The sequence below is a fragment of the Pongo abelii genome, chromosome 19, assembly GCF_028885655.2.
Source record: "Pongo abelii isolate AG06213 chromosome 19, NHGRI_mPonAbe1-v2.0_pri, whole genome shotgun sequence".
Classification (NCBI taxonomy): domain Eukaryota; kingdom Metazoa; phylum Chordata; class Mammalia; order Primates; family Hominidae; genus Pongo; species Pongo abelii.
Window position 1 is genome coordinate 15,527,243 of NC_072004.2, and position 288,358 is coordinate 15,815,600.

General features: G+C 42.9%; 6 protein-coding genes, 2 long non-coding RNA genes and 1 other non-coding gene across 34 annotated transcripts in view; 5 read left to right on the plus strand and 4 right to left on the minus strand.

Moving 5' to 3' along the window:
- Positions 1-23,717: 23,717 nt before the first annotated feature.
- Positions 23,718-50,254, minus strand: TVP23C (trans-golgi network vesicle protein 23 homolog C). 5 transcript variants are annotated; one of them, XM_024234286.3, is made up of 8 exons: positions 50,099-50,254; positions 42,044-42,126; positions 40,457-40,601; positions 33,837-33,926; positions 32,533-32,664; positions 28,210-28,305; positions 27,193-27,321; positions 23,718-24,898 (listed from the first exon to the last, which is right to left on the minus strand). In XM_024234286.3, exons 1-8 carry the CDS (start codon positions 50,108-50,110, stop codon positions 24,872-24,874), a joined length of 714 nt encoding a protein of 237 aa, XP_024090054.1. In that variant the 5' UTR covers positions 50,111-50,254; the 3' UTR covers positions 23,718-24,871.
- Positions 50,255-50,270: 16 nt separating this feature from the next.
- On the plus strand, positions 50,271-62,712 carry LOC129051208 (uncharacterized). Its single transcript, XR_008515295.2, has 3 exons — positions 50,271-50,382; positions 58,888-59,115; positions 62,482-62,712. It is a non-coding gene; the product is annotated as an uncharacterized LOC129051208 (long non-coding RNA).
- Positions 52,067-87,942, minus strand: FBXW10B (F-box and WD repeat domain containing 10B). 8 transcript variants are annotated; one of them, XM_009251319.4, is made up of 14 exons: positions 87,199-87,942; positions 83,856-84,020; positions 82,039-82,239; positions 81,818-81,945; positions 80,906-81,028; positions 74,510-74,619; positions 72,186-72,386; positions 66,499-66,620; positions 64,474-64,622; positions 62,708-62,850; positions 61,289-61,447; positions 58,681-58,952; positions 56,243-56,299; positions 52,067-52,949 (listed from the first exon to the last, which is right to left on the minus strand). In XM_009251319.4, the coding sequence occupies exons 1-14, from the start codon at positions 87,701-87,703 to the stop codon at positions 52,126-52,128; spliced, it is 3,159 nt and encodes a 1,052-aa protein (XP_009249594.3). In that variant the 5' UTR covers positions 87,704-87,942; the 3' UTR covers positions 52,067-52,125. The 8 variants fall into 8 exon arrangements, with proteins under 8 accessions (XP_009249594.3, XP_054392206.2, XP_054392205.2 ...); XM_054536231.2 differs by having other exon boundaries at positions 52,067-52,946; positions 56,243-56,296; positions 87,199-87,924; XM_054536230.2 differs by having other exon boundaries at positions 56,243-56,296; positions 87,199-87,924.
- Positions 87,943-95,078: 7,136 nt separating this feature from the next.
- TRIM16 (tripartite motif containing 16) lies at positions 95,079-150,821 on the minus strand. Of its 12 annotated transcripts, none has more exons than XM_063717895.1 (13): positions 150,673-150,821; positions 149,509-149,629; positions 149,329-149,424; positions 147,425-147,600; positions 147,239-147,327; positions 143,948-144,094; positions 143,552-143,653; positions 117,073-117,928; positions 108,705-108,800; positions 103,232-103,465; positions 99,870-100,035; positions 98,961-99,056; positions 95,079-96,305 (listed from the first exon to the last, which is right to left on the minus strand). In XM_063717895.1, the coding sequence occupies exons 8-13, from the start codon at positions 117,589-117,591 to the stop codon at positions 95,722-95,724; spliced, it is 1,695 nt and encodes a 564-aa protein (XP_063573965.1). In that variant the 5' UTR covers positions 117,592-117,928; positions 143,552-143,653; positions 143,948-144,094; positions 147,239-147,327; positions 147,425-147,600; positions 149,329-149,424; positions 149,509-149,629; positions 150,673-150,821; the 3' UTR covers positions 95,079-95,721.
- Positions 150,822-166,089: 15,268 nt separating this feature from the next.
- ZNF286A (zinc finger protein 286A) lies at positions 166,090-186,199 on the plus strand. 3 transcript variants are annotated; one of them, XM_024235298.3, is made up of 6 exons: positions 166,090-166,291; positions 166,649-166,880; positions 167,656-167,744; positions 172,134-172,248; positions 173,901-173,993; positions 181,469-186,199. In XM_024235298.3, exons 2-6 carry the CDS (start codon positions 166,844-166,846, stop codon positions 182,698-182,700), a joined length of 1,566 nt encoding a protein of 521 aa, XP_024091066.1. In that variant the 5' UTR covers positions 166,090-166,291; positions 166,649-166,843; the 3' UTR covers positions 182,701-186,199. The 3 variants fall into 3 exon arrangements, with proteins under 3 accessions (XP_024091066.1, XP_024091065.1, XP_009249596.1); XM_024235297.3 differs by having other exon boundaries at positions 166,093-166,291; positions 166,562-166,880; XM_009251321.4 differs by lacking the exons at positions 166,649-166,880; positions 172,134-172,248 and having other exon boundaries at positions 166,218-166,291.
- A 9,932-nt stretch (positions 186,200-196,131) lies between these two features.
- On the minus strand, positions 196,132-199,141 carry LOC129051209 (uncharacterized). Its single transcript, XR_008515296.1, has 3 exons — positions 199,110-199,141; positions 198,541-198,775; positions 196,132-196,496 (listed from the first exon to the last, which is right to left on the minus strand). It is a non-coding gene; the product is annotated as an uncharacterized LOC129051209 (long non-coding RNA).
- LOC100446656 (TBC1 domain family member 3G) lies at positions 197,786-216,675 on the plus strand. Its single transcript, XM_054536241.2, is given in 15 exon segments — positions 197,786-200,838; positions 201,012-201,094; positions 202,919-202,958; positions 203,432-203,512; positions 203,714-203,821; positions 204,157-204,266; positions 205,540-205,588; positions 206,586-206,706; positions 207,407-207,501; positions 207,879-207,944; positions 208,392-208,491; positions 208,850-208,999; positions 213,103-213,226; positions 213,228-213,240; positions 213,242-216,675. Coding segments are annotated over 15 exon segments (1,605 nt in total). The 5' UTR covers positions 197,786-200,655; the 3' UTR covers positions 213,524-216,675.
- Positions 216,676-235,337: 18,662 nt separating this feature from the next.
- The window catches only part of CCDC144A (coiled-coil domain containing 144A), a 95,120-nt gene continuing 42,099 nt past the window's right edge, over positions 235,338-288,358 (plus strand). Inside the window, exons 1-13 of one of the 2 annotated variants that reach the window (XM_054536236.2) lie at positions 235,338-236,807; positions 239,023-239,093; positions 251,000-251,248; positions 253,332-253,405; positions 254,721-255,557; positions 257,612-257,748; positions 266,182-266,215; positions 266,502-266,643; positions 273,143-273,356; positions 277,528-277,711; positions 278,266-278,394; positions 280,428-281,381; positions 282,954-283,091. In XM_054536236.2, the coding sequence (XP_054392211.2) occupies positions 236,464-236,807; positions 239,023-239,093; positions 251,000-251,248; positions 253,332-253,405; positions 254,721-255,557; positions 257,612-257,748; positions 266,182-266,215; positions 266,502-266,643; positions 273,143-273,356; positions 277,528-277,711; positions 278,266-278,394; positions 280,428-281,381; positions 282,954-283,091 (3,507 nt within the window). In that variant the 5' untranslated portion in view covers positions 235,338-236,463. The remainder of the gene's footprint in view (positions 236,808-239,022; positions 239,094-250,999; positions 251,249-253,331; positions 253,406-254,720; positions 255,558-257,611; positions 257,749-266,181; positions 266,216-266,501; positions 266,644-273,142; positions 273,357-277,527; positions 277,712-278,265; positions 278,395-280,427; positions 281,382-282,953; positions 283,092-288,358) is intronic. The other variant, XM_054536237.2, reaches the window with a different exon arrangement.
- LOC112129763 (U6 spliceosomal RNA) lies at positions 237,861-237,968 on the plus strand. Its single transcript, XR_002912116.3, has one exon. It is a non-coding gene; the product is annotated as a U6 spliceosomal RNA (small nuclear RNA).

The following is a 288,358-nucleotide window of genomic DNA, read 5'->3' on the forward strand; positions in this document are numbered from 1 at the left end:
ATAGAAGGACAAAGGGTTCTTTTCAACCAGGAGGTTAGTATCCGCCAAATGCTTAGCTCTTGGCATGGCCTGGCTTTCCCCAGCAAACATGAGCAGCAGATCTGTAAACGGTCTGAAACGTCCAGTAAAATGGATACCTGAGTCCCTAACTATCACCACCCCACCGGCTCCATGCAACCTTTCCCTAATTCACATTAAAATAACACAGAAACATAGAAAAGGCAGTGAAGGAAAGCTACTGTCTAAATCTCAGCATAGAGCAGAAGAAGCTGGATGTAGTAAGTGCTTTCCATGATTTTCTCAAGCGTGCTCTGAATGCAGGGGTGGACGGTGAGGGAGGCCCAGAGACCCAGGGCCTGTCACTAACCAGAAAACCATAGCATTAAGAAGCATCCTCCGCACGCTTCCAAGAGAACGTTCTTATCACCGTTCACGGGGTGCAGCTATTTACTCTGGGCTACTTGCTTAGGAGCACAGGCTGGACTTTCAAGGTGAATATGGCCCATCAATCCGGCAGCAAACACACTTTTTAAAGCTAAGAATCTTCTTTCGAGTTGGAGCAGCCTTTTCAACTGTCCTGCCTCAGCTGGGACATAACAAAATACCATAGCCTGTGTGGCTTAAACAAATTAAATGACAAGTAAGTAGGGACACTTCAAAAGAACAGGAAATGTTTCTAAACAGACACTCAATCTTTAAAAATGAATCTTAGGATTTCTGTTGTAATATTAAACACATTGCCTCTTTTCAACTTAGTACTGCATGTTAAAATATTTGTAAGACCTATATAGCTTTCTGATTTATTTACTTGGTTAAAGAAGCGTGTGCATGCTCTGGCATTTATTTATTACTTTTGAGAATGACAAAAAGGCTAAACTGTATGTGATAGAAAACAAACAGCATGAAAGAAAGGAAAAAAATGGAAATAAGGAGCAAAAAATTCCAAAGGTCAGGGAAATAGGCAAGCTGACATCAGTGTGGCAGAGTATAATGTAGGCAATTTATGCCAAACTGGTAAAACGGAGAGAGTTCTACAATGTAAACAATTGGGGTCAAAGATTAAACACATAAAATAATACAAAACCTTGCCATGTCAAAAAGGGTTCACTCTACTCAGCACTTGAGACCTCTCCTGCTACAAGGGCTACTTACAGCAAATACACATGAAACAAAAAGCCACAGAGGACAACACAAGTGTGAAACTGAGCAATGGGATCCAACCTGAGCCCCTTCTCTGGAGGATGAGACAACAGGGACGTGCACGTGGCTGTGGCAAACACCATGAGCATGCCACCCAGATCCCCGCGGATCCCTTTTACAGGTTAGGGGCATCTTTCCCCAGCTTCAGTGTGCTTTAGGTTTCCAACAGCCCAGAAGTGCAACTCCTTTTTTGAGGATTGTCTTTGGGGTACCAGAAACATGGCTGCCAGAATACACAAGCCAGAAGTGGCTAGGAGTGCCCATACCCACAGTGAGCATGGCCCTGAGTCGATGACTGACAGATGTGAGAGCAAGAAAGTCCTGCTCCGAGTCCCAGGGACAAAGGAAAAACGTGCAAAGGTACAATGTACAGTCCAGAGTCTCCCTGTGCAATCCAGAACTTAGCCTGGAACCCCCTGGAACTTAACCTAAAATTACACCCCTCCTACCTGATGCTCCCCCAACTCAACTTTACTCTCGTGGAACCAGAAATAAATCATTTGTGTAGGAATCCTCATGTAAGCATCTGCTCCTGAGGACCTGACCTAAGACAAGCACCCATGTGAACCAGGCACCGGGCCAGGCACTGTTGGGGAATTAACCCCTCAGAGGGGAATCCTGCCTCCACTCGGGAAACATACAGGCCCAGTTGGGAGCCTGAGATGTGAGCAATGAAAAATGAACTACACGAGATACGATTTTCATGCTGAAAAAGTACTTTGGATTCAGAGGAGAGTGCGAATACAGGTATCGTTATAAATTGTTTTTATTAGTGGAGAATCAGAACCTAGGAAGGCCAGATGATAGAGGACAAGTCTCTGAACACCACACCCAAGGAATGGAGACCCTAATGATCCTAAATCCCAGCTTTCACCGCGCCCTTCCCTTGCCCTAGGGTCTCCAAATGTCTTCTGTGTGGATTGCAGACCTGAGCAAGATGAATGAATGACCGGCACAGTGATAGAGTTTGGATCTGTGTCCCTGCCTGTCTCATGTTGAAATGTAATCCCTAATGCTGGAGGTGGGGCCTGGTGTCAGGTGATTGGATCATGGGGGTGGCTTCTCATGAGTGGTTTAGCACCATCCCCTAGTGCTGTTCTCCTGATAGAGTTATCACGAGATATGGTTGTTTTAAAAGTGTATGGCACCTCAACCCCCTCTCTTGGTCCTTCTCCTGCCAGGTAAGACGCCTGCTCCCCCTTTGCCTTCCGCCATGAGTAAAAGCTCCCTGAGGCCTCCCCAGAAGCAGATGTTCTCATGCTTCCTGTATGGCCTGCAGAACCGTGAGCCAATTAAACCTCTTTTCTTTGTAAATTACCCAGTCTCAGGTATGTCTTTAGAGCAATGAGAGAGCAGACTAATACACACAGTGAGGCCAAAGGCCACCTGCCGCAGTGCACAGCCAGGAGGCAACAGCAAGAATGGAGAAGAAATACAGGTGTTGGTTGTGAAGGAAATCTAGGGGACTTGGTAACGGATGTAACGGGGAGCAGGAAAAGATGGTTAGTACATTAGTCACCTCAGGCTGTTAAAACAAAGTTCCCTAGACTGGGTGGATTAAACAACAGAAATGTGTTTCAGTTCTGGAGACTGGAAGCCCAAGATCAAGTTGTCAGCAGGGCTGGTTTCCTCTAAGGCCTCTCTCCTTGGCTTGTGGACGGCATCTTCCTCCTTCGTCTTCACATGGTCCTTCCTCTGTGTGTGTCTGTGTCCTAATATCCTCTTCTTATGGAACACCAGTCAGACTGAATTAAGGCCTACCCACATGACCTCATTTTATCTTAATCATGTCTTTAAAGGTCCTGTCTTGAAATACAGTCACCTTGAAAAGTAATGTAGGGTTAGGACTTCAACATATGAATTTGGGGGTGGGGGTGGACAATTCATCCCTTAAGAATTAGCAATATTATGGTGGGTTTGATTCCAGAAAGACTGTGTTTGAGGTGATGACCACACATCCCAAGTATGAACATTCAGCAGGTGTATCATAGACCTGGGCATAAACTTCAGGAGAGAGGCCTTGGCTACAAGAGACTACAAGATCCTGCTTGCCTTCCCTACTTCAGCGGGGCATTCCACAGGGTGTGCTGTCTGGGAAAAGCACAAGCATGGCATCTCACCCCAGGTGTGCAAGCTCAGAAACTCAATCATATCTATTCAAGTGCTGAGCAAGCCCCCCCATCAGTCAGTTCTCTTGCCAAACCAACCCAAAAGAGGCTGCTTTATAAATGAGAGTGTCTATTTAATAATTTACCCACAGAGATTCCTGGCAGGATAATGCACACCAGTCATTTCCATGGGACACGCCTTTCCGTGGACTACTTGGCTGTCTACGCTTTCTGCCTCCCTGTCACCTCCCAGCTGATAGTAAGCTTTCTGTGGCCTGGGACTGTGTCCCACTCGATTCCGTAGCCCTGTTCATTCAGTCCTAAATGCACCTCACCAATATGTGTATCTTCCCCAGCATCTAACACAGTTTCTTTCAGGGAGCAGGTGGTCAATAAATATGCATCAATAGTTATGCAGAAAAATGGGTACTGATCTCTAGCAGGTGCACAGTAGTTAAGAGCACAGACTTCCGTGATCTACATCTTGTCTTTATCAAGTATTAGCTGTGTGACCCTCCCTGAGTAGAATTAGCTACTCCATGCCTCAGTTTCTTCATCTTATCCAATAAGGGTGATAATTACTTTTATCATCCACCTCATCAAGTTGTTGTGAGCATTAAATGAGTTAATATATGTAGAGGGCTTAGAGTAGCACATAGTGCACCATCAACCTACATGGGTGCTGGGAATTGTTTATATCCATCATGCACTTGACACATTACCTAGGTTGTCTCATTAAACCTCCAAACAATGGTTTGAGGTGGATGTTGCCATCCCACCCTAAAAAGGAGGAAGCCACATCCGATGAAGGTAAGTAACATCCAGATGACTACACAGCTGGCAGGTGGCAGAGACAGAGGTGAGCTCAGAAGGGCTGAGTCCCATGCCCATTCTCTTCCCACTACGTCATAAGAGAATTCTCACTCAAGGATATTCCCAGCCTCAGCCAGACACGGTGGCTCACAACTGTAATCCCAGTACTTTGGGAGGCCGAGGCGAGTGGATCACGAGGTCAGGGATTTGAGACCATCCTGGCTAACACTGTGAAACCCTGTCTGTACTAAAAATACAAAAAAAAATTAGCTGGGTGTGATGGCATGCACCTGTAGTCCCAGCTACTCGGGAGGCTGAGGCAGGAGAATCACTTGAACCCAGGAGGCAGAGGTTGCAGTGAGCTGAGACTGCACCGCTGCACACCAGCCTAGGTGACAGAGCAAGACTCCGTCTCAAAAAAAAAAAAAAAGAATGTGGCCAGGCACAGTGGCCTACGCCTGTAATCCCAGCACTCTGGGAGGCTGAGGCAGGCAGATCACTAGGTCAGGAGATCGAGACCATCCTGGCTAACACAGTGAAACCCCGTCTCTACTAAAAATATAAAAAATTAGCCGGGCGTGGTGGCGGGCACCTGTAGTCCTAGCTACTTGGGAGGCTGAGGCAGGAGAATGGCATGAACCCAGGAGGCAGAGCTTGCAGTGAGCTGAGACTGCGCCACTGCACTCCAGCCTGGGCGATAGAGCGAGACTCCGTCTCAAAAAAAAAAAAAAAGGAATGTTCCCAACCTGTCACAGAGAACCCCATAGGCACTAAGAGTCAGGAGGTGAAGCCAATACAGCATCAAAATCTACCCAAATATAAGGGGGTTCAGAGATGTGATCGTGTCCTAAATCCTACCCTATATGGTTGCAATGCTACATACTGTATCAACAGCACATCCAAGCTAAAAAGCTTTTCATGCGCAACATCTAGAAGGCGTCCCTAGCATTCAGGGGCCCAAAATGTCCCCCTTGGCACTCAGCTGAACCATCAGTAGCCCAGCAATACCCATGTAACTCCTACATCTGGAAAGCAAATGACAGCTGGGCTCTCAGCAGCTGGTCAACAAAGTAGATTGTGACTAGGACAGGTTTTCACTGTGCCTTAGAGAATCCTAAGCATTCCTTTAGTTCTGGGATGACAAACAGACAGTGTCTGTGCTAACTCTAATTAATTAAAAGTGATTGCCTAGAATCTGTGTTTTCCAAAGAATTCCATGGCTAAGACTGGGCTCAGTAGAGAAGAGCTCCATGGTTGACTAGTGATGTCTGCCCGGGATACAAGAGGGAGAGGAGAACACTAGATGAAGATTTTCCAACCCTTCCTCAGGCCAAGTCACCTTGTGATATGGATTGGCTCTGTGACCTCACTCAAATCTCATCTTAAATTGTAATCCCCAGGCTGGGCACGATGGCTCATACCTGTAATCCCAGCACTTTGGGAGGCCTAGGTGGGTGAATCACCTGAGGTCAGGAGTTCGAGACCAGCCTGACCAACAGGGAGAAACCCCATCTCTACTAAAAATACAAAAAAAATCAGCCAGGCATGGTGGTGCATGCTTGTAATCCCAGCTACTCGGGAGGCTGAGGCAGGAGAATTGCTTGAACCTGGAAGGCGGAGGTTGCAGTGAGCCGAGATTGCGCCATTGCACTCCAGCCTAGGCAACAAGAGCAAAACTCCGTCTCAAAAAAAAAAAAAAATGTAATCCCCATGTGTCGAGGGAGGGACCTGGTGGGGGTGATTGGATCATGGGAGTGGTTTCCCCCATACTGTTCTTGTGATAGTGAGTGAGTTCTCACAAGATCTGATGGTTTAAAGGTGTGTAGCAGTTCCCCACTCTCTCTCGCTCTCCTGCCATCATGTAAAACGTGCCTTGCTTTCCCTTCACTTATCGCCATGACTGCAAGTTTCCTGGGGCCTCCCCAGCCATGCAGAACTGTCCACTAAACCTCTTCTCTTTATAAATTACCCAGTCTCAGGTGGTTCTTTATAGCAGTGTGAAAACAGACTAATAGACCTTTCGTTCACTTAGGTATTGAAGAAGCACCTGGTATCCACATACTACCACACTAGAACATGAAAACATGTATATGATATGGTCTCTGCCTTCAAGAAAAGACACACAGAGGTGAGAAACCAAACAAAAATATGAATACAAGCCAAGCACAGTGGCTGCTGCCTGTAATCCCAGCGCTTTGGAAGGGTGAGGCAGGAGGATCACTTGAGCCCAGGAGTTCGAGGCTGCAGTGACCCATGATCATGTCACTGCATTCCAGCCCTGGTGACAGAGTAAGACCCCATCTCAAATATATGTGTGTGTATATATATATATATATATATATATATATATATATATATATATATACACACACACATACACACGCACACACACACACACACACACAAATTACGTGTTAAGCATGGGGAAAATTCTCTTTTAAAACGTTGTCTACTCAGTTTTTTAAAGGTTGGGGTCTTCAATGACTCATTTTTCTCAACATGCCTTAAAAGTACTGTCAGTTGGTGACCAGGAGCAGTGGCTCACACCTGTAATCCCAGCACTTTGGGAGGCCGAGGTGGGTGGATCATGAGGTCAGAACATCGAGACCATCCTGGCTAACACAGTGAAACCCTGTCTCTACTAAAAAATTAGCTGGGCGTGGTGGTGGGCACCTGTACTCCCAGCTACTCGGGAGGCTGAGACAGGAGAATGGTGTGAACCCGGGAGGCAGAGCTTGCAGTGAGCCGAGATTGTGCCACTGCAGTCCAGCCTGGGCGACAGAGCAAGACTCCATTTCAAACAAACAAACAAAAAGTACTGTCAGTTGGTGACAGCTGCCCTTTATGCAGGCCAAGCTATGCAAACCAAACTATGAAAAACTTTGAGTAAAAGGGACTCTGGATGCCATTTAGCTTGGTCACTTGCCACTACAGAAGCTCCTTCAGCAACAATCCAGCATGCTTGCTCAGTGCCTTCATCCGCCAGCTGAGGAAGGCTGCCCACTCCAGCCTGATCAACCGTGATTGCTAGAAAATGTTTCCTTGGGCTTCACCAAAATCCTGTTTTTCTCATTTCCATCCAGCTGTCCTAAACTCTGTCTTTCAGGGCCATACAGAACACAAACAACCCCTGCTCAACGTGACAGTTTTTCTAATCTCTGTAAACGGTTTTTATATTGCCTCTCAGTCTTCCCTACTGCCAGTTAAACAGTCCAAGACTTCTATTTTCCAGATGACATGGTTTCAGATCACCTAACCTCCCTTGGGCTCCCTTTTTTGGGTCATCTTTGATCTTCTCAGCTCAGAGAGGATTCCAGGCTCTGTTTAGATTCCTCCTCCCTTATCCTATTGTCAGAAATTGCCTCCGGATAGAAAGCCAAGGCAATTATAGAGTTCATTTCACTTATGTCCATTTTCCCAGGGATCACAATCATGTACTTCCTGAAATAAGTTATTTTATGTATCTTGTCCACTTTCTAGTTACTTACAGTGGGAGGATAAGTCTGGTTCTTATTATCACATTATGGCTGAAAGTGGACATCCACACATGTTCAAACAAAGCTTTCAACATTTTACCATTAAATGTGATATTATAAACATTCCTCTTAATATTGGGGGCAAGCAAGGGTGCTTGATACCACCATGTCTTTACAAAATTATAGTGGAGCTCCTAGTGAAAGCAGTAAGGCATAAAAAAATAAAAAGATTGGAAATGAAAGAAAAAAATCTGTCATCATTTGCAGTTTGCCTGTTTGTCTAGATAAAAATCCCAAAATATCTACACAAAAATCCTAAAGTGTATACATTTAAAATGAACCTTTAAAAAATGTGATTGCATAAAATACTACTAATGACAGCAATAAAAAATGTAAAGTACCCAAAAATAAAGCTAACCACAAATAGAAAAGACCTCTATAGAGAAAATTATAAAAACTTTACTTAAAGAAATCAAGGACTTAGGAGACATACAATGTTCATGGATCAGAAGATTCAATATTGCAAAGATGAGAATTCCCCCCACTTGATATATGGTTTCAATGGAGTTATGATCAAAATTCTAGCAGAGCTTTTTTGGTACTTAACAAGTTGATTATAAAATTATTATAATCTATACTAATTAAGTTCGTGGGTATTCGTATAGGGATATTCAAATAGAGAAATATAACTGAAAAGACAGGCATGAAAGAGAACCACATATGTAGAGAAACTTAAGTTTATGATAGAGTTGGTATCAGAGATCAATGTGAAAAGGACAGATATTTCAATAAATTAGTTAGCCATATGGGAAATAAAAGTCATGTGATTATGTGTTAGTCAGCCATGTTGCTGCAATTATGCTGTGTAACAAAACTTCCCAAATCTCAGTAGCAAATAACAACAAACATATATTTGTCACACAGAAGTCTATAAGTCAGTTGTGGCATACTGCAGGTCAGATCAGGTCTACTCCACATGTCTCTCATTCTCTGACCCAAGCTGAAAGAGTGTGGCCACCTGGGGCATGCACTTCTCACGTTGCAGGTAAGGAATACACGAGAGTAAATCAAATCACGCATTTAAAGTTTCTTATTGGGTGGGACATACATTATATCTGCTCACATTCTAATCACCAAAACAAGTCACGTGGTTAAGCTAAAAGCCAGGGAGAAGTGGAGTATATGCTGCCCAAAATGAATCACGGCACAGGCAGGAAGGAAAGAAAGAACTGTGAGCAAATAATACAAATTACTACAGATTCTACCTCACACCATACCAAAAAAATCAATTTGAGGAGGCTTAAAGACATAACTTATGAAACATTTAAGAGACTATATAGGAGAATATCTTTATGTTCTTAGGGTAAGAAACAGATTCACAAATATGAAGCATAAAACAGAAATTATAAAAGACTGATAATTTTAATTGAGCTGCTATTGATGAGAAATTCAAAGTGAGATAAGACATTCACAATATGTATCAGTGTCAAAGAATTAGCATTCAGAAAACACAAAGTACCGCTATAAATAAATAAGGAAAAAATAGACCTATTCACACCAGGAACTTGGTATTTGACAGAATGGCATCACAAATCAGTGAGGAAAATCTGGATTATTCAATACAGGGTGCTGATACAATTGGCTGTCTACATGGGGAAAGATAAAATGAGATCCCTACTTCAGTCTGTATGCCAAGATAAATTCTAGATAATTTTAAAAGCTAAATGTGAAAAGCAACATTTTATAACTTTAAAAGAAAATGTAGCATATCATTATTACATTGATAAAGAGTGTTTTCAATGAATACTGAAAAGAGAAGTCATACAAGCTGGTAAGTTTGGCTACATTTTTTAAAAACTTATATAAGCCAAAACAGTCCTGGCCAAGCATGGTGGCTCACGCCTGTAATCCCAGCACAATGGAAGGCCAAGGCGGGCAGATCACCTGAGGTCAGGAGTTCCAGACCAGCGTGACCAACATGGTGAAACCCCGTCTCTACAAAAATACAAAAATTAGCCGGGCATGGTGGTGCACACCTGTGCACCACCAGAGCGAGATTCCCTCTAAAAAGAACAAACCAAACAAACAAAAAACTCCCTAAACAATGTTAAAAGTGGAGTTATAGAGCAGAATTTTTTTTTTTTTTTTTTTTGAGACGTAGTCTCGCTCTGTCGCCCAGGCTGGAGTGCAGTGGCGCAATCTCGGCTCACTGCAACTTCTGCCTCCCGGGTTCAAGTGATTCTCCTGCCTCAGCCTCCCGAGTAGCTAGGACTACAGGTGCCTGCCGCCCGGCTAATTTTTTGTATTTTAATAGAGATGGGGTTTCACTGTGTTGCCCAGACTGGTCTCAAATGCCTGAGCTCAGGCAGTCCGCCCACCTCGGCCTCCCAAAGTGCTAGGATTACAGGCATGAGCCACCCCACCAGGCCTTTTTTTTTCTTTTTTTTTTTTCTTTTTGAGACAGAGTTTTACTCTGTTGCCAGGCTGGAGTGCAGTGGCACGATCTCAGCTCACTGCAACCTCCGCCTGCCGGGTTCAAGCGATTCTCCCACCTCAGCCTCCCAAGTAGCTGGGATTACAGGCACCTGCCACCATGCCCAGCTAATTTTTGTATTTTTGTAGAGACGGGTTTCACCATGTTGGCCAGGCTAGTCTTGAACTCTTGACCTCAGGTGATCCACCCACTTTGGCCTCCCAAAGTGCTGAGGTTACAGGCATGAGCACCACACCTGGCTGGAAGATTTTTTTTTTTTTTTTTTTTTGAGACAGAGTCTCGCTGTGTTGCCCAGGCTAGAGTGCAGTGGCTCAATCTCGGCTCACTGCAAGCTCCGCCTCCCAGGTTCACGCCATTCTCCTGCCTCAGTCTCCCGAGTAGCTGGGACTACAGGCACCCGCCACCACGCCTGGCTAATTTTTTGTATTTTTAGTAGAGACGGGGTTTCACCATGTTAGCCAGGATGATCTCGATCTCCTGACCTCGTGATCTGCCCGCCTCGACCTCCCAAAGTGCTGGGATTACAGGCGTGAGCCACTGCACCCAGCCGCCAGGAGATATTTTTAACATGCCAAGAAGACAAAGGATAAATATCCAGAATATTTCAAAGATGTCCTATACGCACTACAAAACACTGCTGAAGAGAGCTTGGTGCATTTGAAGAACAACAAAGTGTTTCTTGTGGTTGTAGCAGAGTGGGGTGGGTGCGTGTGTGTGTGTGTGTGTGTGTTACTCCCATCTTTACATAATAAATTCCTTTGACTTAGAATGCCCTTTCACCATTTCGTTCCTGGAGTTAGAAAATACCTCATGAAAATTAGCATGACCCTCCTTTATGCTTCTTTGGTTTGTTTTATATTCTCTATTTTTATAGAGAATATAAAATGTTATAATTCATTTATATAAAATGTTATAATTCATTGAGAGTACCATTTTGCCTCCCCCTACTCCCTACTCCAAATATGAGTTTTTCCTGTTTGATTAAACAGCCTTTGAGCATCTGTCACAGATCCAGCTCTGTCCTAGTTACTTTAGAATAAAGATGAATGCTTGGTTGTTTCCAGGCTATGCTGTAAATTCTAAGGAAGGGGGTTAAGGACAGGATTCTTGGAGGCAGTATGATGTGATCCCAGAGACAGGAGATAGGAAAAGGTAAGCACGTATTCTAGATGTGTTTAAATTCTCATCAAATAGGAGGTGACACCATTCTCTTTGATGAAGAATGAGATATGAAATCAGACACCCAAAGAGGCTTTCCAGAGGACATCCTAACTTTTGATAGATGTTTCCACCATCTGGGTGGCGTCCTCTTCTCCATCCCTCTGTTTTCTCAGAAGCAGCTGCTGGGGTCCCAGAGGGATGCACACAGTGGTTATAGGTGCTCACAGATCCACAGTGAAACACTCTTATCTAACCCTGGAAGGTTTTGCTGCTTGAGAACCTTTATGCCTTCATCCTAAGATACAAAGTTGCAAATAGCACCAAGAGCTGGAAACAGATGCCAGCTGAAACCTAAGAACAGACACAGTGCATGAGCAGTGTCCCACCAGGACCACCACTCGGCTCTTGGCAGTGGCAGCCCTCCTCATGGCTTCTGGCAATGACCATCAGTTGCTTCATCTTCTGAAAAGGAAAACTACCCAGTTGGCCAAGCCAGATCTCCAGGAAGGAGGTGTCTCTGTCTCCTGCTTTGAGATCATTCTTTCCACTGCTCCATCTAGGGAGCCCCAGAGAAAGTAATGTGTGAGTTGAACACACTGAAAATCTGTACCTAGCACAGGTAAGTAGTTGAAAACAGCATGTATACAATGGCTTTCACCTATACTGTTAAAAGGCGGGTACATGCCCAATAAATGTTTATTGAGTGCCATTAGGTGCTCGGCACTGGGCCACGCACTGACAATGGGAAGGCAAATGAGAAAGACAGGCTTCCTGCTGTCATAGCATTTATAGACAGCTGGAGGCATGTGATGGTTAATTTTTTGTGTCAGCTTGGCTAGTACTGAGTTATTTAATCAAACACTAATGTAGGTGTTGTTTGCTTTGAAGCTATTTTATAGATGTGGCTGACATCTACAATCTGTTAACATTAAGTAAAATAGATTGCCCTTTTACTGTGTGGGAATGTCTCATTCAGTCAGTTAAAGGCCTTATGAACAAAACTAAGATTTCCCTGAGGAAGTAGAAAGTTGACCTCAAGATTGCAACATCAGCTCCTGCTTGACAGTTCCAGCCTGCTGGCCTGCTCTACAGAATTTGGATTTGTCAGTTCCCACAACTGTGTAAGCCAACTCCTTGAAATAAATCTCTGTGTGTGTGTGTGTGTGTGTGTGTGCGTGCGCACGCATGTGCACGCGCCCACGTTCATCTCTGGCACAAGGAGACCCACATACAAAGGTGGTGTCCTAAGGTGTATGATTGGGGAAACTGCATGTGGTGCTTAGCACTGTAAGCCTAAGACAGACTGTCCAGATAGGAACCTTGGATCCATCATGTACTAGATGCACCATGACCTTGAGTCAACTCCTACATTCTCTAACCCTCAGTTTCCCCATCTGTAAAATGGAGGTAGTATCTCCCTCATAGGGTTATTGCAAAGACTCAAAGAGATTAAGTATCTCATGATATTTAGAGGTTAAATGCCCATGAACAACACAGCAAGTAAGTATGAAGCCAGGATTTAAACTCATGTCTGTCTGCACTGCGTATGCCCTTTACCCGCTGCCATATCACCTTGGTCTTTGGGAATTACACTTCAGCTATCAGCTCTTTAACAGACACAGTTGCTGTAGACCACTCCTACATTGTTACAGCTTCGACTCTGCTCTGCAGAGATGCCTCTTGAATGTATACCTTTGGCCTAATCCTAAGGTTGAGTTCCAGGTTTCTACTGCACTTTGCTAATTTGATATGCTCCATTGGCTTCAAATCTGATGTATCTTAAATTCAAGCTCATCATCGAAGCCTCACCACTGGCAAGTTCTGGCTTCACCTCTCTCTAGTTATATGACCCTGGGAAAGCTACTGATCCGCCAATCCTCAGTTTCCTCACTTGTTAAATGGCAGGGTTTGCCGAGATCCGGAAGGTGGACACATAGCACACATAGTTCTTCTTATGTCTGACTGTGTCTACAGTACCTGTCTTGCTTGATCTCTGGTACATTGTGGGTATTATATTGTACTTATTTATTCAGCATCTATTCATTCTCTGGCACTGATTTTGACTAATTTCACAATAAGATGCATGGATTTAGTCCTAACTCACCACTTGTAGGAAAACCGTCATTTCTTACTAAACCAAGTAAATTGGCTGCTCCAGTACGCGTTTGTTTCATTTACATCATATGTTAGTATATTGCCATCTAGAGGACTAAGTGGAAGCTACAAGCAAGAGGGAACTGGGGCTTGCGGAGAATGGCAACATCCTAGAAGAAATGTTTAAAAAACATTAAGACTCATCCGTAGCAGTGTTGGATTTCAACAATTATGTGAAAAAAAATAAATAACAGGATGTGTTTTAACTATTAATTAGAAATGAATGCTATAGTAAGTTACCGGCTCATAAACTTATGATCTCTGTTAAATAAAATTTATAGGAGGTCACTGGTTTGAAGTAAGTTCCTGCACTAGGCCCCAGTAGACCAAACCAAAATGGAGTTACTCACGGTAAAGTTCCAGGCCACCAAGCCAAAACTACGTTGTTTATCTGACCTTCCAGGAAATCAGGAGAGAGAGGGAGATAATAGCCACATCTCCGAAGAGCCAGTTTTAGCCTGCCTGATAAGGAAGTCCCCCTACTTTAACCTTCACAAGGAAAGTAACTTTGAAACAACCAATCCACTTTGTGTTCTTTGTTTCTGCATTCTTCAGCCTTTTTCTGCCTGTAAATACTCACTGCGCATGTTTCAGAGCAAAGCCCAATTCCCATGAATCATTCTTTGCTCCGTTACATTTATTTTGTTTAAAGTTTTTCTTCTATCATCTCTAACTTGTTCTAAACAAAATAAAAAATAAAATGAAATCAGCATTCTTTCCTATAATTGACTGTTTAGCTGCATTTGGATTATCCATGCCATATACTAGATGAGAATCTAAATTAAAGAGGAGCCACTTTAACTAGTGGTTAGGTCTCCTGACTGCTCCACCTTTAGCTTAGCAATTCGGTTTTCCATCTGAGCAAGTTACCATTATCGAGTGCTTACTGTGGGCTTGGGACTATACTGAACATTTTACATAAGTTATCTCATTTAATCCTGACAAGCTCCTCCCACCTCAAGAGGGTAAGTATTTACTTGTGCTTATGACTCTCAGCCTGCTGCTTCATCTGTAAAAGTGGGAGAAGTGACTTTCTCAAAGTCTAAAAAAGGATATTGAACTGGATCCACAACTCAGATCTGCCTGAATCAAATACAAGTTCTTAATGATTACAGTTTACTAAATACAACAGCATCTGCATCCTAAGAATGTCACGAGGATGAAACAATTCGTGGAAAGCACTTTTTGGAGAAAGAACAATGTTTGAATGCTTACATAACAGAATGTTCACACAAAAAATAGGTGTAAAGTGATGTATATTCTATTGGGATAACCAATCGCTTTACAAAAGCATTCAGTAAGGATTGCTTTTTCAGTAAACAGTAGTGGTATCTTTTCTTTCAATCTGATTCCAGGTTTTTCAATTTTGTGAATCCTTTCAAAGAACCAACTTCTAGTTTTGTTGATTTTCTCTACTGTTTTTCAAGTCTTTATGTTTTTTCTTTCCTTTCTAATCTATTATTTCCTTCCTTCTGCTTACTTTGATTTACTATGGTCATCTTCTAGTTTCTTAAGATGAAAGGTGAGACTGTTGATTTGAGAGCTCTTGTTTAAAAAAAAAGTGTTTACAGTTATGAATTTCTTTATAAACACTGTTATAGCTGCATCCCATAAGTGTTGGTATGTTGTGTTTTCATTTTCATTAATCTCAAAGTATTTTCTAATTTCCCTTGTGATTTCTTCTTTGATCCATTGGTTATTTAGCAGTATGTTGTTTAATTTTCACATCTTTGTGAATTTCCCAAATTCCCTTGTGTTGTTCACTTCTAATTTAATTCCGTTTTGACCAAAGATTATACTTTGTATGACTTCGATTATTTTAAATTTCTTGAAGCCTGTTTTATGGCCTAACATGTAGTCTATCGTGGAGAATGTTCTATGTGCATTTGAGTAGAATGTGTATTCTGCTGTTGTTGGACAGAGTCTCTACAGATGTCTGTTGGGTTTTTTTGTTTGTTTGTTTGTTTGAGATGGAGTCTCATTTGTCACCCACGCTGGAGTGCCGTGGCGTGATCTTGGCACTTGATCACCGAAGCTTCCACCTCCCGAGTTCATCCTGCCTCAGCCTCCCAAGTAGCTGGGATTACAGGCATGCACCACCACACCCAGCTAATTTTTGTATTTTTAGCAGAGACGGGGTTTCACCGTGTTGGCCAGGCTGGTCTCTAACTCCTGACCTCAAGTGACCTGCCCGCCTCAGCCTCCCAAAGTGCTGGGATTACAGACATCAGCCACCTTGCCCGGCAGATTTAGTTTGTTTCTAGTGCTGTTGAATCCTCTTTTTCCTAGTTAATCATCTGCCTACTTCTATGCATTATTATAAATGAAGTGTTGATGTCTCCAGCCACTATTGTTATATTTTCTGACTTCTTTACCTTTAACTAGCAAAGCAACTCAGTTTTTCTTTCTAAATAAGAGTTATCATTATCAAGTGCTTACCATGTACCTGGGACTATGCTTACCACTTTATGTGGATTATCCCATTTAGTTATTAATAATTATTAAGAGTAAATTGTTATGCCAGGCTCAGAGGCTCACGCCTGTAATCCCAGCAATTTGGGAAGCCAAGGGAGGCAGATCACTTGAGGTCAGGAGTTTGAGACCAGCCTGGCCAACATGGTGAAATCCTGTCTCTACTAAAAATACAAAAATTAGCCTGGCATGGTGGTGCAGGCCTGTAATCTCAGCTACTCAGGAGGCTGAGGTAGGAGAATTGCTTGAACCTGGGAGCGGCGGGGTTGCAGTGAGCCAAGTCAGCACCACTGCACTCCAGCCTGGGTGACAGAGTAAGACTCTGTCTCAAAAAAAAAAGAGTAAATTAATTGTTAATAATTATTCGATTGTTAATAATTATTCAACACGGAGAGTTTTGTCAGCTTTTGTTTCATGTGTGGGATTTTTTAAGTGCATATTTGTTTTTAAGTGTTATGTTTTTCTGATGAATTGGTCCTTTTACCAATGTGTGATGTCCTCTGTCCCTTGAAACAGTTTTTGCCTTAAAATATACTTCGTTTGACATTAGCATAGTCACTCCAGCTATCTTTTGATTACTGTTTGCATGGTATATGTTTCTATACTTTCACTTTCTACCTGTGTCTTTGAATCTAAAGTGTGCCTGTTATGGACAACATATAGTTGGATCATGTTTTTTGCCAATCTGTGTTTTGTTTTTTGGGTTTTTTTTGAGATGGAGTCTCACTGTCACCCACGCTGGAGTCCAGTGGTGCGATTTCAGCTCACTGCAACCTCCGCCTCCCGGGTTCAAGTGATTTTCATCCCTCAGCCTCCAGAGTAGTTGGGATTACAGGCGCCTGCCACCACACCCAGCTAATTTTTGCATTTTTAGCAGAGATTAGGTTTCACCGTGTTGGCCAGGCTGGTTTTGAACTCCTGACCTCAAGTGATCCGCTCACCTAGACCTCCCAAAGTGCTGGGATTACAGGTGTGAGCCACTGTGCCCAGCCACAAATCTGTCTTTTGACTGAAATATTTAACTGGTTTTCTTCTAATTACTGATAAGGTGGGAGTTATTTGTGGGGTATCTGCTCTTTTCCTTTTATGCATCTTATGTCTTTTAATTTCTCCACTACTGCCTTTTGTATCAAATAGGTATTTTCTAGTATATCATTTTGATTTTCTTCTTGTTCCTCTTATTGTATTTTTTGAGTTTTTTTCTTAGAGGTTGCCCTAGGGACTACGATTAATATCTTAACATAAAGTGGGTTCAGATTAATGCCAACCTAATTTCAATAATACTCAAAAACTTTGGTATAGCTCTATTCCCTCCCTCCTCCTTTGTGCTATTACCATCATACAAATTGCATCTTTTATAAGTTATAACCCTATCAACATTATTTCATAAGTATTGCTTTATGTAGCTGTCTTTTAGGTCAGACAGGAAAAGAATTACAAACAAAAGTACATTTATACTATATTTCAGTTTACCTATGTAGTTGCCTTTAATGATGCTTTTTATTTCCTCATGTGGATTGGAGTTATCGTCTAGTGTCCTTTCATTTCAGTCTGAAGGACGTCTTTTAGCATTTCTTGTAAGGCAGGTCTGCTAGCAGTGAATTCTCTTAGTTTTTATCTGGGTATGTTTTAATTTCCACTTTTTTTTTTTTGAGGGGGGGGTCTCACTGTGTCACCCAAGTAGGAGTGCAGTGACACAATCAAAGCCTCAACCTGCCAGACTCAAGTGATCCTCCTGCCTCAGCCTCCTGAGTAGCTGGGACCACAGGCACATGCCACCACACCCAGCTGTTTGTTGTAGTTTTTGTAGAGATGGCTTTTTGCCATGTTGCCCAGGCTGGTCTCAAATTCCTGGGCTCAAGCAATCCTCCTGCCTTAGCCTCCTAAAGTACTGGGATTACAGGTGTGAGCCACCATGCTCATCCTTTCTTATAGTTTTGAAGGATAGTTTTGCTGGATCTAAAATTCTCTGGTTTTTTCTTTTAGCACTTTGAATATGTCATTCTACAGCCTTCTGACCTCTGTAGTTTCTGATGAGTTGTAGGCATTTAATCTTACAGAGGATCCCTTGTATGTGATAAGTTGTTTTTCTCCTGCTACTTTAACGATTGTCTTTGTCTCTGGCTTTTGACAGCTTGACTGTAATGTGTTTAGTAATAGATCTCTGAGTTTATCCAAGTTACAATTTGTTGATCTTCTTGAATGTGTAGCTCATGTATTTCATTGAATTTGGGAAGTCTCAGCCATTATTTCTTCAAATATTATTTCTGCCTTTTTCTCTTCGTTTTCTGGAACTCCTATAATGCGTATGTTGGTAACCTGATAGCATGCCACAGATCCCTCAAGCTCTGTTCACTCTTCATTCTTTTTTCTTTCTGTTCCTCGGACTGGATAATTACATTTGTCCTATTTTCAAGTTTGCTGATTCTTCTGCCTGTTTAAATCTGTAAACCCCTCTAAGAAATTTTTCAGCTCCAGAATTTTTCATGTTTTCTATTTACTGATACTTTCACTTTGTTTATATATTATTTTCCTTTCTCGTGTTCTTTGCCCATGGTTTCCTTTAGTTTTTAAAGCATATTTAAAGGTTGACAAACTTTTTGTTTAATAGATCTAATGTCTGGGTTTTCTCAGGGATGGTTTCTGTTTTCTAGGTTTTTCCCCCATATATAGGCAGCTGTAATTGCTGTTTCTTCACGTCTTTTGTTGTTGTTGAAAACTGGAAAATTTAAATAATATAAGGTGGCAACTCTACAAATCAGATTTGTCCCACGCCCCCCATCTTTGTAGGGTTTATTACTATTTGTTATTTTTATTGCAATGGTGGAATGTCTAGTACCTTTCCTGGACTAATTCTGTTTAGTCTGTGTTCTTTGTCATGTTGCAGTCACCAAAATCTCTGCTTGGTTACTTTAGTCTTGAGCATATGATTACACAGGGATTTCCTTAAGTGGTTGAAGCATAAGTCTCTCACCTTTACCTGACTTTCTAGCTCCCAAGAATATTTTGGCACTTTTCAAAGCCTCTGTAGACATCGCACTTCCCTTAAGTTTTCTGGCCAGTCTCGTTTGTCCCAACTAGTATAGCCATGTCAGGCAACTGTGCTATTTAAATAATTGCCACCAATTGTTTATAACAAACAACCTGAGGATAGTTTCCTCATTGAGTGACCTGAGTTGGGTTAAATGAAGACAAGCCCTGTGATTGGGACTATTCCAGGGAGCTGCGAGACAGGTCAAGGAGTGACAAATCTCCAGGGATGGGGCTTCTTGGATAACTCCAAACCTATCTTGGGGGGACTCTAAATTCCTTCAGTGGTTTTTGGCTACTGGTTTTCACAGCTACTGTGGTCTCAAGGTTGCTGATTTTCAAGGCTACTGTGGAGCTGAGGAGAAGAAAATGGGGACGGGACAAGTTAAAACACCACAAAGCTTATTGATCATACAGAGAGTCAGCTTTTTTCTCAAATACATTTTCTTTGGGTTGTTGCAATCTTTTGGTTAATTTCCAGAGTTTCAAAAGTTTATTTTGATCATTCCTGCCAGTGTCCTCGTTGATTTTATGCAGAATCAGATATTCAAAGATCCATACTCCAACATTCTGGAAATGTTTCTCTATGATTTTTTTTAATGGGATATATAGGATTTCTCTTAAATTAATATAAGCAGCATCTATGGGATTTCTCTTAAATTAATATAAGCAGCATCTCCTACATTCACTTAGAACACTAGACATTACCACCCATGATAGACCATCTAAAGGAGAAAACTGCTTCTCTTCTCAAATTTCATAGAATGTCCATGCTGGTTTCCAAAGCACATGGCATCTACCTTCAGTAAGCAACACAGAATATTAGAACACCAGAGTTCAAGTTCATATCTATACACTCTCCAGCTTCAAATAAGAGGGCCTAAGGGACAGACTGTTCATCAATGACTGTAGACTAATGGTTTTCACCCCTTCAGGCCCACAGCCACTTTTTATCAGAAATATTTTTAAACATGTTTTATTATTCTAAAAAACAAACAATATAACTTACGTGAGGCATATTTTTAAATCATCTATCATGATTAAAGGTATCTTTAATATCTAACTGTAATGTAACAGAGAAATAAAAGGAAGCAACTTATGGTAATGTGTAATTCAATCTGGAGATGGCCAAAACTCCTGATGACACAATCATTAGATGCTTGCATATGTACATATAATTACCATTAATGTGCCCACTACAAATGCAGACTACTGCAGTAGTTTTGACTTGGAATTCAAATGCCATGAGCAATGCTGCCACTAGTGACAGGTTTTAAAATGATAGAAAACTCTTGGTTACGTACTGAACAAAGACTACAGCCTTCCTTCACTTAACTGGTAATTGCATTTTTGGGCAAATCAAGTATTGCAGATTTACAACAAAAATATAAAATGGAGTTGTAATCTAAGCTCAAAAAATTATTGTCAACGTCCACCAGTCAGAGATCATGAGGAACAGATCTGCGGTTGAATCGAGTTGGGTTTATCAGCACACTTTTGCACAAGAGAGATCACACACCATGGGGTGCCTCAGTATGAGGGTGCTGGGAAGGGCTTTTTAAAGGATTTGGGGTTGTGTTGGGTGATTTCAAGAGGGTTCCATGAATCATGGTTTTACTCTGGATTAAGTGCTTTCAGAAAGCAAGGGAAATTCTAAATTAGTGTAAATATTGAAATTTTTAATCTAGGAGGAAGAAGGAACAGAGTAATCTAATGGGTAATGGAGCAAATATCACACATGTAAGCCAAGAGACAGGAATGTTTGGTCGCTCTATGATTTACACAGAATCTTGCTAAGTTCCAACATGCCTATGGAGTGTCTTAATTTTTGTCTTCCTCCACCACACTCAGAGTGGCCTTGTCAGATGCTGGTGTTATATAACATTGTTTATATTCAACAGAATATAATAGCCTAGCCATTAGGGCCAAATCAGCTTCCAGCTGACAGCTGTAGGGGTTGCTTTTCCTTTCTCACTATAAACAGGATTTCTATATATATAATTAATTATTCAGCGAGGTTCAAAGAAGTCATGAGATACAGGACAATTCTTTGTTGTCTAAAACTGTCCTGTGCTCTTCAGGCACCTAGCATCTCTATTCACTTTCACTCACATTTCATTGGCCATTGTTAACCACATGGCCTCAAATTAATTAAGGAAGCTGAGAAATATAGAACAAATGGAATGTTTAATGAGCATTACTATCTCTACTACATGCAACCTTCAATAAATTATTTTACTTCTCTCAGTATTAGTTACCTACCTGTAACATGAGGTTACATGGTACATAATGGTCATTCTTCCCTCTTGGGGAGAAACACATGAGATAATATATAAAGGAAATTTAATAAGCTCTAAGAGTTATACAGATTTAAAAGGCCCATAGTACCTATATGTTGGAGTTAGTGTGCCATCACTTCTACACACACACACACACACTCACACACACCCTTACCTATTTAGAGGTCTGGGTCAAAGAATACATACTCTGGGGGATGTAGAATTAGAATGTGATTTTACTAGGGCCAGGCGTGGTGGCTCACACCTGTAATCCCAGCACTTTGGGAGGCCAAGACAGGCGGATCACCTGAGGTCGCGAGTTCAAGACTAGCCTGACCAACATAGAGAAACCCTGTCTCTACTAAAAATACAAATTAGCCGGGCGTGGTGGCGGGCACCTGTAGTCCCAGCTACTTGGGAGGCTGAGGCAGGAGAATCACTTGAACCCAAGAGGTGGAGGTTGCAGTAAGCCAAGATCACGCACTGCACTCCAGTCTGGGCAACAAGAGAGAAACACCGTGTCAAAATAAAAAAAACAAAAATGTGATTTTACTTCCATTTTACTAGCACCATACAGTCAATTCACCTGTATCCAAGGCTGACACAGGGACAAAAAAATGGAAAACCACTTATCCTCAGTCTCTCCTAATTTCTTCAGTCTTAATGAAATAAGTGTCACAGATTTTATTTTCTAAAGACTATATCCCATCCCACATACTTCTTATTATAATGTAATCTTAACACTCCTCTCACCAAGTACTGGGCTCTATGTACCCTTCTATTGAAGCTGGATGGACCTTGGTTACTGCTTCATCCAATTAAGTATGACAGAAGAGACATCATGTGAATTCCAAGACTAATCATTAAAATGCCATGCACTTCTCTTGCTCTCTTGGAAGGCTCATTGTTAGAACCCAGTGCCAGGTTGTGAAGAAGTCAAATGTGCCCACATGGAGAAACTATACAGTGTAAGTGTTCCAACCGAGAGCCTAGCTGAGGCCACAGCTGACAGCCAATGTCAACCTCCAGGCCAGTAGCTGAAAAGCTCCCTGCCACTCCCTGGCTCCTTCCCCAGCCATCACTGTGCTCCATCCAAATTCCTGTCCCACAGAATTTCAGAGCATAATAAAATGACTTGTTTTTCACCAGTAATTCTAGGGGTGGAGTTTTATGTAGCAATAGCATCTCAACAGTGCAACTTGGCAGCTACTATAATATTCACTTAATTACTATATAAAGGACAACTAGGTATTTACTAAATTATTACACCTTTAATACTGTACTAACAACTAGAGTTGTTAGTACAATATGGAAAGTTAGTTCAAACGGAAATAATCATGGATAATGCTCAAAGTGCACTGTATCGACAAGAATCCAGTTAGGCTATGAGCAACAGAGAAGCCAGAACAGTAACACTTGAAGAAGGTAGTTCCTCCCTTCACTTTTATTAAAAGTTCAAACAGGTCGCCAGACACGATGGCTCACGCCTGTAATCTCAGTACTTTGGGAGGCTGAGGCGGGCAGATCACCTAAGGTCAGAATTCGAGACTAGCCTGGCCAATGTGGTGAAACCCCGTCTCTACTAAAAATACAAAAATTAGCCAGGTGTGGTGGCAGGGTGGTAATCCCAGCTACTAGGGAGGCTGAGGCAGGAGAATCACTTGAACCCAGAAGGCAGAGGTTGCAATGAGCCGAGATCACACCACTGCACTCCAGCCTGGGTGACAAGAGCAATAACTCTGTCTCAAAAAAAAATTCAGACAAGTAGTTCAGGGCAGCTATACCCACAAGATGGGATTCAGACAATATCTACCTCATTTCTCTGCCATTCACAAAACGAAGCCTTTACCACGTAGTCCAAGATGGCTGCTCTAGTTCCTGCTATTGTGTCTACCTTTCAGGAAAAAGGGGGAAGGGATGGGCATGCCTCCTCCTTTTAAGGATACTTCCTGGAAGTGTATCCATTGGCCCGAACTTGGTGATGTGGCCACACCAAGATACAGCAATAAAATCTAGGAAAAGTTATCTTTATTCCAAGATGCCACTCCCTAGCTAATTAGGTGGGAAATCTGTAGAAGGAGAAAAACAAATATTAGGGAATACACGGTAGCTCCTACCACATGCATATTCTAAAATTCATTGTTACTTGGTTTAGGATTGCAGTTCAAATAACACAGTTACCTAAAGAACTACACCAATGTATCCTTTGTTAGACTCTCAACCCTAAAGATTTAGGTTAGATCTTTCAGATTGTATTTTAAATTGTCTTTAGTGCAGTATCAATTCTCACCAGACAGAACAGCTAAGTAAAATAAAAAAGCTCTTAACAAATTATTAATTTTTAAGAAAGGAAAAGGCATTTAGAGCAAATATTTTCTCTAAAAATACTAATATATCATATTTTATATCCTACAGATATTCCTGTAATCTGTTTTCCTTGGGAAAGTCACTCAATAACCTGAAGTTCAGTTATATCATCCAAAGTATTACATATTTATCATGAGGGTTAAATGAGATTACGCACGTCAAGTGCCTTGTAAATAGTGTAATTTTATACAAATATAAAGTTTTGCACCTTCAAAGCTATCACTCCAATAAGACACTTATTCAATTAAACAAATAATCTTAAAAACTATTTTAACAATGTACAAATATATTCACAACATAATCTGCTGATTAAGGCTTCAACAAAGTGTATAATACCTACAACAGAATTTACAGATGCCTACAATAGTTTGTAGATTGGTTTAATTTACAGTTACATAGATTGCTTTAAGAAATACCATTAATACAAATGCATAATTTACAATATCCCCATTATAGCAAGAAAAAAATAGATTCAGAAAATAAAATGTCTTTTAGGCATTTATTATGCCAAGTATGTAAATTATTATTCTCATTATGACATGAGAATAATGCTCTTTTAGTGGTAAAAGATCTATTAGCTCAAGGTCCACTGAAGAGCTTTCAATCTAGCTATCCTTTCTGTAAAATAAATAGAACAGCAGCAATCTCTGGGTATTCCTTAAACTATGATGATTCCACTTATATTAACTGGGCCTTAAGTAGATGACTTCTTACAAACAAAAATAAAATTTTATAAAGTAGTTAATACCACTGGCCCTAATTGTTTTCACTTGCTTGCATACGTCTAAGAAATTTCCCCATGAAGTACGTATTAAAAACTAACAATTATTTCTAACTTATACATAAGCCAAAGTGCTCACTCTTACCATGGAAGCAAAACTTTCTCCTGAAAACAATCTACAGAAATAATATGTAAACATACAGAGCTTTGAGACAGACTAAGAACATCCTCCTATGTTCTATGGATCAAAATGCAAAGGTCTCCATTACCTATGTAAATGAACACTTTCATTAACTCGGGATATACTGATATTACACGGCGTGTGCATACCTATGGAATGTGCATACCTACACCACAGAACAAATCTTGACAATGTTTCTAGTGCCAACATATACTTTCTAGCCCCAACTGCTGGAAAGGAAATAAAAACTTAATATGAAAACTACTTTTCCTTTTTATAAATAAAGTTTTTAAAAGTGGAAAAACAAAGCCAACACTCCTCGTTGCAACATGGACTAAGCTCTAAAAGGTTGAGTCAAGAATCTCTTCAGTTGCAGTTGTTCCCCAATGTAACAAAGCACATAAGCTTTCTCTATTCAGGACGTCTGATCATCTCCAGTGTTCTGCAAAAGACAAAAAAAAAAAACTCCTTAATATCAAAGTTATTTCACTTCACACACCATGGACTTGGGGCCTAGGCCTAGGAAAACATTCTACATTTCTAAGCAGAGCATTACCTTACATACAATGGCCCAATCACATTAAAAAGTAGATATGCTAGGCCGGGCGCCGTGGCTTACACCTGTAATCCCAGCACTCTGGGAGGCCTAGGCGGATGGATCATGAGGTCAGGAGATCAAGACCATCCTGGCTAACACAGTAAAACCCCGTCTCTACTAAAAATACAAAAAATTAGCCAGGTGTGGTGGCAGGCGCCTGCAATCCCAGCTACTTGGGAGGCTGAGGCAGAAGAATGGTGTGAACCCGGGAGGTGGAGTTTGCAGTGAGCCGAGATTGCGCCACTGCACTCCAGCCTGGGCGACAGAGTGAGACTCTGTCTCAAAAAAATAAATAAATAAAAAAGTAGACATGCGCTAATGAAGTAAATCCATGGATACCATCATCCACCCAGCTGTCCAGTTTGTCTCATTTGAGCAGACGCCAGATACCATGTAAGACACTAACCCTATCCTTGTTATGCCAGGTTTAAGGTTTAATTTCACCTGTATTCCATGTCCCTCCCCACCTTCGGAAACACTGAAAATTCTAAGGAAAAAAACCTAATAAGCACATACATGAAAGTTACCCTAAGGTGGACCACAGTAAAGGTATATTGGGGCCATGCAAAATTCCTTCAGAATGAGATGATCATGTCCCTACATGAATATTCATTTTCTCTACTTTTCATCTTCTGTGAGAGAAACTGTACAGTAGAATAAAAAGAACAATAAATTTTGAGTACAGAGGGCTGGGTTTAAGATCTAGCTTTGTACCACTTATTAGCTGTATAATCTTAAGTAAATAATTTAATTTCTCAGGGCTTTAGTTATCTAAAATGTAATCCCTGGACCAGCGCCCTCAGTACCACCCAGAAACTTGGGAGAAATGCAAATTATGAGACTCCACCCCCAGATCTACTGAATAAGGAGTCTGGAGGTGGAACCCAGCAATCTTGTGCCCTCTAGGTGATTCTCATGTATGTTCAGGTTTGAGAATCCCTGTCCTACATAACATCACTTGCCTAACCTACTGTACTAACCAAATGCAACGTATTACTCATATAAAGACCGAGCCACGGCCGGGCACCGTCGCTCACGCCTGTAATCCCAGCACTTTGGGAGGCCGAGGCGGGCGGATCACGAGGTCAGGAGATCGAGACCATCCTGGCTAACACGGTGAAACCCCGTCTCTACTAAAAATACAAAAAAATTAGCCGGGCGTGGTGGCGGCGCCTGTAGTCCCAGCTACTCGGGAGGCTGATGCGGGAGAATGGTGTGAACCCAGGAGGCGGAGCTTGCTGTAAGCCGAGATCGCGCCACTGCACTCCAGCCTGGGCGACAGAGCAAGACTCTGTCTCAAGAAAAAAAAAAAAAAAAAAAAAAAAAGACCTAGTCACTTTTCCCAAGAGATTTAACCAATAATTATTTACCTATGACTACTACTCATCCTGCTGAAAACCCTGATGTTGGGGTATTATAGTAAAATCCTTATGTTCTAGGGGGAAAAAAACATCTGAGCACAAATGTTATGGTCTTATTGTGATTCAACTGTTCTCCCTAAAACCATGCAACATACAGGCTGGGCACGGTGGCTCACGCCTGTAATCCCAGCACTTTGGGAGGCCGAGGCAGGCAGATCACGAGGTCATGAGATGGAGACCATCCTGGCTAACACGGTAAAATCCCGTCTCTACTGAAAATACAAAAAATTAGCTGGGCATGGTGGCATGCGCCTGTAATCCCAGCTACTCAGGAGGCTGAGGCAGGAGAATCACATGAACCCAGGGGGCAGAGGTTGCCGTGAGCCGAGATCGCACCACTACACTCCAGCCTAGGTGACAGAGCAAAACTCTGTCTCAAAAAAAAAAAATAAAAACATACAACATACATTCTGCAAGGGCATTCACTTAAAGCTCCCATAATTGATGAAAAACAACTGAACTTAAAAGTAATTTTTAAAAAATAAGTTATTATCAATGATAGTTTATCCTTCCTGGCTTTAAAATAATTTTAGGATACTGACAATACACTTCCAGACTGTCTTGAACACCCCCAAAGAGCAATTAAAACATCTTTATCATTATATTTATATAACTATATGCCTTTAAAACTTCTGTTCAGGAGCGTTTCATAAAAATTAAACTATGAAAGTTAGAAATAATTGCATTAGTCACTGATCACATCCAGAAAACACTTACTTGTCTTAAAAACTGCTTTCCAAAATATGAAGTAGCCATGCTGGTTAAATTCTTTCTGCTGCCCACCTTACACCTGATGTAACCATACAGGTTGGCACCTTGTAGCACCACACCCATAATAACCACCGCCTGGGACAAGGGAAAAAATAATCAATGGTTACTGGCCTGAAATTGACCTTTCTCTGTGCCTTAAATGAGACAAGGCAGATTGTCATGAGAAAGAGAGGGAAGAGGAAGTTCTGCAAAGCCATGATTGTGCCAGTTGAGATTTTCCAGAGACAGTTGCCAGAACAGACCCATCTGATAGACGCTCTGCACAAGGCACAAGTCATTCACCCAGCAAGTATTTACTGAACACAACTGCTCTATGTGCCAGGCACCATGCTAGCTGCTGGGGATGCAGTGCAGGGGGAGCCTTCTTGCTCTCTGTTTCCCATTGGTCTGTGAGTAAAGTTAGGAAAAGTAAATGAGACTCAGGAAAGGTTCAAATGTTAATTATTCCTATAAGAATTACAAAAGAACGGTCAAGAGGTAGATCAAGTTCAATAAACTGAGAGCAGGTAGGGGTGAATCTCTGCTCTATGTGACAACTGGCTTCTGGTAGAGGGGATGCAATGCCCTAAGGCATAAATCAACAGATGCCTGCCTGCCTTCCCTGAGGAGGGAGACAACTCCAAGGGGAACTGTACTTCTGCAGAGCTGTTTGTTCCTTTGAGTTTCATTTTCTCACCTATGGTGATCCCACTAGGATCAATGAGAAGTGAGAAAAAGAAACTCAAAACCCATTCTTTAAAAATTTCTAATTAATCTTAATTAGAAAAATTGAGACAATGTGAGGAATTTCAAAGGTTAAAGATTCTAATACAGCGATCAGCAAAGTTCTTCTGTAAAGGGTCAAATCATAAATATTTCAGACCATATGGTCTCTGTTGCAATTACTCAACTCTGCTGTTCTAATCCAAAGGCAGCCATAGACAATATATAAGTGGGCAAGGCTGTTTTTCAATAAAAACTTACAAAAACAGGTGTCGGGCTGGATTTGGTCTGCAGGCTATAGTTTGCCAACCCTTGTTCTGGAATAAACAGCTCATCCACCATTCTAGTCTTTTGTATCTGTGACAAACAAAGCAGCTCAATGAAATGTCGTTTTCCAATCTAGATTTATTATCCTTACCCTCAACAAGATGTATAGCTGATTTTAATGTTTAATTAATAGATTTAAATGTTTGATTAATGAACAGGTTCACATTCCTAGTAAAAGAAGAGGAGATGGTACTTTCTGTTCTAAACTTATGTTTCATGGAATTAAACGTGTTAGTTTAAATAAATAAACAGTGCTAGTTTCCTAAATAAATATAAAACTGTGTATTTATTTGAATAAATTTCCTTTTAATTTCCCATGCTTCTCAAATAGGGGCGCTGCTGGGTATGTATATATCAACATGCCAGGGTACACCTGAATTCAAAGACCAATCACAGGTCCTGTTAAGGCATCAATTTACTCAATGGCAACAAATGTTAAAATCTGTAAGTTAAACTTCTGGTTTATGATGGTGCAGTGAAGTCAGACATGAAGATCTCCCTCCCCTTAAGGTACAAACAGCAAACAGCATTTTTAAAAACACAAATAAACTAATACCAACAAACATAAAAAAGGGCTGGTGGCCAAAGAAAGAGCCAGGTTGGAGCAGCTCTACACAGCTCCAAACTCTGCAAAGAAGCTCTAAGGAAAATTTCACTAATAATTACCATCCCCAGCATAGAAAAGCAAAAGACCCGAGAAAAAAATGCAGAAATAGCCATGACAGCAGAAACTCCTCCCAACTAACAATGACCCAAAAAGGCAGGAAAATCCCTGCAGCTGGCCATAGTGGTGCCACCGGGTGGGAAGAAGGCAGGAGAGGAAGCGCAGAAGGATCAATAATCATGAGAGATGATCATCTTAAGAGAAGTGAGGAGGTGGGAGACTCATGGAGAGACTGGGTGAAGCCCATTCTCGTCCTGTGATCTTAACCCATTTATTTTTATTATTTTTATTTATTTATTTATTTTTATTTATTTATTTTTTGAGACGGAGTCTCGCTCTGTCGCTCAAGCTGGAGTGCAGTGGCACGATCTCGGCTCACTGCAAACTCCGCCTCCTGGGTTCACTCCATTCTCCTGCCTCAGCTTCCCGAGTCACTGGGACTACAGGTGCCTGCCACCACACCCAGCTAATTTTTTGTATTTTTAGTAGAGACGGGGTTTCACCGTGTTAGCCAGGATGGTCTTGATCTCCTGACCTTGTGATCCGCCCGCCTCGGCCTCCCAAAGTGCTGGGATTACAGGCATGAGCCACCACGCCAAGGTCTTAACCCATTTATGCTGTAGGCTGCAATTTTGTGAATTTCTGCATGAGTGAAAAATCAGACCTTGGTGATGACCTTGAGCAGTAGGATATAAATAACTCCTACATGCTTAGCGTTCCAATAATGGAACGCTAAGCATAAGTAGGTTAACACAGGCTCAAACTGGCTTTCACATAACCTCTCCCTGTTTTGTTTTAAGGAAGTAGTAACACTGCTAGAAAAAGACTGGGCTGACTCTCTTGGATGGATGCTAAAGCTCCAAGGTCTTACAAACAATCCAAAGCAGAAGGGAAGAACCAGAAGAGAGTGCACAGCCAACCAGCAGACAAGAGCCCCACTAAGGAAGAGAACGCAAAACCAGGCAGCCCAGCCAAGACAGCTAGAGCCTGGCAAGTTCTCCACATCGCACATCACATCTGTGTCTTCAGGACACCAAACCCAGCACTGCAACTCCAGCTCAGAGCAGCAGCCACATGCCTCAAGATATCAGGAGAAGGTGATCAAGGGGGATTCACCCGCACTAAACCAGCAGAAAGAGAAGGGCTGGACAGGACTGTCACTGTAAGGATAAGCAAAATGGGTAAGGAAAAAGGGAAGTGCATTTATGCAAAACTATAGCAAAAAAAGAAAAAAGAAGCATAGTATACAGAAGACAGGTGAAGAATCTACTCGAAAAGAAAAAAAAACCCACCAAAGTAAAAGCATTCCTGGGACTATTTCACCCTACAGAAAAACCTAAAGATAAGAACTCAAAAAGCATGAGGGTGAGATAACAGGAGATGAAAATGGAGCTGACAAAGCTAAGGAAATACAGAGAGAAGCCTTAACTGAGCACCTAAAATAGTTACTGTTCTCTCCTCTGCACTCTCTACCCCATTACTTTGTATCATTAACTAACATCCCCTACTGTATTTTTTACTGTTTGTCTACCTTCCACTAGAACATAAGCTCTACTGGAGCAGTCAACTTGTTTACCTGTCCCCTAATTTATCCCCGTGTCCCCAGACAGCTCTGACATAAGAGTCAACTCTTAAAACTGCTGAATAAATAAGAAAAAGATGAATAATTAAAGCAACAAGAAAATAGTAGATGAGAACAAATAAAAAGGATCCAACATAAACCTAACTGGTACCTCAAAATGAAAGGTCAAAGCATAGAACATAAATAAATGCAAAGATTTAACAGAAAAAATTTTCCTGATTCCAAGCAAAACTTTAGTCTGCCTGTCAGAAAGGCACAGACTCCAGAAAACTTGATATGGAAAGATAAATACAGATACATCTGGGTTACACGAACTGAAAAAAAACACCTTATGGGGAGAGATTACAAAGGTTAAGCCTGGCCTCAGACTTCTCCAAGATATTCAATGAAAGAAAATGATGGAATAGCATCTTCCAAAAAGAAACAAACTGTGACCCAAGAATATTAATCCAGCCAGGTCATCATTTAAGAATAGTCAATAGGCTCATATGTTTAAACATGAGTCAAAAGAAAATGTAGTCAACCAATAAGTAAAAGGAGAAGCTGCAGTAAGACTGGTGATAGGCAATGAATCGACTTTTTTAAAAAACAGATCAAATACTGAACAACCAGTAAGAAATATGTTTTCAAAAGATAACTATTATAAAACTTGGTAACACAAAAATAACATTGGAACAAACAAGAGAGAAAGGAGGAAAGTCATGGGAAGGAATATGAGTGTTTATTTTCTTCCCTTTCTAAACAGAGTCTATTAAGTCAATAAACAGGTTTAAGTACATTAATTAATGTTACAAAGAAAACCACTAGAAGGACTAAAATAAGACTATAATAAGCAAAACTAGAGGTAGGAGGAGGGAGAAGTTAAAGAAACCATATTAGCGTAAAGTTTCCCATTTTCCAGAGCAGGAACTCCATAAATATTGAATAAATTTCCTAATTCATGAAAGAGCGTAATGATATAAACATATAAAGTAATTAAAGGTAACTACCAGAAGAACTGAAAAAAGACAATAAGCTTCCAAATCCAAAGAAGGAAAGTATGAATGTATGAGCACACACAAAGAAAAAAAGAACCTATATCGCAAAATAGGACTAAGAAAATACTACAAATTAGGAGGAAAAACATAATTCAGGCCAAAATATATCTGATATCAATAAATATTGTGTGAAAATTCACACAATATTTATTGATATCAGATATAAGACAGAATAAGAAAAAATAATAAAAGATAAAAAAAGAATAAGACTCACAAATTGGGTCAAGTGAGAAACTATATTTTCCAAAGACAGCAGCAACAATATCTCCTCTTCCACAAAGTCTTCTAGCACCTTCTTATTCCTTATCAAGAGTAGAGCCTCATTCCCATTTCCTTGAATGTGAGTGGGCAGCAGAAGTGATGCTATGACATCTTAGGCTAGATTGTAAAAGCTTGTGAGCTAGAACACCCCACAAGTGTAGTACTAGGCCGCCACGTAAGCAGTCCCACCACCACGAGGCCACCATGCCATGAGGAAGCCCAAACGAAGGCACATGGAAAAACATGTGGAGAGGCCATGGGACCTCATGAAGAGGAGATGGCTCACAACCCCCATCATTCCAACTACTGTCTGACTACAACTACTCAAGACCCCAAGCCAGAATCTCCCAGCAGAGCCCTTCCCAAGATCCTGACCCATAGAAACTGTGAGATAATGGCTGTTGTTGCTCTAAGCCACTATGTTTTGGAGTGATTTGTTAGGCAGCAATAGGTAACCAAAACAGATTACCAACCATTATTTCCAGAAAACACAACTAATATCCTAGAAAACTGGTGGAAAGGGGTCTTTTAGGATCTCTTCTCCAGTATTATAGAGAAAGGTAAAGTTGGGAAGCAAAACTTGGGAATTACATGATGAAGCTGCCTATTCAAGATAAGTCCCTAATGATAAGGACTCAGTTGTAGTTGTTGCTTCCTATGATGACCATCAGACATCTTAATGGATTATTTGAAAGTTCCACACTGATACTCACCAACCACTTTACTCTGAAGGAGAAGAGTGCACTAAAGGCAAATATCACCCACAGTACTGGACAGGCAATAAGTCCCAACCAAAAGATTCTTGATTCAGCCTCTGACACCGTTTTATTCTCTTGAGAGGACTCCTATAAAAGAACATAAATTCAATTATCATGTTGTGAGATTTATCAATAAAAAGTTCAACATGTTTAATAAAAAACATATTACCAGTTCAATATGTTTAATAAAAAACATATTACCCACAAGTTCAAATATTAATACACACAGCCCAACTCCTAAGTTAGAACCCAAAAATACATGACTATCACTCTTGTAATTTTAGGAACTGATCTATAACTCAATAATTTTGCATTTTCAGGGCAGGATGGATGGTTTACCACAACTCACGACAGTAAAGAGTGGTCTCTGATAGGCTTCTATTCAATTCTTCTTGCACTTGTACTATTTATTCATAAGGAAGCTCTAAATGATACCTTTCTGACCAATGATCAAGGAAATCACAGTTATAATCATTCTGGAGACTAAAAGGTCAAATTAGGGTCCAGAGGAAAAAAAAAAAACGGAATCAAGGGATTCTGGACAATAATCAAAATGTCTTAGCAATACCCAGGAATTTACAAGGATGGTAAGTGTTTCCAAGGTAGATTCTATAATATAAAAGAATACAGGCTCATTGAACACAGTGCCACTTTCTTAAAATAACTTGTCAATACCCTTGGTGTACTGTCACCAAGAATTTGGTCCTCTGCTTCCAAAACTTATTTCCACGAGGAAAGTGAATATTCACTATAGTGTAGCAGGCTAACCTAAAACAGACCAGGACCCCCAGGGCTCCTGAAGGCAGAAGCTTGAGGAATAGAGTGCTCCGATCAGATATTCTATCCAGCTGCACTCCTCCTCCTTTTTCCTGCCCAGAAATGAAAGACGACCACAGGAGCAAAGACAGAACAAGATGTTGAAAGCAGTTATCTGCTGGGCATAGAGGGATTTATGGAGACACTAACGAAGGCAACACAGAGATCTTTTATCAGCAATCCCTGACAGGCAGCTTAGCACACTGTATAAACTCTGACCCAGTGTCTTCCCTCAAAGGATTCTGTTCTGTATGTTGCTTGTTTCTGGTCTGAACTAGACAGAAAAATGCGTTAAATTCTAGAAGGCCATCTCCTTTAGTGCTGACATGCCAAGTGATTTGGTATAGTGTTTTTAATTCTGAATACTTCATCTTCCAGTATTTAAATATAGTCTACAAATAATTTAGCTGATAACGTTATTTAAAACAAAAAAGGCACTTTACCTTTCTAGATTCAAATACCCAATGGCTCTTTCCATCTTCATCAATGTGATTCCACCAACGTAGGCCAACCATTAGTCTACCTGTGACATTCTGGTGAAGATTAATATAAACAGGCACATTTTAGAAGCATTATTTAAAGATCTATCACAAGCTCCCATCTTAGTGTAACATTTCAAAAACAAAAACCTTCAGCTTTACCTCCATAATATCCAGTTAGCAAAGACTACTATGTATCAGGCCTGGCTAAATGATTAAGTAAAATGGTAATGGCAGGACTAATAGGGGTAGAGGTGACAGAGCAAGCAACAAGTCCACCCATAAACATTACACCTTCTCTTTTCCCTCATGAACAATTTGCCCTTTCTCCAGTTCCCGAATTTTCCCTAAACCCCTTGCTATTTGGTTACTGTGACCTACTTTACATCCTGCCTATAGCCACATATATTTTACAACTACGTATCCCTGAAAATGATTATAGACACTGGCCTTCAGTCAGTCTCTCAAGTGTACCAAGCTCTTTTCCTACTTACTAAGGTAACAAATTAGTTTGATAGCTTTCCTAATCTTTATTTACTCAACAAATATTTACTGAGCGTCTACTATGTGCTGGTAATACAACAGTGACTAACAGATACCAACTCCTTCCTCAGGGAAAGAGGTGAAGAGAGGCAGACAACCAATGCACAAATGTACCATTACCAACTGAGTTAAGTCCTGCAAGGGAAAAGTGTGGGATGCTTGAAGAGTATAACAGGGAAATTTGATCTAGTCTGGGTATCAGAAAATGACTCTCTGAGGAGTCAACATTTGGAATGAAATATAAAGGATAAATAAGAATCAACAGTACTGCGGATGTTTAATTAATGGTGTCCACTAATAGATTCAGTGGTTCTGTGAACCTCGATGGGTAAAAAAAAATGTTACCTTCATTAACCTCTGGCTAAAATTTAGCATATCTTTAAATTATGAATGTGGACAACAAACTATGAATGTAGGTAAAATTAAAAACACCCTGACACAATAGAAATCACAGGCATTTTTTTATTTTGTACTATATTTGCTGCAGTTACCTCAAAATATTGTAGTTTTGTTTTTGTTTTGTTTCGTTTTTTGTTTTTGAGACAGAGTTTCGGTCTTGTTGCCCAGGTTGGCATGCAACGGGGCGATCTCAGCTCACCGCAACCCCTGCCTCCCGGGTTCAAAGGATTCTCCTGCCTCAGCCTCCCAAGTAGCAGGGATTACAGGCATGCGCCATCACGCCCAGCTAACTTTGTATTTTTAGTAGAGATGGGGTTTCTCCATGTTGGTCAGGCTGGTCTCAAACTCCCAACCTCAGGTGATTCACCCACCTTGGCCTGCCAAAGTGCTGGAATTACAGGCATAAGCCACCACGCACGGCCTCAAAATACTATTTATGCTCACCACTGCTTTCAAAGTAGTTAGCATATCATTAAATTATGAATGTAGACAACAAACTATGAATATAGGTAAAATTAAAAACACCCTGACACAATAGAAACCACAGACATTTTTCATTTTGTACTATACTTGCTGCAGTTATCTTAACATATTGTTTATGCTCACCACTGCTTTGAAAGTAGTTATCAGACCTGCCACTAGATCTTACCATTAATAAATTCATAAAGTATAGTAGTACTCCCTTATCTGCAGGGGATACATTCCAAGACCCCCAGCAGATGCCTGAAATTGTGGATAATACCAAACCTTATATATGCTACATTTTTTCCTATACGTACATACCTATGATAATGCTTAATTTATAAATAATGCACAGTAAGAGATTAATAACAAGAAATAAAAATAGAACAATTGTAACAACATAATCTAATAAAAGTTATGTGAATGTAGTTCTCGCTCCTCACACAGTATCTTACTGTTTAGTGTAGCGTACAGCAGTAACTGAAACCGCAGAAAGTGAAACCTCAGATAATGGGGCAACTACTACACACATAACTCAATCAGAAATTTACTTTTTTAATATTTTTAAATTATATTTCAATATAAGTGACTTCCTTTGAAATCTTATGTATTTTATATATGTGAAAACTTATTCATGAGTCTATGAAATGGGCCCACGGCATAAAAAGATTAGGAATCCCTGTATGAAGGTGATGTGGGAGGAAGAAGAGCATTCCAGATACAGCAGTAGGCAATGACGCCCTAATGAAGAAAGTACAATCTATGGATTTATGGGACTCAGTCATTAATTGGATATGGAGTAGGAAGGAGGCAACTGATACATTTCTGGTTTGCTCAAGTAAAAAAATAGTGATTCCAGACCCCGTGAAAGGGAACACTCAAAGAAGAAGAGCTTCTGGGGAGTGGAAGATGACAAGTAGTATTTTACACATGTTAAGATATAAGATGCCTGGCCAGGCATGGTGGCTCACTTGGGTTCAAGACCAGCCTGGCTAACATAGTGAAACCCTGCCTCTACTAAAAATACAAAAATTCGCTGGGCATGGTGGTGCATGCCTGTAGTCTCAGCTATCCAGGAGGGTGAGGCAGGAGAATCGCTTGAACCCCAGGAGGCAGAGGTTGCAGTGAGCCGAGATCACACCACTGCATTCCAGCTTGGGTGACAAAGCAAGATTTCGTCTCAAAAAAGAAAAAAGATTTGAGATGCCTTCAAGACAGCCACATAAAAACGTCAAGAAGACACATGGAGAGGCCTTGAGTTGTGAGGACAAACCTGAATGGAGATACAGATCTGGGAGGCAACACAGCTTACAGATCAGCAATCGAAACCAGAAGCACAGATGGCACTCCTTAGGAAAGGAATACAGGAGAAGAAAAGGAAGAGTCTTATGAGACCAAAATTCCTATAGGAGAGATGCTAAGTTAAAAAAAAAAAAAAAAAAAGAGCTGGCAAGGAAGACCTAAACCAGAGGTCTCTTCTATAGGTATTTTCAAAGAATGCTCTCGGAATACTTTCAAACTCTTCTGTGTTCCCATTTTCTAACTCTTTATTTCCTGCTTTTATCTTTATTAGTTTATTTTCCTAATTTCTCAGGCTTATTGATTGTTTTTGAAATTTCTGGACTCAAGTAGTCCATTATTTTCCCTCTTTCTTGTCTAAAATAAAAGCCTTTAGTCTATTATTTTCCCTCTGAATTCAGTTTTTGACATATTCAGAAAGCTTAACTGTAAATGATCACCATTAAGGTATAAATAACCTATATTTACAGTTTTTGCTTCCTTTTAAACCCAAGATATGTAGTAATTCGCTTTTTAAAAAGAATTCCAATTTTGACAACTACTTTCTATTAATTTCTAGTTCTGTTTCATTGGACTAGAAAATGTAGGTGCTTTGGGCAATTTTATTTCGATTTTCTTCACAGTGATATTTAGTCAATTTTTGTAAATGCTGCACAGGCACTTAACAAGAAAGTATTCTCTCTGTCATACAAAGTCCCAAATACTGCTATCAAATTGATGTTGCCAATTATTTCATTCAGATCTTTCAGAACTTATTTATTTTTTGGCACTTTGGTTTGTTAAAGATAGTAGTTTGTTAGACTTATCATAATGCTTTTCTATTTTCTAATATTTCCAATTTTTTTACTATACATAGTTTGATATAATTTTACTCTGTGAATGATCTTCACTGTGATTCATAAAATGACCTTTTTTTGTTCCTCTTAGTGCTTTCTTACTCTGATCCATATCTCATCTGATAATAATACAATGCCAAGTTTCTTTTTGTTTGAGTTGATCTGATGTTATCTTTGCCTTCTTTTATTTTTTCTAATGTCATTAATTTGGTTAGATCTTTTGTTTGGACTTTGATTTCTGACCAATCTTAGTATTCACGTCTTTAAATGGGTAGTTTAATCAAATTACATTTCCTATTATAATGAATTTGCTATTACTTACATCACTTTATACATGTACTTACTGATTTAAGATTCCTTGACAGTTGCTTTGTTTTCCTTCTTTTGCTCTATGAACTGTTTTACTTGCTCCATCTTCTCCAGTGTTGCAGAAGATACACGACTGGTTTTAAATTTTACTAATAGTTGCCATTAAATTTTTTTTTTTTTTTTTTTTGAGATGGAGCCTTGCTCTGTCGCCCAGGCTAGAGTGCAGTGGCGCGATCTCGGCTCACTGCAAGCTCCGCCTCCTGCCTCAGCCTCCTGAGTAGCTGGGACTACAGGTGCCTGCCACCACGCCCAGCTCATTTTTTTTTTTATTTTTAGCAGAGATGGGGTTTCACCATGTTAGCCAGGATGGTCTCTATCTCCTGACCTCATGATCCGCCCACCTCAGCCTCCCAAAGTGCTGGGATTATAGGCGTGAGCCACCACGCCCAGCCATAGTTGCCATTAAATTTTTTAAACCATTATTTAACCTTTTTTACTCAATTTGTCAGAGTGAAGAATAAAATAAAAACCAATATAAGCTTTAGCATTTAAGCATACCTTTAAAATATTTTCCCTTCTCTACCTCTTCTTTATCTTCATTAACATCACCTAGGGCAAGCCTATCCAACCCTCTGCCCACAGGCCTCATGCTGCCCAGGACAGCTTTGAATGCGGCCCAAGAGAAATTCGTAAACTTTCTTAAAACATTATGAGATGTTTTTGTGTGTGATTTTTTTTTTAAGCTCATCAGCTAATGTTAGTGTATTTTATGTGTGGCCCAAGACAATTCTTTCCTCCACTGTGGCCCAGGGAAACCAAAAGATTGGACACCTAGGGGTTTAGATGAAGATTGATTTTTTGTTTTTTTAGTAAGTACATTGAGATTTATAACAATTATGACACATCTCTATTTTAACTGTTTCAGAACCCTGCTTATCCCAAGTCCACTTAATAATTTCCCTATTCTTGACTTCTTAATTTTGCTTCATATCTCCATTGTTTGGCTATCTATAAGTAATTTTGCGAAGGATAAAAGGATGCCATTTTTTAAGCCCTTGTTTAAAAACAAAAATAAACAAACAAATAAACCTTATCAGAAAATAAACTATTTTGATCACATTTTTTAAAACTCTAAACCCAGAAAAATTTTAAGAGTTTGGAAATTACCAGGAAGAACTGACTGGAAAGCATGTTCTATTTGGCTGAACAGAAATTTTACGAACAACAAAAAGAAACGTGTATCAAAACTATGAGCAGTATGTACTAAATACCTTGGAGCATAAAGTAACAGAAGAAATTCAAAGAAATGCAAGCCAAAGAAGACTGGACAAAAGAAAAACCTAAAGAAAATAGACCTTTGAAATCTTCCTTCTCAGCATTATGCAGCCTATGGAAACTGGCCATCATCAAGCCAACCACTTCAGATATCTTTAAGAATTAAAAGATGGCCAGGCGCAGTGGCTCACGCCTGTAATCCCAGTACTTTGGGAGGCTGAGGCGGGCAGATCACTTGAGGTCAGAAGTTCAAGACCAGCCTGACCAACATGAAGAAACCCCGTCTGTACTAAAAATGCAAAAAAATTAGCCAGGCGTGGTGGTACATGCCTGTAATCCCAGGTACTCGGGAGGCTGAGGCAGGAGAATCACCTGAACCCAGGAGGTAGAGGTTGCGGTGAGCCAAGATCACGCCATTGCACTGCAGCCTGGGCAACAAGAGCAAAACTCCATCTCAAAAAAAAAAAAAAAAAAAGAATTAAAAGATCTAAAAATGGCTATATTGGTGGGTGTGAATAAGGCTGTAAGATCTTACTAGTCTTTGAATCAGTATATGTTTCTGAAACTCCAAAATCAGCCTTTGATTTTTTTCTCCACTATTTTACTATGAGTATTTTCGAACACACAAAGTTAAATTTTACAGTGAATACCCAAATATCTATCATCTAGAGTCCATATTTAATATTTTATTATGCTTACCTATTTATTATGTACCTATCTATCCATCCATCCATCTCTCTAATCATTGTTCTTGAGTTTGAAACCATTTCTTACACTCCTTTCTATCCCCTACAGCAGGGTGTCTCAACCTTGGCACAACTGACATTTTGGGTCAGGTAGTTCTTTGTTGCAGACGGGCCGTCCTGTGTGTTAGGATATTTAGCAGCATACCTGCCCTCTAGCCACTAGATGTCAACAGCACACTCCTCCCACCTCCAGTCGTGACAACTAAAAACGTTTTTGGACACTGACAAATATTCAGTGGGTGGCAAGCTTGTCTCTGGTTGAGAAACACTGCCTTAAAGCATCCATAGGAGCCTTTTCAAAAGGTAGGTATTTTTCAGGTATTTGCGGACAAACTACACTGGGGCCTTATCTAGAAATTATATACAACACACCTACAGGTAAGCCTGAAGCAAAACCCATGGTATGGATTAGAAGCAACATTGTAGGGTCTATGGTTGCTAGTCACATTTGTTTATTTGACTTTAAAGCTGATGTAGGTTAGAATATGGCACAGAAAAATCAGCAGCACAGTAACCTACATGTCTCATCTTGTATTGTCAAAGGGAAAAAATGAAAAAAAAAAAACAACCACATGCAATTTGATATATCTAGCACTTTAACACAGATGAGGTTTGAAGTAACAAAAGATTAACAATAATGCAAAATGCTAACTCATATTTTTATACATCATTTTCATATTAAATATAATTTTAAAATAAAAACAATCAAAATTACCTTCACTGCCCAAAAGTCACATGACAACAACAAGATAATTGTCACCATACAGGTAATAAAGCTGCTGCTGAGCAACTCACAGAGAAGATAGACGATGATAGCACTGACTCGAAAGAATAAGTGGAAAAACGATGCTACTGGATGTCTGAAAACCAAAACACAATGAAAGAAATGCAATTACATTTTACTACAGGTACTAGCAAATGTAGAGAAAAATGTTTTAGCCATCGTGTAACTGTGAAGAGTTTTGTCAAAATAAAAGAGACGACTTTAGGAGGAAGCAAACCTCCTAGCTCTCTTTTTCTTAAGCCCCACTATTTGACTAGGCCCTGTAGTTAACAGAAAATACACTATGCACAGATGACTTTAACACCTCATTGAATATAAACTTTCACAAAATAGATAATAAAGAATTTTACCTCTCTTGGAGAAATAAGGAAACTATATCTTAGAATTTGAATCCTATTTTCAAATCATGCCAAAAGAATTTCTTAGCCCTCAGAAATCACTCAGACGTTAAGACAAAGTTATCAGGTAGAGTTTGTTTCTTTTTTTTTTTTTTGAGACGGAGTCTCGCTCTGCCGCCCAGGCTGGAGTGTGGTGGTGCAATCTCGGCTCACTGCAAACTTCACCTCCTGGGTTCACACCATTCTCCTGCCTCAGCCTCCTGAGTAGATGGGACTACAGGCGCCCGCCACCATGCCCGGCTAATTTTTTGTATGTTTTAGTAGAGATGGGGTTTCACCACGTTAGCCAGCATGATCTCGATCTCCTGACCTCGTGATCCACCTGCCTTGGCCTCCCAAAGTGCTGGGATTACAGGCGTGAGCCATCGCGCCCAGCCTGTTTCTTGTTTTTTAATAGCTTTTTTGAGATATAATTCACATATCATACAATTTACTTATTTAAGGTAAACAATCTAATGGTTTTTAGTACATTCACAGATTTGTACAACCATCACTCCAATTTTACAACTTTTCATTACCCCAGACAGAATCTTTGTACCCACTGGCAGTCATTCCCCATTTACCTTCAAACCCCTCAGCTTCTGGCAACAGCTAATCTATCTTCTGTCTCTACAGATTTGCCTATTCTGGACATTTCATATAAATGAAATCATACAATATGTGGTCTTTTGTGACTGGCATGAAAGATGAAAGAAAAGTAAAAAACAGCATTTTAGCAGGGTTCAAGTAGAATTTGCTTTTGATAAATTAATTTCTTTAGAGAGAATTAAATTTAGAATAGAAATGTTATGTGATTTTGAAATGTGCACAATAAATCAAAATGTAATATATCTATAGAAACTATATAAAGAAATGGTACATTCTTGGAAAATAGCAGAATTAAAAACACAGGTGTTCAAATAATTGGATTTGCTGATTTTAAAACTCAGTATTAAGTATGCCAATTATTCACAAGAAAATCTGAAATGTCATCTTTGTCTTACACTAAATGTCAAATTAGCAACATGCAGTATTCACAAGCACACTGAAACAACTCTGCCTCGACTCCCATCAACTAGCACTGACATACATACAGAACAGCACTGGACACTAACACAGCTCATTCAACTTCTCCTCCTACCTGATTTTGGCTTTTCTTGGTCTATTAGTCGTCTCCTCTTCCGCATCAAACAGTGAAACATCTTCAGTGTCATCATTACTATCCTGGTAGGAAAAATAAATGGTCAAGAAGCAAAACAAAATTCATTGTTTATACAGCCACTGCATGCAAAGCTGCATACTCATCAAAACAGAAGATAAAATAATGTGGTTACAGCATCAGGAATTCAAAACCTAGGAAAAGGACACATGCAGATCCTCCACCCCGCCTCCTCAAATCATCTGGCAAAAACCCCAGAGAATAATCCAAGTCTCAGCTCCTCCATCCCTGCCCCTAGGCTGCACCATCTGAGAAAACTCTGGGGTGCAGATGAGGCTACTACAAACTTAACACCTATCCTCCTCACCTGTTCTCTCCCAAGTCACAGAGCAAGCCAGGCTACTGGGGATAATCTCAAGGTTTCTGGCTCCTTCACAAAATCATGTGACTGCATCCTTAGTTCCATGACCCCTTCTCACAACTCCTTCTCTTCTTATCCAAGGCTAAACCAATTATTTGTGCTCAGAATAACTTCTTTTCATGCCTCCTCGGGGACTTGTTTCATCATTTTCCCCTGTATTTACACTTTCTTCTATCTTCAAGTCTATCTATTGGATCTTTCTTTTTTGTTGTTGTTGAAATGGAGTTTTGCTCATCACCCAGGCTGGAGTACAATGGCACGATCTTGGCTCACTGCAACCTCCACCTCCCGGGTTCAAACGATTCTCCTGCTTCAGCCTTCCAAGTTACTGAGATTACAGGCGTGTGCCACCACACCCAGCTAATTTTCGTATTTTTAGTTGAGACGGGGTTTCACCATGTTGGCCAGGCTGGTCTTGAACTCCTGACCTCAGGTGATCTGTCCACCTCGGCCTCCCAAAGTGCTGGCATTACAGGCATGAGCCACCACGCCCGGCCTCTATTGAATCTTTCTAATCAGCATATGCATATAAACTTCTTCAAGGCCACTTATTAGGCAAAAAAAGATTTTTTTAAGAACCCTGATCCTGAATCTCCCCTTCAATCCTCTCCCTTCCCAAAGCATTGCTTCCTTTTACAACCTTAGGCTTTTTTTTTTTTTTTTTGAGAAGGAGTCTCGCTCTGTCACTCAGGCTGGAGTGCAGTGGCGTGGCCTCAGCTCACTGCAACCTCTGCCTCCTGGGTTCAAGTGATTCTCCTGCCTCACCTTTCCAAGTAGCTGGGACTACAGGCACGTGCCACCATGCCTGGCTAATTTTTTGTATTTTTTTAGTGGAGACAGGTTTCACCGTGTTAGCCAGGAGATTTCATGACCTTGTGATCCATCCGCCTCGGCCTCCCAAGTGCTAGGATTACAGGCGTGAGCCACCATGCCCAGCCCCATAACCTTAGGCTTCTAAGAGTGGTTCCCACCTCAATTCACTGCGATTCCCCTCAACTACAACAAACCTGATCCCGTTCCTCTCCTAGCACCACTCACCAGCCTCCCTGCCTTTATCCCTCTCTATTCCAGCCTCTCCTTTACATTACCCAGAGCAATCCTCCCAATATGGAAATCACACCATGTCACTCTACTGCTCAAATTTTTCAATGGCATCCCTACAAGTATAGGATAAAATTTAACTCCTTCACATAAAGCATAGAAGATCACAGAATCTAATGCCCTCTACTTGCTTCTGACACTGTCTTCAGTGAGCACTGAAGCAATACTGTTACTACATGGTCTCTAAGAAACACTACGATCTCTCTCCCATCTCCTGCCTTTCACATGTTGTCTCAGAAAACTCTTCCCTTCCCCATGCCCTGCTCACCACCAAATACCAAATCATCCTTCAAGTTTTTTAGCTGAAATACTGAAATAGCTGAAAACCTGTCTCTGAGATCCCCATGTTCCCACAGCACTTGGACAAATCTCCATTTGAACAATTATCTCAGAGTATTCTTATTGCACGTCTACCCGCTCCTACCTCCTACCTCCATATAGATTAAGCTGCTGGAGGACCTAGAAGACAAGGTTTTTGTTTTTTTTTTTTGAGACAGAGTCTTGCTCTGTCGCCCAGGCTGGAGTACAGTGGTACGGTCTCAGCTTACTGCAACCTCCACCTTCTGGGTTCAAGCTAGATTCTAGTGCCTCAGCCTCCCGAGTAGCTGGGATTACAGGAGTGCGTCTCGGCTAATTAGCTTGGCTAATTTTTGTATTTTTAGTAGAGACAGAGTCTCACCACATTGGCCAGGCTGGTTTCAAACTCCTGAACTCAAGCGATCCGCCCACCTCACCCTCCCAAAGTGCTGGGATTATAGGTGTGAGCCACCACGCCCAACCAGGACTGTCTGCATGGTAGTAAATCCTAGTGTCTAGCAGAGCATTCAGCCAAGTGGTACAATATTTGTTGAAGGCACGAGTAAATAAGCAAAGGAGGCTATAATATACAGCTGACTGTGATCAGGGCTGAGAAATCTAAGTGCAAATGGGAGCCAGGGAAGGAAGCAAATCATTCCTACTACAGGGCACTGGAGAAGCTTTCTGGAGGAGAGTTTGCCAGCTGGGCCCTGACAGTCCGCGTAGGCCTCCCTAGACTAGGTATATTTTGAAAGGCACAGGTGGGAATACAGGAAGTTTGTCTAAGAAATGGCCAAATAGCTCATGCAGTAAGTGACGGATGCGAGAAGCTCCTATTGAGCTAAGGCTGAAAAGGTAAAATGGATTCAGATCTATGAGACTAGTGGTTCTCAACCTTGGCTACAACTAGAATGCTCTTTTTCTTAAAAAACAAACAAACAAAAAAGGCTGATACTTGGATCCAGCCCTCAGTGGTTCAGATATAATTGCTTTGAGGTGTGATCATAACATAGAGCAAGACTGAGATCCACCGTATGATGTTATGAATAAAAAGCTGAGGCCTTCTGCTCTCCATCCCAACAGTCTAATCGCCATCCAGCAGCCAGGGAGACTTTTTCACATCAAATCGTATCATTCCCCTACTGAAACCCCTCAGCACTATGACTGAAAAACAGACTCCCTATCATGACCTATCATGATCTGGTCCCTACCAATCTCTAAGACCTTATCTCAGGCCACTCACTCTTCATTAACTGTGGTAGGCTGAATACCTCCTCACCCCTGCCAAAAATGTTTAGGTTCTAACCCCTGGAACCTGTGAATATGTAAATTTACTTGGCAAAAAGAATTTCACAGATGAAATTAAGTTAAGGATCTTGAGGTCAAGAGATCACCCTGGATTATCCAGGCTGGCCAGATGACGTGATCACAATGGTCCTTACAAGAGAAACAAAGGAGGGTCAGTGAGAGACAGTGATGAAACAAGCAAAGTAGAGATGAGAGACAGAGATTTGAACACGCTGTGCTGATGGCATTAAGATGGGGAAGGGATCCCAGGTGTTTAGAAGCTGAATCAGGCAAGGAAACTGATTCTCCAGAACCCCTGCCCACACCTTGATGTTTAACCCCTTGAGCCTCATTCTGCACTTCTGACCACCAGAACTTTACAGCAGTACATATGACTCTGCTGCTGCAGTAGCAATAGGAAATTTATACAGTACCTAAGCTCCTGCCAGACTGGACTTTTTTGTTTTTTGACAGAGGGTCTGGCTCTCGCCCAGGGTGGAGTGCAGTGGAGCAATCAGGGGTCACTACTGCAGGCTCTACATCTCAGCCTCCTGAGTACTGCAAGCCACCATACCTAATATTTTAATTTCTTGCAGAAATGGGGTCTCGCTATGTTGCCCAAGCTAGTCTCAAACTCCCGGGCTCAAGCAATTCTCCTGCCTTAGCCTCCCAAAGTGCTACGATTAGAGGCATGAGCCACCATGCCCAAGCTGGCCTTCTTTTCAGTTCCTTAAACATGCCAAACTTGGGCCCCATCAGGTTCTTTTGCACTTATGGTTCATACTACCTAGAACACTCTTCTCTTACCCTGCTCTCTGAAAGACTGGTTTCTTCTCATTTATTCAGTAAATACTGAGTGCCTACCAAGTGCCAGGTACTGCTGTAAGTGGTACAGATTTAAAAAAAAAAAAAAAGACAAATAGCTCTGCACTCCTGGAGTTACATTTACTAAGATGGGGAAGACCATGGACACAAAAGATTTCAGGGCAAAATCAGCAGTTTGATTTTGGACATTTTAAGATGCTAGTATTTTTAAAACCAAAAAGCATTGAAAGGGAGATCCATTGGAGTGAAGTGTAAGACTGCATGTTCTGACTCACCTGTTAAAAAGAAAATTCTGGCTACTGTAGTAAAAATCTGGAGGGGGAGGGGGGAGGAAGGAGGGACAAAAGCACGAAGCTAGGAGACTGGTTAGGAAACTACTTTAATCACGAGGCCAAGAAGTAACGGCTTGGTCTAGGGTGGATGCAGTGGAGGTGATGAAAAATAGATTCCAAATACATTTTAAGGAAAAGCTGACAGGATTTGCTGATGGACTGACTGGGGAGGTGGAGGAAGGGTAAATAAAAGGAATCAAGAAAGATTCCAAAGTTTTTGTCCTGAACAACTAAAAAGATAAAGATGGCTAAGACAGACTCCTGGCATTCCAATAATTAGAGATCACAAAGATAAGAAGGAATAGGCTGTGGGGACTGAAAAAGAAGTACCAAAGAACATGAGGTGAGCCAGGAGGGGGCAGTGTCCTGGAAACCAAACAAAGTGTCTCCAAGAGGAGGATCCATCATCTGTGTCAAATGCTGCTCACAAGTAAGATAAAAACCAAAAAGAGACCACTGTATTTTTTTTCTTTTTTTTTGAGATGGAGTCTCTGTCGCCAGGCTGGAGTGCAATGGAGTGATCTTGGCTCACTGCAACTTCCACCTCCCGGGTTCAAGCGATTCCCCTGCGTCAGCCCTCAGCCTCCCGAGTAGCTGAGACTACAGGCACATGCCACCACCCCCAGCTAATTTTTGTATTTTTAGTAGAGACAGGGTTTCACCATGTTGGCCAGGATGGTCTCGATCTCTTGACCTCATGATCCACCCACCATGGCCTCCCAAAGTGCTGGGATTACAGCCATGAGCCCTGCGCCCAGCCATGACCACTGTATTTTTAACAGGTCATCGGGGAACTCAGTAAAAGCAGTTCCAGTATGGTTGGGAGAGGGGAAGAAAGACTGACTAGAATGAATACAAGAGAGACTAGAAGAATTAAAAGACAAGTATATATGATACAAGTCTTTAAAGGAAAAAGAATGGAGTGACCAGTGAAAGAGCATGTGGTGTCAAGTTTTCATTTTTTTTTTTTTTTCTTTTTTTGAGACGGAGTCTGGCTCTGTCGCCCAGGCTGGAGTGCAGTGGTGTGATCTCGGCTCACTGCAAGCTCCGCCTCCCGGGTTTACGCCATTCTCCTGCCTCAGCTTCCCGAGTAGCTGGGACTACAGGTGTCCGCCACCACAGCCGGCTAATTTTTTGTTTTTTAGTACAGACGGGGTTTCACCGTGTTAGCCAGGATGGTCTCGATCTCCTGACCTCGTGATCCACCCGCCTCGGCCTCCCAAAGTGCTGGGATTACAGGCGTGAGCCACCGCGCCCGGCCAAGTTTTCATTTTTTAAGGTAAGAGAAATTAAAACACGTTTATATGTGTTTTATATGTGAGCAAATGTTTAAAAGGATTAAAAAATTGATGATGCAAGAAAGAGAATTACTGGAACAATGCCTTCCAGTAGGCAAGAGGAGACGGAAACCAGGACACAGTAGACATGAAGACCTAAGAATGGAGCACTGACAGTCCAATTATCATAAAAGAATATGAGACCCTGAGTAAACATGCAAATAAATAGGCAGCTAGTGTGAAAATTGTCTTCCGATGGCTTCCATTTTCAGTGAAACAAGAAGCAACGTTACCAGCTGAGAGAGGATAAGAGAAGAAACGTTGAAGACTTGAGTTTTAATAGTTGCCTAAGGCGAGAGGGTGAAGGGGCTATGGAAATGTAGAATGACCGCCAGGCAGCACGAAAGGCTCGACTGAGGTTTCACGTCACAAACTTACCAAGCGGGAACAGTTGGCCAGGCCTGGCGGCTCACGCCTGTAATCCCAGCACTTTGGAAGGCCGAGGCGGGTGGATCACCTGAGGTCAGGAGCTCAAGACCAGCCTGGTTAACATGGTGAAACCCCATCTCTACTAAAAATACAAAAATTAGCCGGGCGTGGTGGAAGGCGCCTGTAATCCCAGCTACTCTGGAGGGTGAGGCAGAAGAATCGCTTGAACTCGGGAGGCGGAGGTTGCAGTGAGCCGAGATCACACCATTGCACTCCAGCCTGGGCAACAAGAGTGAAACGCCGTCTCACAAATGAATAAATGAATAAATAAATAAATAAATAAATAAATAGTGGGAACAGTCAACATGGTTATGTTTCTCCAACCTCATCCGGCCTGGGCACAGGTTCAAATGTCAGAAGTACGTGAACCTGAACAACTCCATCTTCAATAGGAGCTGGGTAAAATGAGGCTGAAACCTACTGGGCTGCATTCCCAGATAGGGCATTCTAAGTCATAGAATATGTGAGGTCGGCACAAAATACAGGTCATAAAGACCTTGCTGAAAAAACAGGCTGCAATAAAGGAGCCAGCTAAAATCCACCAAGACCAAGATGGCCACGAGAGTGACCACTGGTCGTCTTCACTACTACACTCCCATCAGCGCCATGCCAGTTTACAAATGCCATGGCAACATCAGGAAGTTACTCTCTATGATCTAAAAAGGGGAGGAATGAATAATTCACCCCTTGTTAACCATATCACTAAGAAATACCCATAAAAATGGGCCACCAGCAGCCCTCCAGGCTGCTCTATGGAGTAGCCATTCCTTTACTTTCCTAATAAACTTGCTTTCACTTTGCACTGTGGACTCACCCTGAATTCCTTCTTGCCAGTGGCCCCAGCCAGTGGCCCCATCTCGGCTCACTGCAACCTCAGCCTCCCCAGTTCAAGCGATTCTCCTGCCTCAGCCTCCCGAGTAGCTGGGACTACAGGCATGCACCACCACGCCCAACTAATTTTTGTATTTTTAGTAGAGACAGGGTTTCACCAAGTTGGCCAGGATGATCTCGATCTCTTGACCTCATGATCCACCACCTCGTCCTCCCAAAGTGCTAGGATTACAGGCATGAGTCACCACGCCCGGTCAAGGACCTTCTTTTCGGGTCTGGATCGGGACACCTTTCCTGTAATACAGCTGAATTTAACCATTATTAGGTTTTCTCCACTCGAGGCATCTCCTCATAAGCAGTCTTTCCTGACCATAAATCTTAGTTGTCCTATCCTCAGACATTTGTTATTTCATCACCCTGCCTTTGCAATTATCTGAAAATATCTTTGGTTATATAATTTATCGTGTCTCCCCACCCAACCCCCATCTCCTAGAACCCACTTCCCTAACCCGAAAATACGGGGCAAGAAACCTGTCTGTACTGGTCACAACCCTATCCCCGGGCCTACAACCGTGTCTGAGTCATAGTAACCCCTCAACAAATTTTGTGTGAACCGACAGAAAAAAACACTTAAGACAATCTAAGTGACTATAAACAGTAGTTTTTTCTAAAAAGATTATTAATCTTATGAGTCTCTGGTTGCCAACATGTGGACTACAATTAACTCTAAGAGCACAAAGGAGAGAATCACCAACAACATTAGTTTGGAAACAGCAATTTGAAAGCCAGGCTCTGGCGGTGTCGCCGATTCCTACAAGATAGCACCGCACCCCTGAGTGTCAGGGAGCCTTATAAGAGGCCCGCAGGCCGCTCCTCAACTCCGCCCCCGCAATAAGGGTTGAGGAAAGAGAGACCCCCGCTCGCGCTGGTTAACAATGGGCGTCTCCACAGCCGCAAGAAGCACTTGCTCGGCGCCGCACGGGTCACGCCTCCCCCAGCGGCCTCAGAACCCCCAGCAGCCCTCCTCAGACAACTACCCACAGCCCTCCACTCCCGGCCGCTCCGCTCCTCCTCCAGTTCGAGTAGCGGGCGCGGGGGACGCGGGCTCCAGTCCCACGGAAGCTGCAGAGCCAGTTCCAGGAGCCGCCACCCTCCCAGCGCGCCCTCAGACCCTCACCTGCTGCAACATGGCGGCCCCACGCCAGCCCTACTTCCGGGAGCCACGTCAGCGCAGCAGCGTACGGGTCCGAGTCGGAACTGACGTGACCCGTCACCAAGGGCCAGCGGGGACCACTGTACGAGCCCCAGTCCGGCCTCACTTCCGCTTGGAGGGAGCAACTCCAGGGGCGGGGCGAGCGGGGGCGGGGCGAGCAGCCCGGACACGGCGGAGGCGGAGCCTGGAGCAGGCGCGAAAGGGAAAGGCATCGGGGCCACAGTGGGCTCTAAGTGGAAAGCTTCATGGTCTGTTTTGCGGAAGTATTTGCTGTCCACCCAATGCAAATTCTAAGGTCGTTCCCCCAGCGTCGCTGCCCGGAATGCAGGGGGGCGGGGTTTTATTGTATAATATAATTTTCTTTAAATATTTTACAAAGACTTACTCCTGTACAGTATTACTTTTGTACCTTAAATTGTAGAAGCAACTTTTTAAAATATGTTCTTGCAGAGAAGTAAAACGTTAAGAAAAACAAGGCAGGAGGACTCTAGAGTAACTAATGGACGGCATTATTATGGGAGGTATAACCTTAGACGCCAGGAAACTAAGGAATAGGAGTTGAGACCTCGCACCCTGGAGCTTAGGCGCCTGGGTCCTCTATTGCCAATCATATCACCAACCTTTATGTACTTCTTTCGTCAGTCGTAAAGTGGGGGTGATAATGGTTTCCTTACAGTGTAAGTATCTAGTAAATTGGAGACGTTATTCTTATTACAGTTTTAAGTCCAGCCGCTCATGCTGTGATCTTGCCTGAACAAAGGATGTGAAATTAAGCGGCGTTACGTCATCTTTGAAGCGGTGATGATGACAGTATCCTATCTGTGTGGCCTATTCAGACTGCTCTTGGCATAGTGGTATTTGCACGTTTCCTTAATTGAAGGGATTCTATTAAAATCACAAATTTTACGTGGCTGTTTGCCAGTGCCATTTAAAACCTAATATTCTAATAATGAAAGGGGAAAAAACACACACACGTTTCTCAAAGGCGAGACTTTTCGGCAGCACAATTGCATTCGTGCCCTTGGAGATGAAAAGCTGATAAATTTGGGGCCTGTATGTCCAGCCTGCCCATGGCAGGTTTTCAGTGGTCCACTCAGTGCTGTGGAGTTTTGTGTTGTTTTTTGTAGTTTTTGGTTTTTTAAGGCATTGTGTTTGAATTCATTACTGCCTTTTAATTTTTAATAGCTAATTTTTAAAGCTAATTTTGTATTTTTAGTAGAAACGACGTTTCACCACGATAGGCTGATCTCGAACTCCTGACCTCAGGTGAGCCACCCGCCTCAGTCTCCCAAAGTGCTGGAATTACAGGCATGAGTGAGCCACCGCACCTGGTCAAGGCGTGAACTTTCTAATGGGCTATAGTTCTTGTAGTGGGCTGCACTCTTCTAAATTACCTGGTCCCTGACACCATAGTCCAAAGGTTTAAGCAGAAACCTCAATGCACTTGATGTTACTGGCCCTCTTTGTACAAAGGATAAATATGCTAATTCTCTTCCTTAGGAGTTAGCCCTGAGAAGGAAAACCTCAATGTCGTCAAATGCAACAGGTCAACCCCACTGAGGGCTTCCCCTTTTAAAATCTTAATGGGTTTCATCAGGCTTCTATGCAAAAATACCAGAAAACTCCAATGCATTACCGTGATACAATCCCATAACCTCGTTTGCCAGAAGAACTAATAGCACTAAATTGGTAGTGATGAATGGTGTCTTAATTTCCAGTGATCATCTCCCTGTGCCCCATCAATGAAACTGGGCTTTCCTAATGCTCACTAAATTGTTTTCAGTGGGACTACAGATGCTAATCTCGCCCAACCTCCTTCTGTTTTCTTATTTTGATGATATCAAATATTTGGCTCAGAGGAAGATAATTGGGAGTTCCCACATTAATTACCAGGAAGAAACAGTCAAAAAAAAAAAAAAAAAAAAGGCCAAATAGCAACATCTGCTTGGCTTTCTGTTTATTGTAAAACATTGTAATTTCCCAAGGCTGGTTTAGATAAATACATTTTCTCCAAGTTCAGGGGCGGCTGTTTTCCCTTGTTTCATGAAATTATCAATAGGCAGGCCTTTGATCTTCCTGATCCATGCAGCTTTGCTGGCTTTTCCTGGATCAACCACTCCAGTGGACTCCCTGGTCTGATATTCCTTCATCTTGGCTTCCTGGTGCTCTTTCTGCTCTTTCACGGTCAACAGCACGAACTCAGTGTTCACTCTAAGAGGATCAAGGGCTGTGTAGATGCGAGGCCGTTCTTTCTTAAGAGACAGGGTAGCTGTGCCCACTTGTGGCGCCAGCATGCGGTTTGGTTTAATGACCTGCATACTGGTCAGGGGACCCGTACTGCACACAGCCCTTTCAATTGAACTGGTCATTTGGTCTCCACCCTTTAAGCCGCCAGAGAACCTGGAGCGGATAATCATGGGCTGGGGTATGGTGGACTGGACTCTAGGACTGTGCAAAGAGATCTTCAAGTTGGGCTGCAGTTTCTGGATTTCAAGGGGCATACTGGTTTGTTTCACATCTATAGAAGGATTGCTGAATCTCAACTGATCAACTGCACGTTGGATTGATTTTCCTTTGAAATTCAAGACCTTCCTTGGGTATGAAATTGAAGGTCCCCAGACATCAATAATTTCTGTTTGGGGCCTACAGGGATAGGCAAATTCCCCGGAATTATGGGCTTGCTGCAGGGCGCTAACAGTCAGGAGGAATTGGTCAGGTGACATAGGGATTTTCCAAGACTTTTTCTTTGGGTGACTGAGCGGTTTTCCAGGAGTTTCCAATTGTCCTTGTTTTTGTGCCTTCTCCACATCATCTGCTTTTTCAAAAAAAAGAAAATTTTAAAAAATGGGCATTCTATGAAAAATATTAAGTACATATGCATTAAGTACTTGGGCATTCAAACTTCGAAGCACATTGAGGTCTTTGTTGCCCAACAGGTATGCCATCATACAGGCAAGCATCCTCAGTGGTATTAGAAATGCTGATACTAGAAACAATTTAATAAAACAAATTTGTTTGTTTGTTTGTTTTTGTTTTTGAGACGGAGTCTCGCTGTGTCGCCCAGGCTGGAGTGCAGTGGCATGATCTCGGCTCACTGCAAGCTCCGCCTCCCGGGTTCACGCCATTCTCCTGCCTCAGCCTCCCGAGTAGCTGGGACTACAGGCGCCCGCCACCAAGCCCAGCTAATTTTTTGTATTTTTTTAGTAGAGACAGGGTTTCACCATGTTAGCCAGGATGGTCTCGATCTCCTGACCTCGTGATCCGCCTGCCTCGGCCTCCCAAAGTGCTGGGATTACAGGCGTGAGCCACCGCGCCTGGCCAATAAAACAAGTTTTTGCTAAAATGCTAGTATTGAGTAAAGAGTATATTAGCCTCTAAGTGTGCATATTTTGAACGCAACAGATATGATTTCAATGCTACACATATTTTTGAAAATGTGAAGTTGAGGCTGGGCGCAGTGGCTCATACCTGTAATCCCAGCACTTTGGGAGACCCAGGCAGGTGGATCATGAGGTCAGGAGATCCAGACCATCCTGGCTAACACGGTGAAACCCAGTCTGTGCTAAAAATACAAAAAATTAGCCAGGCGTGGCGGCGGACGCCTGTAGTCCCAGCTACTCGGGAGGCTGAGGCAGGAGAATGGCGTGAACCCAGGAGGCGGAGCTTGCAGTAAGCCAAGATCGCGCCACTGCACTCCAGCCTGGGCGACAGAGCAAGATTCCGTCTCAAAAAAAAAAAAAAAAAGAAAATGTGAAGTTGGGAATGACGTTCACATCTCATTTATGATTCACACAAAGCAGATCTTATAAATTTATAGTAGCATAACTATTTTTCAACAATAATTATGTTGCAAAATTTGATCTTTACCTTATTAATCAAATTTGACTCCAAATAATCTTGAACGTTGCCCAAAATAAAACCTGTCTTCAGGCTGGGTGCGGTGGCTCATGCCTGTAATCCCAGCACTTTGGGAGGCCTAGGTGGGTAGATCACCTGAGGTCGGGAGTTCGAGACCAGCCTGACCAACATGGAGAAACCCCATCTCTACTAAAAATACAAAAAAATTAGCCAGGCATGGTGGCAGGCGCATGTAATCCTAGCTACTCAGGAGGCTGAGGCAGGAGAATCGCTTGAACTCAGGAGGCAGAGGTTGTGGTGAGCCGAGATCACGCCACTGCACTCCAGCCTGGGCAACAGAGTGAGACTCCATCTCAAAAAAAAAAAAAAAAAAAAACTGAGTGAAATCAAGATGTCAAAATCTTCCCTATTCTCCTTGCAAACTCAAAAAGAGACTTTTTCTCCTTTTATAAAAAAAGGAATTGTGACGAGCTCATTGTTTATTAATTTGTCTTTTTTCAAATGTTAATGTATTGTGGATCTCTTTCCAAGTTAGTATATACAGATCCTCATCATACAATTTTTAGCTGTATATAATATTCCATACAATAGATTTTTTTATTACTTAGCCATTGCCCATTGATGGACATTTAGTTTGTTAATGGTCAACCTAGAAGAAAATGCAGACCCCATTTTTACTTATACAAGCAAGTACAAAATGCCAGCTAACACCCAGAGTTGGCACAAATGCAGTGGGGTCTCTCATGCATTGCGAGTGGGAGTGTAAATTGATATAGTATTTTTCAGGACAACTTTGGCAATATCTTTCTAGTTTTTGAATGCACTTATCCTTTGGCTTAGCAGTTTCACTCGTAGGACTTTACCCTTCAGGTATACCTGTACAGGTACGCTGACATAGGTATATACAAGGATGACCATTGTTAGCGCAGCCCTCATAAAATAATTGTTTTCCCATCACCTTGAAACCAGTCTCTGCACAGAGTTTGTTCCAAAGAAACACTATTATAATAGCCAAAAATATTTGAAAGACATTTTAAATTTTTACCAATGTCCTTAAAAAATAACAAAGGGACATTCCAGTCATGAGTCATGATGTCCAGAAACTTTTTTTTTTTTTTAGACGGAGTCTTGCTCTGTCACCCAGGCTGGAGTTGCAGTGGCATAATCTCAGCTCACTGCAACCCCCACCCCTCTCTGGTTCAAGCAATTCCCCTGCCCCAGCCTCCCAGGTAGCTGGGATTACAGGCACATGCCACCCCGCCCGGCTAATTTTTTTATACTTTTAGTAGAGATGGGGTTTCACCATGTTGGCCAGACTGGTCTCAACCTCCTCACCTCAGGCAATCCGCCTGCCTCCACCTCCTAAAGTGCTGGGATTACAGGTGTGAGCCACCGCGCGCGGCCACTTTTTTTTTTTCTTTTTTTTTTTAAGAGGCAAGGTCTCACTGTCACCCAGTGGTGCAATCATAGCTCACTGTAACATCAAGCTCCTGGGCTCAAAGGATCCTCCTGCCTCAGCTTCCTGAGTAGCTAGGAGGTGCGTGCTACCATATCTGGCCAATTTTTTGAATTTTTGGTAGAGACAAGGGTCTCACTAAGTGGCCCAGGCTGGTCTCAAACTCCTGGCCTTAAGGAATCCTCCCACCTTGGTCTCCCAAAGCACTGGAATTACAGCCATGAGCCACTATGCCCATCCCAGCAACACTTCTTAAAAGGTGCATCCCCATCTCTCTCTCTCCCTTATCTCTTTATCTCACATATATAGCACCTGCCCCAAATCTCTCTCCTTCCTAATGAAGTCTCTTAAAATCCTCTCTGAAACCAGCCCCAACTGCTTCTTCTCTCTTTTTATTGTGCCCATTTCTCAGATTGATGACATAACAGTCCAAGAAGTGAGGAAGCTGGCAGGCAACAGAGGCGGGCTGTCAGCCAAAAACTGGAAACGCAAACCTTAGAAAGGTTCTCCCTCTGTGGCCTCAAGTCAGAAAAGGGACAATTAAGGAAAACCAGTCACTCTTGGGAGAAGCCAGGCATTGTATTCATTCCAGCTTCTCAAAGACAAGCAAAGGTAGTGGCCTGCTGGAAAACAATACGAAACTAGAGTGAGAGAGAGAGTTTGGATCTTGCCACTAATTCAGAATTAAGTATCACTGTTTGTCTTATCTCCTGCTATGGATTTTGCTTCCAAATTCTCCTGCCCACCACGCATGCCACTTGTTCTCTTATGAACAGAACACACTCTCTTCTTACCATCTCTTTGGGGTGATTTTGACTTTCCTTGACTTTGAAGTTCCTCTGTTAACACTGCTAAATTGAGATTGAGGAAGAAGCTGTAGTCATTATATTACTTCAATTAGGGCATAAAATAATATAATCAATAATAATGGGGGCTGATAATTGGACTGATTTTTATACAAAATATCACTATCTTGTTTTTTATGGGTACATAATTATGGAGTACATGTGATATTTTGATACATGCATAAAATGTGTAATGATCAGATCAAGATAATTAGGATATCCATCATCTTAAACATTTATCATCTCTTTGTGTTGGGAACATTCCAAATCTTCTCCTCTAGCTATTTTGAAATATACAATACATTATTGGTTTTTTGTTTGTTTGTTTTTTGTTTGTTTTTGAGATTCAGTTTCACTCTTATTGCCCAGGCTGGAGTGCAATGGCGCGATCTCGACTCACCGCAACCTCCACCTCCTGGGTTCACGTGATTCTCCTACCTCAGCCTCCCAAAGTGCTGGAATTACAGGCATGCGCCACCACACCAGCTAATTTTTTTGTATTTTTAGTAAAGACAGGGTTTCTCCATGTTTGTCAGGCTGGTCTCAAACTCCCGACCTCAGGTGATCCACCCGCCTCAGCCTCCCAAATTGCTGGGATTACAGGTGTGAGTCACCGCGCCCGGCTATACATTATTGTTAATTGTAGTCACCCTACTGTGCAACCAAACACTGGAACTTATCCCTTCCATCTAACTGTATTTTTCTACCAAATACCGTATTGTTCATTGTCGTATGAAACCAAGTAGTTACCTGGAGTCTGAAAAGTAAAGAGAGTGTAACAACCTTCTAAACTGACGTATGTGACAGGGAAAAGTGAAGCCCTGGAAGTGAGTCACATAGCGCAGCTGTTTTCCTGCTCTGGTGCGTGACCATTCCTTCCAGACCTTTGTGCTGAGGTCTTTTCCGCTAACCAGACTCTCTATTCTTCATTGAAACCAAGACTAAATGATGTGGAGATAGACACCCTTGTGATTGTCACCTCTTTACAGCAGAATGTTAAGCAACTCCCCTTGTGATTGTCACCTCTTTACAGCAGAATGCTCAGCAACCATTAGAGTGTAATCAATAGTAGCCAATCTAGTCTTACATCTGTATGTTAGCCTTTGTATGGAAAACTGAATTCTGTCCAGCACCTCTGTTATTTAAAGGATCTTCACTTTTCCCCACTCCAGGAGCACTGGTCACTGGTCTTTGGTGTCCCTGTGTCCCTGGATGCTGCCCTCAAACTTCGCACTCGGGTAAACTCTTTTAGCTAGATCCTGAATCTTTTGATTATTTTAGGTTGGCAAGTCTAAGGCCTAAATTGCATCCTGATTCCCCCTCCCACCCACTTTTCCTACTGTTAAGCATTAGCTGACACTCTCAGTTCCCTCCTCTCAAGAGATAACTGACTATTTGTAGTGTGATATGCTTGGGGGTGATTTATCGTTGTTCTCTATAGATCCGTGGATCCAATTTCACATGCCAAATATAGGGCTGGTAAAAGGAAGGAGTCTTGCTACTCTAACCCAGACATAATGTATTATTTGGTTGTCTTATTAATGGCATTGGCCATGCCTGCACTCCCACCTACATACACACACACAAACACACACACACCTGCTTTATACGTAAGATTTTCCAGCTACAAACATTATCTCTCAGGTCTAAAAACAATACATTCTGCATAGATCATTTTTCTGCTTATAACAACTTCTGTCTCTGTCTTGAAGAAATAGTTATGTAATATATATGTTTTGAATTTGGGGGATGCGGGTATTGGTTGCTTGCTTTTTGTTTCAGTGGTAAGTATTAAGGCTAGTCTTATCTACTGTGCAAAGATTCTTATAAGTTTGAAAATCTAGCTCTTGCAGGCCGGGCACGGTGGCCCACGCCTGTCAGCACTTTGGGAGGCCGAGGCGGGAGGATCACCTGAGGTCGGGAGTTTGAGACCAGCCTGATCAACATGGAGAAACCCTGTCTCTACTAAAAAAAATACAAAATTACCCAGTCGTGGTGGCGCATGCCTGTAATCCCAGCTACTCAGGAGGCTGAGGCAGGAGAATCGCTTGAACCTGGGAGGCGGAGGTTGCGGTGAGCCGAGATTGTGCCATTGCAATCCAGCCTGGGCAACAAGAGCGAAACTCCATCTCAAAAAAAAAAAAAAAAAAGAAAGAAAATCTAGCTCTTGCAAACCAGGATGTTCCCTTTAACTGGCTGATAAATTGTTTGGTGGATCAGAGAGAATGGCTCCTACCTTCCTGGAGGGTTAGGATTTATATCCTCAGGAAACCATTGGCCAAAATATTCCACAAAGGAACCAGTCCTCCCCATCTCCCACCACCCCCACCAAACCCCGACCTGCTCTGTGGGTTATCACTGAACTTGCAGGTATTTCAGTTTTTTACCTGAAGAGAACTTGGCCGGCTTCAGGAGTACTCGGGACTTGGGAGGTTTGCCTGGTAGGAGCTCTTGGATCACAGTTTGTTTACTGGATACAGACTCTCTTGGGCTGTGAACCTGAACATTACACTTAGAGAGAATTTCCATGAGACCATTTTCTTCTTTTTCCTCCTCTTTCTCCTTATTCTTCTTTTGTTTCGTTTTTTCCACAGCATACTGCCACTTTATGTGCTCAAACTGGAACATGAGAACATTGCTCTCTGTGTTGACCACCATCCTGGAACCGAAACAACAGAGTTGTCCACAAAAGGAGTGTGGAGGCCACCAAAAGATACTCTGCAGTTACCATCCCACCCGGTCTTTAGACCAAAGGAACAGTGCCCAGTGATGACCAAACAGACTAGGAGTGTAGGTGGCTGGAGGGTGGAGAGTGGTGAAAGGTATGAGGCTATGCAGCAGAAGTCATTAGCTTTGTCACTCTTTTCTTTAAAAAACAAACATGATCGGGGCACATATGTTCCGATTGTTTCACTTCTCAAGTTAAAAATGCTTTTTTATCTTTTCGTATCTTTTTATTTTGAGAAGGAGTCTTGGTCTGTCACCCAGGCTGGAGTGCAGTGGCATGATCTCAGCTCACTGCAGCCTCCACCTCCTGGGTTCAAGCGATTCTCATGCCTCAGCCTCCTGAGTAGCTGGGATTACAGGCGAGCACCACCACGCCCAGCTCATTTTGTGTTTTTAGTAGAGACAGGGTTTCGCCATGTTGCCTAGGCTGGGCTCAAACTCCAGGACTCAATGATCCACCCACCTCGGCCTCCCAAAGTGCTGGAATTATAAGCACGAGCCACTGCTCCTGGCCTCAAGTTAAAATGCTTTTAAATGAATTTCTGTTCCTGGAGTGAGTGCCAAGTACCTAGGGTGCCAAGAAGGTACTCTGCACACAGATGTCTTGAAATTCACTGTTTTTATTTGTTTGTTTGTTTGTTTTAAGCACAGCTTCCAAACCCAATATTACTGTTGCTGCTGGGAATGAGGAAAGCTCTCTAATGGGGAGGCCTCCTCTCCTTCATAGACCCTCCACACAGACACCACACACTCCATGCTGTCACTCCAGGATCTCTGCACACACTCTAGATGTAGACGGAACATCTATACTTTATCAAGTGAGATGATTTCTAACTTCTCTAATCCCCACTTTAATGCTCCATAGACAAAGAGCTCCAGAACTTGCCCTCCCTGTCCCCTTCCTGCGCCCCCACAGCACTGCCTCCCTAACCTACCAGTTTTACAAGCAAGCGGCTTTCCCCTTTCTGTGCTCTTCCCTTAACTATAAACAAGAAATGAAAATACTCTGTACAGGTTTCTTTCTGCTCCAAAAGGCTGCAATGTTAAGACCTTAACCAACAGCATAAACTCTCTAGAAAAGTAACTTGTTTTGGCTGGAACTGCTGGAACGGAATGTGGGGTGTCATTCCAATAAGAAATCCCTTTTAGACTTACGTTCACTCAAGCCGAAAGGAAAACACCTTTCTTTGGATGCTGTGAGTAAAAAATGGTCAGAATTTTTTGTTGTTGTTGTTGTTTTGTTTTTTTGTTTTAACAGCATGACTGAAAAGTGTTCATTTATTGAGCTTTATTACCAGGCTGCCCTCTTTAAGATGGTAAATAATACTAATAAAGTTTCACTAAAAGGAAGGCAATATGGTTCAGGGACATTAAGAGATGTCTCAAGTGAGCTTGAAGTAGAATTTACAGGTTAGTTCTATTTGGTTATTTTCATATAATAGCACACTGAATATACGCATATGTAAAGCACGGTACTGTATACGATGCAGTCAGTCATGGTACTGGTTTTGTAAGCTCACCAGCTCAGCTCTCCCCCACTGTACCCCCTGCTGCTGCCACCCCTCACTGTCCTATATGTCTCTTTGCATTAGAAGTGAGGCATCAAAGATAGCTGATAGAGCTCTCAGGCAGCCAAAGGCATGATCAAAGAGCGAGCAGGGGCTGCACATTGGTAGAACTGTGGTCCTTACAAAAGCGTTATGTTGCACCCACTGCAATTCCCACAAACACCTAGGATGAATTAAGAGTCAAAACAGGCCGGGCGCGGTGGCTCACACCTGTAATCCCAGCGCTTTGGGAGACCGTGACAGGTGGATCACGAGGTGGGGAGTTCAAGATGAGCCTGGGCAAGATGGTGAAACCCCATCTCTACTAAAAATACTAAAAATTAGCCGGGCATACTGGTTGGCGCCTGTAATCCCAGCTACTCGGGAGGCTGAGGCAGAGAATTGCTTGAAACCGGGAGGCGGAGGTTGCAGTGAGCCGAGATCGCACCACTGCACTCCAGCCTGTGAGACAGAGTGAAACTATGTCTCAAAAAAAAAAAAAAAGTCAAAATGAACCGTTGATTGCTTCCTGATTACTGTTTTGTGCAAAGCCCTGTTAGTCCCCACCACAAGACTATTGCTCCACCCAGCCAAAATTGTAGAGGCATTGCACACTCCCTCCTCCTGACAGCAAATCCAGGGCTGGTATCCCAGGGGAGGAAAAACATCAAAAAATCCAACAGAATCACTCACAGTTCTGACCTCCACACCTGCCACCCACCTGTTGCCCTGAATAAAGACGGACAGCACAGGATCACCTCTGCCATTGGCTTTTATCACCTTCATACAGTTCCCGTTGAGGAAATTGTAAATTCGGATCTTGCCATCTGCACAGGCACTGATGACCCGGAGGAAGAGAAGCGACACATCGAGCACCTCCCTGGAAGGGAACAGAGCAGCAGGCAGTACCCATCCTCTCGTAAAATGCCTGGGTGTGTTTGTAGGTTGGGAGCATTTTGTGTGTGATTGAACAGCACTGGCCATAACTGGCCTTGAAATGGTGTTTGCTGTCTTTTTTTTTTTTTTTTTTTTTTTTTGAGGTGGAGTTTCACTCTTGTTGCCCAGGCTGGAGTGCAACGGTGCGATCTTGGCTCACTGCAACCTCCACCTACCAGGTACAAGCGATTCTCCTGTCTCAGTCTCCCAAGTAGCTGGGATTACAGGCATGCGCCACCACGCCTGGCTAATTTTTTTATATTTAGTAGAGATGGGGTTTCACCATGTTAGTCAGGCTGGTCATGAAATCCTGACCTCAGGTGATCCACCCACCTTGGCCTCCCAAAGTGCTGGGATTACAGGCGTGCGCCACCACGCCTGGCCTGCTGTCATTTTATAATTGTGGAAGTAAACCATGAGCTTCTGTCAAGACATACCTCTTCCCATTCTGCAGCTACTTTCCCTGCAATTAGGTCACAGGGCCACAAGATGACAAAACAAAAAGGCCGATGTCACAATCTTTTTTTTTAATCTAACATATAGATGATCATGTTTGTCTCTTGCAATTTGATTCCTAGCGTTTACTTATACAATAGTCATGCTGAGAATTATTTAATGTTTTGATTCTTTTTAAAATAGTATTATTGGCTGGGCAAGGTGGCTCACGCCTGTAATCCCAGCACTTTGGGAGGCCAAGGTGGGCAGATCATGAGGTCAGGAGATTGGGACCATCCTGGCTAACACCGTGAAACCCCGTCTCTACTAAAAATACAAAAAATTAGCTGGGTGTGGTGGTGGGCACCTGTAGTCCCAGCTACTCAGGAGGCTGAGACAGGAGAATAGCGTGAACCCAGGAGGTAGAGCTTGCAGTGAGCCGAGATTGTGCCACTGCACTCCAGCCTGGCAACAGAGCGAGACTGTCTCAAAAAAAAAAAAAAGAAAAATTCAATAACTTCTCAAAACCCCCACTTCCCATAGTTACTTCACAAGAGAAACAAGGGAGAGTGGAAGAGGTTAACAGTCAGACAGAGAAGATGGTGGGGAAAAATGGGTCCCAGGTGGAAGAGGAGGGAAGCAGAGAGGGTGAGGTGCAGAGAACACGATGTCTACAGGGAGCAGAAGGTCTGCCAATGATTGCAGTCTAGGCTATGACGGGGAAGGGAAGGACACCAGGTTCATCGCTCCGGGCTTCACAGACACCTACTTGGGATGCTTGAAGGCTATCAGGCAGCGCTCGTACTTCCCCACCATGCTCCAGGCCATGACCAGGCCATCAGTGCTTCCTGAGAGGAGATGCCACTGGTCAAAGAACAGGCATTTCACGGCTCCCTCGTGGCCATTGAGAGTCTGCAAGAAAAGATACCACTGTCTTCAACTCAGACTGTGACTCCTCCAAGGACCAAAGCTGAGGCTTCTTCAGATGAATCCCAAAGCCATCCCCCACCAATCTGTGACTGCCATTCACTCGGTAGGTACCTGAGCTAGTCTTGCTTTTGCTCTAAGAAGGCCAATGGAGGCCAGGCGCGGTGGCTCATGCCTGTAATCCCAGCACTTTGGGAGGCCGAGGCGGGCGGATCACAAGGTCAGGAGATTGAGACCATCCTGGCCAACATGGTGAAACCCTGTCTCTACTAAAAATACAAAAATTAGCTGGGCGTGGTGGCACACACCTGTAATCCCAGCTACTCGGGTGGCTGAGGCAGGAGAATCGCTTGAACCAGGGAGATGGAAGTTGCAGTGAGCCAAGATCTCACTACTGTGCTCCAGCCTGGCGACAGAGCGAGACTCTGTCTCAAAAATAAATAAATAAATAAAACAAAAAAATAAAAGAAAAAAAGAAGGCCAACAGAGTCCATTCCACATAGAGCTCTCTCTTGGGTTAAGGAGGAATGGGATCAGGGTGGGGCCTTGCTCCTGGTGGGTCTGTGTTTGAGGCAGACACTACCTTCTTGGAGCACCAGAGAGAGCCAGAAATCACTGTCCTTTGCTGTCAGAAGGACGAAGGTAAGGTGTGGAATCCCAGCTCCTTGCCAGAACCCAGAGTGCACATGGGCCATCCCTGTGCCTGCAACCGCTGGATTGGCCATAGTGACAAGATTGTTGGAAAAATTCCACAGGCCAAGCCAGCCACTTTTCACTGTGATCCTGTGTTCCTGCTGCAAATCATATATCAACACCACCTGCTAAGGCCAGGGGTTCAGATCCAGCAAGAATGTGTTTCATGACCAATCACTTTCAAGACCATCCATGTTCTCTCTTCATTAGAGAGCACGGAGAAAAAAATTCTCTGTTCATCCCCCAATGTTTTTGTCTTAGGAAAAAAAATGCTTTGTTCATCCCCTCACCCCATGCCAGAATGCAATACTCTTTTTTTTTTTTTTTTTTTTTGAGATGCATGATCTCGGCTTACTGCAACGTCTGCCTCCCGGGTTCAAGCAATTTTCCTGCTTCAGCCTCCCAAGTAGCTGAGGTTACAGGCACCCACCACCATGCCCGGCTAATTTTTTTTTTTTTTTTTTTTTTTAGTAGAGATGGGGTTTCACTATGTTGGTCAGGCTGGTCTCAAACTCCTGACCTCATGATCCGCCGGCCTCGGCCTCCCAAAGTGCTGGGATTACAGGTGCGAGCCACTGTGCCTGGCCCTACAGAGTGCAATACTCTGGAGGAGAAAAAGGTACTTCACCTCCACTGCTGTTAGAAGGCCCTGAGCCCATATCTCATGCTGAGTCAGAATGCAGCCTTCCTCCACCAACCCCATGATACCGTGCGTCATGATGTGGGTGGTGGAGCCCCTACCCTCCACGGACTCTGAATGCCCCACTTTGGGGCCTTCCCCTTTAGAGCTTCAGGACTATCCTTCTTGATGGCCATACTCAGTTGCTCTAGGATGACCCGAGGAGTTAGGTAGGGGGAGCCCACCCATCTCCTCCCCAGTGCCCTTTCCCCCAAGGCAGCCCACTTCCCACTTGCCTTTACCAACTGGGCCATGGCAATGTGCCACACTTTCACCACCCCTCGCTCACAGCTGCTCACAATGTAGGTATCATTAATCCTGGTGGCCAAGATGGGGTCTTTGTGTCTAAACGTCTTCAGGCACTTCCCTGTGTCTACATCCCATACTGGACAGGAGGGAGAGAGAGGAAGAGATGGGAGCGGGGAAAAAGGAGGAAGAGGAAAGGTTACAGTGGAGTTCTGCTCCCCATCACAGAAGCAAAGACTCATCGAGCCCATCAAGTCAGACTCCAGAAGGACTTCCCGTGGCCTAGCACCTCCGCAGAGCAGGCTCACCAACAGCTCATGTGCCCACAGCACAGAGCGCCCTGAATACAGGTGGTTGGGGGAGCCCGCAAACCAGAAGACCTTGGCTATGGCCCTGGAACTTAGCCTTGAGGCCCAAGTGCTAGACAGTTCATCTCCAATCAGCTGATTCCTCAAGCCTGAAAAATGCTTGCTATCGAGTAGATTTCATAAAAATCACGGCATACAGCTTGAGTAGGGGCAGGTAAAATTAAAAAAAAAAAAAAAGAAAATCATGGCATACGTGTAGTGTTGTCATTTTTCCCAGATGGTGTCTTCCTGACCCACACCTTCTATTCCCAAAATAAAAGAAGGTCGTCTACCCTCACTTACATTTTTAAATACTTCTGAATCTGACTTTTCAATTTCATGGAGAAATGGTCACAGCTAGGGGTGGGTTTACTGCTGCTTCAACACAGACTGTGTTAGAGCAACTGCCTGGCATCTTGTAGTGGGGATGAGAGTGGGTGGGTGGGTGGCAGAACAGGGTTTTCTAAAATGAAGAAGTTGATGCTGGACCCAGTGGCTCATGCCTATAATCCCAGCACTTTGGGAGGCCAAGGCGGGTGGATCACAAGGTCAGGAAATTGAGACCAGCCTAGCCAACATGGTGAAACCCTGTCTCTACTAAAAAAAAAACAAAAAGTAGCTGGGCGTGGTGACGCGCGCCTGTAGTCCCAGCTACTCGGGAGGCTGAGGCAGGAGAATCACTTGAACCCAGGAGGCGGAGGTTGCAGTGAGCCAAGATCATGCCACTGCCCTCCAACCTGGCCACAGAGCAAGACTCCATCTCAAAAAAAAAAAAAAAAAAAAAAAAAAGAAAGAACTTGAAAGTGAACTCTATGAATTCAGGAATGAAAACATTAAAGTCTCCTTCAAAGGTGCTCCCCAAAAGCACCTTCTTCCTCAGGCAACAGGACAAGTGGCCTGAGACAAAATATAACAACAACCAGAGTTGACACTTACATGGCACTAACAGCCAGCGACCACTCAAGGCGTGTGACATGCATTAGTTTATCTTCACAAGACAAGTACTATTATTATTCCCCACTCCACAGATGAGGAAACTGAGGCATAGAGAAGTTGGGTTGCCTGCTCAAGTCATGCAGGTGGTGAGTGGCATAGCCGGGATTTGGACCTAGGGAGTCTGGATCCAGAGGCCATGTACTTAATCATTTATGCTAGGTTAGCCCTAACTATGTAAGTATGCTTTCCTTCACTTATATTTTATGTATATATCTTGGCCCATTTATAAAATTACCAATGGGGTTCTTGTGAGGATTAAATAATGTATGTTAAGCATCGGTCACAAAATTGGTACTCAGTAAATGGCAGCTGTTGTTGTTCATGGACTTATTATATTCCCCACTGTGTATTTATCTATCTGCTTCCATTAGGAGACAATGAGCCCTTTGAAGAAATAAAAAGTTGTATCTAAAGGGCAATATCCTATTATTTTTTTTTCTCCTCAGCACCTAGCTCAGTGTGTAGCTTGTTGTAGGTATTCTACAGATAGTTGTTGAATGGATGGATTGATTGATAGATGGAAGGAAGGAGGGATGGGTGGGTGGGTGGATGGATGGATGGATGATAAAGAATAAATGACTGCCTGCCTATAGAAATGAGCAAAACAAAGCATTTTGGTAACCCGCGGGTTGGGGGAAACTTCTTAGAAAATTTAAGGCACTTCTTTCTCACCTTTTACCTGGCAATCTCTTCCTCCAGATACGAGCCTGTTCTTACACAAGTCCATGCAAGTGATAGTCCCCTGGTGACCACCGAAGATTCGTGTGCAAGCCCCACTTTTCAGATCCCAGTATCTGCAGGAATCAGGCCAAAAGAATGTGAGAGTTCCTGAGGGCCCAGAGGATCATACTGCGTAGAACCCCTGTAGATAAGTAGGTAGCTGGGAGGCAGCAGATTCTCATGGTTCAGCTTAGAGTCAGGGGCCTGGATTTGAATCCCAGCTGCAGCACCTATTTGGTGTAACTTTGAGGAAGTTAATTTCTGTGTAAGTTTCCTTTCCTCATTGATAAAATGGAAATAATAATAAGAGTCGTTGGCCAGGCACGGTGGCTCACCCCTGTAATCCCAGCACTTTGGGAGGCCGAGGCGGGCAGATCATGAGGTCAAGAGATTGAGACCATACTGGCCAACATGGTGAAACCCCGTCTCTACTAAAAATACAATTAGCCGGGCGTGATGGTGTGCGCCTGTAGTCCCAGCTACTCGGGAGGCTGAGGCAGGAGAATTGCTTGAATCCGGGAGGCAGAGGTTGCAGCGAGCTGAGATCATGCCACTGCACTCCAGCCTGCCAATAGAGCGAGACTGTCTCAAAAAAAAAAAAAAAAGAGTATTTACATCATAGGGTTTTTGTGAAGAATTAAATGGACTAATACAGTGATTGTCAATCCTGGGTAACTTCTACCCCTAGAGGCCATTTGGAAATATCTGGAGATATTTTTGGTGGGTCAAAAGCAGGGAAGGAGGTGCCACTGGCATCCAGTGTGTAGAATCCAGAGATGCTGTTAAACATCCTACATTGCACAGGGCAGGCCCCACAGTAAAGAACTTCCCAGCCCCAGTGGCAATAGTGCCAAGGTTGAGAAACCCTGCACCCGTGGAGGTAACACTGGAATAGTGACTAACATGTACAAAATGCTTGATCAATGTCAGGTGTTTTTTAGACAGAAGCGTCCTGAATGACCACCAGCCTTAGAATCCATGGCACTGATTCAACGGTACAGCGAATCTTCAAACAAGAGCAACAGAATCCTTTACCAATCACTTAGATCCAAAATATTTATGTACATATAGAGCATATCTAAGAGATAGATGGGAGCAAAGATGAATTATCTGTTTTTTAATAAGAACACTTGCCCAAGGTCTCTCAACTGCCATTGATACTTCCGCTTCAGCTAGGCTGCTTTTGAGACAGGACAAAGCAGAATGCTGAGATAATGGTTCTGGAGCAGGCTGCCTGAAGTCCATTCCCAGGGCCATCACTTACTAGCTGTGTGATTCTGGGCAAATTACTGAACCACCACTTACCTCAGTTTCTTCATCTGTAAACTAAGGATAATAATTGTACTTGCACCTGGGCGTGGTGGCTCACGCCTGTAATCCTAGCACTTTGGGAGGCCGAGGCAAGCAGATCACGAGGTCAGGAGATCGAGACCATCCTGGCTAACATGGTGAAACCCCATCTCTACTAAAAATACAAAACATTAGCCGGGTGTGGTGGCAGGCGCCTGTAGTCCCAGCTACTCGGGAGGCTGAAGCAGGAGAATGGTGTGAACCCAGGAGGCGGAGCTTGCAGTGAGCCAAGATAGCACCACTGCACTCCAGCCTGGGCAACAGAGCGAGACTCCGTCTCAAAAAAAAGAAATTGTACTTACTTCACAGAGTTATTGTGAGGCTTGGCACATAAAAACGATTCGTATGTTTTTGTAGTTTTTTGGATAAGTTAAGCTTTTTCTTCTAATATTCCCAAGGGTTTTGCAGCCTTACCAATGCCTTACCAGTTTCTCAGAGCCTACAATGCAGCCACAGTGCATTGAATGATGGCGCAGTGCTCTGAAAGAAAGCATGTTTTGAATTTCTGTTTCTAGCAATATGGTGGTATATGTCTTCAGGTTGGTTTTTTAAATTTATGCAAGAAAAGGTATTTGATAAATACTTTTAGAAAAATAGGAAAAGAAGGAACTTTCCGGATTTAGTAAAAGGTATAAGCCAAAGTCATAACAGCAAGTATTACGCTCAGTGGAGAAACTGCAGACGCATTCCCTTCCAGAAGGGGAACAAGATGAAGATGCCCACTCTCACTGCTACTGCCTGCCACAGCACTGGAAGGCCTAGGCAAAGTTAGAAGGAAAGAAAAACAAAAGGTGGTATAGGCATTAGAAAAGAAGATAATATATTGTCAGCCGGGCGCGGTGGCTCATGCCTGTAATTCCAGCACTTTGGTAGGCCGAGGTGTGCAGATCACGAGGTCAGAAGATTGAGACCATCCTGGCCAACATAGTGAAACCTCGTCTCTACTAAAATACAAAAAAAATTAGCCGGGCGTGGTGGCGCATGTCTATAGTCCCAGCTACTCGGGAGGCTGAGGCAGGGGAATCCTTTGAATCAGGGAGTCAGAGGTTACAGTGAGCCGAGATCGCGCCACAGCACTCCAGCCTGGCAACAGAGTGAGACTCCATCTCAAAAAAGAAAAATAAATAAATAAATAAATATATATATATATATATATATATATAGTTATTTGCAGTTGATAAGATTGTCTACATAGAAAAACCAATTATTGGCCGAGTGCAGTGGCTCACGCCTGTAACACTTTGGGAGGCCAAGGCGGGCGGATCACGAGGTCAGGAGATCGAGACCATCCTGGCTAGCACGGAGAAACCTTGTCTCTACTAAAAATACAAAAAATTAGCCAGGCACGGTGGTGGTTGCCTATAGTCCCAGCTACTCGGGAGGCTGAGGCAGGAGAATGGCATGATCACGGGAGGCAAAGCTGGCAGTGAGCCGAGATCGTGCCACTGCACTCTAGCCTGGGCGACAGAGCGAGACTCCGTCTCAAAAAAAAAAGAAAAGTGAAAAGTAGAATTTCCCTCCCCATCACATTTTAAAACATTCTCCAAATGCATCCTAAAACAAAACAAACAATTTTCAAGGAGGGAGATTTTGATTAAAAACAGAAAGACAGTGGACTAGATCAGAGAGCTCAGGGACATTCTCATACACATACGGGAAATTTCCATGTGATAAAGATGGCACCACAAATCAATGGAGGAAGTGGCAGGTTATACAGTAGTTGCTGTGGGGGAGAAACTGCTCACTTTATTTAAATATGAATAAATGAAATGGAAACCCTACCTAACACCATGTACAAGGTTGAATTGCAAATAGATTAAAAAACTGAATGCAAAAGATAAAACTGTAATGTTGATGGAAGAAAATATTAGAAAATATCTCTGTGACCTAGAAGAGGGAAGAATCACAGAAATCAGGAAAAAAAAAAAAACCCTGATAAACTGATGTTTTTATTACATTCATATTAAGATTTTTTTTTTTTTTTGAGACTAAGTTTTGCTCTTGTTGCCCAGGCTGGAGTGCAGTGGCACCTCCCAGGTTCAAGCGATTCTCCTGCCTCAGCCTTCCTGAGTAGCTGAGATTACAGGCATGAGCCACCATGCCTGGCTAATTTTGTATTTTTAGTAGAGACGGGGTTTCTCCATGTTGGTCAGGCTGGTCTCAAACTCCCAACCTCAGATGATCAGCCCGCCTCGGCCTCCGTAAGTGCTGGGATTACATGCATGAGCCACCGCGCCTGTCCCATATTGAGAATTTTTGTTCAACAAAATTCATGTAGATACTATGAACGAAGTTAATAGATAGTCCTGGCAAGAGAGAATTCTCTGGCAGATGGCCTTTGGGCTTCATCTGCACCGTTGGCTCTCCTGGGTCTCCAGCCTGCTGGCCCACGATGCAGATTTTGGATTTGCCAGCCACCTTGATCACATAAGTCAATACTTTATAGTAAATCTCCTATGTATATACACATTCTATTGGTTCTGTTTCTCTGGAGACCCTGACAAATACACATATGAAAAGGTGTTCAACTTCATTAGTAATCAGGAAAGTTAAAATTTAAACCCCAATAAAACACAGTGGGTTTTATTTAATACCCATCAGATTGACAAAACTGTTAGATTGACAATATTAAGTGTTGGTGAGAATATATAAGAAGAGATATTCTCATATGCTGCCAATGGGAATGTAAATTAATACAACCACATTGGAAAACAGTTTAGCACTCCTTCCTAGAAATTCCCATACTAAGAATATACCTTTAAAAAACTCGTGCACATGGGCACCAGGGGACACATCCAAGACCCATCTCTGGCAGCATTCTTTGAAATAATTAAAAACTAGAAACAAGGGCCAGGTGTGGTGGCTCTCACCTGTAATCCCAGTACTTTGGGAGGCCAAGGCAGGTGGATCACGAGGTCAGGAGATCGAGACCATCCTGGCTAACATGGGGAAACCCCTTCTCTACTAAAAAATACAAAAAAAAAAATAGCCTGGCGTGGTGGTGGGCGCCTGTAGTCTCAGCTACTTGGGAGGCTGAGGCAGTAGAAAGGTGTGAACCCGGGAGGCGGAGCTTGCAATGAGCCGAGATGGCACCACTGCACTCCAGCCTGGGCGACAGAGTGAGACTCCATCTCAAAAAAAAAAACAAAAAAAAACTAGAAACAATGCAAATGTCCACCAACAGAAAAATAAATAAATGAGTTACGATACAATCATCCAATTTAATACAGTATCTCAGTGAAAATAAGTTAATTACTGCCACGTACATCATATAGGTGAATCTCAAAAACATAGTTCCATGTAAGAATGAAGTACCAACAAATTTTTAAAATATGATTCCTTTTATGTTGAGTTCAAGAACAGGCACAAGTAACTAATACTTTTGGAGAAGTATAAGAAGGAAGCAAAAATGATAAAGAAATGCAAGGGAATCATTAGTATAAAATTAGAATAATATTACCTCTGGTTGGCTGGAGGAAGCAAGAAGAGAAGGGCACAGTGGGAGGGTTAGGGAATGGTGGTATCTTATTTCTTGGACTGAATAATGGACGCACGAGTGTTTGTTATATTGTTTAAAAATATACATACATATGTGGTTTTTTTTGGTTTTTTTTCTTTGAGATGGAGTCTCGCTGTGTCACCCAGTCTGGAGTGCAGTGGCACCATCTAGGCTCACTGCAAGCTCCACCTCCCGGGTTCACACCATTCTCCTGCCTCAGTGTCCCAAGTAGCTGGGACTACAGGCACCCACCACCACGCCCAGCTAATTTTTTGTATTTTGTTTAGTAGAGACGGAGTTTCACCATGTTAGCCAGGATGGTCTTGATCTCCTGACCTCGTGACCTGCCCACCTCGGCCTCCCAAAGTGCTGGGATTACAGGCGTGAGCCACTGCACCTGGCCACATATGTGTTTTTAAAACACTATTTTGCCTCTATAGTCTGTCTCAAACCCATAAAAAACCACGTTCCCCTGAAAGAATCTGTAAGAACAAATGTAAATTATTTCTCCCTCTAAGAATGCTAATAAAGAAAATTTTTCTGATTTGCAGTCATCAATTAGAAAATATATCTGATAACTGTTATAAATCTATCTCATTCAAATTTTAAGCAATATATACATTCCTGACTTTTTCCTTGCCAAAAAAAAAATAAGCTGAAGGTATTCTGGAAGTCAGTATCTTCTAGGATAACTGTTAAGTATAAAAAAAAAGAAGCATGCACACTTCTTCCATGAGCTGCCTCTAGGCCCTAGGTGGGACGGGGATCATGATGCCTTTGGACTCCTCACCTGATACTTAGGTCATAGCTCCCGCTCAGGAGAAAGTTTTCCTCCTCACACAGGAAGAGGGCCCGGACACTCCCAGCATGGCCTCGGAATTCAACGGGTATCGCTTTTACTTGTATGATGTCCAGAAGATGGATCTTTCGATTAGATGACACAGCTATCAGATCTCCCCCGGAATAGTGGATGACTCTGTTTTGATCCCACCTGAGTGCCAGGGGAAAAGGATTATCCATGAAAGAAGAGTCAGTGTCCCTCCTGGGACTGACTTAGCCCCATGACTTTTGCCTACAGCAGTGGTATAAAGGAAAATTCAGGGCCTTTCAATAAGGGAGGCAGCAGAAGGCAAGGTCGAGAGTTAACAGGCCCTGAGGGATCCCCACTCTCATGCGATGACAAAAATCCATTTCCATTAAATTTAAAAACTAAAGACACAATGCAATTTTTAAACAATTCTGTAAATGTATGCTAAATCCCCAAGAGAGAGAATGGAGTATGTGGCATTGCCCAAATTTAATTGATCATAGAAACCTTTTTTCTTGGAAAACATCAGAGGAACACAGTTGGGAAGTCCTGTGCACACTGTATTTCTTTTCTTTTGTTTTTTCCCTTAATCAATATCCAGTGAGCATGTATTAGGTTCAAAGTATTGTGCTAGTAGCTACCACAGGAAATATAAATAATTATCAGATAAGAACCTTACTTACAATGAGCTTATTGTCCCATAAAACTAGGTGAGTTAAATTAATCTTTCAATCATAGGATTATTAGCAAATAGGTAAAGTATGAACAGGATGACCAAATAATGTATTGTCCAGACTGAGAGTTTTTTATTGTGAAAGGGGACACTATTTATTTACTTTTAGAGACAAGTCACCCAGGCTGGAGTACAGGGGCGCAATAATAACTCCCTGTAACCTCCAACTCTTGGCCTCAAGCGATCCTCCTACTTCAGCCTCCCAAAGTTCTGGGATTACAGGCATGAGCCACCACACCCAACCTGGGGACACTATTATTAATGACACTAGGACTGCAGAGTAGAGAGGGATTGTTCCAATAAACAGGGATGTATAGTCACTCTAAATATGAGGAGCTTTGAGACCAACCTGACCAGAGAACGAAACCCCATCTCTACAAAAAAATTCAGAAATTAGCCAGGCGTGGTGGCATGTGCCTATAGTTCCAGCTACTTGGGAGACTGAGGCAGGAGAATCGTTTGAACCCAGGAGGTGGAGGTTACAATGAGCCAAGAGTGCACCACTGCATCCCAGCCTGGATGACAGAATGAGGTTCACTCTGAAAAAAGAAATACGGATAGTATGGTGATAACTGTTCTTTAAAATATATATATATGTGTGTGTGTGTGTGTGTATACATATATTTTTATGTATATATATACATGTACATATGTGTATATGTGTGTATATGTACACACACATATATAAGGAGCAATTCTTGATATTTTTGCCCTTATTCCGTTTGTCATACCTAGAGTTCAACTATTCACCATCTCTTCTAAAGAGCAGTTATCACCATACTATTCATAAAAACTCAACTTTGCCTTTCCCCTATCTTATCTGTTCTGTCTTCCCCATACTGACTGTTCTATTGTCAAGATGCAATTTGTTAATAAGATTCATGGCCAAAAATAAAGTAGAGGTGGACTTTGCAAAACGTTGTGAATATAAAGTGAAGTCCTAGGCCTAAAATATGGCAGAAAGTTGATTATTAAAGGACCTTCTTCTCCTGGCATATTGAAATGATGTCAGAGTATGCAACTATAAATACCATTGTCATATTTACCATGGGAAGATATCTATAGCACTTTGCTGGGCTGGGTTACAGAAATATGTGTAATATAACACCACTTCTACTAAAATATGTGCTAAGTATGCAAAGAAAAGAATTCTAGAAGGGTAGACATCAATATTAATGGTGGTTATTGCTGGGTGACAGACTACAGGAAAACTTTGCCTTTATACGTTTTCTGGCATTTGGAAGATTTTTTCCAATAACCGTATATTATTTCTAAAATTAATAAAACAAAATAAAGATATTTCAAAAAATAAAGATTTTATGTGTGACTTGTGCAAAAGGTTGTTGGTCAACATACCCAAAATTTAGAAAGGGAAAGTGTCCTTTACCCACTGCCAAGAATGGTGCAAAATGAAGCAGCCATTGTCTCCATGGGATCATGTGCAAGTTTAGGGCTGGAGCTTGAGGTGAGGAGAGCTTGCCTTTCCATGTACACAAAGGTCAGGGAAATCCCAAATGTCAATGTGGATAACTCAAGCGTCCCTAGAGACCCAGATTCTGACCCCAGTACCTACGTGTCAGAGAGAATGCGAACATTGTAGGTCCCACAGAAAACATTTCTCTCCTCCATCAGGACCTGCTGCGTTTCCTGGTTCTGGTATGCAGTCCACAGGGTGTACTCATTCTAACAAGGGAATATTTGAAGTTAAATCTCAGTGGTAACTTCAAATACCCACAGTCCCAGAGCCCCTAGGGTCTCCCTGGCAAGGGCACAGGGCTCATGGATTCTTCCTCTGAAGGCTGAGGCTGCTGCTCTGCAGAGAAGGGAGCAGCCAGTGAGCAAGCACCACAGGAAACTATGAGTTAGAAAATGTTGGGTCAAGGTTCTTAATTCTTCTTTCATCTCTTTGATTTTCCGTGTGCCCCGATTCCATGAACTTTCAAGGCTGAATTCCAAATGTCACCAATAACACAACTTCTTCAAAATGAGGTCACAAAGGGTATCCTCACAACATAAAGTCACAGGTGCCCTTTGACCGACCATTTCACAGAAGTCAGAACATCATATGTATATTACATCTACCTGATAGTACAAAGCACAGTCAGGGGATTTTAAGCCACATGTGAAATTACTGAGACACATGGTATGCTATGCATTTGCTTTTTTTTTTAGACAGAGTCTCACTCTGTTGCCAGGCTGGAGTGCAGTGGTGCGATCTCAGCTCACTGCAACCTCTGCCTCCTGGGTTCAAGTGATTCTCCTGCCTCAGCCTCCAGAGTAGCTGAGACTACAAGCGCATGCCACCATGCCCAGCTAATTTTTGTATTTTTAGTAGAGACAGGGTTTTACCATGTTGGCCAGGATGGTCTCGATGTCTTGACCTTTTGATCTGCCAGCCTCGGCCTCCCAAAGAGCTGGGATTACAGGCGTGAGCCACCACGCCCGGCCACTTTTTTTTTTTTTTTAAGACGGAGTTTCAATCTTCTCACCCAGGCTGGAGTGCAATGGCACGATCTTGGCTCACTGCAACCTCTGCCTCCCGGTCTCCTCCCTCAACCTCCTAAGTAGCAGGAATTGCAGGTGATCCGCCTGCCTCAGCCTTCCAAAGTGCTAGGATTACAGGTGTGAGCCACCACGCCCAGCCTGCATTTGCATTTCAAAGTTTTCATACATCTGCAACCTTCATTTGTCCTTGCAGCTGCCTTACAAGGTAGATCACTTGCCCCACGAAATGTTCTCATTATTTTACAGATAAGGTATCTGGGACTCAGGGAAAGGAAATCAATTTTATCAAGTCTTGACAGGGGCGCTTTCATTTGCTTCCCAATCTTTCTTTATTTCCTTCCTGCCTGCCTGCCTGCCTTCATTCTTCCTCCCTCCTTCCCTTCCTCCTTTGCTTCCTCTATCACACACCTTCTGGCATTCCAGACATGCTAAATCCTGGCATAGGTGACTGAACTAGACTCTCAGTTCCATTTATATTCCCTGCCATATTCTATCCTCAAATGGCCAGAAATAACAGTCCCATTAGACTGGCAGGAAGAAAAAGCAGAATATATTTACCTTGAAGGCAAAGAAAAACACAGCATCATGTTTGCACCTGAGAGTCCTCTTGGGGACATCTCTGAAGTCTCCTTCCAAACCTTAGCCTTCTGCTCCATGCCTTTAGACTCTTCCTCAGATGCCCTCTTTCCTCTGCTCCCTCTCCTTCTTAATCTTTAACCATGTAGCAATGCTCACCAAGAAGTCTCTGCCCAGAAGAATCTGCCAACCTGCCTCCCCTCCAGTGTCCAGGGAGTTTTCCATATCCCAGCCTGAATTAAATGATGCTGCCCTGGATTCTCCCAACCCAGGGCAGAATTCATTGGCCCTTGCTCATCTCCTAAGTTTTGTGAGCCCAAGAAGCCACATGGTGGAGTCATTGGGAGGGAAAAGACCTGAGTTTAAATTCCAGCTCTGCCACTGCCCAGCTATGAGACCTTGGGCACTTTCTCACACCATATCCTTCATTTCCACATCCATAAACTAGGAGCAACAACACCTCCTCGATCTATGGTGAAATCAAGTAAATGCTGTATGCAGCGCTATGGGCATCAGGCACACAGTTTACTCTCATGCTATTACCACCCTGAGAAGCACTCGCCTCCACTTTTCCTAGGAGACTCTGTAACTGCTTAGTCTTGCTATTTCATGTGTTCTCCATATGGCTTCACTGCTTCACTTGCTTCTCTGCTTCTCTCCCTTTTCTCTCTCTCTCTCAATCTGTTGTTTTTTTTTTTTTTTTTTTGAAACGGAGTCTCGCTCTCTTGCCCAGGCTGGAATGCAGTGGCGCGATCTCAGCTCACTACAACCTCTGTCTCCTGGGTTCAAGCGATTCTTCTGCCTCAGCCTCCAGGGTAGCTGGGATTATAGGCATGCACCACCATGCCTGGCTAATTTTCTATATTTTTAGTAGAGACAGGGTTTTGTCACGTTGGCCTTGAACTCCTGACCTCAGGTGATCCGCCTGCCTCAGCCTCCCAAAGTGCTGGGATTACAGGCATGAGCCACTGCGCCTGGCCCCTTTTCTTAAATTATACGTGTAAGAATTAAAGAAAGAGGAGAGAAACACGAAGGGTGGCTTGACAGCCAACAGGTTTATTTCAAATCTGGGAGGGAATTCTGACCGAGTTACGTCAGAAACTGCACTCTCTTACAGACCAAGAGTCTTTAAGGATTCAGGGTGGGAGAGTTTATCAGATGCTTGAACTGCTTCTGTGTCTCTTTGTTGTGCTTGTCTGGGAGGGAGAGTTGTGTGTCTGTCCCCATACATCTTTCTGCAGCTGCAGGCATACCCCTGAGTCTGCTTTAGCTTCCCTATCTTAGTGCACTTGAATGGAAAGGAATGTGCTCATGACGGCCCACTGTTTTACTGGGGTCCATTGTATGAGGGTGAAGTTTGGCAGTTACCCAAGAGACTTTCTCCCCACCTCCCTCTGTGCCCGAGATGTCTTTTTTTTCTTTTTATTATTATTATTATTATTATTATACTTTAGGCTCTATGGTACATGTGCGCAACGTGCAGGTAAGTTACATATGTATACATGTGCCATGCTGGTGCGCTGCACCCACCAACTCGTCATCTAGCATTAGGTATATCTCCCAATGCTATCCCTCCCCCCTCCCCCCACCCCACAACAGTCCCTGAAGTGTGATGTTCCCCTTCCTGTGTCCATGTGTTCTCATTGTTCAATTCCCACCTATGAGTGAGAATATGCGGTGTTTGGTTTTTTGTTCTTGCGATAGTTTACTGAGAATGATGATTTCCAATTTCATCCATGTCCCTACAAAGGACATGAACTCATCATTTTTTATGGCTGCATAGTATTCCATGGTGTATATGTGCCACATTTTCTTAATCCAGTCTATCATTGTTGGACATTTGGGTTGGTTCCAAGTCTCTGCTATTGTGAATAATGCTGCAATAAACATACGTGTGCATGTGTCTTTATAGCAGCATGATTTATAGTCCTTTGGGTATATACCCAGTAATGGAATGGCTGGGTCAAATGGTATTTCTAGTTCTAGATCCCTGAGGAATTGCCACACTGACTTCCACAAGGGTTGAACTAGTTTACAGTCCCACCAACAGTGTAAAAGTGTTCCTATTTCTCCACATCCTCTCCAGCACCAGAGCCGTCAGAAATAATGCCACATATCTACAACTATCTGATCTTTGACAAACCTGACAAAAACAAGAAATGGGGAAAGGATTCCCTATTTAATAAATGGTGCTGGGAAAACTGGCTAGCCATATGCAGAAAGCTGAAACTGGATCCCTTCCTTACACCTTATGCAAAAATCAATTCAAGATGGATTAAAGACTTAAATGTTAGACCTAAAACCATAAAAACCCTAGAAGAAAACCTAGGCATTACCATTCAGGACATAGGCATGGGCAAGGACTTCATGTCTAAAACACCAAAAGCAATGGCAACAAAAGCCAAAATTGACAAATGGGATCTAATTAAACTAAAGAGCTTCTGCACAGCAAAGGAAACTACCATCAGAGTGAACAGGCAACCTACAAAATGGGAGAAAATTTTCGCAACCTACTCATCTGACAAAGGGCTAATATCCAGAATCTAAAATGAACTCCAACAAATTTACAAGAAAAAAACAAACAACCCCATCAAAAAGTGGGCGAAGGACATGAACAGACACTTCTCAAAAGAAGACATTTATGCAGCCAAAAAACACATGAAAAAATGCTCACCATCACTGGCCATCAGAGAAATGCAAATCAAAACCACAATGAGATACCATCTCACACCAGTTAGAATGGCAATCATTAAAAAGTCAGAGATGTCTTATCAGGGTTTTACTGTCTGTTCTTTCTGGCTGCTTGTAGTTAGATTTCTTTGAAATGCATGAGACTAGAAAGGGACCTGGAACTTAAAGTGGCAGTGTTTGTCTGAGATGACGGTGCTCCAGTTCTGTCAATACATTCCTAGAATGTCAAACATTGGCTGGGTAGTCCTTCTGTTGGGCCATTACTGACTGCATCACCCAAGGGAGAAGGGTGTTCTTTGTGTTATACTTAAAAGAGCAACAGACTTGAAAACAAAAGCAGGTCCACGTTCAAATGAATGCCTCTTTCACTCAGCTGGCTGGGAGAGCTTGACCTCTCTGCGCCTCAGTTTCTTTATCTATAAAATGGGTGAAGGGACCAGCTCAGAAATGAATAATTGCAGGTCAGATGAAATCCAGAAATGTGTTTTCTTTTCTTTTCTTTTCTTTTTTTTTTTTTTTTTTGAGACAGAGTCTTGCACTGTCGCCCAGGCTGGAGCGCAGTGGCGCGATCTCAGCTCACTGCAAGCTCTGCCTCCCGGGTTCACGCCATTCTCCTGCCTCACCCTCCCAAGTAGCTGGGACTACACGTGCCCACCACCATGCCCAGCTAATTTTTTGTATTTTTAGTAGAGACAGGGTTTCACTATGTTGGCCAGGCTGGTCTCAAACTCCTGACCTCGTCATCCGCCTGCCTCGGCCTCCCAAAGTGCTGAGATTACAGGCGTGAGCCACCACGCCTGGCCCAGAAATGTGTTTTCTTTGGCCCATGTAGTTTTTAAAATTGCTTTTAAATGGTTGCCAGCATTTAATAAAAGCAAGAGATTTCACAAAATACGTCAGGTTTCTATCTTCTAAGGCTTAGACGGTCTAGCAGGTCAGGGGCCTCAAGACAATCTCTCAAGGCAATAATTAGCCAGAACTGAGCAGCAGCTGACCCTTCAGATGCATGTGAACTGTTCAGTACATGACAGCCACACTGTCCGCTACTGCCCACACCACCCGTCTCCTCCTTTGTGTCACCTGCCTGGCCCCTACAGGTCATATGAGCTAGATGCTCTCTCTGGATGCTTCTGTTTCTCAAATTCTAATTTAACATAGCTTCCTTATGGGAAGCGACAGTCAAACCATCCCTTATTAACTATCCTTTTGGGGCCAATTGAATAGACTTCAAAATAGACTTTAAGCAGAGAGGAGGGGGCAGAAATCTAATGGTTTTAGGAATATCAACCATGCCTTGATAGGCAAAGCAAAGAGTTCGAAGAGTCTTCTGTTCACTCTTCATTATTGCCCAAGAACTAGTGGAGAGGGCTACATTTAATTAACTCTCCCCTTCCATCCTAGAGCCAGAATAAACCTGGAAGTGAGGGATGAGGGAGCTGAATTCATCTAGGCCCTAGGCATTCTGGAACCAGCCCTGGCCCTCCCTTCGGGTCCTCCTCAAATTCCTGAGCAGCAGATGCTGGAGCCTCCAGAGGCATGGGCTGATGGGGTTGCTCCTGGCCTCTGAACTTGCCACTAAATGACCTGGTGCCATGGACACAGAACACAGCCATGGGCTTTGAAGTAAGGAAGAGGACAACGCTGAGAGGACAACCAAATCAATTCACCCATCCAACGGATGTGTAAAGCAAGGCTTAAGAAGAGGAAGTGTCGGGCTCGGCGCGGTGGCTCATGCCTGTAATCCCAGCACTTTGGGAGGCTGAGGCGGGTGGATCACGAGGTCAGGAGATCGAGACCATCCTGGCTAACACGGTGAAACCCCGTCTCTACTAAAAATACAAAAAAAAAAGTTAGCCAGGCCTGGTGGCACGCACCTGTAATCCCAGCTACTCGGGAGGCTGGGGCAGGAGAATGGCATGAACCTGGGAGGTAGAGCTTGCAGTGAGCCAAGATTGTGCCACTGCACTCCAGCTTGGGTGACATAGCGAGACTCCATCTCATAAAAAAAAAAAAAAAAAAAAAAAAAGAGGAAGTGTCTTGCAAGTCAGTAGCAACACAGAACTCTGGTCTTCCTTAAGGAGTGTTACCTGCTGTGATCCTCTGTCCTCACTCCAGGGCTGAGTCTGGACCTCAGCCTTCAATGGCCAATTAGAATGAGACGCTCACAGCTACTTGCCCAGATGCTGTTGGAACCCACCTTCGTTCTCAGCTCCCACTTTGGATGTTTCACACGCATGCGCTTCCCGTCATCTACCATTTTAGGAACTGGGATAGAAACCTTATTGGCATAATTAGGATCAATTCCTCTTGTGTAGGACCCCTGGAAAAAGACAAAAATAAAAACAGAAAATGGCTACTCTTGGCTCCAACTCTGCAGGAGGAAGGGAAAAACTAATTCTTGGCAAAATCTGAAGGATGGGTAAGCCCTGGCTGTGGTAGGCAGGCCCAGTTCTGGCCAGTTCCTCTGGCAGAGTGTGCAGATCGAATGGAGGAGAAAAATAAACACCAAATGCCACAGGGGGACCAGCAAAGATGGTCAGACTATCGCCAGCCTCACCATAGCTTCTGCTTCTCATCCTCTGTTCTCTCTGCTGGGAGAAAAAAAAAAAAAAAAAATCCAAGTTACCAAAATCCATGGTTTAGGGTGAGACTTCTGGCAAGAAACTGAGAAGTAAAAATGCTGGAGAAGATTGCCATTGGGGAAAATTTCATTTTAACTTAAAAAAATACTTTGCAGCCTTATAAACATCTGTGCTCCATATGAGGCTGATGCAGAAACACATTTATGGCTTTCTTGCTGGATAAGCTGCGCTATAACTCCCTGGGGGCTGGGGGTTCTCTGCTTTGTGAGGTGTTGGAAAGGCTCTGTCTCTCTGCTCCTGAGCGGTCTCTATCCCTATTGTCCTTTTAAGATGCACTGACAATGAGAAAGTACTCAGTTATCAACAGGAGTCTGGACCAAAACGAAGGGACCCATGAAGTCTAAAAGGCCACAAATGTAGAGCAGGAGGCCAGCTAAGGGTTTACTGAAAGGTCCACAGTTACAACAGCCTCAACACGAAAATGAAGCTGGTCTCAGACATTCCCCTTTCAGACTTGCAGGAAGTACCTGCAAGAAGGTAATCTGGTTCTGAATGAAGCCGTGCACTGACAAGTCCATCTTGACCTGTTGAGCCATGGCGGCCCAGTGCTGGCTCACAGAGGCGCACTTGTTCAGGGTGTGTTTATCCAGCATTCCTGGAAAAAACAAAAAAAAGATAGACCCAGAAACCCCAGAACTGGGCCAAGAGGGGAGGTGTCTGGGAAATCCCGTTATATACCCCAGCATACTTAGAATGTACTTGGAGAGGTGGATGGGCAGGTAACGGATGAAGTCTCGGTATTTGCTGAACCCAGAAGACAGGTCTCTGATGTCATCCAGGTCAACCAATAGATTGCAGGGATCGTACCCTGGCTTGGTTATGTCTCCTTTTCCAGAAAACAGCGTATTCATTTCGGAAATACACCGGAGTGAATTCCTCCATGGTTCCTCTAGAGTGAAGCCAGAGAAAGGTACGTGGTTGAGTTGGCTCTGTAGAAACTCCAGGCCAAGAACAAGTCCTCACCAAAAGCTCTCCCACAAAGTAAACCTCCTCAGATTCTACCCTTAGGCCACTAGATTTTTGTAATTTCTTCTGCCACTTAAGAATAGAATCTTTTTTTTTTTTTTTGAGACAGAGTCTCGCTCTGTTGCCCAGACTCAAGTGCAATGATGCCATCTCGGCTCACTGAAAGCTCCGCCTCCCAGGTTCACGCCATTCTCCTGCCTCAGCCTCCCAAGTAGCTGGGACTACAGGCGCCCACCACCACGCCTGGCTAATTTTTTGTAATTTTTTTTTGAGTAGAGATGGGGTTTCACCGTGTTAGCCAGGATGGTCTCGATCTCCTGACCTCATGATCTGCCGGCCTTGGCCTCCCAAGGTGCTGGGATTACAGGCTTGAGCCACCGCATCCGGCCAAGAATAGAATCTTTTGACCCAAATATACATGTACTTTTCAGCTTTTTCAGCCCAAGGAGAAGTCTAGAGTATCAGAGTCTAAAATGACATTGTGCCTGGAATTTTCTTAAAAATACTCCAACAAGAAAAAATGTTAAACAACTTAAGAAAGGGGGGGAAATGAATGGAATAAAATTGGTAAAATGTTGATAACTGTTGAAGCCAGTGCTATGTGGGTGGGTGGTTATCATATTGTTCTACATACTTTTGAAATTTGAAATTTTCCGTAAAAAAGTGTTTTGGAATCTATGCCTTGTATTTCCTATGATATTGTGTTTCCGATGATATTTCATGTATATGTCTTGCTTCAAGATACAACTTAGGAGTGCCTTAAGATGGGGAACCAAATTCCCCATTAATTTTGTTCCCTCCTCAAGATTGAATCCAATACTGCAAAAATAGCTATTGGTGGGTTTAATTCTAGAGCTGGCCACCATGCCAGAGCCCAGGGACTAGATGATGGATTGTGGCCGGGAGCAGAGAAAGACTCCAAAGGAAATCATTGATAATTTCCTTTCTGATCTCTATTTTCAGATGTGTCTTGTGGGCAGTGCAGTTGAGAGGTGAAAATATGGGTTTGGGGGCCATACTGATCAATTCTAATCCTTGCTCCTCCCCTTACCAGCTGTGAGAATTAGATGGGGAAGTAAATGTCAAAGAGTCCAGCACATTGTAAATGCTAAACGAATGTGAGTTCCTCAAATCTGCCATCCCCAGATGTTGCCATCCCCAGCCCCTCCAGTTCCACTGGGTCTTCCCAATCTCAAATTGGTTGCATATTGGCTTTTTTTTTTTTTTGAGACAGTCTCGCTCTGTCGTCCAGGCTGGAGTGCAGTGGTGTGATCTTGGCTCACTGCAAGCTCCGCCTCCCAGGTTCATGCCCTTCTCCTGCCTCAGCTTCCCGAGTAGCTGGGACTACAGGTGCCTGCCACCGCGCCCAGCTAAATTTTTTGTAGTTTTAGTAGAGACGGAGTTTCACCGTGTTAGCCAGGATGGTCTCGATCTCCTGACCTCATGATCTGCTTGCCTCAGCCTCCCAAAGTGCTGGGATTACAGGCGTGAGCCACCGCACCTGGCCCATATTGGCTTTCTTGCTGAAAGTTGACTTACCAGGGTTAGATGCTGCCCCAAGCAAGTGTGCATTTTCTGGGGCTTTGGACAAAGGAAGGGATGTGTACTGAGTTTTGGCTGTCCAATAGACTTGTGAAGTCGCAGACTTGGAGCTGTGGTCTTTCTCAGGGGAAAAACACACATCTCTGATGTCTTGATTGAGCCCTGAAACACAGAAGACCAAGACAAGGTTGCTGTTGAAGCAGGTGTGTTGAGGAAAATGAGGTGGAGAGAAACTTTTTCATTTTTTCTTCCTTCTTTTAAAGATGTACAGAATGGACCAGAGCAGTTATGTCTGTTTTTATCTGGGGCCTCCAAACTTCTATGCAAAAATCTCAGAAAGCTTCCTGTTAGCTTTTCAGCACACCCCCACTGTAAAATTTCTTGAGTTGTTTATACAAGCAGAGAGAGAGAGAGAGTCGAGGTCAGGAATTGCAACACGGAATGCTCTTCGGAAGCTCAAGCTGAATTTTCTTCAATGATAGAAATAACCACTCTCAAGTCAAAATAGAACATTTAACTTTTTTTTGGTTTGTTTGTTTTTGGTTTTTGAGACCGAGTTTTGCTCTTATTGCCCAGGGTGGAGTGCAATGGCGCCGTCTTGGCTCACTGCAACCTCCGCCTCCTGGGTTCAAGTGATTCTCCTGCCTCAGCCTCCCAAGTAGCTGGGATTACAAGCGCATGACACCTGGCTATTTTTTGTATTTTTAGTAGAGATGGGGTTTCGCCATGTTGGCCAGGCTTGTCTCGAACTCCTGACCCCAGGTGATCCACCCGCCTCGGCCTCCAAATGTGCTGGGATTACAAGCGTGAGCCACTGCGCCCAGCCAGAACATTTAATTTTTTAGGAGAGAATCTGCTCTAAGAAAAGAGAAGGTTGTTGGCCCGGCGTGGTGGCTCATGCCTGTAATCCCAGCACTTCGGGAGGCTGAGGCAGGCGGATCACAAGGTCAGGAGATCAAGACCATCCGGGCTAACACGGTGAAACTCCATCTCTACTAAAAATACAAAAAAATTAGCCAGGCATGTTGGCAGGCACCTGTAGTCCCAGCTACTCGGGAGGCTGAGGCAGGAGAATGGCGTGAACCCGGGAGGCGGAGCTTGCAGCAGTGAGCAGAGATCAGGCCACTGCACTCCAGCCTGGGCGACAGAGTGAGACTCTGTCTCAAAAAAAAAAGAAGGTTGCCACAACCTGTAATAGGACTTAATAGAACTCCAGTGTAAACAGCCCATTCCTATGGTGTGGGATGAAGCTTTTGGAAGAGCACTGCAGAGCATCGCATCTGTGTGTACAAGCCAGGCCTTCCGCTGCTGGCAGCACTCACTCCAGAGTGGAAGGGGCCCAGGAGGGGATCCTGGTTTTCAGCCCACGTGGTGGATGACCTAAGCAAAGTCATTCAGATGCCCTGGACTTTGGTCTCCTTATGTAAATATTAAGGATCAACCAGTCGGTCAATCTCCAGTCTAACTTACTGTTTTTGACACCCTAGGATTCACTGTGTCTTCATTCTATATTATCATTCTTCTATACCCCTGACACACCAAATAAATCAAGTGACATATATTGTGATCTAATTGTGTCCTAGGCCATCCAGCTTTAAAATTCTTTTGGATTCCACTAGTCTACAAATACGACCACCTGTCAGGTCGCACTGGTGACAGGAATTACACATCTTCAAGAGCTAAAACTCCAAAACGCCTCCATGTGACCACCCCCTCCCAGCTTTCTCCCACCTCTGCTTAAATCTGAGCTTCCCCACGTTGGACCTTCCACTCCCGGACCCCTCCAAAACTCAATTATCTTGCCTCCTGATACAGTTTGGATATTTGTCCCCTCTAAATCTCATGTTGAAATGTGACCCCCAATGCTGGAAGTGAGGCCTGATGCGAGGTTTTTGGGTCATGGGGGCAGGTTCCTCATGAATGGCTTGGTGCCCTTCCCACAGTAATGAGTGAATTCTCGCTCTATTAATATAGTTCGAGCAAGAGCTGGCTGTTTAAAAGAAACTGACACCCCTCCCCTTCTCTTGCTACTTCTCTTGCCTCATGATACGTTGATTTCCCTTGCACTCCACCATAAGTGGAAGCTTCCTGAAGCCCTCACCAGAAAGAGATGCTGGTGCCATGCTTCTGGCACAGTCTTCAGAACTGCGAGCCAAATAAAACTCTTTTCCTTAGAAATTTCCTTATAAATTACTTAGCCTCAGGTATTCCTTTATAGCAAAGCAAAACAGACACCACCCTTATTGTTTCTTCTGCTTCCCTGAACTATCTGGCCAAACACTTCCAAGATTCTCCAACACCCTAGGCCTGTGATTCTCAAAGAGAGATCCCCAGACCAGCAACATCAGCACTAGCTGGAAACTTGTTAGAAATACAGAATCCCTGGTCAAGTGCAGTGGCTCACGCCCGTAATCCCAGCACTTTGGGAGGCCGAGGCAGGCGGATCACGAGGTCAGGAGTCTGAGACCAGCCTGGCCAGCATGGTGAAACCCCGTCTCTACTAAAAAATACCAAAAAATTAGGGCATGGTGGCGTGCGCCTGTAGTCCCAGCTACTTGGGAGGCTGAGGCAGGAGAATTGCTTGAACCCGGGAGGTGGAGGTTTCAGTGAACCAAGATCGCACCACTGCACTCCAGCCTGGGTGACAGAGCGAGACTCCATCTCAGAAAAAAAGAAAAGAAGTACAGAATCCTGGGCCCACCTCAGACCTGCTGAGTCTGAAGTTCTGGGGGAGGAGCTTGTTTTAACAGGTCCTGCTGGAGATCCTGATACAAGCCACAGCTGGAGAACTACCACCCTAGACTTATTTGGCCCTTAAGCCATCTCCAGCCTTGGAGAAACTCTACTTTAAGGTTTGATTTCATGGATGAGCAAGGAGCATGGTAGAGTGAATGAAAAAAAAAACCCTAAGTTTTGACTTCTTGGTCTGGTTTCTGTGCAGGGCAGCTGAAGAGAAAAACAAAAGCTTCCCCTTACAACCCTCTCAAGCCCAGTCCAATCCCTAAAGAAGGAACAACACCAGCATTAAGGGGTCAGGGGCAGGGACCAGCCATTTCTGGGCCTATGAGATGCAGAAATCCATGATAAATGCTTGTGAGTTAAAAGTTGTGTACTTCCTCCTGCATTGATCATTTTCAAGAAGGAAGTTACATTCAGTCATTTCTCCTTTGGTAAACAGGATCGGGTGTCAGGACAAGGTGCCAGTTCAAAAAACCTATGCTGCATTCTGTGCAATCTCTGTCTACCTATGTTGTCTACAACTGCAGTTCCTTACAGATTTCTGAAGCCTTGCCTTCTGGTCTTCGGGGGCCCTCTAGTCTCTGCCTGTGGCCTTGTTTACCTGAGATATTGTTCTCCTCTCTCAGAAACAGGACTCTGATCACATTGGCAGCAGTGAGCAGTAATTTGGGGTTGCACATCTGCAGCAGTAACAGAGTATAATTTGCCTTGGTCCACTGGGTGCTGTTCGCAAACCAGTACAAGATCTCTTTCATCTTCTGTTCTACTGTTTCATCCAACATTTGGTTCAAGGAGGACTTCACAACTTTCCCCTCTTTCTTGCTGAGGTCGATCCGGGACCTGCTATAGATAAAATCCTTTCCCTGTGTGGTCTGAAGGATATTTTGGAAATAGTGTAACAAATACAAGCTATTTAACTGCTTCAGAATGCCAACTAGAAACCTCCTCTGTGATATGTCATTGATCCTGCAGAACCACTCTTTGGTAGAGAAGATCTTCCAGGCTAAGACACACGTCTCACACTTCTGGCATAGAGGGATGGAATCAGTTCCCTTCTCACAATGAAAATAGGGGGCATTCTTGAGCCTTGATTCCAGGTTTTCCATGATCCTGAGATAATCAGTTCATTTTAGCCCTGCCCACTTGCAACGGCAACGCAACGCCAGGAAGCACTAGAGGAATGGGGGGGAAATGAATAAATACCCTAGTTGCGCCTTTTCTATTACAAATGTCTCCCAGAGCAAAAGTAAATGGCTGCCATGGATGGAAAGCGTATCTCTCTCAGAAACTGCCAGTAGAAGACTGGCTTTTCGTACAGACCTCCTTGGAAACATGGCTTTACCGTAAATCTCCTAAACCTGGCACTGCTTTAATGTGAAGGCAGTTGCTGTATATTCTGAAAGAGCTGGTCATCTCATTTCTAGAACAACAAGAATACTGTTAGTCAAATTTAAGTCATATGTGGACTATTACTGGTATTGTGCTTTAATTATTGTTGTTATATATGGCTTCTGAATATTCATGAATATAAAATAAGATGCAAACTTCTTATGTTTATATCTGTTCAGTTACAAAGTGGCTATCCCAATGATGCTAAATATGTTTATATTCATTTTCTTAAGTCATCATCAAAGTAAAACCAGAAATGTTTAATGTAAATTTAAGTTATTTAACTGCTTCAGAATACTAAGCAGAAATCTCACTGTAGTCAAAGTGCCCAGGCAAAACATATTGGGCAGCTCACAGAAAGAGTTTCAAAGTCATGCTGAGATAATTCTCCTACTACAGGTAAGACTAGGTTCAAACATTGACTCTGGTACTTAGGAGCTATATGGTCTTGATCAAGCAACCTGTCCTCTCTGAGCCTCAGTGTCTCCATCCTAGTTATGAGGATGGAGAAGATAAAGGTGGATAATAAAAATGATAACTACCTTCTAGGATTGCATTAAATATATGAGATCAGTTGTTGCTGCTATTGTTACTGTTACTAAGTATTATTACCCTAGATAAAATCAAAAGGTTTGCAATGTTGTGTGCCTTTCTAATGCCCATGTTGAAAGACCAGGCACAACCAGAGAAAGGTAATGGAGTCCATCGCTGGGGTTTGGTTGGCAATGGCAGTCACATATTAGGGTCAGAATGGGGAATAGGAATCAGGTTTAAGAATGAGATCGGTTCTCACAGCTCAACCTCTTCTGTCTGAAGAGGAATCTGGAGAAAAGGCGTGAGTAGATTAATATTTAATTAATCGGGAAGGCCAGACAAAGGAGGATGGCAAAGAGAAGGGAGGCCCGAAGCAGACTCTTTGGATCTGTAAGGCGGGCACATTACCCTAAGAAGTGCTGCAAGCTAAAAGTAGCTTTTTTTTTTTCTTAATTAACCTGTTTATTTATAATTGACACATTATAAATAGCTTGTTTTTAAAGATTTAAATAAATTAGGATTTTAATCTATGAGGCTCACATTCTTCAAGGAAGCATTTTTTTTTTTTTGGTGCAGAGTCTCCCTCTATACCCCAGGCTGGAGGGCAGTGGCAGCATCTCGGCTCACTGCAACCTCTGCTTCCCAGGTTAAAGTGATTCTCCTGCCTCAGCCTCCCGAGTAGCTGGGATTACAGGCATGGGCCACCATGCCCAGATGATTTTTATATTTTTAGTAGAGACGAGGTTTTGCCATGTTGGCCAGGCTGGTCTTAAACTCCTGACCTCAAGTGATCCGTCTGCCTCAGCCTCCCAAAGTGCTGGGATTACAGCGTGAGCCACCGCCCCTGGCCAAGGAAGCAGTTTTAATCACCCAACTCAGTCTTTATTTCACATTTCAGGGCCACAAACTTGGGAGTCAGAGAGAGAGACTAGGTTTCAGACATTAGTCGTATCCCCTCTCCCTCAACACTGCACACACATGGTTCTCCTCAAACACCTGTGGACCATAGTATGTTGTTGCCCCTCGGTACCTCCTTTTCTAACAGCTTCTTTGAGAAGATGACAACGGGCTGCCTCCTGAGAACAGAGGGACAAGGGGTGCTCCAGAGCGAGTGAGTGCGAGAGGGCAGTGCCTCACTGCCTTCCTTCCTGCCTCCTGCTGGCCTGCACCTTTCAGAGGTTGGGCCATACACCCGACTTTGGGGGGAAGTTGAAGCCATTTGGGATCTGATGTTACAGTTAAAAATGTGGCCTTAGGCCAGGCGCGGTGGCTCATGCCTGTAATCCCAGCACTTTGGAAGGCCAAGGCAGGCGGATCACGAGGTCGGGAGATCGAGACCATCCTGGCTAACACGGTGAAACCCTGTCTCTACTAAAAAAAAAAATACAAAAAATTAGCCTGGCGTGGTGGCAGGCACCTGTAGTCCCAGCTACTCGGGAGGCTGAGGCAAGAGAATGGCGTGAACCCAGGAGGCGGAGCTTGCAGTGAGCCACTGCACTCCAGCCTGGGCAACAGAGCGAGACTCTGTCTCAAAAAAAAAAAAAAAAAAATGTGGCCTTGGCACAGGGCAGGACAGATGGGCCAGATGGGATAGGCCAATGCGGGGACATGGCGCCAGTGGTACTCACAGAGGCAGGTGGGCAAATAGGCCTCATCAGACTGACTCACAGGAGTCCAGTCGGGGAGAGCACTTCTCTGAGGAAGGCTATAGGATAAGAAGGACATCTGAGACCTCTCAAGTATTCAGGCTACGAGCAGCCTGGAGGCTTCATGACAGTCCCTTATCTTTCCTTTCTGCCCTGTTTTATTCATGATCCCGATAAAACCTCCTCAGCACACAACCCTAAATCTGCACTTGCTTTTCCTGCCCTCCCACATAGTATGGAGAAGCTTGGAAGGTGCAGCCGCTGCTGGGCCGGATAGAGGACAATGTGTCACACCCATCCGGCTCTGATGTCACACTTGACACTGCACCAGAGGACCTCAGCCTCTGCTGGCTCCAGCCCAGCCCCTCTGCCTTCCCCTACTGCCACCTGGCCTGGCCAGCCAGCAGGGACTCAGGAAAGCACACAGGTTTCCTGAGTAGGAGGGCAAGGAATGAACTGGGCTCTGCCACACAGCAGCTTCATAAGCCTGAATAATTCACTTGCTAGTCTCAGCCTGCTCCTCTTCCATAAAATAGAGACCACAGTCCTACCTAGCTCATAGGTGGCTGTTGGGGTCAAATGAGTAGACTTTTACACCATGTGAGGAGCTAACAAGTATTATTAGTATCATTAGGGAGTGTGGAAAAAGTGTGATATCTCTCATCTGTCCCCTTCCCATCATGTGGTATTACACTTGTTGAAAGTTGAATTTTGAAAAGCTTGGCCGGGCGCGGTGGCTCACGCTTGTAATCCCAGCACTTTGGGAGGCCGAGGTGGGCGGCTCACGAGGTCAGGAGATCGAGACCATCCTGGCTAACACGGTGAAACCTCGTCTCTACTAAAAAATACAAAAACTTAGCTGGGAGTGGTGGTGGGTGCCTGTAGTCCCAGCTACTCGGGAGGCTGAGGCAGGAGAATGGCGAGAACCCAGGAGGCGGAGCTTGCGGAGAGCCGAGATAGCGCCACTGCATTCCAGCCTGGGCGACAGAGTGAGACTCCGTCTCAAAAAAAAAATTAAAAAAAAATTTAAAAAGCTTTTGTTCATGAGAAACCAGCGCATGCACATATATACACAACTTCTTTCAGGTAATCATCAGGGTCACTACTTAAGTTATTAATGTGGGGGAAGGGTTTTTCACCTACAATGATTGACCACTGCTATATTGACCTTTGGTCCTTATGAAATGATCTGTTCCCCCTCCTTTTCCCGTACTTGGACTCCTTCCTTCTGGGAGACAGTGGGATTTTCCCAACAAGACTACAGAGCAAGCCAGAAATAGAGATTAAAAACTAGGCACATTCCAGCAAGGCAGGGATGGCCAACACTCTACCTGAGCCATGCGCAGTCTGTGCCCTGCATGGACATATTGGGGGCATATCAACAGCAGGTTGCCCTGCAAGGGCCTCCTCCCCAGCTGCCAAGATGCCTAATCACAGGTGCAGAGGGAGGGAGTCGGTGCTGAAATCTGAGGAAGCCAGGAGAAGCAGGAAATACATGCACTACCTTTTCTTCCATCTTTCATCTGGGGCTGGAGTGGTGGCCCCTGGAATGGAGGCAGTGGCTGCAGAGATGGGGGGAAACCAGGGAGTAGGTCACTCAAGGACACAAGACAAAAGCCAGTCCCTAAAGATGGCCTGCGAAAATGCAGCAGCACCCTAGGACACAGAGTGAGAAACCTGTTTCATACATCACCTTGTCTATTATTGTCTTGAAGAGCAGATTCCTATTTAGCTCTTCACATATGAACAGTTTTACTTCAATTTAAATCCCCTTCTTGTGATCAAATGACACAGCTAGTTAGTTTCTGGGTTACTCTTTCTTAGCGTCTAGCACAGCAGCTTGCACATTATAAATGCCACGTATATTTAGTCTACTTAATTTAGGGACATCATTCCGAAAACATGCTGAGCCAGATTGAGGGGATAAGAGCTCCGTGATTGGGCCAATACCATTATGTCACCATTTCATCATGCCTCTTGGGAGAAAGTGGGAATTTACTCATAATTCATAAGATACTCAGAAAGGAATGCTATGTATACTTTTCGAAACTCAGATTTCAAAAAGTTGAGACAAGAATAAATTATGGACGTGGTGGTTAAAATTATATTCTGACTCTGCAATTACAAATGGTCTGGTAATGGAGCAGAACCATGTGGCACCAAAGTGAGCTCTCGGTGAATTCAGATTTTTGTTCAGTGTTGTTTTTTTTTATTTTTTATTTTTGTAAGTCTACATAATGGAAGAAAAGATAAGGATGGGTAAATACAAAAGAGTGGCATACACACAGCTAAGGAAAATGCCAGAGAATATAAAATAAGCCCTTGTTCTATTTTTTTCTATTTGTTTTAGTCAATTTTCAGTTTTTAGACCAAAAAAAAAAAAAGAAAAAAGATGTGCCCACTGCTTGAGGCAATGACAGAAGGCAAATATGCCCAACTTTTTTTTTTTTTTTTTTTTTGAGACGGAGTCTTGCTCTGTCATCCAGGCTAGAGTGCAGTGGCGCAATCTCAGCTCACTGCAACCTCTGCCTCCGGGTTCATGCAATTCTCCTGCCTCAGCCTCCTGAGTAGCTGGGATTACAGGTGCCTGCCACCACGCCCAGCTAATTTTTTTGTATTTTTAGTAGAGACGGAGTTTCACCATGTTGGTCAGGCTGGTCTTGAACTTCTGACCTGATGATCCGCCCACCTTGGCCTCCCAAAGTGCTGGGATTACAGGCATGAGCCACCGCGCCCGGCCCAAGTATGCCCAACTCTTAATTCTGCTTTGCTCTTTTATATCAAGAAGAAAGGTCTTGAACTCGAAAGCTAATAGACAAAAAGTTAACAGGAAAATGAAGTTCAAGACAAGTAAAGAGACACCTAAATGGTTCCTTTTATATGAGCTCGAGTATTCTGGTCTAAGTAAATTATATTTCAGGAATCTGACACAACTTAATGACATGACTGCAAATCAGGTGACAATCTTTGAGAAACTAGGGTGAATGAGAGAGGACGGTGTCTTAGTCCCATTGTGTTGCTATAAAGGAATACCTGAAGCTGGGTAATTTATAAAGAAAAGAAATTGATTTGTCTTATGGTTATGCAGGCTGTACAAGAAGCATGGTGTCGTCATGGCCATTCATGAGGGATCCAACCCATTATCCAAACATCTCCCACCCAGCTCCACCTCCAACATGGGAGATCAAAATTCTGCATAAGATTTGGAGGGGACAAATATCCAAATTGTATCAAATGCAGACAGGCATCTCGATTTTTTTAAAAACAAAAATAAGATAGATTCTGGAAACAACAGACTAGTAAACATGGTATTAACCCACAGCAGAAATCTGAAGTGGTTTATCAAATATTTTGTGAACATTTAGAAAAGAAAATGACCATGAACAAGCACCAACAACCCGCAGGGATTCAATAAAATAAGGCAGTCCAAGCTGATCTCAATTTGTCTTGAGATCATTATTAGACAGATAGATCAAAGAAATTCAGACATAGCATATCTTTTTTTTTTTTTTTCTTGCTCTGTCGCCCAGGCTGGAGTGCAGTGGCATGATCTCAGCTCACTTCAACCTCCACCTCCTGGGTTCAAGCAATTCTCCAGCCTCAGCCTTCTGAGTAGCTGGGATCACAGGCGCGTGCCACCATGGCCGGCTCATTTTTGTATTTTTAGTAGAGTCAGGGTTTCACCATGTTGGCCAGACCGGTGTCGAACTTCTGACCTCAGGTGATCCTCCTGCCTCAGCCTCCCAAAGTGCTGGGATTACAGGCAGGAGAATGGCGTGAACCTGGGAGGCAGAGCTTGCAGTGAGCCTAGATTGCACCACTGCACTCCAGCCTGGGGGACAAAGCAAGACTCCGTCTCAAAAAAAAGAAGGGTTACCAATTGTGCAGGTGACACTAAGCTAGGAAGGAGAGTGAATATACTGGATAAGGAATCATGAATCTCAAGTATCTCAGCATAAAGCAATGATGTGATGAAATTAAAGTAAAATCATTTTAAATCCTATACTGTAAACATCCTTAGATACAAATATAGGTAACAAGTCAAGTTATGCTAAAGTAATATACTCTTGAGACAGGCCAATCAGACTGATTGAAGAAAAAAAGATTTGCCTTGACAAAGGTCACAGGAACAGACTCAAAATTTGTATTTCTGGTGAATCCCACCAGAAACTTCAGGTTATAGCCTCAGAAACCCATTTAAAGACAGTTCGCCATTTGCCTAAAGGCTTGATGAATGCTTGTGATTATTCTCAGAAAGCTTATCTGTCAAAAGAATGAAATAATCAGGGGGAAAGGACTGAGAACCATAAAGGAAGGTGGAAAATTTAATATGAAAACAAGAACACCTGGGGCGTGGGTGTTACATGACAGTTCTTAAAGAACCATTCTTTGAATGAGAAATCAGACAAGTCCACATATTCCAGGTTACTTTAGAGGAGAGGAGTAGGGCCCCTTTCCAGAGGTCACAGGGACTAAAACTCAGACTCTGTTAAAACATTTCTTCTAATCCTTGCTGTCCCCAAATAGAAAGGGCTGCTGTGTGAGGCAGTGAGGCAATGAGCCAGTGCATGGCAGGATGGCTGAGTCAGATGTTGTGTGTGGATTTGCAAACTTCAAGAAGTTTCTCTGCTATGCATTTTATTCCCTTTTATACAATGTCCATGATCTAATAAGGAAGGCAATATGATGTGGTGGTTAAAAGTCCAGTGTCATTCTACCCACACGTGAATCCCAGCTCTGCCCCTCACTCACCATGTGACCAGAGTGACCTTGAACAAATTAGCTAACTGCCCCAGACCGCAGTTTCTCCATCCGCAAAATAAGGATGATATAAGCATCTACCCAATGGGTGTTCTGTGAGGACTCAGTTAATGTGCAGGAAGCAGAAGAACAGTATCTGGCACATAGGAAATACACAAGTTAGCAATTTATTATGATAACTCTGCAATCTTTTCAGCCACTCTTGAAGGTTCCTGGTCATCCATTCTGGGCACAGTGTGACATTTACCTGAACAGACAGGAGAATGGCACTAGAAGATGAGGGAGATTTGGTGCCTAAAAATTATTACAAACAGGCAGGGCGCGGTGGCTCACGCCTGTAATCCCAGCACTTTGGGAGGCCGAGGTGAGTGCATCACGAGGTCAGGAGTTTGAGATCTGCCTGGCCAACATGGTGAAACCCCATCTCTACTAAAAATACAAAACATTAGCTGAGTGTGGTGGCAGGCACCTGTAATCCCAGCTACTTGGAAGGCTGAGGCAGGAGAATCGCTTGAACCCGGGAGGCGAAGCTTGCAGTGAGCCAAGATCACGCCACTGCACTCCAGCCTGGGCAACAGTGCGAGACTCCGTCTCAAAAAATAGAATTACTGCAAACACATAGAGAACAGCACCATATGGAGCATAAGAGAGCAGCTGGAGAATGTTTTCATTCAGAGACCCCATAGAATTTCAAAAGCCAGCTACCATCAGCAGTTATTTCTGCCCCCAAATCACCCTAAAATGCAAATCCCATCACTGTGGCTGGCAAAGGTCTCGGATATGGCTCCTGGAGTCTAGGGAGCAGTCCCCAGCAAGCACGGTGCTGGCTTCTCGGGTTCCTCTCCCAGATCTACAATCCGGATGGCATTTTCCTTCTTGGAAAGCCAGAAGGCAGCATAGACTGGTTCTGAAAACTTGCAGGCAAACTTGTGAACCAGAGTCATGGCGTCATACTCTACACCATAGAAGGAAAGGATCCCTCCTGGGAAGTCGATATAGACCCCGAGCCTCCGGAAAGGGCCAACTTTGAGTGGGGTCTCCATGTCACTGTGCCAGGCCGTGAACTCCTTCCCGTTCCATTGGAGGCTCCAGGAGAAATTGTTTCCGGAAATGCAACTGTTGCGCTCCTCCCCTTTCCGGTCGATGCCTTTGCAGGTCAGGCCAACATAGGTGCCTGCCCCGAAGATCTCCACCTCAAAATAGTACCTGTGCAGGTACAGACTCTGCTGGGACAGCACCTGCCGCCAGTGCAGGAACCTGCTGGGGAGGTCCGGGTAGGGATGCTCCCAGGGCGTGGTGTTGGTGACCTTGCGGTTCTCCTCCTGCAGCCGGAGATACTTGTGTGCTGTGTCCGGGTCGAATGTGATGTCATGCGCATCTGAGGAGACACAGAAGGCAGGAGAGTGGTTCAGGAACTGACAGCTGTTTCAGACAGAATGCTTTAAACCCAGCTGGGCTCCAAAGCACATATGAGAAAACATCCATTTCTCTGTTCTCTATTTACCCAGGCTGCTGTGTCCCTAGGAAATGAGATGAGTGAAGACCAGAAAACAGAGAGCACAAATCATCTACTCCCTTCCCTTATGAAGCTCAAATTGCTTGACATTGATGATACTATTTGATGAACTGAATCAAGAAATATATTAATTTACTTATTCATTCATTCATTCATTCAACAAACATGTATTGAATGCCTGGCATTATCCTACCCACTGTTGGCAAGTGTTTGGGGAAGCAGGTACTCCTATACCCACATTTGATCCATTCATTCATTTTTTAAAATATTTGACCAACACCTTAAAAATCAATGAATGGATCAAATGGAGCATGCAGAACTCTCAAACATGCCCTCATATTCTCCTCCTACTCCCAAAGAATAATAGGGTCTCATGTACCCCATTGCTCAAGTCAAGCTCTGTGTCATTTTTGACATTTGTTTTGCCCTCATCCTCTTCCCCTATCCTCACTACACACACAGGAAGCAGTAACTCCTACCAATTCTACCAGTTCTCTCCAGCCCCCTGCTTTACCCCCGACCTACGCCACCACTCATCTCACTCGGACTAGTTCAGCGGGTTTCTGACTCGTCGTTCGCTGTTCTCTCTTGCCCCCTTCAAGACCTTCTCCACCACAGAGCCATGCTGCTTGTTTCGAGCTGTAGGCTGAGGCCAGTCGTGTTGTTCTAGCTTAAAACCCTTTCATGGTACTCCTTGCTCTTACGATAAAGCAGCAACTCCTTGCCCTGGCCTACCAGGCCCCGTGTCCCTGGTCCTTTCCTGTGTCTCTGACTCTCTCCCTTGATTACTACATTTCCACCGTGCTGACCTCAGACCTACTCAACACTCAATCCTCTTTGAGCCTTTGGTACAGCCTGTTCCCTCCGAGATGTGATCATGCCCTACTCTGAGTCTGGTGATTCCTACCGATCCGTTCAGGCTACAACTGAGAGTTCATGTCCTCGAAGAGGCCCTTTGTGACTCTAAATCACTCTCTCTCAGAGCACCATGGCTTTTTAAACTTGGCACCCCTCTCCATTTGTAATAATATATATTAATGTGAGTGTTTGTTTCCTGCTTGTCCTCCCTCTAATCTATGAGCTTCACATTTTGCATGGGATTCTTCTCTAGCTCAGAGAAGATGCTCAGTATATACTTGCCAAATGAATTAGCATATTAAAGGCTATTAAAAAAATCCCATAATTAAAAAAGTTCTCACTGGTGCAGAGGCTTATGCCAACACTTTGGGAAGCTGAGATGGGAGAATCACTTGAGGACAATAGTTTGAGATCAGCCTGGGCAACACAGCAAGGCTCCATCTCTACAATTGTTAAAAAAAAATTTTTTTAATTAGCCAGATGTGGTGGCATGCGCCTCTGGTCCCAGCTACTCAGGAGACTGAGGGAGGAGGATTGCTTGAGTGTGGGAGGTCAAGCCTGCAGTGAGCCATGATCGAGCCACTGCACCCCAGTCTGGGCAACAGAGTGAGACCCTGTCTCAAAAAATATACATGCATGCATATATATATGTCTACATGTATATATATGTAAACATACAAAATATGTGTTTTGTGGCTGTTTATGTCAATTAACAGAAGGCTATTACTAGTTAAGTTCTTGAGGAATCAAAAGCTACACGTGGATGTTCAACAATACGAGGGATTGGTATCCCAACCTCTACATTGTTCAAGGGTCAACTGTGCAGTGTTTTAAAAATGCTAATGGACTGGGGGGAGGGATAGCATTAGGAGATATACCTAATGCTAAATGACGAGTTAATGGGTGCAGCACACCAGCATGGCACATGTATACATATGTAACTAACCTGCACATTGTGTACATGTACCCTAAAACTTAAAGTATAATAATAAAAAAAAAAAAAAAAAAAAACAAAAAAAAAACAAGAGTGATATATGAAATAGGAATAAAGTTTATTTTTCAGAAAAAAAAATGCTAATGGACCAAGTCAATAACACTTAATGATAGGTCAATGAGTTATGCAATTCTGGCCAAGTCATACATAGAAATGAATCACTTGGTAACTAGCCAGGACTCTTCAAAGTGCTATGGTCATGAAACACAAGGATTGAAAGACTGATCCAGATTGAAGGGGACTAAGAAGACATGGAAAAATCTCTGACCTTGGATTGAACTTTGGGCCAGAAAAAAAGGGCATTGATGAAAGACTTGGTGAAAACTGAATAAATTCTGTAGATTAGTTGATAGCATTGTAGCGATGTTATTCCCTGGTTTTGATCAATGTATTGTAGTTATGTAACATGTTAACATTAGGAGAAAGTGAGTGAAAGATATATGGGAATTCTTTGTCTTATTTCTGTAATATTTTTGTAAATTTCATATTATTTCAAAATGAAAAGTTAAAAAAATTGTTCAAATTAAATTTTAAGAAGTGTATCATTTAGGGATAGACATGAAGTTCCAAGAACCTGAAACCTAGATGAGAGATGGCGGTTCTGACTTAGCAAAGCACTGCACTGATATCAACAACTGGAGAAGGGGGTGCCGTTCACAACTTACATTGGAGGAACTGTTCCCTGGTGCTGGGCTCAGGTCTGGAAGTCCAATATTTGCGCTGAACAACGGCAGACACTTGAGTTCTGATGTCATACTCCTCTAGAAAATCAAGAGAGTTGTGAATGCACACCTGTCCAGGTGGTCAGGAGAATCTGCAAATCAGGACTTCCCAGCCACTCTTCCCTCGGCTTCCTGGGGAAAGAAGGGGCTGAAGCCTAGTAATGTTTCACAGAAATATGCTCAATAGACTACATTTCTTTCATAGGTAAGGCATAAACCACTGAAAAAGTGATGCAGACCGTCTTGGATTTAACTTAAAAGTATAGGCATCAGCAACCTGGGAAGCTAGTCACAGAAATGCCAGCTGATGGCATAATATAAGCATGACTAATTGGCCTTCTCTGGGTCTCAATTGTAAAAGAAAATCATCAATTGTAAAAGAAAATCATCAAGAAAATTGTAAAAAGCCATCATCTGAAGGATGGCTTTGAAAATGAGACATTTGGCTGGGCACGGTGGCTCACACCTGTAATCCCAGCACTTTGGGAGGCTGAGGTGGGCAGATCATTTGAGGTCATGAGTTCGACACCAGCCTGACCAATATGGTGAAACCCCGTCTCTACTAAAAATACAAAAATTAGCCAGGTGCCTGTAATCCCAGCTACTAGGGAGGCTGAGGCAGAAGAATCTCTTGACCGAGAGGCAGAGGTTGCAGTGAGCCGAGATTGCACCCATTGCACTCCAGCCTGGGTGACAGAGCAAGACTCTGTCTCACAAAAAAAAAAAAAAGAAAAGAAAAGAAAATGAGACATTCCCCTGATTTCATCCTCCCTTCCCTGACTCTCTCTCACCTTCCTATCATCTACTGCTAGAGACACACCCACTATAGTCCATGGCCAGAATGCATCTCACCTTCCTTGGAAAACTCCTGGAGCTTTTCCTTATAGTTCTCCAGCAACTGGATTAAGTGTACAGTGGATTCCGTGATAACTTTGCGGATGCCCAAGAGTTTATCCTTCAGCCCTATGTAAACACTAGGGAAGGTGATGTCTTCAGTGTTCTTAAACTTGCAGTACTCCTGCAGAAAAGGAAACAGCAGAACTTGCTGTGGTTTCTGGTATTTCTAAACTTGGGCTTCTCTCCTCATTTAGTCACTTTTTGCATCTGTAAAATGGGCTGACAGTGATGTGTCCTTCACAAAGAAAGTACACGTAAAGTGTCAAGCTCAGGGTCTAACAAAATAGAAAGCACTTCTCTAGCTGCTAGACCCTCAGAATAAGTGGGATTTTAAATAAATCAAGTGAGAAAGTGGGATTTTAAAAATCAAGATGTACTAGATGGCCATGAACAGCTCCAATACACAGTCCAGACTGGGGACCAAAAAATAAAGAACATTCTTGCTTTGTTCATTCCGTCAGTACTTGTTTTTTGACAATTTAAACACAAGCCATGGTAGAAAATGGAGGAGCTCTCAGGCAGGAGTGCTGCCTCTTCCTTGTCAGTTTCATCCAATACATAAATTTCTGTAATTCTTGTACCTTGCTTTAGTATTTGGAAAGTGTTTTCACACTGATAATCACATAGTTTCATGTAAGTTTTGAAACAACGTGATCAGGAAAGATGCTTTCAGATATAACACAGTATCAAAGTTCAGCTGCAACTGAAGCATGAAAGAGCAGACCAGGTATAGCAGAAAACATAGCAATGCAAACAGTTGTATGAAAATGATTAGATAGAGTCATGGAAATCAAAACAAGAGAATTGATAGAGAAAAGGGTAATTCAACATTTTAATGCTATATACTGTATATGACAAAAGTAGGATTTTAAATCAGTGGGAGAAAGGATAAGTTATTCAATAAATGTTTTTGAATGCCTAACCAGCAATTTGGGGGGAAATGTTATCTTTTGCCAAAATAAATAAATATCTTTTTTTTTTTTTTGAGACAGTCTTGCTTTATCACCCAGGCTGGAGTGCAACGGCACAATCTCAGCTCACTGCAACCTCTTGCCTGCTGGATTCAAGCGATTCTCCTGCCTTAGCCTCCCTAGTGGCTGGGACTACAGGTGCGCGCCACCAAGCCTGGCTAATTTTTTTTATTTTTAGTAGAGACAGGGTTTCACCATGTTGGTCAGGCTGGTCTCAAACTCCTGACCTCATGATCTGCCGGCCATGGCCTCCCAAAGTGCTGGGATTACAGGCATGAGCCACCGCGCCCGGCCAATAAATAAGTTATCATACACTAGAATTTATTTTATATGTATTAAAGTTTTTTATGTTAAAAATAAACTTACAGGTTGGGTGCAGTGGCCCACGCCTGCAATCCCAGCACTCTGGGGGGGCCGAGGTGGGTGGATCACGAGGTCAGGAGTTCGAGACCAGCCTGGCCAAGATGGTGAAACCCCGTCTCTACTAAAAATACAAAAAATTAGCCGGGTGCGGTGGTGGGCGCCTGTAGTCCCAGCTACTCGGGAGGCTGAGGCAGGAGAATGGCGTGAACCCAGGAGGCGGAGCTTGCAGTGAGCCGAGATAGCGCCACTGCACTCCGGCCTGGGTGAAAAGAGTGAGACTCCATCTCCAAAAAATAAAAAAATTGGCCGGGAGCGGTGGCTCACGCCTGTAATCCCAACACTTTGGGAGGCCAAGGCGGGCAGATCACCTAAGGTTGGGAGTTCAAGACCAGCCTGACCAACATGGAGAAACCCCATCTCTACTAAAAATACAAAAAAATCAGCCGGGCATGGTGGCCCATGCTTGTAATCCCAGCTACTCAGGAGACTGAGGCAGGAGAATCGCTTGAACCCGGGAGGCGGAGCTTGCAGTGAGCAGAGATTGTGCCATTGCACTCCAGCCTGGGCAACAAGAGTGAAACTCAGTCTCAAAAAAAAAAAAAAAAAATTAGCCAGGCGTGGTGGCGGGCGCCTGTAATCCCAGCTACTCGGGAGGCTGAGGCAGAGAATTGCTTGAATCCGGGAGGCAGAGGTTGCAGTGAGCCGAGATCGTGCCACTGCACTCCAGCCTGGGTGACACAGCAAGACTCCATCTCAAAAAACAACACACACACACAAATAATAAATAAATAAAGTTACAAAAGGAGAAAAGAGAAATAATTTATATACTGTTTGGGTAGATCTTAAGGGAAACTTGTGAGGTGGGAAGCCAAATGGTTATTAAATGGTTATTCATATTTTCTTTGTGTTTTGATATTGAAAAGCAAAGAAACTGACAGAGATGCTTTGTTGGTGTTTTTGTCTGTCTTTCTCTGCTCCTCTTTTACTCATTCAAAAGTTAATTATGTTGTACTTGTGTAAGAATTATGGATTTTTTTCTTCTTTTTTTGTATTTTCCAAGTTTTTCACAATAAACATTTGTTTTTTGTAACTAGCAGAGAATTTTTTCAAAAATGCAAGCCAGAAAAAAATTGTATTTCAGAATATCAGAGCTTGGATGGAGCCTTCTGAATTATTTACTCCAGTGGGTTTGTTGATAAATGAGAAATTTGAGACTCAGGGATGTTAAGAGCTGTTACAGAGCTGTTTTGTGACAGATTCAGGATGTTGCAGTTTACCCCCAACCTAGTGTTCCTTCCCCGAAAGGTTACATGTTCTTCAGATCTGGTTCCGATGGCTTACGGTTTAATGTCTAATGACACATTGTAATGAAAAGCATTTCCTGGTTCCAACTGCTTACCTTTAATGTCTAATGATACATTGTAATGAAAAGCATTTGCTCTTCTGAGCCCTCCTCAATTACTCCAGCCACAAAGCAGCAGGCTCCAGTCGCATCCCTACTAAGCAAACCTCCATGCAGTGGACTGCTGGAGTGGTTTATAAAACATACTCACTGACTCTCATCATTCTCCCATCTGAAACCCTTCCCAGCCAGACACCTGCCTGGCCGTGCCAGCCTCATCACTCTGCACCCCGTACCCCAGGCTCCACCCTTGTTAAAGTACCTTGGCTCCCCAAGTCAGCTGTGCTTCCTCAAACCTCTCTGCCTTTGCATATGTTGTTCCCTCTACCTGGAACATACTGCACGTTGAACCTGACTCATCTTCCAGGACTTGCTTCCAGATTCCCTGCTCTGAGCAGTCCTCCTTCCCTACCCCTCCTATACTCTGCTGAATGAAGAATCTGCTTCTGTCTGTTCCCACAGCTCCCTGTGCACACCATTTAACAAAAAACAGTTCCATTCACAGATGGCCATGGGCCTAGCAAAGACAGGGTGCTTCGTGGGGCAGCTGTGGGATGCCTCTGCCCCCGCACCCCCCATACCTCCAGGAACTGGACAGTGTTGCTGATGGCCGCCATCCTCTCCAGCTCCTGCTTGCTTTTCTCCATCTCGGCACTCCTGTACTCCAGGTGGGCCTTGATACCGTTGGCCTGGCTCAGCGCAGCTTGCTCCTTCTCCTCTAAGAACAGCATCACATTGGCCTGGGCCTTCCTCACAGCAGCAAGGAGTTCCCCAAACTGCATTTCAGCCACTGCTTTGACCTCTGACACCGACATCTGGCGGGGGGTGGGGGGGGAGTGGGTGGGGGTGGAAGGCAGCCAAACATTTCTTAGTGAGGCGTCCAACTTGATAGAAGCTCAACAGAGAAATGTCAGCTTGAGAAACACATATATTAGGGAGCAGTTCCCTATTGTAAAAGGAATCCTTTATTCTCATGTGAATTCCAGGTTCCTGGAAAAAGGATTTACATATGAACTTGGTCTCCTCATCCATTTGATGAGAGAGTGAATTCCTCTATGACCTCTGAGATCCCTCCCAACCCTGACACTCTGGGATTGTTAATCAAGTTTCCGAAATTGATTTTCCTACCAGAGCAATGCGTGTATTCAGTCTACTTGATAGTTATATTTCAAGAGGTAAAGAATTTGGCTTTTTTTTTTTTTTTTTTTTTTTTGTATAATCAGCATCAATTAGCTTTCTTAGCATTTCATTATGCCCGGTTAAACTGACCACTGAGTCCATCAGAGCCAAATGCATGTCTAAGATGATACTGTCTCTACCACATACAGAATCCCCATAAAATGTTTAGGGTGCAGATGACCATGTCACCTAAGCAATTCCAGGACAAGCGTGTATATGCAGAACAGAATGTGACATTCAAATAAAATATAAAGAAAACCCACGTGAGAAACATTAAGGGTTTGAATGATGGGGCACATGCATGTGGACTCTTGCATGGTGAGCATCCTCTATGAATGCCTTCAATCAATATCATGCTTACAACATCTTTCCAAGTTCTGAAGGTTTCCTCTTCTCTGGTATTCTTAAGAATTGGTGTAGACGGCCGGGCGCGGTCTGTACAGGCTCATGCCTGTAATCCCAGCACTTTGGGAGGCTGAGGTGGGCAGATCATGAGGTCAGGAGATCGAGACCATCCTGGCTAACATGGTGAAACCCTGTCTCTACTAAAAATACAGAAATTAGCCTGGTGTGGTGGCGGGCGCCTGTAGTCCCAGCTACTCGGGAGGCTGAGGCAGGAGAATGGCATGAACTTAGGAGGCGGAGCTTGCAGTGAGCTGAGATTGCGCCACTAAACTCCAGCCCTATCCCATCTGAGACTTTCTGAGCACCCCTCCAGGTGCTGTTTTCTTTTTCTCCTCCCAATGTTAAGGGCCAGCTCTGAACACCAGGGCTCCAAAGTGAGTCAAACAGCAGATATTCTTGGGCAGAGGTTTCAGGGGCACCTCCCATCCCTGGCAAGGAAGGAGAGAGGGAGAGAGGGAGGGAGAATGAGACCCAGATCAAAAAGAGGAGCACAGTAAGGAGAGGACTCAGAAAGGATGGGATTCTGGGCCCAGGCTGAGTGGGAACCTAGAGGTTTGGAGGGAGACAGGAAGAAAAAATGATGACACCAGATAGGGTCTTCTGCCTGGCTCAGGCCCTGGCTTAGGTCAGGGCTCAGCAATTCATTCCACGAGAATGGTCTCTGATCAATCTTCAATCTGCTGGCAAAGGGAAGAATAAGCAGGGGAAAGAAAGCAAGGGATATCCTTATGGAGGGCGATGGTGGGAAGACACAGACAATCTCCCTACATTCTCTCTCTTTTTTTTTTTTTTTTTTTGATACGAGGTCTCCTCTGTTGCCAGGTTGGAGTGGCACAATCTTGGCTCACTGCAGCTTTGACATCCCAGGCTCAAACGATCTTCCCACCTCAGCCTCCCAAGTAGCTGAGACCACAGGTGCATGCCTTCATGCCCAACTAATTTTTCTATTTTTTGTAGAGATAGGAGCTTACCATGTTGCCCAGGCTGGTCTCAAACTCCTGGCCTCAAGCAATCTGCCGTCCTCGGCCTCCCAAAGTGCTGGGATTACAGGTGTTATTACAGATGGGATTACGTCCAGCCTACATTCTCATTTTTATGCCAACTTTTCCATTACCTGTTGGCTTCCTTGAGGTTAGGTAGCTAGACAGAGCTGGGAGCAAATAAGCTGTGGTAATAGGATTAAGGAAGAGCGGGGATGGTAGACTTTATCCAACTTCTTCCAGCTCACACCAAGAAAAGCTTTTAGACAGGTGATGGTGTGGAGAAGCCAGGGCAGCAGGAGAGGCGATTTGGGAAACCGGAGGCTATCTGGTGTTGTGGCTCCCTCTGGAGCCCTGTTGTGGAGCCCTGTTGTTCAGGGCTGGCCCTCACCCTTGGGAGGAGAAATAGCAGCACCTGAACCAGCTGCTCAGAAAGACTGCAGGTGGGGACAATAGTAGAGAAGGAGGCAGGCAGAAAATGGGCTCTGGACTGTGGATGGGAGGCTCAGAGCACTGTCTGAAGAGTGAAGACCTGAGAACAACGAAAGCTATCTGGGACCCACCTAGGCCCCCCAAGTGGCAAACCTGCTGCCTGGGGCTCTGCCAGGTATAGGCTCTGCAGCCCTGTGACACTTCACCTCTCTCTCTCTTACCACTCTCCTGAGAATGAGGACCCTCTGCTGCTAGCCTGGTCACTCTTCTAATTATATAACAATAATCATAAAAACAACCAACATGTAGTAAGTTCTTACTATGTGCCAGGCACTGTTCTCCTAGCAACCCTAAAAGGTAGGTACTATTAGGGTCTCCATTTCTTAGATAAAGAAACTGAGACAGTGATAAATGGACTGATTTGCCCAAGATCACACAGCCAAGGTTTGAACCAAGACTGTCTGTCTCTGGAGTCCATCCCTTTGACCACCATTCCACACTGCCTCGAAGTAGGGCCGAAGTAGGGCCCAGGGTTGGGGATCCATGTGTCTGCAGTATAGCACTTAGCTGGCACAGCCTGACCTCTCCCTCTGGGCCCTGGCACATTCACTAGGACGAGCTGGGGAGGCACATGAGTTCAGGTGAGCTTTCAGCCCATGGGCTATGGCTGTGTGGGGGTTGCAGGGAAGGACCTTTAATTTCAGCCCATTAAACAGAAGCCCTCCCAAGACCAGACAAGAGACAGGGCTTAGCCCCTTGCTCACTGTGGGCACCAGTTAGGGGCACATCTTATGCCCATAATGGACTATAAATACACAGGCTGCTGCTGAGCAGGCAACCAAGAGGGAAAGAGGCCAAGCCTCCCAGCAATTCCTGAACCAACTGTTTACAGGTGTTGCCTCCTTGACATTGCAAATACTGTAAATTCTGATATATTAATCGTTACTGGATTTAAATCTAAAAGTCAAATTACATTTCCATATGGCAAAGAAGTAACGATGAAGAAATCTACCTCAGAAGACAGGAGAGTTTTGCTTATAACCATCTGGGAGCGGGGGCAAATGGTGGTGGTGGTGTTTGATCCAGGCTCTGCTTTAGCTAATGTGTCCTAGTTCCCCGGCTTACTCACCCTGCATGCCCACTCAGGCTCCAGGTAGCCAGGCTCTAGGCATCACAGAGGCCACAGAGCACTCCCTGCCTGCACTGCCCGCTCCCGATCACCTCCAGAAAGCAGGAGCAGGACAGAGCATGGGAACTAGCATGAGGGTGTTGTGGGAAAGGAGCAGAATCCTGTCCACAACTATGACCTGTAGGTTCCTCATAGAAGCACGATACCACGAGGCTAAGAGGCATGAGACTAAAGACAAACTCAGGATCCAAATCCTCACCCCCGGCCCCAACTGAGGCCATCCTGAGAAAGGATAGTGGAAGGGAGGTGTCAGATGATATTGGTGGATTGAGGTTGACTTCTGCTGTTGCCTGGCCCTCATTCCTAAAACCTCCCATTGAGAAACACTTCTTTCTTGCATGTAAATGTAATGTGCAAAGGGCATTACTTACCGTGAAAATGATGACAAGCAGAAATAGTAGAGAGGAGAGGCCTCAACATATTCAAGGAGCCAGCAGGTAATGGTTTAAAGATTTGAGGGTGGTGTACATGCCTATCAATATACTGAGTCATTCTTAGGTCAAGGGAGCAACAACTCTAGGTTCTCTCGTTCCATCAATCTAGATGGCCCTAGACAAGTCTTGTCACCTCTCCATGTCTTCGTGCCCCTTGTGCATGGTAGCTATTGTAATAACTACCTCCCCTGGTCATCATGTACTTATGAGAACTGAGCAGGGATCAAAGTGTCTGAAAATTAAAAAGCTGGGAAACACAAGACCCTCCATGTGGTTCTACAGGTTATCTTGAGCCTGGAAATCCATTATCTCTGAAGGTTTATAAGGCTTTAAAGGGATAATTCTCTTTCTTTCTTTAATAAGATATTGTGGGTAAGAAAGAGGTGTTTCATCCTTCAGTAGCTAGTTGGTTGTAAACACCCAAGAGGTGAAAATTAAGTTGAAATGAATACATGCATTAGGGGTAGATGAATGGATGGATGGATGATGGATGGAATCATTCATTCTCAGGATATAAAGATGACAATGCTGATTCACTTCCATAGGGTAGGTGTTTTGCATTCTCTCTCTTTTTTTTGAAACAAAGTCTCACTCTGTTACACAGGCTGGAGTACAGTGGTGCAAACTCAGCTCGCTGCAGCCTCTGCCTCCTGGGTTCAAGCAATTCTCCTCCCTCAGCCTCCTGAGTAACTGGGACTACAGGCGTGCACCACCATGCCTGGCTAATTTTTGTATTTTTTAGTAGAGTCGGGGTTTCACCATGTTGGCCAGACTGGTCTCGAACTCCTGACCTCAAGTGATCCACCCACCTCAGCCTCTCAAAGTGTTGGGATTACAGGTGTGAGCCACTGTGCCCGGCCTGTTTTGCATTCTCTTCTGAGTGGTGGTTACTGGCTTGGCACTGATGAGAGGCATTTGTAGAACTCCTCAGAGTCCACTTGGAGACCACTTACTGCCTACTTAGCCTGGCACACCATGGTCTTCTCAAATACCATCACTAATCCTGAGTTCTCAACTCCTTTTTTCCAGCTGCCAGGTCATAGGACTGGTGAGACTCACATGCAGAACACCCTCATATAATGGAAGAAGCCAAGATTACGTATAATTTCTGGACCTCTGACTAAACACCCAGCCCTACACACATACACCCTGTCAAGACAGCATAAGCAAATGTAGAAATAAGAATGTTGTTATTACAGGATTAGTCTTGGTTCTAATTTATATTATTAAAAAGCAAATCACTTGCCAGGTTTAAAACTTAAACTAATTTCATAACAAATCCTGACATCAAGGTGAGGCTACCCCACGGTGTAGTCAACTGTACCTACAATTCTCATTTGCGGAGAAACCCCAAGGAACCTACAGGAATGGAGGCTAGGCATGCAGTACCACATCCCACACCCTCACAGGCCTGGCTGACCCAGGCTGGTCTTACCAGAACAGACTTTTGGTTGGCCTGGAGCCTGGAGATGGCATTTTCATTCAACTTGAGTTTCCGCTCCAAGTCTAACTGGGTGCACTGGAGTTCAGCCTAAAAAGTGGAAATGAGAGAATTAAGGAGGAAGGAGCCCAATGCACACAGAAGGACACAGGCACTCTCCAGCCCTGACATCCCCGCCCTTCTTCCCTGGAAATAAGTTCAACCTCTGTGGCTGATCTCAGAAACCAGCCGGGAGGCACGAAGGGTTGGCAGTGAGCCCGTGCCCTCCTGGGGCTGCAGTCAGCATGAGTCAGCGAAAATACAGTGAGCACATATGTCGTGCTGCTCACCATTTCAAGCATTTTGTGGATTACCCCACACCATCCTTGCCATACCCATACTAGCTGTAAACCACAAATAAAATCCTAAGCCCCGCAACAATCTGAATGGATCCCTCCTCTCAGCAAAGGGCATTCCAAAGTTAACCTGAAAAACTAGTTCAGGCCATGATGCGAAGGGAGGTCAGACATGGCTCATTATAACCTCCTCCCTTTGGGAATTACTGATACAGCAGACTCTTTCAGTCTGATAAGAAACATTTACAATCTGTTCCCTCCAAAACCTCCTCCCTGGAGGCTTTACCCACATGATAAAACCTTGGTTTCCACCACCTCTTATCTTAACCCAGACATTCCTAAGTCTTTAGACAGTAACTTGACTCTTTCAACCAACTGCCAATCAGAAAATCTTTGAATCTACCTATGACCTGGAAGCCCTGGCTTCCAGTTGTCCCTCCTTTCCAGACCAAACCAAATTACATCTTACGTGTATTTGATTGATGTCTCATGTCTCCCTAAAATGTATACTAGGCTGTACCCCAACCACCTTGGGCACATGTTCTCAGGGTCTCCTGAGAGCTGTGTCACAGACCATTGGTCACTCATATTTGGCTCAGGATGAATATCTTCAAATATGTTACAGAGTTTGACTCCTTTTGTCAATATAGGTAAACATGATTATTATTTCAAATGTACAGGTGATAAAATCATGTTTCCAAGTTTATCAATGGAGTTGAGTCTAGCCTGACCCCACAAGAGCCTCAAAGGTAGTGTAGGGTTGGAGCCAGACGGCCAGGTGGGAAGTCCACATTTTTTTTACTTAGCAGTTGAGACTTTGGGCAAATTTACTTATGAATAGGAAAAACAAACTTTCTTTGTCTTATAGTCACACAACACAGAACACTTTCATAACTGAAATGTGTGGGTTTTTTTCCACATGAAGCCATTCTCCAACATCAGCTGGGTGTCCTAAGATGTAACTCAATTCTGACACTCCCTACTTGGAAATGGAAGAGATACACGGGGCAAGGGATGTGGGAGGGAAGTGACACCTCCGTGCCCTCTCCAGGTGCAGGGTGCACACCCTCCAGGGACTTCCACCCCTTCAGCAATCCGGAAGCTCCCAGAAACCCAGCCTTTTGGGTTTGTTTGTTTGTTTATTTTGAGATGGAGTCTTGCTCTGTCTCCCAGGCTGGAGCACAGTGGCGCGATCTCGACTCACTGCAACCTCTGTCTCCTGGGTTCAAGCAATTCTCCTGCCTCAGCCTCCCGAGGAGCTGGGACTACAGGCATGTGCCACCACGCGCAGCTAATTTTTTTGTATTTTTAGTAGAGACAGGGTTTCACCATGTTGGTCAGGCTGGTCTCGAACTCCTGACCTCAAATGATCTGCCTGCCAACTCGGCCTCCCAAAGTGCTGGGATTATAGGTGTGAACCACCACGCCTGATGCCTTTTGGGTTTATATGGAGGCTTCATTGTGTAGACATGATTGATTACATCATTGGCCATTGGTGATCCTCTCAACCTTCAGCCTCACTTCCCTCCCTGAAGGAGACTGGGGAGATGGGGCTGAAAGTCAAACCCTTTAATCATAGGGTTGGCTCCTGTGGCAACTAGCCCCCATCCTGAGGCTCTCGGGAGCCCCATCAGCTGTCCAGTCATCTCACTGGCATTCAGACACTTACCACTTCAGAGAGTCTGGGGGTTCTAAGAGCTGTCGGGTGCCAGGAAATGGGGGCAGAGACCAAACCTAAGTTTTTGTTGTTGTTGTTGTTGTTTGTTTGTTTTTTGAGACGGAATCTCACACTGTCGCCCAGGCTGGAGTGCAATGGTGCAATCTTGGCTCACTACAACCTCCACCTCCCGGGTTCATGCGATTCTCCTGCCTCAGCCTCCTGAGTAGCTGGGATTACAGGTGCACACTGCCACACCCGGTTAATTTTTGTATTTTTAGTAGAGACAGGGTTTCACTATGTTGGCCAGACTGGTCTCGAACTCCTGACCTTGTGATCCGCCCGCCTTGGCCTCCCAAACTGTTGGGATTACAGGCGTGAGCCACCGTGCCTGGCCTGTTTCTTATTTCACAACTTAATATCTCTAAACTTCCATTTCTTCACCTGTGAGATGGGGCTCAGTAAAGTGTTTGCTTCATAGGATTAGGAAAGAATGGACTAATGAGATAACATATGTCAATAAGAACTTTGTATAGTACCAGGGACATTATTAATGAGCTCCATAAATGTCAGTGGGTGCCAGCATCGTCATCATCATCATTACTCCTGCTACCAAGGCTGCTTTCCATTCATGTTCTGTATTCGAAGGCAGAGCCAGCCCTCCCAGCCCAGGCAAGTGCCTGCCCAAGAACCTCAGGTTTGCCTGCTTTGCCCCAGCTTCAATCTTGCCTCCTGGGATGCACTAAACACCTTCCGCCAAGAGGTGTGCCAAGGCGCACTTAAGCCTTTGCAAACCTCAAAGACCCTGTCACTTTCCTACTTCCACAAGGGCAATATAGAAAAAGAAAAAGAAAAGAAAAAAAGAATAGCTTTCACTGCTTTTAATAGCTTCTGTCTGCATTTAAAGCTGCGAGTCATTATGCCCTAATAGAACTCAGAGGGCATAAACTGTCTCTCCATTCTCCACTGAAGACTGGGGGAATTCCAGGTCCCCCAGGGAGGGAAGCAGCTGCAGGCAGAGGACTCGCCTCTCCAGGACACTGCAGAAGGCAGGAAATGTTTGCTCAGGCTCCAGGTCACTGAGAGTGGAGCTGAGGGGGTCCCAGTGACCTCTCACCCTTGATACCTGAGATGTGATGCCTGGGAGTGGGGAGTGGGGGTGGGTCTGGCCTATTTGGGGGCAATCCTGGAATCTTGAACTATGAAAAAGGCTTACACAGTGACCCATTCCAGGGGAGAGAAAAGGAACATGAGCTGCTTGTTTAAAGGTGGTGGAAGACACAGCAGAACACACCCTAGCAACAGGCTCCTACAACACGGCATCTAAACAGCAGGGACAGAAGAATGTGTTGAAGCAGTCGGCAGCAGCGGGGCCATAGGGAGGCACCCAGGGAGCATCGAGAGTGAGGGGCTTCTCTCTGCTATTTGCAAACTACCATAAAAGGAGAGAAAAGGACTCCTTAAGTACATAATCGGGGACCTTCCTGACTGAGTCACCCCAAGAAAAGGCACTCCCAGTTACCTCAAAAGGTGGAGCCACTTTGAAAGACTTGTTTCTCCAGTTATTCCTGTTCCTTGAAAATGATGGGGTGCCTCAGATGCTGGCTTCAGGGTTTCCCAAGAGGTCAGCCACACACACATCTCAGGTCAGGGTGGGCCCTGCCCAGAAGTGGGACTGTGGTGCCCATGAGCACAGAAAGTTCTGGAAGGCAGGGCACACAGAGCTCTGCCTGCTTCAGCAAGACAATGACAAATGTGTCAAAGGCACACTATTTGGAGTCCGAAATATTTTGGGACCTGCCACTTGCTGGCCATATGGGCTTTGTGAAGTCATTCAAGCCATTTAGCTTCTCATCTGGTACAAGACTACATAAATATGCTAACTGGGTTCCTTCTGCTACAGGGCAAAGGTGGCACACAAAGAGTGGCAGCCAGGTCATGTTAGAGATGAAAAATAGGAAGAACAGGGAGAGTGGGAAGAGAGAAGAAAATCTCAGACTGTGCCAGTTCCTTTGTATTCCAAGCACACAGGGTTAGCCTTTCTAGAGAAGGAAGAACTAGAGTCTACCTGGACGCTGACTGCATGCCTCAGTCAGCTGCTCAGAATTCACCATAGTACATATGGCCAGCTCAGTCACATAAGACACACACTGCCCCCTCTCAAAATACTTACAGCCTGGGAGAATAAGAAAAACAAGTTACGTAATACTGAGTCCTGGGCACTCCTCAAAATGGCTGAAATAAATTCTTTTTTTTTTTTTTTTTTTTTGAGATGGAGTCTTGCTCTGTCACCCAGGCTGGAGCGCAATGGCGCGATCTCGGCTCACTGCAACCTCCACCTCCCAGGTTCAAGCGATTCTCCTGCCTCAGCCTCCTGAGTAGTCGGGATTACAGGCGCCTGCCACCGTGCCAGGCTAATTTTTGTATTTTTTTTTTAGTAGAGACAAGGTTTTACCATGGGTCAGGCTGGTCTCAAACTCCTGACCTCAGGTGATCCACCCGCCTCGGCCTGCCAAAGTGCTGGGATTACAGGCGTGAGCCACCGCGCCCGGCCCAAGTAATTCCTTTCCCAAGTGGCCACATACACCTATGATCCACCTTTCGGCTGCCAGCAAACAGGCTGTGAGTGATGCCAGTTAACCGCTCCCCAGATGAGCGTGGATACTTTTGGCTCTAGATACTTGGCTCTTGCTCACCATGGAGACTGTGTCTGCAGTCAGCATCCAGTCCTGAACTTTCTGGGACTGATGCTGAGGTTCAGTGTCGTGGCCTGGCATTAATGCTCTCCAAAGATCTAGGACAAGGCTCAGCTCAGGTCTTCCTGCCTTAGGAACCTGCCCTGACCTCGCTCCCAGGGTTGGCTCCAAAGGTGCAGTAATTGCACCGTGCCAGCCTCTTGGCACTCTGTGGAGTTAGGGTATGTGCCTTGGCTTCCTGATTAGAGCCCAAGCTCCTGGAGGTGAGACAGTGCAGCCCAGCACTTACCGATAGGAAGCACTCAGTAACATTTGATACACTTGAGGAACACGAAAGAACCATACCTGCTTCATGGGTCAGAACAAATAGGAAAGGCAGTCGTAGAAGGAGTCCAGATTTCACACACACACACACACACACACACACACACACACACACACACGGTCTCATTTCTACATAGCAAGCCTGAGATTCAGAGAAGGTGAGAAGACTTGGCAGCCAGCAGGCAAGATCAGCTGCTCTTAAACCAAAGGCGGCCGGGCGCAGTGGCTCACGCCTGTAATCCCAGCACTTTGGGAGGCCGAGGCAGGCGGATCACCAGGTCAGGAGATCGAGACCATCCTGGCTAACACGGTGAAACCCCATCTCTACTAAATATACAAAAAAATTAGCTGGGTGTGGTGGCGAGCACCTGTAGTCCCAGCTACTCGGGAGGCTGAGGCAGGAGAATGGCATGAACCCGGGAGTGGAGCTTGCAGTGAGCCGAGATCACGTCACTGCACTCCAGCCTGGGTGACAGAGCAAGACTCCGTCTCAATAAAAAAAAAAAAAAAGGGGGGGGGGCCTGGAGATGCTGGGCTGGGGTAAAGGGAAGTGCTGAGGTCTCCATGAAAAATAGCTGGGCTCTGGAAGCTCAGCAGGAGAGAAAAGATAATCAAAGAACACCCACCTCTCAAAGCACACAGTGTCTGCCCATCGATATGGCTAGAAACCATAGGAGCTTCAGAATGGGTTCACTTGGTTAACTGAGAAATTAGTCATTCTGTGGATTCTAAGCAGGATCTCAGCCACTTTGTGTCTTCATGGCTGACCCTGCTGTTTGCAGTTTCCTATACACAGCATGCCTGCCCGAGTAATTAGCCCGTCACATGACCCAAAGTGACCTTCAGCGAGTAACCCTCGCAGGCCTGGGCTAGCTGAAGGGACTACTGGGCTTCCGGAGCCTTAGTTATGTCTGATGACTTTCAAAATCATCCTGGTGGAGGCTTTAGCCTCATCAAGGTACTGTGTCTTCTAGGCTGGTCTCCTGGGCTCCTTGCAAGAAACCTTTTGGCTTCTAAGATGTGGACAAGCCACCTAGAGTGTGGCTACACTTACAGAGAAAACTTGCTCTCTGAGCTGAAAACAAGGACACAGGAAGGACAAGAACTCTTTTATGCAGACCAGAAAGCAGAGGGGTCTGGGGAATGGGGTTTTAGCACTGTACCTAAAGCCATGTTGCTTTTCAGCCCCAAACTGCCCTCAAGCCCATTCCTCAGTTGTCCTCATTTTACCTTATACACTTCTCTCCTAGGATGTCTGAATTCAAAGTTCTGCATGTGCTCTACGCAACTCCTCCTGCTTGGAATTGCAATTACCCCACATCTCTGTAATACATTAGGTGCCCTATTTTTAAAATTTATATTGTATCTCTGTTGGTACAGGCATACAACATTTCTGCAAGGAAACAAGAAAGTGTAGACAGTATTAGCCTTAGAGGAGAAAACGGAGGTTTGGTGATCTGGGATGGACTGGAGACCTTCCTTTCCTAGTAAAATCGATTGCACTGTTTGGTGGAGATTATTATTATTATTATTATTATTATTATTATTATTATTATTTGAGATGGAGTTTCGCTCTGTCACCAGGCTGAAGTGCAGTGGCACGATCTCAGCCCACTGCAACCTCCGCCTCCCGGGTTCAAGTGATTCTCCTACCTCAGCCTCCCTAGCAGCTGGGACTACAGGCGCCCGCCACCACGCCCAGCTAATTTTTTGTATTTTTAGTAGAGACGGAGTTTCACCATGTTAGCCAGGATTGTCTCGATCTCCTGCCCTCATGATCTGCCCGCCTCGGCCTCCCAAAGTGCTGGGATTACAGGCAAGAGTCACCGCGCCCGGCTGGTGGAGATTATTTTTTAACATTTTCATGCATCACTTTTCCAGTTAAAAATAATAAAATTCTTATATATGTGTGGCAGGTTTGGTGCAAAAAAAGAGGATAATATTGTGATTTTTGTGTCCTTTCTTCATGTCCCTCCAGTAGGATGGCTTTCCAGAGGCTTCCATTCCTCACTCCGTGACTTAGTCGACTGTGAGCTTGGACAAGTGTGGTGGAGATAATAAGGATATGAGATAACTTCATAGTTATTTGAAGATTGGGTGAGAAAATCCACAAAAAGCATTTAGCACATGGCAATACTCATTGAAGCCTATTTTCCTCAACTATAGGAGCTTTTTCCTTTGATCTATTTCTTGATCTACCTGTCCTCCTGATGGGACACTCCCTACCCTGGAAACACTGGAAACAGTTTGGCAAGTGGCTTCCCGGGCCGGAAACGGTGACTCATTGGCATCTGGAATACAGAGGTTTCCAGAACAATCCCACTAGCACCAGCTAAAATCTATGTCTAGAGATTGGCAGAGAGGAGGGGCCCTGGCAACTAGACGCCCTTTCCTAGAAACCTCTTTCCTTTGATGCCAGGGAACATTTGCCAAGAAATGGCCATAGGTCTGCCATCTGCACTGAGTGTCAACAGGGAACTTTCTTGATGATGAATGTAGGAAACGTGGGGCAAACGTCAACTATACTTCCCGACTGAAAACTAAAAGTGTTCACTGAAAGTCAAAGTAGAAGAAAAAAAGCATATGAAGTGCCGAACCAATTTCCAGGAATTTCTCCAGGATCTAGCTTTAGGGCAAAGAAAAACGAGTTGTTCTAGAGACAGTTTCCTTATCTGATGGAAATAAAACGACAGGCTATGAGCATGATGTTTCTTAGTCTCTCCTGATACCTCCATCTGGTGAGGAACTTTTATTATCCCTAAGCCACCTGTGACATTATACCTGGACCTAAGTTTCAAATTCTCTGCTATCTTAGCACTTTTCAAGCTCTTAGATTTCCTGTTATCTCCAGAGGGACCCATTCTACTGGTCTCTTGTTTGGGGTAAAGAGAAAAGGAGAAACTAGGAGAAATAATTGTTCTTTTCTCTTGAATTTCTGCCAAGATTTTATTCATTAATTGACAATGGATGTGCCATGCAGATCCAGCCAGAGGGACATATCACCGCCCTAAGCCCCCACAACTTCTGCACCCTCCACCCAAACACACATCACCAAAAGCTGTATAAGGCACAGCAGGAAACTAGCAAGAAGGAGGAGAGATAGACACAGACAGAGATGGCACAGAGACAGTGGGACTGAGATGGGGATGGAGCAACCTACTCCACACAGTTTCCAAAACCAAGTGCAATGTATATTTACACTGATCCAGCAGGCAGACGCTGAGGCTAGTCTTTTTCAGGTATGCTCAGAGCATACTAGTGGCATCAATGGACCTAGCAGCTGCAGCCAGCCGGGCACAAAATCCCCCACCGCCCTCTCCCAAATGGATGAATGGACCCCAAGCACTCACCTCCTTGTCCCTGCGGGCTGCATCCAGGGAGACTATGGTGTGGCCACTGTGCTCCTGGCAACAGTCCTGGCAGATGCACTGCTGATCAGGGCAGCAGAAGGCAGACAGTGGGCTGTGGTGGGCAGGGCAGTATCGCCAGTTGTGGTCCTTCACTGGCTCGGTCAGCAGGTGGCTTTGCAGTTTGATGTTCACCTGATGTGGCTGCAAGTGCTCTTCACAGTAATTCACCATGCAGGTGAGACAGGACTTCACCGCCTTCACTCTTCTGGTGTCATCAAGGCAGAAGTCACACAGGACCTCTTTCCCCTCACCAGCAGGATCCCCCTGCTCTGCAGAGTCGCTGTCCCGTTCCTCTGTCTCCCCGCCACGCTTCTCCGAGGAGCCCACGTCCTCTTCTTCCACTGGACTGGCCGACCCAGAATCTGGGCTGGGTGACCCAGAGTCTGGGCTGAGAGGGGCTGGGGGCTGAGCAGTGGCCCTGGGCAGTGGCCCTGGAGCCATCAGATCCAACTCAGCCATCTGGGAGGCTCTGCTCCTAGGCTGTCTTTCTTCTGTCCGTCGGCCCAGGATCTGTGCAGCCCAAGTCAGACAAGAGAACCACGCCTAGATGACTGCAGCTGCTGCCAGATTTTAACTGTTTCCTCCCTCCCGGAGGAAGCTCAGCCACTCATTACTGTGTGCTGGCGCTGGATGGCAGCCAGATGCGATGACGACAAGGCAGCTAGAGTACTCAGGCTCAGGACAGCCGGCTCAGGCTCAGGCTGCCTCCCCAGGTCCAGCCCTGAAACTTCTATTCTTATGTGAATCATCTGTACCCCATAGGCTCTGCTGAAGACCACGTGTCTCTGTGCCTGCTCTGGAAAGGACAGAAGATTCCTGAGCTCTATTATAAGCCTGTGTGACTTTGTGTGGTCTGACAAGTTACATTTTTTTGTTTTCATTTTTAAAGAGATGTAAAATGTAAGGAGTTCAACACCAGGACAGCCATTCATCTACTCACATCTCATAGAACTCGACATGAGGCAGCTAGGAATAGGATGCATGTTCCTTTTTTTTTTTTTTTTTTGAGACGGAGTCTCACTCTGTCACCCAGGCTGGAGTGCAGTGGCGTGATCTCGGCTCACTGCAACCTCTGCCCTCCAAGTTCAAGCGATTCTCCTGCCTCAGCCTCCCGAGTAGCTGGGATTACAGGCGCCTGCCACCGTGCCCGGCTAATTTTTTTTTTGTATTTTTAGTAGAGACGGGGTTTTACCATCTTGGCCAGGCTGGTCTTGAACCCTTGATCTCGTGATCCACCCGCCTCGGCCTCCCCAAAGTGCTGGGATTATAGGTGTGAGCCACTGTGCCCAGCTTTTTTTTTGGGGGGGGACAGAGTCTCACTCTGTCACCCAGGCTGGAGTGCAGTGTGGGAACTTGGCTCACTGCAACCTCCGCCTCCTGGGTTCGTGATTCTTCTGCCTCAGCCTCCTGAGTAGCTGGGATTACAAGTGCCCACCACCCTGCCTGGCTCATTTTTGTATTATTAGTAGAGACGGTGTTTCACCATGTTGGCCAGGCTGGTCTTGAACCCTTGACCTCAGGTGATCTGCCTGCCTGGGCTTCCCAACGTGCTGGATTACAGGCATGAGCCACTGTGCCCAGCCAGAATGCATACTTCTGATGCTGACCTTTCCATATCATCTTCCTGAACATTCCAGTAATGTCCGTCACACTCGTGGAGATGAATGTTACGTGGGTACTCAGTGGAGATCAGGAGGGTCAGGGAAGATTTGTCTCTTTCCACAGAATGCTCCCTTCAGGTTGATAGCCCTTTCGCTCACTTAACAAAACATTCCTAGACATGGTGTTATAGTTGGGACACTTGTTCCCACAAACCTCATATTGAGATTTGATCCCCAATACTGGAGGTGGGGCCTGGTGGGAGGTTTTCGGGTCATGGGGATGGATCCCTCATGAATGGCTTGGTGCCATCCCCACGGTGATGAGTCAGTTCTCATTCTATTAATATTAGCTGCCATGAGATCTGATTGTTAAAAAGAGCCTGGCACCACCCCCTCTCTTAATTCCTCTCTCTCTCCGTGTGACCTGCCCACTCCGGCTCCCCTACCTCTTCCACTGTGGATGGAAGCGGCCTGAGGCCCTCACCAGAAGCAGATGCCAGCACCATGCTTCTTGTACAGCCTGCAAAACCGTGAGCCAAAAGATCTGTTTTCTTTATACGTTACCCCCACCCCCTCAGGTATTCCTTTACAGCAACACAAACACACTAAGACACATGGTGTATGAGCTTGCCAGGGCTGCCATAGCAAAGAACCATACACTGGTTGGCTTCAACAACAGAAACTCATCTCCTCACAGTTCTAGAAGGTGGATCAAGTCACTGGCAGGGCTGCTTTCTTCTGAGGCCTCTCTCCTTGGCTTGCAGATGGCTTCTCCTGTGTCTTCATATGGTCTTCCCTTTGTACATATCTGTGTCCTAATCTCCTCTTCTTATAAGGACACCAGTAAGACTAGATTAGGGCCCACCCTGAATTACCTGTTTAAAGATTTTCTCTCCAAATACAGTCACATCTGAGGTATTAAGGGCAAAGATTTCAACATACACATTTGTAGGGGAAGGAAACACAATTCAGCCCCATAACACACGGTCAGGGCATGAGATTGGAAGCGTCTAGTTCCTTAGAAGAAAGGAGCTGCGAGGCCTGACCCCTGGATGGGGGTACACAGTGTACTCAGCGTTTGCAGATGGATACAAAGGAATCCAGGATTATTCCAGGGTACCTGAACCCCAAATTCTAGAGCTTTCTACAGTTTTCCCTGGGATTATTTAATCAGATACATTTGAACTCAAATGGATTTGGAAGGCGAATGCAAGAGAGAGAGATTGGGTGGAGGGGGAGGGGTCAGATCCAGCTAGCCCCAGGGATCAGGCATTAGGATGGTTCCAAGATATTACACTCCCTATGGCTCTGCATCCCTGCGGTGAGTTCTATAGGATTTGGATTAAACTAAATAAACACAGGGATGTTTCTTGTCACTGACTAGGACTTTTCAGAAATCCGAGAGACCTAGTGACTACTCAGAGTTGGAAGGCACCGAAGACTTTACAAATTCATTCCAGACACAGTGCTGTTTATTTTCAACCATGCATAGAATACGCATAAGTAGCCCTTTCTACTGATGTAACGTTTCCTCACTGTCCCTGTCCTGACTGCCCTCTTCCACTGCTGAAGACCCTCAGGAGAGGTTTCCTTCTTTCTGATCCTGGCCAGGGTCAGAAACATGCATCCTATTCCTAGCTGCCTCAGGTCCAGTTCTACTGGAACAGGAATTAAAAGAAATTAAAGAATGTGTAAGCAAAAACTCATTGTATGTAAGAAAACCCAATTCCCCGAGGAAGAGAAAGAGCCGAAGTCCTTTAAAAATTAACTGCTTGTTTTTCTGTGGCCAGTGAGCCTTCTCTCTCTTTCCCAGACATTGTGAAGACCCTGTTTCTCTAGCTCTGCAGCTGCAAGGTCACTAGGCAGATAAACTCAAGTTGTAAAACATGTTTTGTCCCTGAAAAGTAAGAAATGATGTAACGCATGTCTTAACTGAATAACTGTCTTTGCTTCTCGCTTCTGTAATATGCTTCCCCCTGCACAGATCTCCCCCTGCCCCACAAAATGCTTAAAAGGTAACCAGACTCTTTGTTCGGGGCTCAGTCTTTTTGGATGTTAATCTGACTGGGCCAGTGCACCTAAATAATAAATATTAAGTATCCTCCTCAACCCCTTGGTCTCTCTGATTCCTTAATTATCCCACAGCACTATGAGATGGGGAAAGATGAATAGCTGTCCCGTCATTGAAGTCCTTATATTTTGAGTCCTTTTTAAAAATTGAAAAAAAAAAAAAATGTAGCTTGTCAGAGACCACACAAAGCCACACAGGCTTCTGTCAGAGCTCTAGAATTTAATTTCTTGGTTTTCATGCCTCCAGCCAGGAGGACTGGCTTCTCCCAGTCCAGACCATTGTCAGTGTTTTCTCCAGTATTAACGGACAGGTGTGCTTTCCTTTTAATCCCTTTTTCAGAGTGACCTGGTACTGGAGGATGAACTGGTCCACCCACATGCCATAGGGCCTCTGATCTCTCTGAGAAGGGGGAAGAAAAGGTAGTTGCCCTGCCTGGCCCTTTCTACAGCTTCAGTAGAAATCAGAAGGCATACATACTGCTTGGGTTTCCACGTGGCTCACTTCTTCCTCATTCCTTCCCTCCCTATCTCATTCCCACCCTTTCTTCTCTCATGAATTGTTTCATACCTGCTTCTGTATGGCTAACCCTTTTAGAACAGTTTATGGGAGTGCTCAGCCCTTCATCAATGCCCCATTAAAGTCCTGAGCTAGCAGATATTCCACAGTGGTGTGGAAAACAGGAAATGGGAATGTGGGCCCTGGCCTGGCCTGTGCCAATCATTTGTCTTCTCTTTTTTTCTTTTTTTTTGAGACGGAGTCTCGCTCTGTCACCCAGGCTGGAGTGCAGTGGCACGATCTTGGCTCACTGCAAGCTCTGCCTCCCGGGTTCATGCCATTCTCCTGCCTCAGCCTCCCGAGTAGCTGGGACTACAGGCACCCGCCACCAGGCCTCGTTAATTTTTTGTATTTTTAGTAGAGATGGGGTTTCACCATGTTAGCCAGGATGGTCTCAATCTCCTGACCTCGTGATCCGCCTGCCTCAGCCTCCCAAAGTGCTGGGATTACAGGCGTGAGCCACCGCGCCCAACCCGTGTCCCCTCTTAACCTTAGTTTCCTTGTCCACGAAATAAGTATGTTGTTCTAAGTCAGGGCTGGTAAATCGATTTCTAGTTTGGCCCTCTGAGGAATTATGTCATAGTGGGGTCTAAGTGCATGTCTGAGCTCACCGGGAGATGGCATCATGCTCAGGTTGGGATATCTGGCAGGGGCATGGGATTAGGAGTGGTGGCCCCTCTGGAGGCTCGTCTCCAGCCCTCTGGGACCACATAATTCACCACAACTTCTGAGTCCCCTCTAATGCCAACCCTCGAAGCAGAACACCACTAGGCCCAAGCTCTGATCCTGCTTCCAGGGACAGTGACACATCCCATCAAGCCTCAAATGCCCATGCTCGAACCCCCGGCACCCAAATATTGAGGCTAGAAAGTCACATGATTCTTTTGAATTCAAATTCCCTATTGCTTCAAAGGCTCTACAGTCACCACCCCACTTTGCTCCCACTGAGCCCTGGGGCATCTTGATATTCTGTCTCTCCTCGGATTCTGCTTTGCCCTTTGCCCCTTGTCTTAACCCAAACTTGAATGTCCCCCAAAGACAATTTCTCCTGCCATCTCTCAACCCGTGTAGCTCCTTCTCTCATCTCCTATGCCTAGATGGGACGGGAGTCGCCCTCAGCCCCCATCACAACATCTAGACCATCGCCCCTCCCCAGCTCCTTTGCAAAACCTGCTCCCCTTATGTGCCCCAAAATACCACCCCTCCTCTCCTCCTGGCTGTCTTCTACAGCCTCCCGGTCATTCCCCTTAGTGACAGAAGATTTACACTTCTGGCTCCCAGCCTCCCCCTCTACCCCAACTCTGTTATTCTCTGAACGTTCTACCTCTGAATGCTTTTTGTTTTTGTTTTTTATTTGGTTGGTTTTGTTTTTGCTTTTCAAAACAGTCTCAAAACTTTGTCTCCCAGGCTGTAACGTAGTGGTGCAATCACAGCTCACTGCAGCCTCAACCTCCCAGGCTCAGGTAATCCTCCCACCTCAGCCCTCAGCCTCCCAAGTAGCTGGGACTACAAGTGCTCCACCACACTCGGCTAATTTGTAAATTTTAAAATTTTTTGTAGAGATGGGGTCTCACTATGTTGCCCAGGCGAGTTTCAAACTCCTGGGCTCATGCAATCCTCCCTTCACAACCTCCCAAAGTGCTGGGATTACAAGTGTGAGCCACTGCATCCAGCCTCTGAATGCTTGCCACCTACCCTATGGTCGCCACCCACACCTGGATTTATTTTTATTTTTAATTGTGATAAAATACACATATACATAACATAAAATACAAATAACATAAAATTTACCATCTTAACTGTTTTTATTAAAAGACAGGATCTTGTTATGTTGCTCAGGCTGGGTTGTTTGTCTTTGAGACAGGGTCTCCCTCTGTTGCCCAGGCTAGATTGTAGTGGTGTGATCACAGTTCATGGCAGCCTTGAACTCCTGGGCTCAAGTGATCCTCCCGTCTCTACCTCCCAAGTAGCTGGGATTACAGGTGCACACCACTGTGCCTGGCTCATTATAACCATTTTTAAGTGTACTGTTCAGTGGCTTTAAGTACATTCACATTGTTGTGCAGTCGTCACCATCATCTATCTCCACAACTCTTTTCATCTTGCAAAACTGAAACTGTAGCCATTAACCAATAACTCCTCATTCCCTCTCTCCCTCCAGCCTTTGGAAGCTACTGTTCTACTTTCTGTCTATAATTTTGACTACTCTAGGCACTTCATAGGAGTGAAATCATACAGTGTTTGTCTTTTTGTGACTGGCTTATTTCACTTGGCGTAATGTCTTCAAGGTTCATTCATATCATAGCATGCGTCTGAATTTCCTTCCTCACACCTGGAGTTTGCATTCAACAGAAATCCCAACCTCCAAACTTATGAATTGAGAATCCTACTATGCCTACAGCTTGCTTAAATGCCCCATGGAAAAAAACGCCTCAAGTTCATCAGCTATTGATTGGACATCACTGGCTTCCTCTTAACCCTAAGCATTCAGGGGCTAAAATGAAGTAGCTCTTGCATAAAATGAAGTGTCTCTCATCTTCACAAAACAAATGTAACTTCACCTAGATATTCTTTTTTCCTAAACCAAACCTACCACCAGGAATGTGAGGTCAAGGTGTGGTTCGGGATTCCTTTCCAGAATTGAGGGAGGAATCCCCACCCAGAATTCTGATGACTCAAATACTACCGAGATACGTGGTAGGCAATTGGCAGTAGGTAGGTAATTATTCATCTTTCATCCTGTTGAGTCTTGAGAAATAATCCCACCAATGGACAAACTCTGAAAGTTATGTCCTCTGAAAGGATATAAGCAATGCCTGCCAACAGGTTCCCTCCTGGTAGGGGTTTAAGGCCATCACTCTCAGGACTCTAGGTTAACTCAAGTAAGAAGAGCTTTCTTAACCCAAAGACTCTCTCTAGCAGTTTTTGGCTAAAGAAGCTATCCAAGCTTTTTGCTAAGCCAAAAAAGCCTTTCATTTGTCTCTTCAAAAATCTCACTAGATTTTTTTTTTTCATTTGTGTCTCTGCTGAGTCATGCAGAGCTATGATTCATTCACAAACACAGGTAATATTTGTCCACCAGACTTCAAGACAAATCAGCCCATCAGACTGAGAAAAATAAAAATAATATCATAAACTGATCGTAACCCTGAATTTGATTGACTTATGGGACTGTACTTTATTGAGATTGTGTCCTTCCCCCTTTTCCGGAATTAAAGGTCTTATCTTTTCTGAAATAGTGTAGGATTGGGAATGTCTGGAAGAGTGACATCTAAGTCCGTCCTCCAAATTAACTTTGCAATTTTTCTCGTAAAATCTCAAAGTCTGAGAACCACTGAGCTGGAAGTCGCATCACTCCTCTAGAAACCAGCCCAGAATTTTCCTGGCTTACCTGGAGGTGTGGGCCCAATGAACTTTCTGGTTTGGGGTCACTATCAGCAAATTGGTCTCCAGCCCTGTCTTTCTCCTAAAAGAAGAAGATGGCCTCTTGGATCACTTTGGTAATTAATTACCACTAACAAAGGAACAAAATAAAGGTGAGACAAACAGCGGATTACAGACACTAAGGGCCGTTGCTCCTAGTCTCAGAACACGATTGTTGTAATGATGGCTCCTCCCCAAGAAGGAGGGGCTGTCCCAGGGCACTGCACGTACCTTCCCTTCACAAAGACAGGAGGACACACCAGTTGGTACAGAAGACGAGACTGCCAGCTCAGTACCTGGCACACAGCCTGAAGGACCCCACTATTGGATGAAGAAAACACCGAAGTCAGCTTCAACTGTGCCCTTAGCGACGGACATCTGCCAGCTGAGGAGGTGCACCACGGTCATTTCTTCCCTACGTCTCCGAAGGTCTAGTCCTGGGCTGTTCTAGGGTTCTCTTTTGTCTTCCACTGAGGTGTGGCTGTGGTGCACGGGCACTGCTTTGATCACTTCTCAGACCACCCAAGCTTATGGGGCCAGAATTAGCAGCTGGACCACCTAGAAACCTACTTGGAGGAGTCTGCAATGCCCTGGAAATGGAGAGCTCAAGAATTTGACCACATCTCAAATGACTCTCAGTAAATTCCAGACACAAGGGCGTGACATTTTATACGGCACATAACACATTTGAACTATGCTTTTTGAATCTCCAGATCAACCTCTGTAATAACTCTAACATTGGTATGAAACCCAAATAATCACACAAATCTAACTCTAGTTACCTTTACGGGTTATGCTTAAAAATGTCAAAACAACCTACACATAATAAATGAAGTAAATCTTTAAAAAATCTGTAACAAATGTTCTCTTGCCCTGGGACAGGAGATGGTTTCCCAGGCTGGCTCCCCTGAGGCCCTGAGCCAATCATTGTTTCAGCACTGCTGGTTTTCTAGAACTTGGGCAGCTGTCCAGCTCCCAGTCAAAATGGGCACCTCTAATCTTGCTATTTGCTGGGATACCACACATTCCAGGGAGCCGCACTCACCTTCAAAAAGGGCAGACTTATCTCAGGCCAGGTGTGAATGCCTCCAGGGAACTGAGGCAAGCAGCTCAGCAGCTCAGCAAGGCCAATGGCCAGGGCAGGGCAGGCCGGGCTTGCTGGGCAGGAGCACGCAGGTAGGTAAGTGGACAGACACCTTCAGGTAGCAACAAGTTACAGGGTGGGAGTGAGGGTCCTCTTGTTTTTACTAGTGAGGTATAGCCCTTCAGTGTTGGAAGGAATCTCAGAAAACCATCCCCTCCACCCTTCACCTTCCCAACATTTACTCAGAAGTTTGTTTTTCCTTTTTTTAAACAATAAGTAAGGACCGCAGACCTAGACCCCTCAAAAAAGGAAGGAAAAAACATTGTTCATTCAAGGGCCAAAAAATGTACCCCTCCCTTGATTGCTGTGGCCAGGGCCAGAGGACAATGAGCTGGTTCCTCTATAAACAACATAGTCTGCCTCAGCCAAGTCCTCTAGGGATGACTTGTGTCTCAGCAGCCACTGAAGCTCAATTCTTCATTCCACTTCCCCTGGGACACTCATTTGCTCAAATGGTTTTGATTTCCACCTCGCTGCTGAAAACCAGATGGTTAAACACTCCGTATTTCTATACCCCTGACTGTCTGCATAGAGGAAGCCCAACATCTGTACGTGGGTTTCCTGGGTTGAGAGGCAGCCCTCCTCCAAGCATGGTGCATAGACTCAGGAAGCAAATAAAGCAACAAGAATGCTCGAAAGAATACAGAGGGGCCGGGCGCGGTGGCTCACGCCTGTAATCCCAGCACTTTGGGAGGCCGAGGCGGGCGGATCACGAGGTCAGGAGATTGAGAACATCCTGGCTAACACGGTGAAACCCCATCTCTACTAAAAATACAAAAAATTAGCCGGGCATGGTGGCAGGCGCCTGTAGTCCCAGCTACTTGAGAGGCTGAGGCAGGAGAATGGCGTGAACCTGGGAGGCGGAGCTTGCAGTGAGCTGAGATCGTGCCACTGCACTCCAGCCTGGGCGACAGAGCGAGACTCCATCTCAGAAAAAAAAAAAAAAAAAAGAACACAGAGGGGCTATTGTCTCCGTGAGAGCGAAATAACCACTGCCTTGCCAAGAGTATTTTAGTAGGAAGGAAACAGGCATATTAATCAGAAGACCTGGTAAATGGTAGATGTTATGGAAGGCTCCCAATATGGTCAGAAGGAAAATCTGGAGTTAGAAGTGTCAAGTGGTCAGAGTCCTGATCCCAGCACCTTTTAGCTGTGTGACCTTTGTAAGTAGCTTACCTCTCTGAATCTGTTTCCTTCTCTAAAATGGGGATGTAGTATCTGCTCCAATAAACTTACAACAACCTTACAAAAACCTTACGGTTTGTGAGAAAATGAAAGTGAACACATCATGCAAATGCAAAGGAACTTGTATGCTAATCTTATTATGGGCACAAACACAGCAGGATTTGAGGAGCTGAAGGCTCCTTCCAGCCAGTTCTCTTAAGCTGTGAGACAAGGAGCTGGCCAAGGATCACCCTCCTCTCTCTAAAATGTAAGAAACCCCAACTTCCCCAGAAGCCTGTTGTCACACTTATAGGCGACATTCCTATTTCGCAGCTCCTTTCCCTATGTACTAAGCAAGGGTCTCGGATCTGCCCAACCCCTCCTCTCAGTGTTTCTTGGAGTCCCTAGGGCACTGTCTTCCACTGGGCACCTTCTTCTCCTATCATTGCTGCCTCTGATGCCCTGCGGTCCAAATGGTGGCCAGGTTGCCTGGTAATGAAGTATAATATATTGTTAGATGAAGCCCAGAGCAAGGATGCTTAGTACAATGTGTCCCTCTAATGTTACTGAAACTGCTCATTCTCTTTACTCAGAGCGCCTTTTCTCCCTTAAGCTTCATGATGCCATGGAAGCTGGCTTGAGAGCAGATCCTAGTGACGGATTCTGGCTTACGTAGACCCACTTTCCCACTCTGACCCTGAAATTCCGAGGTGTAGCTAAGCTTATAATTAACTCCTTCTCTCAGGATGCATTTTCCATTAGGAGGCCCCTGCTGGAGTGCCCCACAAATGCACTACACAGGCCCAGGCATCTGAATCTCAAACTCAAGCTCCGTTCTAAATACCTCCTGGAAGAACATAGCTTTCTGTTTTTTCTTCCACAGTTTGGAAAACATGACCCTCCAACATCCATGCACTCCAGCTCCCAGGATGGGCTCTGTTTATCTGCACCAGACTTGGTTACTGCAGCCTGTCGGCCAGTGGTGACTGCTTCAGGGATAAAGAAGTCTTTGCAAATTTAAGGTGATGATATACGAAAAGAACATTGATGGAGTTTCCTTGGCTCTTAAAAGAGATATTTGGAAAACAAGCCTCTTTCCCCATGAGGAGTCAGAAATGGGGACTCCCAATGATGGAGTCAGAATTTAAATGCACACTTGTGACTCCAAAGCTTTAAAAGGTACTGTGCGGGACCTTCTTGTGGATCCTGGGATAGGAAGTGGCTGCTCCTGAGTCCCTCCAGTTTTCATGAGTCCCAGATTCCTTAATACGACTTCACCGGGCTTTCTTTAAACTTCTTAGTTGATATTCACCCATTTCTTCTTCTATTTACACACGCTGCACACATTCTATTTTGAATCTCTTGGTTTTCCATTCTTAAATTTCATCTTTCCTGTAGTTGGACCCTCAGAACATGCCAGCCTGAACTCCCAAAGAGCATTTCTAGCACAAAGCTATTATTTGCATTCATGTGTTATCTCGAGCTTGAGAGCAGATCAGCCTTTGAAACCTGCCACTGCTGCTGCCACCACCAGCACCATCATAGCTGACTACACATTCTGTACAGGGACTGTGCTAAGCAGGGAATACATTATCTACATGAGATAGGGTTTTACAGATAAGAAAACAGTAACTTAATGAGATTGGGTAACTGACCCAAACCCACACATTTGATATATGGTGGAGTCAGAATTCAAATGCACACTGGTGATTTCAGGGCCAGAAACGGTCTTGGTAGGCTACGTGGGGACGTTCTGGCTAATTCCGGGACAGGGCAGGGCTACTCCTAGGTATCTTACAGTTGCTCAGAGGAGAGTGAGGTGGTGACTCACTAGCAGATTTGTGAGTTTCTTTAGACTTGGGCTGGTGGTGAAGAAGCTGGGCTGTGAACCCTCAGTTCCTAACTGACCTTCAGCTCTGTCTTCTTGGGAGCCTTCTCCTCCCCAAGAGAGGAGGACAAGGGCACAATACTCCCTCAGGAACTGGCATTTCTTTTTTCTCCTGAAACATCTTTCCTCATTTTAACTCTTTCCCAACCACCCAAGTGCCGTCTGGATACGTCCATTTGTCCCAGAGTCTGGCCTGGCCTGGCAGGTAACTTGGAAAACATTTGCACGTGCCACTCTCCTCTCCACTCAGGATCACTTCATTCATTCATTATTTATTCTGCATCCATTAGATGCTGAACACTAGATACTTATTTGTGGAGGTCACAAAATAAGTACAGAATATGACACACGCCCTGCCCATGAAGAGCACAGCTGCCAGTCCTATATTTATAATATCTCTGGAATTCCACCTTCCCTTCTAATTTGACTGATATTTCTGCTTCTCAGGCAGCAGCAGCCTTCTGGCAACCATGAGAACCAACGTGAGGACTAGGTCAGTAAGCTGAGGATAAAGAAACAGAAAAATGGAAAGAGCCCCAGCGACACTGTTGAGCTGTTAAACTATCTAAACTGCTTATTTTCAGGCTTTAAATCATGTAAGATAATGTGTCCTTATTGCTGCAGCCGGAAGCATCCTAAATGGTACACTCTCTCCAGGTGCCAGGAAAGACGCCAAATAGCAGGCCCAAACTGTCTCCCTACAGCTTGGGGTCCAAAACTGGAAAGGACCTTGTCCCTACCAGTCTCCATACAATGAATGCCATGAGAGAACTCTGGCTGATCCTGTTCACTCCGCTTGCCCACCCCTGGGTCAATCCCATGTCTGGTCAGATGCAGTGCTGTCATCAGCCCAGGATGCAGTATTGGGTTATGGGTCTCCCATGTGGCCACAATGGAGGGCACTGTGTTTGACTAAAACCACACGTGGTGTGTACAGGCCTCATGGTGAATACAGGCAGACTACAGCAACACATCTGCTAAAATGGGGTTTAAAAATGAAGTTAACACTTGGTTCCGAGATAATCTATGAAAGCAAAACAGGTTCTAGGAGCCAGATGTGGCAGCAGCTGTATGGCAGAAGGGGTGGTACAGGTGGATTTCATACATTGATACTTAAAAAGGGAGAAAAGGGCAAGAAATCCATTTTAAGGGTGAAGAAGCAGCACAGGGGATCCCATCTTCTCTTCTAGGGCAGAGAAGCGAGCACAGGTAAAACTCAAAACAGAGCACTTAGCAGGACTGGACATAGCCTTAGGGAACCTAGGCTTGGGTTAAGCTGAAAAAGTATTAATCTATTCAGCATCAGGTCTGGCCACAACTGATTAGAGAACTTGTAAAGCACAGAAGATTGGGACAGTAAATATGAGAGCTGGAGGAGAGTGAGAGTAGTGAAAGCCAGCGGGCATGGTGGCTCACACCTGTAATCCTAGCATTCTAGGAGGCTGAGGTGGGAGGATCACTTGAGGTCAGGAGTTCGACTGACAACAAAGGCAGGAAAAACACTGATGTAATCCAGACAGAGATGACCTGTGGCCACACGCGCCCTGTTCTGTTTAGATCTGAGCTCTCTCCCCAGCAGGGCCCATCAGCTCTAGCGTCTCAGAGCTAGGAAAATGCACCTCGGGGAGGCTTCCTGAGTGAGGTGGCTCCTGTCACAGTATCAATGTCATGATGTGTCTTTTATCTGCTGCCCCGACCAAGAACCAGGAAACACTATTTCCAATGACTTCTAGAGCAAGTGTGCTCCCCCTGCCACGCTGGACTTGACTATGTGGCTTCTCGATCTGTGTCAGGTTGGAAGGCTTATCCTGCCTGGTGCCTATCTTGACATCTATATTGACCTGTTGGTTTTGTTTCCCTCAGTTGAGAGTACAGATACTGGTAGCTACCTCTTTCAAATACGGTGTGGCTTCATCTTGGGGACCTAGGGAAGAGTGTGTTCATTCTGTCCTCATAGACTAGAAACATATGCCTGTGAGGTGGATCCAAAGGTGGTGGTCACTCACTAGCAGATTTGTGAACGTTTCTTTAGACTTGGGCCAGTGGTAGAGCAGCTGGGAAGTGCATCCCTCAGTGCCTATCTGTGGGAGGGTAATATCACACCAGGCGGAGACACACAACCTACACCCTCCAAGGTTATGTCAGAGCAGTAGGGATGACAAATCTATGTTCTGGAGACTTTACTTCCTGTACCACTCTCCATTCCAAAAAGTGAATGTAGGCGTTTTGGCTTTATTAAAGAGTATATTAAAAGGCATAGGCAGGGCCAGGCGTGGTGGTTCACTCCTGTCATCCCAGCGCTCTGGAAGGCCAAGGTGGGCGGATCACTTGAGATCAGGAGTTTGAGACCAGCACGGCCAACATGGTGAAACCCCGACTCTCCTAAAAATACAAAAATTAGCCAGGTGTGGTGGCATGTGCCTGTAATCCCAGCTACCTGGGAGGCTGAGGTGGGAGGATTGTTTGAACCCGGGAGGCAGAGATTGCAGTGAGCAGAGATGGTACCATTGCACTCCAGCCTGGGCAACAGAGTGAGACTCCATCTCAAAAAAAAAAAGGCATAGGCAGTTGGGTGGTACTGTAAACCATCTGCTCAACAGGGTGTGTTTGCTTCTGGAAAGTTTTATTATTTGCTTTTCTAAGCTGCTGCTATACAACTCACTGAAAACCAACTTTTCATTATTTAATGGCATGAGAAAACGATCACATTAAGTAGTTTTAAAAAGGCTGTAGAGGCCGGGCGCGGTGGCTCACGCCTGTAATCCCAGCACTTTGGGAGGCCGAGGCGGGCGGATCACGGGGTCAGATCAAGACCATCCTGGGTAACACGGTGAAACCCCGTCTCTAATAAAAATACAAAAAATTAGCAGGGCATGGTGGCGGGTGCCTGTAGTCCCAGCTATTTGGGAGGCTGAGGCAGGAGAATGGTGTGAACCTGGAAGGCGGAGCTTGCAGTGAGCCGAGATTGCGCCACTGCACTCCAGCCTAGGCGAGAGTTCAAGACTCTATCTAAAAAAAAAAAAAAAGAAAAGAAAAGAAAAGAAAACAACATAATGTATCAGAGAATGAATCAGATAATGTAATGAATGTAAACATGTAATCAGATAATGAATGGGTAACATTCAAGTGATAACACATTCTCCTGGCTGCCCACATCTCAGTGGCCATTACTTTTCAGTCCAATTTTCTTATTCCTCTTCCTCTGCCTGAAAAGGTGAGAGGCTCTTTGAAGCTCAACCCAAGATCACTTATTCTTTCCAACCTAGTCTCTCTTCCTAGATGAGCTCATCCATTGCTACATCTTCAGTTACCACCTGTTTATGGCTCACAAACTGATGTCTCAGCTCAACTTTCAGACCTGTATATCCACCTACTTTCTAAAGTATAAAGACTTTACTTTCTCACAGGCACCTTGAATCTAATGCATCCAAAATTAAATGTAAGGCCTCCCCAGATCCCACCACAACAAATTTGACCCTCCTCATGGTTCTTTTCTCAGAGATTGACAACAGCATCCAACCAGGTTACAAATCAGAAACCCAGGGAGCATCCCTACCTCCTCTCTTTCCGTTACAACCCATGTCCATCCCATCACCATTTTATATCTCACACATCTCCAAACCCTTTACCCTTTATATTTCCACTGCCATTATTAGAGTCCAAGCCATCACTGTCTCTCGCCTGGATTATGGCAATAGGCTCCACACTAGAATTCCTACATCTACTCATGCTTTTGCCAATCCATTCTCCATTCTGCATCCAGAGAAAACTTTTCATTTATGTATTTATTTATTTTTATTTTTTAGAAATAGGGTCTCACTATATTGCCCAAGTTAGACTCCAACTCCTGGTCTCAAGTGATCCTTTTGCCTTGGCCTCCCAAAGTGTTGGGATTATAAGCATGAACCACTGCACCCACCCTCAGAGAAAGCTTTTTAAAAAAATAAACTTTATTGAGGTATAATTTACATGCAATAAAATTCACCTATTTTAAGCATCCAGGTGAATGAGTTTTGACAAATAACTCCATTCTGGTAACCACCACCCAATCAAGAGAGAATACTGGCAGCACCCAGGAAGCTCCCTCATGCCCTTTTATTCAATCTTTCTACCATGCCTGGTTCGAGGCAACTAAGAATCTGATTTTTATCATTATAAATTAGTTTTGCTTGTTCTGGAACTTCATATAAATGGAAATATATAGTAAACACTATTGTGTCTGGCTTATTTCCCTCAATACAACATCTATGAGATTCATCCATGTCATGGTGCCTATCAGTAGCCTGTTGTTTTCATTGCTGAGTAGCATTCCATGCTATGTCTGTAGCCAAGCGTGTTCATCCATTACCCTGCTGATGAGCATTTGGGTTTGTTCTACATTTGGGCTATTTGGTATTATCTTTTCCCCATCCTTTTACCAGTCTACCTGGCTCTTGATATTTAAAATGCATCTCTTATGGGCATCATATAAGCAAGTCTTGTTTTTTATTCAGTCTAATAATCTCTGCCTTGGGGGAGGGGTGGGATGGAGCAGAACTAATAGGCTTATGAATGGGATAAGTCTAAAAGCGTAAGTATTTGTAGAGGCTTGCCTTCCTTCATCTTACGACATAAACTCCAGATACCTGCTGTTAACCCAGTGGTTCTAAAAGCATGATCTACGGACCCTTGATGCTTCACTGAGACCCTTTCAGGGATGTGTGAGGTCAAAACTATTTTCATGATAACACTTGAGTATTCTTTGCCATTTTCACCATATTGTCATTTGCGCAATGATGCAGGAGCAATAGTGAGTAAAATTGCTGGAGCCTCAGCAAATATCAAAGCAGTGGCACCACACTGTGCTAGCAGTCATTGTACTTTTCCACACACTCAAAAATTGAAAATAAATTTTAAAAAGAAGCCAGTTTCATTTAAGAATGTACTTGATAACAACAGTAAAAAGTATTAATTTCATTATATTTCAACTCTCGAGTACATGACTTTATAACATTCTAAGTGACAAAATGGGACTTCTGATGGTTTTCCAGCAAGAATGTACATGTGCAATTGTGTAAGATGCAAGCAGAAGTAGCTTTTTTTTCCCCCAGAGAGAATATTTATCAATTAACTTCCTGATACACATCTATGATACTTTCTTCTTCCTATATGTTTTGGCTGACTTCTCTTTGAATGCTTCTTCATCTAAGAATTCCATCATTTCTATGGAAAGAATAAATTCTCTACCATGGTAGATCAAACTCTTTTTTTAAGAGTTCCTATATACCCCACACCCAATAGGGGTACATAAGACCCTTCAATCTTTCTACCATAGGGGTACACAACACCTCTACTGTTAACATCTTATGTTACTGTATGAGAGTTTGTCACAATTAATGAACTAATATTGATACATTATTGACTGACGTCCATACTTACTCAGATTTCCTTGTTTTTTTTCTAGTGTCCTTTGTATGTCCCAGGATCCCACCGGGACACTGTTCCACTCTCAATCCCACAGTAGCCACTATCTTATAACCCTTGAGTGATCTCACCTAGCTCATGTTCAGCTTGCCTCTCAACCTTCGGCTTACAAGGGACCTATCCATGTACTCGTGTACGCTCTTATACAACTCCCTCCTTTCTGTATCTCATCCCGCACTATCTATCTGCTTCTGCTGCTCTGAACCCTGATTTCCACATCCTCCACTCAGTGGGACCACTGTGCTCTACGTGGACTCCAGCTATCTGTGCATGGTTGGGAGTAGTTCTAAGACAGACAGTTGGGTGATCATGGGGTTCACCTCATGAGTTTCCCTCTGTCTGGGATCAGTAGTTTTGTGCTACCTATTGTTCACTGCCTGAAAATAGTTGTTTCATCTATTTTGTCATGTTGTATAGCAGTTTATGGTGGGAGGGCTAGCCTAGTACCAGTTACTCCATCATAGCCAGAAGCAGAAGTCCAAAGAAAGCTTCAAAAAATATAAATCTGATCATGTCACTTCTCTGGTTAAAATCTTTCCATGGCTCTAAGAATAAAGATCCAAATTTGAAAATGGCCCATGGGGTCTTGTATGATCTGAGCCCCACCTGTGCTCCAGCGTCATTCCCCCTCCTCCTGATGCCCTTGTTCCTTCCTTAGCCTCTGGCCTTCCTTCAATCCCTTGCCATTTTCTCCTGTCTCTAGGCTTTTGTACATGAAAACACACTTTTGCACATGAAAACACACCACCAAACATTCTTCCCATCCTTCTTCACCAACCAGCTACAAGCCACAATAAATAAAACACTGTGAAACTAGCACAGCATTAGATGGAACAGAGTCCAAAAACAGACTCATATATGTATATATTTCAACTCAGTGAGAAAGGGAGGAATTATTCAATAAGGACAGTTAGTTCAATTGGCTAGCTATGTTATCCTTAACTTATCCCATATTCAAAAAGAAACTTCAGACAAAACATTAATAAGCAAAATGTATGAGGAACTACTCCAAATTGATAAAAAGAAAGCAACCCAATAAAAAATGGAAAAAGGAAATGAATAGGCAATTCATGGAAGAACTACGAATAACTGATAAACATAGAAAAAATAAACATAGGAAAAGACATTCAACATTGTTAAGAATGAAATATAATAAAATATATATTAAAAATAAAATCTTGATAGTATCCAATGTTAGGGACAGAAAAAGGCACTCTGCTACACTGTTAGAGTATAAACTAGTACAGTCAATTCATCAATATTTTAAATGTACTCTGACCCAGCTCTCACATTTCCAGGAATCTATCCTACAGAAATAGCAGCATGACCACTGAATTGCCTGTATCAGGAAAAAAAACTGGAAAGAACCCAAATGCCCATTAATAAGAATATATAGAAATTATAGGACATCCATACATCAGAACACAATGCATCCATTTAAAAAAATTAGATATCTCTAAATTATTTTTAAAGATGTCTAAAGTATAATGTTGAAAGTTATAAGTGAGTTGAAAAACAAACAGTACACTACTAGTTATGCATGCATACATATACACGCACAAGAAAAGAATCTAAAAAGATACACATCAATTCTAAAGGGTAGGATTTCAAGGGGGAACTCAGGAACCCCTTTCTTTTACTTATACACTTCTACAGTACACTATTTGATTCTGCCACAAAGAATATTTCACTTTTGTAATGTAAAAAACGTTTAAGTGTACTTTTTGAAAAAGAGAATAGATTCGCTATTACAATCAACTGCTCACGGTGAACTACCGGTTTAACATTGCAGCAGGAGGCTGTACCGCCACCTCGTGGGGATATACTGCCACAGTAAATTGCTTATCTAAAAATTCCTGAATCTCAGTGCTACTGCCGTCTTGGGTGGGACAATCCTTTTTTGTGGGGGCTGTCCCGTGCACTGTAGGATGATTAGCAGTATCCCTCACCTCTATCCTCTAGGTGCCAGTAACACACCCCTCCCCCAACTGTGACAACCAAAACTGTCTCCAGACACTGGCAGTTGTCTCCTGGAGGAGGAAAATCACCCCTGGTTGAGAACCACTGATGTGAAAGAATGAGTCTTGTGAGTGCAAAGTAGAGAAACAAAAGGTGTTTATTCATTCATTCATACGAATATCACACCAGTAAAGTCTTCATGAGATAATTTCCTCATGTCGATTAGAATGAGTGTTCTAACCCACAGGTGCACGCACGCAGAATTATTTTCATAGCTTGAAGATATTCTGCAGTTTAAATTCAGTAACAAGAAAACCATTTTCATCCAGTAAATCCCCAATTGCCACAGGGCAGAAACAACAAGGATGCAAAGCCTGTCACATGTGTCCAGACTCCATTCCCAGGCCCAGGGCAGGACTTCAAAGCACTCTGTACCATGGCCTCATCACAGTGCTCCAGTCAGTAACTACCACTAAATGTAAACCAGCTCCCTCCTGTCCCTCATTCAGCGGCTAATTTCTCCCACTTCGAAGCGTCCCTATGCCCATTGCTCTCCCAGATGCTCTCTATGGTCGACGTGTCACAGAAAGGTCTTTTCTTTATGCAGGGTTGGGAGGTCTGTGTAAGCTCAAATCCGCTATCCACTGCCCTCACCCCAAATAGCATGGGCATATCATTTAACCTTTCCAGATCTCCATCACCTCACTTGCAAAACAGAAGGCCCATATTATATATTCAAAGTTCCCTTTTGGTTCTGAAATCTATGAACAGGGATGATGACAAATGATCCACTGTAGGCTTTCTATACAATTGTAAGTATTTTCTCCACTAAGGATTATTCTTCATACAATTAGGTTGGTGTTACTGGAATCTTTTTAATTTCTAGTGTTGGGGTCCTATAAAAACCGTGATACTGAATAAGCAAAGATACTGAATAAGTAACTGTATAGTGAAGCCTAAGCCATGGCTTCACTATACAGTTACTGTATTTCTAGGGTTTTGTTTTTGTCAGTGTGCATCATCTGATATCAATAATATATAAATGAATATTGTCTAATGTCTTCCCGCTTTCACTATAGTCACATTTACTCCAGGCCTAATATATGAAGCTGATTAAGGTTAAGTGGAGTTTTTTTGGACTTGGATTAATCTGAAGTGCTTCTTTATTCACCGTGTTGCTGTATCCTAGCAATCTTCCTACTAGGATAAATTGGCATATCTTCTGATACAGTCAACTTTGGCAAACCAAGGAAAAACATTCAGGGAGAGGAATAAACTAGCACACGAATGAACTGGCTGGGCCTCTAGATTCACTGAAGTCATGCTCTTACACAAGGTTACTTCTGCAGTCAGCATGTAAGATGAAAACAGGGCAATACCAATATTGTCTTTATAAATCCTTGAATTTGCCCATAAAATACAGCTAGTTTTGTGTATAGCTCTGATAATAACTCATGTATAAATAGATAAATAAATAATAGAATTTTATACAGGTGTGCAAAACATAATTTTACAGTATTCTTAATTATACTAATTTATCTTTTGGTTTGGGGGGATATCTTGGTGCATAGGGGTGAATTCTTGTTGAGTAAAATATAGGTATGAGATGATTTTTCCTGAGATGTTTATCTCAAGCCACTGTATTTTGCATAGATGACTCTTGGCAAAACATACCCAGCAGTCATCAAATATACAATATATATCTAACAGGTCAAAGTTCTAGAAGAACGACTTTTCATTGAAAAACTCTATTTCATGTGATTTTTTTTAACCGTATGCAAGTATTATTTTGTGTAAAATCAGCAACGAAAGACCTAAACAAAGATAGGTTTCCCTCATCATGATGATAATGATGTTAAAATCATAATCCCTGATGATGTTAAAATTGAGAATAAGGCCGGATATTAGTATCAAACCAAAACTGTCATGTTTCATAGGCATATGTGAGTGATATAAATAGTGAGCAGCACTGGTATTCAGAGGAGGAGACTATTTTCAGTTACAGTGGCCAAGAGGTGAGGGTGGAGGTGATACCTTAAGCTGGGTCCTAAAGGAGACTAACTTGCAAAATGGAAAGAGTGATAATATGGACAACTGCCTCTTAACTTAAAGAAAACCTAAAAAGTATTAATGCCTCCTCCGAAAAGACAGAAAGCCCTACTTTAATCACTAAATACCTCTTCCCGCAATCCTCAAATCAAGCCTGGGGTCACCCTAGTTAGCTTATCACAACAGTGCAAATTATTCAGGATAATTTGCTTGGAGGAATTAACATGTAAATTAATTTTCCCTTCATTGGACACATATCAGCCAAGCATACAGGCAATTTTAACATATAAGTTAGAATATTAGACACTCTTTAGTTTAAAAACTAAAGAATCTAGATTACCTACCAAAAAGAGATCAAAATATCAGAACACTTACTATCTAAAGCCCCAAATCAAACCCCCACCCCAGACTTTACCATAACCAAACAAACACACTGAGCTTTAGCTTAGGTTGTAAAAGGAGAGGAATCATATTCTCCATCATGAAGGGTAAGTGTGGTCTACACTACAGCCCACGAAAGAGAATCCTGTTATAGAAATATCCAAATGCTGGGCATGGCGGCTCATGCCAGTAATGCCAGCACTTCAGGAAGCTAAGGTAGGCAGACTGCTTGAGCTCAAGACCAGTCTGGGCTATATGGCAAAACCCCATCTACAAAAAATACAAACAAATTAGCCGGGTGTGGTGATGCTTGCCTGTGGTCCCAGCTACTCGGGAGGCTGAGGTGGGAGGATCAAGGATCCTGGGAGTTCAAGGCTGCAGTGAGCTGTGATGGCGTCACTGCACTCCAGCCCAGGCAATAGAGCAAAATCCTGTCTCAAACAAACAAATCTGAGAGGAGAGCACAAGCATAGACCATACTACTAACAGTACAGTCAGAGTAAACTGAAACAAAACAAAAAAGGCTCTGTAAGTACCAGAGTCATAACATTTCTAGAACTGTTCTGATTTCAAATATTTCATCACTATGATGTCCTCAAAATTTTAATATTTCTGGATCCAAATTATATTTAGGCTACAAGAGAATTATACCAATTCACTACAGTACAATCCATGAATTCATGCAATCCACCCATTCTAGGACAGACCTTTTGTTCAAGGACATCTGTCTTGAGTTTTTAGTTCTAAAATAAATTACCACAGATGAGGCCTCTGAGGGAACAACAATGGTTTCTACCAATCCAAAGCTAACTGGCTCCAGGAACTATGTTTGGAAATGACCTTGTTACCAATTGTTAACAAACATTACTTTAAGAAGTCCTATTCTAATGACAGACACTCTTATAGATGACCCTCCCCATCCCTTTTCAATTTCTTAAAGTTATGAAGGATTTTGGGCATTTCAAAAATTATTTCCAGATATCACCATTTATTCAGAGTGGTCTGTCTCACCGCCAATTTTCAGAACAAAAATCCTTTCTTCTCTAACTTCAGTTGTGCCTTCTGTAATTCAAGCCCTGTTGAATTTCAAGCTGTACTAACACCGACTTCTTTAAATAGAAGAGAAGGATAGGAAAGCACGTGAGGAGAGAGAGTTCAGAATAGCCCTTTTAGTGAGAAAAATAGAAAGCAAGGAAATCTCAGGTTCTGGCTAGTACTTTGGGAATGACATGGGAAAGTCAAGGGACTCCAATCCTATACAATTGGATTACTCTCAGGTAACTGAAATGCATCTAAAACAGGAAAAAAAAAAGGCAGGGAAAATAATTCATGGAAACCTAAAAAGTGACTCTAACACCAATTTAAGCTTAGGAAGATTTGAAAGAAAAAAAAAAAGTTTGCATGTATGTGTTGAGTCACAGCATAACCAAAAAATAATGCCTGGCTTTATTAGGTACACATAAAATTTCTTAGAGCCATATACACGAATTTTCATCAGGCAGCCTCAAGTAACTTAATCTGGTGATAGTCTGATACAAATTCATATGACCATTTTTTTTTTTTAAATGTTTTCTAAAAGTGTTGACTCAATCTTCCCTAACTCTTCTGTTGGGATTGCATAATAGTTACTATGTAAGGCTGTCACTTTCCAAGGTAAATGGTTCTTACTTTCTGAGAACTGATAGTTATAATTTCAGCCTTAACGAAGGGGAAAAAAAAGAAAATTCTAAGAAAGGGGAGATGGAAAAAGCAAAATAGATTCCTCATCAACAGAAGACACAATAGGCCGGGCGCAGTGGCTCACGCCTGTAATCCCAGCACTTTGGGAGGCCGAGGCAGGCGGATCATGAGGTCAAGAGATTGAGACCATCCTGGACAACATGGTGAAACCCTGTCTCTACTAAAAATACAAAAATTACCCGGGTGTGGTGACGGGCTCCTGTAGTCCCAGCTACTTGGGAGGCTGAGGCAGGAGAATCACTTGAACCTGGGAGGTGGAAGTCACAGTGAGCTGAGATCGTGCCATTGCACTCCAGCCTGGTGACAGAGCAAGACTCTGTCTCAAAAAAAAAAAAGACACAATAACATTAAAGAGCTATTTTGAGATAAGTGAAAAAAGATTTTCTGAAAAGGTAGATGTAACAGAGTTTGGCCCCATTTTTGATGTCTGGCCATTGACAGCATTTAAGTTTCCACCATTTTCCATTCTCCCCTCCCCCACACTGCCCCACCACACACCTGGTGCTTTAGATAAAGAAATCCGTGGGCATCTCCTGAGCTCCCAGCACTGGTGGGAAGCTTGAATCCCTCAAGCCCACAGTTCGAATGCTCTCCAGCCCCACTCCCTAGCCACTTTAAAGGCCCAGCCTCCTCTCTGTTCTTGCCATTTTGGACCAGCTTTCATCTATCCCGCTCTCCCCAGAAACCCTGTGTATGAATAGTAAACTTTCCAGTTCTCTTGGTGTGTGAAATGTCATCAGTCTTGACATCTGGCCTATTAACTGGGTCCCTCATCTTCTGGGGGGTGATCACAAAATAGTGGGATGAGGTAAAGCAGACAAAAGCTGCCCACAGGAGGGTATGAGCTGGGGGCAGGAATGACTACAGATTAAGGCAAAGTTTTATAGGAAGGTGGTATTAGGATATGTAATTAGCGATGAGCTTCTCTATTTTGTTTGGACATGGCACTATTTCCGTCAGTACAAGAAGGGGCAACAAGCTCAGTTCTGCACAACTAGAATTTCTTGGCTTATTCCTGAGGCCAGGGAAGGGGGTAAAATCACTGCATGGTGACATCAGTCATTTCAGGTACAGATAAAAATACACACATACACATATAAAAATTGAGCTTTAGAGTCTATTAGGCTATTCCAGATTTCAGTTCAGTGTTTCTTCACTTGGATTTGTGATATTCTGATAGCTTTGCAAGAGAAAATAACCAGGGTAGGAGAGGGGGGCTTTTCATCCCTTAAAATATAATAAAGCATCGCCACTGTAACAACCTATAAAAGTATAATTCTTTGGTATTTAACAAAATGAAGAGTCTGAGTGGATTTGTCCAGACACTCAGGGAGATTCTCCACTGTGAAGTCTCTGGTGTCTAATGAGGGCTGAACTACACCTGAAAGCTCTGCCACATTTATGTGACACAACTCATACCAGAGAAAAAACCTACAAGTGTAAAGAATGCGGTGAAGCCTTCAGTCAGAGCTCAACTCTTACAAAACACACAAAAGTCCACACTGGAGAGAAACCCTACACCTGTAAAGACTGTGGGAAAGCCTTCAGCCAGAGTTCATCTCTTACCCAGCATCAGAGGGTTCATACTGGAAAGAAACCATTTGATTGTCAGGAGTGTGGGAAAGCCTTCAGTAGAAGTGCCCATCTTACCCAACATCAGAGGATCCACACTGGAGAGAAGCCCTGTGTATATACACATGTGTGTATATATATACACACATGTATATATATATGTGTATATACATGTGTACATACGTATGTATACGTGTATATACGTATATGTATATATACGTATATACATACGTATATATACATACGTATGTATACGTATACATACGTATGTACACATGTATATATACGCATATATATTTGCATATATTTGCATATATAGTATAAAAATATATATACTATATACTATACATATATATATATTTTTTGCAGATACTTGAATGTTTGTGTTCATTAGGGTTCTAGGCTCTCTTGTAACTTTGTGCTCTTTGGGTGATATTATCCACTCCCATGGCTTCAATTGTCATCCATTCTCAGGCAACTCCCAAATCTGTACCACCAGTTACTATCTTTCCTTTACTAAGATACATTTGGCATGTCATCCTTATATTCATCTAGCCTCCAGACATCACCACTTAGAGCAGGTTTTCTCAACTGCAGCACTATTGACATTTTAGACAGACAAGTCTTTTTAGACAGACAAGACTTAAAAAGACAAGTGTTTTTAGACAGACAAGACGTTTTAGACAGACAAGTCTTTGTGTGGGGCCCTGTCCTGTGCTGTGCATTGTAGGATGTTTAGCAGCAACCCTGGACTCTACTCACGAGATGCCCATAGCACACTTCAGACATTGCCAAATGTCCCCTGGGGGGCAAACTTGCCCCTGGTTAAGAACCACTTGTTTAGACTTATAGACACTTCAAACAACTTAAGATAAACTGAACTCATCTTCCACCCCCTAAATTTGCTACTTCTCCTGTGTTTTCCATCTCAGGGAAGAGAACTTCCATTCACCTACACATCCAAACCAGAAACCTGAGAATTTTCTTTGTTACTCCTTCACCTCTCAAATCTACACAACAAATTATGTCAATTTTATATCCTTAAAAATATTCAAATTATTTCCTTCTCTTCATATTTCTTAGATAGCAGAAAACTAGGTAGGATGAGGAAAGAGTAAATGAAGAAGTGATTCCAGCTACTAAAGAGGAAAGGGGAATAGCCTCATAAAATGCCTCAGGATGAGGCACAAAGCTGATCTCTGGATCATGTGTTAGGGTTATAACTTTAAGTAGGAAGTATCTCTTCCTTGAGTCTGAGAAGAAATAGAGGGGTAAGCTATTAGGATTCTGATGTGGTCAAGTGAAGATGAGACTGCAGGGGGATTCAACATTTTCTACAGGCCTGGAGGATTTGGGAAGAACCCCTAACTCTTATTTCTAAAGATGCAATCTGCCTTGTTCTCACTTACCTGTACAGCTGCTTCTTGGCACCTCTCCCTCCTGCATTTGCGTTCATGGGCTTACCACTTCTTCCAACTGGGAGATGATAGCAGGTTTGGAAAATGGAAATCCTACTCAAGAGACACAAACAGAATGTAATTTTAAGTTCAAAAGAGAAAGGACCACTCTATTCTCAGTCCCACTCTGTTGCATTTTAGAGAGAAAACGAAATAACTAATTGTCAAAAGCAATTAAATAGTTTCTACCCAAGTAGGGTGAGAAACAGTTTAAGGATCTGATCTGGATTCTGTGGGGGAAAATAACCAAAGCCTCATTTGTTATCATCCCCTAATAGAAGCAAGGGAATCTTTAGAAAGCAAAGGTATCCTGAAAGGTCAGTCTTGGGTGGAAGGACCCAGGCTTACCCAAGGAGACCAGGTTCCTATAGTTCTACAGCATTACATCTCTGTACAAGACTCTCTGAGCAGGGTCCAGTTCTCTCCATTCTTCCCAGTGAAGTTCACAGCCACATCCTTGAATGACGTAAAGCCCTAAAACACCTGCATGGGGTTCTGAAGAAAAAGTTAAATGAGGCATAATTAGGGGAGACTGATGGGATGGAGAGAAAATAGATTAAACTATGTTCACAGTGTCAAAGACAAGATTGTATTGACTCGTATATTAATCTTAAAATCTTAAAATGTGTATACCCCTTTGACATAAATGGATAGTTTTATTTTACAGTAATTTTATATATAGAACTCAATTATAAGAAAACTATCAGCCCAGTGCGGTGGCTCATGCCTGTAAACCCAGCACTTTGGGAGGCCGAGGTGGGCAGACCACAAGGTCAGGAGATCGAGACCATCCTGGCTAACACGGTGAAACCCCATCTCTACTATAAATACAAAAAAAATTAGCCAGGCATGGTGGCAGGCGCCTGTAGTCCCAGCTACTTGGGAGGCTGAAGCAGGAGAATGGCGTGAACCCGGGAGGCGAAGCTTGCAGTGAGCCGAGATCACGCCACTGCACTCCAGCCTGGGCGACAGAACGAGACTCCGCCTCAAAAAAGAAAAAAAGAAAACCACCAGAAATATTGAGAGTTATAAACAAAGAATCACATCTATTTATACCTTACAATAGCAAAATAGCAAAATCGTTCTAAATAACCTAAATGTTTGAGAACAGTGCTACAAGCTGCTAACTGTCCATGAAAATATACCTCCTCCTCTCCTTTCTAGGTATACAAACATTTCCCAACCTCTGTAGTTAGACCTGGCCATGAGATCCTAACCAATGGAATGCAAGCAGAAGTGATGTGCGCCCTTTCCAGGCCTGATTCACGTATATTCCTCCATGCTGTTTTCCCCTTCTGACTGGCTGGTAGGGCCATGAGCCCCAGAGTGAGTTTGGAAGCCATGTGGTAAAGAGGCTAGAGCTTCAGATAGCTCAGGTCCCTGAATGGCCATCCTATCAATCTATATACCCAGTCACATGGCTATGACAGCAAACAATACACTCCTATTGTATTAAGGCCATATATATTTTGGGTCTATTGGTTACAACAGTTATTAGTAAGCCAACCCAAACTAATTCAGAAATTAGCACCTTCAAGTGGGAGATATCATAATAAAAAGTTCAAATACACAGGTGGCATTGGATTGACAGTCAGGTGGCAAGCTTCAAAGAAAAGAATATTTACAACTGGAAAAATGCAGACTCTCTTTTTTTTTTTTTTGAGACGGAGTCTCACTCTGTTGCTGGAGTGCAGTGGCTGCGATGATCTCGGCTTATTGCAACCTCCACCTCCCATGTTTAAGCGATTCTCCTGCCTCAGCCTCATGAGTAGCTGGGACTACAGGTGTGAGTCACCACGCCCAGTTACTTTTTTTTGTATTTTTAGCAGAAACGGTATCTCACCATGTTGTCCAGGCTGGTCACGAACTCCTGACCTCAGGTGATCCGCCCACCTCGGCCTCCCAAAGTGCTGGGATTACAGGCCTGAGCCACCGCATCCAGCCAAAAGATGCAGACTCTTAATATACACTGGCAAACTAATTAGCAACTATGAGGGCAGGGCAAATGCTCACTGGGCCTGTGGCTCTAGAACAGGTTGGAAAGCACCAGAATGCTCTTTGTGTAGAATGCTCCTGGATATGTCTGGCAAAGAAAGAATGAGTTAAGTTCAGGAAACAATGTGTCGATTTTCAAGCCAAAACAAAAGAGAATAGAGTGCAGAAATCTGAGGCCTCACATGGTTGGAAAAGCAAACTGTTTCTAGATCTCATACAGTGGGAAGTAAGTCTAACAAGAGCTTTGAGCAATAAAGGCCCATTACACCTGTCAACTAAACAAAGTGATTTAGCCCTGTTAAAAAAAAGTCAGATTAAGGATGTGGCCTTCCCACCCAAGCCTATTGTTTAGCAGGCCTTAAGGTTATCTTCAGTAAATTGAGAGAGACACATGGTAAATAAGAAACTAAGAAATAGGCCAAGCTGGCCGGGCGCGGTGGCTCACACCTGTAATCCCAGCACTTTGAGGGGCTGAGGCGGGCGGATCACAAGGTCAGGAGATCGAGACCATCCTGGCTAACATGGTGAAACCCTGTCTCTACTAAAAATACAAAAAATTAGCCGAGAGTGGTGGCGGGCGCCTGTAGTCCCAGCTACTCGGGAGGCTGAGGCAGGAGAATGGCGTGAACCTGGGAGGCGGAGCTTGCAGTGAGCCGAGATGGCGCCACTGGACTCCATCCTGGGCGACAGAGCGAGACTCTGTCTCAAAAAAAAAAAAAAAAAAAGAAATAAGCCAAGCTTGAGAATTATATCTAGGAAAGAACTTTGAGTATAAGAAGGCTTTAAGTTTTTGTGGAACAACACCTCTGTGATTTCAATGTACTGACTTTTTTCCTGTGCCAGAGGAATCAGTATCTTGCTTTGATTCTAAGTCGTTTATGTCACTAACTTTCTATAAATCTTTCAAGAATTTACTCAGCCTTCAGGGCCCACATTAAATCTCACTACTTTCATTAGCCTAGGAGCTGCTTAAAAGAACTTTAAAATGCTAGTTGAATGAATAAAACCTTCCTAAATCTCTCTCAGCCAGACACATTTGCTCCTGCTCCTCAAGTCCATACAGCATTTTCCCTAAGACACTTTATTATTGAGTAGGCCCTTAATAATAAGGACCCTTAATAATAAGGCCCTATTTAATAATAATAAATCTGCTGGTTTGTGCCACATAGACTTGTGTACATCTTTTCTCCCCAAAATATTCTAAGCAGATGGAAGCAAGAAATGCCTCACGTGCCTTTGCATATCTACGCCAGATGTCTCAAGTGAACAAAAAGAAGCTTGATTCTCACCCAACCATGTTCTAGGAGTCAGGCTCCTCAATTATCTGCTAAAGAGGCCTCATTCCCACCCCGCCCCCACCATCCTTTCTCCACACTGCCAACTGATGGGCGAGGCTACCAAGCCTCCTGACTTTCACTCCTACTTCCATACAACTGAGGAATACTCAAACACCATCTCGTTGGCAGTCCATCCCACCCGCTTGATCCTTTCCTTTCAAACTGCTGTGGCTAATGTGGTTGACAAGCTTCATGCTAAGAGAAAGAAATTTGCTTCAGGAATTAAAATAAGATTTCTGAGAAGAGAGGAAAATCCCCAACTCAATTAAAATAAATTTCTGAGAAGAGAGGAAAATCCCCAACTCACCTGGGACTCTGCTGTCCAGCAAAGAGCAGCCATACTTTCCTTCTCAAGATATCCCTTTTGGGAAAGGGCAGGGTCCTCAGAGGGCAGAACTGGAAGGAAATCGACATAAAGGAAGCTGGTTTATCTTTATGTATCTCAAACCTGTGAGTTTAGAAACAGCCACTTATGACAAAATGTGCCTCTGACCTTGGCTGTCCACAGCTTGAAGGATTTTACAGACATCTATGTAATGAGACTTCAAAGATAATCTCAAAGGATAGAATGAACATTCACTTAGTCAGGGAAAGGTATGACCATTAACTGGGCTCAGGATCTGCGTGAGCCTCTGCTCTGAAAACGAGGTTCCCTGGGACCAAAACACCCTAAAACAAAACAAGAAGTGCAATGTTACAGTTGGAGAGGTGCTTAAAGACCTCCAGGCTCAACTCCTTTATTCGCAAATGGAGAAAGTGACCAATTTTATAGAACAAGAAAAACGGAGTCACAGCAGCAAAAGACAGCAGTGCCCACCCCAGCAGTCACAGTCACAGACACCTTTAGCCACCCCATCGTGAGTATTCCAGGCCCACGGTGAGTCTGTGGCCATCTCAGGCCTGTTACACCACACACGCTCCACTAAATTGCATATGTTGTATCATTCACCACTGCATCCTAAGCACCGAGCACGGTGTACTTGGCAGACAGCAGTCCCTAAGTATTGTGAATGAATTAATGAATGAGCCCCAAATTCCCTTGGTCTGATTCTATCCCCAACAAGCAACCTTCTGCTCATAATTTACTTCTCCATTTTGATTTTTTTGCCTGTAGGGAAAGAACTGCTGATCCTATTACCTTTGAGCATTTCTTTGCGCTTATCTCTAGGTAGTAGGGTTACATGCTATTTATCTTATTCTACATATCATTCTATATTTTCCTAATACTTTACAGTTTATTATTTCTTCAATCCTCTCTCCACCCATCTCCAAAAAGCAGTACTTAAACCTCCTTGTGGATTTGTTTGGAGGAAGAAGTAGTTCTTTTAGGCCTCAGTTATTATCAAGTACAGGGTTTCACAATTTTGTAGAATTCACGCCTCCTGTAATCCTTTGTCATTGGAACCCTGGCTCTGGAGTCTGCCTGCCTGCTGCCTTTACATCCTGGCACTGTACGGCTATAACCATAGCCAAGTTTCTTCTCGGCTTCAGTTTCCTAATTTTACAAAAGAGAATAATAATGGTACCTACGTTGCTACAATGTGCGTTAATGCACATAAACGGCCCAAACCAGTACCTGGTACAGAATAAGCACTCAGGAAAGGTCATTTAATCATCAGTTAATTATTATTCTCGATCTTCTGACCTCCTGATCCGCCCGCCTCGGCCTCCCAAAGTGCTGAGATTACAGGCGTGAGCCACCGCGCCCGGCCAATTATTATTCTCAATATTTTCTGCATATCAACATTAACCAAGACTTTATGGTGCTTTCTTTCTATATTTTGTTTTACGAGGGAAAAAAGGTATGATCAATATGTTTGGTCATACTCCCAAATCCCAACTTCCCCACAAGATGCCTGTCCCCTCCCTGTACTGGACACTGACAATCAGTGGGGGCTAAGGTAGAGTTAGGAACTCCTAAGTTCCAGGACTTCCAGAAATCAGAGGGCCTGAGGGCAGGATATTATAGGATAGTCAAACAGACTAGAGACAGACTATGGAAGTCCCTTCTAATCTGGGGCATCCCTTTGTATCTCAAGAGAAAGCACTTTTTAAGAGAAAACTGAAAGAGAGCCAAGGAGCAGTCTCTAATTCCACCAGAAATGAGCAGCAGGGCCATGGACCCTGGGGACGCAGGCCCCAGCTCTAGCCCTGAGCTCATAGAAGGTTCAAGGGACTAGGGCTCTCCCATGTGCTATAATGCCAAATCAAATCATCAGCCTCTCCATACTTATTTCTTTCTCCTCTTCCAAGGAGTCTGACTTATCCCCCCTCATCCTTCAGAGAGGCAGGTGGTATAATGGAAAGAGTATGGAAGTAAGGTATCTTGTTTTTTCAGAGTTTCAAATTAAAAGGGAATGATATTAGTAAAATCACTACCATTCTTCGTGCACTCACCACGCACCAGGTGCTTTCCATAAATCACTATTTAGATGAGGAAACTGTTAACTTGCCCAAGGTCTCTGTGCTGCCCACACACATTTTACAAGGTTGCTGTAAAGAAAAAATAAAATGAGGTTGTGTGTGCACACTGTAGATTCTCGGCTAATGGCAGGACCCTTTATTTCTATTTCTTACCTCTGTTCTGGAGTTTGCAGGTCCAATCCTCCATAATCATAGCTTTGCTCCACTATTTGGGTGTAGCAACCTTTCCGTTCTCCACGTATCTTCCTGGGAATTGCCAGCATTCTCCCAGAAACTGTGGCAAGAGATTCTGGATTGAAGTTTTCCCCTTTTTCATTGTATTTCTTTTTTCATTCTCTGAGACTCTACTCAGAACGCAGAGTCTGACGCAGTATCTTTTGAGCTAGAGCTAAACTCAAGAACTTCAGCAGCCATTTAATCTTCAGGAAGCCCTAAACACAGGCAAGTCTCAGTACCTTTATACCACCAGGGCCCTGCGGAGTCAGACACTGGGAACATAGACAGTTAGTTACAGACAACAGTAGAGATACTGTGCCTGATGAATACAAAAGTGCAGGGTGGTGGAAAGTGCCCTGCTAGGAGTGCCTGGATTCTAATTTCCACTATGTGCTAGTTGGCTGGGTGACCTACAACAAGTTACTTTTCATTCTTGGGTGTTTCCTTCTTACGTACAAATGGGGAGATGGATGCCTACTATTAATAAAAGCGACAACTGATTGATCCCTTACTTGGTGTCTGGCCCTGTGTCAACTGTTGCATGTCAAAATTCCATTTAATCCTCACAACCACCACTTAAAAGTAGGTACAACAAACCTCAAATTACAGGTAAAGAACACGAGACACAGAGAGTAACCTGCCTACACTCACATCAGAGCAATAGCACTCTCTGAAAATGTGGATAAACGGATCTCTGATATCCATCCCTTCCCACGTTCACACTGTCAGTCTATAAAACGGTTCCACCACACTGCAGGCTGCAGAGACATAAGGGACGCGTTGGTGCCTAACCTGGCCCTGGTACGGGAGCCTTGGGCGCTACCTGCCTCACCTTCCAACCAAATGCTCCAGGCTATGCGGGCCCTCAGCCGGTTTCCGAGCAAACGACCCGGAGGTGTCACGGATAAGAAACACACATAAACGCCACTCCCACACACACAAAACCCAAAGACACGCTCCAGGGGCAGAGGGGGCGCGTCAAGGTGGCCGAATCCTAGCTCCAGCAGGAGGAATTACAGTCAGATCAGCGGGCCCGGGGAGAGGCCCAAAAGGGAGCAGCCGGGACCCCAAGTCTGACAATCCACTGCTGAACACACACACCCTGTCCAGCGTCTGCTCCTCCCCGGTCCAGATACGGGGAGGCTCTCTGCTCGGAGGGACAGGGAGGACACAGACTCGCCACGCGCAAAGCCCCTCCAGGGAAAGGGGCCGGAAGCGGAAGTGCGCCCCGAGGCTCCTGGGAAATGTAGTCCGGAGCGGCCCGGGCGACAGAGCGAGATTCTCTCTCAAAACAAAAACAAAAACAAAAACAAAACAAAAAAACTAAACAATGTTAAAAGTGAAGTTACAGAGCAGAAATTTTTTTTTCTTTGAGACGGAGTCTCGCTCTGTCGTCAGACTGGAGTGCAGTGGCGCGATCTCGGCTCACTGCAACCTCCGCCTCCCGGGTTCAAGCGATTCTCCTCCTGAGACTCCCGAGTAGCTGGGATTACAGGCGCCCGCCACTATGCCCAACTAATTTTTTTATAATTTTAGTAGAGACCAGGGTTTCACCATATTGGCTAGGCTGACCTCGAACTCCTGACCTCAGGTGATCCACTCACCTTGGCCTCCCAAAGTGCTGGGATTACAGGCGTCAGCCACCACGCCTGGCCCAAAAATTGTTTCTTATGCTTGATCTAGTCTGTTGTTAGAGTCTTGATTGTATTTTTCATTTAATTCATTGGATTCTGCAGTTCTAAGTTTTCCGTGTGGTTCTTTTTATATCTCTATTAAATTTCTCATTCAAATTATGAATTTTCTTGATTTCATTGAATTGTGTAACTGTATGCTCTTGAATTCCACTGTTTCCTTAAGATTATTATTTTAAATTCTTTTTCTGGAACTTTGTATATTTTCTTTTTTTTTTTTTTTTTTGAGACAGAGTCTCGTTCTGTCGCCCAGGCTGGAGTGCAGTGGTGCGATCATCTCAGCTCACTGCCAGCTCTGCCTCCCGGGTTCACGCCATTCTCCTGCCTCAGCCTCCCGAGTAGCTGGGACTACAGGCGCCCACCACCACGCCCGGCTAATTTTTTGTATTTTTAGTAGAGACGGGGTTTCACCGTGCTAGCCAGGATGGTCTGGATCTCCTGACCTCGTGATCCACCCACCTCGGCCTCCCAAAGTGCTGGGATTACAGGCGTGAGCCACCACACCCGGCAGGAACCTTGTATATTTTCTTATGATTGGCATCTGTTACTGGAAATTACTGTGTTCTTTTGGAGGTGTTGTGCTCCTTGCTTTTTCATGTTTCATGTGTTCCTACATTTTTCTTTCTTTCTGTCTTTCTTTCTTTCTTTTTCTTTCTTTTCTTTCTTTTTTTTTTTTTTTTTTTTGACAGAGTCTTGCTCTGTCGGCTGGAGTGCAGTGGTGAGAATTTGGCTCATGGCAACCTCTGCCTCCCGCGTTCAAGGGATTCTCCTGCCACAGCCTCCGGAATAGCTGAGATTAGAGGCATGTGCTGCCATGCCAGGCTAATTTTTGTATTTTTAGTAGAGACAGGGTTTCACCATTTTGGCCAGGCTGGTCTGGAACTCCTGAATGAACTCAAGCAATCTGCCCATCTCAGCCTCCCAAAGTGCTGGGATTACAGGCGTGAGCCACCACACCCAGCTCTACATTGATTTATACACATATGATGAAACAATCACCTCTTCCAATTTCATGGAGTAGGTTCTACAGGGAAAGATTTATTCATATGGGTGTTGGGGTGTTGCTTCAATGGAGTGTGCTGGCTTTCGTTCTAGGTGGATGCAGTAGTGTATTCTCTATGTAGTTTCTTCAGCTGTAATACATGCAAGTGACAGCCCGGGCACAGTGGCTCACTCCTGTAATCCCAGTCCTTTGGGAGGCTGAGGCAGGTGGATCATGAGGTCAGAAGTTCGAGAGCAGCCTGGCCAAGACGGTGAAACCCCGTCTCTATTAAAAATACAAAAATTAGCCAGGAGCGGTGGCAGGCACCTGTAATCCCAGCTACTCTGGAGGCTGAGGCAGGAGAATCGCTGGAATCCAGGAGGCGGAGGTTGCAGTGAGACAAGATCATGCCACTGCACTCTAGCCTGGGTGACAGAGAAAGACTCGGTCTCAAAAACACAACCACACACACACACACACAAAACATGCTAGTGATATTTGTGAATGTTTCAGTGGCCTAGGCTAAGAGGTGGTGATGGCAGTCATGTGGCTTTTGCACAGGGCTGTTTCTCAAGTCAGGGGCTCATTTGTGCCCATGGTGGGTCAGCCAACTTGGGGTCTGGCTCACTGGGGTTGGGGCTATGGGACTGTTAACTCTGGGTGGGGACACGAATGCATCGTTGCTTGGCCAGCCTAGAGGGTGCCTGCCAGTGATGGCCTGTGGCACTGTTTCTCAGACCCTGGACACAGGAGCACAGCTGCTTGGCTGTCCTGGGAGCATGTCTTCTAGGCGAAGCCTGTGGGGCTGTTACTCAGGCTTGCAACAAAGGCACAAAGCTGCTTGGCTGGCCGGGAGATGTGTGTCCTGGAGTGGCCCATGAGACTGTTTCTCAGGCCTGGGATGTAGGCACACTGCTCAGCTGACCTGGGGGGGTGTCTGCCTGGGGCAGCCTGTGAAGCTGTTTCTCAGGCCCTGAACATGGACACATGGCTTCTCAGCTGGCCTGGGTGCATGTCTGTTAAGCATGGCCCACAGGGTTTTTCTCAGGTTCAGGATGTGGGCTCATAGCTTCTGGGTTGGCCAGGGGTGGCCTGAAAGGCTTTTTCAGGCTGGGAATGTGGGGGTACAGCTACTGGATCAGCCTTAGGGTGTGCCTTCCAGGGGCACCCTGTGGGATTGTTTCTCAGGCCTGGGATGCGCTTGGACAGCTGGTCAGCCAGCCTGAAGGGCATGTCTGCAGGAAGTAAGCCACAATGCTGCATCATAGGCCCTGATCACAGGTATGGGGGCTTTGGGCAGGACAGGGGCATGTCAACAATGGGAGTGGGTACCACAGGGTTGTTTCTCAGGCTGTGGGCACAGGAGTATAGACATTCTGCTGACAGGGCAGCATGTCAGCTGCTTGGTGGCTCAAGGACCTCTCCTGCTTTGTGGAGGGTGGTCAGCAGTTTGGCTGGCTCAAGAGCATATTTTCTCTGGGTGGGATTGCCACATGGTTCCTCTGTCTCAAAGTACAGATGGTTGGGATCGTCTTCTCTGTTGTGCAGGACCAGAATCACAGTTGATCCTAAGCCCAATCTATGCACAGTGGGATTATGGAGTTTAGCCACCCTTGTGAGATGTGTAGAAAGAAGATGGAGCCCTGATGCTGCAGAGGTGCAGTGGCTACTGACCCCATAGGACGGTGCACTCCAGAGGTGGCTGTAGTCTCAAGATGGCACAGTGCTGCTGATGCCACAGCTTGGCTCACAGTGGGTGAGTGGAGGTTGGGAGCACACACTTTCTGTTCCTAATCCAGAGCAGTGCAGTAGCAAAAATTTCAGACAGCTCTCTAAACTAGGCTCAGGGCTTTCAAGGACTGTGGCATTCTCCTGTAGTAAGGACTGTGGGTAAGGCAATGGGGGCTGGTGGAGTTGTTCTGCTTACCTTTTTCCTGTAAGGGGAAGACCTTCCTGTCTCCAGGCTGACTGAAGCTGGGTCAGGGAGTGGGGCTGCAGAGGCTGGGTAACTCTGCACTGCTCTCCTGGATTTCCAATCACCTCAGCTGCCTCTCCACTCCCCCACTTCACTCCAGTGCTTTCCCTTCAACATTTCAGTAAAATTTAGCTGTTTTACCTGTTTATTCATCACCTTGGTCCTTCCTGGATATGAGGTGCGGGGGCAAGATCCATACATCTCTAGTCAGACATCTTGCTCTATTTCCAGCTGTCTCTTTGTTATAAACTTTTCTTAATCTAAATTAAGGAACTAACTTTTAACCTAATTATGAACAGATATTGAACGTTATCAATGATTTCTATTAAGTTAGTTATTTGGTTTTACTTTTCCATAAGAATCCATTAATGTAGCAAATTTCATATCTAGATTTTCTGATGTTAAAATCAACTTGATCATGATATAGGTTAAATTCAGTTGGCTGGCCGGGTGCAGTGGCTCACGCCTATAATCCCAGCACTTTGGGAGGCCGAGGCAGGTGGATTACCTGAGGTCAGGAGTTCAAGACCAGCCTGACTAACATCGTAAAACCCCGTCTCTACTAAAAGTAGAAAAATTAGCTGGGAATAGTGGTCGGCGCCTGTAATCCCAGCTACTCGGAAGGCTGAGGCAGGAGAATTGCTTGAATCCGGGAAGCAGAGGTTGCAGTGAGTCGAGATCATGCCATTGCACTCCAGCCTGGGTGACAGAGTGAGACTCCGTCTCAAAAAAAAAAAAAAAAAATTCAGTTGGCTGGCCAGGTACAGTGGCTCACACATGTAATCCCAGCTCCTTGGGAGGCCAAGGCGGGCGGATCACAAGGTCAGGAGATCAAGACCATCCTGGCTAACACAGTGAAACCCCGTCTCTACTAAAAATACAAAAAAAAAAAAAAAAAAAAAATTAGCCGGGCATAGTGGCAGGCACCTGTAGTCCCAGCTACTCGGGAGGCTGAGGCAGGAGAATGGCATGAACCTGGGAGGCAGAGCTTGCGGTGAGCGGAGATTGTGGCACTGCACTCCAGCCTGGGCGACAGTATGAGACTCTGTTTCAAAAAAAAAAAGAGGCTGGGCGCGGTGGCTCACGCCTGTAATCCCAGCACTTTGGGAGACCGAGGCAGGCAGATCAAGAGGTCAGGAGATCGAGACCATCCTGGCTAACACGGTGAAACCCCGTCTCTACTAAAAATACAAAAAATTAGCCGAGTGAGGTGGCAGGCGCCTGTAGTCCCAGCTACTCAGGAGGCTGAGGCAGGAGAATGGCGTGAACTCAGGGGGCGGAGTCTGCAGTGAGCCAAGAGACTCCGTCTCGAAAGAAAAAAAAAAAGAAAGAAAAATTCAGTTGTCAGTTGGCTAATATTTTATTTAGGTTTTGTACTTGTGTCCATAAGTAAAATTGGCTTATAGTTTTCATTTTTATTCCTTGTATTATCTTTATCCGTTTTAAGAACCAAGTTTATATTAAATTACTAAAATAAATCTGACCGCTTTATCTCTTTTTATTCCTCTGAGTTGTTTTAGAACACCTTTTATATAAGATAGAGAAGACTGGTTCATTGAAAGTTTGGTAGAATTTGGAGTGTGGCCCCACATTTTAATTTCTTTTATGGTAATTGAGCTATTGAAGTTTCCAATTTCATTTTGTACCTTTTTATTTATTTCATATTTTCCTAAACTTATCTACTTCATCTATGCTTTCAAATGTATTGGTGGTTAATAATGTCCGTTGTGCCTCTCCTTCTGTTTATTCAGTCTGCAGTTGTATAACTTCATCTGCTCTGTTAAATTCATCATTCTCATTTGAAGTTTGTGTATCTTATTAATCTAGTCATTAAACCAGCTTTTGTCTTTGTTTGTTTTAAGATGGAGTCTCGCTCTGAAGATGGAGTCTTGCTCTGTCATCCAGGCTGGAGTGCAGTGCAGTCAGCTCACTGCAACCTCTGCCTCCCAGGTCCAAGCGATTCTCCTGCCTCAGCTTCCTGTGTAGCTGGGATTACAGGCATGTGCCACCATGCCCGGCTAATTTTTGTATTTTTAGTAGAGATGGGGTTTCACCATGTTGGTCAGGCTGGTCTTGAACTCCTGACCTCCGGTGATCCACCCACTTCGGCCTCCCAAAGTGCTAGGATTACAGGTGTGAGACACCACGCCCAGCCCAGCTTTTCAACAATCTTTTTATTGGTTTTTGTGTACATGACTTCCTTGATTTTTGAGCATTTATTATTTCTGTATTTCGTATTCCTTTGGGTTAACCTGCTCCTTGAATAAACTTCTTAGCTCACTTGTTTCCAATTTTTCTTAAATGTATTTAAATTATAAATATTTTCTAAATACTCTTCTACATGTACTCTAACATTTCTGAATAACTTGTGATTCGGGTTTAAGTATTTTGTAACTTCTTACACTATTTTCTTTTTAACCCCAAATTTACTTAGTATTGTGGGGTTTCCTTTATTTTTGTTTTTAATATTCAGAAAAAAGTTTTAGCTCTCTTTTCTTTTTTATTTCTAACTTTATTGAATATCTTCAAAGAGCAATAGATCTGTGCTGTCCAAAATGGCAGCCAATATAGCCATGTGTGTACCAAGCACTTGAAGTGTGCCTAGTCTGAATTGAGAAGCATTGTAAGTGTAAAAAAAATCTCCAAATTATGAAGACAGTGCAAACAATATAAAGTATCTTATTGATAAGTTTGATATTGATTGCAAGCTAAAATAAAATATATTGGATATGTAGAGTTAAACAAATATGTTTATGTGATTAATTTCACCTCTTTTAAAAAGTTTTTAAAATAGAGCAACTAGGCTGGGCGCGGTGGCTCACACCTGTAATCCCAGCACTTTGGGAGGCCAAGGCGGGCAGATCACAAGGGCAGGAGATCGAGACCATTCTGGCTAACACAGTGAAACCCCGTCTCTACTAAAAAATAGAAAAAATTAGCCAGGCATGGTGGCGGGTGCCTGTAGTCCCAGCTACTCGGGAGGCTGAGGCAGGAGAATGGCAAGAACCTGGGAGGCGGAGCTTGCAGTGAGCCGAGATTGCGCCACTGCACTCCAGCCTGGGTGACAGAGCGAGACTCCGTCTCAAAAAAAAAAAAAAAAAAAAGAGCGACTAAAAATTAAAATTACATATGTGGCTTACATGATATTTCTCTCTATATATAGTGGTATTGATGCATATGAATTATTTTAAATCTCACTGAAGAATCATCTGTATTTTAGCATATGGTCAACTTCCCTGAATAATGCATGCGTGCTAGAAAAGAATGTATATTCTCTGTTTGTTGCATGTAAAGTTGCATGTAGACCTATTATCTTGAGATTCATAATCCTGTTATTGAAACTCCTAAAGCTCTCTTTCCTTTTGTCTTCTTGATATATTGGTTTTTCAGAGGATTATGTAAAATTTTCCTACTATAGTTATTGATTTTTCTTTCAGTCATTATACCTTCTTGATCTCACATTCCTTTTATAAGTTTATAAGATGTCCAGACAAGGTGTTGTAGATTTATTTTTCCTCGTTCCTTCCTGCTGATTACTATGAACACTAGAAATAACAAACAAGAACTCTGACAGGTAGGAAAAGGAAATTGGACTGGGTAGAGAGGGACCCCAGGACTGGAGGAACATCATGTTAGTGGGGCATCTTATAACCCCAAGCCTAGCAATAGAAGATGGCCCACGTAGACTTACTCCTCCCCCTGTGGAACAAGGGCCCCACTAACAACACCAGGTAAGCCTGGAGGGATTGATTGGAAACCCCACTAACCATAAGCAGCCAGAGGGGATCCCATCAGGCCTGAGACTCTCCTCTCCCATCTAGAGCAACAGGTGGGTGGGCAGTACCATCACAAGGGACCTGCCACAGCAATCACAAGCCCAATCAGACCTGGGAATTCCTATTCTCCCACCCCAAACACACAGACACACTCACACACACACACACACACACACCCCTAGAGACACCAGGTGGTTGGTTAGTACAGGCAGGTGGAAATCCTACCATATAAAGATAGAGGACTCCACACAGGAAGCACTCTACTTCCATATGGACTGAAGAATCCCTTTCCCCACCTTGGCCCAGACTGGGCAACCTTTTTCCACTCATTCAGGCAACACCAGCAGGGATCAGTAGATAACCCAGAGCGGACCAAAACAGTGACACAAAGCTTTTGAAGACTAAATAGTCACTGGAAGAACAGCCCACCACAAAAAGTAGACCAAGGCCTGTATACCATATACTAAACCTAAATAAATCTTCTAAAAAATGAAAGATTTAAATAGAACCCAAAGTGTCTTAATATCCAGAAATCAATCCAAAATTACCCATCATCCCAAGAAACAGGAAGATCACAACTTGAAAGACAAAAGACAATCGACTAATGCCTATACTGAGAAGAATCAGATTCTGGAATCATCTTGTCATGATTTAAAGCAGCCATCATAAAAAACAGTTTCAATAAGAAATCACAAATTTTCTTAAAACTGATGAAAAAATAAAAAATCTTAGCAAAGAAATATGTTATAAAAAAAGAACCAAAATAAAATTATGAAATTAAAAATATACAATTACTAAAATATTTAAAACTCACTGGATGAGCTTGATAGTAGAGTGGAGATGACAAATAATAGAACCAGGGAACTTGAGGAGAAATCACTGTAATTTACCCAATCTGAACAACAAAAAGAAAATGGACTAAAAATAAATGAACACAGCCTCTGGACCTTTCTTTGGGACAATGACACAAGATTCAGCAATCCTAACATCAGAGTCCCAGGAGAGAAAAAAAAGAGTAGGACTGAGAATATTTAAAGAAATAGCAGAAAATAATTTCCCAAATCTGGTTTATGTTCCAAATTATGAAAGGCATATACTTACAGATTCAAGAAGCTGAACAAACCCCAAATAAAGTCAAATAAATTCCTACCAAGATACATCATAATTAAAATGCTGCAAACTAAAGATAAAACAATTATTAACAGCAGCAGACAGAAATGTTTCCATTACATCCAGGGGAACACCAATTTGATGACACCAGGTTTCATGTTTGAAATCATGAAGGCCAGAAACAAATAACACATTCTTCAAGTGCTGTCAACTTGAAGAAAAAAAGAAAAGGAACTGCAAATTGTGAATTGTATCCAGTGAAATTATCCTTCAGGAATGAAGAGGAAATCCAATCATTCTCAAAGGTATGTAAACTACAATAATTTGTTGCTATCAGATTTAGCCTTAAGGAATGGCTAAAGGAAATTCTCTAAACAAAAAGAATATAATAAATGAAAGTATCATGGAGTATCAGGAAGCAAGGAAGGAAAAACAGAAAAAGTAAAAATAAGGTCAAATACAATAGGTCATACCTCTTCTCAAATTTTACAAAATAATGTCAATTTTTTGTCCATTATAATGTTTTTTTAATCTTCAGTTTAATTTTTTTTTTTTTTTTAGATGGAGTCTTGCTCTGTTGCCTAGGCTGGAATGCAGTGGTATAATCTTGGCTCACTGCAACCTCTGCCTCCCAGGTTGAAGCAATTCTCCTGCCTCAGCCTCCCAAGTAGCTGGGACTATAGGCACTGACCACCACGCCCAGCTAATTTTTGTATTTTTAGTAAAGATGAGTTTCACTATGTTGGCCAGGCTGGTCTTGAACTCCTGACCTTGTGATCCTCCCGCCTCAGCCTCTCAAAGTGCTGGGATTACAGTTGTGAGCCACTGCACCTGACCAAATTTAATTTTATTAATAATAACATTGTTATCTGGCTATTTTTTGTTCATATTAGCCTGGTTTATATTTTGTAATAACTTGGATTTTAATATTTTTGTTTTGCTTGAATTCCAATGTATGTTTTGTAAAAAAAACATATTGCTGCATTTTGGTTTTTTTTACTTATTCTTTTTTTGTTTTTTTTTTTTTTGAGACAGAGTCTCGTTCTGTCACCAGGCTGGAGTGCAGTGGTACCATCTCAGCTCACTGCAACCTCCACCTCCCGGGTTCAAGTGATTCTCCTGCCTCAGCTTCCTGAGTAGCTGGGACTACAGGCGCCCACCACCATGCCTGGCTAATTTTTGTTTTTTTAGTAGAGACAGGGTTTCACCATGTTGGCCAGGAAGGTCTGGATCTCTTGATCTTGTGATCCACCCTCCTTGGCCTCCCAAAGTGCTGGGATTACAGGCGTTGAGCCATCATGTCTGGCCCTACTTACTAGTTTTTAATCCAAACGGAGATTTTCAGCCTTTTGATAGATAAGTTTGACCCATTTACATTTATTGTGATAAATTATATACTAGGTCTTATTTTGTGTTTTCTTTTCTTTTTTTGAGACAGGGTTGTGTTTTCTCTTTTCCATACTTTCTGTTTCTTTTATTCCTCTTCTCTCAGTTTCCATGGAATAATCACTTCTTTTCTCTTTTCTTTTTTTTTTTTTTGAGATGGAGTTTTGCTCTTATTGCCCAGGCTTGAGTGCAATGGCGCGATCTCAGCTCATTGCAACCTCCATCTCCCAGGTTCAAGCGATTCTCCTGTCTCAGCCTTCCAAGTAGCTGGGATTACAGGCATGCACCACCATGCCTGGCTAGTTTTGCATTTTTAGAAGAGACGGGGTTTCTGCATGTTGGTCAGGCTGGTCTCAAACTCCCAACCTTAGGTGATACACCCGCCTTGGCCTCCCAAAGTGCTGGGATTACAGGTGTGAGCCACTGCACCTGGCCAGTCACTTCTTTTCTTATGCTTTGAATATTATACATCCTATTTTTATTCTCCTGGTGCTTGTATCTAACTTATTAAAACCCACACCTATGTTTCTTCCCCACCTCCCATCCATTTTTTATGGTTGTGAATGTGTATTTTTTTTATGCTGATCAGCCGAGGATACTATATACAGCAAAACTATTTTTTCTTTCTTTTTTTTTTTGAAACAGAGTCTCACTCTGTCGGCCAGGATGGAGTGCCGTAGCATGATCTCAGCTCACTGCAACCTCCGCCTCCCGGGATCAAGCAATTCTCCTGCCTCAGCCTCCCGAGTAGCTGGGATTACAGGTGTGTGCTACCACACTCAGCTAATTTTTGTATTTTTAGTAGAGACGGGGTTTCACCATGTTGGCCAGGCTGGTCTTGAACTCCTGACCTCAGGTAATCTGCCTACCTCGGCCTCCCAAAATGCTGGGATTACAGGCGTGAGCCACCACACCCAGCCTTTTTTTTTCTTTTGAGATGGAGTCTCGCTCTGTCTCCCAGGCTGGAGTGCAGTGGCATGATCTTGGCTCTCTGCAGCCTCCCCCTCCCAGGTTCAAGCAATTCTCCTGCCTCAGCCTCCTGAGTAGCTGGGATTACAGGCGCATGCCACTATGCCCAGATAGTTTTTTTTGTTCTGTTTTTTGCTTGTTTATTATCATTATTATTATTTTGAGACGGAGTCTCACTCAGTCACCCAGGCTGGAGTGCAGTGGCGCAATCTGGGCTCACTGCAACCTCCGCCTCCCGGGTTCAAGCAATTCTCCTGCCTCAGCCTCCCGAGTAGCTGGGATTACAGGCATGTGCCACCATGCCCGGCTAATTTTTGTATTTTTAGTAGAGACAGGGTTTTGCCATGTTGTTCAGGCTGATCTTAAACTCCTGACCTTAGGTGATCCACCCACCTCAGCCTCCCAAAGTGCTGGGATTACGTGAGCCACTGCACCTGGCCAATGTTCTTTTTGTTTTGTTTTGTTTTGTTTTTGTATTTTTAGTAGAGATGGAGTTTCACCATATTGGCCAGGCTGGTCTTGAACTCATGACCTCAAGTGATCCACCCACCTTAACCTCCCAAAATGCTGGGATTATAGGCGTGAGCCACCACACCCAGCCTAAAAACTGAAAATAGAACTACCATATGATTCAGCAATCCCATGACTGAGTGTTTATCCAAAGGAAAGGAAATGAGTATATCACAGGGATACCTGCACTTCCATGTTTATTGCAGCCATATTCACAATAGCAACTTAAGTGTCCATCAATGGATGACTGGATAAAGAAAATGTGGTATATATACATAATGCAACACTATTTGGCCATAATAAAAAATGAAATACTATCATTTGCAGCAAGATGGATGTAACTGAATGTCATCATGTCAAGTGAAATAAGCCAGGCATAAAAAGACAAGTACTGCATGTTCTCAGTCATATGTGGCAGCCAATAAAGTTCATCTTATGGAGGTAGAGAATAGCATGATGATTACCAGAGGCTGAGAAGGGTGTGGAGGGTGATGAAAAGGGGTTGGTTAACAGGTACAAATACACAGTTAGATAGAAGGAATAAGTTAGAATCTTTAATAACACAGTTAACAACAATATATCGTATATTTCAAAATCACTAGAAAAGAACATTTCAAATTTCCCCAACACAAAGAAATGATAAATGTTGAAGGTGATGGATATCCCAAATGCCCTGACTTGATTATTACATGTATTATGTATGTATCAAAATATCACATGTACCCCATAAATATGTACCAATATTATTTATCAATATTACATTTTCTTCTTGTAATCAGTCCTGCTATTGACAAACCAGATTTATTTATGTAATTATTATTTGTTGAGAAGCCACAAAATGCCAGGCACTGTTTTTTTTTTTTTCACATTGATACTTTTTTTCTTCTCAACAATAAAAATACAAAGTTAAACACAATCGAGCCATTGTTTTAGTTATGCATAATGTGTATGCCTCCAAAAACAAGAAAAATAGGAAGAAGTACCCTCACTAAAGGTTCCCTGACAAGTCTTCCGGTGGATCCAACGAAGGGAGACTCAGGAAAATCACACTTAGAAAGCTGCCCAACGAGGTATTTATGCAAAATGAGTGGTTCTGGAATTAAGAACACACTTTAATATTCCTGTATTTCTCAAAGAGATCAGAAAAGTAAATCTAATAATAAAGTAAATTTTATTATTTTCTGAAAGAGGCCTCTGCCCCTTTAGAAAAATGAAATGAGGGGAGACAGCCCACGGTGGGAGTTTTAATTGGAAGAAGTCCTCGGCCAGAAACAGTCCTGAATGTTTAACCTCTGCCTTTCAGGAGAGAGGTCTGAATTTTATCATCTGGGGGGTGGGATGAAGGTCAGGGACTGAGCTGGAGGTCTTTAGGCTTGGTCAGGTGACAACACAAATCAACGTGTCGCTCAGGCTCCATAGCTGTTGGATGGCTTTTAGGGTGTCAGATGTTTGGGGAGACGGAGGGAACAGAGCACTGCAAAGATACTTTATTCCCATCTACACCCTGAACAAATATGCTGGAAGTATTCAGCTTCAGGTCAGGAATTCGACCTGCTGTAGAGGTGTAGGGTTTTTTTTTGTTTTGTTTTGTTTTGTTTTGTTTTGAGACGCGGTCTCATTCTGTCCCCAGGCTGGAGTGCAGTGGTGCTATCTCAGCTCACTGCAACCTCTGCCTCCCGGGTTCACGCCATTCTCCTGCCTCAGCCTCCCGAGTAGCTGGGACTACAGGCGCCCGCCACCGCGCCCGGCTGATTTTTTGTATTTTTAGTAGAGACGGGGTTTCACCGTGTTAGCCAGGATGGTCTTGATCTCCTGACCTTGTGATCCGCCCGCCTCTGCCTCCCAAAGTGCTGGGATTACAGGCGTGAGCCACTGCACCCGGCCGAGGTTTAGGTTTTTTCAGGTTCTCTCATCAGCAACCCACCGGAAGGTAGGTGTCGGGAATACACCAGTTAGTTCCCACTGTCCGGGCTGATGGAGATCTGACACTACCTGGTACTATTCCAGGCACTGTTTTTAACACTGAGGATTTTTTTTTTAAAATTGTGATTGTTTTCTTTTGTAGGTGATCTATGTTTTGTTTCTGGAAGGCTTTAGAATTTTTTCGTTAGATTTCACTGTAATATGTGGTGTCTTTTCATAATTTTGTTTGACTATGAATAGTTTCAATATGAAGTCTTTAATTTTTTATTTTTCCATAATTCTTGATTATTTCTTAAAATAGTTCCTCCTCTCTGTTTTTCTTTCCTTCTGGATTCTCATAAAATCTAGTCAGCCTCCATACTGCTTAACATTTCTTTCATATTTTTCAACTTTTTCTCCCTTCCTGATATCTTCTGGAAGTGTAGAGTTCCCTAGCCTGATATTGTAGCTTCACTAGAATATTCTAGATATTCACTTTTCAATTTTACATATTCTGCTATCCAATCTAGTATTAACCATCATATTTTGACACACAGTTTTGTTGTTTTTATTTTTATGACAAGTTCTTGCTTGATATTTCCTGTATCCTCCTTTATCATTCTTAGGATAGCTTTTTAAAAGTACGTGTACAGGCCACACACCTCCTAGGACCAACTGTAGCCATTTGCCTTCCTGTGGGTTTCAAATCAACTTTTCAATAGTTGCTCAATCCAACAATTTTCCCTCTTCCAGACAATTCCCAGAGTGGATTTTGACAAAGAAGATCCTCTTCTATGTTAGAAAGTGGAATTAGTTAAAATTTCCTGCATAACAATATGACCACATACTTAGTGGTCCAAAATAGCACACGTTTATTATCTCATAGTTTCTATGGGTGAGAATCTGAGTACAGCTTAAGTGAGTCCTTTGCAGCCAGCTATCAAGATGTCAGGCAAGACAGGGTTCTCATGGGAAGACTGTACAAAGAATGATTCACCTCCAAGCACACAGAGCTGTCCAAAGGGTTCAGCTCCTTGCAGGTTGTGGGACCAAGGGCCTTCGGTTCTTGCAGGCTATTGGCTGGAGGCCATCCTCATTTCCTTGTCATATGGGCCTCCCCAACATCACCACCACTTCATCAAAGCCAGCAAGAGAGGAGTCTCCTAGCAAGACACAGGTTAGACTTTTATGTCACCTTTATTCCACTGTATTGGTTAGAAGCAAGTCCCAGTCCATACACAAGAGGGGATTGCACAAAGGTGTAACTACCAGGTGGCTGAGATAACGGGAGTTACAAATCCCTTCTGGGAGCTGGAAATCGTCTTTCCTTGAAGTTTCTAAAAGCCACTGAACGGTTTGAAGCAGTAAAGTAATAGCATATTCTTGTTTTAGAATGAGCACTAGCCAGAAAGTGTCGAGAACAGATTGCTGGTAGAGAAAACCTTAGTTAGGGAATCCAGTTATCAGGCTGCAACGGCAATCCTAGTGAAATGGTGGTGGCTCCAACTAAGGTAATGCTACTGGGAATAGAGAAAGATGGAAACAATGGAGTTGTTTAAGATATAATGAATAGGACTTGGTGATAGATGGTGAGATTAAAGAGTTAAGAATATTCGGGCTCTGGTTTGTGCAAATGAGTGAGTGGGCAGTAATGTCATTCACTGAGAAAAGGAGGGCAGTCTAGACACGAAGCTGGAGGTGGATGGGTTAGTCCCCTAACAGAACTGGAAAGACTGAATAACGCTCCCTTGAAAAAACCACCTTTTATGATACATTTAAACTAATGTTTATGTCTGCAAAGAACCTGTTGCTTAAATTTGTTAAAACAGGTTCAATCTTTCCAACTCATTTTAAATACATGAATTTTCAGGATTACAAGTAGTCTGTGGATACAGGAACATCTGACTGAGTGTACAAAGAGGGACCTGCTCTTCCTAAAAACATCCTTCGTATGTTTTGAAAGCAAAAGGATGAGTTCTGGCCGCACAAAATATGGATAAAAGCTATGTATTTTAACGTATCTTACACCGGAGTAATTTGGGTTGAACTCAGCAGCCCTAAGCACTGTGCCGCAGGAACTTGTGCAGACAAAGCGCGGGGACGGACCCTGACTCCGGTCCCTGACTCCGGTCCGCGTCTCCGCTGCTCCCTCCCTCCCTTGCCCCGAGGATTAGACACAGGAGATGCTGCCTCATACTCTCGCGAGAAGCACGGAGCTCTTCGATCCTCCGATTCTCCCAGCCGCACCACGGGTGCTCCCACCTGCTGAGAACCGGAGTCTGGCGATGCCAAGCGGCTTCTGGGAATTGTAGTTCCGGGCAGGATGAGGGCAGCACGCCTTTCTCCGCTCCTTCTTACGCATGCGCGACTCCGAGCTGGCCAAAGAAGTTCTTACCCTTTGTGAGGCCCGGGATGGGAGGTGAGTTGGTTGTGGTGATGTCGCTCGTCTCCGTTCGGCCTCGGCGGTGGTTCCCCGGGTCGTTTTGTGCCGAGTCGGGGCTAGAGTGCGCGTTCGTTAAAGGGGCCTCGAGGGCAGACCATGAGCCCTGTCCCTTCTCACTCTGGCCTGATCCTCTCCTCGGGGGACGCGGTTGTGCCACGGGCGGGGCGGTCGCGGGGTCCTGGGCCAGTGCCCCGAGCGCGGCAGAATTTGTCCAAACTCCTGATGCCCCAGCGTCACCTCTTCCAGGCGCCCGGTTCCCCCAGGGACAGCTCCAAGCGGTAGGGACAGACATCTGAGGACCCAGCCTCAGGGATGCTGTCCCCGGGCTTCCAGGCTCCAGCGCCGTAGGACTGAGGCAGACTCCACGGTGAGAAAGAGACCCGACCTAACCCAGGCCTTTCATCAGAGCCCAGGAGGGAAGGCAGGAAGTGGGACCACGAGGCCCGGGGGGCTTCTAACTCGTCTGGCCAGGGAGATCTGAATTGGGGTGAAGAGCAGAATCTCCAGAACCAGGAGGAGGTGGTGATCATGGAGACAGATTTGGCTGAAATGCCTGAGAAAGGAGGTGAGAATTGCGGACGTGTTGAACTTGTGGCGTGGAAGGACGAAATTCCTGCTCCTGAAGGGAAAACGGTTGGCTCAGGGGAGGTGGCTCTTGGCTGGCTGTCTCCATTGTCTTGGGGATGGGTGGGCTTTTTAAGTGAGACTGAAGGGCTTGGTATGGGAGCACCGCCCTTTCCATGGCAGCTGGGCACATAGTGGACCCTTCAAAGCTACCCCCAAAATGTGAGTGAAATGTTAACTTCTATGGCAAGAATTCACCTCTTTGGTTGTCAAAAATGTTTTGTTTTACATAGGAGAAAACAGGCATAGTAGTTAATGACTGACTTCCGTTCTTCCTGACCGGTTTCATGAAGGTTGTGCTGTGACCTCCTACACCAGAATTCTCCCCGGGGTGGTTTTTAGATTTCTGGATTGTACCCCAGGCTCAACTAATGCTTATTACTTTGAGGTGGGGTCCAGTAATCTACATTATAAATGAGCTTTCAGAGTGAGAACCAATGAGAGCTGGGAAATTTACTGACATATTCTAATTTCTAGATCAGAGGATGCCATCTTACAGAATGTGTTATGATTATAGCAACTGAATTCGAGCCCAGAGTAGCAATATTCCCGCACATCTTGGGACGAGGGTCCTGGGAGGAGGTCGGTTGTTTTGGGGTACCTTCAGTCTCAGCGTTTGTAGGCAGCACGTATAGTATGTTGAAGCGGTTCTTAGACTTTAAATCTGAGTGGCAAGTTAAGCCTAGGTCTCATCATTACTGCTTTCTTGTCGTTAGCTCTGTCTTCCCAGGATTCTCCCCATTTCCAAGAAAAGAGCACAGAAGAGGGAGAAGTGGCTGCTCTGCGCCTCACGGCCAGATCCCAGGTGAGTGAGTCTGCTGATTATTGGAATTACACCTTGTTTCTTAGAGTACAGATGCACTCCCTTCTTTGTGATGTGGAGTTTCTTTATCCACTAAAGCCCATCTACAGAGCTGAGTTCTAAATCTAAGAGACTAGTCAGGAGACTAATGGACTCAGAAGAAAATGTTTTCTACTTAATAACACTGGATGGATTTCTTCCCTATTTAGTGTTTATTGTCCCTCAACAGATAGGTAAGCAGCATTTCCCTTTCTTAGCCTACTATGCTCATTTCTGTGCTTGGTAATGTGAGAAACTATTTTAAATATAATGTGGTACATACATACCTCTTAAAACTTGTTTCTCTAGAGGAAACAGCATGTATGTGACTTTAAGTAGCAATCTAAGAAAGCACTTAAATGCTGAAGTGATTGTAAAAATAATAAATACTCACATAGTTCAAAGAAATACTGGAAAAAGAAAGCCTATGAAGGCATAATTTAAAGAGTTACAGTTAGAATCTAGCCCTCTGAGATGATGAAATCTAAGGTATGATCATGTCTGCAACTTACTTTTATATTGTTGGCCCCTCTCTCCCAAAAGGTAAATATGACAAATATTACGAATGTTTGGCTAGGCGTGGTGGCTCATGCCTGTAATTCTAGCACTTTGGGAGGCCGAGGCAGGTAGATGACTAGGTCAGGAGATTGAGACCATCCTGGCTAACACGGTGAAACCCCGTCTCTACTAAAAACACAAAAAATTAGCCAGGCGTGGTGGCACGCACCTGTAGTCCCAGCTAGTCCGGAGGCTGAGGCAGGAGAATCACTTGAACCTGGGAGGTGGAGGTTGCAGTAAGCTGAGATTGCCCCACTGCACTCCAGCCTGGGCAATGAGGGAAACTCTGTCTCAAAAAAAAAAAAAAAGAATTTTTGAATTAAGTGGTGATTATACTGTATCAGTGATTATTGCATTAATCTTTCAACTTTTGTATGTTTGAAACTTTTATTAAAAGAAGTTAGGGCTGGGCACGGTGGCTCACACCTGTAATCCCAGCACTTTGAGAGGCCGAGGCAGGCAGATCACCTGAGGTCAGGAGTTCAAGACCAGCCTGACCAACATGGTGAAACCTCGTCTGTACTTAAAATACAAAAATTAGCTGGGCGTGGTGGCGCACACTTGTAATCCCAGCTACTCCGGAGACTGAGGCATGAGAATCACTTGAACCCAGGAGGCAGAGGTTGCAGTGAGCCCAGATAGGGCTACTGCACTCCAGCCTAGGTGAGAGTGAAACTGCCTCAAAAAAAAAAAAAAGAAGTTGAGTAGGAGAAAAGGAGCTTTCCATGATGTGTGTGGCATACCACAACCCAGAGATTCCTCAATCAGCCTTTCTCTTTGCTTCTGTAATCCAAGGTGTAAAAAGTAGATACTGCACGTTCATAGTGTTTGTAAAAGTCACTTCCTTTATGTACTTGCCTGTCTCCATTGGCTTCTCAACTGTCTTACATTAGTCTTGAAGACTATTAGTCAAGAAGCTTTAAGTTGCAGCTGATAAAATCAATTCAAATGGGTCTAAGTGAAAAGAAGTAACTATTGACTAACTGAAAAATCTAGGTCTGGCTACATATAGGGCTCAAACAAGAATGTTAAAACCTAATTCTTCATTTTACTGACCTTTTCTTTTCTCTCCATGGGTTTTATGGCCAAACAAGTTTTGCTCCTAGTGTTGGCCTCTAACACGAGTTTAGGCTTACATCTTCCTGTGTTGAAGGCCAGAGAAAAAGGGCAGATTCTCTTCTAGTCATTCTTGCAGAAGTGCTGGGATTGACTCTAATGGGGTATTAGGCCCATTCCTGGATGAGATATTGGCCAAATCTAAGTGTAATTCTTTATAGAATATACCTACATACACACACACACGCGCATGCACGCACACAGATCCCACCCATGAGTCAGAGATGGCGTCAGTACTACCTGAGCTACACAGATTCAAAGTGGCCAGGCATAGTAGCTAGGGGAAAATTAGGGCACAGGTACCAGAAGCGTGAATATATATTTCAATACTTTGATATCAGATTCAACACAGTTAACAGCATCAAGGTGATTGAACCTGTTATGGAAAATTTTAAAAACTCTCTTTGTGCATTTTATTAGATTTTTAAAATGCAATATTGGAGCTTTATTTCTTATTGGAATTTGCCTGGGCTATTTTTTAACCTTTGATTTATTAGATTTTTTTTTTTTTTTAAGTTGGAGTCTTGCTCTGTCGCCCAGGCTGGAGTGCAGTGGCGCGATCTCGGCTCACTGCAAGCTCCGCCTCCCGGGTTCACGCCATTCTCCTGCCTCAGCTTCCCGAGTAGCTGGGACTACGGGCACCTGCCACCGCGCCTGGCTAATTTTTTTTGTATTTTTAGTAGAGACGGGGTTTCACCGTGGTCTCGATCTGCTGACCTCGTGATCCACCCGCCTCAGCCTCCCAAAGTGCTGGGATTACAGGCATGAGCCACCGCGCCGGGCCGATTTATTAGATTTTTTAAAATATTAAAAGTTTTAGTTCTTCTTCAATGTAATAAAGTGAAAAACACAGACATACAGAAATGTAAAGGTAATGCTACTTCCCCTTCAAATTCAGTCCCTGCCTCTCTCCACTATGTATATTTTTTCACATTTTTTGTTGTACTTGCACTACTATATTCAGACATATGGTATACTATATTTCCTTCCATTTACCCACCAGTACCCAACCTAGCAATAATATTTTGTTTGGATGGCCTATTCTGTATATAGGATGTGGCTTTTTAAAAACACTTTTTTATAAGGGAAACTTGCTCATTCACATATAATACATGTACTTCAAACTTTTCTTGCCATATGATTTTTATAATTCTGTTTCCTGTGCTTTATTGTTTCCTCTTTTGTAGTTTTCCTTCTGTTTGTGTAATGGTTTGCATTTTTGTTGTTCTGGCTTTTTCTTCTAATTGTTGGGCACTTAATCCCCACTGAATGTTGATTTAGTTACGTATATGCAGATTCTAGGCTAAAGGTCATTTTTTCCTCATAATGTCTTTTCTACTTAGGGGCTACTTAGTGATTTTTACATATTATTTTATCTTAAGGGAATAATTCTCTTATTTCTTAAATCTTAGATTATTTTCCGGATAGTAGCTTTACTTTGAGATAATTTTAGACATAAGAAATGTTGCAAATAGCACAAAGAACTTGCATATACTTCACCCAGATTTTGGAAAAATTTATATTTTACTTTGCTTTATTATTATTTTTTCAAAATCAGGACATTCACATTGGCATAATACTATAACCTATTGACCTTATTCAGATTTTTCCAGCTGTCTTATTTTTCTCTTTCTAAAATTTCTGCTTTTATATTGTAAATATTTCTCTTTGCCTTTGTTTTTTGTTCTAACTTGATTTGTGTGCTCTGGTCATTTATTTACATTTTAAAAAAATGAAATGGAAGTGTTTAAAGCTACGAAATTTCCTCTGAGTACAGTTTTAGCCATTTGGCTTTTTTTTTTCCTATTTTATTTCATTATTTTCGTATTTTGATATATTTTCTCAGTTATTATAAATTATTCTGTTCTATTTTTGGAATGTACTGAAATTTACTTTGTTACTTTTTGCAAATGCTACATGAATGTTTAAACAGAAGGTGTTTTCTATCCAGTTAGAGCATTTGATTCATATTTATTTCAGTAACCTTGAAATATTATTCCTGTTGTCTATGGGTTTACTTAAAGGTGCATGTTCAATGCAGATATGTATCTATCTCCTTATGATTTTTGTGTTTTTTGTCTTATAGAAGTATAATCTTATGATATTTTATACATAAATATTTATGAATTGTATCTCATAAATTGGAGCCATTTTCCAATTTAATGCTTTTTGCCTTGAATTAATTCATGTTTAACTGGATTGGTTTTTGCTGTCTTTTCTTTCCATGACTTCTCCATTTACAAGTTCTCTATTGCAGTTCATCTTGTGATTGGCTAGATTGACTCTTCAATTTTTTTATTGAGGACTCAGAGAAGCATTATGTGGATGTGACTTTTTTTCCCTCTGCTTATATTTTACTTTAATCAAACTACATTGTTGACTTATTGGTTCATATTTTAATACTTTATTCCCCAGAAAAATTGTAGTTTCTCAATGGAGAAACCAGGGTCATCTTTTGGTTCTCATATTGAATCTAGCATAGTATGCCTGGCATATAATTGATAGTTACCCTTTACATAAAATACTCCGAATCTGATGACCATTAGAATACTTGTCATTTATCATAGACAGTTCCCCTCTTAAGTGCATCTCAGGCTTTTGCTCCAGGGCCAGCAGAAACTGGGGGATGAAAGAGAAGTTATCAAGGGAAAGATGTTGAAAAAATATTTTATGTTTTAGGAAAAGGTGACATTCAAGGATGTGGCCATGGACTTTACGCCAGAGGAGTGGGGGAAGCTGGATCCTGCACAAAGGGATGTGATGCTGGAGAACTATAGGAACCTGGTCTCACTTTGTAAGAATGGATTCTCATTGTGATTCTGGAATCTGCTTATGGGAGCATCATTGCTTTAATGAAAGTGAAATAGCTTAACAAAGCCTTGACCTTTGCATTCAGAAGTCAAAAAGTGTTAATTCTTTTTGGCCTGTGTAGAAAATCTGTTTTTGCTCTAGATTCTTGATGAAATGTCTATGCTTGTTTTGTATCAGGATTCTTTGGGTTTAAGTGACAGAAACTTAACTCACACTCTTATAGGGGAAAAAAATTTTGATTTTTCAGAGATCCAAATATATTATCAAGAATTTCCTTTATTCATTGATTTATTTTTAATCAGTTGGCTTGGTTTTGCTCTGTATTAGCTTTATTCTTAGGATTTCCCCATGTGGCAAAGATGGCCAGTGGCAGTCCCAGGGTTACGTTATTCTTCCAGTTAGATACCTAAGCTAAAAAAGAAAATGCTGCTTTCCTGGGAGTTTCAGCAAATAAGGTCACAGGCCCATCAGTGAAACAATCTCTAGAGCCAGCGAGATTGAGTACTCAGTGGCCAGTTTTAGATCCTGGGCCTACTAGCATGCATGCATACACACATGCATGCATATGATTGCATGAGGGGTGGAGGGGACTGTTAGCCCCTCCCAAACCTCATGTAAAAAAAATCCCCTAAGAAAGTGACTTCTGAGGCCGGGCGCGGTGGCTCACGCCTGTAATCCCAGCACTTTGGGAGGCCGAGGCGGGCAGATCACGAGGTCAGGAGATCGAGACCATCCTGGCTAACACGGTGAAACCCCGTCTCTACTAAAAATACAAAAAATTAGCCGGGCGCGGTGGCGGGCGCCTGTAGTCCCAGCTACTCGGGAGGCTGAGGCAGGAGAATGGCATGAACCCGGGAGGCGGAGCTTGCAGAGAGCCGAGATTGCGCCACTGCACTCCAGCCTGGGCAAAAGAGCGAGACTCCGTCTAAAAAAAAAAAAAAAAGAAAATGACTTCTAGTAACTGAAGAAGGACAGGAAAAACATTAGAAGATAAAACTTCAGTTACCACCGTTACAGTTATGTGGTGCTGCCATTGAGGTCCCGCTTTTTCCTCCTTTCCTGTGGTAAGGACTAATTTGCAGCATCTCTCTGAAGTTTCCTCACACAATAAGGAAATAAAGAGAAATTCCTTTCTTTTCTGACAGTTGAAAATATTTGTATTTTCCAAATCCAACTGAACTCCTTACCAGGCCCAGACTCTTGCTGCAAATATTTAAGCTTCATTTAGAGGTCCACCCTCCCTTACTTCAGCTCTTCCTGTAATACTTTGTAGATGAAGAGGTTGAGACCATATTCCGGTTTAGATCTTTATACCCATTACAAATAACTAAGTCCAGCAGGACAGTGGCCATGAAAGTTGTGCGTGGTGGCTCACACCTGTAATCCCAGCACTTAGGGAGGCAGAGGTGGGAGGATAGCTTGACCCCAGGAGTTCGAGACCTGCCTGGGCAATATAGTGAGATCCCATTAATTTTAAAAATAAAAAGTAAATTTTTATAAATTAAAAAGATAAGAAAGAAAGTTGGAATTCACTAAGGAATATGTAACAATTCAACCTGCTTGAAGAAAACTTCCACAAATAACTTACTCCCATTACTTTCTTCTTTCTGTCTTTTTCTTTTTTTAAATGAATAGGGCTTCCAGTTTCCAAACCTGAGAACTACAACTTGGAGAATGGAAAAGAACCATTGAAGCTTGAGAGAAGAGCCCCCAAAAGCAGCTATTCAGGTAAGCCAGATAGATGGGAGTCTTTAGAAATGATAGTCCAGCAGGACAATGAAGAAATACTTTTCAGTGCTTAAGAAAGTGCCTGTGTGCCCTTATTTTTAATTTTTTTTTTAAAATTCTAAAGCATTTAAAATATATACAGAAGTCCAGAAAATAAAATAACACTCATGTATCCATCACTGAGATTAGACACATACTAATATTTTGCTTCGTTTGCCTCTTTTCTTTCTTCCTTTCTTTTTCTTACAATATAAAACTAATAATTATACAGTTGGATGAATTTTCACAAATTTAGCACATTCATGTAACGATTGCCCAAATCAAGAAATAGCCTTACCAGCGCCTCTAGAAGTACCCTTGTGCCCTCTTTCAGGCCCCTCCCTCCTCCCAAGGGTAACCTTATCCTAACTTATAGCACCAAGTTTTGATGGTTCTTGAACTTTCTATAAATGGAATCATATTGTATATACTCTTGTGTCTGGCTTCCTTCACTGAATACTAGCTGTGAGATATATCTTTGTTGCTGTATATCATCATAATTTATTCATTATCATTGTATAATTTTTCATTTTGTTAATATACCAGTTTATTCTTCTGAAGATGAGTATTTGGATAGTTTCCAGTTTTTAGCTGTCTGAATAATGCCACTATGTACACTTTTTTAATACTTTTTGGTGAACAAATATATGCATTTCTTCTGGATATATACATACAAGTAGACTTGTTTTATCAGAGGATAGATACATACTCACTTTTGGTAGATAGTGCCAAAGAGGTTTCTAGAATCATTGTACCAATTACACTCCCAGCAGCAGAGTATGTGCGTTCTAGTTGTTCCACATGCTTGTCAACACTTAATATTGCTTGTTTTCATTTTAGCCATCCTTTTGAGGTGTGTGATATCTTTTATTTTTTAAGAGATAAAAAATATTACATATTCAGTTAAAGCCCTTTTATTCTCAGCTGGGTATGGTGGCTCACACCTGTAATCCCAGCACTTTGGGAGGCCAAGGTGGGTGGATCACCTGAGGTCAGAAGTTTGAGACCAGCCTGGCCAACGTGGTGAAACCCCATCTCTACTAAAAATACAAAAAAATTAGCCGGGCATGGTGACAGGCACCTGTAATCCTAGCTACCTGGGAGGCTGAGGCAGGAGAATTGCTTGAACCCAGGAGGCAGAGGTTGCAGTGAGCCGAGATCATGCCATTGCACTCCAGCCTGGGCGACAGAGGGAGACTCCGTCTCAAAAACAAAAAACAAAAAACAAAAAAAAGGAACCCTTTTATTCTCTTTCTCCCCTAGAAGTGACCATTATATCTTGAAATTGGTATGAATCATTTTGGTGTTTGTGTATGTGTGTGTATACACAGAGACATATACATATGTGTATAAAACAATATGTATGTTTTATTGTTACACTTTTTCTTATGTAGTCTGATTTTTTAAAGTTCACATTGTATTTTGATATTAATCTGGGTTAATATATATGAATTATGTTTATTCATTTTAACTACTGTGGAGTAATAAGTCCACTGTATGAATAAACTGAACAGGTTTTTTTTCTCATTAGTAGCAGTTACAGTGATCATCCTTTTTTCGGTTCCTTATGTTCATCTTGAGAGCTGGTTTAGGGAGATAACTGGAAGAAGAATTAGTAGGTCTTAAATCATCACATGTTTAGCTTTATTAGGAACTGCCAACAGTTGAGTTACCAGACTTGTTAATTTTTATCAATCTGACGGATGCAAAATGATGTTTTAAAATTTTCATTTCTCTGAGGGATAAATACAAGTTTGAGCATTTCATGTTAGTTGGCTATTCAAGTTTCTTCTTGTGAGTTACCTGTTGATACCCTTTGCCTGTTTTTTGACATTGGGCTGTTTATATATTTTCTCTTGATTTGGTGGAGTTCTTCATATATTTTAGGTACTAATCTATGACAGAAGTAGCATTGCAAGTCAGTGAGAGGAAATTGGTTCTTCTAATCTTTGGCTTATTTTATTTTCTGGTGTGTTAGACATATAGAATTAAACATTTTTAATAACAAACTTTTTTTTAAATATTGCTTTTTGTGAATTGTCTATCTACTTTATCCCAGTGTCAGAAAGATTTTTATTCCAAAATGTTCAATTTTGTTTTACAGGTATTTATTTTTGTATATGATGAAATGGGAAAACTAATTTTGTCTTTTTCCATGCTGAAAACCAATAAGTCCAGCATTGTTCATGGAATAATCTTATGTTACTGATTTATAATGCTACCTGTGGTAAACCCAGTTCCCCTGCATACTTAGTTCTGTTTCTTGTCTCTCTGGTTTACTTGTCTATGTCCAATACCAGACTGTCTTAATTACTATACTTAGTATTATATATCGCTCATAAAGAAAATCTTTCCTGGATATTCTTATTTTAAAAAAAATTATACTTTTGAATATTGAAAGAGTTTAAAAATCTTTCCCTGTGATTATGGATATGTCTGTTTCACCTCAGAGACCTATCAGTTTCTGTGACTTACCCACTCACCACCCCTCTCCCTTTTTGGGGGTATTGCAGTTTTCATAGTGGTCTGTTAAGAGGTCCTTATATATGAGGTTTTTACCTTTTGTTATGTTACAGATATTTTTTCTAGTTTTTGACTTTCAGTTTTGCTATGCATTTTGTTGTACAAGTTTAATTTTTTACAATCTTTTCTTTTCTGCCTTTTCAGTGCTGCTTAAAACGTTTTTCATTAACCCAAGGTTACATATATATTTGCCTCTGTTTCCTAGTATATTCTTTAATTTTTTCTTTAGATTCTTAATCCATTTGGAATTGCTTCTTACTTCTCTGAGTGTATCTTCTTAGCCTTCTTTTTTGAACAATTAAATATTCTAATTGCTCAAAATTTGATTTTAATCTCCCTTCCTTTTGTATACCTGGAGTCATAAACTTGAGTACTTACATGGGCCAGGAGGTAATATCACTGAGTTAAGCAAGCAAGGTGGAAACTGGTGAATCAGAGGAGTACAGGCTTCAACTGAAAGGAGTAGCTCTAGCTCAAGGGCTGGCAAGCTTTTTATGTAAATGGCTAGACAGTAAATAATTAGGCTTTGTGGGACATGGTCTCTCTACAGCCATTCGATCTTCCACAGTAGTATGAAAGCAGCCCTAGAAAATACATACATGAATGGGTATGTTCCAGTAAAAATTTATTTAGCAAAGTAGGCAGCAGGCTGTAGCTGCCAATCCCTGCTCTAAATGGTAGTTTTCGTTCAGTATGCTTCCAGTTTTTTTCAAGAGAGAAACCCTAAATTTGCATTTATCTGTAATCTCCCTTTTTTTTTTTTTTTGAGATGGAGTCTCGCTCTGTTGCCCAGGCTGGAGTGCAGTGGTGCGATCTCGGCTCACTGCAAGCTCTGCCTCCCGGGTTCACGCCATTCTCCTGCCTCGGCCTCCTGAGTAGCTGGGACTACAGGCGCCCGCCACCACACCCGGCTAATTTTTTTGTATTTTTAGTAGAGATGGGGTTTCACCGTGTTAGCCAGGATGATCTCAATCTCCTGACCTCGTGATCCGCCTCCCTCGGCCTCCCAAAGTGCTGGGAGTACAGGCGTGAGCCACTGCGTCCAGCCATAATCTCCCTATTTTTAACTGGTGTAACTAGTTTTAAAAGTTTGTATAAAAAGTGTGGCCCAAAGAAAATGTGTCTAAGATCTGATTTGGCCAACTGATCAACTGTTTGTAGCCTCTACTTACTACTTCATTAGTCTCATCATTCCCACAACCAGTTACCTTCTATCAAGATGAGTCCCAAATTGGTATTTCCGTCCTAGAGCTCTCCTCAGGGCTGTTCTCAACATCTTAACTATTTGATTCTTTTGTTTGCTTATGTCAAAGATACTTCAATACAACATGTTTAAAACTGAATGTCTAAAATAAATCTAAATTTCCCATCTCCCCAACAGCATCCTTTTCCAGTAATTGTTTTAATGGTACTTACTGTCATCAAATTGTACGTGGTGGAAATCTATGCACAGTCTTTACATCTCCCCCTCTCTCCTTTATCCAATTCATCACTGTATTTACCTAATTATATTCTAAGTATTTCTTTACTGTTAATTTTCCTTTATATATTTTTTGTTTTCTTGGATTACTGTGATAATCTTTGTGATTCCGCCTTTGCCCCCATACACTTCATTCTCAACATTGTAGTGAGACTGATATTTTCATAATCAAATCTGATCTTGTCATCACTCTGCTTGAAACATTTGAATGGCTTCTCGCTGCCTTCACGGTAACAGACAAAATCCTGGAGGTCTACAATATCTTGTGAAATCTGGCTTTTACTCATTATCCCAACCTCATTTCACAGCTACTCTTCTTCCATCTCTTTGCTCTAGTGTAGCAGTTCTGAATGCTTTGGCATCAGAGGACCTACTGTAACTATAAAAATTGTTAAAGACCCTAAAGATGTTTCATTTATGTAGGTTATGTCTACCAATAGTTACTATACTACAAGTTAAAACAGAAAAATTTTAAGCTATTAGCTAATTCATTTAAAAATAATTGGCCGGGTGTGGTAGTCCACACTTGTAGTCCCAGTGCCTTGGGAGGCCAAGGTGGGTGGGTCGATTAAGCCCAGGAGTTAGAGACCAGCCTGAGCAATAGAGACCCCATCTCTTAAAAGAAAAATAGAAATAAAAAATTATAAACCTGTTGTGTGTTAGCACAGTATTTTTTTTTTTTTTATTAAAAAGCATCTGTTTTCTTTAACCAAAAAATGTTATTAAGAAGTATGGCATTGTTTTACACTTTTGCCAGTCTCTTTAAAGTATGACATAATAGAAGGTAGCTATATTCTTACAACTGCTTCTGAATGCAACTTGATATGACATGTTGTTTTGGTTGCCGTGCATGGAGAAAATCCAGCATCACACAGATACAAGTTGGAAAAGGAAGGAGTATTTTATAGTCTTTTCAGGTAATTATGGCTATTCTTCTTTGACACAGCTCCAAAACTGAACAAGTGATACTTTCTGAAAGATTAGGTACAATGTAGAATCTGAAACCACATCCATGAATTTTTCATATATTGAAATCTATCAATCTTTTGGGCAATATTTGTTCACTAAGTTATGCAGATCTTCTTTGTTGACACCTTGTATTATGCAATATTTTTGAATATTATAACTTTTAGCATCACAACTGACCTTATCAGAAAAGCCTTTAAGTTTTAGGAAGCCATCAAGCTCTCGGTAGTAAATAGAAGTTTTCCAAAACTTGTAATTTCTGCCTGATAGCTCAAATTTTATAAAAAACTCATTTGTTGTCCTTGATACGACAGGTTCACTTTGTTCATTTTTGAGTCTGCCAGATACCCAAGTTAGATAACATAGTTTGCCATTCAGTCATCCTTTCAGGGAAAATGGTGGTCTGTGAAACAAGTGGCTGGTTCAGCTCACAACTCAAATGATTGCATGGTGTATTTCCTCAAGACAACCATTGTTCTTTGGTATAAACAGAATTGCTTTACGAATATTTCCTATTTCATTAACCCTGAATATTAAAAAGGCACTTCAAGGGTTAAAATTCAATGAAATTAATGTTTATGCTTCCTTAGACATTTTTAAATAAAACTGGCTTTTTTTTTTTTTTTTTAAACCAAGAGTACATGATGGGGAAGAATACAAGGACTACTAGTAAGTTTAGTATCATTGTGTTGATTTGTGCGAAGTTGTAAGCAATTTTACCATTACTTTTACAACATCATTGAAAATGTTGAGACAATGAAAAAGGCCAATAACATCTAAATGTTATTTTGGAAGCAGTTTTGAACTTACAGTTTCCCAGGGGTTCATGGACCATACTTGAGGATCTTTACTGCTACGTACCTATACAAGCCTTATATCAATTTATATTTTATCTATTTAACAAGCACTTAATGTAGCACTTATGCTGTGTCAGAGTTTTAAGTGCTTCATAGATATTTGCATTTAATGCTCATTAAGGTAGGTATTGCTGTCATTCCTTGCAAGATGGGTACTGTTATTGCCCCCTCTTATACATAAGGAAACCAAAGTAAAGAGGTTAAATAACTTATCCAGTATCACACAGCTAGTACATGGCAAAACTGCAGTTCAGATTTTGCTTGTGAATGTTAGATTAAATTTTTTCTTCCTCTATATGCATAGTGTCTGTTTTTTCCCAGAGCTTAGCACATGGAAGATATTCTATAAATATTTGTTAAATAAAATGGATAGAAGATGAATAGATAGATGAATGAATATAATTTATTTGAGTGTGTGAAATGAGTGACTCATCTAACTTAATTTTCTTCTAATAGTTAATCGGTTGCCATGGCATCATTGGAAAACAAATCTATGTTGAAGAACCAGCTTCATATTATCTTTAATTCTTACATATACTTTATTTCTGTATTTGCTCTTCTATTTTACTCCTGTTTATTTCTTTGAACTACCCTGTTTAAAATATTTTCTCTATATAAATTAGCTTTATATTGGATATAAAAATTCTACTATATTTATATTAGATAGATTTAGAGAGGTTAAGCTTCCATCTCTGCCCTCTCTCCCCTGTTCTGATGTTTTCCCTATAGGTACAAATTTTTATTAGTTTTCCATTTATCCTTTTTTTATTGTTTTTTTAAAATGTAAGCAAACAGTATAGGTATTTGTACCCCTTTTTTTTTTTCTTTATAAAAAAGTAGCAAACTGTGCATGCTTATTTATATCTTGCTTTTTCTTTTTAAACTTAATATATCCTGGTGGTCACCTTATAGCAATATGTAAAGATCTTTATCATTTTTTAAGGAGATGCATAGTACTCCATTGTTTGTATCCACTATATGTTCAATCATTTCTGTATAGTAAGATATGTGAGATGTTATCAGCCTTTTGCTACCTCAATTAGTGCTTCAACAAATAGCCTTGTGCATATATCATTTCATATATTTGTCATTATGCCTTTGGGAGATCATAGGTTTTTGATCAGCAAAATGTTATAAGAGCATTGTTAGGAAGATTAAACTGGCAATGGAATACATATTTGGATGTGAGTAGGATTGGAATAGTGAAAATTTAGAAGCCATAACTGTACTCTACACTAAGATGGTTATATGCCTAGAAATTTATTACAACAAGTAGGTATTCTATAAAAAGTTATTTCTTCCCATCCTGATCTGTGTACTCATTGTCTGCTCATCTGTGGATACATTGCTGCATCAGCATCTCTACTCTTATATTTCTTGTCGTCTTTCCCCTCTTGTGACTCTACTGGATAGGATGTACTTATTTTCTCTGCATATTCTGAGCATTTGTTTCCCTCCATTTGTTTCTCTTTGCAAATCATCTGAAAGAGTCAAATCCACTTGCTCCTTGAAGGCATGCTTTTCACTTTCATTAACTCTTACCTATTACAGAACTGCCTTTTTGTTGAGCACAGAAAACGAAGGAAATTTGCATTTCCAATGTCTTTCAGACGTGGAGACTAGACCACAGAGCAAGGATTCAACTTCAGTGCAAGATTTTTCCAAAGCAGAATCATGCAAAGTTGCAATAATAGACAGACTGACACGGAATAGTGTCTATGACTCTAACTTGGAAGCAGCCCTTGAATGTGAAAATTGGTTAGAGAATCAGCAAGGAAATCAGGAGAGACATTTGAGAGAAATGTTCACTCACATGAATTCACTCTCTGAGGAAACAGACCATGAGCATGATGTATACTGGAAAAGCTTCAATCAGAAATCTGTCCTTATCACTGAAGACAGAGTTCCCAAAGGATCTTATGCCTTCCATACACTTGAAAAAAGCTTGAAACAAAAATCAAACTTAATGAAAAAGCAGAGAACTTATAAAGAGAAAAAACCTCATAAATGTAATGATTGTGGTGAACTCTTCACCTACCATTCAGTGCTTATTCGACACCAGAGAGTCCATACTGGAGAGAAACCCTATACCTGCAATGAATGTGGGAAATCTTTTAGCCACAGAGCTAATTTAACTAAACACCAGAGAACTCATACTAGAATTCTCTTTGAATGCAGTGAATGCAAGAAAACCTTCACAGAAAGCTCATCCCTTGTAACACATCAGAGAATTCATGTTGGAGAGAGACCTTATGAATGCAATGAATGTGGGAAAGGTTTTAATCGAAGTACACATCTTGTGCAGCATCAGTTGATTCATACTGGAGTGAAGCCTTATGAATGTAATGAATGTGATAAAGCTTTTATTCATTCATCAGCACTCATTAAACATCAAAGAACTCATACTGGAGAGAAACCTTATAAATGTCAAGAATGTGGGAAAGCCTTTAGCCATTGCTCATCCCTAACTAAGCATCAGAGAGTGCATACTGGAGAAAAGCCATATGAATGCAGTGAATGTGGAAAAACTTTTAGTCAGAGCACACATCTTGTTCAACATCAGAGAATTCATACTGGAGAGAAACCCTATGAGTGTAATGAATGTGGGAAAACCTTCAGCCGGAGCTCCAATTTTGCTAAACATCAAAGAATTCATATTGGAAAGAAACCTTACAAATGTAGCGAGTGTGGAAAAGCTTTCATTCATTCATCAGCTCTTATTCAACATCAGAGAACTCATACCGGAGAGAAACCCTTTAGATGTAATGAGTGTGGGAAAAGCTTTAAGTGCAGTTCATCTCTCATTAGACATCAAAGAGTTCACACTGAAGAGCAACCCTGAAAAATTACTGAATGTAAAGAAATGTAAGTTGGTTTTATCACTATATTAAATACTTGAGTGTTTAGGTGGAAGGCTCATCCGTAATATGCATGTGAGGACCAATTCTGTATGCATCTAATTTCATTTGTGTAATACATAGTTTTGAGCCATAGGCAGGTTCCTTATGTCCGTTAATTTGATAATTATGAAATCTAGCCAGCGATTTCAAAATTTTAATCTCCAACCTCCCAAATAGCTATTTGTGGAAATTCAAGAAGTCCCTGAGAGTGGGTAGCAGTACAAACATTGTGAAATCCAGCTTTCCCCTTTCTTGGTTATGTCAGAGCTTTGTTGTAAGCCTCTCGCTTTGCAAGGAAATTCTTATCAGCTAGATTAGGCTGAGGGTTTACATCCTTATCATCAGGAAGACAAAATGTTGTTATTTATTACTCTTTGAGTCCCAAGTAGAGATCTAGATGCACATATGGCGTAATTCCTGTAGAGTGTAATTTCTTTTATATTAGCCATAAAAACCAAAAAGGCTGAGTTGGAAGTCCTTAGAATTCCCTTCCTCCCTCAACAAGCTGCTGTCTAATTTGATGACCATAACTAGGATGTTTAATATTTACAGACAATTCTAAGTTATGTTCACATGGATTATGTTCATCATTGATTTTTTTTTTTTTTCCTTGAGACGGAGTCTTGCTCTGTTGCCCCAGCTGGAGTGCAGTGGTGCAATCTCGGCTCACTGCAACCTCTGCCTCCTGGGTTCATGCCATTCTCCTTGCCTCAGCCTCCCAGGTAGCTGGGACTACAGGCGCCCGCCACTATGCCTGGCTAATTTTTTTTGTATTTTTAGTAGAGACGGGGTTTCATCATGTTAGCCAGGATGGTCTTGATCTCCTGAACGCATGATCTGCCTGCCTCGGCCTCCCAAAGTGCTGGGATTACAGGCATGAGCCACCGCGCCTGGTGTCATCATTGATTTATATCATTGTTGTCCCTCTACCGGCTAGACCTTCTTTCATTTTCCATTTCCCTGGGAGTTTACGTGAAGTAGTGAATGGGTCAAAATCTTAACAGTGGTTGTTGATCAAGTCCCTCCTTTCTTATCCTTGGCACTGAATGAATCCTTGGTTTTCTATAATCAAAGAGTCAGGGAGACTTCTTTGTCTACATTATTCAGCTTTCTGTAAGCTATGCTGTGTCCATTTGAGAAAAAGCCCCAGGGATATTAAGGGTCTGAGAAGTTGAGTGGTTCAGTGTGTTATTATATTTAGGGTCCCAGTAAAGAAGAACTGAAACAACTGTGAGACACCAGGGCATACTTCCCTGTATGAGTGGAAAACAGGTATGGAAAAATAGCTCACAGTATAGTCCTCAGCTGACTTGCTTGAAGATAAGCAGCTTCCCTTCATGAAGAAGTTGCCATTTCTCTGGCCTTCATATTTACCTACTTTTTGTTGTCATCTGTATTAGTTCAATCTCACACTGCTATAAAGAAATGCCTGAGACTGAGTAACTTATAAAGAAAAAAGGTTTAATTGGCTCATGGTTCTATGGGCTGTACAGGAAGTATGACTGGGGAGGTCTCAGGGAGCTTTTACTCATGGCAAAAGGCAAAGCCAGAGCAGGTATCTTCACAGGGCTGGAGCAGGAGGAAGAGAGAGAGGGGAGGTGCTACACACTTTTTATACAACCAAATCTCATGAGAACTCTCTCACGAGACAGCACTAGGGGGATGGTGCCAAATCATTCATGAGAAACTACCTGCATGGTCCAGTCACCTTGCACCAGGCCCCACCTCCAACATTGGGGATTACAATTCAACATGAGATTTGGGTGGGGATACAGATCTAAACCATATCATTTCTCAAAAAAAAAAAAAAGAAAAAAAAAGCACAGGAAAAGTAACTCACCTCTTTTACCATCTTAGTTTTTAGTACTAATGGTTTAGAGCAGGAATTGACAGACTGTGGCCTGGACTCATGGACCAACTCTGGCCCACCACCTGCTTCTCAGAAGAAAATTTTGTTGGAACTCAGCCACACTTACTCATTTACATGTTGTCCTTGACTGCTTTTGTGTCCAGTGTCAGAACTGAGTAACTGCAGCAGAGGTTGTGCCTTTGGGCTTTAATATCACAAACAGAGCAGCTTATAAACAACAGAAACTTACTTCTCACAGTTTTGGAGGCTGGGAAGTCCAAGATCAAGATGTGAACAGATTTAGGGTCTAGGGAAGGTCTGCTTCTTGGTTAATAGAAAGCATCTTTCACTGTGTCTTCACATGGTAGAAGGGGAGAGCTCTGGTATCTTTGGCCCCTTATAAGGGCACTAATCCCATTCATGAGAGCTCATGACCCAATCACCTCTAAAAGGCCCCATTTTGTAATACCATCAATTAAGTTTCATTATATGACTTTGGTGGGGATGTAGCCCATAGTAGGTTGTATGTCCCTGAAAGCCTAAAATATTCACTATTTGGCTCTTTACAGAAAATATTTGCTGGGCCCCTGTTCTAGAGCATTCATCAAGAAGTGGGATAAAGGGTTTAAACCAGTCAGAGAAACTAGGTGGAATGGAAAAGTTGAACTTACTGAGAGATAATTGGGGTCAGAAAAATAAAAGAGATGGGAAATGATGCATCAAAATACTCCTACCTCTAGGATGTTACTATGTATTGTCAGGAGAATTCAAGTTACTGAAACTTGCCAGATTCTTGAGTGAAAAGAAATTCATTTGAGGGCCAAAATTTGACTAAGGAAAGAAGACCAACATGGGCTTTCCAAAGTTGAGTTTGAATTCTGCCACCCTGACTAAGCAGTCATGTGACCTTGAAAAACTCCCTACTCTGAGTCTCAGTTTCTTTATCTGTATTAGGTTTCAACAAAGGGAATAAATCATTGGCTTCTCATGAGGTTGTCATAAGGATTAAATAAGACAATGCATATAAAAGAACTGGCAGACAATAAATATAGAGTCCCCCACTCCTGCTTGGTGCTCTCTTTCTCTCTCCTTCTCTACATAGAGAAGTGCCAGAGCATCCGTCAGTAGAAGTTACTTAAGGGTGGCTGTGTCTTCCACATCTTTTGTTTACCCATGAAGAACTGTGAGCATCCTGTTCTCTGGCTTATCATAAAGATGGAACTTGACTTCTTTCTGCTCTTGCTTCCATCTGGTGCTGTTTTCTGCACAGCCTCCTTGAGACCTTTCAGAACCTTCTATTTTCCTAGTTTGTATCACTTAACCAGTGGCTGTCTGGGATGGTTCCAGAGGCTGAAGTTTGCAGTTGAATAGCATTTTAAATAGTGTTAAGGGATTTGGGATCTCTGGCCCTTTGTGTTTCAGTATTTGTCCTTTTTATGCCTGGTGTTTAACCTGCCACATGTTTGTACTGCAACATGAATCTTGGAAATTTTAATGTTATGCATTTCAGATGTTTTTGGTTATCTGTAAACTAAATGTGCCCTTATTGGCTCACTTGTCAATAAAGATGTTTGTATATGTATTGTCAGAAACTTTTGTAAATTACTTTTAAATTCTTCCTTTCTTAAAGCATATTTTAAGATGTAGTGAAGGACCAACCAAAAAATATCTCCATATCATTCAGGATACCAATCCCATTTCTAGCTGTTCATCTGGCTTCACAGCTTCTGGAGAGATGGGATGGGAGATACCCTCAGCAGCCCAAGTATCTGCAAGAATGTTAAGGAGTAGAGGAAGATAGTTTGTAACAAGTAGTGCTGAGTCCCCAGGCCAGGTTTAGGCACTACTCAATAGGGCTAATTGGGGTGAAACGGAGGGAATAACTTTGTATAAAAAGCACAGTTAAAATTAGGCAAAATGGGCCAGGTGCGGTGGCTCAAGCCTGTAATCCCAGCACTTTGGGAGGCTGAGGGAGGCAGATCACCTGAGGTCAGGAGCTCGAGACCAGCCTGACCAACATGGAGAAACCCCATCTCTACTAAAAATACAAAATTAGCCAGGCATGGTGACGCATGCCTATAATCCCAGCTACTCGGGAGGCTGAGTCAGGAGAATCACTTGAACCCGGGAGGCAGAGGTTGCAGTGAGCCAAGATAGTGCCATTGCACTCCAGCCTGGGCAACAAGAGCGAAACTCCATCTCAGAAAAAAAAAAAAAAATTAGGTAAAATGTAAAAATCTGATTTTGTGTAAGTTTTTAATTGTATCTGGTTTGGGGAAGACAATGTAATATCACCCAAAAGTATAAAAGTCATAATGTAACAATACTAAACATTCAAATTGATTGGCAATTAACTGGATCAATTATCTTTTGAAAATCTGTCATAGTTTTTATTTTCTTAGATGTGTTCTCACTTTTAAAAATATGTGTTTATCAGCTGGGCGCGGTGGCTCACACCTGTAATCCCAGCACTTTGGGAAGCTGAGGCGGGCGGATCATGAGGTCAAGAGATCGAGACCATCCTGGCCAACATGGTGAAACCCCGTCTCTACTAAAAATACAAAAATTAGCTGGGCGTGGTGGCATGCACCTGTAGTCTCAGCTACTAGGGAGGCTGAGGCAGGAGAATCGCTTGAACCCAGGAGGTGCAGGTTGCAGTGAGCCGAGATCGAGTCACTGCGCTCCAGCCTGGCGACAGACCAAGACTCCATCTCAAAAAAAAAAAAAAAAAAATGTGTTTATCAGAAGATGACTCAAGTTGGAAGCCTGCTTTCTTCTCTTCCTTGTGTAATTCTTTCTGGGCCCCAACTAGGCAGTCTTGGAACCCACAGCCATATGAGCTGTCACTCTCCATAAGTTTCATTGACAAGGCAGAAGGCTATTCCCCTGTAGTAATATATATAATGTGGCATCTGGTCCTACTGTGTAGTTTCCACTGATACCCTCAAAAAATTAGATGTTTTCACTGAATTTTTTTTATTTTTTTCATGATGTAACCTCTGTTTATAAATCCCTTAGATTGAGTGGACTATACAAAAAAAGGTGCATGCTTCACCTCCCTCCCACTCCCACCAATTCATAAAACACATAATCATCATGTCAGCAAAGTTCACATATCTGGGGTAATCCATGGAGTCAAACTAGAGATTCACACTTTGCTATTAATAGGTCAAGGACTGTCCGCCTCCATCTCTGCTCTGGCTTCCTCTCTGTTGGCTGTGCTTTCCTAAGTCTCTTGCAGCGACAAATAGCCTACTGGCACTTGGAAGTTATATTACGGTTCTTGGCATTCACAATTCCAAGGAAAGTATCTCTTTCCAAATAGCTCCAGCAAAATCCCTGAGGCTACTTCTCCACTTTGCTTGAGTCATGCTGATCACTGAAGCTTTTATAATACCACCATAGAAATGGGGTCCTCTCACCGACCAGGCTTGAGTCTATGTAAAACCCTGGAGGAAGAGAGGGTGGAGTCCATCCCACTGATGCAATTTGCACTGTGGGTGGGAAAGGGGTGCTTCCCTAAAATAAATCCAAAGATGCTGTGCAGGTAAAACAAACAATTGCTATTGGAAGTTAACTTCAGCATGAATAAGACAATCTGCCCTCCTGCTCCCCATCTATTCCCCCCAAAAGAGCAGTTTTTCAAAGATCAAACAGTAATAACATTGACAGAAGCCTAAAACCTAAGAAAGTTGGGTGCAGTAGCTCATGCCTGTAATCCCAGCACTTTGGGAGGCCGAGGCGGGCGGATCATGAGGTCAGGAGATTGAGACCATCCTGGCAACACGGTGAAATCCTGTCTCTACTAAAAATACAAAAAAATTAGCTGGACGTGGTGGCTGGCACCTGTAGTCCCAGTTACTCAGGAGGCTGAGGCAGGAGAATGATGTGAACCTGGGAGGTGGAGCTTGCAGTGAGCCAAGATCGTGCCACTGCACTCTAGCCTGGGTGACACAGCAAGACTCTATCTCAAAAAAAAAAAAAAAAAAAAAAAAAAACAACAACTAAAAGTACATTGATTTCATAGAGTTTCTGTGAGGGTTACGTGAAGTTATATACGTGAAAGGGCTTTGTTGCACATTGCTGAGTTATATTTTGATGATAATTTTCTATTCTTTGATGCCAGGCTCTAGTATACAAAAAGCATGGACCTCTCACCAGGGTGCCAGTTCTTAATGCTAACTTGTGCCACCTGTCCTTTGTGGCCTGGCAGGGAGTCTTTGCTCATCAGTAGTGATTTAGGGACCCGAGATGGTATAGGGCAGCCACCACCATAAATATTACTTTTGCCATATGAAAAACAGAATTTTATGTATGGTTGATTCAATTCCCAGTCTTGTGACCTATGCATCTCATGTTGTAGTGACTCAAACCTGCTGGGTTATCCAGGACTGTAATTTTTTTTTTTTTTTTTTTGAGATGGAGTCTCCCTCTGTTGCCCAGGCTGGAGTGCAGTGGCATGATCTTGGCTTACTGCAAGCTCCACCTCCCAGGTTCACGCCATTCTCCTGCCTCAGCCTCCTGAGTAGCTGAGACTACAGGCGCCTGTCACCACGCCCGGCTAATTTTTTGCATTTTTAATAGAGACGGGGTTTCACCGTGCTAGCCAGGATGGTCTCGATCTGCTGATCTCATGATCCACCCACCTCGGCCTCCGAAAGTGCTGGGATTACAAGCGTGAGCCACCGTGCCCAGCCCAGGACTGTAATTTTTAAAAACCCATGGTGAGGTCTGGCTTCAGATATGACTGGATTCAGATATTCAGAAGATGTCATCAGCTCATTTTCTTGCTATCTCAGCACCATTTAATTCCATCTGAATTTATAATTAACACTTTATAATTTATTATAATAACTATCAGAATGAAGGAGAATAAAATCCTTTATTGGAGTATAACACATGATTATTTCAAAGAGGAGTTGATCAGTGTTCCCCTGAGAGTAAGAGTGCATTATACACAGTGTGGACATCTCCAGGGCCTTCCAAACATAAGTAAGTATACAGTTTCTGAAACATTTGTTTTAGTAACATATCTATACAAAATTAAACTAGGGAAGGTTTCCCTTCTCTTTGGTCTGACACCTCTTCCCATAAACAGAGCAGCTCTTACAATCATTTTGAACTAATTAATAACTATAGGACATACCAAACAAACCCATGTATTTCTTACATTTTCCTGTTTATGAGTGCCATATCATAAGCTCCAAGATAAGGGCCTGTTTTGGCTTTGTTCATTTATATATATATATATATATATATAATGAAAAGCATAACACAGAACAAAGCACAAAACTGTAGTTCTGATGAGAGACAATTTCTACTCTTTGGGCAGATTACACAGAAGGTAAAGAATGATCTTTCCTTTTCTCTTGTTGAATAAACTATCACTTAAGCAAAGATAACCAAAGTTTAATCTTTTTAAATATAATATTTTGAATTAAAGATTTCATAAAGATTTTAATGAATAAACCCATCAAAATCAAGCCAACTTTTGTCAAAATTTTAATACATTTATTTCTTTTCAGAATTCGCAGTTATTATAAAGCACAAGTAAAGTTCACTTTCCCCCAAACCTTCCAAAACTTATAGCATCCTCTCCAGTTTTATGCTTTACTATCTTTAGCATTCTGCAACAACCACACATTTCACTCTAAGAGAAAAATAGTCCTGTTTTCTTTTGATAAACAAAAACATCACATTTTCTTTTTACGTGTTTAGGGATCCCCAAGACCACCCCCAGGTTCAATGATTCACTAGAAGGATTCCCAGGACTCAGCATGTTGTCATTTTCTTGGCTGTGGTTTATTATAGTGAAAGGACACACAGCAAAACCAGTAAAAAGGCTCATCGGGCGGCAAGGTCTGGAGGAAACAAGGAACAAGCTTCCCTGAGTCCTCTCCCAGTGAAGTCACACAAAACTTGCTCATTTCCCCCAGCAAGGAGTTGTGACAGCATGTGTGAAATGTGATCTATCAGGGAAGCTCAGTAGAGATTCAAATCCCAAGGTTTGTACTGGGTGCTAGTCACATAGGCACTCTCTGTCTAGTGTGTACCAAAACTCCAGACTTCCAGAAGGAAAGCAAGTATTCAGCATAAGCTGCATTGTTTTTACAGACAGTTTAGGAGCAGTGATCCACTTTAATTCTGGAATTAGTGGGAACGATCCCAAAGTTATACTTCCCAGATGCCCACCCGTGGGCAACCTTGTAGGCAAGTCTTTCTAAAGATAGCAGGCTGGGGCTTGCTATGTTAACTTTTCTGCACAGTTTCGTTGCCACTATTGTTTTCATACGGCCTCCCAGCGACTCAAATTAATCACAAATTTGCTAACCAAAGAAATTAACTGGGACGTAGATAATCAGAACTCTCTACATTAGACGGGCAACTTAGCAGATGAGCAAAACTCACAAACACACATAAAATGACCTCCTGCAGCCACACATCCCTTTTATACCTTCTCAGCACACACATTTCCTAGCTCTGTCTACTGAAATGGGCTAAAAGCAATGACACCTCAGTTGCAATGAGCCCAGATCTTGGTTTCTGATATTGTTAAAATTAGCTAAAAGGAACTAAGGCTCCTCAGAAAAATGGCTGATTGCAGGTCTGAGGGAACGAAACTCCAAGAAGATCCTGGAATATCTTATTCCAGGAAAAAAAAAAGTAGTACTCAAAAAAATGATGAGGGTAGGTCACAAAGACACAGGAAGTAGCCCTCACTGACTAAATCCGGAACAATTTGAGCAGCAAAACAAGAAAATGATGAATTGTAAAACCATTGAAAAAGTAGTAGTCCGTGAGTTCACATTGATAACAAGTAAATAAATGAGCGATAACAGCGGACCCTTGCTTACCACAGAATACCCTATGCCAACGGGTAAATGCAAAGGGAATGTTGGAGCTGGAAAACTATCATTTTGTAGCCATAACAGCAAAGACTGATTCAAGCAAGAATCATCAATGGATGCTAAATCTAAGGGGAAATTTTGATGAGGAACAGGATATTTGCATAGAATTGAAGTATCTTTTCCAGAGATTGCTTATTATGATTAGCAATTGCAAGGCAAAAAATAATTATATAGTGGAAGAACTGGGAAAAACTTTGATTACATGATCAAAATTAATATATTGAGTAAGTGGCACATGGACATTCTGTGCCTCAGATGTGATACCATGAGAAGGACACAGCATAATGTGTGTACTATTCTGGCTGGGAATGCATAACTGGAATCTAATCATGAGGAAATATTTGACAAACTCCAAAATGAGGACTATTAAAAGGACTGCATTCTTCAAAAATATTAATATCACACAAGGCAAGGAAAAGCTGAATAACTGTTCCAAATTAAAAGAAACTAAAGCATCATGACAACCAAATACAATACAGGATCTTTGACTAGGTCTTGTGTGAGAGAAAATCTAAAGACATTATTGGTTCAATTTTTCAAAACTGGAATACAAGCAATAGAATAGATAAAAGTAATGTATTGATGTTAAATTTACTGCAATTGATAACTATATCATGGTTGTGTAAAGTATTAATAATATCCTCATTATTGAGAAATGCATATTGAAGTATTCAGAGGTAAAGAAGAGTAATGTATGAAATTGAAATGATTCAAGAAAAATTTGTATATAGAAAGAGCAAATGATAAAACAAGCAGGATTAAACGTTAACTGTGTGTCAGTCTAAGAGGAACCTGGCTATCCTTTGTAATTCTATTGCAGTCTTTGTGTAAATTTCAGGTTACTTCCAAATTTAGAAAAAATTAAGTGAACACATATATTGACCCAAAGTTAGACCCATTCTGTAACATGAAAATACAAGGCAAAAATATATATAATACAACTATGTTAAAAGACCCTTTTTTCTATCTTACCTAAAACTTAACATCTCCAATGATTATCCATTAATAAGCTCTTTTTATTTTATTTTATTTTATTTTATTTTTTTGAGACAGAGTCTTGCTCTGTAGTCCAGGCTGGAGTGCAGTGGCACCATCTCCGCTCACTGCAACCTCCAACTCCTGGATTCAAGCGATTCTCCTGCCTCAGCCTCCCTAGTAGCTGGGATTACAGGCGCCCACTACCATGCCCGGCTGATTTTTTGTAGTTTTAGTAGAGACAGGGTTTCACCATGTTAGCCAGGATGGTCTCAATCTCCTGCCCTCGTGATCCGCCAGCCTCGGCCTCCCAAAGTGCTAGGATTACAGGCGTGAGTCACCGTGCCCAGCCTAATAAGCTCTTTGTTTTTTCATTTTCTTTTTCTTTTTTCTTTTTTTTTTTTTGAGACTGAGTCTGGCTCTGTCGCCCAGGCTGGAGTGCCCTGGCGCGATCTCCGCTCACTGCAAGCTTCGCCTCCCGGGCTCACATCATTCTCCTGTCTCAGCCTCCTCTCCTGCCTCCTGTCTCAACCTGTAGCTGGGACTACAGGCGCCCGCCACCATGCCCAGCTAATTTTTTTTGTAGTTTTTAGTAGAGACGGAGTTTCACCGTGTTAGCCACGATGGTCTCGATCTGACCTCGTGATCAGCCCGCCTCGGCCTCCCAAAATGCTGGGATTACAGGCGTGAGCCACCGCGCCCAGCCAAGCTCTTTCTTAAAGAGAAGATATTTCCACCTTTAACTGACAAAATCCCAAAAATTTATGTGAAGAATTTATTTTTAAAAGCTTCTCGAAGGTCATTTAGAAAGATTGATAACCACATTGGAAAAAGTATAAAAAATTGCATAGACCCCTGAAAGTATGATTATATGCATTTTCTTTTTTTGTTGTTTTTTTGAGACGGAGTTTCGCTCTTGAAGCACAGGCTGGAGTGCAATGGCGCAGTCTCGGCTCACTGCAACCTCTGCCTCCCGGGTTCAAGTGATTCTCCTGCCTCGGCCTCCTGAGTAGCTGGGATTACAGGCCTAGGCACCACCACGCGAGTTTTGCTCTTATCTCCCACGCTGGAGTGCAGTGGCACGTTCTTGGCTCACTGCAACATCTGCCTCCCGGTTTCCAGCAATTCTCCCACCTCAGCCTCCCGAGTAGCTGGGATTACAGGCGCCTGCCACCATGGCGAGCTAATTTTTTTTGTATTTTTAGTAGAGACAGGGTTTCATCATGTTAGCTAGGCTGGTCTCGAACTCCGGACCTCAAGAGATCCGCCCACCTCGGCCTCCCAAAGTACTGGGATTACAAGCATGAGCCACCGTGCCCAGCCTGATTACATACATTTTCAATAAACATTTATGAAAGTGGTATCAGGCCTTTTAATAATCAGAAGACCAAAATAAATAAAAACGAAATAACGTTATCCACTAACCAGAATATATAAAAGGAAGACTGACAAAATCAAGTGTTGGGAAGGACATCTAATTAGAACTGTCAAACTTGTGGTTGGGTTATATATTAGTCAAAAAAATCTTTGGAATTAAAATTTAATTGATAAATTGTATGTATTTGTGCTATACCACATTTTACATACACACACACACACACACACACACACACACAGACGCACATTGTAGAATAGCTAAATCTGTGTGTACATATGTATAGCCACAGACATACATTATAGAATGGCTAAATCAAGCTACCTAGCATATCAGTTACCTCAGATACTTATCTTTTTTTGTGTGTGTGTGGTGAGAACATTTAAAATCTGCTGTCTCAACAATTTCAAGTATTACCACATTGTTGTTAACTGTAGTCAACGTGTTGTACAATAGAGCTCTTGAGCTTTTCCTCCTAGCTGAAATTTTTAGTGACATCCATTGCATTTGAACATATGCAGTTACTATGACCAAGCTATTTTATTTGTAGGGCTGTACTTAACTAAAGTATCTATACATGTGTACCAAAAGAAATTAACAAGAATGTTCATAGTGACTTTATTGCTAGTAGTCCCAAAATGGAAACAAACCAATGTCCATCAACAGTAGAATTGATAGATGTGCCATATTCATGCAGAGCACCACCAAGCAGGGAAAAGAAATGAACTGCTTGGGCCGGGCGCGGTGGCTCACGCCTGTGATCCCAGCACTTTTGGAGGCTGAGGCAGATGGATCACTAGGTCAGGAGATTGAGACCATCCTGGCTAACACAGTGAAACCCCATCTCTACTACAAATACAAAAAAATTAGCTGGGCATGGTGGCAGGCATCTGTAGTCCCAGCTACTCGGGAGGCTGAGGCAGGAGAATGGCGTGAACCTGGGAGGCAGAGCTTGCAGTGAGCCAAGATCGCACCACTGCACTCCAGCCTGGCCGACAGAGCAAAACTCTTGTCTAAAAAAAAAAAAAAAAGAACTGCTTCATGAAACCGCCTGAAGGAGTGTCACAAATGTAATGCTGGGCCAAAGAAGCCACACACAAAACCATTCCTACTGAATGGCCCTCCATGCATCCATTTATGAAACAGACAACACTAATTGGGGCTGCTAAAAACAAGGTGATTCCTTTGGCAAGGCAGATGGGCAGTGGTTAGGGAGCAGACCTTCAGGAGAGGGATTTCCAGATTGTTATTTTTATTTCATTTTCTTGGACTGTGTGGTAGCTCCAAGCATGTGTCCTCTTTGTGATAAATCACTGAGTAGTAGAATAATAGGATTCCTGGGTATATTATACTTTAATAAATGTATTTGAATTCATTTTTGCCATTAAGACAAATAATATAAATCATAATAAATCTTTGCAATTTTAATATTATTTCTAGTTGATGAAAAATAAGTCACCCGAAGGATTCCAAACTTGGGTATTTCAATATAGAACTTATGTGTTCTAATATATATTTCTAGAGATCCAAAACTGTCTGATTAATGTCATTTGAGTGTAAAAAAGCACAGTTATGTTTACAATTTGCTCTCTAATCTTTTACTTGAAGTTAAGCTAATTATCCACATCCATCAATGAAACTGCTTTCACAGAAGAGTCCAATCCATGGCATAAATGACAGGAACTTTAGAAAAGTCATTTCTTCTTCATTATTTATGTAAAAACATTAAATTTCTTAGAAACACAGGCCAGCAAACTCTCACTTTAGCGTTGCTTTCATTGCTTTCTGTAGTCTTGTTACCAGAGAAGATTTTTATGTTCCAGAATTGCACAGAGGGAAAAACTGACTATTATGGTTACCACTGTGGCCATCAAGACAACGCACCTGATTCCTAGGATCCCAGCAATGACTCTCCCTGGAGGTGATGGGAATTAAGGGACCTGCTATGGAAATTGTGGGGGCTGAGTAAACAGTCTCTACAAATCTTTCTCTGTGTCTGGTACTTGAAGTCCACAGGGAGTAAACAAGGGAAGATTACAGAACAGGCAGGGAGGGATTCCATGAGCAAGAGCTGGAACTCCATAAAAATAAAGTGAAACCCATGTTCATGAAGCTAAACAGGCCAGTAACCCAGCAGTCAGAGAAACTAAAGGAAAAATCCAGGGAAAGGCAGAGCAATTACAGGCTTAGCTGCTGTTTCATGCCAATGAGATAAGTCAGCAGATCAGCAACAAGCGCGCGCGCACGCACGCACGTGGACACTTGCTACAAAATTCAATTCATTTTATTCCAGTGTGTGAGTGTGCACATGTGTGCATGTGTGCACTCCTGTTGACCCAGTTTCTGCTCTGTGGCCACGTCCATGATCCTAGACGACCCCAGGTGTGCCCTCGATGACGTCTGCAGGGATGGAGCACCGCCCCTGCCATTGGGTATTGCACTGTGTGATGCCATCCTCGGGGCCCTCAGGGTGATGGAACCCAATAGGCTTCCTTAGGCTTTCCTTTCAGATGGAAAGGAGATAGATGATGTTCCATTGTTATTTTGTTTTCTCTCTTTCCATGGATTCTGTGACATCTTCCTCTCCTCATTGACTCTGCCAGAAGGGGATTCCTGGTGGGGCAAGGGTAGCTGGTGGGAAATGAGGTACCAGGAAATTAGCAAAGGGTCTTCTGGCCATCTGGGGACAGTTCTCATGTGGTCCCCAGCCCAGTCTTGAGGTTTCTGGGCTGGTCACCCTGCAGCCTCGGTGCTGCGCCTCTGGATCCAGCCTCCGCAGGAAGAACCCTGGGAGACCCAGCAAAACGGGGTGCCTGGTCTGACACACGTCCCCCCGTTCCTCTGGCTCTGCGGCTCAGGAATAGGCTGAGACGTCATGTCCAGGCAGTGCCAGGACACCTCACTGCCCCCTTTGAGGTGAGCCCAGAGGGCTTTTGGGGGCGAGCATGAAGCTAGGCACCCAGGGCCTGAGGCCGACCGTCCCTCCCTGTGTCCTGGAGTGGGGGCCTTGACCCGAGAAGACCTCCAAGGGATGGCCTGTGGGTGCTGATGCGGGGAGGGGAGGTCTGTGGACTGAGGGGGATCATTGGCAGAGGACATTGAGCACCGCGGCTCAGGGTTCTGCTCAGTGGGGTCAGTGGGAATGTGGTCAGTGAAGGCCTGGTCAGTGGGGGCCTGGTCAGTGGGGGTCTGGCTGGCAGAAGCCTGGCCAGGTGGCCGCTAGATGACTTCAGGCAGGGTTTGTCCTTGGAGCCTCCTTGCCGCCATCTGTAGTGGGAACGAGTCATGGCACTCCGGAGGGCTGCTGGGAAGAGGAGGTGAGCAGGTGTGTGGAATCCAGCCCTGACAAACAGATCTAGCACTTTACAGCCTAGCTGAGTCCCCTGCTAGGGAGGGGACCTGCCCTTTGCCTTTTGCCCCCAACCCTCAACCTTCTGCCCCCTATCCTCCATCTGCAATCCCAGGAATGCCCTGGATGGGGAGGTCTGAGGTTAGGGAGCACCCGTGGATGCTCCGATGATGGCCATGGGTCCCGAGTGGGGAGAGAGTGACAAGGGTGACTGAGTGTCCTGGGTGCACATGAGTGGGGCAGCCGGGCCTAGACAGAGCAGTGACAAATGCATGCACACGTGTTCACCCACATACACGTGCATGCTTACATGCACAAACACTGCACACACGCACGTTGACACTTCAGGGGGTGGAGGGTGCTAACTCTGGTCCTGGCTGACCCAGGCAGGGGCCCATTGTGATGGGTGTCATGACCTCACAATATCACTGGTTCTGAGCACTCGCCTACCTGTCTGCCTGCCATCTCTATGTCTGGAACTCTTAGAGATAAGACATAGAGGTATCTGGTTCTGAGAAGAGAAAGTTTTGCTAAGTGAGAGACACGACTGACTCAACTGACTCAGGTGAGTGTGACCTGCTCTGTTCCTTCCCTGCTGACCTGGGGACAGTCATTACCTGGTGGGCAGTGCTAGCCTCTGGGCAGGTGCCAAGGAGGGTCATCCCTGAGCACTCACCAGGTGCCTGTTCTGCACTGACCTGGTGGACTCTGTGGGGTGGGTGCTGTCCCCGAATGTACCCATTCCACAAGTGAGATGTCTAGGGTCAGAGAGGAGGTGACTGGCCAAGGGACCCAGACGTGATCCTGGGCTGTGCTCTCAGCCCTGCCCTTTGCATGCCCTGACCTCTGTGGGCCTAGATTCCAAATCTGCCCAGGGTTTTCTGGCCCCTGATGGGGCAGAGTCTGGCCCTGAAAGAGCCACTGGGATGGAACTCCTATGGGTGTGGTGGAGGGAGGTGATACTTGGTCCAAGTCTGTGCCCTAAGCTGGGTCTCCGCAGGAGGTGGTCTCACCAACTCAGACTTCACGTGCGGTCACTGAGGGTCTCCGTGGGGCCCACTGGCCACATGGGGTCCCTTGTCTGGGAGTAGGGAGCCCTCTGCCTGTGGGCAGTTGTGGTAGAGGACCTTGAACACTGCTGCTCTGGGGCCTGGGCAGGAAGGACTTGGACAGTGGGGACCTGGGCAGTGGGGACCTGGTCTGGAAGGCCTGGTCACTGGGGGGACTGGTCAGCGAGGACATGGTCAGTGGGGAATTGGTCATCAGGGGCCTGGTCAGCAGAGGCTTGGCCACTGGGGCTTTGTCAGTGAAAACCTGGTCACTAACCTGGTCAGTGGGGACATGGTCAGTTGGAGCCTGGTCATCAGGGGCCTGATCAGCGAGGACCTAGTCAGAAGGCCTGGTCACTGGGAAAACGGTCAGTGAAAGCCTGGCCAGCAGGGATCTGGTTAGTGGGGGTCTGGCCAGATGGTTGCTGGGTGACCTCAGGCACGGGGTTTGTCCTTAGAGCCTCCTTGCCTCCATCCATAGCAGAAATGAGTCATGGCACCCCAGAAGGCTACTGGGAGGAGGAGGTGAAAAGATGTGTGGAATCCGACCTTGCCACTCACACCCAGCATTTTACAGTCTAGCTGAGTTCCCCCTAATGAGGGGCCCTGTCCTGTGCCCTCTACCCCCTAGCCCCCATCTGCATCTTTAGGACTGCCCCGTGTGGGGAGGTCTGAGGTTGGGGAGGACCCATGGATGCTCTGATGCTGGCCACAGGCCTCAAGGGAAGATGACGCTGATTAAGACTTGATGAGTACTTGGGTGCACATGTAAGTGGGACAGCCAGCCCTGGCCAGAGACGCTACTCATGCACACACATGTTCACCCACATAAACGTGCATGCTCACCTGCACAAACACATTTTGACACCTTAGGGGCTGGAGGACACCAACTCTGGGCCCTCTTGACCTGGGCAATGGCCCATTGTGATGGGTGCCATGACCTCACAATGTCACTGGTGCTGAGTGACCGCCCACCTGCCACTCGCCCACCTCTGTGTTGTGCAGCACTTGCACACAAGACACACACAGGTGTCTGGTTTTGTGGTGCATGAACGACTTTTCTAAGTGAGAGACACAGCAGCCTGAGCAGACTCAGGTGAGTGACCTCTGGGCAGATGCCGAGGAGGGTCATCCCCGAGCACTCACCGGGTGCATGTTCTGCATTGACGGCGTGGACCATCCTCCCCTTTGTCCTCACAGAGACTGTGGTGATGGGTGCTGTCCCCAAATGTAGCCATTCCACAGGTGAGATGTGTAGAGTCAGGAGGTGACTGGCCCAGAGACCCAGATGTGACCCGGGCCGGGCACTCAGTCCTACCCTTTGCCATGCTGGTCTTGAGCTTTGACCGCTGAGGCCTCTCTACCCTAGACTCCAAATCTTCCTGGAGTTCTGGAATTCAATGAGGCAGGGTCTGGTCCTGGAAGAGCCACTGGGACAGAGCCCCTGTGGGTGGGGTGGAGGGTGCAATTCTTGGTCCAAGTCTGTGCCCTAAGCTGGGTCCCCACAGGAGGAGGTCTCACCAACTCAGACTTAAGGTGCGATCACTGATGGTTGCTGTGGGACCCACTGGACACATGGGGTCCTTCGTCTAGGAGTGGGGTGGGGAGCCCTCTGCCCTCGGGCAGTTGTGGAAAATGAAGGAGCCCTGGAGGGCTGCCTGGAGGGTGATGATCGTCTCTCCTGGTCAAAGAGGCTTGGGGACTGGAACCCCCTGCAGCGTCCCATTCTCTCTGTCTGATCCTCTAGAGGCCTTGCCCTCCGTTTGCCCCGAGTATTCCTGGGGGAGATGGTTCCCCCGGGTGTTCTCTAGGACTAAGGCCCCAGCGTTCTCTTGTTCTTTCTTGGTGAACCAGGAAAACAAAGTCCCCTCCTGTATTGACAGCTGGGAATTGTGGTGTCCACCGTCCTCGACCTGCGACAGGGTCTCCACAAGCACAGAGGCTGCTCTGGAGTCAATAGATCATCTTTTCCCCAAACCAAACTGCTTGGCTGGTGTTGTTCCTGAAGCGGCTTCACTGGCCAGAGTGAGTGAGAATTGGGGTAGAACGGAGCAGTCACCAGATGTCTTGCTTCCTACAGAAAACTGAGTATCTTCCTGGTCCCTGAACGATCCTATAGAGACATCCAGTCCCTGACTCCACCTGCCTCCAGGTGCCCAGAACAGCCCATCGTGGGGACTTCACCCTCAGCAAGTGGACGCCGTTTGTCCTGCCGGGGCAGGTGTGTGTCTGCCTTGGGGTGTTAGGGGACAATAGGCCTCTCTGTGCAGGTCCCCGTGTGCTCAAATCCTCAGGAAGGAGCCCACCACTGGTTGGAGGCAAGGACTTCAGAGATCCAGTCAGGGGTGGGGCCACTGAGTCTGGCCCCTTGTCATCTGGGAGGGGTAGTGGAATGGGGCTCACCAGACTGGAGTGTGTCTGGGAGTGCAGTGCGTGTGGTTCGGCTGTTCTCTGGAGCTCTTGGGTGCGGGAGAGCCTTGGGATGACTTTGTCTTGCAGGATGGAGATGGATGAGGACCCGGATAACCTGCCTGCCCAGGGGCAAGGCAACATCATCATTACTAAGTATGAGCAGGTACAAGTTGGGTCGCTCCCTCGAGGGAGGCAGGGCCTCGCCTCTCCCGCTGTGCCCTGGTCACAGGGTCCTGGGCTTCCTAAGATCACAGGGTGAGGAGGGGCTGCCCACCTCCCTGGGCCTCCCACACCTCTCACCTTGCCTCCACTATCCTGGCCTCCTCTGGGTTTCAGGGACACCGAGCTGGGGCAGCGGTGGACTTGGGGCATGAGCAGGTTGATGTCGGAAAATACACCAATAACCCTGGGATTGTGCAGTAAGTCCTCTGTCCTCCCGACCCCAGCCACCAATCTCACCTCAGGGATGAGTTTTGTTTTTAGAAAGGCCTCTCTGAAGCAGGACATGTCTCCCTGGCTGGGCCAACCTCCTCTCCAGGGTCAGAACTGGAGAGGCGGTCACAACCTCCCAGGCTCTCCTGTCGGTCCAGCCCGTGGTCAGGGTTAGGGCATAGCCTCATGACACATTTAGGGAGCTCGGGAGAGGGGGTAGGGACACAGAGGGGACTAGAGCAGGCCCGTGGACTCTCAGCGCTGTCGTCTCCAAGTAAGCTGGAGAGGAGGGGCAGCCTGAGGATCTGGCCCTGTTCCCTTGGGGCCTGCCTTGGTGAGATCTGAGGGTTGTGGCCACAGGGCAAGGGGGCACCTGGCCTGGCCTCTGGGCAGTTGTATAGCAGATCTCTGAGGGCTCAGGGTGCTCAGCCATGAGGGAGGGGCATAGGGACAGTGAGGGCCTTGGCCCTGGCCCTGGTAGGTTGTAGAAGAAGAAGGGCAGAGCCCTGGCCTGGGCTTCTCACTGAGGCCAGGGGGACAACAGAGCATGCAACTGAAGGCCCCGGGAGTGGTGCAGGGAAGGGACCCGGGCCTGGTAATGGGAGCTCAGCCTGAAGCCGGCCCCTCAGGACTCACAGGATGGAGACAGGGAGGAGCCTGGGGGAGGGGGGCAGGGTGAGCCCCTGAGACCTGCCACTTCTGGAAGGCACCTGAACCAAGCCAGCCCTGGGTGGAGCTGACAGCCTGGGGAGGACAACAGATGGGGTGGGCAGGGAACAGTGGCTCACCTGTGACCCCTCAGTGGGGGGACTCAGTCAGTACCCAAGGCTCTGCATGGCCCCCCAGAGATTCTGCTTCCCGCTGGCTCAGTCAGCACCGCGCAGGGTGGATGGAGGGGCCAGGTCGGGGCAGGCAGGACAGTAAGGGGAGGACAGCCAAGCGTCCCGTGTCCTGGTTTTTGCAGTGGCTGGGAGGAGGCTGAGAGCTGAAGGCCAATGACCCTGAGAGCCAGCTGAGGCTGGAGCAGGAGTACTGGGTCCAGCCCCACTGCCTGCAGGGCCCTTGGTCATCCTTGTTGCCCTGGATATCTCCCCGGCAGTACTGGGCAGCCCAGTCAGAGAGTGGCCAAGGCATGGGTGTGGACGGATCTGGGAGGTCTCACTCAGAGGTTCTGAAAGGACAAGGGTCACAGAAGGGCCAGGGTGGCCGGAGAGAGGGTCAAAGTCTCTGGGCTGGGCAGGATGGGGGAAGATGGGGAGCAGGCAGGGTGAGCGGCCAGGATGCAGGGAGAGGCAGGTGCATGCTGGGAGGTCAGACCTTGCAAGGCCCATGGGGAGTGTCAGATGGGATGGGCTCCAGGTGCATCCTCAGGGCACTGGGCAGCTCTCAGGCCAGGCTCCCTGGACTCTGGTGGGTGATGTGGTCACTCCTGAGGCACTGCTGTTAGTCAGGGCTCGGCCACCCACCCTGGGTGGCACCCATCCCATCTCAGAACTGGACTTTCTTAGCATCCACAGAGGGTGTCACCTCCAGCCCAGGAGGAGCAGCACCGTTGTGCAGCCCAAGGCACCCCATGGGCTTCAAGTGTCCCCTCCACCCAGGGCCAGCCTTGAGCTCCCTCTTCTCCAAGGTCCCAGTGCCTCGCTAGTGTCAGATCCACAGGGAGGCCCTTGCCTTCCTTCTCTGTGCTTTGTCCCAGGCTGAGACTTAGGGTGGATGGGGATAGGCTGGTCCTTCCCTGGGGCCCTCTCAGGGAGAGGGATGGCTCCTGGCCCGGGCAGGTCCTCAGCGCTGCCTGGGTTGCCTTACAGTGAGACGGAACTGCCCCGCTTCAGTGCCCTGGAGGTGAAGGTAAGAGCCTGTGCCTGCTGCGTGGGAGGCTGCTTCAGGGACTGGGAATCGGGTGGTCGGTGAGGCAGAGGGGGTGGCCTGTGGGCCTGTGTGGTGGTGAGTGGGCCACAGCTGTCACTGGGAGGGGTGGCCTTTCCTGCTGGACTCTGTTCCCATGAGGGCTTGACCAAAACCCAAACCAAGAACTGCAGTCCTGGCTCAGAGTCCACTGCCTGTTTGAACCAAGACCGCAGTTGAAGGCTGGACTTGACCAAAACTTGGGGCATCTATGGCCTGAGGATGGCATGTCCTGGCATCACCAGTCCAGACTACCAGCTCCAGTTCCTTCAGAGGGTCTCAGCCCCTGGGGTCTGCCCTTTCCTGGCTTCTTCAGGTTGGGTCCCTTCAGGGCCCCAAAGCCCTGGACTCAACATCCACGGGCCACTGTCAGACGCCTGGCAGCTCCGCTAACTCCATCATGGCTCATTTGACAGCAAAGACGCAAGGAAAGTAAACGTACCAACAAATGGCAAAAGATGCTTGCAGACTGGACAAAATATAGGAGCACCAAGAAGGTAACCTGGGGAGGGAGTGGCCCCCGTGACTGCTCTCTGCAGAGCCAGGAGACAGGCGCCCATGGTTGTGACCTGGCACCGTCTGCCTCTTAGTGGGTGGTGGCACCCCATCCTTGCCATAGGACTGCAGGCCTGTTCACCAGCTTTCCTCTGTGGGGTCGCCCTGTGTCCTTTCTCACTGGAGTGTTCTTCTGTCTGTAGCTGTCTCAAAGAGTATACAAAGGCATTCCCCTGGCGGTGCGGGGCCGGGCGTGGTCACTTTTGCTAGATATTGACAAAATCAAGTCCCAGAACCCAGGCAAATATAAGGTAAGTCCCTCCCACACTCAGCTAGGGCAGTACAAACAAGCTAGGCTGTATCAGGAGCCCAGGACTCCAGCTGGAAGGAATGTTGAGCCTGGGCTGGGTTTGGGGGCTGTGGTCAGACGCACATCCTGGGCATAGATGGTAACTCAGGCACCACAGGTGCGCTGGGCTCTGCTGACCCTCCCTGGCTTCAGAAACAAGGCAAAAAGGAGCTTTCTGCAGAAGGAAACCTTCCTCCCTTCCTTCCAGAAGTGCTGACTGTGGGATGACTGCCGTTTGGGGCAGGGAGTCTTTTGTGTGTTCTGAGGCTGCTTCCTCCTCTTGGCCCTGCCCTACAGGTCATGAAGGAGAAGGGCAAGAGGTCCTCCAGAATCATCCACCACATCCAGCTAGATGTCAGCCACACCCTGCAGAAACACATGATGTTCATACAAAGATTCGGAGTCAAGTAAGGCCAATGGGGCTTGCAGGGGTCCCAGGGAAGATGGGGGCAATCCAGAGGAATGAGAGCATCCCCAGGGCAGAGGCCAGGGTCACCCAGGAGAGGTGACAGAGCCACCAAGGGCTCTCCTGGCCCAGGGAGCAGCCGGCACCATGGACTGATCACCTCCCCGGCTCTAAGCCCTGGGTCGGGCTGGGACGTGTAGGGCCAGAACCCAGGCAGCTCCCAAGAGGACGGAAGGCAGAAAAAAAAAAAAGAATCACGCAGATGGTGAAAAGTGCTCTCCATGACCCACAACCATCCAGGATAGGGACCCATGGGAAGGTGGCATGATGGCAGGGCTTGGGAGCCTTCTTGGGCAACACTGACAGCCCAAAATACTAGAAAGGATGCGGGGCTCCGGAAACTCTCATCCATGGCTGGTGGGAACGTGACAGGGCACAGCCATTTTATAAGTCACATGGGCTGTGGCTCACAAAGCTCAGTGGCCTCGTACCACACATCCCCAAAGTGTGACAGATATTGGCCACACTGATTTGAAAACTGACGTCCAAGTAAAACCCGCATGCGACGTTCACCTCTTGATTGATTGTAACTCACACCCGGAGGCTACCGAGATGTTCTTCAACACGGGAACTAGGGAGGAAGGGGCTTCCACTCTTCAGACAGAGGCGACTCAGTGAGGAAAAGGAATGAACCCCTAATGCCCGCAGAAACATGGGTGGATCTCAGATGTGTATTGCTGAGGGAATGATGCCAGACCCAGCAGGCTACCACCATGGGATTCCAATTCATCGGCCATTCTGGAAAAGGGCAAACCACGGAGACAGAGAACAGATCAGGATGGCCAGGGGCTGACAGAGCCGGGAGACGTTGGCTGCAAAGGGGACATGCTGGGGACTTGGAGGATGAAGCAGCCGCTCTGGGAAGGGCTGCAGTGGTGGACAGGAGGCTTTGCACATTAGTTCAGAACCGTGGAACTGCACATCCCAAAGACTGGACTTCCGTGTGTGCAAACTGAGAAAAAGGAGAAGAAAAAATCAACCACAGTAAAAAATGATCACTGATCCAACTGTACACCTACGACATTTGCATTGCAAGGAATGTGGATTTTACTGAAAAAAAAATTCCTAAAAACTCAGGTGTCCTAAAGAGCTCACTGCTTATTTGGGGGCATCATCTGAACCCAGAATTGTGTTTGTTGTTTGGGTTTGTAGACAAAATGAAATTGACAGCATCTGCACAAAACAAACAAAACCCTCTTTCCCCTCTTTTCTAGGCAGCAGGAATTATGTGACATCCTCGTGGCCTATTCTGCATATAACCCTGTGAGTATTCCCGGGCAGCGATATTCCTGGGCCATGTGCCCATATTCACAGGCATGGGTGTCTCTCGGGGGTGTTGCAACTTCTTGAAAATTCACTGTTTGTCCACCAGGATGTAGTAGGCAGGACTCCAGCTCGCTGCTGGCAGAAAAGGGTTGAAGCCCAGACTCCTGGTGTCACATGGACCCAATCACCACATCTCAGATGAAGAAATGACCTTCCCCTCCTGGTGTTGTCTCAAAGCCTAGGAGCTTGGCAGGGTCCCACACAGGATGGTCCTTGTAGGAGACAGGTTTGACAAGTTGCTGAGGTGCCTGATGGGCCAGGCACTTGTCATGAAATGAGTTTGCATCCTGAGGGAGCCTCTTCACTGGAAATCTGGCAAGGATCCAATTTCCCCTTTGCCTGAACCCCATAGGTGCATAGCAGATAGTGAGGGGGGTCACCCAGGTGGCTGCTCCTGCTTGGCCCCCACTTTCCAGACCATTCCAGGCAGGGAGAGCTGCTGAGCTGACTGCATGAGCTGCCCACATGGAGGACCCAGCCGCCCCTTGTGTCCGGCAGGCACCCCTTGGGCTGCTGCAGGACCCTTTGTGTGGTGGTCAGTGCCCCACCGCCTGCCCTCGTGGCAGGTGCAGTTCACAGGTGCTGCCCCAGGCCTGGCACAGTGGCCTCCCCAGCCTGGCCCAGGGGAGGGGGCATGAACAATCCCTGACTGTGCCCTTTCGGGCCATGTGAGCTTGGACACTTGCTGCAGGAGTCCCCCCATGCTCCTTGTCAACTGAGTTGTGCGTGACCTGCTCAGTCCTCATGCCCAGTGCCAGGGGAGGGGTGCAGAGGCTGCACCTCAAATCCCCTGGGGCCTGAGGCAGGTGTCCCCAAAGACCTGTGCCATCTCTGTTGACATAAGTCCTCCCAGGTGACATCCTTGCACGGTGACTCCCAGGTGGCCTCAGCCCTCCCAGGTGACATCCTTCCATGGTGACTCTGGCTCTTGCAGGAGGTGGGCTACCACAGGGACCTGAGCCGCATCACTGCCATCCTCCTCCTGTATCTGCCAGAGGAAGATGCTTTCTGGGCGCTTACCCAGTTGCTCGCTGATGAGAGGCACTCCCTGCAGGGTAGGTGGACAGCTGCCCCCGGGGCCTTACACAGCCATACCAGGGGACAGCCACCCTGGCCGGTGACCCTGACTTCCAGGCAAGGTGCCTTCATTGTATCCCAGATTGTTTGGAGCCTCCAGGATGTCCCTGCTGAGGTCCCACAGCAGCCTGGGTCTGGACAGGAACCCCGTCACCCCAAGTCAGACGCCTTTCATCCCTAACATCAGAGGGCATGGATACCTCCCCCCGGCTGCCCTCTGTCGCCCGAAGCCAGCCCTGACTTTGTGCAGGCGCCACTCACCTCCCTGAGTGTCCTCCTGCCTCCCAGCTGGCTGTGCTCCCAGCCACCCTTCCTCCCTACAGATGGGCCAACAAAGTCTAGATGGCAGTGTCTGCCCATCCCATGTCCCCCAGCCTGACCCCCACATCCAAGAGATAGCCACATAGCCCCCAGCTCCCACCCTGTTCTCCCCGCTGGTGTCTGCCTCGTGGTGTCAAAGGCAGGCTGCCCTCCTGGCACCTGGACCCAGGATGGCACTAGGCAGTGCCTCAAGCCAGGGCCCTCCTCCCCAGGGATGAGGCTACATGCTGGGGTCACCAGATGGGAGGGAGGGAGGCCTCGGGGTCTGGGGTCCCCTGCCCTGCCCAGCTCTTCCAGCTGATGCCTCCACATCTTGGGCGTGGGCTCTGATGGGGTGATGGGTCTGGGGCTTCTCAGTATTCTACAGCCCAAATACTGCCCAGCTCGAGAGGCTCCTATCGCACCAGGAGCAGGTGCTGCACAAGTCCTTCCCGAAGATCATGAGACACCTGGTGAGTGGATGACACCCTCAGCTCCTAACCAGACGCCCTGGACCCTATAGGTCAGGGGAGGCTCGAGTCCCTCATGGGGCTGGCAAGAGGCTGAGTCCCAGCCACGGCCTGACCTGGGATGAGGATTCCCCATGGATTCAGCATTGGGTTTCCTTTTCCTGCCCTGGCGGAGGCAGAGGTGCTGGGACCAGGGCGGAGCTGCAGCTGAGCAGGGCTAAAAGAAGTGTGTCCACCGGGCGTCCGTGCATGGGGCGGGTGTTGGAGCCCTGGCCACCGTCGTGGGTTGTGCCCTTGAGGAAGGTCTGCAGAGGGACCTGGAAGTGGGAGGATTTCAGGGCAGCCCAGGGGGCTCTGAGCACCTCTGCTCCTCCCTTCAGGGCAAGGAAGGCCTGTGCATTGAGGGTTCCATGCTGACGAGGCTCCTCCGGTGTTTCCTTGATGTGGTAAGAAGGCACAGGGAGACCTCAGCCCTGGGACTCTCCTGCCCTGCAGTGCCCAGCTCCCTCAGCTCAGGGGTCCAGCTCCCCCAGGAGGCACAGGCAGGTCCCTGCAGGGCTCACAAGCCAGGCTCTGCCCAAGAGGGTACATCCCATGGCAGAGGCCAGGGCTCAGGCCCAGCCTCGTGGGCAGACTGGGGCAGAACCTGACTTGCGAGGGCCCAGGGAAGCCCCAAGTCCTCAGAAAGTCCTCTTTCCAGAAGCCACAGTGCTGCTGAGATGAGTCCCCCATGAGGAGCTACAGGACCTTGTCTGACTCAGTCTTATGGGGGGTCTCATCTCATGGAGAGGGGTCCCCAGCACTCCAGGGGCCTGAAACCCCAGTGGGCTCTGCTCAGGCCACTGGCCCCAGCTTGGAAAGGCCAGGTTCTGCCACACTTGCTGTCCCCACAGAAATCTTTCGGACTCACCCTGAGACTGTGGGATGTGCTCATCTTGGAGGGCGAGCGTGTACTGACAGCCATGGCACATGCATCATTCAAAATACACAGGAGTAAGTCCCGTGTGCCCGAGGGTGCTTGGGGGAACACGTGGGACAGACCCCGGCTGGCCTGAGGGAAGTGTCCTTACACTGCCTGCTCCATCCGGGTTGGGGGGTCTGGCCTGGTGGGCTGGGCAAGGCATGATGACACTGAGTCCTCCCCCCACATGACCCAGATGAAAGTCAGGAGTGTGGTGAGCACTTCCCTGCCCTGCCTTCCCCAACTGTAGCCTCCTGTGCACACCTGGACCCTGGGGTGGCCAAAAAGGACCAGGCACCACCCAGTGGGAGGTGGGCCTGGTGGAAATGGGGTGCAGGCACTGACCCCTCCCAGGGAACCCTCCTGGCCTGATGCCTGCCTTGTCCCTAGAGCACCTCATGAAGCTTTCCTGGAGCACCGTCTGGGAGTTTCAGGAGCGACTCTCTCAGAGCTGGGCCCTGGAGGACAACCTGGTCCTCAGGAACCTTCAAACCTCTATGAAGGAACTCGCAAAAAAACACTGGGACCTGCCACCCCCAGGTGGGCTCTAGCACCAGGTCCCCTCTGGAGTCACCCTCTGGGGCAGTCAATGGTGGGGAGTGACATGGCCCCATCAGCCCTCCTACCTGGCCTTCCTCTTGCACCTCTTCTTCCTCCTCTTCCTCCTCTATTCTAAGAAAGTCAAATGAGTCTGCCAGTCCTCAGGGCAGGTGCTGAGCACATGTGTGTGTGTGCTGGACATGCTGTGAGGACAGGCAGGGGCCATGGGCAGGACCTCCCAACCCCCTCCCCCACTTTCCACATTGTCCTCTTCTCCTCCTCTAAGGGCCCTGAGGGATACTGGGGCAGTCAGACCCAGCCGTGGAAGCCCCCACCCCCACCTCCAAGCAGCAGGGACCCCTCATTCTTGAGTGCCCCTCCAAGGGTGTCAAAACAACAAGCCAGGGAGACAAGAGAATCAGTGTCTCTGACCCAGAGAGGATTGGGCAGAGGGCATTGGCGGAAGCCCTGACCCAGAGCCAGAACCAAGAGTTCATCCAGGTGTGGGATCATTCTAGCCTTGGCATGGGGTGGACGGCCTGGAGGGTAGAGGGGAGCCTGTGCCCATTCCCTTCTCACCCGCTGTGGAGACAGGCCCCCATGTGAGGTAGCAAGGGGGCTGGGTGACAGTGCAGGGCCTTCCCACCTGAGTCCTGAATTGGGGCTGCCAAACCACCCTGAGGTGAGGGTGTGAGGCAGGAAGCCCTGAGCCACCCTGAACCCTGGGGGCCATTTCAGGAGTGACCTGAGGTTCCCTGAAAACTTCCCCACCCCCGACTGCACACAGCCCTCGCCCTGGGATCAGCAGCCTGCAGCAGCATCCTCAGTGTCAGGCTAGGGGGCCGCACAGGGACCCAGAGGACTCCAGAGACCCAGGCCTGTGGGGCATAGCCCTCAAGAGACCAGATGGGCTTGGTGAAGATGCTGACCATGTCTGCTTCTCTTTTTTTCAGCCGAGCTGGAGCAATCGTCCTCGAGGGTGTCCCGTGGCATTGGGACCCTCTGTGAGGGGGACAGACTGGCCCTCCCCACCCCACCAGCTCAGCTCCAGGAGCTCATGCCATCAGCCCCACTGGGACAAAAGCCTTGTCCTCCACCAGCCTGGCCTGACGGGGCTGTCCCCAAGGCCCACGCTGAAGTCAATCAACACAAAGGGGCTTCCCCAGAACCCAGGGCAGAAGACTGCTCTCTGAGGGGCTCAGAGGCTCGAGATGAGGGCAGCCAGTCCCCTGGTGAGGTCAGGCTTTGTAGTACACGGAAACACTTGTCTGGGAACTCTATGCCACAGCTCCACACAGATCTGCATGTCGGGGGTCCATGTTTCCTGTGCTGCCATTTTGAACACGGCTCCTGGGACTCTGAGGGGGCTTCTGGAGAACCCAGGGCAGAAGACTGCTGTCTGAGGGGCCCAGAGTCTCGAGATGAGGGCAGCCAGTCCCCTGGTGAGGTCAGGCTTTGTAGTACACGGAAACACTTGTCCGGGAACTCTATGCCACAGCTCCACACAGATCCCCATGTTGGGGGTCCAGGGGCTTCTCAAGAACCTAGGGCAGCAGGCTGCTCTCTGGCGGGCCCAGAGGTTCAAGATGATGGCAGCCTGTCCCCCGGTGAGGTCAGGCTTTGTATTACATGGAAACACTTGTCCGGGAACTCTATGCCACAGCTCCACACAGATCCGCATGTCAGGGGTCTATGTTTCCTGCGCTGCCATTTTGAACACAGCTCCTGGGACTCTGTCAGTTCTCCATCTTCTGTAGACAGCAGCCCTGGAACAACAAGACGCACCCCGCCCAGCGAGCCCACTGGGACCACGACACCAGGCCCTGCCTGGGTTTATGACAGGGAGGAGGCACTTAGAGAGACACCCCAGCAACAAGGTGTCCCCTGCCTGCAACTCCCCTTGGTGGAAGAACAACAATGCATGGAAAGAGCCCAGGCAGCACCCGCACAGCTGCCTCACTGCCCCAGATGGCTGCTGGACCTTGTCTTTACTGCTATTTTTTTTTTTATATATATTTTTTGTCTTCTGGGCCTTGAGAAATACTCAGTGGGGAACTTGGTCCCATCAAGGCCTCTGGAGGGAAGGCTGAGCATGGGGTTCCTGCAGCCCCAGCCAGCCAGCAGCATGCCCTGGGACCCCTGACCCCACTTGTGGGTCACAGCCCCTCCCCTAGGGCCTGAGTCCCAGGCCCAGAGGGACCTGTCTTCAACCTGAGTCCTAGGAGGAGAGGGGCACCGCAGGCCCCCGGGTGACCACATAGGGGACCAGGGCACAGCGAGCCCTGGGTGCTGCGAGAATTCACATCAGACAACCTGGGGAAGCTGGGCCAGAGATGCTGAGCCTGTACAGTGATGATATGGGCAGCAGGCACAAGGGGGTCAACAGCTGTGAACACTGCTGCCTCTTCCCAACTCCATCACTGCAGTGCAGGCAGTCTGTACCCCAGAGCCTGGCCCAACAGTGCCCCAAGTGCGCAGGTCTGCTGTGCCAACATGCCACCTGGAGTCCCTGCCTGGCACACCACCCCCATCCTGGAAGCCTCGTCCTGCAGCTTAGCCGCTGCCACAGCCACAGCAGGCGCCACTGCCAAGCTCCTTTCAGTCAGTCTTCCCAGAAGGCGGAGGTGCCTCAGCGGCTCAGACTGTGAAGGTGGTTTCATCCACATTTCCATTGCTCCAACTAAAGAGAATCCCTGCAGAGGATGCTCTTGATCAAAGGTGGGCAAAACGGCACACCAGGTAGGTGGAGTCATCTCCTTTCCCTGGCCACCACGTTAGGTTGGGGACAAAGTAGCCATCAGACAGGCATGGGACAGAAGAGGCTCAGCATGATGCATGTGCCCTGACCAAGGCTGACCAGGCCGACACCACTGCTGAGCACCCCATCTGCTGATGAGAGACTTGGTGTCGATCCCTGGGCTGGCACTATTTCCCAGGAGGACCGGCTGGCTGCCTGTGGGCAGGCTGCCCACACTATGGAGGGGGCTGAGATTGGCCTTCACTGTAGGGAGCCTCTACCTTGATATAGACTTGCCCCTCCTTCCTGTTACCATCATGGCAGCCCGCATTGCTTTTGACCAGGTCACTTCATTCACAGCGAGGGACATGCAGCTGTGGCCCCTGCTCAGGGAACTAACTGTTCTCACTACGTCAGCCGCCACCTGGAAGCAACTGGGCTTAGGATCACTCAGTTGTGCTGAAGTGATAGTTTGTCTTCCAAGATAAATTTTATGCTTTCTACTGGAATCCAGTATACAGTGCTGACTCCCCAACAGCCAGAAGGTGTAGTTCTGAGAGTGGAGGTGTGAAAGTGGACGATGTTCAGTATTGCACCGAATGTCTCAGTCACAAAGTTTTCCTACGCCTGTCCTGGAGAAACGGAGCTTTGCTGGTTGGAAGGTCTTAGGACCCAGGCAGAGTGAAGCTTCCCCCAGGGGAACACAATAATGGTTCTATTTAATATGAAGAGACAGGACTAAGTCTGAAACCCCGGGACATTCTCTGGTGTTCTTGGTGTTTCCATGTAAAGAAAGTCAAATACTCTAGGCGCCGTGGCTCACACCTGTAATCCTAGCACTTTGGGAGGCCAAGGTGGGTGGATCACAAGGTCAGGAGATCCAGACAATCCTGGCTAACACGGCGAAACCTCGTCTCTACTAAAAATACAAAAAATTAGCTGGGCGTGGCGGCAGGCACCTGTAGTCCCCAGCTACTCAGGAGGCTGAGGCAGGAGAATGGCGTGAACCCAGGAGGCGGGGCTTGTAGTGAGCCGAGATCGCACCACTGCACTCCAACCTGGGCGACGGAGCGAGGCTCTGTCAAAAGAAAAGTCAGATAACAAAGTTTTGCCACAGAGGCACCTAAAAAAGTAGGGGGCCGAACTATTCAGAACTCAGAGGCTTCAGATTCGAAGATGAGGCCAAGCAGGAGACTCCTGACCCACTGAGGGCAAGGGAAATATGTGGGGCTGCTGGGAGAAGATGTCATAGAGGTCCACCCCCACCTTGTGGTATGTCACAGAACCGTACACTTGTATAGCTGTGCACATCTTCTTTCCACTGATTATAGTATTTCTTTCCATTTGTGACTCTCCAATCATGCAGGGAGCTTGCTACAAAATGCACATTGCTATACCATATCCTGGGGCTTGCAATCCAAGGCTGGCAAGGATTCCTGCACGTCAAGGGCCTCAGGTGACTTTCATGCACACCCAAGTCAGAAGGCTCTCGAATCCTGGATGTCAACCTTCCTGCCCAAAAAAGGAGGAACGAGGGTCAACCAGCAGCAGACCCGTCACAAAAAGAGATGAAATGTGAGTGCATGGCCTTTCTGACACCCAGACAAAACTTTGGGCACAAAGCCAGGCTGCAGCTCTGGCCACTGACTTGGACCAGGGATGCCCCCATGCAGGCCGATGTGCCCTGGCTGCTCTTCTCGCTCCTGACACCCTCTCTTCGGCTGACTGCGTTAGGAAGGGAGAACCTGCCAGCTTTCGGAAGAAAATGTAGCTTTATCATAACATAGGAAAGACTGCAAGTTATTACGAGAGAAGGAGGAGGCCTGAAACAGCTCCTGAAAATGAGAGGGAAAAGGAAGGTGTAAATATGTTGGTAATAAAATCTCCAACCACAGCATAGTCATGGGAATGTTTTTGTTACAATTTTTGTTCTCAAGGTTATAGTAAACAAAACAGTCACTTGAATTGTCAAAAGAACAGCAGTTTTGCACAATGAAAAGCATACATACCAAGCCAGAATACAATAGCACTCAGGTCTATATGTTGCAATGGTCCTAGTGCCAGAGGAAACCTCCAGGGAGTTTGCAGTGACCCTCCAGGGAGCCCAGGCCCCTGGAGGGCCCTGGGGCTGGAGGGAGGCCAGCAAACCACTCAGCTCAAAGCACTCCCTTCAGGCACCTGAAGAGGGAAAGCCCATGTGTCTTCATGTGAAGCACTGAATGGGCAGCTGGCATCTCAGAAATACAGGCGATTTTTCATACGCTGGTGTGAATGAGTCTGGGGCACCCAGGGGGTCCCGCAGTGGTCAGACACACTTTGAAACAATCAACACCTACACAGCAGGTTACTAGGAAACAGGAAAAATGTTTTACTGAATTTCACAGCAGATTGGGAGCTAAAGGAAGAGATTCCCAAGCCCATCATGGAAATATTTTGTTTTAACAAAGTAAATTCACAACAGCACATCAAACACAAAACCTAATGCAAGGGTCAGTGCCCAGGGCCACTGCCTGCCTCAGGTGAGAAGTTCTTTAGCAGCAGTCACAGGGCAATGCTTAGAAAGGCAATGCCACAGTGAATAAGGGGAATTAACCTGGATCCAAAAGTGTAGAATAATGCCCACCAAGAACGCACGCGGCTCTATCTCTCTTCCCAGTTCTAATGTTCTCAGAGCAGCAGCCACCCCTGAACACAAGGGGAGACAGGAAAGGGCCCAGGGGCGTGGGGATTTATTCGTGGGTTCTCTCTTATTTTCCACTGGTCTATGTGTCTGTTTGTATGCCTGTTTGTATGCCAGTCCATTGCTGTTTTGATTACTATAGTTCTGTAGTGTAACTTGAAGTCAGGTAATGTGATGCCTCCAATTTTGTTCCTTTTGCTTACGGTAGTTTTGGCTATTCTGGGTCTTTTGTGGTTTGTTTGGATTATTTTTTCTACTTCTGTGAAGAATATCATTGGTATTTTGACAGGGATTGCATTGAATCTGTAGATTGCTTTGGGTAGTATAGACATTTTAACAATATTGATTCTTCCGATCTGTGAACATGGAATATATGTCAATTGTGTGTGTTCTCTTCAATTTCCTGCATCAGTGCTTTATAGTTTTCTTTGTAGAGATCTTTCACTTCTTTGGTTAAGTTTATTCCTAAGTGTTTTATTTGTATCTATTGTTAATGGGATTTCTCTCAATTTCTTTTTTAGATTGTTCACTGTTGGCATAGAGAAATACTACTGATTTTTGTATGTTAATTTTGTATCCTGCAACTTAACTAAATTTGTTTAACTATTCTAATAGTTTTCTGGTGGAGTTTTTAGGTTTCTCCAAATAGAAGATTGTATCATCTGCAAAGAGAATTTGAGGTTTTCCTTTCCAAGTTGGATGCAGGGCTGTTATTTTATTTCAGGCCATTTTCCAAGCTCAATGGTTTTTGTCAGAATTCAGTTCCTGTAGTTACAGGACTGAAGATTCTGGTTTCTTTTTGCCTGTCAATGGAGAGTTGTTCTCAACTCCTAGAGGCTGCCCACCATTCTATGGCACGCAGCCTTCCCTACAGCATGGTAATTGTTTACCGTGGAAGAAAATCTTAGAAGAAATCTTCATATCACCTACCATACAGTTCCCTCTAAATTTCAAATGTTCATATTTTCCCTAAAGGCAAAATATATTTATTCCCTCTCAAAGATTTCATCTCATCATCAGCTCAAATCCAAAGTATTATTATCTAAATCATATCATCTAATCACCTCAAAGTCCAAAATGGCCCCTAAACATCATAAACTTGAAGTTTAAAATCTTACCTTCTAAATGTTCTAAATCAGGTGCAGATGGGTACAAATCATTTAGTGCAGCTCCTGGGGGTACACTTTCAATTTGTGGACCTGTGAAGCTAAAGAAACAAGTTATTTTCTCTGACAATCTGTTTGGGTGATCAGACCCAACACCAGATCGTGGGGGTTAGGGCTACGAAGTCTGGCAGAGTTAAAGGAATGAGACAAGACAAGTTAAGAGTACATAGGGTGGGTCCAGGGGGCCAACAGTAGTATGGAGTCTGCGAAGGCTCTGAGCTCTGGGAGCCCACACTATTTATTGGTAATCGAACAAGAAAGCAGGTGGTGAGGACGTGCTGACGTGGGGGTAGACAGGTGACGACATGAGGATGTGGGGGTAGAAAGGTAGCAGTGCATCAAGCGTAGCTGTGATGGTTTAGCATATGCTCTGCTACTTGAGGTAAGGGAGAACAGATTCTTCTAATTCAAGATACAATCAATTTATGATTTTGGGAGAGCAAGAAGCAAGGGGCCAGTAAGTCTGGACAGATTCCAGAGGCTACAAGGGGTTTTATTCCCTGAGCGCTGAGTGCTCTCCAAGCCACAAGGGGTTTTATGCACTGGGCTTAGATTGTAGTGCAGCAGGGCAGCCTTCCACCCTTTGGCACAAAGCTTGGTGTTCCCTAGGCCACGAGGCGTTTTAGACCATGGACCCAGGACATGTTCTAAGACTCTTTTACATTATGTCAGACAAGCAAGCCCTGCCTCAGCCCTTCTACCAACACAATCCTAATATACATTACTGGACAGGCAGAGGATAACAGTTACGTGCATCTAGATAAAGATAGGTGGAGGAGGCTGGGCATGATGGCTCACGCCTGTAATCCTAGCACTTTGGGAGGCCAAGGTGGGTGGATCACCTGAGGTCAGGAGTTCAAGAGCAGCCTGACCAACATGGAGAAACCCCGTCTCTACTGAAGATACAAAATTAGCTGGGCGTGGTGGTACATGGAGGCTGAGGCAGGAGGACTGCTTGAACCTGGGAGGCAGAGGTTGCAGTGAGCCAAGATCACGCCATTGCACTCCAGCCTAGGCAACAAGAGCAAAACTCCATGTTAAAAAAAAAAAACATATTATATATATATATACACACACACACACACACACAATATGTTCACAAATTAACAAATGAGCCATAAATTGAAAGAGATTAAAAATTAAAGAAGCTATTTCATTGAATATTATACTGGTCATCATTGATGTTTGCCAAAATGTAAAGATTTCAGTTTGTCGAACATGTATGTTAATAAATTATAGATAAGAATACATGTATTTATAAATATATTTCAACAGTTTCACTTCCTCAGAATAGTGTTACAACTCAAGTATCAAAGAGGCCAATTGGGTCATGAACACAGACGCAATGTTTATAATCTAATCTTTGTGGGAAAAAAATGCTCAAAAACCTAGAGATGTGAGCAATACCAGTAAAAGTTCTACCATTTGTCAAGATTGTTTAAAATGAGAATTTCTATTTCCCTGGTTGGCTGTTACTTTTCTGGAAGCCTGAGGAGAGGAGAAGCTGTCAGTGGAGGTCCCTTAAGTTACCCAGGCCCAGAAGAGACACAGCATCAGCTGACAACTGCAGTAAATGCCACTGAAGACCCTCACTGGGAAGAGGCTGCAGAACCGCGTCTGCCATGCTCGTGTTTTAAATGCTGGCCAAAATGAGTCAAAACTTCTTTTCCTTTTTTAAATAGAAGCATTTTCAGGTACTGAAAATATGTCACACAAGACTAATTTATTGTGTTCGCCCTATATCATTTCTTTCTTAAACAATTTAAGCAGGAGTTATTTCACATACTGTATTTGGCAATCAGCTTTTGCTATTTCGAACCACTGAAGACAATAAATTTGTTTTCTTCCTCTTTTCTGTTTCTTTCTTTCTTTTTTGTTTTTTGTTTTTTTTTTTTTTGAGACGCAGTCTCGCTCTTGTGCCCAGGCTGGAGTGCAGTGGTGCGATCTCAGCTCACTGCAGCCTCCGCCCTGGCTCGCTGCATCCCTCCCTTCTGCAGGTAAGATGCCAATATTTACCCTAGTGACCGTGGCCAGTTCTTGGTATTGCTCAAGTCACCTGGGCCTTCAGATTGGCGGGTGACTTCAAGGGAGCAACCATCCTGGGTCTCTCCTGGGACAAACACTTGCCTTCACCCACTATCCATGTCTTGTTCAGCCCTCAGAGGAGCGTGGTTGGGGTGGATTACTTCATGCCTTGATTCTGCCTTGCCGGAAACCACGGTGGCAGCAGGCTTGGGAGTCACCAAGTCACCGTGTTTCATGCTATTTCTGGAGGTTCTCGCCTTTGTGGCCTCGGAAAGGAAGGCGATCTGGTGCTTTGGGGAAGGCCCTCGGGATGCTCCTCCAGATGGTCTTCTTCAGGCCTTTTGCTCAGCATTGGTCTGATCAGTTCTGCCAGCTCTGGGCCATGATCTCTCGGCACTGGCGCGACTTTCCTTCAATAATTTCATAAACTCCAGACTTCGTGTCTTTTGCATGGAAAGCACGCGGTGCCCATTTCATCGACACCGCACCCCGGAGTCCAAACGTCAGCCCTGCGGGTGTGGGGTTTGTTGGGGACAATTTCGGGCTCAGGTGCAGGGGGCGCTTCCCCAGCGCGGGCGCTTCCTGGGCCCCATCTGAGGCCGTGGGCTCCTAGCAGGAGGACCTGGAGTTTTCAGATCCCCGCGAAGGATGCATTTTCCCCCACTCTCGGGGACAAGCTGCCCTTTGCTGGCGTTGGGCACGGATCATGGCCTCGCAGAAGCCCGCGACAGCGTGGAGCAGGTGGTGCCCCCGCCCGGGACTCCTCGTGGGTGATGGCGCCAGGAGGCCTCGGCTGGGACAGTGCGGGGCCTCCGGGTCGGTCAGTGGCCCGCGCCCGGCTGCGGCTTTCGGAGGCTTGGGTTTGGAAGACACCGCTTGCCATCCCGCCGCGCCTCTCGGGGGGTCCGCTCCCCCGGACTGGCCCTGCCCACCGCGCGCGGCTAGTAGCGGGCAGCCAGGAGTCAGTGGCGGGCGCGGCCGGTGGGATGCCGGGTAGGAGGCTGCGCTGGAGCCCGCTGGGCAGCGCCAACCCCTAAGGCAGCTGGGCAGGTGAAGGGAGCAGCAGCGCGGGCGGCTGAGGGGCTGAGGGGCTGAGGAGGCTGAAGGGCTGAAGGGCTGAGGGCCTGAGGCGGCTGAGGGGCTGAGGGGCTGAGGAGGCCTGAGGCGGCTGACGCGGCTGAGGGGCTGAGGAGGCTGAGGCGGCTGAGGCGGCTGAGGGGCTGAGGGGCTGAGGGGCTGAAGAGGCTGAGGGGGCTGAGGGGCTGAGGAGGCTGAGGGGGCTGAGGAGGCTGAGGCGACTGAGGGGCTGAGGGGCTGAGGAGGCTGAGACGGCTGAGGGGCTGAGGCGGCTGAGGGGCTGAGGGGCTGAGGACGCTGAGGCGGCTGAGGGGCTGAGGCGGCTGAGGCGGCTGAGGCGGCTGAGGCGGGTGAGGAGGCTGAGAGGCTGAGAGGCTGAGAGGCTGAGGGGCTGAGGGGCGGGCAGCCTGGCGGGTCCCTGCCGCAGGGTCCACCGCAGGTCGCGTGGCCGAATCCCCGGGCTGCTTTCTCTCTGGGCTGTTTTCTTACTGTGAACCTCGTGGGCTCCTGCTCGGTGTCCTTTCTTTCTCTCTGTTTTTGCATTCTACTGGCAAGTATTTTATTTAGGATATTTTACTGATATAACTGAGGATGAACTGTGTTTTGCAGCATTTTATTTTATTACACGTTTTCTCCTAGATTTTGGTATCATTTCTATGCTGACTTGATTAAACATTTTGGAAACTTTCCTGGAACTGATAAATAATAAATAGCTTTTATATGATCTTTAACTTGAGGTAATAAAATAATTTACTTTGAAATGTCTCAGCCTAACAACTTTTGTGCTTTTGTTGTTTTGTGCGGAGGTGGGAAGACTCCTTTGCATTTTTGGTATAACTTCTGTATTAATGATTTTGTTGTTTGTTTCGCAAAATCACTTAGTGATCCGTGTTTTCCAACTTAAGAGTTAACATTTACCATTTTATGAATTAAAAAATGTCTCATTTATCTCTTTGTATCTCTCTTTTCGTTTGTCATATTTGGAATTGTCTTCATTTTTTTCATCATTAGTTTAAAGCAGGAATTTATTAAATATTCCAAAAAGACCAAAGTTTTACTTCATCTCCTAGGCATTCATTTTTCAATGTGTTATTCGCTGATTGCTCCATGTTCATTAATATTGGGAATAATTTATATAAATTGATTATTGCTGCGTTACGAGCTTACAGAGCAACATTCTTTGTCTTCAGTATTTTAATGTATTTTTCTATTAAATATACTTCGGTCACTTATACGATATTTAGGATTATTTTCCTAATATCTAGACCTACTAATTATATTCTAGACCTACTAATTATAAACTGGAATGCTGATAATTTTCCCTAAGCTTCAATTGTTTATAATTTATTCATTTATTTATGACAGATGGGCATAAAACTACTTTATTACAAAGATTTAATGATATATTGTGTAGAGATTTTTTTTCTTTTTTTATTATTATTATACTTTAAGTTTTAGGGTACATGTGCACAATGTGCAGGTTAGTTACATATGTATACATGTGCCATGCTGGTGTGCTGCACCCATTAACTCGCCATTTAGCATTAGGTATAGCTCCCAATGCTATCCCTCCCCACTCCTCCCACCCCACAACAGTCCCCAGAGTGTGATGTTCCCCTTCCTGTGTCCCTGTGTTCTCATTGTTCAATTCCCATCTATGAGTGAGAACATGCGGTGTTTGTTTTTTTGTCCTTGCGATAGTTTACTGAGAATGATGATTTCCAATTTCATCCATGTCCCTACAAAGGACATGAATTCATCATTTTTTATGGCTGCATAGTATTCCATGGTGTATATGTGCCACATTTTCTTAATCCAGTCTATCGTTGTTGGACATTTGGCTTGGTTCCAAGTCTTTGCTATTGTGAATAGTGCCGCAATAAACATACGTGTGCATGTGTCTTTATAGCAGCATGATTTATAGTCCTTTGGGTATATACCCAGTAATGGGATGGCTGGGTCAAATGGTATTTCTACTTCTACATCCCTGAGGAATCGCCACACTGACTTCCACAATGGTTGAACTAGTTTACAGTCCCACCAACAGTGTAAAAGTGTTCCTATTTCTCCACATCCTCTCCAGCACCTGTTGTTTCCTGACTTTAATGATTGCCATTCTAACTGATGTGAGATGGTATCTCATTGTGGTTTTGATTTGCATTTCTCTGATGGCCAGTGATGATGAGCATTTTTTCATGTGTCTTTTGGCTGCATAAATGTCTTCTTTTGAGAAGTGTCTGTTCATATCCTTTGCCCACTTTTTGATGGGGTTGTTTGTTTTTTTCTTGTAAATTTGTTGGAGTTCATTGTAGATTCTGGATATTAGCCCTTTGTCAGATGAGTAGGTTGTGAAAATTTTCTCCCATTTTCTAGGTTGCCTGTTCACTCTGATGGTAGTTTCTTTTGCTGTGCAGAAGCTCTTTAGTTTAATTAGATCCCATTTGTCAGTTTTGGCTTCTGTTGCCATTGCTTTTGGTGTTTTAGACATGAAGTCCTTGCCCATGCCTATGTCCTGAATGGTAATACCTAGGTTTTCTTCTAGGGTTTTTATGGTTTTAGGTCTAACGTTTAAGTCTTTAATCCATCTTGAATTGATTTTTCTATAAGGTGTAAGGAAGGGATCCAGTTTCAGCTTTCTACATATGGCTAGCCAGTTTTCCCAGCACCATTTATTAAATAGGGAATCCTTTCCCCATTGCTTGTTTTTCTCAGGTTTGTCAAAGATCAGATAGTTGTAGATATGCGGCGTTATTTCTGAGGGCTCTGTTCTGTTCCATTGATCTATATCTCTGTTTTGGTACCAGTACCATGCTGTTTTGGTTACTGTAGCCTTGTAGTATAGTTTGAAGTCAGGTAGCGTGATGCCTCCAGCTTTGTTCTTTTGGCTTAGGATTGACTTGGCGATGCGGGCTCTTTTTTGGTTCTATATGAACTTTAAAGTAGTTTTTTCTGATTCTGTGAAGAAAGTCATTGGTAGCTTGATGGGGATGGCATTGAATCTATAAATTACCTTGGGCAGTGTGGCCATTTTCACGATATTGATTCTTCCTACCCATGAGCATGGAATGTTCTTCCATTTGTTTGTATCCTCTTTTATTTCATTGAGCAGTGGTTTATAGTTCTCCTTGAAGAGGTCCTTCACGTCCCTTGTAAGTTGGATTCCTAGGTATTTTATTCTCTTTGAAGCAACTGTGAATGGGAGTTCACTCATGATTTGCTCTCTGTTTGTCTGTTATTGGTGTATAAGAATGCTTGTGACTTTTGTACATTGATTTTGTATCCTGAGACATTGCTGAAGTTGCTTGTCAGCTTAAGGAGATTTTGGGCTGAGACAATGGGGTTTTCTAGATATACAATCATGTCATCTGCAAACAGGGACAATTTGATTTCCTCTTTTCCTAGTTGAATACCCTTTATTTCCTTCTCCTGCCTAATTGCCCTGGCCAGAACTTCCAACATTATGTTGAATAGGAGTGGTGAGAGAGGGCATCCCTGTTTTGTGCCAGTTTTCAAAGGGAATGCTTCCAGTTTTTGCCCATTCAGTATGATATTGGCTGTGGGTTTTTCATAGATAGCTCTTATTATTTTGAGATACGTCCCATCAATACCTAATTTATTGAGAGTTTTTAGCATGAAGCGTTGTTGAATTTTGTCAAAGGCCTTTTCTGCATCTATTGAGCTAATCAGGTGGTTTTTGTCTTTGGTTCTGTTTATATGCTGGATTACATTTATTGATTTGCGTATATTGAACCAGCCTTGAATCCCAGGGATGAAGCCCACTTGATCATGGTGGATAAGCTTTTTGATGTGCTGCTGGATTCGGTTTGCCAGTGTTTTATTGAGGATTTTTGCCCCAATGTTCATCAAGAATATTGGTCTAAAATTCTCTTTTTTGGTTGTGTCTCTGCCCGGCTTTGGTATCAGGATGATGCTGGCCTCATAAAATGAGTTAGGGAGGATTCCCTCTTTTTCTATTGATTGGAATAGTTTCAGAAGGAATGGTACCAGTTCCTCCTTGTACCTCTGGTAGAATTCGACTGTGAATCCATCTGGTCCTGGACTCTTTTTGGTTGGTAAGCTATTGATTATTGCCACAATTTCAGATCCTGTTATTGGTCTATTCAGAGATTCAACTTCTTCCTGGTTTAGTCTTGGGAGAGTGTATGTGTCGAGGAATTTATCCATTTCTTCTAGATTTTCTAGTTTATTTGCATAGAGGTGTTTGCAGTATTCTCTGATGGTAGTTTGTATTTCTGTGGGATCGGTGGTGATATCCCCTTTATCATTTTTTTTTGCATCTATTTGATTCTTCTTTTTTTCTTTATTAGTCTTGCTAGCGGTCTATCAATTTTGTTGATCCTTTCAAAAAACCAGCTCCTGGATTCATTAATTTTTTGAAGTTTTTTTTTTTGTCTCTATTTCCTTCAGTTCTGCTCTGATTTTAGTTATTTCTTGCCATCTGCTAGCTTTTGAATGTGTTTGCTCTTGCTTTTCTAGTTCTTTTAATTGTGATGTTAGGGTGTCAATTTTGGATCTTTCCTGCTTTCTCTTGTGGGCATTTAGTGCTATAAATTTCCCTCTACACACTGCTTTGAATGTGTCCCAGAGATTCTGGTACATTGTGTCTTTGTTCTCATTGGTTTCAAAGAACATCTTTATTTCTGCCTTCATTTCATTATGTTCCCAGTAGTCATTCAGGAGCAGGTTGTTCAGTTTCCATGTAGTTGAGCGGTTTTGAGTGAGTTTCTTAATCCTGAATTCTAGTTTGATTGCACTGTGGTCTGAGAGACAGTGTGTTATAATTTCTGTTCTTTTACATTTGCTGAGGAGAGCTTTACTTCCAAGTATGTGGTCAATTTTGGAATAGGTGTGGTGTGGTGCTGAAAAAAATGTATATTCTGTTGATTTGGGGTGGAGAGTTCTGTAGATGTCTATTAGGTCCACTTGGTGCAGAGCTGAGTTTAATTCCTGGGTAACCTTGTTAACTTTCTGTCTCGTTGATCTGTCTAATGTTGACAGTGGGGTGTTAAAGTCTCTCATTATTATTGTGTGGGAGTCTAAGTCTCTTTGTAGGTCACTCAGGACTTGCTTTATGAATCTGGTTGCTCCTGTATTGGGTGCATATCTATTTAGGATAGTTAGCTCTTCTTGTTGAATTGATCCCTTTACCATTATGTAATGGCCTTCTTTGTCCCTTTTGATCTTTGTTGGTTTAAAGTCTGTTTTATCAGAGACTAGGATTGCAACCCCTGCCTTTTTTTGTTTTCCATTTGCTTGGTAGATCTTCCTTCATCCTTTTATTTTGAGCCAATGTGTGTCTCTGCACGTGAGATGGGTTTCCTGAATACAGCTGTGTAGAGATTTTATACTATGTGCTTGGACACAAACACTCTTAAATAATTGTTATATTTTTCCCCCTGCTTTTGACATAATGAAAGTGCATTTTTAATTTTTAAATTTTTTTATTTAGTTGTAACAGACTTTAGGATGTAATGGTCCCTGATTCTTTTGTTATTTGTTTTTTAGCCACATTGTTTATTCTGTCGTCATTATATAATATTTACCTGCTGTATTAGTCTGCTCAGGCTGTTATAACAAAATATTAAAAACTGGGTGCTTTCAACAAGAGACACTTATTTTTCACAGCCCTGGAGGCTGGGAAGTCTATGACCAAGACAATGGCTGATTTGGTTCTTGAACAGGCTTTCTGGCCTCTTCTTATAAGGGCATTAATTCCAGCATAAGGACCCCACTCTCATGACCTCATGTAAACCTAATTACCTTCAAAGGCCCTATTTCCAAATCCCATCACACTGAGAGTTAGATCTTCAGCATATACATTCTGGGGAAAACAAATGTTCATGCCGTAACACACACTGCTGACCCTTTCTTTCCGTTTCCAAAGTTGTTTAATGTTATTATTTATAATATTTTGGAGGAATACCCTAATTATACTATGGGTACTTATTAATTTTGTAATACTAAATGCATTTATTAAGCAGTGAAAATGCTAATAAAGTCATATAGTAGTTGCTTCCTATACTATGTATATCTTGTGATACTTCAGAAAGATTTTGCATAATATATGTAATGCTATCATTCAAACATCTTTAATAAGTAGGTCAGAAAGAGAAGAATGTTTTCCATGTTCAACCAAACTAAGGATACATTCCAGGTCCAAATCACCAAATACATGAACTTAGATTTAAGTGTTTGTAGTCAGGCATTCAACTGTTTAATTACAGTCCACCCGGAACACACATTTTATTCTCAGTTCTCATATCAGCAGGGCATTGATAACGTGTATTTGTCTAATGGCAAGTACAAGCATTAGCTTTTGATAGCATCTTAACACAATTTGACATTTCTGTGTGTGCTTAAGTGTCCAGACAAGCATTCACCAATGCTTTTTCTGATGTTGGAAATGTTCTCTGTGCTACGAAATGTGCTAACCACTACCCACGTGGCTTTTGAGAAGTTGAAAGGTGGCTAGTGTGACTAACCAAATTTTTATATTATTGTAATTAATTTAAATTTTAATGTAGTAGCCATGTGTGGCTATTGGACAACGTGCCTCTAGGTCATTATCACTGGTATCTAGATAGATCAGACAATTCACAGAAGCCTCACACTTAACCCCATTCTTCTTAATGTCAAAGCATGGGGCCTGCTACTTCATCTCTCCACACTTTTGAGTTATCACTCATTTTTTTTATCCTAACATAAGTCAAGGTAGATATTATGCCAAAAATTACAGAAAAGTAGCGACAGGCCAGGCCTGGTGGCTGTAATCCCAGCACTTTGGGAGGCTGAGGTGGGTGGATCACGAGGTCAGGAGTTTGAGACCCACCTGACCAACATGGTGAAACTCCGTTTCTACTAAAAATACAAAAATTAGCCGGGCATGATGGTGTCCACCTGTAATCCCAGCTACTCTGGAGGCTGAGGCAGGAGAATCCCTTGAACCTGGGAAGCAGAGGTTGCAGTGAGCTGAGATCATGCCACTGCACTCCAGCCTGGATGACAGAGTGAGATTCTGTCTCAAAAATAAAAAAGTAAAGAAAAAAGAAAAATAGTGATAAAATCAGTAACTTAGCAGTTTTCCTTGAACTCTTCAATGTGGTCCAATAAATAATCTTGTGGGGTTTGTTGTTTGTTTGTTTTCTGCTTTTTTTTTTTTTTTTTTTTTTTGACGGAGTCTGGCTCTGTCACCCATGCTGGAGTGCAATGGCGTGATCTTGGCTCACTGCAACCTCTGCCTCCCGGGTTCAGGTGATTCTCCTGCCTCAGCTTCCCGAGTAGCTGGGATTACATAATCTTGTGTTTTTAGTATGATCTCTATATGTTGATTTTATTATCTTTAAAATGATAACACTAGGAAGACCTACTTCATATTATTTTATTTTTTTGAGACAGGGTCCCACTCTGGCACCCAGGCTGGAGTGCATTGGTGCTACCAGGGCTCACTGCAGCCTCAACCTTTCAGGTTGCAGTGATACTCCCATCTCAGCCTCCCAAGGAGTTAGGACTACAGGTGGGTACCACCAAGCCTGGCTAATTTTTATATTGTTTTATAGAGACAGAGTTTCGCCATGGTGTCCAGGCTGATCTCCAATTCCTGAGCTTAAGAGATCTGCCCACCTTCGCCTCCAAAAGTGCCGGGATTACAAATGTGAGCCACCGTCCCCCGCCCTCTATCATTTTAAATTAGGCAACTGAAGTAATGCATATATCATACCATATCATGTTTTATAAAGCATAAAGTCAGGATAATAAGGTGGTTAAGAGCATGAACTCAGAGGTGAAATCATGCTGGAAAAAGTTACTTTTGGTAAGAAGAGCAACACTTGGAATAGAAGATAAAATGATCTTTGAATTATTTGCAATGTTTTCATTTTTACAAAAATGTTTATGTTTGCATTTAATGTGAAGGGGATATTTTAAAAGACCTATTTTAAATAATACAAAATATTTATATCATCACTTTTTTTTTTTTGAGACACAGTCTTGCTGTGTCACCCGATTGGAGTGCAGTGGCACGATCTCAGCTCACTACAACCTCTACCTCCTGGGTTCAAGTGATTCTCCTGCCTCAGCCTCCCGAGTAGCTGGGATAACAGGTGCCCACCACCAAGCCTACCTAATTTTTGTATTTTTAGTAGAGATGGGGTTTTGCCATGTTGGCCAGGCTGGTCTCAAACTCGTGACCTCAGGTGATCTGCCACCTTGGCCTCCCAATGTGCTGGGTTTACTGGTGTGAGCCACCTTGCCTGGACTATCATTACCTCTTTGTTTATTAAAGGGTTACATTAAAATGATAGGATTTAAAATATCATTTAAATTATTCAAATTGTTTTTCAAAATTTGAGAAGGAAATACTGGGTTACAAAATAGGCATTATTCTGTAAGTTCTGTGTCCTGCTCTGAGCATAAGTGGTCTGATATTAGGAAAGTCAGTAATTACCTTAGTAGTACTTTCTCTTCAAATACCGTAAATAAATAATGTAATTAAATGTATCATTTAATCATTACATGTGGTAAATCAGTGACACACACACACACAGAGTGAATTTACCAGATGCATCCCATCAGTCTGGCAAAACGCCCATGATTAATAAAATATGTGTGGAGACATATTGGTCCCTACTCTTCAAAGTAAAATTCAAGTGGATATGGATATATTATCTTTACCTTTGAAACCAAAAGTAAGGTAATATTTTTGAAGGGATAATCATTCTAAGTTTTAACTATGAGAATATTTCTATCATTCACTTACCTATTTCACAATTCTGAGACAGCCTGAAACAAAACGAACAAGAATAAACCATATGTATTAACATACATATATACTTTTATATAAGGTAAATATACATATATTTACCTTATATAAAAATTATTTTGACTGTACTTCTGCCCTTTATTAAGATATATGCCAATTAAATATTATTTTAAAGGATCTATAGATGATGATGAAATAATTTTCAAGTACAGTTTTTAAAAAAGCTACATCTACTCTTGCTGCTCCTGTCATAGCCTAGATTTATAGCTAATTTTCATGAGTTACAGTTTTGTATTACACATCCCCCCAACCATGCCACTTCCCAGCTTTTAAAAGAACTTAACGATTTTTAATAGGAATGTAGACAAAGTATTGCTGCCTCCTATCAGAATTTACTGGCACCTTTGCCCACAAATTGGAGGTAAAATATGTCACTGTGACCCTTATTGGTATCCCTGATGTGTGGCATCAATTGCACATTTTCTTTCCTCTGATTTTATGTGTATGTTTGGTAGATCAGATAAACCTGGGACATGTCGTCCGGGCATGGTGGCTTATGCCTATAATCCCAGCTATTTGGGAGGCTGAGGCAGGAGAATGGCTTGAACCTGAGAGGTGGAGGTTGCAGTGAGCCGAGATCGTGCCATTGCACTCTAGCCTGGGGGAGAAGACCAAAACTCCGTCTCAAAATTAAAAAAAAAAAAAAAAAAAAAAAAAAAAAAACCCAAGCCTGGGACATGTCAAAATTTCTCTAATGAAATGCTTGTGTTTGCCTAAAATAAATTCCTATTAGAACAATAAAAGTGAGAAACAAAACAAATGCAAAATGGAAACAATTTGTATAACCTGGCAAAAGACAGTAACATTAACCTATATTTAATGAACATATCGAAACTCAAACCAATAATTTATTATTGTAGTAAAAATAGACAACAGAAATTATGAAATGGTTTCGTCAGTGAAAAGCACTGTGTATACAATCAGTCCCTAGGTGACTTCATATTTCTCTAGCCCAATTCTAATAATTTGCTCATAATAGTATAAATTAAACTGTTTTCCAAATAATATTAATGTCTACCTTCGCCTATCACCATTGTGTCAATATTTGTATGATTCTATAAAATTTAGAATGTCTAGAAAGATGCCTTTGCTTTTGCAATACAAAAAATGGCCTAACACAGAAATAGATGATAAAGATATAGATAGATAGGGGGTTGCATTTTGAAATTTATTTCTTCAAGGGACTTATTTCAAGTTTGAAATCCCAGCTACTAGGGAGGCTGAGGCAGGAGAATTGCTTGAATCCAGGAGGCAGAGGTTGCAGAGAGCCGAGATTGCACCACTCGGCACTCCAGCCTGGGCAACAGTGAGACTCCGTCTCAAAAAAAAAAAAAAAAAAAGAATGTATAATAGTTCTCATTATCTCCCTAATCTCTGCAGTAGAGATTTTGACCTTGTGAGGGAAGTACTGACCTTGTGAAGGAAATACAAGTGGTGAGGGAGGGAAGGTGAATTTGAAAACACCATTTGGAATTATTGCACTTTAAAGGTAAAGCTGGCAGGTTTTCCTTACACGTCAGATCTGAAAATGTGTGTGTGTGTATGTGATAGAGAGATAGAGAGGGAATGAGAACCAGACAGATACAGAGAGAACTAAAAGGGGACACCAAAAATATTCAGCTGAGAAATTATAAAATGGGAGTTGCCGCTAAACAGAAAGCGGAAGACCAAGTTTGGGGAGTACTGGTGGCTCCATGTGGACATTCATTTTGAGATTCCTAACTGATACCCAAGTGAAGAAGTCAGACAGTGTTGGGTGTAGTCTAATGTTGAGGTGTAATATGAAATATCAGGGAATTAAAGACACAAAAATTAGTAAGAAAGCAAAGATAAGAAAGATAAGTCCAAGTCCTGAGCCTAGCGGTTCTCTAACATTAAAAAAGTAGTAAAGATGAGAAGAAACCAGCAAAAAATGACTAGGAGTAATTATCAAAAATGTTGGGGAAAGTAGGTTAAATGTTCTGGAATTCTATCAAAGAAAGTTTTGCAAAAAGGAGGGAGAGATCAACTGTGTCAAATGCTGCTGATACATAAATTAAGACAAAGGCTGAGGAATTATGTTTTAATTCATAATTTAACAATGTGAACATGGTTTGTGCTTTGATAAGAGCAATTTTGTTGGAGTGAGTAGGTGAGAAATCATTTTGGAGTGGTGGCTCAAAGGAATGTCCGATCTCTGGATTTTTTTTTTTTTTTTTGAGATGGAGTTTTGCTCTTGTTGCCCAGGCTGGGGTGCAGTGGCACGATCTCAGCTTACTGCAACTTCTGCCTTCTGGTTTCAAGAGATTCTCCTGTCTCAGCCTCCTGAGTAGCTGGGATTACTGGCACACGCCACCACACTGAGCTAATTTTTTGTATTTTTTTAGTAGAGACAGGGTTTCACCATGTTGGCCAGGCTGGTCTCGAACTCCTGACCTCAGGTGATCCACTCGCCTCAGCCTCCCAAAGGGCTGGGTTTACAGGTGTGAGCCACCGCACCCGGCCCTTTATCCAGTCTGCTGTTGATGGACACCTAGGTTAATTTCATGTCTTTGCTATTGTGACTAGCACTGTGATGAACATAAGTGTGCACGTGTTTTTGGTAGAACGATTTCTTTTCTTTTGGATATATACCTAGTAATGGGATTGCTGGGTCAAATGGTAGTTCTGTTTTAAGTTCTTTGAGAAATCTCCAAATTGCTTTCCACAGTAGCTGAACTAATTTACATTTCCACCAAGAGCATATTCCCTTTTCTCCACAGCCTTGTCAGCATCTGTTACTTTTTGACGTTTTATCAATAGCCATTCTGACTGATGTGAGATGATGAAATCTTTAAAAGTGAAGCTCTATAGTCTTCCCCAGATATTAGAAAGTGTTCTTCCTCAGCCACCGTGTAAGGAGAGCATCTTAACCAGCCCAACTGCAGGTGCGAGTGACTCCCCAGAAAAGGAATTAGGTGAGGGACGATATGTGACATCACTGTCATAAAAATGGCCATAACATGTGTCCCTAGGGCTGCTGTGTCTTTACGAGGCCATGTAGTCTGTGAGGGGTGTTGCTCACTGAGTGCCAGTGTGCCCACCAGGACAGCCGCTGCAGGACTGGGTGCTGCATGTCCCTGTGGAGGGAGGTCACCACACAGCAATTCCTGAGGCATGGCTGGGCCTACTCTGCAAGCGTAAACTTGATGAGCTGTGCTTAAATAGCTAATTTGTGCTTGATTGTGTGAAAGCATTTTTTTCATATTTACTGTATGTATTTACTGTTTACCATTCTGGGCATTTTTCATGTATGGACTTGCTGGACCCTCACAGAGGTCCTGTGAGGTGGATGCACTCTGCAGGAGGAAACAGACACATGGCTTATGAGCAGGAAAGGCAAGAGGCAAGGCCAGGCAGCTCCAGAGCCCATGCCCTCAACCACCCTGACAGCCATGTCTGCCTTCTGCACATATCTTGTTAGATTTAGACCTTAGTGGGTTTTTTTTTTTTTTGGTGCTATTGAAATTGGTATTGTTTTTCATATTACAAATTCCAGTTGTTCAATCGGTATATGGGACAGCAATGGACTTTTGTATACTGACTTTGTATGCTGAGACTTAGCTAAACCTGCATATAAATGCTTTGGGATTTTCTAAGCAATCAGGTCATCTGCAAATAAAGGCAGTTTTATGTCTTCCTTTCCAATCTGCATGCCATTTATTTCTTTTCCATGCCTTTTTGCACTAGCTAGAACTTCCAATACCATTTTTTGTTGTTGTTGTTTTTGGTTTTGTTTTTGAGATGGAGTCTCGCTCTGTCACCCAGGCTGGAGTGCAATGGCGTGGTCTCGGCTCCCTGCAACCTCCACCTCCTGGGTTCAAGTGATTCTCCTGCCTCAGCCTCCTGAGTAACTGGGATTACAAGTACCTGCTACCACGCCTGGCTAATTTTTTTGTATTTTTAGTAGAGACGGAGTTTCAACATGTTTGCCAGGCCGGTCTTGAACTCCTGACCTCAGGTGATCCACCTGCCTCGGCCTCCCAAAGTGCTGGGATTACAGTCCAGTACAGTTTTAAATAGGACAGATGAAAAAGGGAATCCTTTCCTTGTTCCTGATTTTATGGGGGTAGTGTTCAAGTCTTTCACCATTAAGTATGATGTCAGCTGTTGGTTTTTTGAACATATTCTTCGTTAGGTAGAAGAGGTTCCCTTCTATTTCTAGTTTGTTGAGAGTTACCACATATAAAAACTGCCTTGGTTGTGGAATTTTGTGTAATGCTTTTTCTTCATCTGTTGATTTGATCATATGGTTTTTCTCATTCAGTTAGCTAATGAATTAATGTGATGAATTACATCAGTTTACGAATGTTGAACCAGCCTTGTGTTCCTGGGATGAACCTCACTTGATCACGATGTATTATACTTTTATAGATTAATAGATTAAGTGTGTACTCATGAGAAATTGGCATGTAGATTTCCTGTAATATTTGTGTCTAGTTTTAGTATCAGGATAATGTTGGGATCCTAGAATGAGTTGGGAAGTATTCTCTCCTCTTCCATTTTTTGAAGAGATTGTGTAGAATTGGTATTATTTCTTCCTTAAGTATTTGATAGAATTCACAAGTGAAATCATCTGGGTCTGGTATCTTTTGGAGGGTCTTAACTACTAATTCAAACAAATGTCATGCACTATAAGATTGTTACTAATGCAGCATACTCTGTCTTCTGAAATGTATAACATCTTTTCACAAATTCTCAAATATGATGTTAACAATGTACTAAATATTTTTAGTTCAATTATTTTGAAGTTCAAGCATGTAAGATTGTCTGCTCAAAACTGTGAATATTGATTGGACTTCTGAGTCCTCTCTGAGATTAAAGACACACCCTTTCCATCGTACAGAGGAAAGTCTGCAGTGTGCCATCTCTCTTGAGTTTGTAGGTATCCCTTCTTTTCCCAGAGCTCATCTGTCTCCCAAATTGCATGCTCAATTCTTCATCACTTCGTTTCTGTGAGTCATGTTAGCAACACTCTTTGGTAAGGATTTTAGCTTGCCAGGCTTCAGTCTGTGTGCAGTCATAACTACAGCAGTGTAGGTAGAAGGAGACAATCTATCCTTGTATTCTATGAAAGTTTGTTTTTCTTTTAAAATTGTTCTAGGTATACCTGCATGGAATGTTCTACCAACTCCTCTTCCACTCCCTTCCCATGATTAATGATATGCTGATAATTTTTAAGCATCACCAGGGAGCAGAATAAGTGAAGTCTGTTCAGATGGTGAATCAAGGGACGGATGGCTCATTAACAGCCTCATCCAGCTCTGTCAACCCCCAGGAATGGATGTGCTAAGTTCAGCCTTACTTCCATGGCATCTCTGCTTCTGGCTTTACATCAGGGTTCTTCCCTACTACTCTCTTGTAACCACACAGGAATCCAAATTCAATCCCAAAGTTAATTATTAAATATGTCCAGTGGCACAAATTTCAGAAAAGTTTGACTGAGTGCCTGACAAGATGCCTAACTTCTTGCCCTTCGCTTTCTGGCCTGGACTTTTTGCAAGCTCATTACAAGCTTGCTTGTGAAATGAACAAAAATAAATCAGTCAATAAAACCCAGCAAATTAGCAAAAGTAAAATAAAAATAAGCAAACAAATCACCCAACTATACTAAATAACAACAAAAAATCACATTAAATGGTAACACTTAATGCTGGTAAAATAAATGGTTGCATTTGAAATTGGTTCAAGGCTTTTGTGACAATCCCACTCTTAGGAAGTTATCTTGAGGGACTAGTTCGACAGAAGGAAACAATACTGCACAAAGATGCTGATCGCAAAGTCTGTGGTGGTGATGAGGTGAGCATACACTGCACGCCATGTCCCTTTTGGACAGCAGTTTCCCTGGTCAGTGCGCATCCACTAGAATGGCAGCCCGCACAACGGCACAGCAGCACCGGGACCCGGGTGTGAAATGCTCAGCCCACATAATAGCACAGCCCACATAGTAGCACGTGTACTGTGCTGGGAGCCTGGGGAATTACAAATGTCGATTCAAATGTAATTTAGAAACTTGGAAATCATTTTAATAGTGAAATCGTGGGCGACTTTTGCTTTTTAAAACTTGTTAAAATGCTGTCATATGGTTAAAAGGTAAAAATGGTGGGAGGTCATGTTTTCCATTTTTGGAAAGGGATAGTATCTCCTGAATAAGTGGGAGGAAAAGGCCTTTAACTCATCGCTTTCAGCACCACCTGTGCTGGCCTTCACGTTCCGTTTGAGTAAGTGGAGGGTTTCCAGGCAGTTTAAGCCCTAACCTGGATTGAAGTCCTTAAGGGGAAGGGGTCTGTGATGTCCTGCCTTGTGATCTGTCCCCCATTCCCTTCCCCTGCAGGAACTCAGCGAGATGCTGTACATGGACCAGCCTGACTGGCAGAGCGTGATGCAGTACGTGGCCCAAATCTACAAGTACTCTTGAGACGTAACCCTGGAGGGCCCAGAGCAGCCACCACTGTCACCTACTGCAGCTTGTCCTGGAAGTGCCTGATGACTGTCCACTGACCCTGCTCTGCCCACCACCCAGCTGCCTAGACTTCAAAGACAGGCTCAATCCAAGCGGACCAACACCCAAATAAGAAACAGAGTAGGTCCCACTGTGTACCTGTCTCAAATGCAAACGCAGCTGGACTGTAAATTGGGGACTCTTTGATCTCCCGCAGGATGCTTCTTTTTTTTTTTGAGACGGAGTCTCGCTCTGTCGCCCAGGCTGGAGTACAGTGGCGCGATCTCGGCTCGCTGCAAGCTCCACCTCCTGGGTTCATGCCATTCTCCTGCCTCAGCCTCCTGAGTAGCTGGGACTACAGGCGCCTGCCACTGCGCCCGGCTAATTTTTTGTATTTTTAGTAGAGACGGGGTTTCACCCGTGTTAGCCAGGATGGTCTCGATCTCCCGACCTTGTGATCTGCCTGCCTCGGCCTCCTAAAGTGCTGGGATTACAGGCGTGAGCCACCGCGCCCGGCCTAGGATGCTTCTAAAGAGGGCAGCCTCCCTCCTTCCAGACCAAGACCCCACATCCAAGCTTGTTTTGTTTATTACACTGGGTGGCTGAACACATCATCTGCAGAAATTCAGACAAACAGCATCTCCAAATCAGTCTTTTGGTTGTTGTTGTTAAAAATATCCTGGCTTTGCCTTTATGAAACCTTTGCCCTCGGCTGGATGTGGTAGCTAATGGCTGTAATCCCAGCACTTTAGGAAGCCAAGGCAGTAGGATCGTTTGAGCCCAGGAGTTCAAGGCTGCAGTGAACTACGAGCATACCACTGCACTCCAGCCTGTGCGAAAGAGCCAGACCTTATCTCAAAAAAAAACAATAAACAAAACCCAAAACTTTGCCCTTGTGAATCCTCCCTTCTCCCGCTCCACCCCAAAACAGCAACAACAACAACAACAAAACCACAAAAAATAAATATTTGTTCTAGGGCAACCTGGCTCTCAGCCTTTTGGGGGAAGATGGGAGTTCTAGGTAACAATGTTAACACCTACAGCTTGATTCACTTTTAGCTCTCACAGTCCTTTATTTGATTCATTGTAGCAAAAGGAAAGCTGGCGAGAATGCAAGGGGGGCGCCTGGATGCTTTGCTGGAGCCCCTGCGAGGCGTCCTGTCACACCTCTGCCACCGCAGTCTGTGTGCTCCCAAGCGGCCAGTGGCTTTCACACTAGGGAAACTGCAGTCCTTGTCACCCGTGCCTTTGTCCTACCATTAGTATTTGAGTGATCCTCCTTTGTCACCTTTCCTTCCTTCCTTCTCTTTCCTTCGTTCTCTCCTTCCTTCTTTTCTTTTCTTTCTTTGAGACAGAGTCTTGCTCTGTCGCCCAGGCTGGAGTTTGGTGGCCCGATATCAGCTCACTGCAATGTCCACCTCCTGGGTTCAAGCGATTCTCCTGTCTCAGCCTCTGGAGTAGCTGGGACTACAGGCGCGCACCAGCACGCCCAACTAATGTTTGTATTTTTAGTAGAGACTGGGTTTCACCATGTTGGCCAGGCTGGCCTCGAACTCCTGACCTCAAGTGATCTGCCCGCCTCAACCTCCCAAAGTGCTGGGATTACAGGTGTGAGCCACCGCGCCCGGCCGTCACTTTTCTTAAATCTCACTGGTGCTCGCGGGCTGAAGGGTCAGGACGGACTAGAGGCGAGCAATCCCGGTGGCACCAGGCGTTCCCCGACCCGCACGGGTCGCCAGCTGCACGGACCCTGGACAGAAGCGCGCGGCGGCTGCGGCACAGGGCGGGGAGCGGCTGCTCGGCCCCATCCTAAGGCAGCAGAATGCCCAGAGCTGGTCCCTGGCTCCGGGCGCAGGCCGAGTAGGAGCTGGGCGGACAGCGGCGTCGGGCAGGCCCTTCCAGCCGGGCGGACAGCCCGCTCTGACCCAGCCATCCGACTCCGCTTGCGTCCTGGCAGCGCGGACCCTCGGCAACTTTGCTGCGGTGGCCAGGCCGGGGGGCGGAACTGGCCCGCACCCCTGAACCGAGCAAGCCTAGGAGCAGGTGCGCCGGCGGCGCTGTGAAGCGGCACTCAGGACAGGCAGGCTGGGCGTGGCCACCCCGAAACCTCCGAGGGACGACCAGCCAGCCCAGGCTGGCGCTGGAGCTGCAGCGCCACCTGCAGGCCAAGGAGTCTTTTTCTGGGAGGCTGGAACTGCAGATGCAGTGAAGGCACAGGTTCAGTGACGTCACAGGTGCGCAGGCGCACTGGTGTGTAACGGATTGGCTTGGCCTTACCCGCGTGGCTTGGCCCTACCCGCGAGGCTTTGCGGTGGTTGCTTGGCTTGGCGGTGGCCGCTTGGCTTGGCGGTGGTCGCTTGGCTTGGAGTGGCAGTGATCGCTTGGCTTGGCATTTCTGGCTTGGCAGTGCTCCTTTCGCAGATTGGAAACCGCAGGCTATCCTGCTGGGAGGTTGTGGCCGAGGTAGTAGCTCGCTACTGATGGCCTCCTGGGGTGGAGAAAAGCGGGGAGGGGCTGAGGGGTCTCCGAAGCCGGCAGTCTCCGCCATGAGGAAGACCCCTAGTGTCGGGAGCCAGGAGGACCAGTGGTACTTGGGCTACCCGGGGGACCAGTGGTCCTCAGGCTTCTCCTCCAGCTGGTGGAAAAACAGCGCTGGCAGCGAGAGCAAGCACGATGAGGGCGCCTTAGACCAGCCCCAGCACGACGTCCGCCTGGAAGATCTTGGCGAGCTCCACAGAGCTGCCCGGTCGGGCGACGTCCCTGGAGTGGAGCGCGTCTTGGCTCCTGGAGACACTGGCGTGGACAAGAGGGATAGGAAGAAGAGGTAATGGCCAGGCGAAGGAGGCGAGCGCGCCGTCCTGTCGGGGACACTGGCTTTCTGGTGCCCGCAGGCCCCACGGCACCCGGGATGGGGAAACGTCAGAGGGGTCAGGGGTCCAGGCCTCTTAGTGAGACGGGATCAAATATAAATGATTATTACTATTGCAAAAGTGTTGGTCTACTTTACAGGAGTTTTCTTTAAAAATATTGCACTTCCCAACTGTGTTTATCCATTTTCTCAATTTATTCATCAAACATAAGCTGAATACCTATTATACAGCAGACATATTCTACTGTCGCTCAGGTTCCTTCCATCCTTAAAAACTTCATGTTGGCCGGGCTCGGTGGCTCATGCCTGTAATCCCAGCACTTTGGGAGGCCGAGGAGGGCAGATCACGAGGTCAGAAGTTCGAGACCAGCCTGACCAACATGGTGAAACCCTGCCTGTTTTGCTTTTATCTCAGCCTAGACTTAGCTAAGCCCTTCATGATAAGTTATCCTTTAGGCCCTCGGGGTTCAGTTCAAATAATGTTGCAGAAAGAGATGAGTTTCCTTTTTTCGTTGCTACCAGATCTGTATGCTGAGGACCCTTTTCTTAGATCGTGGAATGTCCCATATTATCCTTTCCCAGATTTGTGGCAGGAAGCCATCACCAGAATTCTGAGTCTCAAGTATGTTAGTTGGATTTAACAGAGCTAAGCCTCATCCATGACTCATGAATATCCATGTATAAAAGGAGAGGTTTGGCAGGGCGCAGTGGCTCATGCCTGTAATCCCAGCAATTTGGGAGGCTAAGGTGGGCGGATCACGAGGTCAGGTGATTGAGAGCATCCTGGCTAACACGGTGAAACCCTGTCACTAATAAAAATACAAAAAAAATTAGCCGGGCGTGGTGGCGGGTGCCTGTAGTCCCAGCTACTCAGGAGGCTAAGGCAGGAGAATGGCATGAACCTGGGAGGTGGAGCTTGCAGTGAGCCGAGATCGCGCCACTGCACTCCAGCCTGGGTGACAGAGCGAGACTCTGTCTCAAAAAAACAAACAAACAAACAAAAAACTTGCTTCAGCAGCAAACATATACTAAAATCGGAACAAAATGGAGAGAAATTAGCATGGCCCCTGCCTGCATGAGGATGAGGCACAGATTTTTGAAGTGGTCCATATTTTGCGCAGTCACTAGAAGTTCATTTGACTATTTGCTGACTAGTTCCAAAGAAACAGTGTGAGTCAAAGCAAACTGGGTATCACCTAATATTAAAATTGTGATTTTTCACTACAAAAATATGCAGTAAGGTGATCAGTGGAGCTGAGTAACACGTGGGATGTTGTGTGCAAACATATTGTTAGTATGTATCTCAGAAATGAGAGAATGTCAACTTGCACCGCTTTCATGGAACTGAAAAAAAAGAGTAGAATTTCGTTTTCCATGTCAGTTGGAGATGAACGTGGGGATTGAGCATCGTTCTAACAAAGATCTGCCGATTCAGAGTTTGAGTCTGTATGGAACAGTAGTCCAAGCTAGGTCTTGACATCTATTAGCTTTCTGCCCTTGGCGTGATTGATGAGCTTAGTAATAGTGGACAGTGATGTTATCTAGTTTGATGAAATAATATATTTATAAGTAAATTTAGTTACAAACTATGAAATAGCTGTGATGCCCCAAATTATAGGCCACAAACAATAGAACTAATAAAACAAGAACTTAATAACAGTTTTGGAAAACTGCAACATTTGAATATTAGAACCTCTGGAAAAAATACACATTGGGTTTTATTTGTGATTCCAAAACCATTTCGGCAATAAAGCTCAAGAACAAATTATTTCATTGCTTCACTGTTTCTCTGAGCATTTACAAAACGTTATCTCGTTAAATATGGCAGTAAAATCCTTGCTTTTTAGAAGAATACATTGAGCCTAAGAGAAGCGACTTGTCAGAGAACAAATAGCTGCTGGTAATAGAGCTAGGATGCTTTCCATTATGCCAAGCTAATGTGAGTTAATTTACTGAGCTATACTCCCTCCAATTCATGAGTACTTTGTCTTTTTTTCTTCTTTAGAAGCTTAAAGAGAAGTTGGTAGAACTCACAAATTGAAGCATATGGGATAATTAAAATTCTGATATTAACTGTGATATTGTTTGAAATACTCTAAAAATTTAATATATTTGGTATTTTTCATTTGTTTTAAAATAGTAATTTCGTTTATTACATTTTTATCCATAGCATTCAGCAACTAGTTCCTGAATATAAGGAAAAACAGACACCTAAAAATCTTCCTCAAAATAACAATCCAGGTAAGACTTCTGATAGTGAATTATTTTTGGTGGTCCTACCATAGATGAAAAAGAAGTAAGCATAAGGAAGTTTTGATCATGAAAGAGCAGTTTAAAAAAAATCTTTATTTCTTTCTTGGTAGGTTACATTTCTTGGTAGGTTAGATTTCACAATTATTTAAAAAGTTAATTGTAGGTCATTTATTTTTTCAAACAATCTGGTCTGAAAAAAATTTAATTATGGTCCCTAAAATCCTATGTGATATTTTTGTATAAATAAGAAAAAGATATCTTTAAGTTAGTAAGTTGTATGTTTTCTTTATAGTCACATTATAATGAATTAGACTTGTTATGAAATTGGAACTTCTATTTAATTTTTAAAATAAATGACTTATGTTTAGTAAATGAATATCAATCACAGTTGACCCTTAACAACGTGGAATTTAGGGATGCTTGATTCCCTCTGCAGTCAAACATCTGTGTATAACTTTTGACTCCCCCAAGAACGTAACTACTAATAGCCAACTGTTGACCAGCAGCCTTATTGATAACATAAACAGTCAATTAAGATATGTTTGGTATGGTATATGTATTAATATGCTGTATTCTTACAATAAAGGAAGCTAGGGAAATAAACTGTTAAGAAAATCATAAGGCAGAAAAAATATGCTTACTGTTCATTAAATGCAAGTGGATCATTATATAACTCTTCATCATAGTCTTCAAGCTGAGAGGGCTAAGGAGAAGGAGGAAGAGGAAGATTGGCCTTCGCTGTCTCAGGTGGTAGAGGTGGGAGAAAATCTGCTTATAACTAGACCCCTGCAGTTCAAATCCGTGTTGTTCAAAGGCTAACTATATTACATAGTGATTTGTGTCACTAAAAAAAAGAAATTAGTTTCAAAACTGGAAACTCAGCAATACCTTTCTGGCACCATAAACAAATGGCAATAAGAACTGTGAAATGGCCAGGTGTGCTGCCCACACCTGTAGTCCCAGCAAGTTGGGAGGCCTAGGCGGGAGGATCGCTTGTGTCCAGAAGTTCCAGACCAGCCTGGGTGACATAGTGAGACCACATCTCTACAAAAACAAATAAAAAATTAGCTGGGTGTTTTGGTGCACACCTGTAATCCCAGCTACTTGGGAGACTGAGATGGGAGGATTGCTTGAGCCTGGGAGTCAAGGCTGCAGTGAGCTGTGATCATGATCAAAAGCTGGATGACAGAGTGAGACCCTGTCTCAGAAAAAAACAAAAACAAAAACAAAACCCTGCCAAACTTACCCAATGTGCACTAATACTAATGGGAAATTATTTTTTAAAGATACCTTCTGAGTGCAGAAGTCAGAAAAGCAATTCCTTGTTGAGAAGAACAGGTCATGTTACATACTTATAAACCAACAAGGTGTCACTATTATTGACTTTCCCCCTAATTTGAAATCGAATGAGGTATATTTACTTCATTAGAACAAGATGTGTTTTTCTACCTGCTGATTAATTGTTATGTTAACAGTAATTTTGTTAGAACAAGATATGCTGTTACCATTAGCCAAAAGATTATCATAATAAATATTCAAATAGCCCAACTCTAGGCTCAACAAATTATAATAAAAGTATAAAAATGTTTCACAATAACAAAAAATGCTTCTGTGCTACCAAGATGTGATGCCTAATGCATTGGACAATCTGAACTGTAAGAGGACACCTTTAATTTAGTACATATTAATCAAAGAACTTCTCTAAGTTAGGTTTTGCACGTTATGGGAGACAAACATGAAATAGACATAGTTTTGGGTCTTTGAGGTGCTCATAATAGAATAGAGCTTTCTCTATTTAATTTCTGTGTTTTTCTCAACAGAATTTTCAAGGAAATCATTTATTCATTTGTCCACTTAACAAATAATTCTCAAATGTCTTTTAGTACTAAGCATTTTTTTTCTAGTGTTACAGAATACAAACATTTAAAAATACTGTTGGGGCCAGCCACAGTGGTGCATGCCTGTAATCTCAGCACTTTGGGAGGCTGAGATGGGAGGATCACTTGAGCCCAGAAGTTCGAGACCAGCCCAGGCAACATGACAAGACCTCATCTCTACTAAATTTTTAAAAAAATAATAAAACATTAGCTGGGCATGGTGCCAGGTGCCTGTACTTCCAGCTACTTGGGAGGCTGAGGTGGGAGGATTGCTTGAGCCTGGGTGTTTGAGGCTACAGTGAGCTATGATCATGCCACTGCACTCCTGTCTGGGTAACAGAGTAAGACCCTGTCTCAAAAAAGAAAAAAAAAAACAAACCAACAAAACCCAGGAGCTTGTTATTGTCATTGTCATTTTAATTATTTGCTGAATTATTTATTCAGTGCCTACTACTGTGTTAGATGCCCTCTGGAAGTGTGTAGTGATCACTTATTATGTGAAATATGTGCCAGACACTTTATGTGGTGAGGAACGAAAGCTGTAAAAAAGTGGGTAAGATTTAAGGTAAGCATGAAGAGTGAGTAGAACTTTTCTAGGTAAAGAGGCAGAAGGATGATGTGGGCAGAAGATTGTGTGTTTGGCAGAAGGAGCAGCGAGTGCAAAGTTGAGTGAACTTTGCAGGGTTTATGGGCAGTTCAGTTTTGCCAGTGCAAAACGTATGAGATGTGAATGGTTGGGAATGAAGTGAATACCTAAGGCAAGCTCATGGCAGACTTTTTTTTTGAGACAAAGTCTTACTCTGTCACCCAGTCTGGAGTGCAGTGGCGTTCTCTTGGCTCACTGCAACCTCCGCCTCCCGAGTTCAAGTGATTCTCGTGCCTCAGCCTCTCAAGTAGCTGGGATTATAGGCGCGAGCCACCATGCCCAGCTGATTTTTGTATTTTCAGTAGAGACAGGGTTTTGGCATGTTTGACAGGCTGGTCTCAAACTCCTGACCTCAAGTGATCCACCCGCCTCGGCCTCTCAAGTGCTGGGATTACAGACATGAGCCACCACTCCCTGCCCAGACTTTTTAATACTATAGAAATGAGTAGATCTTGGGCTGGGCATGGTGGCTTATGCCTATAATCCCAGCATTTTGGGAGGCCAAGGAGGGCAGATCACAAGGTCAGGAGATCGAGACCATCCTGGCCAACATGGTGAAACCCATCTCTACTAAAAATACACATGAAAAATTAGCCAGATGTGGTGGAGCATGCCTGTGGTCCCAGCTACTGGGGAGGCTGAGGCAGGAGAATCACTTGAACCTGGGAGGCAGAGGCTGCAGTGAGCCAAGATCGCACCACTGCACTCCAGCCTGGGTGACAGAGCAAGACTCTGTCTCAAAAAAAAAAAAAAAAAAAAGAAAAAACAAAGAAATGAGTAGAACTTTTCCTGTAGGCCATGGGAAATTTACCAGGTGGAATGCTTTGGGCTGTAAATACTAGATGACCTAACTAACAGTGGCTAAAACAGTAGGGACCAGGGTTGTTTTGATGGTTCAGTGATAACACGGTGTTTTGTTCATGTCTGTTTTCATGGCTGACTAATTAGCAACAGCTCCAAACATCATGGTCTCACCGACAATATCTGAAGGCTGAAAGGGTGGCTTTTCTTTACATGTTTCTTTTAGTTAGGGAGAAGACTCAGAAGCGTGCAGTTGACTTCCTGTAACATTTTATTGGCTCGGTCCTACCACATGTTCGTTCCTAAACCAGGCACTGGGGAAGCAAATGTAGTTACTATGATGAGCTTAGAACAATCAGTTCTTCTTTTGGAGTTGGGAGGGCTATTGGCATGATAAATATCCAAATAGATGTGTGTTTCTCCAGCAAGACAGAACAGGGAATCGCTATTGGGTAGGGAGACAGCAATGTTTACTGTAGGGACTCATTGGAGTGGGGAGTCACATGATTAGATTTGAGTATTAGGACATTCTGGTTATGGCATAAAGCAGGGATTGGCAAGCATTTTCTGTACAGGGCTTTTTCATGTGGTCTGTCATTCCTACTCAACCCTGCCATTGAAATATGAAAACAGTCATAGATAAGAGGTAAGCAAATATACATGACTGAGCTCTGGTAAAACTTTATTTACAAAACTATAAGGCAGACTGGATTTGCTCCATGGCCTCTAGTTTGCTGACCCCTCATATGGAGAGCAGCTGGAAGATAACCACATAAAGAGACAGGGAAACAAAAGAAACATTTGCATTTATCAGAGCTATAGTTTCCTTGTGCTGTCCTCAGACTAGTGTCAGTCTGTTGCGAGGTTTTCACCCATCCATGGTGAAATCAATAAGGTTAAGGATCTCAGTTATTCATTTAAAAATGTTGGTCTTTTTCTTGGCATGATGCCTTTTTCATTTATTTTACTTAAACTTTTTTTTCATTTAAGAAATAACATTAATAGTTGTTTTTTCCCTATAAAAGCCACTACTTAAGAGCCCATGTTTAACTAGGAAATATAAACATAAAATAAACATGTCACAGTGGAAATATAAAGCAGATGCAGAAAAGAGGTACAGTTAATATGATTTAGTGATTGTTGAATGTAAAAAGATAGGGGATAGGGAGAAATCTCAGATGATTCTCAGGTTTCTGGCTTGTGCCCTAGCATTTAACCTGGACATGAGGGAGTAGGCAGTTTTCAGGTGTATAGAGGAGAGCAGCAGGTCAGCAGTCACGACTAACAGTTTTCTCCGCATTGCTGAGTTTTCTGAAATGTCCATGTGAGATATTTTCAGTAGGTAATTGGATAAATTTTTATGGCTGGAGATGGAACTCTGAGGTTGGAGTTGCAGACTTGGAATAACTGAGGCAAAGTTGTAGATCTGAGTGAGCTTGTCCATGATGGGAAAGGTATAGAATGAGCAGAGGGCCAGTGACAGAACCCTGGGAATATCAGCATTTCCCAGAGGAGTTAGGAAAGAAGCCTGAGCAGTGGCTAAAGAAAAAGAGGAGAGGAATCATAAAGTGATGTTGCAAAAATTTACAAAGGTGAGAATTTCAAGGAGGGAGTATCAATTCTAACCAGTAAGATTACTAAATAGTAAAGTGAGTTAACCTTTTAAAAGCCTTCAATGTCACTCTCTTCTAAAGAACAGTCAGAGTTGTGGGGTTCGCTGTTTATGTGATCAGTACTTCCAGTGTTCAAATGTGGAAGAATACACCTACCAAGATCCTACCTAACTTTTGTAACTGCAGCAGCTCCCTGTACAGGATCAGGGAAAATGGTCAAGACCGGTGAGTTAATGTACCACCATTTTCCTAGAATTGTCTAAACCTAAGGTCATATGTGAGGAAAAGTGTAGTCTTTCTTACCTGCTTTTTTGTGGAAATGCTTGTTTGCTACTCAAGTCCTTGATAAGCTCTTCTGGATGCATTCCCAAAGAAACATCTGACAGCAACAACTGGAAGCCACCACCAGATGCACGTATATATCCTTCCTCTGACATGGAATCATAATATAGCCATGTTGTGACATATCAGGTTTTGATTAGAAAGAGTTTACAGGCCAGCAGTTTAGACAAACTGACATTTTAAAAATATTTTATTGCAGGAAACTAATATGTCCTGGAGAAAAATATAAAGTGAAATGCTGAATATAGCAGTTCTCAGTACTTGGGGTTTTGGTCACATCAGTAGAAAAGTCAGTGCCTGACTCCTTTTGTTAGTGCAGTTCCCTTTTCATTCACCCTCTTGTGATACTTCTGCTTTTACTGCTTCCTTTTGAATTCCATCCCTAAAGAAAATACTATTAGAACACATTTCAAATGCACTTCTTTATATCTGCACTACAATGACACAATGATGATGGTCTGCCAAGATTTTAAGTGTCTTCTGGGTTGTCAAATACAAATTGTTTTATCTGTCATAGTTTAAATGTGAAGTGCTTTTCTGGTATTACATTTCTTCAGAAATTGGTAATCTGTGATTTAACTAGAATATGTGGTCAATTGGATTACCACACTTTTAACCACCTATACATAAGATGTCCCTTCTCCCGGCCAGATAAGTTAAAAGTCCTGTTGATCCTTATTGATCAGTTCCACTATTTGCAGGGTTTTTTTGGACTTTTTTTTTTTTTTTTTTTTTTATTGAGACGGAGTCTCGTTTCACCCAGGCGGGACTGCAGTGGTGCTATCTCAGCTCACTGCAAGCTCTGCCTCCCAGGTTCACGCCATTCTCCTGCCTCAGCCTCCTGCGTAGCTGGGATTACAGGCGCCCGCCACCGCGCCCGGCTAAATTTTTGTATTTTTAGTAGGGACGGGGTTTCACTGTTTTAGCCAGGATGGTCTTGATCTCCTGACTTTGTGATCCACCCGCCTCGGCCTCCCAAAGTGCTGGGATTACAGGCGTGAGCCACCGCGCCCGGCCTGGACTTTTTTTTTGAATGGGTGTGATAATAACACACTGCAGCTTTAGTTCCTAGCCTCAAGCAATCGTTCTGCCTCAGCCTCCTGAGTAGGTGGAACAACAGATGTGTGCTACTGCACCTGGCCTGCTGCACAGTTATTATAAAAATGAATTAAATCCTACCTAGTGAGAGAAAATTGACTGTGATCTTATAATTTTTTTTCCAGAAACTTTTATACTGTAGAATATATTGTCAATCATTAAGGTTTTCTATTTTTAATTGGGTTAAAATAGGATTGTTGCTTTTTAAAATTACTTTCTGACATCATTGTTTCATGCATTTTTAATACCTTTAGTCCAGTGGATATAGAAGTACAGGAATCTCCAAGGCAAATGTCAAAAAATAAAAAATAAGCAGATTAGGGAAAGGTATTCTGTGAAATTACCTTCTGATTGTAGTCACATGCAACACATCAACTTAAACAATAAAAAACTGTATAATGCAATTGTATCAGGGGTTCCCAAGACCCCCTTCACTGAGGTTTGGTAATTCACTGAGAAGGACTCACAGGACTCAGCAGATAGTCATACTTGGGGCTTTATTACATTTAATACAGCAAAAAGACACAAAGCAAAATTCGAGAAGGGAAAAGGTGCATGTGTCAAAGTCTGGAGGAAGCCAGGCGCAAGCTACAGGAGTCATCTCCTGTGTAGCTAGCAGGATATGCTTAATTCCCTCAGCCTCAAATTTTGATGACACATGTGCAACGTTGTCTACCTTACCAGAGTTTCATTAGAGGCTCAGCACCCATGTTTTCGATGGAGGCTAGTCACATAGGCAACCTCTCCTCTCCCTCACATGTAACAAAACTCTAGACTCCCAGGAGGAAATTAAGTGTTCATAGTAAACCACATTTGCACAAACAGTTTAGGCACAGTGAGCCACTCCCTTCTTCTAAGTTAGAGAATGCTGGGAACCCTCCCAAATTCGAGGTCCCAAACACCAGCCAAGGACTAGCCTTGCAAGCAAGCCTTTCTAAGAATGGGTGTCTCATGCCTGCTATATGAAATCTTTGCTGCCCAGCAGCTATGCCCCTGACTAAATTTTTGGTGTTATCTTAAAATTTTATGTAATATAATAGCAAATAATATGATAGACCATAACATGGTACTGGTTTCAGTTGCATCATTCATATTAAATAGCAAGGCTGCTTACAGTTTTGACATTTGGTGAATACTTAACAGGTATTGGTACATAAGTTACTATGGCAATATTAAGTAATTATAATCTGTCCTTCTTACCTGATTAACCTTTCAGTAAAATTGTGGGATAAAGTAGGCATAATAAGTTCTGATTTAAAATTAGAATAAAAATTGTCTTTCATTTTATTTTCGTGCATGGACCAGTTTTGATTCATATTGTACTAAATCCCTGTTTACAATTATGAAATAAGATTAGATATTCAATCATTTTTGTGAATTGTTTTTGCCTAAGTATGCAGTTAAAATTAATTCCTTTATGTGTTTTTATATGCTTCAATTTGGAAGATAGTACTCATATTCTGTTACCTTGATCTTTAGTGATTTGCAATTTTCAAGGTGACTCTGTCTTTTTATAATTTAGGGTAATAGCAAGTTCAGTGAGTATGTGCTTTAAAATTAATAATATTATTTTCCGAGCAGTTTTAGATTCACAGCAAAATTGAGAAGGTACAGAGATTTTCCATATTCCCCATGACCCCTGACATATGAATAGCCTCCCTCATTATCAGTACCCCCCATCAGAGTTCATCAGAGTTACAGTTGAGGAATCTACCTTGACAGACACATCACCCCCAAGGTCCACAGTCTACGTTAGGGTTTACTCTTGGTGTTGTACATTCTATGGTGTTGGACAAATGTGTAATGGCATGTATATACCCTTGTAGTATCAAAGACAAAATAGTTTCACTGCCCTAAATATCTTCTGTCCTCCACCATTTCATCTCTTCCTCTCCACTGGTTTCTGGCAACCATTGGTCTTTTTGGTGTCTCAGTAGTTTTGCTTTTTCCAGACTAGTCATATAGTTGGAATAAAACAGTGGTGGATATCTTTTTGAATATTTAAACAATAAAGTTCCATGGTAATTTGATTCTGTCATTTTAGATGTTCTTTGTCCTTGCCTTTGTTTTCCTCATGTTGTGTTCATCAGAACAGGATCTGATGGCATATGATTTGACGGGCTGAGAAAGCGTGATTTCTGTAGACATTTGCCACTTAACGGGGAGGGTGGGGAAAAATGGCATCATGCAGTATTCCACAGCACTAACTGGACCATCATGCTCTAGGAGATGGGTCCAGATAGACTCTAGCGATGGGACGGGATAATCTCAAGAACTGGACTTTATAAAACTAGAATCACAAAGTCTTGCATACTTACCTTGCACTTAAAAAGAAGATCAGGCAGTGAACACTACAGGTGAATAAATATGTTCCTCTCTGGTTCTCTTCCTTTTAGGGATGAGCTTGAAAACAGTCTATATTATTATAATATGGCTCATCTACAACTAGATGCTCTGTCATAGGAAATGCCCGTGTTTTTCTTTACAAGAAATGAAAAATAATTTTGTTTTCACCAGAGAGAGTAACAACTGTTGGCACATTCTGGCAGCTTGAGTGAGCTGATAGTTCTGTTCATATATATTTTTCATACCAGATAGTACTCCCTGGCAACCTGCCACCACTGTGGCAGTGTTTCTTCTTAAGCTTCTCTCTGAATGAATGGTGTGGCTCAGAGTGAATAAGCTCTTTAAGGGAGTGATCTTTCCAGTGGTTCTGTCCATAGGAGGTAAAATGGGAGGTGAATTTGAGCCTTGTTTGTGATAGAGAAAATAGCTAGAACTCAGTAAACATTACCAGCATCTGCCCCAGAAGAGGATTAGTGAGAGTGAGTACATTGATCTCCCTTGAGCTCTTCTCCACTGGCAGCTGAAAAGTCTTTGCAAAGATCCTTGTCCCTGGTCTCTTCCCTATGTTTGGCCACATAACATAGCACAGCACCCATAGATCTACACAACAAAATGTACAGTTTTCCCCCCTTATCCATGGGGGATATGTTCCAAGACTCTCAGTGAATGCCTGGAACTGTGGATAGTACTGAACCCTAGATATGCAAGGTCAGGATAGAAGGAAGAGGATAAGAGTAAAAGGGGGAATAAAGAATGTGGAAGGCAGAGAGTATAGGGAGTAAATGAAGGGAAAAGAAGCAGGTGGATATGATGGAGGGTGGTAAAATGAGATAATACTTCAAAAGAAGAGTGGAGTATTAGAAAGGTGGAAAAAATATAAGGTGAACGTGCAGCACCAAAACTTACCAGATAAGACAAACTTTACTTGCCAACATGTGAGTTGTGCTTTAAGTATAATTATTTCATCATAGTGTGGCTATACTGATGATTTTAAGCCAGTCAGATATTCTGGTCAGCAAATCATGTGTGTGTGTGTTTTGATTATCAAAAACGAAGAAAGCAATTAATCACCCTTAATAACTATATGGTGGACACAGTCTTTTAAAACATTGATTCTGAAACTTTTTGGCCTGGGGTTCCTTTTATATGATTAAATACTATTGACTAGAGATAACTGACACCCTGAATTAAGAATTTATTATGTCCATTCCCTTTTAAAACATTTTATCACGTGTGTATGGTCATAAATAATATGTAGAATTTGTTTTCATGTCCTAAAATGGTATGTAAATTGTTTTACACTCTACATATTTTGCAACTTTCTTTTGTCTGGTCACATTACATTTTTGAGGTCAGTCCTTATTGACACAGGAAACTCTGGTTTTCTATCAAATGACTGGATCTCAAACTCTCTTCATAATGATAAATAAATAATTAAAATAAAGACAAATGATTGCAGATTCCAAAGAGCTTTTAAGTCAGTTGTGTCTTTTGATATTTACTATTTTAGAAATAAAAACTAAAATATTTTAAAAAGAAGCATGCAGCCGGGCGCGGTGGCTCACGCCTGTAATCCCCGCACTTTGGGAGGCTGAGGCGGGCGGATCACGAGGTCAGGAGATCGAGACCATCCTGGCTAACACGGTGAAACCCTATCTCTACTAAAAAATATAAAAAATTAGCCGGGCGTGGTGGAGGGCGTCGGTCGTCCCAGCTACTCGGGAGGCTGAGGCAGGAAAATGGCGTGAACCCGGGAGGCGGAGCTTGCAGTGAGCCGAGATCGCGCCACTGCACTCCAGCCTAGGCGACAGAGCGAGACTTCGTCTCAAAACAACAACAACAACAACAAAAACAAGCATGCACAGCCATACATTCCAATAGCCTTTACAACTATGACCCATTCACCATTAGAGCTATGATGTTATGACACATCATGTCTATGAAAAGCTCCACTGTACACGTGAAACAGAATGAGAGTGAAAATAGCAAATAACATTTTGTATTATTTGCCGTCTTGGCCCCTCATCTGGCTTGAACTCCAGGGATTCTCAGATTATAATTTAGAGTCAACATTTTAAACCACATATGTGGTTGTGGATAAATGCACCCTTTCTGATGAAATGGACTTTAAAGTTTCACTTCTGTGTTTTTGGCTTTTTTCTTTCACTTGTCTTAAAAAATTTAAATCTCAGGCCGGGCGCAGTGGCTTACGCCTGTAATCCCAGCACTTTGGGAGGCCGAGGCAGGCGGATCATGAGGTCAGGAGATTGAGACCATCCTGGCTAACGCGGTGAAACCCCGTCTCTACTAAAAATACAAAAAATTAGCCGGGCGTAGTGGCAGGCGCCTGTAGCCCCAGCTACTCAGGAGGCTGAGACAGGAGAATGGCGTGAACCCAGGAGGCGGAGCTTGCAGTGAGCCGAGATTGCGTCATTGCACTCCAGCCTGGGCGACAGAGAAAGACTCCGTCTCAAAAAAAAAAAAAAAAAAAAAAAAATTTAAATCCCAACAATTTTGTTTATATAGTAAAAAGGAAAATACTTTTGTTATGTATTCCTTTCCTGTCTCGTGGCACTGTGTGCTCTTTGGATCTAGTGTGGTCCTAGACTAATCCTGTTTTTACATGGGAACAGTTAGGGCCCTTACAGCTCTTATTTTGCAAATAAATGTATGAAGTTTATCCAAGTATTTGAAAGTAAATTCTGAAGATAGTGGTGCATTGAGGAAAGCCCATCTCATTATAATTAAAATAGTTTTAAAAGTATATTTATTATGAGTTTTTGTAAATCCTGTGTCTCTACAATACATACATAAAATGCTGTCATATATTTAAGCTTAAAATGGTTAGACATAAATTCTGTTTTAAAAAATTTATATCCATGAAGAATCTTAATGGAAAGCAAAATTTGTAATAGAGACTGCTGAGTGAATAAAAGTAAGTAATAGTAAACAGTAAAAATGTAGCAAAGTGAGAGATGATAGTTAATTAAACTTACCTGAATGAATTGTAAGCATAGAACATGTAAAATATAATAAGCGTGAATGCGTAGTGTGTTGTGGGAGAGAGCAGGATGTGGGACTGTTTCTGTGAAGAAAGCATGCATACAAGTTAGTCAAATTATTGTGTTAGTTATATCCTAAAAATGAAAACTTCATTTTCGGATTTTTCAGATTGGCATCCTACTAATTTGACCCTTAGTGATGAGACTTGTCAGAGATCCAAGAATCTGAAAGTTGATGATAAATGTCCATCTGTATCACCATCAATGCCTGAAAATCAGTCAGCAACCAAAGAATTGGGACAGATGAACTTAACAGAACGAGAAAAGATGAACATTAGAGTTGTACTTCTCTCAGGGAATGATACTCTCCATGACCTGTGCCAATCACAGCTACCAGAAAACAAAGAGAGGAAAGAAGGTAACAAAGAAGCATAGAGAATTCAGTCCTAGAGTGCCTCTGCTTGGCTGCATAGTGCTATAGTTCTGACTTAAAAAAACTTTTTCTGGTAAAATGTGCTTTGTGTTTACTCACCTTTTGCACTGAACAGAATACCTTTTGGCAGGATATTTGTATTCTTCCTTTAACCAAAGCGACATCTAGATAACAGAGAATTAGGGGAAAGCATGATTTTCTTTAGGAAGTAGGATTATATTTAGAATGTAGGGACTAAGTATGTTTAGGGACTAACATAGGATTATATTTAGGATAACTTAGTAGAGACCTAAAGATTGCTGACTCAAACACAATGTGGTTTCTTTGCTTTATTTTTACAGCTCTGAATTCACAGCTGTTAGTTATAACTATATGCACTATAACTTAAAAGACACCTTCCCACACCTGTAATCTCAGCACTTCAGGAGGCCGAGGCGGGTGGATCACGAGGTCAGGAGTTCGAGACCAGCCTGGCCAATATGGTGAAACCCCATCTCTACTAAAAATACAAAAAAAACTAGCCGGGCATGGTGGTGAACGCCTGTAATCTCAGCTACTCAGGAGGCTGAAGCAGGAGAATCACTTGAACCCAGAAGGTGGAGGTTGCAGTGAGCCAAGATTGCGCCACTGCACTCCAGCCTGGGCAATAGAGGGAGACTCCATCTCAAAAAACAAAAACAAAAACAAAAACAAAAAAACACCTTCCAAAAGCAAATATTAAGTGACTGCCTATCGTTTCTATGACTTTATGTATTATAGAATTGACTTTCCAAGTCAGTAATTAATAAGACTTATTGAGAATTTGCTGCATAGTATCTCCTCGGCTGTGTCCACATGAGCTACCACCTTGCATTAATAAATGTGTTCACTAGGGATGTTGGTTTTGGCATTGACAGTGTTCTATCACCAATGCAAATAAGACCAGGGACCACTCTTGAGAACATTAATGTCCAAGCATCTTAACATTATACATAAGGCTTTCATAATGTGACTTCTGCTCAGCTCTCCATCTTTAGCCCTTTCCCCCGTGTGCCCTTTCTCTGGCCTTCCTGAACTGCTGGTCCTGTCCTGCTGACCCATCCTTCGATTGCCGGCAAACACATATACTCTTTCAGGCCTCTTTCTGCCTTTTGTTGCTGCCTGTCATGCTCTCATTCTTTCCTGTTCCCTACCCCTTCTAATTAGGCTAGCCTCACTCTTTAAGCCTCAGCTCGGGCAGGATCTCTAGAAAAGTCATCTCTGACATGCTTTCTTTTCACTCTTTAAATCCTAGTGCCTAGCACATAGCAAGACTCAATACATAATTGCTGAGTAAAATAGATAATGACTGTTTGTACAAAGATGATTTTCAAGATTTTTCCCTACAGTCAAGGAGCAAAGGGAATAGACATGTAAAGCAATAATTGACAGTTCGGGTGGTGGAGATGCAGTGGAAAAATCAGTAAAGTTCTAGGTCAGCCCTGAGGAAGGAGATACCTAGATACCTATTTACCTGGGGAAAGATGAGGATGAGGGTAAACTTCACCTAGCAGTCTGTTTTTTATTTTATGTATTTTATTTATTTATTTTTAGCAGTCTGTTTTAAAAGATGAAAATATTAATACGTTTGTCAGAATAATACAGGGAAACATTTCAGATGTTAGGAAGAGGTTGTACACCAATAAAGGTGTCCACAGTCATTTTGGAAATCATTAATAAGGTACTATTATGAAGTGGAGAACAGTATGCAGCATTGCCTAATAATATTGCTACTGCATTCCAAAATTTTGTTGTGTTTGTGATGGCTTTGTTCATTGATGTTGGATGGATGAATCTGTGAGTGAATCTTCAACATGATTGTATTTCTTTAACCTGGTGGCATCTAGTATCTCCCAGAAAGTGGTTTGTTGAAGTTTTGGAGAATTAGAAGTATTTCTTAAAGAAGTAAGTATTCCACTAAAGATCAAGCTTCATTTAAACTCTCAATTTATGAAATAAAATGAAATGTAATTTAAAATCTATTTTTATAAAGACTATGTCTTTTATCTAACTGTTCTAAGTAGTTTAACTGAACGTTTGGATTTTGCAGCAGAACAAGACTTGGAGCTGACATCAGAGGAAGAGCAAGAAAGACTTAAAGGATGTGAAAATAAGCAGCCACAGGTGTGGAAACATTTAAACTAAAATCTAAATTTCTGGTTTAATACTCTTTTCTTTGCTTTAATAATATAAGCTAGCCCAAATGAAATTACTTCTCAGACTAGCCTTTGAGAATCAATAGATCCTTACTTAATATTTAATTTTAAATACATTTAAACTAGTTATAAAACACAATATTGTTAGAATCTAAATACATTTAAACTAGTTATAAAACACAATATTGTTGGAATCTAAATACATTTAAACTAGTTATAAAACACAATATTGTTAGAATCTATCATAACTTATAGTTAATCTTTACCCTTGGAGTAGAGGCAAACATTCCAGAATTTTGTTTGCTCTTCCATTCTTACAGTATCCTTGCAGGATAAAGAAGGTAATGTCAATTATTGACTTATATTATTAAGCAACAGAAGTTATGAACAATTTAACAGTGATGGCCACTGAGTTGGATTCATGGTAAAAGAGTAATCATGGCCAGTGGCTCAAATTTTGCAGTTTTATATTGCCAGTTACTAATGCCTAGGTTAAAGATGTATTCTGCCTTGTGGCCTTTCATTGACTTCAGGGTCTACATTCAGTGAGAGTGGGGTTATGAAATCAACCCAACTGCCTATTAAGGGAATCATACCTTGCAGAATGGGATCTTTGGTGTTAGGGTACAAACAATAACTTTCTAACTTTTTAGATGCAGAAACTTAGTAAGAACTATCTTTGAAGTTTTAGTTAGTGTTATTAGGGGACTGTAGTATATATTAGAACTGAACTGAAGAAGATAGTCTAGATATATAACCCTATGATGTTACAGTATATAATTTGAATTAAAAATTAATAATTTGCTTTTCTTTCTGATTGGTGTTGATTTGGGCTCCTAATAATTTAAAGATTGCCTACCCTCCAGTTAGTAATGTATAGAAAGAGTACTTACATGTACTGTAGGTGTTCACTTTTCAAGTGAGGAAGCCTTTGTAACACTAGAAATCATCTGCTAATTCATTTTTGGTAGATTTAACACATAATGAATTAAGTTTATTCCAAACAAACAGTGACAAAGTTAAGTTTGCTGGTTCATATTTTTCTCCTCCTTTCAGCTAAGACAATTTTTTTTTAACTTCTTAGTTACAAGCCAGTGATTTGGGAGTAGCTAAACCTAGATGAAGAAGTTTAACAGTTAAATTTTCATTTTAATTATTTGTGAATTTTTCTTTGTTCATACCTGTTATTTAAGGACAAAGCTATTTTTAAAACATGTAGCCCAACAGAGAAGACACCCAAGAAACAAAACAAGCAAATTAATCTTCCACTTTTGCATCTGCAGAAAACATCTCAAGAACCAGAAATGGCTAAGGATTGTGAGAGAGAGGATATACCTATATATCCAGTACTTCCTCATGTGCAAAAATCTGAGGAAATGTGGATTGAACAAGGCAAATTAGAGTGGAAAAACCAATTAAAACTCGTCACAAATGAGTTAAAGCAGAGGTTTGGTGAAATTTGTGAAAAATACAAAATTCTGGCTTGTCCTGAGGAAGAGCGACTACTTGATAACTCTACAAGAGGAATAGATGTAAAGGATATTCCCTTTAATTTGACAAATAACATACCTGGTTGTGAGGAAGAAGGTGCATCTGAAATATCTGTCTCAGTGGTATTTGAGACATTTCCTGAACAAAAAGAACCCAATCTCAAAAATATCATCCATCCATACTATCATCCATACTCTGGGTCGCAGGAACATGTTTGCCAGTCATCTAAGTTTCATTTACATGAAAATAAATTAGACTGCGACAATGATAACAAACCAGGCATTGGACATATTTTTAGTACAGATAAGAACTTTCATAATGATGCAAGCACTAAGAAAGCAAGGAACCCAGAAGTGGTTACAGTTGAAATGAAAGAAGACCAAGAGTTTGATTTGCAAATGACAAAAAATATGAACCAAAATAGTGACAGTGGCAGTACAAATAACTATAAAAGCCTGAAACCTAAATTAGAAAATCTGAGTTCTTTACCACCAGATTCTGACAGAACATCAGAAGTATATCTACATGAAGAATTACAGCAAGACATGCAGAAGTTTAAGAATGAGGTCGACACATTAAAAGAAAAGTTCCTGGCTTTGAAGAAAGAAAATGTTCAACTTCATAAAGAGGTAGGGTTTTACTTGCTGCCACTCTTTGTTTTTACTCTCAATTATCTGGTCCATTCTGATTTTCCACTTAGGAAAAGCATATGAAAAGCATACAGTTTGGTTGTCTAAATCTGTAATTGTGTGTAGAAACAGATGATTTCTAAGTAATAGGAGTTTAGGGAAACTTTCTCATAATCTTTATTTCTTAATCGACCTAAGTCTCTCTGTCAGTCTTCCAAGTGGTGTATGGATTGTGAAACTCATTTAGCCATATATCATGTGACCTTCAGAACCAGGAGAGGTGTCAAGAAAATCGCTAAAGGAAATGTGATGAGCTTGAGGGCTTTTTCCTTTTACTGACTTAAAGATGAGTTGTGTCTAACAATAAGATGGGAATACAGTAGAAAGGAAGCAATGACTAAGAAGAGATATAAAAATGTATCTAGCAGGCATGGTGGCAAACACCTCAGCTACTCGGGAGAGTAGCTCAGCTCCTCTCAGCTACTCGGGAGCCTGAGGCAGGAGGATCATTTGAGGCTGGGCGTTATGGGCCGTAGTGTGCTATGCCGATCAGGTGTTCACACTAAGTTCGGCATCAATATGGTGACCTCCTGGGAGCGGGGCACCACCAGATTTGCTAAGGAAGGGTGAACCAGCCCAGGTTGGAAATGGAGCAGGTCATAAGTAACTCCCATGCTGATCAGTAGTGGGATCGTGCCTGTGAATAGCTACTGCATTCCAGCCTGGGCAACATAGTGAGACCTCATCTCTTACTAAAAAAAAAAAAGAAAAGGAAAAAAAGTATCCAGCCCTGAGAGCTGCAGCAAATATTCCTGGCCAATGAATCTGTTTATTGTGCTTTTCAGGTTTATCTGTTTAACTCAAACTGTTGGAACTTAGAATTGCATCATGACCACTTTAAATATTTTTCAACAACAAGTGTATACACTTTAATATATTTGTTAATATAACCACTCTCCACTGTTTCTGTTGAATCAGACCTTTATGTTATGTTGCTTAATAAAGTACAGTAAGTTTTGGCATATATATTTTTTCCATATAAGTAGCATAAATGCTCAGCCAAACAGTATATGATGCCAAAGTAGAAAGCTGAGTCTTCTACATTGATTAGGGCAGGCCTCCCACCCTCTGCTAAGGCATTAAATTATTTTGCCCAAGTCACACTTTTAACCTGTCTGATTAATTTGCTGAATTTGTCTGATTCAGCATTATGGAATTGTATTGTCTCTTTTGGTGCCACAAAATGCTAGGTAATGGCACTTTAGGGGCTTTGGATCAATCATTTTAATCTTTTTTGGCTTTAGCCCAGTTATCAATAGACAGTGAGCTAAAGTAGATTCTTATACTGTATATCCTCCAGCTATAAACTTTTATGGCTATTGAATGTGAAATTTGGGAAGCATCTCATTTCCAGAATTCCACCCTAGCTCAGCAGTTTCACTCTGCTTTTTGTGTTGTGGCAGACTTGTATTTCAGTAAGCACCTTCACCTTTTTGATATCCCAGGATTCAAATGAAAAAAAAAAAAAAAAAGACAAAAGTTAGTGAGGGAAAAGAATAGCTTAGTGCAGAAAAGGGAAAGCTTCCTTTCTTTTCCTGAAACCCCACAGTGTCGTATACTCTCAATCTGGCTGTTTAATATGAAAGTCAAGTGGCAAAGACAGAAGAAGACACGCTTTGTGTCTTTGTCTTCTTATTTCCATGTTTGTGCCAGTCAAATGAGGTAAAAATTCATAATACATAGTGAAGGGTGGTTGGGAATAAGAGCACAAAATTAAGAAGGGCCCTGGTTGAAATTTTGGAAAATTCTGCCTCATTCATTGAAACAGAAATGAAGCTGACTTTACAAAAATGTTGATGATAAAATTATAATAATTATAATTATATGATGATAGTTCCAGATGTGATAAAATTAATGTAAGCACCAAATATTTTAATGACTAAAATTATGCTAATTAAACTGAGTCAAGTGATGAAATCAATGAAAACAGAAAAAAGTTATTTGTATTGAATAAAGCAATAACAATCATCCTGAACATCAAACTCTCACTCAAGGTTGAAGAAGAAATGGAGAAGCACAGATGTAATAGCACAGAATTATCAGGAACCCTAACTGATGGCACTACTATTGGCAATGATGATGATGGACTAAATCAGCAGATTCCTAGGAAGGAAAATGGAGAGCATGACAGGTAAGCCTATAGCAACGTTTAACAGGAGACAATTGGTCAGGCCTGGTGGCTCATGCCTGTAATCCAGCAATTTGGGAGGCCAAGGCGGGTGAATCACCTGAGGTCAGGAGTTCAAGACCAGCCTGACCAACGTGGATAAACCCCATCTCTACTAAAAATACAAAATTAGCCGGTTGTAGTGGTGCATGCCTGTAATCCCAGTTACTCAGGAGGCTGAGGCAAGAGAATCGTTTGAACCTGGGAGGTGGGGGTTGTGGTGAGCCGTGATCATGCCATTGCTCTCGAGCCTGGGCAACAAGAGTGAAACTCCATCTCAAAAAAAAAAAGCAAAAACAGAAACAAAAACAAAAAACAGGAGACAATTATGTGCTATGAAATGAATCCTAATTTGGGCTAATATTCATGATGAACAAATTTTATACTTTTACTAGGATATTCAGCCTTCCTTTGTTATCAGAAAAATGCAAACTAACAATGAGACAACATGTTTTCCAATCATATTGATATTTTATTTAAAAAATAGGAAGTATTGGCAAATGTGAAGAAAAAGGCATTTTCATACACCTGTTAAATGAAATTGATGAATCATTTTTGCAGGGTAATTTAGTAGCATGTATCAAAATTTCAAGTACGTCACTTTAACCTAACAACTTCACTTTTGGGATGAGATCCTACAGGAAAATATGACTTGTGTAAACACATACACATATGTGTTAAGGACATTTATTACATGTAGTATGTAACATACGATAGGCTAATAGGTTAAATATATATAATATTAAGTATATATGATATATTTATGTTAAGGATATTTATATATGTTACACATATACTTATGTATAAGGATATTTATTATAGCATTGTAATATCAAAAAGTTGGAGATAGTCTAAATCCTTAGCAATAAGGAAATAGTACAATTGTCATACCCAGAAAATAATGTAGCATGTAATCATTTTAATAAAAGAAGTTGTTAGACCAGGAGCGTACTGATTATTTCACAATTAAAGTCTATTTAAAGCCTTTAGTTTGATGACACATCTTAAGCCAGTTTTGTTGGAATTCTTGTAATATCTGCTGAGTTACAAAAGGAAGCTAGCTACATGCTACATTGACAGTGTACCTTGTTAGCAACAGAATTCTAGTTATTAAATTTTTGTTTTTTGTTCTCAATGTGTGAGTGCTGAAATACCAGATCCTCAAATTAATCTGAATATTGCCAAGGGATTGCACATGGGGATTCATGTTCCGTGTAAGCATTTCAATATACTGGGTAAAACTTACTAAAATACAACAGAGGATCTTAGCTCTACTGAGCCAAGAATTGGACAGCTTTTTTTGTAAAGAGCCAGTTAGTAAATATTTTAGGCCTTGTGAATTATAAAGGGAATAAGTGTGGCTGTATTTCAAGGAAATTTCCTTATGAAAACAGGCAGTGGGCTGGATTTGGTCCACAAGCACCAATTTGTTGATCCTTGTGCTGAAACCAAGGTGCTGTTATGCAGTGAATCCTCTTTTTAAAGGTACCCTACATGCATGCTATTATCCTTTCTTTTAAAAGATAAGGTATTTCAGTAGGAAACACACCATATATTTCAACAGTAGCTTCATATAATTTAGACAAATTTGATTTACAAAATAAGATTATTTTCTGCACTTGTCCCCTTTTATTCTTGTTATAGAATTCCATATTTTGACTATTACTTTGTATATTTGATGAGTATAAAATATTGTAGAGTTAGATGATTTTTATCAAGCAAGAAATACTTCTCCTGAAACTTTTAGTCTTCCTTGGTCTTTATGTATAAGCATGAGCAAAATTATAATCAGCTTATATAATCTAGAAATGTTCAAGAGGTCTTTTGGTTTTATAAGTTAATGAATTTTTATTTAATACCTTCATCTGTCATTTCAAAAATGCCATATAGATATGATTAAAAAAAATTTTCAAAGGATAAAAATATAGTATATAGTTGTATAAGAATTGAAAAATACAGCTAAACAAGAAGAAAATTAGATCATCTACAGTCATGCCTCTAGGTATGCTGGCCTTGAAAGAATGGTTTATACTCATGGATTCAGATTTCTTGTCCATTCACTCTTGAGCTGACACCAGTAATTTTCACTCCCACCACTCTTCCAAGATTGTTGTTCTCAAGTTTACCACTGATTTGTAAATCTAGACATTGTTTCTTAGACCTCATTTTATTTAACCTGTCAGCAATATTGGACTCAATGGAAAACTCTCTCCTCCATAACAGTGTCTTCACTTGGCTTTCAGGATCTCACTCACTCACCTGGCTTTTCTTCCTGCCTTTCTAGTCCATCTGTCATAGTCTGTTTTGCTTTCTTCTCATATCCCACCTTTTACACATTGATATGTCCCAGGACTGATATGTCCCAGGACTCAGTCCTCAATCTTCTTTCTCATGACTTTTACTACCTTGTGTGTGCTAATGATTTCCAAATGCGTGTCTCCAGCCTAGATCTCTCTCCTTAATTCCAGACTTCTATACCAACCTGCCTACTTGACATCTCTGTTTGATTGGTCACAAACTGTTGGGTGTCACAAACTTACCAGGTCCAAGATTGGGGTACCGATATTCTTTCTCATACCTACCCCTCACATAGTCTTTCCTACTTGCATTAATGGCAACTCTTGCAGTTGCTCTGCTAGAAACTAAGGTGTCGTCATTGACTCACCTGTCTCTCTGACACCTCACATCTAATCTGTCAGCAGATCTTGTCAGGAGTACCTGAAGAATATATCCAGAAGCCAGTCATATCTTCCATTTCCAAGCCACCACCATCTGCTGTCTAGATGCATGTAATAGACTGTTAATTGATCTGTTTTTTTTTTTTTTAAAGAACCCTCTTTTCATTAATCCTTAACTCAGTGGCCATATTTAAAACATAAGTCAGATGATGTCATTCTTCTGCTCAGCTCCATCTGATTGCCTCCCATTTCACTCTGAGTATGTGTCAGGGTTCCTCCTCATACCTAGAAGGCAACACATGATATGCCCTGTTCTCTCTCTCACTTAAACTTCTGTTTCTTATTCCCTTTGCTGTGCTTCAGTTACACTGAACTTCTTGTTCTTCGTTATCTATCACAGTTGCTTAAACACTCTAGGCACACCTCTGTACTGGGCAGTTCCCTGTGTCTGGGATGCCTTTTCCTCAGATAGCCTCCTGGCTTGCTTTTTCCATTCCTTCAATTCTTTACTTAAAAGCCCCTTTCTCAGTAAGGACTTTTCTGGCCATCCTAGAATTCCCACTACCCCTCCTCTCAAACCTGTAAACATTTCATTTTCCTGCTTTAGTTTTTCTCCTCTAACACTGTATATTTTGCCTAATCTATCTACGGTTATTGTGTTTATTTCACTCCCATGAGTAGGATTTTTGTGTGCCTAGAAAAGGGCCTAGCTTGCAATAAGTAGCTACTCAATAAATATTTATTAAATGAGCAACTGAAGTTTACCCTTCGGTGTATTGTTTTAAACATTAGATTGATTCTCAGGTATAAAAAAAAAAAAGAAAAAAAAGGTTTCACATGGGTTCATTCTAACACTTTTGCCTGGAAATTATATGCATTTTTGGATTTTTTGCCTCTTTGTAATAAGCTACATTCTTTGTATTAATAGTTTTCCATTTAGAGAGAAAAGCTCAATATTGTGCTTACTCACTATTTATTCTTTTACTAATAATCATGATAGTTTTACTTATGATAAAATGGATCAAAGGAATTACATAGTTCATTGGTAATTTATAAAGAAAATTAAAATATAAGGGTGGTAAATTTAATGGACTTAAAAATTGTTTCCAATCGATTATGAACCTTCAGAATTTGAAGTTAAAAGACCAAGTTGGAATGTGTTGCTTTCTATAAGAGAGCTATGCTCATCAGGCACTCTGTATTCTGACAGAGCAGCTGTTGATCTTACATAGGGTTGTGGGAGGAGCGGACTTGAAGCATTGGCAGACTCTCAGCGGCATAAGAGGGTTGACATCATCTGGAGAAACATGGCTATCTGAGTGAGGCTGCTGTGGGTTGGTTAACACTCCCAGGCTTGTGGATTGGAGTGAGTTTGTGTTTAATTGGCTGTCTTTCCGAAGCAAGTGGCCCACATTGATACTGGTTGGTGAGAGAGGCCAATGGTCACTGATGATTGACTGTATTTACAGCTGGCTGTGGGTGGTTGCTTGTTACAAATATGGCTACTAAGTTTGAGGCAACTTTAAACTGCAGTTTTCTGTTTAAAAGTTGCCTTCCATCAACTATGTTTAAAATGAAAATGATTTCATATTCCAGAACTATAGACTTAATTTGGAAGTGTGGGTCAGGAGGAATTATTTAATAATTGCTCTCAAGAAGATCTCTTTTTTTGATGCTTAGTCTTAACCAGAAGAATTCGCTACATAGTTAAAAAACAAGCAAACAAACAAACAAAAAGCAATTATTAATTTTGTTTCAGTTTTTAGTATTTTCAGAGACTTCTGCTAAACTCCTAACATAATCTCCAGTGGGAAATGTTTGTCTCTTTGCTAATGTATGTAGTTATATGATAGTGATATTCTTTTTTTTATTCCTTAATCTTTTTTTGTTCACTTTCTCTTTCATGCAATGATAGTGATATAATGTGTATTTGCTTTATAAAAAAGTAATTACAATTTTCTGCTGGCAAATCCAGCTTTTTATATTAAGACTAAGTACTAGACTAAATATGTGGGAAATTTACCAAATTATTTTATTTTCAAACAAACACATAACTAATCAGAATATTGCTATTTTTGAACAATATATAATGACTATAATGACATCTAGGAATTTTAACACTAAGATTTTTTTCTTCCCAAGACATTTCCTTGATTTCTTTCATGTAATATATGCCTGTTATTTTTAAAACTTTGTTTAATCTGTTTAAACATTATTATATTTAAAAACAAAACCCAAAACATAGCACAGATCTAAATATGAGTTTCATGTGTGAGAGTCATTGCCTGTGTGCAGTGGACTCCAGCTGTTTTTTTTTTTTTTTTTTTTTTTTTTTTTTGAGACGGAGTCTCGCTTTGTCGCCCAGGCTGGAGTGCAGTGGTGCAATCTCAGCTCACTGCAAGCTCCGCCTCCTAGGTTCCCGCCATTCTCCTGCTTCAGCCTCCCGAGTAGCTGGGACTACAGGCGCCCGCCAGCACGCCCAGCTAATTTTTTGCGTTTTTAGTAGAGACGGGGTTTAGTAGAGATGGGATTTGGTCTTGATCTCCTGACCTCGTGATCCGCCGGCCTCAGCCTCCCAAAGTGCTGGGATTACAGGGGTGAGCCACCGTGCCCGGCCAGCTGTTTTTTTTTTTTTCTTTTCTTTTTTCTTTGTGACAGAGTCTCACTCTGTCACCAGGCTGGAGTGCAGTGGCAATCTCAGCTCACTGCAACCTCCAGCTCCCGGGTTCAAGCGATTCTTCTGCCTCAGCCTCCCGAGTAGCTGGGACTACAGGCACGCCACCATGCCCAGCTAATTTTTGTATTTTTAGTAGAGACGGGTTTCGCCATGTTGGCCAGGATGGTCTTGATCTATTGACCTCATGATCCGCCCGCCTCAGCCTCCCAAAGTGCTGGGATTACAGGTATGAGCCACCGCGCCCAGCTGACTCCAGCTTTTTAGTGTGGCATTCATCTTCCATTCTTACTTTCTTTGTGTTTTACACTTTTCCTTTCAAGTTCCTAGGAAACACCTAGACTCCATGGGACTAATCTTTGTGCTATCATTCCATTCTCCAAGTGGAGTAGTTTTCTCTATTTTTTCCCTGGTGAGCTCCTCTTATATTTTGCCTCTTCTGTAATGCCTTCCTTGTGCTAAAATATAACTTTCCATATATCAACTCTTAAACTACACGTTGTATCATAATTGCATATTACCTGGTTTTTGAGGCAGGAAATATATATTTCTTTATATGTTGTTGATAATTCATAACTGTGTTTTTTAAATTAATGAATTGAGATGGGGAAGAGTTGGAATTTTACAAAATTGTTTTTTTATTTGTTATCAGTAGAATTATTATAAAACATTGGCTTTTTGTGGATTTTTTAAAGTTGTGGTTCTGCGTTACATATGAAGGAAGTAAAGAAAAATGAAAATAAAAAATGTACCTCAAAATAATCTCTGATTACACCAGTGTTTGAGAAGGCTAATTTAGTAACTTGTGGTCTGCTACAAGGAGATGATGACAGCAGTTTAAGTGAAATAGATGAGGTTGAAAGAAGTTAAAATGTGTAAGTTCTTCATTTCTCTGAGAAGGAATATTCCCAGTGGTTACTTTTTCTGGAAATAGAAAATAGTGTAGTCTGCCAAAGCTAGAGAATACTCAACTATATCAGTGCTGAAAGACTGAGTATGATGAGGGCTGGTAACTTTGACAAGGAGCAGTTTCAGTAAATAATTGCTGTGGAATCCTGACTGTAGTGGATAAGCATGCATACCCCTTGAGGGAACCGTTATTGGGAAAGGCAACAGAGAAATTAGTGATAACTGAAGAAGAATGTGGGATTCAAGGGAATTTTCTTTCTTTTTTATTTCAAAATAGAAGCTTTTAGAGTGTGTTTGTATGCTGCTGGGAATGATAGGGACAAGGATAGCATGTTTATGAGATTTAATTTTGTTTGTATGTCTGTGTTTGAAAGCTCGATTCATTATCTTTCATAGGTTTTTAGCAAACTAATTGTCCTTAAAGTGTTTATTCATGTAGAGTTTTATGGTAAGAGTTTGTTTCTTCAGCATTGGTTCAGAAGTGTAACATATTAGCGTAACTGAACCTGTAAATGGTGACCTAAAATTTAAACTATCATATGCAGATTGTTTTTAATTGTGAAATAATAAACATGCAAACACTTAGGCCATATGAATAGAATTTAAACATCCCTGATGAATAGGTATGATCTGCTGAGGTACTCTAAAATGTCAGGAGTATCAACTTTATAGTTGTTTAGATTCTGGGGAGAAGGGGAGGGTTTTGTTGAAGTACTTCAGAAAAGCTAACTGTTGACAGTCTATCAGATTATTACTTCTGGATTATAAAGTTTTTTTTTTTTTTTTTTTTTTTGAGACAGAGTCTTGCTCTGTCACCCAGGCTAGAGTGCAGTGGCACAGTCTTAGCTCACTGCAACCTCCGCTTCCCAGGTTCAAGCGATTCTCCTGTCTCAGCCTCCTGAGTAGCTGGGATTACAGGCACCCGCCACCGTGCCCAGCTAATGTTTGTATTTTTAGTAGAGACGGGGTTTCACCATCTTGGGCAAGCTGGTCTTGAACTCCTGACCTCGTGATCCATCCACCTCGGCCTCCCAAAGTGCTGAGATTACAGGTGTGAGCCACTGCACCTGGCCTATAAAGTTTTTTAAAAAAATATTTAATCAAGTTGACCTACAATGGATTATAAAGTTCTGAAGTATCAAAACCATGTTTCCCTGGACCAACATTGCCATCAGCATGTATTGTGTGCTCAATGAGTATTTATTTGTTGAATGTGTGAATGAATGGGTGAATACATGAATGAACACCTGTTGATGGATTTCATGAAAAATACTTTTTAGTTTTTCGAAAGTAGGTTTCTGAACTTGCCTCTGTATAAAGTTTTTTTATTAGAAAAAAATTGCAAGATTCTGACATTATTTATAGTTGTAGTCAGAAATGGAATGACAATGTGGGTTCATCTGCTATCATCTCTCTTTAAAATTTGAAAATAGATGTTACCTTCACAGCATATCATGAAGCACATGTTTTTGAGGCAGAATTCTTGGGTTTGAGTTCTGGGTCTGCTACTGACCAGCCGTATGGGCTGAGGACAGTCACTTGGCCCTTCTGTGCCTATTTTCTTTCTTTATAAAATTCTTAATATGTTACTGACCTCACAGAATTGTTATGAGGATTATATGAGTTTGACACATGGACGGTGCTCAGAATGATGCACAGTACCTGCATAGTAAGTCCAGAAAAAGCTAACTAATATCATTAAAAAAGGGTTTCCCTTATATAAGAATGTGAGTAATATTTTCCAAATAGGTTTTAGTGCCCGTAAAAGCTGTTTTTATTGAAAAGGACAACAATGAGAAGACCCTGGTATATTTATTTTTATCATGTAATTCAGGTAACATGTTTTTTTCTTTTGGTTTTACTATGAGAAATCTTGACCTAAATTTAATTATTTGTAATGATATTAGTAGTAGTAAATTTCTTTATCCCTTAATGTTGCTGTTTCTGTTTATAGTTTAATGTCTGTTGTAGAAAATTACTGCATTTTACATTACCTGTAAAAAAATTACCTATACACTTGATGAATAGAAGTAACACAAATGCAGACATTTTATATGATAAAACAGTAGTGTTAGATATTTTTTGTATTTTACGTCTTTGCTATTTTTCTAAAAGGAATTGTTTTTTTTTTTTCAGGCCTGCAGATAAAGCATCTAATGAAAAGAACGAGGTATTGTAAAAAAGTAAATGATCTAAAATATTGTTTTTAAAAAACAAGTTCTAAAAGGTAAAAATGAAAAAAACAAGATGTTTTGTTGTAAAGCTGTTTGCTTAGAGAAAGTGATGAAGAAACAGTAACCGTTGATAATGGTACCTTTGAAGAACAATCTGTTGCTTTAAGAAGTACCTGTATTTTTGCTCATACAAAAAAAAATGGAGAAATACCGCTTCTGTACATTTAGTATATGCTATAAATCTTTCGAGGACATTTTGAAACAGTATTATTTATCTTATAGGTCAAAAACCAAATATATCCTGAGGCTGACTTTGCTGACTCAATGGAGCCATCTGAAATAGCCTCAGAGGATTGTGAGTTGTCTCACTCTGTTTATGAGAATTTTATGTTGCTGATTGAACAACTTAGAATGGAGTGTAAAGGTAGGACCATTGCATAAATGCAAGGCCTTTTGATGTATCCTGCAGTAATGTGTGTATACATTGCTGAGAACTGACGTGTGATAATGAAGCTCATCTCAGAAATATGCTCAGTGTTAAAATAGAGAACTAACTTATACTCTACACCAAAGAGCTATGATAACTCCACTGTACTTTTCTCAGTGTGAGTGGCACTCCCAGTCTTTTTGTTGACTCTGTTTCTCTCCTATTCCTTCCCCCAATGTCAGGTTACCATTTTTTTCTCCACCTGGAATGCTGCAAGAATCTTAGGAATCTTAGAACTGTTTTCCCAAATACTCCACCTCCTAAAACCATGGTCTACTCTGCAATCATAATAATACATTTTTAAAAATTTGGATCTGATCATGTTACTCCTTTGCTACTACTTCTTATTGCTATAAGGTTAGAGATCTGAATCCTCTAGCTTTATCCTGCGTTGTTTTTACTCTTCTCTTTCTCTGTGTCCCACCCTGTGTCTTATATATTTGTTCCAGCACTGATAGCTTCAGTGAGGTATAACTGATATATGATAGACTGCACGTATATAAAATATACAATCATGTGCGCATTTGAAACCACCATAATCAAGAGAGTTAACATGTTCATCATCCATAAAAATCTCTTCTTGTCCCTTTGTATTTCTTTATTAAGAAACTGCTAAATTGTTTTCCAAAGTATTTGTATTGATTTTGCATTCCAACCAGAGGTATATGACATTTCTTGTTGTTCTGTATCATCACAAGCTCTTATTATTGCTGTTTGTAAATTTTGAAATTTTAGCCATTCTGATGGGTGTGTATTATGCATATCATTATGGTTTTAATGTGCGTTACCCTAAGGACTAATAATGTTGAGCATCCTGTATATGCTTATTTGCCACCTGTGAACTGTCTTTTCCAATCTGGGTAGCTTATGAACATTTAAAATTTAGATTCGATTCAATCAGCTTTTTTACGTACACCAAAGATAGTCAAACCTTTTCATTTTCAAACTGTTATCTTACTAAACATAGTAAGTATTTTAAACTTGTGACAAAATGGTCTCTGTCACAGCCAATCAACTCTGCCATTGTAGTATGAGACCAGCCATAGATAATACGTATGTTAAAAAACACAGCTGCATTCCATTAAAACTTTATTTGCAAAAATAAGAAGCTGCCCCGCAGGTTGGATTTTACCTATCCCTATTATGTGATCATGATTGTGAATAAAGACAGTTTTACTTCTTTTCAACTCTGGTAGCTTTTATTTCCTTTTCTTTCCTAACTTCACTGGCTTCAGTACAATGCTGACTAAAATAGTGAAAGGAGACATTCCTGTATTGTTCCTGATCTTACAGGGAAAGCATTCAGTTTTTCATCATGACACATGTTAGTTGTAGGTTTATCAGAGATGCTCTTTATCATGCTGATGGCATTCCCTTGTATTCTTTGGTTACTGAGAGGGATTTTTTTTTTTTTTAAATCAGGAATGAATGTTGTATTTTATCAAATGCCTCTATCTACTGAGATGATCATATGGTTCTTCTCTTTTAGTCTTTTAATGTGGTGAATAACTTATATTTTAATGTCAAACGAACCCTGTATTTAGGGATAAACCCCACTCGTTTATGATGTATTATCCTTCTAATATATCATTGGATTTGATTTGCCAAAGTTTTATTTAGAACGTTTTAAAAGACTATTTTTTAGAGTAGTTTTAGCTTCACAGCAAAATTGAAAGTAAGGCACAGAGATTATCCCTGTACTCCCTGCCCCCACACGTGTATAGCCTCCACAATTATCAATATCCTCACCAGAGTGGTACACTTTATCTCATTGATATTCCTGAATTGATAATCATAATCACCCAAAGTCCATAGTTTATATTAGGGTTCAGTCTCAGTGTCTTATATTCTGTGAATTTGGACAAAAGTATAAGAACATGTATTTATCATTGTAGTATTATTCAAAGTAGTTTCAGAGCTTTAAAACTCCTTTGTGCTTCATCTGTTCATCTTTTCCCACCTTCTCTCCCCAACTCTTGGCAACCACTGACTTTTTTTACTGTGTCTATAGTTTTGCCTTTTCCAAATGTCGTATAGTTGGTATCAGACAGCGTGTAGCCTTTAGACTGGCATCTTTCACTTGGTAATATGCCTTTGTGGTTCCTTCATGTCTTCTCATGGCATGATAGCTCATTATCGCATGGCTGTACCAGAAGTTGTTCACTCACCCGAAGGAGGATATCTTGGTTTCTTGAGAAACTGGTTAAATTTTTACGTCCATGTTCATGAGGGAGTTTTCTCTTTTTGTAATATCATTGTCAGATTTTGGTTCAGGGTAATGCTAGAGTGACAGAATGAGTTGTATTTCTCCTCTATTTTTTTTTGAGGGCAGGGGGAGAGGTTATGTAAAATTGTTATATTGCTTCTTAAATATTTGGTAGAATTCACCAGCATAGCTGTCTGGGCCTGGAGTTTTCTTTCTAGGAAGGCTTTACTTATGCTTTCTTTTATAGATATAGGACAGTTCATGTTATTTCTTATTAAATTGGACCTTGGTAATTTTTGTTTTTCAAGGAAAGTGTCCATTTTATCAAAGTTGTCATGTTTAGTCACATAAAGCTTACTATTATATTGCTGTTCTTTTAGTATCTGTAGAATCTACAAAAATGTCATATTACTATGTTTCTGAAATTAGTAATTTGCATATTCTTTTTTATGATCAACCTGGCTACAGTTTTATCACTTTTATTGACCTCCTCAAAGTGTGTGGTTTTATTGATTTTTTTCCTATTGTTTTTCTGTTTTATTGGTTTCATCTTTGATGTTGTGGTCTGTTCAGCCTGCTATAACAAAATACCATAGACTGGGTAGCTTATAAACAACAGAAATAGATTTCTCACAAAAGTCCAAGATCTAGGTACTGGCAGATTTGGTGTCTGGTGAGGGACCAATTCCTGGTTCATAGATCTGTTTTTTCCCCCTGTGTCCTCACATGGCAGAACAGGTGAATGAGCCCTCTGGGGTCTATATATAAGGGCACTAATCCCACTCATGAGGGCTTGGCTCCCATGAGCTAATTACCTCCACAAAGCCCCACCTTCTGATAACATCACCTCTGTGATTAAGTTTCAGCATACGAGTTCTGGGAGGATGCAAATGTCAGACCATAACAGATGCTTATTATATCATTTCCTCTGCTTGCTTTGAGTTTAATTTGTTCTTCTTTTTTAGTTTCTTCTCTTTTTTTAGTTTCTTAAGATAAAAGTCAAGACCATTGACTTGAGAGTCTTCTAATATAGACATTAAGTGCTAAAAAATTTTAAGTACTGTTGTAGCTGTGTTCCACAAATCGTGATATGTAGTATTTTCATTTTCATTCAGTTCAAAATACTCTCTAATTTCTCTTTGCATCGTGTCTTTGACCTAGGGTTATTTAGATATGTATTACTTTGTTTTAAAATATTTGAATATTTTGATGAGATGTTTTGTTACTAATTTGTGATTTGATTGCCGTGTGGTCAGGGAACATACTTTGTATGACTTAAATCTTTCTGACTTAATTGTTTCATTAAGATTGATTGCAGGCCGGGTGCAGTGGCTCACGCCTATAATCCCAGCACTTTGGGAGGCTGAGGAGGGTGGATCACGAGGTCAGGAGATCGAGACCATCCTCACCAATACAGCGAAACTCCGTCTCTACTAAAAATACAAAAAATTAGCCAGGCGTGGTGGCAGGCTGAGGCAGGAGAATGGGGTGAACCCGGGAGGCGGAGCTTGCAGTGAGCCAAGATCCCGCCACTGCACTCCAGCCTGGGCGACAGAGCAAGACTCCGTCTCAAAAAAAAAAAAAAAAAGATTGATTGCAGAACCTAGAATGTGGTCTGTTTGGTAAGTGCTCACTGGGTACTTGAGAAGCATGGTGTTGTTCAAGTGTACTCCATTCTTGCTGATTTGCTTCTCCCTTGTTTTATCACTTATTGAGTAAGTGATATTCAAATCTCAGACTGTACTTGTGAATTTGTCTATTTCGTCTATTGATTTTTGCCTCATATATTTTGAAGCTGTTATTAGGTGCACAAACATTTGAGATTATATGTTCTTGATTAACTGAACTTTTTTTTTTTTGTATTTTTAGTAGAGACGGGGTTTCACCATGTTAGCCAGGATGGTCTCGATCTCCTGACCTCGTGATCCACCCGCCTCAGCCTCCCAAAGTGCTGGGATTACAGGCATGAGCTACCGCGCCCAGCCGATTAAGAGAACTTTTTAAAGTCATTAGGAAATGACTGTTTATAGCTGGTAATTTTTTTTTTTTTTTTTTTTTTTTTTTTGGTGTGAAATCTACTTTGGTATTAACATAGCCATTTCTTCTCAGGCTTCTTTTGTCAACTCTTAGCCTGGTATATCTTTTTCCGTTCTTTTGAACAATTTATGTTTTTACATTTAAAGTGCTTTTTTTTATAGGAAGCATGGAGTAGCTTCTTGCCTTTTATCCAGTCTGACAATCTGCCTCTTAATTGAGATTTTTAGGCCAGTTCCATTTATAATGTGCTTATTGATACAGTGAGGTTTGTCTGTCATCAAGCTGTTTGATTTCCATTGGTCCCCCCAGTTCTTTGTTCTCTTCTTTTTCTGCTTTCTTCTCAATTAGTCCAGTAATTTTTATGATTTATTTTTATCTCCCTTTTATGGCTTATTAGCGATAACTATTTTTTTCTATCTTAGCAGTTGCACTACAATTTATAGTATATGATTTTAACTTATCGTAGTCCATCTTCAAAAAATATTATGGCATATCATATATGGCATAAGAAAATTACGAATGAAAACCCAAACATTGTATGTTCTCACTTGTAAGTGGGAGCTATGCTATGAGGATGCAGGGGCATAAGAATGATACAATGGAGGTTGGGGACTTGTGGGGAAAGAGTGGAAGGGGGGTGAGGGATAAAAGACTACGGATTGGATACAGTATATGCTGCTTGGGTGATGGGTGCACCAAAATCTCAGAAAGCACCACTAAAGAACTTATTCATGTAACCGAGGACCACCTGTTACCCCAAAACCTATTGAAATTTTTTAAGAAAGAAAATTGGAATAGTATACTTTCATTTCCTCTCTCCCAGCCAGATACTTCTGGATTTGTAGGATTATAGTTTTCTTTACATTTAGAAAGTTTTGGCCATTCTTTTTTTATTTTTCTGTCTCTCTTTTTCCCTCTTTGGGGACTTATTCCTGCTTCAAGTTTTCTCATAGTTCACTGATGTCTCAAATTTATGAATCTTCTCTTTGGTGATGTCTAATCTGTGTTCACTTCCATCCATTTTAGCTTTCATTCCTGACATTGTAATTTGAATCTCTACAAGTGTAATTTGCTTTAAAGAAAAATCTTCCATGCCTCTGCCTGTCTGCTTGAGCTTAATTTTAACATACAGTTGAGTTCCATATGAACAGCTTGATCTTTCTGATCTTGCTTTTGTGATTTGGTCTAATTTCCTGCTCTTGAGGCAAGATCTTTGTGATGACTCTATTCATTGCCATGCGAAGTCTGAGTTTTCCCAGCATCACTCATAGGAATGGACACTCTTTTTGGCACATTGTGAGCACCAGACATGTTTCTTTCCAGTGTTTTTTAGATGTTTTTTTCCCCTTGGTCTGGGGCGGTTTTCTGGCACACATGTGCTGTTTGTTACTCTGCTAGATACCCAGGAGGTATTTTTGCAGATCTTCAGTGTTCTTTCCCGGTACTCTGTCTCCTTTCCGGTGTTCTGTTTTGTGATCTCTGTCTGCCTTGGCTTTACCAGACTCTCAGCTTCATCATCTCATCTCAGGGAATCTGGTGGACTCTCAGTTTTTTCTCTCTGTGTGGTAGCCTGGAAACTCCATGAAGGCAGGGAGCTGGAGTGTTGGATGAATTTCCTTTGTTTCCTGTCTTACGGGGATCATTGTCTTCATTACCTGAAGTCCACTGCCTGGTAAATCATTGTATAGTATATTTTGTCTGTTTTCTTTTTGGTTGTTTCAGGCAAGAAGATAAATCAGTACTTGCTGTCCATCGTGACCAGAAGCAGATTCCAGCAGAGCTTCAGCACCTGCTGTCGACTGGCAAGAATGCTTTTCTACCCCTTTGCTTAACTGCTTCCTTCTCACCCTTCATTTCTCAGTGTAGCCATCTCTTCCTCAGGGAAATCTTCCCTGGGCCCATTATAGATCAAATTCTCCTATGTGATTATAGAACTCTGTTTTCTTACACCATATATCTGAATTTATAATTGTCATTTTTGTTGTGTTTGTTCCTCACTTCACTTAAGGCTAAATGAGAGTAGAGGTCTTGTCTGTTTTATCCACAGAGCTTAGTGGAATGTCTGCCACTTTGTAGGCACTCAGTGCATATTTGTTCAATGTATGAAGGAGACAATGTTAAAAATGCACAGTTTTTTAATACCTAAAAAGTACTCATATATTTTATTTCTACCTTGTTTTCTCCCTGACACAGATTCTGTTAGCCTACCAAGAATCCAAGACACATTTTGTTTGTGTGAACGCTTACTGAAACTTAAGAATAATCACTGTGACCAACTTACAGTAAAAATTAAACAAATGGAAAATGTGGTCAGTGTACTACAAAATGAGCTATCTGAAACAAAAAAGACAAAATTACAGTTAGAACTTCAAAAAATTGAATGGGAGAAAGAGCTGTACAATTTGAGGTATGACGTTCTAGTTCTAAAGAAATATTTATACTAAAGACAATATATCAGAATTTTTGTAATTGCTGACTTACCTTCTGCAGATTAATGGGGAGAAACCTTTTTGGTCTTGTGGAATATGAAATTCTTGGAAATAATAAAACAAATTATTAACTGTGAACTCTTCTAATAAATAAATGTATATTCTTTGCAATCTAAATGGCCTTATAGAAGTCCACCATATAAAATCTTGTTATTCATTTAACAAATTGTAATTTGGGTTTTAAAATTATCTTGTATTTATAATTAATGATGTAAGGAACATCTTTTATCATTACTATTATTTGTAGACACAGGGTCTCACTCTGTGCCTGGGACTGGAGTTCACTGGTGTGATCATATCTCCCTGCAGCCTTGAACTCCATCCTCCTGCCTCATTGTCCTAAGTAGTTGGGACTCCAGGTGCACGTTCTCATGCTTGGCTAACTTTTTAAGTGTTTTGTAGAGACGGGGTATCACTATGTTGCTCAGGATGATCTCCAATTCCCAACCTCAAGAATTCCTTTTGCAAAATTGGCCTCCCAAATCATTAGTATGGCAGACATGAGCCATCATGCCCAGCCCAGAACATTTTTTATATAAATGTTTTTCTACATTCCTAAACTGTTTGCTTTGAATAAATTCTCCAATATAGAATTATTGGTTGAAATATAGGAACTTTTTAAAAAGACCTTTGATCAATATTTCTTAATTTTTCACAAGAATGTTTGTGTTAATTTATAGTTCAAGCAACAGAGCATGAACTGGTCACTTTTCTAAACCCAAAGTAATTTTCAAAAAATTTATACAATTTTATTCTTTTTGAAAACTTTTTTTTTAATTTCATAGCTTTAGGTATACAAGTGGTTTTCGGTTAAATGGATGAATTGTATGGTGGTGAAGTCTGGGATTTTAGTGTGCCCATCACCCGAGTAGTACACATTGTACCTCAGTAGGTAGTTTCTCATCCCTCACCCTCCTCCCACACTCTCCCACTTCGGATTCTCCGACGTCCATTATACCACTCTGTCTGCATTTGTGCACCCATAGCTTAACTCCCTATTATGACTGAGAATGTGGTTTTATTTGGCTTTCCATTCCTGAGTTAGTTCATTTAGAATAATGGCCTCCAGTCCCTTCCAAGTTGCTGCAAAAGACATTATTTCATTCTTCTTATGGCTGAGTAGTACTCCATGACATATATATATACCACATATTATTTATTCCATTCATTGGTTGATGGACACTTAGGCTGATTCCATATCTTTGCAGTTGTGAAATGTGCTGCAATAGACATACGTTTGCAGGTGTCTTTTTTGATATAATGATTTCTTTTCCTTTGGGTAGATACCCAGTAGGGGATTGTTGGATTGAATGGTAGCTCTATTTTAGTTCTTTGAGAAATCTCTCTACTGTTTTTCATAGAGGTTGTACTAATTTACATTTCCACAAGCAGTGTATAAGCATTCCCTTTTCACCACATCTGCACCAACATCTATTGTTTTTTGACTTTTTAATAATGAGCATTCTGGCTGGAGTAAGGTGATATCTCCTTGTTGTTTTAGTTTGTATTTCCGTAAATATTAGTGATGTTGAGCATTTTTAAATATGTTTGATGGCCATTTGTGCATCTTTTGAAAAATGTCTGTTCATGTCATTTGTGTACTTTTTGATGGGATTATTTGCATTTTCTTGCTGATTTGTTTGTCCTTTGTCAGATACATAGTTTGCAAATATTTTCTCCTATTCTGTAGGTTGTCTCTTACTCTGATGATTATTTCTTTTGCTGTGCAGAAGCCTTTTCTTTTCTTTTTTTTGAGGCGGAGTTTCACTCTTGTTGCCCAGGCTGGAGTATAATGGCGTGATCTCGGCTCATGGCTACCTCTACCTCCCGGGTTCAAGCTATTCTCCTGCCTCAGCCTCCTGAGTAGCTGTGACTAAAGGCATTGCCACCATGCCTGGCTAATTTTGTATTTTTAGTAAGACAGGATTTCTCCATGTTGGTCAGGCTGGTCTTGAACTCCTGACCTCAGGTGATTCTCCCACCTTGGCCTCCGTGTCACTGCACTCCAGCCTGGGTGACAGAGCGAGACTCTGTCTCAAAAAAAAAAAAAAAATATATATATATATATATATATGTTTTTGGTTAAATGGATGGATTGTATGGTGGTGAAGTCTGGGATTTTAGTGCGCCCATCACCTGAGTCGTACACATTGTACCTCAGTAGGTAGTTTCTCATATATGTAGAGAGAGATAGATGTATATATATATTATATATATATATATATAATATATATATATATATATTATATATATATAATATATATATATATATATATTATATATATATATATATTTTTTTTTTTGGTAGAGATGAGGTCTCATTATGTTGCCCAGGCTGGTTTCAAACTTCTGGGCTCAAGTCATTCTCCTGCCTTGGCCTCACAAAGTACCAGGATTACAGATGTGAGCCACATGTTAGGCCTAATCCATCTTGAGTTAATTTTTATATATGGTGAAAGATAGGGATCCATTTTCATTCTTCTACATGTGGCTATTCAATTTTCCCAACACCATTTATTGAATAGGGTGTTCTTTGCCCAGTTTATGTCTTTGTATGCTTTGTGAAAGGTCAGCTGGTTATACATATTTGGCTTTGTTTCTAGGTTCTCTATTCTGTTCCATTGGTCTACATATGTACCTTTATACAAGTACCATGCTGTTTTGGTTACTTTAGCCTTGTCATATGGTTTTAGATCTGGTGATGTGATGTCTCTGGCTTCGTTCTTTTTGCTTGGGATTGCTTTGGCTATTCAGGCTCGTTTTTGATTCCCTGTGAATTTTAGGGGTACTTTCTCTAATTCTGTGAAGAATGACGGTGGTATGTTAATAGGAATTGCATGGAATCTGTAGATTGCTTTGGTTAATATGATCATTTTCACTATATTGATTCTTCTAATCTATGAACATAGGGTATATTTCCATTTGTTTGTGTCATCTATGATTTCCTTCAGCAGTGCTTCCTAATTCTCCTTTTAGAGATCTTTCACCTCCTTGGTTAAGTATATTCCTAGGTTTTTGTTGTTGTTGTTGTTGCAGCTATTGTAAAAGGGATTAGGTTCTTGATTAGATTCTCACCTTGGTCATTCTTGATGTTTACTAGTGCTACTGATTTGTGTACATTGATTTTGTAACATGAGACTTTTACTGATTTCATTGATCAAATCTAGGAGTCTTTAGGGTTTTCTAAGCTAAAACAGAGATAGTTTGACTTTCTCTTTTCCAATTTGGTTGCCCTTTATTTATTTCTCTTACCTGATTGCTCTGGCTAGGACTTCCCAGTTTTATTCTAAATATGCATGAAATAAGAAGTAAAATGGACAGTAATTGATGATTATTTTATTCCATATCTCTCATATGCAGATAAAATTAATTCCAAATTCATTGTTGAAACACATATTATCCTTTAATTTTAAATTAAATATTAGATCCTGTCTTGTTCCAAAAAGGGATTTTAAAATTGGTGATGAAATACTTAAGAATCAAGAAGATAAGTTGAAAGTGTTACCAAAAAGAGAAATATAAAAAGGATGAGGTAACAGTTATAGACAGCTTAGGCTAGTCTTGGGTTATAGTAATCTGCAGATACATGTTGTGTGAATGACATCTGAAGGTGTTATCTTACACTGTAAATCATTTTTATGACTACACATACACTATTTCATGAAGATGAAAATGCATTTCTAGTTAATTTCTAAACTTGTTTGTAAACAGTAACTTCTTTTAAATTAGCTAACTCTAAATGATCTGTTCTAATTAATTTTCAACTTGCATAACGTGAAAAAGAAGTAATTTTCAACTTGTAACTTTACTGAAAATTTTCAAATATGCTTTTCCATAATATTTACCAGGGTTACTAGTAACAGAAAATTACCAGTTAATGGAATATTTCTTTCCTCACTACCTCTCAAATATATATGTCCCTTGGAAGAGACCGAAGTGAGAAATTAAAAACATGAGAACTAGAAAGGAAACAAGAGCATAGGAGTTTTTATGAGGATAATAAACCCACATGGGAAGAGCCAGATCACAAAATAAACTTTTTTATTTTTTAACAAAACACATTTTAATGTAATCCATGTTTAACTGCAGACTTGCCTTAAAACAAGAAAATGAGGAGAAAAGAAATGCCAATATGTTGTATAATAAAGATAGTGAACGGTTAAGAATAAAAGAAGAGGAGTGTGGGAAAGTGGTTGAAACAAAGCAACAACTTAAATGGAATCTGAGAAGACTTGTTAAGGAATTGAGGACAGTAAGAAATAACTTGGATCTGGTAAATTAATCTTTGGTGTAAACTTCATTTTTCTAACTTTATGTTTCATCGGTATTACTTATAATTTTTTGGCTTCATGTATATCATTTAGGTTTAAAACAAACCAAAACTGTTATTTCCTCTTAAGAATGAACTATGACATTTATAGATAAAATTATTTACTGTAAATTTTGTCATCTAATAGATGCTCAGTCTGTGTTTTTAGAATGGAGGATAAGTTGAGTTTAATCACTAACATAGCTGTTCATTTACACATTTTTTATGTTAAAATACAGGCTAAATAGCTTTGAAGCTATAAGGACACTAGTTAAATGTTTTGAAAGAAATTTTATTTCACAATGCTGTATCTTCCCATATTTAAGAACTGTTTTTCCTCTTTGACAGATTTAGCTGTCATGTATGCAATTAAGATTTGAGTGATTCTTGAGGGATAAAAGTTCTTGTGTTTTAACAGGCTACTTCTTTTTAACCATTTTATAAGAGAGGCTCTGCTCTTAACCTTTTAGATTTTCTTTTTCAGTGCTATTAGACCAAAACCTCCATGTTATCTCTAGGTTGTGCAGGAGAGAAACGATGCCCAGAAGCAACTTTCTGAAGAACAGAATGCGAGAATATTACAAGATCAGATTCTGACGAGTAAAGAAAAGGAACTAGAAATGGCTCAAAAGAAAATGAATTCTGAGGTATTTTCTTTAGTCATTTTCAAATATATTTTTGTATGTGAATATATTTTTAAAAAACAACTCTGTGCAACTTGGAAAGTACAATGGATTTTTGAACTACACACACACAGACACACACACACACATTTGGGGGTGGTGATAGTGGTTCTGGCATTTTTGGCTCATTGAATAAAGTCATGTTCTTAATTCAACTCCATTTGTTTGCAAGAATCAAGTAGTGACATTCACAGTGGCCTTATCCAAAGGAGAGACATTTGTTATTTTTCATAGAATGAATGATCTTTGCACAATCTCAAAATCCTTGCTACTAACAACAGACGTTCTAGTTTTCAGACATTATTTCATCTTCCTAATATATTAATGGAGAGGTTAGATTATTATTTCCACTTGTAGTAAGGATGAAATGTATAGCCAGTTCAGAGGCTGTACTTCAGATGCCATTTCCCTTACTTTTGAGGAGAGTAACAGTTTGCTCCAAGTAGCGTCTCATTTCAGTGCAAAGAGCTTTGAAGACAATGATATGCCATAATATAAACTTGGTGATAATTTATTGGTAAGTGTTTTTTTTTAGAAAAATAGTTCAGTATGTGGGAGACTGAGGCGGGTGGATCACGAGGTCAGGAGATCAAGACCATCCTGGCTAATGCGATGAAACCCCATCTCTACTAAAAATACAAAAAAAATTAGCCAGGCGTGGTGGCGGGCACCTGTAGTCCCAGCTACTCGGGAGGCTGAGGCAGGAGAATGGCGTGAACCTGGGTGGCGGAGCTTGCAGTTAGCCAAAATTGGGCCACTGCCCTCCAGCCTGGGTGACAGTGCGAGACTGCATCTCAAAAAAAAAAAAAAAAAAAAAAAAGAAAAGAAAAATAATTCAGTGTATTTCACCCTGTTTCATGCTTATTTCTGTTTCAGACATTATAAAGAGGAAACATAAGTTATTGTAATAACAGATAATCTCATGATTTTCTAAGAAAAGCTCTGTAACTTCTTTTTTACCACTGGTGTTTTGAAATAAGCCTCTTTTATATTTATATATTTACAACACAGAAGTAATTGTGGTTTGGTGGAAGAGCACTAGAAGTAAAGTAAGGGGACCTAGGGAAAATCCTGCAACTTGCATGTTTTTTGACCTCTCCTTTCAGAATTGTGATATAAATGAGTTCAGTGATACATGTACAAGTGCTTGGTACAAGGCCAGGTGCAGCAGCTCACGCCTGTAGTCCCAGCGCTTTGGGAGGCCGAGGTGGGTGGATCACTTGAGCCCAGGAGTTCCAGACCAGCCTGGGCAGCATGGCGAAACCCCATCTCTACAAAAAGTACAAATAAATTTAGCTGCGTGTGGGGGTGTGTGCCTCTAGTTCCGCTACCCAGGAGGCTGAAGTGGGAGGATCACCTGATCCCAGGAGGCCAAGGCTACAGTGAGTCTTGATTGCGCCACTGCCCTCTAACCTGAGTGATGGAGTGGAGACCCTATCTCGAAAAAAAAAAAAAGCCTAATATAATGCTTAGATTTAGCATTTATGAATAAATGTAATTCTTATATAACTGATGAGAAAAATGTTAGAAAAATAAATGGCTATAGAATATTCTCAGGAAAAAAATAACTTAAAGAACATTGGAACATTTCCTCTGTCCAGATATATGCAAAGCTACAGCTTTTACTACAGGGTGGTGTATAGGTTAGATGTCAGAGTGTAAAGCCAATTTTTTAATGTAGTCAAATTTATTAATCTTTAATGCCTTTGAGTTTGTTGTAATTTGGAGACAGTCTTTTCCAATTCTGAGATGCTTAAAAATTCTCTAGTTATTTATGTTTTATATTCATGGATTCATTGTCTTCAAATAAACTTATGAAGTTTTGGGAATTTATGCTCTATGAGGTTTGAAGTTTTGATAGAATATTTTTTTCCAGTTGGATATCCACTTATGGCAATCTTTTCATTGAATACATGTATAGGTTATTCTTTAAGTTCAGAGAAAATCATAATATGTCATTTTATTGAGTGCTACTGAATGTTTCCTTTCTTACTTAGATTTCTCATAGGCATCTGAAAGAAAAGGATCTCTTTCATGAAAATTGCATGTTGCAGGAAGAAATTGCCTTGCTGAGACTGGAAATAGATACAATAAAACATCAGAAAAAGCAAAAGGAAAAGAAATATTTTGAGAACATTGAGGTTGTGAAAGAAAAGAATGATAACCTTCAAAAAATTATAAAACTAAATGAGGAAACATTAACAGAAACAATACTCCAGTACAGTGGACAGCTGAACAATCTGACAACTGAGAACAAAATACTCAATTCTGAACTGGAGAATGGGAAACAGAACCAAGAAAGACTGGAAATAGAAATGGAATCATACCGTTGTAGACTGGCTGCTGCTCTATGTGACTGTGATCAAAGTCAGACAGCAAGAGACCTAAAACTTGATTTCCAGAGAACAAGACAAGAGTGGGTTCGTTTACATGACAAAATGAAGGTTGATATGTCTGGCCTACAAGCTAAGAATGAGATTCTTTCTGAAAAACTTTCTAATGCTGAAAGTAAAATCAACAGCCTACAAATTCAGCTCCATAACACAAGAGATGCTCTTGGAAGAGAGAGTTGGATTTTGGAACGTGTGCAAAGAGACCTCAGCCAAACACAGTGTCAGAAGAAAGAAACTGAACAAATGTACCAAATTGAACAAAGCAAACTGAAGAAATACATTGCCAAGCAGGAATCTGTAGAGGAGAGATTATCTCAACTACAAAGTGAAAATACGTTGCTTCGACAGCAACTGGATGATGCTCACAAGAAAGCTAACAGTCAAGAAAAGACAATCAGTACTATCCAAGACCAGTTTCATTCTGCTGCCAAAAATCTTCGAGCTGAGAGTGAAAAGCAGATTCTTTCACTACAAGAGAAGAACAAGGAGCTGATGGATGAATATAATCATTTAAAAGAAAGAATGGATCAATGTGAGAAAGACAAAGCAGGAAGAAAAGTAAGTATTAAGAAAGATAAAATATTTTTCAACCTTCCTGAAAGAAAATGTAAAGTAATATTTGGTTATGGCTAAATGTTGTATCTAGTTGAATATAAAATATATAGATCATAAATGTATTTGCTGTATCAGCCTAGAAATGTACCAGTGAAAAAGAAGTTAAACCTGAAAGATGCTTTACTTTGCGTAAAGAAATTGTGTCACCTATGAAATTTTAAGTTCAGTTACAGTGTTAATAGGTACAGACAAATACTCATAATGTAGTCTTATGCTGCTGAAATGATCATTGCAGTGCCTTTATGTGGCCATGTTTTAATACCATGATGAAGCAGATAAACAGAAATGCTCATACCTGACATGAGTATTTTGAAATTAAGATTTAGTGGGGAGGGTTGCTTTGACCGTTAATTCCAGATTTCCCAGGTGAACTGAAGTATACTGCTGTATCTCATAATACTTTTCCTTCAGTAGTTTTGTAATGTATTTAAGTTGGTATAATTTTATTTTTATTCATATCAATTTGACTTAAATCTGAGATGATTTCAGTCTCAAATTACTTGTTATGACCTCTCAATTCTTTAAAGGCATTTCCTTTTTTTTTTTTTTTGAGATGGAGTCTTGCTCTGTAAGTTTTGTATTTTTAGTAGAGATGGAGTTTTGCCATGTTGGCAAGGCTGGTCTCAAACTCCTGACCTCAGGTGATCCACCCGCCTTGGCCTCCCAAAGTGCTGGGATTACAGGCGTGAGCCACTGTGCCTGGCCTAAAGGCATTTACTTTTTATTAAATCATAATTTGGGACAGATGTGAATTTCAGCAAAGCCATGTTACATTTAATCTTACCACTGGTATTTATAATTTACTTTGAATGTTTTTACAAAGAATTTGCTCATAATTTTCATTTCAAGGCTCACTGCCTATCATTCGGATATAACTTTGACAGTACAAAGGTAATTGTGGCTATCTGTGATTTATTTGTTTGGCATTGAGTCCCATTTTCAAACTAATCAGAAGTGGCAGGATTCACATATAGCAGGAATGGACTGAACAGGTGAGACATTGTAGGAGCTGAGGTCAGGAGGGAGGTAGAGGCCAGGTTACCTAGGGCCTCAAAGGCCATTGGAATTTTACTTGTATTCTGAGATAGGAATCTTTTAGAAGGATCTGAGCAGGCAATTGAATATGCAAGGAACTCTGAGGTTGATTTGAGCTTCTAATAAAAAACAGGGAAAACATTTTACAGTGTGGGATGTACCACCAGCAGCCCCACCCACATACCAATTTCTTTTTGAGACTTCAGTAGGTTGTTAAACATTGCAGATGTTTCAGGGAAGAGTGAGTAGTGGGCTGAATCTATTGCCTACGTTAACAGAAAACTGATTTGGCAGGAAGATAACACCTTCTTTGTCCTTAACTAAATTCAGTAATAAACAAGAATGTGTGCACATGAGGAAAAGAAGGCGAATTATATATGTGTTGATATTTTTCAAAGTATATATGTTAGAGTTAAATCTTACTACCATAATTTAATAATAAGGTGATTTATAAATCAGTAACAAAAAATACCTTCACAGGTAGTCATGAGAGAATTCCACCAAGAATGGACCGATCTCCTAAAACAACAACCTACATCAGAGGCTACCTCACGTTGTCACATTAATTTAGATGAGACACAGGATTCAAAGAAGAAATTGGGTCAAATCAGAAGTGAAGTATGTATGAAACATAACATGTCAACAGTTAATCTATAGGTGGTGAAATAATGTCAGATATTTTAGGATACTGATTGCAGTGGATAGCTTTCTTTTGTATTTTTATTATAATTCATTTTATTACAATTTAATTATCTTTATAATACACTTGTTTCTTAACCTCTGGCTTTCATTCTGTCCTTTTCTCCTCATAAGTACGTACATTTTAAAAATAAGGATCATTTCCAAAGATCCTTAGGAAAATTGGGAATTATTCAGTATTCCTCACAGAAGTTGAGAGGCTTTTTTTTTTTCCTGTGAAGTAATTTTTTTTAGTGATTTCTCTATTGCCATGGTGAGGTAAGCCAGATTAAATTATAGGATTATGTTTAGTAGAATGTTCCAGAAAATTGTCTTATATCTTATCTTTACTTTTGTGAATGGGTACAGAACCTGTGTATATTTGTTTCATGAATTTCAGGATAACTTGTACAGAAAGGCCATAGTACTGTTCTCCAAAATGCAAATGTTTTAATTTACAAACTACTTGAAATGTTAGGTACTTCCTTCATTTTCCTTTCATTTTAAATATATTGTGCTTTTTTACAAATCATGTATAGTATGTACATCCAAAGTAGAGAATTAAGAGATGTATCTAGATTCTACCACTGAATTTTTAAAAACAAGTTTACTGAGAGAGAATTCTCATACCATACAGTTTACCCATTGAACGTGTACAATTCATAGTCTCTTAGTATATTCACAGAGTTGTGTAACCATCACCATCAGCAATTGTAGGACATTTTCATGACCCTGAAAGGAATCAGCAATCTACTTTGTTTCCATAGATTAGCCCATTCTGGACACCACGTATCAATTGGATCACACAATATGTGGTGGTCTTTTGTGACTGGCTTCTTCTACTTAGCATAACATTTTTAAGGTTCATTGTGTTGTAACATGTATCAGTATTTAATTTCATCTTATTGCTGAGTAATTTTCCACTGTATGGACATACCACTAATTTGTTTAGCCATTCATCAGTTGATGGACCTTTGGGTTGTTTCCATGTTTTGGCTATTATTAATCATACTGCTGTGAACTTTTATTTACAAGTTTTTGTTTGTATATGTATTCCTTTCTCTTGGGTGTATACATATGAGTTGAATTTCTGGGTCATATGGTGACTCTATGCTTAACCTTTTGAGGAGCTGCCAGTCTGCTTTCCAAAGTGGTTGCACCATTTTACATTCCCATCAGCATTGTATGAGGGTTCTAATTTCTCCACATCCTTGCCAACATTTTTCATATTTTTGATTGAAAAAGGATCCCAACCTAGAGGTATGAAGTGGTACCTCGTTGTGGTTTTGATTCACATTTCCCTAATGATGAATGACTTTAAGCCTCTTTTTATGTGCTTATGAGCCATTTGTATATCTTCTTTGGAGAAATGTCTATTCAAATCCTTTGCCCACATTAAAATTGGGTTGTCCTAAATTTCTGAATTTTAAGAGTTCTTTATATACCCTAGGTGTAAGTCCCTTATCAGATATGTTTCCAAATATTTTCAATGGCTTTCCTTTTTTTTTTTTTTTTAATGATTTATTATGTTTTTAAAATTTATATAATTTTAAATTGTAGAGAGAAGGTCTCACTATGTTGTCCAGGCTGGTTTTGAACTCCTGAGCTCAAGCAATCCTTCCACCTCGGCCTCCCAAGTGTTGGGATTATAGGTGTAAGCCACCATGCCCAGCCTCCTTTTCACTTTCTTGATGGTCTCTGTTCAAGCACAGAAGTTTCACATTTTGATGAAGTCCAGTTAATTTTTTTGTTTGTTTTGCAGTCACAAAGATTTATGGCTATGTTTTCTTCTAGGAATTTTATAGTTTTAGTTCTTACATTTAGCGGTTCTATTTTGTTACTTTTAGATGTGACATTTGGTGAAGTCCACCTTTATTCTTTTGCATGTGGATATACAGTTTTCCCAGAACCATTTGTTGAAAAAAATCTATTCATTTCTCATTTAATTTTTTTTACACCCTTGTTGAAAATCAGTTGACCATAAAAGTGTGTGTTTGTTTTTGGATTCTCAATTCTAATATATTGAGCTATGTCTATCCTTATGCCAGTAGCAAATCACATTTTAGGAAAATTCATTTTCAGTCCTGTTGCTTATTACCAGTTGTCTTATGTAAGAATAGAAATTCAAGTAGTAGAATGTCTTTAATTTCACTTTTTTGCTTCTTGAAGGAGTGTATGGCCAGCTTATGCCTTGCTGACTCCATGATATGATAAGAGTCAGGCTTACGAAGACAGATCCCATTAATTTTTTTTCTCCAGTCATACCTTTTGTCTCTCACCCAGTGCCTCTCTCTTCATTCCCATTTCCATCAAATCTTGGTCACAGGATATGCTGACTCTGTCTACTATTTACTGCATTATGTTTTTATTAACTCATTGTAAGTCATAGAGTCATGTGTAGATTTTAACTATCTTATGAAGGGCAAGATTAAGTCTAGGCTGTCATCTTTCCTCATTGGAAATTGAGCTAATTCATCATGTTCCAGTTTACAGTTAGATACTCTTTTGACCCAGCACCTGGTCCTCTTGTACACTCCCGGAGCTGAATCCTCTTCTTGGCACAGATACTACATTCTCAGAAACCAGAGTTCCCTGCATTTACCTCCTTTTGCTTAAATAGAGATGCATAGCTATGCTTTTATAGTTCAATACATAATTCATTGAATAAATACTTCAACCCATTCAAAGAACAACTTCCAGGAGTGCAGCAACTGGAAATCAGGTCATGTCCAGGCATTTATCAGAAACAAATAGTTGAATTAGTTGTATGAATTTCAAAATTTCAGAGCCAATTTGTATGATATGGAGAAGCATTTTGATACAACATAAAGATGAGACGCTCTTCCCTTCTCCATACAAATGAGCTTGAAGTAAGGTAAAGGGGAAATTGCATTTAATAGCTAAACACTCAAAGGACACTACATTTGTTTTACTTCTGAGATTGTTAAAACTAATTCCATAATTTTTTAAAATTTTCTCATTGAGGAAATGGAAATGAAGATTGAATCCTAGATTGATTAATAAATATCCAAAGCTGCTTATCACTTTTAGAATTTCAGTTCATTGAAATCAGGTACAATGTCTGATTTTTGGTTATTAATCAAATATTTCTAGTTTTTTCAACTTTATACTTCGAATTATATATCTCCTTCCTTCTTCATCTTCCTTATTTCATAACTCGGGGGACAAATTCTAAAAGCCTTACTGGCTTAGTCATCAGAATTTGTCATCGAAAGGAACTTTTTCTAAACTTCTCTGCAGTAGTTCTTACATCCTTCTTCTGGTTGTCTGCTGCTTCCCATTAGAGTTGTTTGTCATTAATAAATTAACCTCAACATTTTTTAGATCTTACTTTAAAGAAGACTAATTTCTACTGGGTATGTTATTGTATTTCTTATTGTCTCCTTGTTTAAATTTATTTTTCTGGTGTTATTTTTTGCTAACAAATTACCCAAAGTTGAGTGGCTAAGAACAACATTCGTTTAGTTCACCAATCTGTGGCTTGGGAAAACCTTGGCCGGGACAGCTTGCCTCTGCTCCCTTCAGCTTCACTTGGGATAAATCAAAGGCTAAGGGACTGGAATCATCTGAAGGTTTGTTCACTAAGATGTCTGTTCCTGATGGCGGCTATTGGTTGGAACTTTAGTTGGGGCAGGTTGCCCAAATATCTACATTGGAACTCCTAGGCTCTCTTTGTGGCCTAAGCTGCCTCACAACATGGGGGCTGGGGTCCAAGGGTGAGCAGTCTGCGGTAGAGAGCTTCTTCTAACTTAATGTTGGAAGCCACATGGTTATCACTTTTAACACTTTCTGTTCATTAGAAGCAAGTCACTAAGTTTCACCCATAGTCTATATATAGGATGAATGATTTTGCTTTTATTTTTATTGATGTAGTTTTTTTAGACATGATGTCTTATTATGTTACTCAGGCCGGCCTTGATCTCCATGGCTCAAGAATTCTTCCTGCCTTTGCCTCCCAAGTAGCTGAGACCACAGGAATGTGACACCACACCTGGCTTCCTTTGATTTTTTGTGGACCTGTGTAATTGTACATATTTATGGTATACACAGTGATATTTTGATATGTGTAAACAATGTATAATGGTCAAATCAGGCTAATTAATATATTCCATCACCTCAAACATTTACCATTTCTTTGTGTTGTGAACTTTCAAAATCCTCTCCTCTAGCTTTTTAAATATTAGCTAACCAAGCCAGGTGTAGTGGCACACACCTGTAATCCCAGCTGTTTGGGAGGCTGAGGCAGGAGAATGGCTTGAACCCCGGAGGCGGAGATTGCAGTGAGCTGAGATTGCACCACTGCACGCCAAGCCTGGGTGACAGAGCAAGACTCTGTCTCAAAAAAAAAAAAAAAAATTAGTTAATCATATTCACCCTACAATGCAACAGAACACTAGAATTCATTCCTCCTATGTAGCTGTAATCTTGTATCCATTAACCAGCCTCTCCTCATCTTCCACTCCCCTTCACCTTTCTCAGCCTCTAATACCCACAATTCTACTCTCTACTTCCATGAACTTTTAAAAAAAATTTTAGCTCCCACATGAGTGAAAACATACAGTAGTTATTTTTCTGTGCTTGAATTATTTCACTTAGTGTCACTTAATGTCCTCATCCATGCTGTAAATGACATGATTTTATTCTTTTTTATGGCTGAATAGTATTCCACTGTGGACATATACCACATTTTCTTTACTCATCAACCACATTCATCTGTTGATGAACATTTAGGTTGATTCTGTATCTTGGTTGTTGTGAATAGTGCTGCAGTAAACATGGGAATACTGGTATCCCTTTGATATATTGATTTTCTTTCTTTTGGATAAATACTTAGTAGTGGGATTGTTGGATCATATGACACTTCTATTTTTAGCTTTTTAAGAAACTTCCATGGTTATACTAGTTTACATTCCCTCCACGAGTGCATAAGAGTTTTCTTTTTCTCCCCAGCCTCACCAGGATTTTTTACTTTTGTTTTTTTTTTTGTTTGTTTTTTGGTGTTTTTGATAGTAGCCATTCTGTGGTGAGACGATATCTCATTTGGGATTTTGTTTTCATTTTCCTGTTAGTGATGTTGAGTACTTTTCCATACATTTGTGGACATTCATATGTCTTCTTTTTAGAAATGTCTATTTAAATTGTTTGTCCACATTTCAGGGGGGATTATTAACTATTTTTACTGTTGA

Bases quoted from the DNA above. Each gene is read 5' to 3' on its own strand.
- FBXW10B (XM_054536229.2), bottom strand. From the start codon at position 87,703: ATGGAAAACCTGGAATCAAGGCTCAAGAATGCCCCCTATTTTCATTGT. The intron at 64,623-66,498 runs GTGAGAAAGAAG...CCTCCTGTCCAG, and splicing joins AAGAGATTGCCAGGTAAAAG to TATGGGATGTAGACACAGGG. The intron at 52,947-58,680 runs GTAAAAAACTGA...TTGAAAAAGCAG, and splicing joins GCCGGCCAAGTTCTCTTCAG to ATGATGTGGAGAAGGCACAA.
- ZNF286A (XM_024235298.3), top strand. From the start codon at position 166,844: ATGGAGACAGATTTGGCTGAAATGCCTGAGAAAGGAG. The intron at 166,881-167,655 runs GTGAGAATTGCG...TCTTGTCGTTAG, and splicing joins TGAAATGCCTGAGAAAGGAG to CTCTGTCTTCCCAGGATTCT. The intron at 173,994-181,468 runs GTAAGCCAGATA...AATGTCTTTCAG, and splicing joins CCCCAAAAGCAGCTATTCAG to ACGTGGAGACTAGACCACAG.
- TVP23C (XM_063717930.1), bottom strand. The intron at 33,927-40,456 runs GTAATTTTGATT...AATCTTCACCAG, and splicing joins GTGACTTTTGGGCAGTGAAG to AATGTCACAGGTAGACTAAT. The intron at 28,306-32,532 runs GTGAGTATCAGT...TGTTTGTCACAG, and splicing joins CCTTCAGAGTAAAGTGGTTG to ATACAAAAGACTAGAATGGT.
- TRIM16 (XM_063717898.1), bottom strand. From the start codon at position 117,591: ATGGCTGAGTTGGATCTGATGGCTCCAGGGCCACTGCCCAGGGCCACT. The intron at 108,801-117,072 runs GTGAGTGCTTGG...TCCACTTTTTAG, and splicing joins CAGCCCGCAGGGACAAGGAG to GCTGAACTCCAGTGCACCCA. The intron at 99,057-99,869 runs GTGAGATGCATT...TTGATTTTCTAG, and splicing joins CCAGGAGTTTTCCAAGGAAG to AGGAGTATGACATCAGAACT.